This window comes from Varroa destructor, unplaced genomic scaffold (genome assembly GCF_002443255.2).
Source record: "Varroa destructor unplaced genomic scaffold, Vdes_3.0 BEIS01000005.1, whole genome shotgun sequence".
NCBI lineage: Eukaryota > Metazoa > Arthropoda > Arachnida > Mesostigmata > Varroidae > Varroa > Varroa destructor.
In genome coordinates this window covers 29,458,162-29,687,328 of record NW_019211458.1, presented here as the reverse complement: position 1 = coordinate 29,687,328, position 229,167 = coordinate 29,458,162, and the positions used below count along the sequence as shown (strand labels likewise).

General features: G+C 42.8%; 5 protein-coding genes and 4 long non-coding RNA genes across 28 annotated transcripts; 4 read left to right on the top strand and 5 right to left on the bottom strand.

The window, feature by feature from the left end:
* Positions 1-33,109: 33,109 nt before the first annotated feature.
* On the bottom strand, positions 33,110-65,095 carry LOC147755520 (uncharacterized). 2 transcript variants are annotated; one of them, XR_015329066.1, is made up of 7 exons: positions 65,001-65,095; positions 45,725-45,959; positions 45,020-45,214; positions 34,956-35,025; positions 34,181-34,378; positions 33,755-33,836; positions 33,110-33,283 (listed from the first exon to the last, which is right to left on the bottom strand). It is a non-coding gene; the product is annotated as an uncharacterized LOC147755520 (long non-coding RNA). The 2 variants fall into 2 exon arrangements; XR_015329067.1 differs by lacking the exons at positions 34,181-34,378; positions 34,956-35,025; positions 45,020-45,214; positions 45,725-45,959; positions 65,001-65,095 and adding an exon at positions 58,548-59,885.
* Positions 64,064-65,348, bottom strand: LOC147755519 (uncharacterized). The gene is made up of 3 exons (XM_086990916.1): positions 65,242-65,348; positions 64,971-65,169; positions 64,064-64,513 (listed from the first exon to the last, which is right to left on the bottom strand). The coding sequence occupies exons 1-3, from the start codon at positions 65,328-65,330 to the stop codon at positions 64,259-64,261; spliced, it is 543 nt and encodes a 180-aa protein (XP_086847042.1). The 5' UTR covers positions 65,331-65,348; the 3' UTR covers positions 64,064-64,258.
* Positions 64,394-175,484, top strand: Mef2 (myocyte enhancer factor 2). Of its 4 annotated transcripts, none has more exons than XM_022806732.2 (9): positions 64,394-64,535; positions 157,442-158,337; positions 159,502-159,705; positions 162,558-162,812; positions 163,113-163,257; positions 163,824-164,222; positions 165,277-165,478; positions 165,831-174,016; positions 174,342-175,484. In XM_022806732.2, the coding sequence occupies exons 1-8, from the start codon at positions 64,469-64,471 to the stop codon at positions 165,943-165,945; spliced, it is 2,283 nt and encodes a 760-aa protein (XP_022662467.1). In that variant the 5' UTR covers positions 64,394-64,468; the 3' UTR covers positions 165,946-174,016; positions 174,342-175,484. The 4 variants fall into 4 exon arrangements, with proteins under 4 accessions (XP_022662467.1, XP_022662468.1, XP_086847039.1 ...); XM_022806733.2 differs by lacking the exon at positions 64,394-64,535 and adding an exon at positions 112,081-112,704; XM_086990913.1 differs by lacking the exon at positions 64,394-64,535 and having other exon boundaries at positions 165,831-173,293; positions 173,744-174,016.
* On the bottom strand, positions 91,391-112,242 carry LOC111250879 (uncharacterized). Of its 7 annotated transcripts, none has more exons than XR_002673545.2 (4): positions 112,114-112,242; positions 111,111-111,545; positions 106,735-110,615; positions 91,391-93,298 (listed from the first exon to the last, which is right to left on the bottom strand). It is a non-coding gene; the product is annotated as an uncharacterized LOC111250879 (long non-coding RNA). The 7 variants fall into 7 exon arrangements; XR_015329069.1 differs by having other exon boundaries at positions 111,111-111,595; positions 112,114-112,236; XR_015329070.1 differs by having other exon boundaries at positions 111,111-111,584; positions 112,114-112,230.
* LOC147755518 (uncharacterized) lies at positions 109,410-111,625 on the top strand. Its single transcript, XM_086990917.1, has 4 exons — positions 109,410-109,531; positions 110,800-110,938; positions 111,122-111,242; positions 111,514-111,625. Exons 1-4 carry the CDS (start codon positions 109,491-109,493, stop codon positions 111,579-111,581), a joined length of 369 nt encoding a protein of 122 aa, XP_086847043.1. The 5' UTR covers positions 109,410-109,490; the 3' UTR covers positions 111,582-111,625.
* LOC147755517 (uncharacterized) lies at positions 129,009-130,444 on the bottom strand. The gene is made up of 2 exons (XR_015329074.1): positions 129,856-130,444; positions 129,009-129,727 (listed from the first exon to the last, which is right to left on the bottom strand). It is a non-coding gene; the product is annotated as an uncharacterized LOC147755517 (long non-coding RNA).
* Positions 175,485-177,313: 1,829 nt separating the features above from the next.
* On the top strand, positions 177,314-183,177 carry LOC111250859 (uncharacterized). 2 transcript variants are annotated; one of them, XM_086990915.1, is made up of 10 exons: positions 177,314-177,573; positions 177,683-177,734; positions 177,934-178,070; positions 178,405-178,845; positions 178,970-179,101; positions 179,255-179,632; positions 179,855-180,019; positions 180,681-180,854; positions 181,133-181,473; positions 182,703-183,177. In XM_086990915.1, the coding sequence occupies exons 2-10, from the start codon at positions 177,689-177,691 to the stop codon at positions 182,821-182,823; spliced, it is 1,935 nt and encodes a 644-aa protein (XP_086847041.1). In that variant the 5' UTR covers positions 177,314-177,573; positions 177,683-177,688; the 3' UTR covers positions 182,824-183,177. The 2 variants fall into 2 exon arrangements, with proteins under 2 accessions (XP_086847041.1, XP_022662477.1); XM_022806742.2 differs by having other exon boundaries at positions 177,314-177,577.
* Positions 183,178-187,465: 4,288 nt separating this feature from the next.
* On the top strand, positions 187,466-228,970 carry LOC111250852 (uncharacterized). 9 transcript variants are annotated; one of them, XR_015329065.1, is made up of 14 exons: positions 199,822-200,136; positions 213,724-213,838; positions 218,206-218,303; positions 218,768-219,458; positions 220,508-220,631; positions 222,774-222,916; positions 223,082-223,321; positions 223,819-223,905; positions 224,784-224,849; positions 224,974-225,360; positions 225,639-225,875; positions 227,652-227,873; positions 228,212-228,338; positions 228,635-228,775. XR_015329065.1 is itself a non-coding variant. In XM_086990909.1 (14 exons), exons 1-14 carry the CDS (start codon positions 199,993-199,995, stop codon positions 228,880-228,882), a joined length of 2,634 nt encoding a protein of 877 aa, XP_086847035.1. In that variant the 5' UTR covers positions 199,950-199,992; the 3' UTR covers positions 228,883-228,970. The 9 variants fall into 9 exon arrangements, 8 of the variants coding, with proteins under 8 accessions (XP_022662448.1, XP_022662447.1, XP_086847033.1 ...); XM_086990909.1 differs by lacking the exon at positions 228,212-228,338 and having other exon boundaries at positions 199,950-200,136; positions 218,768-218,951; positions 219,120-219,458; positions 228,635-228,970; XM_022806713.2 differs by lacking the exons at positions 199,822-200,136; positions 228,212-228,338 and adding an exon at positions 187,466-189,244 and having other exon boundaries at positions 218,209-218,303; positions 228,635-228,970.
* Positions 204,277-206,408, bottom strand: LOC147755516 (uncharacterized). The gene is made up of 3 exons (XR_015329114.1): positions 205,965-206,408; positions 205,241-205,588; positions 204,277-204,934 (listed from the first exon to the last, which is right to left on the bottom strand). It is a non-coding gene; the product is annotated as an uncharacterized LOC147755516 (long non-coding RNA).
* Positions 228,971-229,167: the final 197 nt, after the last annotated feature.

Below are 229,167 nucleotides of genomic sequence, written 5' to 3'. Positions count from 1 at the left end.
GATATATATATATATATAGATACATACATACACATCTTCGTATATAAATATACATCATATGAAAACAATTGTTATCTTTCGCTTTTTTACTAATATAACCATTTTAATATAACTGTAATCGTGGTGGTGGTGGAAGGAAACATGGTTTCGCTAATTGTTAGCCATAATCCGTCAAGAACGATAGATGCGGTGGTAGATGTTTTTGTAATAGCGGAACTTCGAAAGGATTCTACAGAACCGTGAAGACCTGGGTGCTTGATGGAGGTTGCACGTGCAACGGCAATTGGCAGAGGGATGGCGCTATAAAAGCAGCTTTGTTTCTATAAGAATTGGCGAGTGGCAATTAAGTTACTAAATTAAATGGCAAGTTTTTTTTTGTTTATTACATAATGAGTGCCCAACGATATTATGATGTGGCTGTTTGTGCGTGTGTGTGTCGAGTGGGTGGGTGTATATAACTGAATATTTGCATAAGTCGGTCCTTCTAACGGCGGGAAAATTTGCATGCTTGTCAGTTTCTATCCTTTGATTATACATTACGAAGTGTATATAGATTTATGGTTAGTTAAAGTTGGTGACTGCTAAATGCGCGGTGTCTACCAATAACGTGAACACGACTTCTATATATTAGAAAGTAGTGGAGTTACATAAAAAAGAAAACGAGAAAAGTCACATTTTGGAACAGATTTTTCAGAAGTCCAACGTGCCAATTGTCAAATAAACTGACATTTCTGACGTGGCTGACTAATGTTTTGTTTTTACTATCGTAAATTCGTCAGATTTTACATGATTATTAACAAATACACTTCTCGAGACGTCAAACTGGATTATTAACAAGAGAGTTCAAAAGTCACTTCCTGAGACGTCAAACTGGGTATGTCTCTTACCTTGAGACGTCAAACTGGGCATGTCTCTTACCTTGAGACGTCAAACTGGGCATGTCTCTTACAGGGAAGTTGGGTAGTTGAAAAAACTCGCTTCGTGAAAGTAACATTTGATGCAGGAAATCGATATGTTGGGCTTGAAGCAGCTGTACTATACAACGCTGTACTATACAACGTACCCTTGAACGCATGAATTTAATATTTTATAGTATATTTATAACTACAGTGAAACATTTAAGTGGTTTGTATTTAAGTTGTCAGTTGCCGTGTGTTTTTTTTTAATAGTTTACGAGACGCAACTACTACCTACAGTTTAATCTTCGCACATACTGTCAGCGGTGATTAGAAGACAAGCCAGGCCTTTCCGAATAGCCTAATAGTATCTAACGAAACGTCTATTGAGTAAGTATTTTTTTTACTATTATTGCTGCGCCTAGTTTTCTCAGTGAACTCATTGGAATGTACAAACCTCAGCGAAGTACTATTTATCTTTTCCTGTTTTCTATCATACAGATATGTAGCGCAGTAATATTTTGGATTTAGAAAAATTACGATGCGGATACTAACGTAACCGAAGGCTTGCGACAGAAATTTAATCGTTTCGAGTCGAATTTGTGGGATACGATCTGAGAAAAATACATATATTCATTCGAGCATAGACTTGGCCGGATTCATTTTGATCCATATTTACTAACTTCAGCCCAATATTCACTCGAAGAGTAAAAAATACCGAATTTCTAATGTTAATAAGGCGAACTGGCTGAATTCGATCGTAGATGCCTTGAAATTTTTAGCGAAGGATCGTCTTGAAAGAGAACGCATTTATGGAAACTAAACTTTCCTCAGTCCCATTTCTTCAACCTCAAAGTCTCCACTGTGGTGACTGTCTACAGGATGGAGATCATATTTTTCGCTGCAACGAACTCATTCTGAACTAGTTAAATATAATTAAAGTTGCTCTGTCAAAGCGCGCATAGCGTAGTCTACAGCACCTTTCCGCTGATGTCCCTTTGCTCACTAAGAAATTGAAACGATGCTATGATTTGACGTCGGAGAGCTGAGATTCATTGAAATCAACGTAGAAATTGTTGATACCAGAGCAGGGTAGAACTGCACATGGAAAGGATAGCAGTAGTCGCTACATGGCGGTAAGTCACAAAGCACACGGCAGTTCTATAAACTGGGAAGATAAACGCATGATGCAAGTGTGCGGTATACACAGATGCGGGTAACGTTTCTGTCTTGTAATGTTCAAATGATGCCTATCTCGTCTACTCTTCACTACCCCTGTGAAATCTCGATGTTAAAATCAGGTAAATGAGAATGCCATTGGGTCGGACGAGGAAGATAGTACCGGAATCGAGCCGATTGATAGTATATATTAGATTACTTGGAAGTTTCTCCCTCGACAATCCTCTGTCTGGACTTCCTCAAAGCTTTCTGGCTCTGAATTATTTTACGAGTTCACTATTTTGGGAAACCATGAAATTCGCGCGTTTGTTCGAAAAGCAGTGGCAGTTTTTTCATTGGCTCCCTTTTCTAATTTTTCGCTTACTTGTAGTCAAATGCTATGGAGCGTTGGAAAGCTTTTCTGTTGCTGTTATCATGATTTTTTTAGAACTGAGTTTGGACTTACACAATCGGTTTGTCCGGTGGCAAAAAACATTTTCGACTATCATTATTCATCGTCCAATGAGGCTGAAAAAGTAGCCGAAACGATCCTAGATAAGGGTGACGTATACGACGAAGAACCTATAACTGAAACTGCTACTCAAACGTGGCTTTCTTGCTGCGCTCAAGCACGGCATTATTGACCAAATAACGCACTTCACCGGCCTTTTCGAGCTGCCAAGGTCATGCTTAGACGAATCCAGATTGTTTAGCTATAAAGTCTCTACATTACGCAGAGCAAATGTTTTGAACCGCTCCCGAAACGATTGGGCACTACTAAAACATCGGTACCCAAAATTCACTTCTTTACGTTCGTCTTTTCAATTTCCACTTATTTTTTAGATGTCAATCTTTGCAGTCCAAACTCAAGATCGAAAATTTCGATGAACCAAGCACAGCATTGTAAAGCAAAGAAAATGTGCAACGATATATGTACAGCCAAAAACTAGAAAACAGTAGACAGGAGCAGGAGACGTGTCGAACATCGATAACAGTAATAGCTCTCAGCCAATAATAACAGTGATAGTAAAGGTATAAATATACTAAATTACTATGTGGCTTAACTTAGATCTTAATGACTCGTAATAAAATAGAATTTATTAACCAGCAGCGTTATATAACAAATATGCTCACTAGGAAAACTTGTACCCTCGAATCATGTGATGTAAGCACCGGTCTTCAAGTTTCAAGTTGAAAGTATACCATCATACACCTTATATGGCTGTTTCCCTTCCTCATTATTAAAATGAGTCGAACTTGCACGTTGCAGAGCATAGGACAGTTGAATATAGGCTAACATAACTCTAGCTAGCATAACTCAAGCTATTGAAAGATCATTATTTTAGCATACTGATATATGCTGGAAAATCTCCGACTGTTACTCGCACCCACACTCGAACTTAGCTACATACTGACGGAGATAAAGTTGTAGCTCTTCAGCTGCATATTGGTATACTGGCCCATCTTCAACAATAAATTAAAAGTTTACTTGCACAAAACTAATGTTTTCTTAGGACCCAAAGCAAATGCCGTCTTTCGGATCCGCCGTAGCCGCGAGCTTTCGATGGCTTACTCCGCATACTGTTTCAAAACGTAATCGGAGCAACGTCCTGGCCCCATTGCGCACTTCGACGAAAAACAAGCAGCTAATGTTAGCTCTAGGGGGTAATCACGAGACGATGCTGGTCTTTTTTCCGTAAACAAACGTAGGAAAAACCATTATTTATCATGTTTATTATTTAATGGGGTTCATAAATTGGACAAATTCAACATTTACGACATGCAGTAAGGCGTAATGGCCACAACTGTTATATTAGAAGTGAGAGGGGTAAGAGTTGCTATCTGAATGAGCACGAGGTGTACGAAACAGCCACATGAACATCTTGCATACGATTCAGGGTCTCGATTAAAATCATTCTAACGCCATTAGGAGTTCGAGCGCTTTATGCATTTATACATAGGTTGCATTGATGAAGAACGATTAAACGGATAATACTAGATATGAAACAATACGAGGCAAAACGTATGATTATAGGTATTACATATAAGCGGAATAAATGTTTCGTTTATTCGATAGTAAAAAGACCTGGGACACAAAGGGGTGTTCTAGAGGTATTAGTGATTCCAGTTGAGTCAGGAATTACTTCCAAATAGCTGTGCAAAAATAACATTACCTCTGTTTAACGAGTTCCGAAAATTTAGGAATCGTCGCTAGAATTGACCTTTAGCCAACAAAGCGCTGGACGATTTCTGATGGGCCAGGCGCAAATTTAACTAGAAAAAGGACCAAGTCGGGGTAGAGCAGAGTGGCCTGACTGAGTCGAATGAGGTTAGCCAAATTCGACGTCTTCGTATGCAGAGGCCATTCAAGATGAATTATGGACTAGCAGCTGTATTATTCTAACTTAACTGTTCGATGAATTATGTTTTTCACCGTGTCAACTAACCTAACCTTCCTTGTCATTTACAAATATCTAAAAATAAAATACACTTGCACATTAATGACAACGTCCATATACAATGTATTTTCTATGCGGATGTGGCATATAGTATATAGAAAGTATAGACCAACAATAGGGGTTCCGTAGTTAAACGATTATGTAATACGCCGTGATCCTTTAATGTAATTCATCATTATGAATATTTATATATGTAGTGAGTGAGGCGGCGCAAACGTCAAGTGAGACTAAATTTTTCAAAAGGAGCGTTCTTTGAGGGCGCTTTAGGACCATTTGAGTATGAGGTTAACGCAAAGGTAGGCAGCCATTCCTTCTAGCTATAGGCTTATATCTTCGAGGGTTATCAATTTCATGCACCGTAATGTGAAATAATGAATACAGTCTGTGAACAGTCTGTGTTGTCATCCATCGCACTCTCGACCAAAACTATAGTCTCCTTCTTAGATCAGTTCGCTGGTGGCAAAATAGAAGTGGCCCGGTCGTAAAGAAACATGTTTTGTGTGATTGACCCGATAGCTCTCGTATATATTCTTCATCGAAGTTTTTTTGAACGCATCCTACTATAGCTGGTTAAATCAATGCTTCGAGTTCATACGCCCGATACTGTCTTACTCAAGCATTGCCTCGGACAATTGGTGGTTCCTTCCAGCATGAAATAAACCACGTTGCTACGCACGGACAGATACAAACAAATGCAATAGCGCTCATTCCTATTGCATTGTCTAACAAGCGATTATCAAATGTAACGTGTATTATTTATTGAATTTGCATTGATCATCGCCGTCATCATCATCATCATCATCATCATCATAAGCATCACCATAAACACAATCATCAACAGCATTTCAAACCGAAAAAAACAAAGGTTTAGGAATCTAATTTCGCCTGCAGACACGTCACGTTAGAAGGTACATCTATTGTAGACGGGCCATTACCGTGAAACGTTCAGAAGGGCCGGTAGGCCGCTATTTCAGCACGTGTACGTCCTTCTTGTTTTCATTCACTCCTCGCACTGATAACGATGTGAAGACAATCACCAGTGCGCAATAATAGCGAAATTCATACGCATCGACAACAGCCTATCTACATAATGCCAAGTAAACACGCAACTGCCCAGCTATTTATTATTTTTTTTTCCTATTTGATTGTCAGGTTTTCCGACTCGCTCATCTCCTGCCGTACCCCAGCCAACTTTGCTTTCTATGTTACCTCACAGCACAACGGCCATGACATCATTTTGCATGATGTTTATTTTGCTGCGGTTGACTTTGTTTTTTCTAGGTGTTTTTGCCAATCTTTGCCGATCCGTTTCTGACCGGAGTAGCCGCCAACTCCCGTCACAGATAACAACTATGCGCGCATCGCTAGCAGCTGCAGCAATAGCTGGTTAAACCGTTGTTATTGTCGACGCTGCGGTTGCCCCATTTCTTCCAAACCTGTTCGTATCGCATGCGAGAAATCACAAAACGTTGTCGCTGTCGCGGCTTTCCAGCGCCATCTCTTTAGTTCAGCCCAGCTGGCCTAATAACGTTATGTAGTCGTTACCCAAAGCTTTCCATTTGGTTTCTTTGTGCTTGCTAGCTGCTACCTTCTGGAAAAGCAGTAAAAGAAGGAACGCCATCATCGGCGTCGTTGCTTTCCTTATTGTATGTATATCAGTTTGTACACCTATAATTTTGTGACTAGAACACACGCGCCTCTAGCTTCTACTGTTGATGTTGATACCCCCTGCCGTCGCCGTGACGGCTGCCAAAGGCGAAGGGGATGTGTAGGCAAAGCGACGGGGTTGAAAATAGGGTTAAAGCTGGGGGTGTCGCGAAGGCCGATCGAGTTCGCCATACTAGATTGGACTCTAGGCCGGCTGAGCAACCTATGAGTGAGAAGTGAACAAGAGAATACGAGTGAGGCAAGATAAAGAAGGCTCAAGCCGCCGAGATTACATTGGCGGCTGGCTGGTTGATTGGCTAGTTGAGACACCGGCGCCTTCATTTCGCTGGGTGTACTTGCAGCGACCTCGCTAGACGGCGCCACGGGTCGAAGCCGCAATTGATTCGCTTGGTTAGGCCACATAGGCCCCCGTGGCCGCGCGCGCTCAAGGGGCCTTTGTAATGGCCTTCAGAAAGGCGCATGCGCGTGATAGGGAGGGTGCGTTAAGGGGCCGTAAAGTGTGGCCCGGTGTGCTGATCTCACCGTGTGCGTTGATAGTGCTTGCTGGCTGCCTGACTGGCCCCATTGTTCTTGAAGTGAGGCTAGCTTCTGGCTTGGGTCCTACATCACCTAGATACCTACGTATAGACCCACAGCTGCCTTAGAACCCAGTTGCGTGAAAGTATCATCTAGTATAGCTGTAGGTAAGGCTGGTGGCACCTCTGTGGTCGTGTCAATACCGTAGTCTCTTTCATAGGCAGCATTTTGCTCTGCCAGCACGGCGCCCTTATGCCGCGCCACTAGTGTCAGTATCCTCTCTTCTTTGCGTATCGTGCCGTATTGTAGTGTATTATATGAATAGCAATCTATATTCAAACCCCGTATCTCTGTATGTACGGCTAGTCGAAGTATTGCGCGGTGCCTGTCGGAGCGTCAGTCAGTGAGTTAGTGAGTCACTCAGTTACCTGTCGTGGATCATTGTGACCCAGGACTATTATTACAACTGCTGAATGAAAGCAGCAGGTGACAGTGCCCTTGCAAAGGAAATACATTCATGGTTGGTTCAATAATGTCAACTACTGTCAACTCCCGTAAGTTGACAACAATCTACAGAGAAAACAATTACGGCAACAAGACGAAACTCTCACATCATAGTACGACGACGATAACAATGATGACAGCGCCGAGAACAGGCGACCCAGTTACCGTAGCCCCAACCGAATGAGTATCACGAAAAAGCCAACACCATAAAGTGAATATCGTAAAGAACTAAATTCACGTCTCGTCTATCAGTGCTGTACCCCGTGATTTTACATCTTCCCTTGGTTCAAACAGGAACAACAACGGTTGGCAAGCGTGTCGAAAACATCTTGTCGACCAATCTCATTAAGGTGCCGAGGCGATTCCACAAATGTCATCATCAAGGTTCAGACATTCTCTTGGCAACCTGCCAAGCTCTGACAAGTTTTAGGCTGGAAATCTGAGCTTTTTCACTTTTTTCTTGTCGCCTGTCAGCCTGTTTCTAACAAAAAAGAACCATGCCATTAGCAGGTTAACATTGCACGAAATCGTTTATAAGGGGATTCAATGCGGTTGTTATTGCTGTCGTCATTGCCGTCGACGTCGAGCATCGACTGCAACTTAAAACGTACGCCAACATAACCCCTCCAGGTATGCTCTAACAAGCTTGCTTTGTTAGATCGGCCGCGATATCCGATCTGACATCACATCCAAGACAAGTCTCAATCAAGCAAGAACGCCAGGCCCCGTACTGATGCTGGGGTTTGTTGTTTTATCTGTGGCATCGTTGCGCTTCGCTATTGTGTTCGTGTCATTCGCCAAATATTATAGCCAATACCAAGTCGACTTGAATCGTTGTTGACGCAACCAGGTTCATTTCTCCTTAATAGACGCTTGTTACATAGCATTGTTCTCTTTTGCAGTGTTGTGTCTCTTGTGAATTCCCTATGAAGTGGTCGTAGGGAGTGAAATCGTACATTGTCGAAAGATCAGTCACGAGCTTCGGCGGCTGAAGTTCAGCACGGTTCATCTGTTTTGGTTGTTGTATAACGTCTATCCCGTACATGTTGTTCGTCGCCAATGCCGACAAATATTGTAGCTTTTCATTGTATAGCCCGTGAGATACGCGTAAAGAAAGCCGTACACGGACAAACTGAAGGCGGTTATAGGTTGCAGGCTACTCACTACCCTGTGCAAGCCAGCTAAAGAGTTTATCTTGCGAGAAGACGAAGTACATACGTTTGATAGGCGCTAGGTCCTGACGTCACACGTAGAACTCAGCTGCGGGCCAACAGCAGCGAGGGAACGGAACAAAGGAAAAGGCAGGACTAGATCAGGCTCGTTCGTTAATGTTGTTAACCGCAAGAGGCGCCTGAGCTAGAAGTGGTAGCCAGAAAAACGCATAGTTAAAAACACTGTTACTCATATACAAGGTATATATATCTATGAATATACATCGTTATTGTTGGCAGGTTGTTGTCGTTGTTCCCCTACATTGTCGATGTTGACGCTGGTAGATCATTACTAATGGCCATACCACAATTCACGTTGTTTCACGTTCAAGGCGGGTTGCTATGCTATGGCACTGATGTTCTGTGACGGTGCTGACGAAAAGTTTCAGGTGGAAACGCTGTGTTATTCCTACATCACAAGTACGGTCTGTTTCTAACAAGACAGCGAATCGGCAGATGTGGGAAACGCACTTCGCCGCAAAAAATTCACGTCGATTCGCGATTAATTGATGGTCTTCTTTCTATCCCCTTCACCAGCCACTAACTGTTGTAACACCTACTTCGTTACCTTTTCGTTGCCGCTACGCACTCCTATCCCCAGTCACAGCTACTTGTGTGAATGTCTAAAAAGCTGATCATTGTCAAATACCCATCAAACGGTATTAATAATCGATGTTGCTTAAAAAAAGCTGACGAGCAAAACAAAACGTCGAGCAATCATTCTATCCAATTTTTTCGCAGCTCTGAGGCATCGTTAAAATACCAATCGTCGTCAAACGAAATTGATGTTATTTGCGAACACGTGATACTCCTGTTTTCTCTGTGGAAAAGCAAAGAAAAATTGTTTGAAATAAAAAATTGAAAAAGAAAAGTCAATTATTCAAGATGAAAGTCTTCGCGGCTATCGTTTATGATGTCGTTGATCTATTCGTTCGTTCGTAGCAGTACCAGCGTATCTTTGTGAATACACCCCATGGAATAGCCAAACGGAGATTAAACTGGAAGAGTCGAGTAGAAATCCAGAGGTAACTCAGTCAGCGTAATTATTTGCGCGGTAGCAACCACAGAGATAAGAATTACAATAGTAATAACAACAGAAGCCCAAAAATAGACCTATTGTGTTTCTATGTGCGTGACAGTGGATGCGTGTCGACGTCTTGTGCCGTGTTCGTCGAAACTTAAAAAGGCCATTGGAGGCAGGTTAGCGACTCGCCGAATTAATTCCTTTACCGTAACAACCGCTACTTTTTTTATGTATAAAAAGGGAGAGAGAGAGAGAGAGAGAGAAAGATCGAAGAAGATAGAAACACTGACGATTATCCTAAAAAACCACAGCGGAAGGAGAGACAGCCGCGGGAGTGACAACAATAACGAAAGGCAGAATCAGTTGTAGTAAGTCGTACACCCACTCAAGCGTTTTACTCTCTCCTTTAAACGCCAGCTAGATATCAACGATTGCTGCATAAAAGGTAAGCTTGTAGAAAATCGATACCGAGAAGCACCTGTTACGTACTAAGTCTGAATTCACGGGTTAATCAAGTTAAATTTGAGGAAATAAAATCTTGCTAACTGGTCCTGAGGAATTCATGGTCGAGCTTAGCGGATAGGCCTAGATGATAGCGAGGGTATTAGGCGAAAATAATTAATGGTTCGTTTCTGTTGTTGTGGCCGTAGTTGTTAGTGCGGCCATGTTGTTATGAGAAACTTTGCGACGGTCACATGTGTGCATATCTCATTGGTAATCGTAATAAGATGTGAAGCTGCAAGTTTTCTGCAAAGCAAACGGGCGTCTCTACAAATTGTTGTAAACGGCCTTACTTTTATTTCTTGACTTTGTGCTTCGTGTCTGCTCTGCTCTGCTCTATGGATGTATCTAAGGATCATCAAAATCTCTTGGAACTACCTTTCGCCGCAATGATAAAAACTGAGTAATTTGCCTGCCAACTTATGTCGTTGCCTTCACAAGAAATGAGATTACGATTGCTAAGCTGAACGCATTGAATTACCATTTCGTTTGGTGTTCATTCATAAGAAAAGAAGCCGTTGCTTAGCCTTCAAGGGCAAAGTTGCCATACAACTCGCTGATGCATTATGTCGGTTTCCGCCAAAAGAGTCCATGACGCCATTAATTTTTCAAATTGCGCGTTCAGCGGCGTCAAGTAGGATCGAGTCGAACCGATCAAAAAGCAAGTGAGCAAATGAACGATGGTGTACACTAAGAGTAAAAGGACTCCGTTTAGAGGGGACATGGAAGCACTGGGACGAGAGCTGGGACTACGATTGACTTTTGCCTGTCGCTTGTTTATAGTTAGGCCAATGGCTCCAGGCACCTCGTACACGAGGCTTGGAAGCCTAAAGAAGCTTGCGTAGGCTCGTTACCATAAGCGTTCGAAGCAATGCTAACAAGCTACGTCGCAGCGGTATTACCCCCATCGTCGTTATGCGGTACTTTTCTGGCAAGTGGGTGGCCTTCGGCTGACAGCAACAACGAAGTATGAGCAAAACGGATTGCCAGATCAAACGGATCTTGACCAGCATAGGCAGTATGCAGGAAAGCCAGTTTGAGCAATGGAATTGAAGTGGGATAAGCAGTTGTTTTGGTTCTAGAAGAGGAGTCGGGATTACAGTGTGTAGCCAGGGTATAGATCTACTACGTAAGAGCAATATGGGTAGAATTCGACGGGCAGTTGACGTACGGTCGATAAACGAACGTCCTATCATATGGCTATCTATCAGAAAAAACGCATGCGCTACAGAGCTTTAGAAACAGAGTCGCAATGCTACGTCCCTGTTGAGGTCAGGCTAATAATCCCTAACCCACTCAGGATCCGATAGAGCGATGGCAGAACTATCCAAGTATAGTGGCGACAACAAGAGTCCTATTTTGTTTTTCGCTAACCTTTTGCATTGTCAACGTTTGCTCGAGTTTGCTGCCAAATTTTTTTTGCGGCGTTTGCTACCTTTCTAACGGCTAGAGGACTCAAATCATTGTAGCATCTAATATAACACAGCACAATATAAGGCAAGATGCAACAGGACATGAATTAGGTTGAGTGAGGTGAATTACGGACCATACTCATCGATACGGTGGATTGAAGCATGTTTCACAAAAGTGATACAACTGAGCTACACGTCGAAAGCGAGACAAAAGATAAGAATTAGCGTTTCACACTTGTTCTCAGGTCTTTTCCAGCATACAAGTCTGACTTATCAGATTAGATCTTAGGCCTATCACGGCTTATGCCAACAACACCGAAACCAGCGGTTATAACTAAATCCGCGTAACTATGGACGCAGTATTTCCCCTTTAAATTTCCAACCGTTGCGATATCTTACTATAGTTACCGACAATGTCCTTGCACCGGAATGGCCACCATTCGACGGAACGATTACTACGATGAAGGCAAGACGAGTCGAGGATCCTGGTTGAGGGAGCGATTAAATGGGAAAAAGTGTTATGGCTGTTAACAGTTCTCTATACAAATAGACTGCAGCTGTTTGAAGAGCTGGCTGGCTAGGATGTTTGACACCGCAGCTGAACCGAGAACCAAAAAGACGCGGTACACTAAAACGATGGTGGATTGTGGGAAGAAAAAGGGAAAAGGAGCTATAGGTTATAGTTCTTCGCTCTTTTCGAGGTAGTTCAATAACGGACCATGTGTTTTGCTTCGGACCATTCTCTCCTTTCAGGCTAGAAAATAGAGACTTGCGTAAAGGGACACCAACGTCGATGCTGAATCTCACACACGAATAGCTCCGCCTCTAACATAGCCCAATGTGCCCTTGGTAGTCCTATTGTTTTTACTTTTAAGCCCGCTGCGTTAGAAGGTCCTCTTGTAGTTCTCCCGCGCACACGACGCAGAAAGCCATATAGGAAACGACGGGAAGACATTTTGGACGGCTTCCAAGTCTGAGCAAAATAGCATCTGCAGGCTGCTACGACTGATGTAAGTCATTGACTCGATGAGTTTACAAGAAAAAGTTGGCTAAGTTAAGGTAAATTTTTAAATTGGCCTCTCTTCTAAATAGCTAGCAGGAGCGGATCAATGGCGGTACAATGTTAAGACGTCGCCTTTTTTCGATTGCCGTTATTCAGTTGCGTGGGGAGGGTTTGCATGGGGCTTTTCATTTTTCGACCTTAACAGGGACCTTAGGAGTTGACCATATAAGGGACCATAATTAATTTTGGCACATTTTTATGCATGTCGTCGTTAGAAGTTCAGTCGTTCCGGATATCATGATGCCTAAGCGTAACGGATATACGCTAACGGCTGAAGCCTGGTCGATAGGTGCAAAGAACTGAAAAACTAAAACAGACGATTTATTTGTGCCTCTACAGAAATTAGACTCGCCTTACATTCGCGCCCGACTGCACTAATTCATAGGTAATTGCGTTCACATTTGAGATGCATAAGGTTCGCCAATAAGGATGCAACGGATCCTAAATTTGGCATACTTGCTTTGCAAGTATTCAAGGTCAGTTGCATCGTTTACACGAAGCTTACCCGTTATCGAGGTTACTTTTTACGGGTTTGAAGAACGAAGATCAAATAAGCGCATAAACGAGACTGTCTTTTCCAAGATTTCTGAGCTAAGAATTGCAATCACATCACGAGGGTCGTATACGAAGTGGATAAGGAGCCCAGTAGTATCAGAACGAGTATACGTAAAAACAGTTTCGAGCAGTTAAGATAAAAAACAGTGGATAATTGTTTATATCTGAATGATCAGAAACACTAATGGCGTTAAGAGGCGACGACGAAATTCTGGATCTCTTAAGTGAAAATGGATTCCGGTCAACGCTGCAAGCTTGCATTAGTGAAAACTAACTTGCCGAGTGTTTAGCGTCGCATTCAGGCATTGAAGGAAGAAAAAAAAATCAGCTTCCACATTATCTTGGGAAAGATGCCATTGGCAGCTGTCTTGTTATTCGTTAACTGTAGCTTGGTCTGCAGGAAAAGGGGCATCTCTGCTCACTATCATCATTTGTGGTGAAAAGTCGAGACTTTACGATAATCCCAAACGGTTCATGGTCGAAGAGTAATGTTATGTACTTGATGAATTCTGATTGGAGTACTCCACTATGAAAATGTCAACTAAAAGACCACTACTCGTCTCAACACAGCAGTCAAAGTAAAAAAATTAATAGAAACAAATAATATCGCGAAAAAAGTGAAGGACAGTTGAAAGTTGTATTGCGACATTGACGACGCCAAATAATATGTGATAAAAATAAGCCGGAGCCCGCCATTTTATTTGGATCTCCTTTCGTCCAGCTTATTGTACCTTCCGGTTACCGCCTTCTCAAATCAGCAGCATAACCTGGCAAATAACCGATTCGAAATAAAAAGGAAAGTCTATTATTGCATCTCTTCCAAAAACAAGATCCTTTTTCATGTCACTTGAATGATGAACGTCGTTTGTAGAGATAGAAGTCTATTAATTGCTTAAATATACATTTGTTTATTTGAAATTGCAACATGTTAAAAAGTGGTAGCCATCTGATGTGGAATTATTTTAATTAACTCATCAACGATTTGGAAGCAAATATGGCGATTACGAAATTTTCGCACGACATACCTGTTTACAGATATCAGTGAGTTGAACTAGGTTGCTAGTGCATATATATATATATATATATATTCGTTTACGAGAATACGTTCCCAAATGTATTATTTCTAGATGTCAACATTGTTCTAGGCCAAGCTGGTCCAATTGGACTTTATTTAATTGTTATTTCGGAAGGGGTAACTAGGCTAATTGGTCAATGATGATTGGAAAAAGCAGTTATTAGAATTACTTTACAACATGATCATTGTTTGAAAACATATTTTTTTCACTCCTATATAAAAGTATTTACATACTGTACTTGACAGCCTCAAAGAAGGCCCTTGTGTATGGTGAGTCGCAGCTCTATATGTAAATACTCATTTCTGGCAATCAAGTGCAGATGTATAAACTGCTGCAGGCTTAGTGTTCATATTGGATACGGTTAGCAAGCTTTTGTTTCAGAATTTCACTCGTTGTCTTTGTAGTGTTATTTTCTGTAGACAAGCGGTGGTCTCATCTTGTAACGTCCTGCCAAAGACGATCTTCCAGTGCTCGCAAATCCACCTTAAGCCAGTAAACAGGCTATTATTCCGTTACCTATTAATTCTATTCTGGTGTGTATTGTTTTTTTGCCAAAGGCGACTTGACAAGATATCGAAAGGGTAGTACGAAACGAATGCAGTCACCTTTTAATTATACATTTGAAACAATAAGCCGCAAAGATAGCCAAATTATATTTCGATAATTGATACAGCAGTAAGTTTTATACCCGCGCCATAGCCGCGACCCACTTCACTGTCTGGACTCTCACTCTGTTTCTTAATACGTGTGCGCAAGTTTTTGTCTGTAGCGTCCGAGAACAGACGCTTTGCTTGAGAACTCCGCGCACCTGCGTCCGGACTGTTTCACCTCTAGGGTAGCCGATAGTTTTCCCGGGTTCGCAGACGCCTCACTTCGTCTTCGGTACGAAAGAGATTGCGAACGCCGTCTGAACCTCAGATTATCGACAAGTTCCGTCAGTGGAAGAACAGCGCGTAGATGTCCAGCACTATGATATTTAATTGGTACGCTAATAGGTTCCAATTCTGTCGGCGCTTGCGTAAGGTTTCCTATGCCATCATCCGGTGCTTCCTTCGCCCAGTAAAAATAAGATGGGCGTTTGTAGCAGGCCAACCTTCGCAGCCTATGCTGTGTGTCCCATTTGGCCTGTGTGACCTACACTACGTGTTTGCTCGCCGACGAGACTAGACAAGGCTAGGTCAATCTACTTTACTACTCTGTTATTCAGTGCAATGAATGTAAATATATCCGCCGCATTGGCGGACTATTCATGGCAGCTAAATATAAACCAAATTCACTGTAACGGCGCAGCGACTTAGCGGCAGCAGCGACGCCGTCACTTAAGCAGCGCCCATTGTTATAGCCAATGGCAAATTTAGCTTTATACTCTATATACAGCAACGGATGTTAGGTAACGGTGATGACCGTTAAAAGTACTTTTGAACCACGCAAATGTTTAGACTGGTTTACATCAAACGATGACACTAGGGCAAACAAGTACGCTGCTCCCCTCCCCTCCACCCCAGTAATAGGACGGTATGATCGTGAACGTGGGCAGCGGATACTTCGATAGCGGTAGCGGGAGCGACAGATCTGTTTCCTTCGTGAGAAGGCCCTATGTCTGAAACTGAAAGGCCAAATGAAATACGTTGAGCCGAGGTGGTATATATATATGGTAAACTATATTGTTTTGTAGAGTGTCTATATACTACGACATTTGTCGTTGATGCTGTCATTGCTGTTGTAGCTTCAAACGCGCCATGTTCAATCCACGTATCCACAAGAGCACACACCGATGCTAGTTTAACGCGAACGATGACAATGGCAATAGAGAAAAAAGCAGTGCGAGATCCGCTTTAGTGTTCCATTACGTTCGATGATACTTGAATAGCTGATAATTTACTTTAGCTTGGTATAACGTATTTGAAAATCTGTAGGTCCCTATCGAAGTCCCTGTGTGTTTCTGCATTTGACATTTGAGGCAAGCTTATATGTTATACTGGCTAAGTCGAGTATGGTTACTCGTTAGAAAAATAGTTGAACGTGGATATTTTTCGTGCTCTGAGATATCGCTGAGAAAATTGAACACCGATATCACACAATGATGAGATATTTCACACAACAATGTGTTGAACTGTTACCGTTAAGTTGTACAAACGGCGTAGACGCATTGTTACTTGGTACTTGCTTATTGTTTTAGAAAGATTGATTGTGTTAATAGTATATAAATAATGAAAAAACCCGTATGTAAATCACATATACATAATAAGTATATCAATGTATCTATAAATGATAGACCTTTCACTTTTATTATCACTTATTTACCCGCAGCAGCAGAAGCGTTGGCAACGGGTGCCTGGGTTCTCTGACTGACAGAATAAGCCTGCTTAACAACCGCTCAGGTATAAACGACCAACACGGTACAAAGCTCGCTTGAGCAAGAAGACAGTTTTTCCCACGTACGCTCATATTGTCAACCGATATTCATGTACGGTCTAGGTATGGCGGCACGTCAGACGTTCATCCTCGCTACGGTAGCGCCTATCGGTTGTACGTAATAGCTGAATTAGAACACTATTACTTAATAAGCTATTCCTGATTAGAGTTTATTTTTAGCCATTAAGAGTCCTGGTTGCTGTCTGGTAGACCATTGTCTCGCACGACGTCGACGGCATCGTGCAGCCAGCGCCGCTCGTTAAAGAGCGAGTAAACACACATGAATGAATTGGAAATATATAACAAGTGACGAAACCGCCATTTAGATAGTGGGTCAACGCATATTCTCGTACTATCGTAAGTATAACCTGTCGACTTCACACGAGTGGTTCGGTGTCGACTGTGCAGCTCGAAGGTCCCGATCTTCGCGCTGCCATAGGCATTGGGACGAGTTAAGTTTTCCGACGACCCACAAGATCTCGTCGCGGTTGGAACCTTCAAGGATGCCACCACGCAACAAGGTTGCAATCTAAGAAAACTGGAGTTGCCTAGGAAACTAATCACAGACCGAACCAAAGACCAGTGACAAATTTAAACGCATCTCATCCATGCATCAAACGACAGTTTAACGCATCGATCGTGGCTAATGACATCACTGTCTCTGTGGAACGTGCACGCTAATAAATTCATCGTATGACTTCTCTGTCGATTTGTTTGTTGATAATCATGCTGATTCCTCTTTATTAGAGCGCACTCTAGCTGGGTTGGTTTGTTGCAGCCCCGGGTCGCAACGTGGAGTCTCTAACACGGCGGCATTACGAGTTTCATCGGACGAGCGTAGCGCATTTACGTTTAAAAGCTTGCCATTGTTAACGACGGACTAACCCATGGCCGAAATATTTAGATTGGGGCAAAGGGCTAATTTATTTTCAACTGCACTATTACGAATTTCGTTTACCAGTGATAGGAAAAAATCGTAGTTCGTCGGTACGAAATTTGGAGAATATCATGGGTGCAAAAGAACTTTTTATTTCAGGGGCCTTTGTAGAGGACCTTTCCACTACTTTAGACATGCGTGGTCTAGCATTGTCGTGGAAATCGATGGTTTTGCTTTGTCTGTCCTATAGACTCGTTTACTTGTCGTGAATGAGCCATACGTAAATCTTTACTGATCGTCTGATTTTTTCAAGTATTTTTTTTTAGTATAAGAAAGCCTTCTGGTCCCCCCAAAAACAGCCATACTTTGTCTCGATGAGGATCCGGATCCATGTTGGGCCTACGTGCGTTTGCCCAAGTCATCTATTTCTTTCCCTGTTTCATAACGACGAAGGAATATTGCATTCGAGCATCTATTATATTTTTTGCACCGCGTCTCTTTTTGTTCTTCATTCAGTCAGTTTATAGTACAGCCAGCTTGATAAAATCCCATAGAAGACCGTGTTCAATGTATCTGGCGATAATCGAATGGTCGTTGCGCTTCGTCTCAACCGACGAACGAATTGTTTGCCATCGTTAATAATGTCCATCTTCGAGGTCTAAAATGCCATCGTTCTATTCAGCAAAGCGCCTTTATCTAGTCCTTGTAAACCTAGACCTGACACCTTACAGAGTAGAACTACTTCAGCTTTTCAACGGCGAGTAAAAGATAAAACGACGAAAATGCGCTTTCAGAGCTCCGATGCGAGATGAGATTCCGCTTAACATGAAATAAAATTACCATAGACACAGAACGTACTATAGAAAAACGTTTTCGTTAATGCCAGAGATCGTGACTGCGAGGTCGCAGTTATTTCTACACATTGTCCGAGATTTTTTGTTATGATATTAGTTGAATCTCATTAGTATTGAGACGTCTAATATGCTTAGTAGCAGCTTATGTATTATACACGCTGAGGGCTAGTAAAGGGCTCAAGCGGATCAGGAAGACGACGAAGAGTAGAAAAAGGCATATTTTTTATATATAGTATCTTGGCTTGTGCAGATTGTATACTGTTTCCTGTTCACGATGTAACGAAAAAACGACAATAATAATAGACAAACATTAATAATGCACGTGTTTTGCTTATATATTGCTTGACCGCTGGCGACTGGCGATCTCGAATCGGATGATGGTGTGAATCTTACAAATACGGTGAGATTCTAAAAATTGCGATTTGTATAGCCTAATCTTTGAACATAGTCTTCGATACCTGTTTTTGATATACGTATTTTCAACTGTTGAGATGCATGTTTGCACTTGGGTTAAGCTTTTTCGAACAGGAGACAGATAATCTTACAGCAATCTTCAGCATACAGTGCACGGGGGCATCGGATGAACAATCGTCGTACACCTTCCGAAACCTTCATCCAGCTCAACAAAGCAGTTTTTCGTTTACATGCTGCACAAACAATACGTACGTTAGCATATATTTGCATCGGCACTTCGTGCGCGGTCTTTGGAAAACGTCCTTTATAGGACGATTATAGGGGCTGAAACGGTTACATGTCTGGATTGGTTGTAGATAAATCTCTGTAAAAAGCATCGAGGCTGGTCAACTTATTGGATCGTTATTACAGTTACCAGATACATTAGATAGTACGAGAGAATATTGGGGTACAAATAATCAGTAGAGAATTAAAAATCAATATCATAAGGAAAGAAATTGCTTTGTAATCGTCGGCCGGACCAGTGATAAGCCTTAGCTTGGTCTAAAACCTTTGAATTTTAACAAAGTGCGTTCTCCTACATATTGTCGTACTATACAACGTGCTGGTACGCAGGCTTAACGACTTCATAGGGGGCAATAAATTAACGAAATTCAACTTAACTGGATGACTTGGAGTTCACCAACAGTTAAGAGACTAGCAACTACCATTTCTTTGTAAGATACATGATACACCCAAGCGGAATGTCATCTAGAGAACGCAATTGGTACCAAAGATCCAAGTAGGTCTATGCACTACAGAACCATCAGTCATTCATTTGCCAACGGCCCAATTTGCAACTCTGGGTCAACTTCACTATCCAGTTCCGTCTAAGCTTGTTTTCCTTTTCCATTAGAAGAAAAAAACTGAGAACCGCCTTCGGGAACTGAAAGGATGTTCCAGGTGAACCTTGAGTCACACCTTCGTAGAGATAAAAGGTTTGGTCCTTCTCAAAGTTCCCACCTGACTAAGAGCATAGTACTACTTGGAAAATCTTCTACCAAAAGAAACCCAGAATGTTCGTCTTTACATAAGTTTTTGCAGATATTCCTACTGCTTCTACTGTTGTTGATGCTGGCAGCATCGATGCAGCGATGCTGAAATTGGTGTTTTATTTATTCGCTTACTTAGGAATAATTTAGAGCGCATTGTCTTGCTATCGAGATGGGAAATAGGAAACGAGAGCTGCAAGCGGTGCCCGGCAAAACCTGCAAACGGAGAAGAACAGCTAACAACGACGTAGTTCTGTTGCTGGAAGGACGGAAGCGTCTCGGTTGATTTCGGTACTGGCTTCGTGCGAGGTTGGAGCCATGAAGCAGGCCCAAGCCCCGACCTAAATCAAGGCCGGCTAGTACGAAAGGAAAGCAACGAAGTGGAGTAGGTTTGGACTGCGTTAACGGAGAGGGAGTAAAAGAATGAGGTAGTGGCTGGAGTCCTCAACGTGACTTCAGGGCTCTTTCGTCACTGGTGGCGTTTCCGTTCTATTCGTGCTTTGTATAGGATGGTCGATCAAGGGCCGACAAACTGGGTAGGGGCTTTTACAGGAATTCCCCTTTGGATTAAGTCACAGTGCGTGGGATGGCTCAACACCCAACAAAGCTTAGAGCAGCTTGTGTAATGAGAGGAGCTTGGGACGAAAATCTTTTATGTGGGAAGCAAAGGCGAAAAACAGCATTGCTTTGTAGGAGTACATATTAAACGGTTGTACATATGGAACGCATATACAGAAAAACGTATATTTACACAGAAAAACTAAAACAGACTTAGTAACCGCGTATGACTACGTTGCTATCAAAACAAAAAAACAGACGAGGCCAGACGCGATCAGGGAGTGTATGATAATAGATTCGTCTGCCGTAACTCAGCCCCTGCTGTTGCTAAATGTTTCGGATTGGCCGGCGCTTCTCTGTGATAAGCGGCTAATCGTAAGTGCGAATAATGGTTGAGTAATACTATGTTTTTCTCTAGAGACCCAAGTGAAGGACAGAAGGTATTGTCAGTATGACCGGGAGACGGCGATGTGTCTAGGAAGAAGAGCGAGTAAAAGCGGACTACCTGAAGTGGCCGGAAAACAAATCTAAAACAGTGGGGAGATGGAGACGGGACTTACGACCGCAGCAAGAACAGCAGCAATGACGTTACTATTATTTTTATTCCCACAATGATATTAAATCTTAAGGTATGAGCATGGCTGGAACGCTAGAGAACCGGACCGAGCGTTTAAACCACCGCGCGCATTCCGATTGAACGCATTTTCTCTTCATCTGAGATTTATGTCAGATCCATAAGATTGCGTATGTCTGTGGCCAGCGGCACTGTTTATTATCGCACATGCAAGTTATGGTGAATGTAGTAAGGAAAAGTGTATGTAAGTATATAAAGTAAGGAAAAGAAAATGTCGAATGGACATTTGTAAGTTGCATTTGCGGAGAGTGAGATCAGGAAGCGCAATGAAAGTTTAAACCGAGTTCGAATTAATTGAAGTGCTGTGGAGGAAGTTTGCAAAATTATCCAATAACGTGTTCTATCGTCGTCCAAATATAAAACCAAGCTTCAAACGTCGAGCATTGCGTTTAGCTTAAAAAATAAATATAATCTAATTTAGATTGAGTTGATGTCGTTGTTAAACTATTGAGCATATCATTAGTATTATTATTACTGTTACAAATATTGTCTATTTATTTACTATTTATTATCTAATTATTTACTCAATTATGTGAATGTAACTTTTTTTCTGTGAATTTTTATCCGCAAATGTATATGGTGAATTTTAATGAGTGAAGAATGCTATCAAGAAGGGACTTTTTATATAACCATTTATCTATTTATTTTTTGGAATAAAGAACTTCTAAAACAAGAACTTTTACAGTTCCCCAGTGAAAATATGGAAGTATTCTCCTTTAGATACATACGCATAGCACTAAAGTTAGTTTCGCCAAGCAGACTTACGGTATAGATAAAAATCGATCTTTCTAGATATGGCAAGATTCTAAATAATTATTGAACGAACGACCCCACAAGTTACGTGAAATGTAATGGAGAAAAACACGTTTGTACTAACGCGGTCTCTTGGGCGCTAGCGTTGTTTACTGAATAACTTTCAATGACGGTAGGGATCGGAGGCTGTGCAGCCTCATTTTCAAGGACAACTTGGAAGGCCCGTATTTAAAATGCATAGTATATTGGTAAACCCAGATATATAGCTCAATAGCGAACATCTGCAACAAACGAATTTCGCTAACCAGAGCAATGCGTTTGTATTAGATAGAACTAACTGTGCCCACCAATGATTAACAGATAAGGACACTGACATATAATGAAATGTTTATATGGTCTGCAAAACTATTTATATTTTTATAATTATTATTAGTATTACTATTTTATATTAGTGGCAAGTTTTTAGCTAAGTTAACTAACAATTTTACCAAAAACAAGTATCTACTATGCCGTTAAAATATTTACGATGAAATTTATGAGCTAGAGACACGCTAGTAGCGTCTGTATGCCGTAGAATCGTACTGAAGAGAGCGTAGAATTTGTATCTTCAGACAGCAGATAAAGAGTGCCGACCGACTTAATTTAATATGAAGCGTGACTAATGCCTGATAAAACGAGAATAACCAGCAAGTGGTAGTGCTTCTCCCCGAAAGGGGGTAACCAATCTCCTAGCACTTAATGCTTTGCTGATGCAGGCTTAAAATGATAAAAATAATGTAATAACATGGCGTCAGTTGCCATGGCAACCGTGGAAGGTAGCAGCGTTATGTATACATATATATATGTGCCGATCGTAAAGTTGCCGTCGAGACCCTAAATCGAAACAGGAACCCCTATCGGAACAGGCACCTGTCAATCGTTTGGAAATCTGCAATGACAGGTTTACATTCTAGAGATGAGAACAAGCTTGCAATTATGCGGGAAGTAATGTTTTCTTTGTTGACCTGCTATAAACTGCGCTAACTTTAACTCTTCAAGTTGTAACGCTTAGATTGTTGCTCGAGAAGGCTGTCAGCATCACCTTACTGTATCAGTATCTGCCACTACCGGGTCGAATTATGTGTGCACCGATTTAAGTCACTGCTGTACATTTCGTGACATCTATACGAAAGTACGTAGCTGGCTTTGTCAACTGGCAGGATAATTACAGGCTAGTGAGTCGTATCCCATTTGAGCTAGAACGATGCTGGAGGATGGCATGACAACTTCACGAAGTAGCGACAACGGTGCGCAATACGATACAACCAATAGAATTCGACGACCTAGACCATCTTTGTGATTTATACGCGGATGGCAATAATCAAGTTTTGCTTACTACAAACAAATCTGCTATATACCAGAGCTAGGGATGGCTTTTCTAATAATCGTGGATCTTTGTTTTGAGCAAATCTAATCGGATAGATGCGGTTTTAATATAGACGTTGTATCCTATATACGCTAGTAGAAATACTGCAGGAACATAACTGGAACGTTACTTTGTTCTGTGTTTGTCATTACATAATACAGCTGTCGCTGATTCTCTGCTTTACGTCTGTGCAAGTAACTGCAGTGCTTTCCAACAACAAGCTTACCACTCTTTTAAATGGCATAGCTCGTTCGTTCGAATCATTATAAGAACATGCTTGTAACATTATTCCACATTCACAAAGCAATCAACATCCTTGTGTGATACATAAAATGGATAACTCGTTTTTGCTTGACAATTTGGTACACTATGCGCAAATGCTAGAAGCCGAGCGCTAGCCGCAAGCATGACCAAAGTTTTACTTCGAATGAACTGTTCCTTCTCATTCGAATAACCTTCCTCGCTTCGTGACTGAGCGTTTTGTGCCCTAACATTTGAAGTCAATTGTTAGAATAACTGGTGTTGTAGGACACGTTCATGATATTATAGTCCTGTGGGGCGACCCTCCTGTGTGACCTTAACTTCTCTTTATTTTTCCCCATCATTCGCTTTCACTCTCGCTCTAACGTTGTAACTGACCCTCGCCATGGCATAGGTTTGGGAGACTTTGGGTTTTGGCACTTCTATGTCCTGTGACCGTACATCGAATGGCATCGGCATCACCGCATGCAGCCGTGGATTTACGTTGTTTCATTGGGTATACAAGGCTATTTGGCACAACTTAAGAGAGAGTGCTCGTCTGACCATAGGCTACTTGAGGGGCTACGTATTGCGGAAGAAAAACGGAGTAACTGGTGAAGGCGCCGACTAGGCCAAATGAGAAAGTATGTTGGAACACAGAATGAGGAGGCAAAAATGAGTAAAATTAAAAATGATGGGGAAGGTAGAACAAGGGAATCGAAAACGTAGACAAATTGAAGTACGCTCGAGGGAAGTCTATATGGAAGGAGCGTTTGGTACGCAGGGCACGTCACCAGCGGTGTCTTCCATTATTAATAGCGGCTCCAGCAATGGATAGAATAACACTGCTGACGTCTATAGGCCAGTAGGTCAAACCAAGGCAACGGGTCTACGAATGGTTCTTTTCATCTCGCGTGCAACAGAATGCGGGTCAATACCGGTTTCTCCAACTTTTCTGTCGATGTCGTTATTCGCTGAACGGGGTCGTGTGTACGTGTATCTAAACGATGCTGGCAGTGTGCGACGTCAATATAAGGTCGTCGCACACGAGAGATTGGTAACTAAAAAGTGACAGAATGTGACAACAAAGGAAGTGTTAGGACAACATCCTACGAAAAGGTCAAACGAAGTATCGGATAAAAACAGCCTGGAGCGTACCGCTGAGAACCGTAAGTACTTGATGGATGGGTAAACAGAACACGGAGGAACACTGCACAAATAATCGGGCTATTAGCCCATTATCCTAAACGTATGGGCCGAAACTAAAATATCTATTGAGGTCTTTTATTGGCGTCTGCCTCCGCATTATTTTTGTTATAGAGCTCAAGGAGGGTTGTAGTTAGTTGGAGGTTACGTATAGGCTGAAAACCATATTTAGGCTGATTTGGGATTTCGATTGATATCACCTTCTTGAACCGAGAAAGATCTGACAAAAACGAATTGAGGCCTAATCTACAAACTTTGCTTACTTGAAGGGCTTTTACGCGAAGCCATTTGAGTTCAAAAGTACGCTTATTAATAGTTTTGTAACAACTAGTAATAGTATAGGAATTTAGCCAAAAGGAGCGGGGGTTGGAATGGGTACAATTAGCGGCACTTATGTTTAGAAGAGAAAAAGGGAAGCCGAAGGTCAAAAATGAGTCGGAGATGTTATGAAAAACGTATTTGCGAAGTAAGATATTGAAAATGTGGAATCATGAGATTATTTTGAAGTAAACAGAGAGAAAGGGAGAGAGAACTCATGCGAATTTGATAATCCAGGCCTTGATCTAGCAATTGGTAACGGAAATCGAGGGATGGACAGAGTGAGTGACGTCCGAGGACGCAAAAGGTACGAGACACCAGCAAAATACGCCGCGGGGACTGAAACAAAAACTGAAAAAGCTTTTGAGAGGCTAATTGGTCAGCACGGACTATACGAAACTAGAAGGTAGTGGAAGACCTGGGTACGAGGTAGACGGCGGTGAATTACAGAAGAAGTGAGAAGAATTTAGAAGGTGGCATGCAAGACATTATATTTTAAAGCTAGAAATAACTTTAATTTTTTGAAATGAAGTAATTTTACAGAAGTACAACCGATGAGAAAATGTATATAAAGAAATATTAAAAGCGTGCACTCCGGACGGAAGATGATGACTGACTGTCAAAAAGAACAAAATTATGAAATATAGCAAGTAGTTGTTTTTTTCTTTTGCAAATTTTCTGGATCCACATATTGCCCCGACAACCTCACAAAATATTTTAAGTAAATCTGCAACATCAACTTTGCAAACTTTGGCTAAGAAACAAGCAAACACGGAACGATTTCCAATTTACATGGGTTCATGGTTCTTTTTAAACGATATCTGAATATGCGCAAAACATCGAAGACATGAAAGACGCATCTCATACATGAAGAGCTGTCCTTTAATGAAAGTGTTAAAATATATAGATACGATTAAGTTAAACTATTAAATCCAATCACATTCAATAAAAAGGTTTTGTTACAAAACGCAAACGCCACTAAATGAATAATATACATCACACCGCTGGGGTATCGCTAGCTACCCTCGTTTTGTGCTTTCATGCTGTCTCGTGCTTGTTTTTGCCTGTTAATAGGACTCTATGTCATCACCACGCTTATTTTAACGTCGACAGTGAGTTAGCTATACTACGAGATACTTTCGAGATAGATACAAGGGTGATGATTCCAACAAGAGATATCCCTATACGAAGTTATTCATCATGCTTTGCAAGTCAAATAGATGTGCATCGACCCGCTGTTATCTTTCTGTAGGAGGAAATGGGAGCCCGTGGACTCATTATGGATGCCCAGAAATCTCGTAGTATTCAGTACACATGCATTTCCTATAGGCTTTCACGGTAATGCTGTAACATCGAACCGCAACCACGTTTACATAGTACAGATAGATCGGTACAATAGACAACCGAACAAAACAAAGTTACCTACCCCCTGTACTCGAAAACAGGAGCATCAGCAAACTGCATGTGACACAAGGTCAATTCCAACTGGACGCCATGTGTGGACAACCAGCATCAAATGATGGCACGTAACCCCAGACATGAATCCTTATTCAGCTAGACGCCCCACGAGAAACGAATGCCCAGGTCGAACGATGTTACCCGATGATAATGTCACTTTTGCAGCATACATGAACAGTGTAATGTTTGAAAAAATGTGATGCAAATTTGTGGCGCTTAAAAGGTGAAAATAGCCTTGCGTTGTTTGCACGAGCAGACGGCGATTTGAAGCCAGTGAGTCAGCATCTTTGAATAATTCGTACGCCTTGGAAAATCTGCTTGTTTTAATCGCATCATTTGAATAGATATTTCGGTATATGTTGGCTATGCTTCAACTTGAATGAACGAGAAACGATGATCCTTGTTCATAAACTTAAACATAAAATAGACTTTCCCTATTTGTGATTGCCTGCTCTTGCCACTGAAAAACGCCTAAAGTGTCCGGAAAACCGCTAACATTACCGAAGAACATTCTTGCGTCGCTTATCAATTTGCTCTTGTTAGTATGTGCTATGGATAAGGGCGCATATATGGTGCTATATGGTTATATATTGACGACTGAGGCACTTGTGCACAATTTCGTTGCTCAGGGAGGCTTATAAGTTATCTAGACGCCCGGATATGCATCTCGTAGCGCAAATGTTTTTGTCGATATTTATGGCACCGTTCAGAGTATAATTAATATTATTTATTTCCAGATCATAGTAATCCTGACTTACTGCCACTATTAAGTAATTACAGACACTGCAATATATTGCTGTATGTAATCATTAGGTTCCGTTACTGTCAATATCGCTACTTTCGCCGTACCTTAAATTGTACGAATTTTAGGGGATCCTTGTAGTGTGGAGATTTAGATATATCTAAAGGCGATGGGCGGCATGCAGCTCTTCGCTTGCGTATATACCCCTGTCATAGACTCGTTTTAATATACAAAACGACGATTCTCAAAGTGTGTAACGTAGTAGTAGAAGTTAAGAATTAGGGAAAAAAACCGCTTACGTGCCACAGGGAGGCATCGCCTCCCGCTTCGGTGGAGGAGGTATTGTCCATACACTGATGTGTTCGTTGTTTTGTTTGTTTGTAAACGCGCTGAAGCTATTGTCTGCATCTTCCAACAGCGCAGGGGGTTTGCAACCATTTGGTGGATGGGTATTTATAAACGATGAGGGCCATGGCTGCTGTCTAAGTCAGTGTATTTTGTCCGAATCTGTGCCGTACAGCTGGTTCATTATACAAACGCAGCTTATCGTCTTCTTCTACTTTGTGTCACGCATTTACTCTTCACCCCGTTACTGTGTTCGTCTTGAAAGCTGCTGTTAGTGGTAGCGACCGCCGCTGCCAAACAGAATAGCCATGCTAAACGAAAAATTCGAGCGGACGAAATCCATACCGTTGCGTTGCTCTCATATCAAATTATTAGAAAATCTGGTCCAACACAAGATATGTAAAAGTCGTAAAAGTTACCATGACGCATGCCCAGCCTTATCCTAAATAGCTGTCCTCACTAGATGCATGTACAAAGACAATTCATTTTGCTTATTTCTATTTTTTCATAGGCCGATGCTTTTAGTTAACTATAATTGATGCAAATGGTTTAGTCGCTGACTTACTACCAAAAACTGGCAACCTCTCCCATGTGCATTTGGCTCCATGTACACCGCAAGCTTACTCTTATGTAGGTACTCGAGTAGATTACCCTATACAAGGTACAGGAAAATAATTAGGTTTACACAGCTGGCGTGAATTCTGCTTGGTGTGTTTGATGTCGTACTGCAGTGATTGTCGAGGCGATCCTCACTTATTTCGTTGTCCTCCAGCAGCTTAAACTAGAGAATCTGCCCCATTTTTTTTAAGTAACTGTCCACTGTGGGTCTCCGGGACGACACGTACTCGTAGGGTACTCGTAAATTCTGTGCCCCAAATTTAGTCCTAAGCGGATCCTTGTGGTCTGATTACAGCGTGCTGTCCATCCCTTAGCGCGAAGCTTCGTGCAGCCACGCTATACTCGCAGCGGTTCTTTGCCAAGAAGATACGGCGGACAAATATGCAACAGGCATCCAGTCTGTGTACTGCAATAATCAACTTTCACATAGCCATGTGCTAGCTGGTTTAGCAACGTGGCCGTTCGGCCGAAGCATGACTGCTACATCTTCTAAAAACAGTCAGCGCCATTGTGGAAAACTTAAGAAACACCTGTTTAGTCTCCTAATTGTCGACGCTTGGAGGTGGCAACCTTCTGTTCGTAGCACCCATTTCTGGGAAAAAGTCGATGAGGCTGGCGGTGGCGACGATCGCGATGGTAACAGCAACCGCAGCGCCATGTCTACTAGGTTTACTACAGACCAGTCGATGCTACCGGCTACTCTCGATTGCTAGGTGACTTCAGGTGGCCATTCGGTTTCCAGAGCAAGACCTACCCATCCTGCCAGTTTCTGATCAGTGTCTTCAACTCGTGTAAACGATGTCCGTGTGGTGACGCGTTATCGTTACCTGCCCCCTAGGGCTAGGCACAGCTGCCCCGGCACTCACAGGTAACACGGTTTAGTCGGCCACCCGGGCTGCACGGACAATTAGGCGGGTGTTGCAGGAGCAGCCGCAGCCTCCTCGTCCGATTTATGCTGTTCTCCAATCGGCGGTCTTAGCTACGTACTACTGTTTCTTGGCCATCGAGGACGACGAATCTTTTGTGCTGCACTCATTTTATCTCTTTATTCGCTCTCTTTACATGGCGCGGCCGTTCAATCGCTTGCGCGAGCGGTGCCGGCGCTACCACGACCGCATCGACAAGAACGTGCACCCAATACCTGCCGATAGCTTAGGGAGAGAGTGTCACTGGCAGAGAACTAGAGTTATGGCACTTTTTGTAAAAGCCTCCCATTTTCGAGGCCGGCAATAGTGGTGCTAGTGATAGTCTTACTACTTAATGCGAGCGACCCAACGAACAACCACATCTGCTCGTTCTTTGCCCCAGTATCTGTTCATCGTAGTGGATGAACATCGCACCCCAAGGGGGCCTGGGATAACGCTCTGTTTTGCCCCAGGACGAGCTGCAGAAGAACGGGAGTCGAGTTTGAACAATGATACTACGTCAATGCGTAGCAGCTTACATGGGTATTGTCGCCTCTTCGCTAAATGGGTCCATATCGCCAGTGCTAGTCAACGTATCCGTGGTGGTAACGGAGTGGTCCAGAGTAGCAGAACACGGGCGTATGGGGTAACGGAAAACGGCCATGTTTCTATTAACCAGACAACATAGATCGCAATTTTCGTTCAATGCGAAGTGTATCACATGAATGGCGAAACAGTGCAGCGGCCCGACCGGCCCAGGCCCAGCTGTAGTATTTAGCAAAGAACAAGCTATTCGGCCTAGTGTCAGACTGTGTGACTTTTACTGCACGAAATCTGCCGGATATCGCTTGTCTCCTTAGTTTCATGGCGGGGCCAGGCTGGACAGTGTTGGAGACAGTTAGGTATGAATTGGGGTGACTAATACGTGAATTTGCCAAGTGCAATGGGCTACATGAGGGCGATGAACGAGCGTGCGAAGTTGACGCGCAAATGCCAGGACAGGTATGCAATCGAAACGTCTGATGATAGTAGGCTTGATTTTTTTTTTTCGTTTTCGATGTTTTTTGTATGTTGTAAATGATAACGATCTGTTAGAAATTTTGTAATCTGCACTACTTTTTTGTTGTCCAAATATCAATATACTTATAACTGATTAGAGCCATTAGTCTACTGGAAAATTGTTCTACGTGGCTGCTTTATAAGCGGTTCTATATATTTTGGCTAAACGCAATTCTTCAATAACTCTACTTGTAAAATTCTACATCTGCAAAAAGGCCAGTTGGCAAATGCAAAAAAAAAACTTATCTGTCTATCCATTGCTCTAACAGAGTGATTGTTACATACATTTTTATTTATTTATCCTATTATTATTATTGGTATTTCGTTTGTTCGATTCACAACTGTGACACTAACAGAATCGTTTTTGTTTTCAGGTGAGTTCAAATAGCGGAAATTCATCGGGCAAAAGTTGCAGCGTTTGTATATTTCATCTGCCAGCAAATGGTGGAATAAAGAAGTTGAGAGCATATGCGATCATTGAAACTTCCACTTATTAACTGTAAGCTTACAGTCAAAAAAATATGAATAAAATATACATATGAATCTAGTAAGTTATGATGGTATTTCAATAGAAACAATCATATAGCCTCTAACCGTTTCTGAGAGTTACTTATGTTTGTACATCAATTTACGCGACCTCGACGCTCAATGATTCGATAAAATTGTGCGCTTTGTAGGATTATAGTATGCAGTAGCTTAGATAGCCTTACTTTCGTTGGTCAGTGATGTAGGTCCGACTTGAAAGGTCAAATATCATTGTAAAAGGAAAATCAAATAGGAAACGGCATATCTTTGCTTGCCAGAACAAGCCGGTCGTTCTTTCCCATCTCTTCCTTTTCTCAGCTACGGGATTACGTAGACCGATGTCTTCTCGGCGTCTACACCATTAACTAACAGCGCTTATCTCTCTTACGTATAAACGATCCTAAACGAACAACTTATTTCTGTTACTTTGAAAAATCTATTTAGTTCTAGTTGGTCATTCGTATATGGCGAGATGAGGGTGAATTTCACGCCTCCAACATGCCACAGGGCACCGTAGTCTTACCTCGCTCTTCAGAACAATTGCTTCGTCGTCGGGGTTGCGAAATTGCCGCCGGCCATCCATAAAATGAGCGGCTGCTGAACGAACGAACCAATAAATGCATTGTGTTTACTCAGTTACGAGCAGAAAACGTAGTAATTTTTAACGCTTTATCGCGGCCCATACACGCTATTCTTTCCTTATGTATTCGGCCTTATTCTGTGTGGCAGGATAGGCGGATACTATACTCTTACAGATATCCCGTTAATTTTTTTGTCCAAAAAAATGCTCGCTAACGAACCGAGGAAGTAGTTGCTCGCACGAGAACATGTCTATTATATTGTGGTTCAATGCAATTTTGTTTTATCTGAACTGGTTATAGCTGACATTGAAAAAAAAAACAACAGTTATGTCCCTCGTATTCAAATGTCTCATCGTTACGTATAATCTAACGTCCGCATATTACTACTTACGAAAAAACGTCTAGTGTAAAAGTACAAACATAAAAGTAGAAGCAAAGCGTCGGCAATGTATTATCTTTCCGCTCGAATCTCCTTTTGCATAAACAACCGGGCTTTGCTGGAGAGCACCCGCACATTCGTAACGATTGCCGCCGACATGTTTATCTAACCGCAGACAGCGCTATGGGTAACCAAAATGCCAACTATTTTGTAACTTCTGCCAGCAGCACGACTGTGTTTTAAGCGACTTCTGCTCTTATCGAGTGATTCTTAAGCGAAGCGCATACGTCGAGCCCTGAGCAAAACGAGTTGTTTCAAAAATGAAATCCCGCTAACCTTTCTCATTAGCACTCTAAGCTTTTGTGTTCTTTTAATTCCCGGCGCTGGGTTCTCTTCAGCGCCGGGAATGGGTTCTCTTCAGCCCATAAACGTGATGCATATATCTCGAGCTACAACTAACGGAGCTTCGTTTTTGATTTCTGTTAAAGGCAAGTTATGGGCTTTGTCCGGAAAAGCAATTTCAGTTCCTCTGTATTCCTACAAAAAGCGATACAAAAATTCTATACTTTGGCACCACTGGTGTTTTTGGTTCAGTAAGCTGCAGTAATAATAGGATTTATTGATTACTGCGGACCTAAACATTCGACTGAATCACTGCATTTCTAATGCACCTTTACGCACATACAACACTCTGCGTCTATACAGGCGTAGCTGTTTCTATCGCAGCCACAAAAACCGTTAGTACAACGATACGCTTCTTGAAGCCGTATCTTTCGTAACAATTCTGTAAAAGCCGTTGTCAACGCTACGTATTCCTGGCGCCAGGTAACGATAATTTAGCTTCTATTATGGGCCATTTATGTGCTTCACATTGAAACCACCCAATCTCCTAATGATCCGCATCCGGTTCCTACGTTTAAGCGAAGCTAGTTAGCTCGTTCTGTTGAGCTGTTGACGATAATATATAAACCTCTTTATGTTAGTCTTGGTCGTGTCAGCATGGTTAAAGAATACACTCAACTCATACGCTGTACCTAATTGTCTATCAGTTGTCAGTCTGGCTAGCCCTTTATTGTGGTGTATGGATTAACCTAGGCCACCATTACTTGTGTAATTCTATTTACTTCCGTGCGTTGCTCGAGTACTTGTCTCTGAGGCCGGTAACGAGAGGCAAGGGTAAGACCTATAGAGTCAAACCTGCGAAGACGCTCAATCCTACAGGTGGTATAGCAGCTCTAAGAAACCTGAGCCTTCCTAACGTAAAACAAACAACTCCCGGCTAGAGAGGGAAACGGGTCGCAGAGAGGGAACAAGAATAGATAACAGGACGTTAAGGGTATTCCAGCGCTTTCGGGAAAGAGCACTCCCAGTTTTTCGCCCCAGGCGCCCTTCATCTTCCGGGAAGGGTCGCGCATCGTGCCATATTGGTAGTGTACGAGCAACTTGACTTGTCGTTTAGTTCGTTGCTACTAGCAGGGGAGTATTGCGTAGCAGAGTACTCTTGGGGTCTGTTAGCAGCAGCAGAACGGAAGGCGATTGACCTGTCATGGGAATCAGGGAAACGAGTGTCGTATTAGAGAAATGCCCCGTGTTAAAGAGAATGTGGTGCTGGAGCCTTGAGACACCTCCCCTCTGCTTTTTACTCCAAAGTCCACTTCATTACTTATCGTATGAGAGCGTTCAGGTGATAAAATAAAAAAAACATCAGAAGCAGAATCATCAGGAGCAGCTAGATCAAAAGGACAAGGGTGAAAAGAAGAATACCACTTTATTTTCATCCTATCCAGTAGTGGAGCAGGCGGAGTATCGCAGCGGGGAAAAGCATCTGGCGCTTCGGCGATGGAGTTAGTAACGGCTTATTCTCTGCTAACAATGCCAGTTCCTTCGAATGAATGAGTATCTTTTCGAATAAACCCCTGAAACCTGTTCAAAAACGTTTTTCCCTTCGAAAGAAATACACTATTCGAGCGAAAAGGGGTTGTTGCAAAAAGATATCTACGAGATTCATTGCTGCTAGAACAAATCCGTTAGAATGACACGTTAACGTTATGTCCGTTAGTACTTGACAAACTGTAGTGTTCCATGTTACAGAGTAGATTAAATGTCACAAGCGTCATAATCGAGTTGGAGCGAGTACAATTCAACACGTTTATGTTGAACGTAACAACAAGTAATGAGAGATGATTTGGAGTATTTCTTTTGTTTGTTGCGGCACAGGAAAGCCGTCGACAACAATTACGAAACAGACACGAAACAAGTGTGAGTGCAGAAACGTCATTTGCAAACAGCTATAGTTCGATCTCCATAAGACCAATTTCACAGTCGCATCCTATTTAGATAGATTGCTGCATTCTATGTATCCGTGGTGATACGGTAGCGTAGTTGACAACTTACCTGGTCGGGATTCGAAGTTATGCGTAGGCTCATGGTTCGTTTCGTGCTGAAGCGAGCCGGTCATATGAAGCAACGTGTTTAACTAAAAAAATAATTTAAAAACGCGTCTGAATCACAGAAATAATTGAAATAATGCGATTTAGCGCGACCAAACAATGCAAATCGCTTGATAACATCGGTAGAGAAAAAGTATAGGTACAGCCAGGACGGAAACTGTATACCTTATACAATATGTCTATAGATTCCGTTTGCTTTCCACTTGGCTGCTTTTTTTTTAACAAAACGACAATAACAATGAAACCCTTTTCAGCGTAGAAAACGACTCTTTATATAATTTTATATACTATACAAGGTCCTAACCGAATTAAAACTTTATGGCATCTACAATCGAATAGTGTTGCGTAAAATACCGAATCAGAGTCAAACCTAAATTCAAGCAATTATGCGTATCACAGCAAAGGTGTGTCATCACTTTCTCCTTCAGTTTTGCTGAAGTCGTCTTCTTCGCGGGTGGCTTTGTTGCATGATAGGAACGTTCCTGTATTCCACATATTTTTCTGGCAACGGGCATTTTGTTCCTTCTAATATTACCTCGACTATACACTGCTAATCGCGTTGATATATCTGCAAGGTTCATGAATAATGAACTATATGAAGGAGGACCTATATTATTGTACGGAAGAATTTGTAAACCGTCTTCTCAGATCACACTCTTTTTGCCTTTATGAACGCTGTGTCTTCTCAACAGGTGATGGTTCTATCAGAAAAACTATTGATAGTGATCGTTTTTGATTGATGGCTCAGGACTGATGTAATAATTCATGCCGAGGCCGTCCTTGCGGCGTCCACCCATTCTCATATTGGCCTACGTATTTCTTATGCTAATCTATGCTGACAAAGTTCATGCGAATACGATTATTTTTATAATCTGTCTCATGATTAAAAAACAAATTGTTAAGCCGTGTTTTTTTTTTCACGAGTTGCGGTGAACACTTGCCCGTATATCAATGTTAAGACAAAACCACTATACAAGTATATAATGTAAAAAGCTTAAAGGTCACACGCTACTGAATGTGTAAATTAAATACCTAAAATAAGTGGCAAGCACCAACGGCCGTATAGCACTCAACCTGGTTTTACCGAACTAACCTTGTGCAACAGGATAATTTACATTGTCTCAGTGGTTCATAATGTGCCATACCTGTGAATTCAGTTACAGCAACAACGATACGTCAGATGTGCTACTCGTAAGCGAACCGGAGCAGTCTTGACTGTTTGCAAATTAGAAAATAAAATTTATTATTACTATTGTTATTGAGTATCACGATCAAGCCTGAAGCCTTCGTGGCATACATCAGGGTGCTGAGAAAAGAACCCAATGTGCTACAGAGCGTTCTACTCATAGATCAAGTCGCCTTTTATAAACTCCATTCATACAATACAGAATGCTTACACAGTTGTTATTTTGTTGTTTAATCGTGAGCGCCCGAATAAGACGCCGCTGCCTCCGGCCTTGAAAGCCATTATCTCAACGTGCTTCTTCAAATCCTTTTCATCTATTTGCTATTTCCGGATTGTAGTCACAACTATATGTAAACGGAAAATTCTATCGACTCCTGTTATCCACTACTGGACGGATCCCACACCGCTAATTTAGGTATTAAAACACGAAGGAGCTAGACGTGGACACCTGGCTCATTCGGTGATGAACATTAGTTTACATAACTCCATTATACTTGTCCTGCCATATTCTGCCGTCTACGGTTCCACTTCGCATGTGGGCTTAAAGTGCAAGGCAACGACACAATGCCGTGTACGTTCCGCGATAAGAACGAGGAAATATTGAAGGCGGCGTAAAGAATACCAAGGCCAAGCCGTTGGGTCTTGGATCTCTTTAGTCGATGGAACGCGACGCGACCCAAAGGAATTCCACTAGTGGGGGCAAAACCTTTTACCGTAGTGGGAAGTGGGGCCGTTCCTGCTGCTGCACATGGAACAAAAGACGGATTATGTGCAACGTACAACAAAACCTTAATTATCATGTTGTGGGCGAAGACGGCGGCGAAGTGCTGCTTACAGCCCAAGGGCAGCTGATACGCAGCTGAAACGGGAATAAGTCAGGCAATGCCAATCGAAAGCTTAACAATGGGTCAAGCGCTTTACTCCTATCTTAGTGTCCTAATAATAGCTATCATTAACAGGCTAAGGTTTGATGTATGCATAACCTGTTGATATTTAATGTACTAATTAGAGAATCCGCAGCTGTAGATTTTCGGGCAAGACATCTTGCGGTGCGATTCGCACCTTGTAACGAATAAGTATATAGTACAACGTTCAAAGGTTTTTAAGTGAATCTTGCGAAGCAAACAAGGCCAGTTCGGCAAGTAAGCCATACATATTTCTGCAGTTTGCGGGACGGGAGCGTATATATTAACTGGTTATACTAACGTTTGGGCTAATGTAAGGGAAACCAGCCTTAGACATTAAACAAACAACATCTACGTTCCGTTCAGCTATTTCAAGCTCGTTTTTTCATCGCAGGATCCGTTTTTTGCCGCTGACTCGTTAAGCTTGTCTTGCCTTGTTGCGCTCCGTCGTTGATTTTGTAAGTACTGCCTACACCGTTTAGCAAATCATATTATAATTAATGTTTATATTCATGCTATTTAGTTGTTACAAGCGTCGTGTCTGATAACGAATAGTTTTACGTAACCTTGTAATTATATTATGCCTGACGGTTCTATTGAAGACTATTATTATACCAAGCTGTGCAAACGAAGACATTTAGATAGCGCAAAAATATGTTAGTTGCTATTTACGAGCTTCTTTCAGATAGAGTTTTCTTTCTATTAAATTTAATCCGCCATCATTCACCCTCGGGCATATATATAAATCAAAACATCATCTAATTTAGCTGGATGGAGGGGAGGCCTCACGTTAGGTCAATCCAAGCTGCAACGGCATCGACTTCGGCCTAGTTCCGCGCTTTAGCTACCCCTTTCAATGGAGAATGCCCTTAATGCTGCACCGAAGATCTCGATGCAGGCTATGTTGACATCATTCACATTTCTCTTATGCGTGGCCACTGCCGAAGAGAATTCACCATCTATATTTTCTGTAGAATACCGAAGACGATTAGTCAAATAGATGTTGCCGAAGGGATAGCAAGAAATAATTCTGCCCGGACTGTTTATCGCTACAACAAAGACTCCATGCATCCAGGTCCGCGTGTTAGGTCTTGGCTTGTGGCTAAAATGGTAAACCCCTTAGCTGAATATATGCATTTATCTACGAACTTAATAGATCGTCCATGCCATATCTTAAAATGACGATGATTTTAAAACGGTTTGCTGATACTTAAGCTCAAACCGATCGAAAAGATCACAGAAATGATTTTTTTTACGGGAAAGCTTTCCATCTAAAAATACATATATACGCAGCTATTACTGCACCTATAGTTAGAAGCGATTCCGTTAGTGCCACGTTGGTTTGTATTGTACATAGCAGACTGCTCGAAAAATAAATATGCCAGTGTGTTCGAACAAACTCAAACGGAAAAATCGACGATTGTTCACACAGATGCGTTCAAGCTTCTATGAAATTTTTAAAGCATATTCTAGCCTTTGGACAAATGGCCCTAGATTACAAAATCCTGACTATCAAACCACGCCATACGCGCGGAAAGACATGTCCTTTTCCTTGAGGTTGTCGTCAATTACATCCACCAGAACATAGCATTACACAGATGCGTTTCTAACTGAACTTAATCTGAAACAGCTTGAAGATCGTTGTTACTACTGAGGATTTGCCCTCTACTAATTCCGGCTCACTTTCTTTAACCCTTGCAGCTATTGTTTGATTCTACCATGTCTTCATTTGCAAACAGCTCATACTCTTGCTCTTTAGCGAGTCTAACGGCTTTTCACGACCTCGACATGTGTCGCTTCTGCGCTTTGAGCATTTCACCATTGTGACATCCTGAGCATGCCCACTACGGTCTTCCCTGCTCTCTGGCTCAGGTTGTTCTCCGTTAGATATCGCAAAATGAGTTGCCCTCGATGGCAGTGACCATTACTCAAATCTGAAGTTTTCATGCTACTTGGATGCCGACAGGACCCCGTGGTGACAGCAGCGCACAGGTGGAGTGTTTTCCCTAGTATGACTCTATAGATCATGAAAAAGAAAAATATCTGAGGTCTCTTACTGCAGCGGTTTGCTGGTAGACTTCATGGTTGTTCACTTTGAACTCCTCCAGTACTCTCGGCCAGTCACCTAATTCGAGCTAGGGCGCGACAACCCGACAACACCCGACCTAGCTATACTTTTCTGTTACCGAATGCATCTTTTACTCCCTCCACAATATCGTATTTGGGTCTTCACATGAGCCTTGTGCTCTACGTGTCCTTTATCCAAAAGTGACGTCTTCCATCTAAGTTAGTATTTTTCGTAGCAGCCTCATTATTGGGTGAACTTACCCCCGGGGGAAGGCGCACCACAGTGACATGTGTAAGCCGCACTGCTCTGGTTAGGTTTAGCGACATGTCAAACCAATTTGAGTCGGACAAACGAAGGAACGATCGGACTTCCCTTCCTTGCTGCCTAACCCTCGATAACTATGAAGGGTCTCCGGACCATGGGCCACCATTTCTGCACCACGGGGGCGACGATTGGCGAATTACAACTTCCACTACTACTAGAGCTGTCTCTCGTAGTAACCGTATTTGCTATCGAAGCGGGCTAGAAGTGGACTAGCTCGCTGTCGAGAAGCTTAAGAATACAAGTTGCAACTCTGACGTCGCTCTGATGAATGGAACTAACTTGATCGTTCACTTTAGTGTTTCGATGCGGAAGTTATGAACTAGGAAGTAAACCGGGAACAAATAAACAAAAAAAGATATCAATGAAAGGTGCGCTTTGTCGAACGACATCAGAAGCCTTGCGAAGCTCGAACCGCGCATGTTCCTTCGTGTCTGCATTAGTAGGACAGGTCTGTTTAGTGATTCGACGGTCGCGTTGGTGTATTTAGAAGAAAGTTGACTCGAGTTGGTGCTGAGTTGACTAAAGCGCTAGCGTTAGTAAGTGGACGATGTAGGGTAGAGCGTTCGTTTGACGGCGTTCTGTGGTTGTACTAGCAGTCGTTCTGAGCGTCTGAAGATCGCTCTACTGCAAAGGATAAACGAGCAGACATGGTAAAGCGGATGGACAACTTTCAAAACGAAGCACCGCGCATTTTGAAAATTGTGAGTGTCAGTATGTCAGTACATTGATGAATCTATTTTTAGATACTAGAAAAGTTAGCATACAAAATATATTTAAAAAGAAAATATAACAATAATAGAATATTATACGTACATTGTAGTTCGAACTTCGGATCATGTATGAACTGGTGTAGCAGATCTATTTCGTATGAACGTACTAGTTTGCTCATTTTCGATACGCTCGACTTGGGGCGTGGCATGCATTTATAAACACGGGAAGGAAAACATACGCATTAACACAGTACGTTGCATTGTTCGGATCCCAAGAAATCTTAAGATCCATTGCGTATATTAAAACCTATGAATAAGTGGTTAACGAACCGGTTAGACGCCAGGCACCATAGGCAACAACTATCGCACAAGAAGGAATAGCGTAGCCAATCAATATTAGAAAATATTTCATAAAAATCTATGGCTTACAAAACATTCGTTTGCGTAGCGTAAGCGTAACTCTTGTGACCGGCTTCAACAACTTCAATTGTACAAGTGAGCAGTGTGACATCGAGCCGAATGTTCTAAAAAGATTTAAGACACACAGTTTTATTTTCGTTCCTCATGTCGCCGCCGTATGGTTATCTCGTATCGGTTATCCTGCTCCTTTATTTCTTCTCAACGAAACTTCAAGCCAGTGAACAGCTGTTCTGCACGCCGCACAATCGATATCTACATATCTACTTCGCTCTAGCCTAAATGCAAGATCTAATCGAGGTAGAAGATTGAGCATCGACCAACAGCGTGCATATAAGAGACCCATTGCAGTGGCAGTACTAGTTATTGTAGCGGTGAAGCCCACATACCGGTGCACTCGCAAACTTAATTCTTGGCATCCTGGCTACTTCTGCTACTGGGGGGGGCCTTTTTCGCCTGGCTAGACGCGACGCTCGGAATCCTCCAACAACTCCCTGGCGTTGTGACATGGCGCCCACCATCGCAGCTGCAGGTCTCCGACCTCGAAACTGCGCTCGTGAGCTCTACCCGTCTATAGGCGCTTGCTGGGGTTCTGCTTAGGTAGCACATTTAGTGAGAAGAAGGACCCGGTTATAGGTTCAGATAGCCAGTGGGCCGTAGGCTTTCGCCGGTGGGTCTGACCCATTTGGTCATTTCGCAGGGATACAGCGGCACGTTCACTTAGTGCTTGCACAACTTCTGCCGCTTTTACCATTTCTACTCGTTTCTGGACTAGCTGCTACCGCGAGCACTTGGTCAAAGTATTTGCCTCTGTTAGAAGAGACGAGAGGTGCCCGTCCGCAGTCGAACTCGCTTGAGGCGAATATGCCTTCCTCTCCATGTGGTTATGTATGTTCGTATGTTCTCATACGTACAGCTCTATGATTCGTATGCGTGTGTATACCCACTGTCGTTGACTAATTATTGATATTAACCTCGAAGGCTTCGGTCGGTTAGTTCTTGGCTGCCGTCCCTTTCGTTATATACATACTACTGGTCGGCGACTACAACGATGATGATAACGACGACAACTAGGAGCAGAAGGAGCAGTGCCTGAGTCCGTCCTGTTTCTGGCTGGCTTCCCGCCACCGCTATTCGATGTGTTCTTTTCGAATGGGTGTCGCTGTCGGCGTGCGCGGATTCCCTATCGCCCTACAGCTGGAGTAGTGAACACTGCGGGAAGTTAGCGGACCCCAACGGACGCTCCCCGCTCAACACAAACATACTGGCGAGGAACAGGCACCCAGCACTTCTCCGCACCACGGCTGTGACTGTACTGTTACAGGCACTGCTCGGGAGCCTCTTAACGTGACAGGTCGAATGACGGAGCACTTTGGCCAAGTGGTTTGGTGCGGGCGGCTGGACGGGCGCGATGTGTAGCCAACGGAAACGAAGGCCTGTTGGCCTTGCAAACGGCCACGATTAAGCGGACAGGGAACGAGTTCTCTTCAAAGGTGTTCCACGAAGACAAGATATCCCTACAAAGGCGTCGTTCACTAGTAACTCTAAATGTTTCCTAGCAGGGCTTAACGGAAAAAAATTTGACACCGGCGGATTGGATGCGTGTCGGTTAACGTTTGAACGTTGGCTAGACGGAACAATATCGAGATCAGACGACGGTTACTGGGAATCGCACCTGGAAAATCAGTTCATTTGTCTGGAATTTGATTTTCTCATTGTAGACAGGTTGGTTTAACTTCCTGCGAAAAAAATTCCGTGATCGTCTTTTCACTCAGCCATGCTGGTTATATCAGTGAGCATGTAATTATGTAATTTGTTTTACGTGTGTACCTAATCAATCAGACATACACACACATATATATATATATATATATATATCCTTTCGACAGCGAGATTGCAGCCGTCTCCAATCAATAGATAACCGTTAAGATGCTTCTTTTGCCTTGTTTACCAACCATAAAGGTAAAAAACAACAAATATTCACAAACACAATATGGAAGAACTGCAGTGAACTCAACTAACAGAGGATAAAAGCTATACATTATATTTAGTGCCAAAAACATTTCATTTAATTTCTCTGTAAAGTTCTTCGAAAACAGAGAATGCGTATATATACTTCTGTTAGATTTATAAGGTTCGCAATTTGGCGTCAATGACGTTGCGGCTAGCCTGAACGTTAAGAGCAGATATTGAACGGGCTATAGCAGACGTGATTATCCGCAACAAACGATAATGTTCAACGTACAATAGACCCACATCGTGGCCTGACTCTGTCTCCTCCAGTAGCACTTACTCAGTGATTGGGCGGTATTTGGCCGGCTTGAGTGGTTTGTCCGATCGCACCCTCTGAACGAGACTGCCTACACTATGCATTCAGCTACAGACTACCCTAATGCAATGATCACTAGCTGCCCGATCTATGGCTCGCTCGCAGACGACCTACTGGCTATAGACTACTGATTACGGACAAGCGTCTACTTAACAAAAGTGCGTGCACGCGTGTATATGACTCGCGAGATAGAACGATTTCTGATTGCCTGTCCCGAGCCACTACTGTTTATTCGAAGAACTGCGTTTGGCTTTTCGGTGCATCTTTCGCCACCAGTACCGCCGCGTCAGAAGCAGTGAGTTGTTCGGAAGGAGCCAGTTCTCAGCGCTTCAGGTAAAGAGGCGTTAGTCGCCTGCTTCGAGGAGGTTGCTCCATACCACTGCCCCACTCGTTACGATGCAGGCGTTACTAGCGGGCGGCCGATGCATCAAAAAGGCTTCATGGACGACGCGGTAGTAGCGGAGGAGCATAGAACGAAGAGGTTCGCGTAGAAGCAATTGAGGCGACTTCCACCGGAGGGGTGGCCAGACGACAAATGGCTTGATAATTATCTTTGAGGAAATTCGCGGTATCGTAGAAAGCGGATTTTATATTTATATCGATCATTCATCATCGAATGACATTGTGGCATCGGTTAGTCTAAGGTCTGAGGATGATAATGCCTCTTTTATTTGTTCGGTTTCAGAAAGGCTAAACGTTAGTTGCTTCTTTGTTTTGCGTAAAGCACGTGTAAAGATGTATGTTCTATATCATCGTAGTGCCAGGTATCCCCGTAACACTTCCAGCTAGAGAGAATCAATTTAGACTACCACAACGACATTATTTATTAGTATACTGTTATGTAGCCAGTACTGATCGAATAGGTGAAGCTTAACATTTAGGAAGGATAACGTACAACTGTTCCATAACAAACTATATTTTCTTTAGTTCTTCAGAAATCGATATTAAATTCTAACTCATACAGACCCTTAGATATCTGTCCATAGGATAGTTCAATAACTTGCAAGTCTTATTGTTTTCATATCAAAATGACCACCAAGTTCCTTCTCAAAGGCAGATGATTTTGTTCAGTTCAGCTTAAATTACTTGAAAGACCTTCCAGCTCCCTCTTCTCCATGCAGAGAATATGTCACTGACGTCTGTTTTGCCTTGTCCTCGGAGTCCTTACATATTCCGCATGCTATAGAACGTATTCAATCCTTCTTATCTTCTCATCCCTTCCACCACCTCCAGTTATTGTAGTGCAGATTTTGAAAGGTTTGATTTCACCGTCCTGCGAAAAAAACGCACCTACCTCTATTATCTACCTACCCGTTATAACTAAAGCAGTCATATCCTCAAGCGAATTACTCGATCGCCTCTGCAATTGCAGCTTGCCACGGTCGTGCTGGTGACCGTTGTTCATTTGGCCGCGACAAGGCAAGACAGGTTTCGACAGAGAGGACAATATTACTGACGAAGACAAAACCACCCTCGTATAAGCAGTCAGCGCCTTCAGGCATCGAACCCCTCTCAGTGGGGAAGGTGGCATGACAGTATGTTTTATGTAGTAATGCAGTTATCATTATCAATGTTTTCCTTCGTACACCAATGTTATACCCCAGGCCACTTTTTCACCATAGGACCGCAGCTGCACTGTACTGAATGCGAAAGCGGATTAAAACAGCCGGTTATGGTCCAGGCTAAACGTTTTGTTGTAACTGGTTTTATATGCCTGTCTTCATTCGACTGTACGGGCCGACTACTTTTTTCCATTGGAGTTTGCGACCGCCCGGAAGAGGCAAAACAGAAGTTACGAAAGGGGGCCGCCGTCAATGCCACCCGTACGTAGAGGAAGCTTTAATGGGGTTTTACCCCAGCGGCGTCATTTTCCACTCTAGTCGCGCCCATGAGAAGTCCGTGAAAGAGACCGAGGTAGGGTGCGGTATCGAGCAGAGAAAGATGTAGTGACTGTTGAAAGGGCTGTCTGTGCTCGTGCGCTCCTCTTCGTGTGACCTCTCTATCGATAACCAAGTGGTGAGGTGCAATGTGCTGGCGAATGCAATTTCAAGCCCCTAGTTTACCGCCTTCCTCCCGTCGGTGCGATGTCTCACCTTAGACCAAAGCGGACCGCTGCCCCCAGTTAGGTCTCGATGGGACAGAGGGCCCACAGGACCACTATGACTGTTCGAATCTTTCCGTCTCTCGCCATCCAGTGTTTTATGTGCTATGTAATCAGCAGTCAGCCCAGCGCAGCCGACTGCAGACAACCCCTTCGAGGAAGGCTTTCAGGTATGCGGAGTTCTACAACCTGCGACTTACACCGATTGCAGACGAGCTGGCGAGGCCGCAGTGTGGTAGGAACGAGCCACAGCAATGTGTAAATGCATGACTGAAGAGAGATAGCATATGTATTCTTCTTGGGGGTCTTCGGGGATGGCAATGTGACAGTGTGGGAAGGGGTGACAACTGCGTGACTGGGGCTTAACGGGGCTGGGAAAGGGATTTTTAGATGGTGTGTTTAGGGAAATGCGCGACAGACCGTAGAAACTTAGCAAGTCAAGCATTCATTTGATATAGTGTACGCTCTCGTCTTGCCGTCGGTTGTTTTATCGATATTCTTAGTCGCCCGAAGCACCACGCGCAGAAGGGACTTTTGATAAGTTGGGAAGGGAGAGCCGTGTAGGTTGTCTGATTTGTTCGATGTTCACTCCGCAAGACTTCGACTCTACGGAGTGTGAGTGACAAAGGCGGACCCGATTAGAATGTTATAGGCTTATATGCTGCCGTTTGTAAATCATTTGAGAACAGCGAAAGATAGACTATTTTCCATTTTGCTAAGAACAATTAAAATTAAATACAGCATCTAAAACGTTATCTCTCCAGCATTATCAGTTTGACTCATCGGGTTTTTTGAATGGGGCAAAAAACATAAAAGAGTCCGATAAGCTTTGCTCGTAAGGTGCCTAACAAACCTTGAGGTTGCTTTGCTAGCTGGCCGTTTGAATCTAGTCGGCCGCTTGAAGCTAGGCGTAAGCAGCCGTTGTTACATTGTAAATAGTCTTTTTGCTGTGCAAGTATACAGCTATGCCTTTCCGTATGCGCATCATGTACAGTTGCTCAATTCACACAGGTATCCCTGTCCATAACGCACAAGTTCATCGAGCTTAAAGATCTTTGATGAAACTTGCTGACACCGAAAGATCGGCAATGACAAGACGAGATCTGATGAATAGTGAGCTACTATGCGGACATCGATGACGATACAGGTAGACTAGTACTTCCACTTACGTAACGGAGCTTTAAGAAGCTCCGGTTGAGCGAAACGAAATAAGACTAGAGGCCGATGTTAGTAAAGGCAGGGGGGATTAGTTCGCACTCTGTTTCAACAGCACCCTCGGTGCATGCCACGGACCGATGGAGGCCGCCTTTGTTGTCCACCTCCCAGAACATGGAGGTGCCGATAATTACAGGTTGAGTCGCCACCTGCAAATCAGGTGAACGCTTAGACGGATCACACAGTGATGTCAAGGCGCTATGTTCGGGAATAACAGGTAAGAGGATGGAACAGGTTCGCATTTGCTGAAAAGCCCGTTTCAAGTCATTAGCTTGAATACACGCTACCAAGACGACATACACATGTTTCGTAGCCCCGCCCATCGATACCTTAAATTTACTAGTACATAAACGACCACCGATAACGTGACTCGATAAAACACATGTCGTTATCGTTTTCTTTCCTTTGTCTTTAATTAATTTCATCAGACGAATTAACAGATCTGTCTTAGTGTCGTTTCTACTAATATAATTGTTAGGTTCTGAGCGTAGCAATACATTATGGCATAGAACTGATACTCGTCAAATGTTCAACTTTTATTTGATTTCTCAGTAACGAAGGTTTGCCCAATATGTTGTCAACAAGAATATGTTCAATGTCCGTATACTGCGTTATTGAACAGGTAATACGTTTCCTCAAAGAATCTGATCTGTGCCTACCTCTCATTGGCGTTTCCTAGAAACTCTTGTTTTCATGATAAGGCCGAGAATCGTCCAAGGCCATTTGCTTCAAAATCTATCCAAACCCCCTCCTTAACGTTTTGAAAGTCCAACTCTTCGTAACGACACAGCAGCCAGCAACCAAAGTGTGACCCTGGACAAAGTAGCATCTTCGCAACACCATCACTTTCTCATTCGCTGCCTAGCGAGACGTTGTGGTCTACCCTGTCATTACCTGGAAATGCCAAGGCCAGTCAGTAGGACACCCTAAATGTGTCATCTGTCCTGATTTGAGGTAGAAGACTGCACGTTACTGCTGGTAGGCAGAAACTTCAATCGTTAGGTGACAAGCTTTTGACGAACTAGTCGAACTTTTCAGCAGGCTGCAGCAGAGGGTATCCGCTAAAAGGAAACGAAGAGGCAAGATGCTCTACAGCGTTTGGCACCACAGGTTAGTACCACAACGCTGCACAGTAGCGGGGTATCAAAGTGAAGTTGTTATGAATAAGCTACATAAAAAACCAATCAGCAATTTCTACCAGGCGCATGTTTGGCTATTGCTGCTGCCATCTTTCTATTAACTTTCGCCGACAATCTACCGGATTCTCGGCCACCGTAGCTGGCACCGTAGCGGATACAGGTGCTATTGTTGCTGCGTTCAAATGGTAAAATGGGAACGCTAAGAGGTAATCAACTACTTATTTTCAACCAATCTGTCTGTCTCTATTTTTGTAGGAACATAGCTCAAATACATATTCTAGATCAGTGACAGAAACAAGCGATAACAGAAATGACGATGATAACCATTCAAAGAGCAGCCGCCGGCACAAGGTGACGTAACGAGCGAATTTACCAGGTTAGTATCAAGGCCAGGCGAAATGAATAAGTAACACTACATATAATAAGATAGAAAGCGGTAGATGGTCGGGTGGAACGCGTGAGGGCTACGCCATAGCCCGGTTAAGAACATAATGGACATTCGCCTTCAAATAACGAACAGGCGTGGGCTGACATAAAGAATGAGCCGCTGGAATGGTATATCTGTGTCGTGGAAATGCGGACGAGGTTCAACTAATTGGTAGATCTTTTGGGATGAGTATGTGTAGGTGTTAAGGAGAAGGATGTATTAAAGAACTAGCCCATATGCTGGACGCACTCGATGTGCCGTTATGTCTTGTTTATGGTCAGCGCGAGCAGTCGGTAGCGGATGAGCCACAGTTTCAACATAGGCGTCGGTGGAGTGGTGGTTTCAGTCAAATGACTGCGGATATTCCGCGTACATTATTATAATGTCCATGGGAGCCTGCTGCTTCGAACATGACAATGAAATTACACTCCTATTATATATATTTATTGTAAATTCGTTAGTATACCGTTGTTTTCAAATCTGTCAGATTGGATTGAGCCTAGTCAATATATGGTATTCAATGAAGAACTTGCATAATTCCTACCGCTACGCCTTCACATAAATCCGATTTCGTGCATTTTTCTCTTGTTTATTGTTTTCACATTCTGATCAAATCGACATTAAGTAACGTACAAGCAACCAGGTTACCTTTAATAAGCCAGCCTGCCTTCCTTCTGAGAATGCCTCTACCTCGAACAAAAAAATTCTTCCCATAGGTACGCATATGTCATCGGTCTATGAATGTTCCCAATACTTGCGTCCTTTTCGAGCCCATTGAGTGACTGTTTTTTTCATAAAAGTCTTGAGAAATGCATGAACAAACGACAGAACACAACACCTTGAACACTGGCCCTTGTTCTTAAGGTCTTGTCGGGCCTATGAATATATTCAACAGTTGTCAGGATTCGATATGGTTAAAGCTGTGCGATGCCAGTTTCACTAGGAAAACAACAACTTCGTCCGGAATGCCCGTGGCAGAGGCAAAGTGTGTGGGCGGCTCCACAGCCGCGATTGCGACGTTTGTAAAAATCACAAGCAAGACGCTGTGGAGCCGCCATCCTGCTGCCAGGAAAGGATTTTCTTTTTAGCTTTGTTTGCTGCGTCGCCAGACGTCCGGCTCCGGCTCACAAACAAATGAACTTTGACTAGGAACAGCGTACACAAGACGAAAGTCAAAGGGAGCAGGCCAGATACATCTAGCAATAGCAGAAGAAACGCAAAAGTATACTGATTTTCAGCGAATAAATTCAATAACGGTAACAACCTTCATCACCCTTATGCACTGCACGGGGAACGAACAGTTCAAAGGGCGCTAAACAGCCGAGTATGAGCGAGCTCAAACAAATAAATGAGGTGGTAGTGGACGTGTCCTATTGAATACACAGCCCTCAATGTACAAAGCAAGAAATATCTGTCTTTACTGCGACTTTAGTTGTTTCGGGTATTGCTGATGTTGGAGAAATTGTGACCATCGATGGTCGAAAAGCAATCGTCGTGGCAATACTGTACAATACAGTGATTTGTGACTGGTAACTTGAGTTTATCTATCATCAACTCATTTATATGGCTCGAAGAGTCGCTAATAATTTGAGAGAAGCGTGGCAATGCTGGCAGCGCCAATATACCGCTTACGTACCTTGTGGTACTTTTTGTGTCTCGTTGAGCCACAAACATATGATGATGACAGCGATGATGAGGTCGGTTCGTCTAGATAAAAGTGGACACCGATTCGCGGCAAGGACGTCTTGACAAACTTTTGTTTGTCTTAACACCGGAGCGAATTAGCGTTGGCTCTAAACTGATTTATCCGAAGAAGCTCGCGATGGTTGACTGTTTGTACCGCTTCCCAATTAACATTTGTGTGCCGCTGTCGCTTCGCGTGTCGAAGCAAACACCCATTTTATTTAGATCCGTCACGTAAACGTACGATTCCTGTTGTTGAATACGTATGACAAAAAATTTATCTCGGATCGATTCCCGGACCATTCTTGGCGAAGACAGTCAATAAAATTCGGCGCATTGTCTGATCTCTATAGCCCGGTCGTACAAATCTCGCAGGAGAGCTGCAAGGTTAGCGCCTTCCCCTGGGCAGAGTAAGACCCAACAAAGCAACGGCATACCTCTTCTTGAGACACCCGACACAGTCAACAGCCAAGTTTCAAAACTTGTAAGCGTGTACGGCTATGTTTCGAGACTTATAATAATGTAATCGAGACTATAGAAAACCATCTTAAACATGTCTATTCAATATGTGCACGTATATGTCGGGATGGAAGGTGTCAAGATGAACATAAACACTCTTCATGCCTGAAGAGCTAAATATAGTTTCTACATATGGTATTCATATGGCGTTCAGTCACTTCTCATGTAGTAAACAATTATCGATTATCGCAGCGATTATGACATTGAAGTTAAGACTCTGACAAGAAGTAAGTGAATTACCTCGTCAACAGCGGCCGCACCGCTGATTCTTGACATAGTACGTAATGCAACATACTTTGCGGGAAGACTTCTACTAGCGAGCTTATTTCCAAACGGCTTTCTTTTGTTTGTGATCATTTGTTTTCTTATGGTTCTATTACACCTAAGAAATGAAAAAAAAAACTGGGAAGTAGTCGAATAGCAGAGTACTCAGTCGAGATTTTACCTTTAGTTGAAGGATAAGCGTCTCAATCGATTCTCCTCCGCTTGGTGGTAACGACCGCATGCTACGTTAAGGACTGAGTAGGGCTAACGGCCAACTAAGCAAAACTTTAGATATACCTTAGCGAGTTCACTCTTCTTAATTATCTTCCTCCTTCATCCTACTGGCCTGTTAGACACAGTAAGACTGTGCATTTCCATTTACTGTCTCGTTAATGACCCTAGTTGCATTTCAAACCTGGAACCCGGATAGACGTACGTTCTAGCTATGTTGGATCATTGTAAAAGTTCCCAGCTAAATAATCAAGACAATCAAGATGCTGTTTTGATCCAGTCACGCGGTGACGACGATCGTGATGACTGTTCAGAGATGATTAAGACGCTCGACGATCCATATACAGGCAATTACTTTCATTGTGAAGTTTACCTAGAGTCAAACCTGTTGCCACCCTTAGCCTTAATAAATAATGATGAGATTGATGTCAAATCGTCGAACTATGACTGCTTGGGTTCAAAACAACTCTATTTTCTAAGCAATGTGTCTCGTTCTTTGGGCTGTTGATGGGCCTCGTTGTCAAAGCAAAACCGATCAGTGGTTCCGCTACTTTTCCAATTTCGAGTGACATTTTCCTACCACGAAGGCAGTGGACGCATTCTACCATACCATGGTAAAACCATGAGATTTCGTAGTTCATCGATAAACTTTCCAACCCGTTACTAATAGTAACGACTATGTTGAAAAATCTCACCCCGGCTCTATTCGATGTCCTCCTTTTCGTAAGGGCTTTCTTGGAACCCAGTTGAACGGAATACGCCCGTCTCATTCTGTACAGCGAATTAATATGCCTCTTACGAGTGCATGCTAGCTCACTGTATGAGGGTCATTGAAAGTACGTTGTCTATGTTTTTTATACGCGACTGCTCGTAGAAAACGACTGCATACACTGTCCAGGCAGGCAGACCGAATTGCCACTAACTATAAATAAATCAAATAAAAAGAAAACTATATATATATATATAACTCAAATAAGAAAATTTCCGTTCGAAATATGGGTACGTTTAGAGTTACCGATGAAAGGTAACCGACCGTTTTATGATAAGAAAATGAGTAAAAGCTAAGTACTAAGGCGGGTAATCTAGAAATATGGGTTTAGAAATCTAGAAAAAAAGACGGTATTAATGATTAGATGATAGAACCATAGCGTATCCCGTTTTAACTGAGTGAGACATCTGCCGGTCTAAACCTGCAAACTCGTCCACCGAATTAGCGCTAGCCATATCAAACTGTCAGAGGCAGATCTCGTTTGCGAGCATGACAATGTAACTCATGTCTATTTTTCATGTTGTAGCCGTCTGGCATCAAAATTAAGTCGATTTGTATAGCACAACACTGAGAAAACAATTTGGAGCTGCGCTATCTCATACAGCTGCATACAAAATTTACGATAATCTTTAACTACGAAGTCTATGACCGTCAACTTTGCGCATGTTGAACGGGGCCATGTTCTTGCAGACAGATTGACAGGTATATTAACACAGCTCAAGTTATTATGGACTTTCAGTATCGAATGCTTAGCGAAATTGCCGGGTAAGTTATCTGTAGAGTGGTGAAAATGCCGACGTTGATTCGATATAAGGCCATCCCCTGTTCCTATAGCTATCTCTTCAATTGCTCTTCACCCAAATTAATGTATAACTAATAATTAAATAATAAAATAAATAAATGAAAAATATGTAATTTGGAATAGTTCAGAAGCGGCGAACAGGAGCGCAACATTGCCAATTATAAAGCTTATCACTTTTTTTTTTTTACAAGCGTGAAGGTATCCTTGTAAGGATAACTGAATTTTTCTAGTAGGAAGCAAAGGAACTTATGTCGATATTAACTGAGTTTTTCGTTTAATGCTACGGCAACTACGATCACTCACCCGGGAACAGCTTGCGGCGGTGCCAAAGGCTTTTATCCTATACTTTCACTGAGTACTGACATGCATTAAGCGCGAACTGTCAATGGGGAATTAAAACAAAATAGACGGTGTTTCATGTCTGCGTACAATGTAGACAGCTAAGTTGATCGATTTGAGCTGCCATACACCCTATATGGTGCCTTTATTGTGTTCATCGTTTCGTCTGATCCTTGCGCCTCGACTCGCAGTAAACCATGACTTCATTTTCAATCGTTACGGCTCGTCACGGTAAGAATTGCTCGCAGCGATGACAAAAGTTCGTATGCTCTCTATTTCGCAGAGTTTCACCGTGACGCTGGCTAAAGCGTCACGTCGGTAGCTCAAATTGGGAGTTTTCTTTAGTGCTTCGGAAGAAGTGGCCACTGTTCAGTAACACGCTGCACTCGGAGGCAAAGAGAAAGAGTCGCTGTGGCAGCGAGAACCAAGCGATAAACAGAAATCCATTAAAAAGCGAGCCGGTCTTACCTACGTACGCAGCTTGGCCGGGGTGCCAATGCTGCCGCTGCGCGTTTCTGTTCTCTGCTTCAAAGGATAATTAGATTTGAATGAAAGCGTCGCCGAACCTGGTTTTCGAGAGGAGCTTCTTTGTAAACTAGCTGACGGGACGGCAAGAGTGCGAAGACAACACAGAAGATAAAAGGGAACAGGAGAGCCTGTAACAGTCAAGAAGGGGACTTTATCAAGGTGAGGTGAACTGGCTTGACTTCAGCCGAAGTTGCTCCTCTCCCACTTAGTCGTCGTTGCGTCGAGCAGGGCGGCAGCTGCAAGTGAGCTGAGCTCGAAACGTAGTGCAGATAGCAAAGATAGATTCTACAGTCCCAGATAACCCCTGTGTGGCTCGGGTGCTCGTCAAATGCTAGTTCTTTCTTAAGGTTAGCGCGCTCGGGAAAAACACATGGCTCTAAACTCTACATCTGTAATAGGCATATTGACCTGTTGATTAAATAGAAGATATATTAAAATTTAAGAAAATTAGATAGATTCAAGAATAGCGTTTTGCTAAGCCCAGCCGATGCAATTGTCGACGCCACTCCATTTGACGGCCACATGTTGTTTAGACATAGTTGTCGCCCTAGCATGCGGTAACTTTACTGATAGTTTCCGCTAGCCCGAGTGTAGTTTTGGCGTCCGATTGTCTATGACAAGCGCAAATACATATCGTTCTAATTACTTCGACACTGGAACTATCTTTTATTATGTCCCCATTAAGTTGATGGGGGTACGATGTATATCGCGTAGATGATCAGTCCGTTACGTGCCCGTATAATATCATACGCTGAGTCTGCTGTTTACTTAAATGCCATACACCAATAAAAATATCTTCTGCACATTTGCGCCCGTCTGCAATGTGTAAGCGTAAATATAACACAAAATTATTGACGATCTGAAGAGTATGAACGGATGTACATAGATATTGCGTTCTAATTGTCTCTAAAGACTTCAATTTCCTTTATTAATAACCTGTCTCCGTCAACTCTATCGGCCATTATCATTCATTTTTATTCCGAAATACTAACTCATCAGTAATGGGTATATGTTTATCGATATACATTATTTTTCTCGAAATATTCTTTCCTTTGGTTTGCTGTCCGTAATGAATAGCGACTCGTTGTCAATATGGCGGCAACGGTCTTTCTCATTTTGTGCACTGAGCGAATGCAACGCATAGGTATATGGATAAGGATAGATGCTCTCTGTCATTCCTTCCTATATGTGCATTTCCCCTTCTATCTTTCCGATACGTCATCTTTTGGAGCGTTGGACGGTCAGATGCATCTGTCATACTTGTGATACGCTATAGTTGATCAAATCGACCGTCGAGCAGACGATCCCAGGGTGTCGCTCGCCCTTTTCGGAGCGGATTCGGTGTAAACTGCCCTTTTTCGCCCCCTGGACGATGGGGTTCTCTTTCTATCGTGTTCTTATTCCTGCAGCTTGGCCGACCGGTCACTACCATAGAACGAAGCGGCAGCTCGCCGCCGATGGTATTCTCTAAACGCCACAGTGCCTCATTTCTCCACACTATACCTGTAGGATGGAACGTCTGAAGGACACTGGAGACATCAATGCCCGTGCCCTCTCTTTGCCAAGCCTACAAAGAAGCAAATGGCAGTTTTTCGCTAATGCTATACACAGGGAGAAGGCAAAAAAGAGAGAGAAATAGGACAACAAGGACAGATATTTCAATAGGTCGGTAGTACAACTAGAGCATCGCAAACAATTGACTTTGCATTGTTGCCCACACTGGCGATGGCTATGCACTAGCCAACGCAGTGCCTCTCGCCCTTTTCCGCAGCAAATCCAACACTCGCGGGTGATTCGCGCTACACACTCATTGCACAGGATCGGCGGCAGTTAGTACATCGGTCCCCCTTTGTCCTTTACTACCTAACACACGATTGTATGCTCTCTATTTGAGCGCGAGCAGTCGTGCTTCGTTCTTGGTTATGCGCAGTCCAGAGGCTAAGCGTCTGGAGTTCGATGTCCGATAATCCAGCATTGATATACGGTCGGATAATTACAACTGACGACGATCAGCCCGAACGACGAGAGACCGACACAGAGGAATAGCGAGAGGGGGAAATCGAGAGTGAGGGTGCAAGAGAAAGATTGAAGGCAGAATTAATGTACGACAGTTGAGAAATACAGTCCCTCTGACCGGACCCCGGGTAGAGAAGATACCCGCCAGTGGCTGTAAGGATTACTCTGTGGTAAGTGTGCGCTTTCTGCAGGGTCCCCATGCGTGCCTATATCTAGTGGCGGCGGTAATAGGAGGACACGCAGAGCAGATACACATGCGCACACAGACATTTCGGAGGCGTCAATGTCTTGTACCGGCTTCGAATGGCTGGCGCCAGTTTCGTATGTTAGAAGAGGAATTGCGGCCCGGGGGCTAGAAGGAGGCGGTATAAGGCTGGCTAACGGGTAGAACGGAGGGCTGTCAAAGCGAAGCTAACCAAACCGAGAGGGCGAAGCAGCAAGAGGAGTGGGGAAGCAGGCACCCTCCACCTAGACACCGGGGAATAGTCCGGACACCAACATCGTACAGTAGGTTGACTTCTCCAGCGCCCCCCGCGTCTACGTTAGCTGGGAGCAGGATTGGATGAAGCGGTTCATAGGTAGAGGATTTTGTCATCGGACAAGGGTCGGGGGAACGATATCATTAAAATGTAATTAACCTGTTGTCGTGCCTGTACAGGCACGACACCTTCGGCGGGTGAGTGTCTCCGTACGTTACCTACGCTGCTGCTTCTCTGATGCAGCGGTACAAGGCGCAAGTAAACTCTCTTCGGTGTTAACGCTATCCCCACAGAGGCTGACTGGGGCTATTAAAAAAGCTGCTAGCGATTGCTAGACTTGTGACTGCACCTAGTGGCGCTGAAGTGAGAGGATCCTGCGGCGAAAACGTGGTTTGAAAAGGGCCGGTTGAACTAGGCAAAGCCAAAGCACCTTGTCATAGGTGCGATGCTCTAATGACAGTAGGGGGTTGAAAGATTGCCATTTGTGGAGTGTATAGGCCGCGGCGAAGCTTGAGTGGTGTCCCCGGTTCCTCGGATGGCCGGTGCGCCGCTTCAAGCTGCACTTTAAACAGCAGCAACATCCGCAGCAGGAACAGTAGAAGCCAGTAAGCCTGATAATGTGGCTGCTTGGGATTGTACTGCTTCATATGCCATCGTAATCCCTGTTGATGCTGCCCTATCTGCATCGATTTCAGTTTCAACAATGTTCTTCTGGTTTCTATCCTCTATAGAATAACAGACTTTTACATCAGCGGTCGAGCACGCGGTTTAGTGATGTTGTACGAGTGGCGGCACCTGTTCTACCTCCGTAAGCTCCGGCTAAGAGAAAAATGTTGCGGGAACTGCAGCAGAGCTGTTTCTGCTTGTTGCCATGAGTCATACGTTCTACCCAACGTTGCACTTCCTTCTCGTATTATTATATATATATATAGACAGAATAGTGACAACCTCTTGGTCACCATCTTACAATCCTGTAGTACACCTCCACACCTCCGGTACAGCGATGCACTGTCTTTTATTGTATGTAGTAACAAACAGCAGCTAGGTCGTCGTTGTTGTTGTTGTTGCTGCTGCTGCTGCTGCTGACGATGATGATGACGATGATGACGACGACGACGACGATGATGATGTTTATTATTACCACTATGGTAATGGTTATGATGACGATGATGATGATGATGTCGTGATCGTGGTCGTGGTCGTGGTCGTGGTCGTGATGAGGCTTCGTCTCCTTTCGGCAATCGCTTTCCGCAGCCGAAAGCCGACGTCGTTACTGACTGCCATCGTCGTGCAGGGTACTAGAGCCGAATACGACGAGGGCGTTTGTTCCCTTGCTTGCCAGGTGACGGCGACAACAAACGCACAACGCAGCGCCCATTCAACCACTTGCCCTTCCTTGCATGTCCTCGTCAGAGACAGCCCCTTATTTTGCTGTTGCTAAAGCTACTTTTACTACTACAACTCCAACTGCTGCAACTACGTCCTAATGGTGTATATTATAGCTTTGCCCAGGACAGCCACCAGTCGGGAACCAGTTACAAGCAGACCCAGCTCTTTCCTTCGGATTCCTAATCTCCCCTCGTTTGCCCCATCGTGTGGTAAATGGTGGATGTTGGCTGGCACATCCACACAACCACGCACCTCCTTCATAAGTATCTTAGTCAGTCTTGAGGCCTGCAGACACCGCAGATATTCACATTGCCGTTGAGACTCGCCGGTGCAAGTTTCCATCTGGCAGGCAACAGGTAAACAGCGAACATGTGCTTACGTGCTGCTGAAGATGTGTTGCTAGGTAGGCCTGCTCACGCATGATATGCACATGAGCCTGCAAGTGCTCGCACATGCTGAGACACCGTCTCCCTATGTAGCGTTTGTCATACGGATATTGTCTCTTTGCCGCAGTGTTTGCGGTCCTTTCCGACACCCATTATGAAGCACCGCACCATCGAACGACAGCGGCTAGGGTCTGAGGCAATCCTAAAGGTGGAGGTATTTTTACCGAAGATGAACAACCCAGCTGCGTGTGGGTCTGAAGTGCCACTGCTAGTTCTTGCCTGAAGCTCCCAACTAACGCAGCTGATGAAGCGAGATTGAAAGAGGCGAAGGGGTTAGATAGAACAGCCATATAGGCCTGCAGGAAACAAGGCGGGGAAAGTGAGAAGAGGGTCTATTAAGGACGCAGACCATAACAGATAATGTTCGCTGGTATAACCATTGAAAGAGGATGTTGCAGCCAAATACTAGTTGATTCTAACCGATCTGCCAAAGAAGACAACACTAGTAATTTGTTGTTGTAGTAGTTGTTGTCGTTATTATTATTATTATTGTTGTTGTGTGGGAAATGTAAGAAGCACTTCAACAACCACAGGAACGTATGAAACATATAGCAAATCTTAGAATTTCGTGTAGTTATAAATTACTCCTTGGCAGGAGTTGAAAGAAACTGGGTTTGGTAAAGAATCTAGACAACTTTTCTTACTTGTAGTAATAAATAGATTTCCCGCGGTGTCAGACGCTAGCGGCACGTATAGGCTTAAAAGTGTCGAAATCAATCTAGTGTAAAAGAAAGAAGTAGACTTTGACCTTTTTATTAGAATTTGGAAATTGGGTTTAGCTAAAACATTACCCTTTAAACCTGTGAAACATGAAAAATTATAAAATTACTATGTATCTCTCAGCACTTTGATGATCCTAAAAATTTTCACGCCAACCTCTACGGCGTCATCTCTACGGTGCTACGGTGCCAATCTCTGCTCACGCTGCTTTTTCGGTCCATATATATGTCACAGACGTATCTTCCCGCTACTTCGTTACTCAACTCAGTCGATCACATTGTATAGCTGCATAGGCTTTGACAAACCAATTTATCGCGTTCTATCATATGTAGGATTGCACAGAACTGCAAATAAAGAAGGGACATGATCCTGACGCTTGACGAACAGTAATCCCAAACCAGGATTTAGAACTATTTTCAAACACATTAATCTAATTTGTGCCCGCCTATGTATAAGTTATATGAGATAGAGCCTAACATCAAGAAAGTTAAGATATATACGCTACTAGATCGTATCATTTAATTAATTTAAGCCTGGGATTAGCGCTCCGATATAGATGTACGATAGGTTCTTTATCAATCGTGAGTCAGGAGTTGAACGTGACTGACACAGACGCCACAGGTCATGTATCGCCCTATCTATAGAACGTCCGCTATCACCAAACTGCGGCCAAGACGCCACGCAGTTGCTGACGCGGCATTCCACTTAGATCTACTACTTTTACTGGAACTCAGGCAACACGATCGATTGTAAAATGTCCTTAACTTCGTCCGCTGGCGGACCTCTGCGACTCTGGTCCATCCAGTCATGCGTCCGATGGACCAAGGCACGGAAAGCTCTCTGACTGTAGGTCGTTTGATCTTTTGTCAAAACTCCTACCCATTCGGCTACTACCGAGTAATCCTTAGTTAAGTTAGTCGCAATATTTGCAAACCTCACGCGTATACGGAAGACAACGTCATGTGTACGGCGACGACGCTATCATATGCAATTGTTGCCGGGTAACTTCGCCGGGCGTGATGAGATCGTCGTTGTTGAATACTGTTTCACCTCGTAAGGTTCAATTTGACAAAGATTAACGATTTACTTTTGAGAAACGAGGACTAAGTGCATCTAAAGTGCTTCCGTGCTTAAAGGGTTTGAGTATATTGCTTCGGTTTTGAATTAGGCACTTTTTAATGGCCTTGTCAAAAGCCGGCCAAATTCGTAATACAGATCCGCAACGTAAACACGCTAGATATCGCCAAGAAGATATAGGCAAGGGTAAGTTTTTCCGGGCGAAAAGGACACAGACAGAAATTATAATAGATGAAATTTAGCATAATTGATCTAAACATCCTCCAGTCATCTCGCCATTTTGGAATTATATGGAATTAGATTATGCCCTACTATTGTTTAGAAACCACGACTAAACCATTAACATAGCGATTATCGAGAATTTATGTTAGTTAGTACATTCTTTTGTTGTTTCCTTGCAAACGACGCGTAGAGTTAGCCATTCTTGTAAGTAAACCTCTGACAGCGGTATACTTATGCCCTAGCAATGCAATGTCTCGTAGTAAGTAGATGACAAATCCTCGTATGATACCAATCAATGACCCTTCATTGCTCCAACTGAATAATATTGTGTATCAGATATACACATTTAAAAAAACAAAGTTTCACCGCATCGAACGTATCTATCAGATTAATATTGTATTTGTTAAATCACAAACAGAAGTTTATACGTACGCATTCAGTAAAGCTGAACACTATCCGGTTGCTGTACAATATTATCCAGACACGTGGTAACGATTAAGTCTTCCTGAAACTCGGCGCCAGTTACCGTTCACTATTGAAACTAAAAATTTGTGGCATTTCACTCCAAGCAAAAAATCGGTAAAACTAGGCACCTTGCAGGACCTTTCTACGCCAAACGTATTCGTTCCATAGCACTAAGGAGATGTCCGAAACAATGGCCAACGGCAGTAACGCACAAAGGCTCATTTCTAAAACAAAGGACTATACAAAGCCAAGCCATGGCCTGTAGCGTTGGGGATGGAAGCTTCGAACACTCTTAGACAAAGATTAGAGATAATTAGTTGTTTGCATTTAATCACATTTGTTGTGCAATAAATGTCCTTGGCGGGGCTTTAACCAGCTACCAGCGGCTAATTTAAAGCCCGTGCTTGAACCGTCTAAGCCATTAGATATTGCATGTGCGACCCATACGCCTACGCGAAACAGTCTCATTTCAGTGGAAAAAAAGACGAGCTCCTTCTTACTACCGTCACTATTACTACACTTACATTTGGAGGACACGTTAAAGATGTCTGACTTCATTCGACATCTACGCTACATATCGGCACCGGGGGGGGCTGTTCTAGAAAAAAAATAACGGAAAGTCAAAGCGCTCAAAGCGGATTTCAAGTTTATTCCTTCATTTCTCTATCGGTGCGCACCTTTCCTACTGGAAATCATATAGCGGTGCATTGATCCCCTGGCCGAAATCTCTGAGTAATCTCCAAAAATCGTTCACGTCACACGTTCTATTCGCTGATTACTTGAATTCACCTTCTTTGTTTTTTTTTCCCGTCTAAAAGACCCAAAATTGCCGGTCAGATCTCACCAGAATGGCAAAGATTGGTGTTGATAAGCGTACCAGGGAGAACAGTCGGTGTCAAGGCAGTAGCGATATTTGGTCAACAGACTCCGAAGGTCCGTCGTCGATCCTAACACAGTGAATAGCAATAGACGCACTGTTGTGGCGGATCGAGCAAGGAAACGTGTCTGATAAAAGCACAGATTCATGGAATTCCTTCCTTTACCGGAATCTCTTTTTCGTTCTTTCGCTTTCTGGCTGTTTTGAACGCCGCACGGTAACGTGACGGGACACGCAATGACTAGTACGTACTCAGGACGTACGGGGCTGAGGAAAACATGTCTGGCCCATCTGAACCTTCCCTTGTGACCACTGAGGTTCTAGACGCTGAAACGCATGACTCAGAAGAATGTCAGGCAGACCGATCCTACGAAGCAAATCAGAGTAGAGGCAACTGGGTGAGTGAGCGAAATCCAACGAATCCTCCACCTTTTACTACCTCTACGACTACTTGTGCAACGACTACCACATTTAGATGGAATGGCCGATTTGAAGGTATATGGATCATAGGTCACCGAAGAAGAGTCGTTGAACCGCTCAGCTATTATAATTTTTTTCGTTCAAATTTAAAAAAAAACCGAAGGGATGCCACAGCAGCAGGGAAACTCAATTGGGGATCTCAAAGATTACCTGGCCTTTGGCAAAGAGTTGTGACTTATCTTGACTAAAATACGAGAGAGGAAGTGGCAGGACGCGAATACAGAAGGAGAGCAAATGCTGTAGATAAGACCCGAGTAGAAGACAGGCGTTTCCTTAAATTCTACACTTTCCCGAAGACGTTCCAAACACATCAAAAGCAAGCATTGCCCTATATATGACGAACATGATAGGAGCTTTTTACGATGATATCGTTTATAGTTTTATCTCGAAGTAAAGATAAAAGCTATCCATGCATTGATAAAAATGAAGCATAGGTTTGCTTACTAGTGAGCTATCGGTAGAGAATATTGTGTGACACCGTCGCCATTATGACTGCCGTTCCATTCAGCAGAGGGGCATTCGGGGCTGATATTATGTTAGGACTGTGGATTAATCTTAGGGTTAATATCAATGAAAAGGCAATTTTACTGAAGCATGTCGTTGGGCGCGTTTTGGCGTTAAGAAGGACTCATTTATGATTACTTATAGGATTATAGATGACATAATCCAATTATTATCGCTTTTGTATCTTCCTGCAATATATTTTTATTGTATGTTATAAACTTCTGTATTCGCTAGTCAGCTAATCGAGGTAAGTGCATGTAGCTACGCTATAAAATGTATTAAAAACGATTTCGCTTTTTTTTTCGCGAAAAAAGGATCAGCTTATATTCTAGAACTCGTGAGCAGAATTCAAAGCTTTCGAATTATCGTCGACTCACTTGGCTCTCTGTTGGCGTCAAGTATACCCAATGAGTTTTCCTTTAACCACACGAGCAGCTCGGCTAAACGTAATTGTTAGCTACCGTAGCATTTACATTTACAATTTAGCCTTCAACAAAAATATATAATACAGTGAATAACGAGCATAGTCCAACCCCTTCATCTGCTGTTCCAAATTGGAGGACTCTTGGGGGATGCGTTGTGCATAAGTCGACAGCTTCGTTGCCGTACATTTATCCAGTGTTGCAATCACCATCCAATGTCCTCTGTTGTCGTTTGTCGTTGCCGCGGTCCTCTGTTGCGCAGTCCATTCGTACGTAAACGTCCCCTCAAAGGTTAACTTGAGGTTAGGATACGTCTCAAGCGGTTAGACAGACCGCGAGCTCGGTCGCAGTTTGCTTGACGGCCCTTTACCTTTTACTCTACACAGAGAGACGGTGTATCGATCACCTGGCAGAAGAGTGCAACCGGGCTTAGTAAAAGCTACGATCTTTGACGGACATCGACCCGATAGTTGAAGAGGTTAGGGCTGGACAGATGCAGAACGATCGTTCGCTACTATTATCAATGCAAGGTTTTAATAAATACACGTACCCGTACGCTTTGCGGTCCTTCTGAAGTTCGAGATCGCATTTGTTGGTTCTTCAATGGTAGCTTTCGAAACATTTCGAAACCCAATTTCGTGAAAAACGCTATTTGTGCTATCTAGCGGTAGTTCCGCAATTACCAATAATAGAGCAGCGGCCGTTGAGCCTTCACAACCCCGACGCAATACCGACGCCGCTGGCGCAATGTTCCGCAGGATCCTTGCCGCCCTTAACGAATATTGAAGGGGAGCGAATATTGGATGCTTTTGTTGCCAGTAACATGCAGCCAGCATCCAGACGAGAGGATGTTTCACTATCGTTATACTTCTACACTATTGGGAAGCGAAAAAAGGATAGCTCTAAGACGTTTCTGCGTTTGTAGTTGTAACGCCGTAATCGATAACTACGCCATGAGCTGCATAGACTAGCTAGCAAGTGACCAAAGATTTACAGGCAAGTACTTAGTTATCTCTTACCTCGCTTGAATGACACACATGTTTGTAGGCAAATTTATGTGCGTTGGCGGGCTCAAACCGGCAGCGCCCGCCTTTATCGTCGTTGTACAATCGAAATTACAATAACAATGATAATAATCTAAACCAGATATAGTAATACACGGCAAAAATTTCCACAGCAGCAGCAGCGCCATTACATACATCATTCCCATCGCCACTTACTGCAAGTCCCAACACCGGTGGGACCAAAACAGATAGTGGTGATGATGGTGGCGTGCATGCTGCTGATGGCATCGGTGTCGCTTGTTACATTAGAGGAAAGAACGGAGAAGAACATCGAAAATATGCATTGACCCCCAAGCTGCTCGTACAGTCCGGCTTTGGCGACGGCCACAGCAGTGAGTGCCTAGCGGATTTCTTCTCAACCGGAGAGCGAACAACAACAATCTGCGCTGCTATCGCCATAGCACCACCGCAGACGCTCCTAATTTCGCTGCCGCCGCCGCCGCCGACGCTGGTCTCGCGGCGCCTACGACGAGCGCGTGCGTCAACCAGTGTCTCAGCTTTCCCCGCCGCCGCTGCCGCAGACTCGACCAAACGCAAACAGACGTCCGCCACAGCCGCGATGGCGCAGTCGTTCCGGCGGTTGCAGGCTGCTGTCTCGGTGAAACCGCGCGCAGACGTTTTCACGGCCGAGCCGCTGTCGTCAGTCTCTCTACCGTTTCCCCCTACAACATAGACTCACTAATATCCCGCTGCTGCTGTATTCGCTAATGTTAGCGACGTTCAACGGCCACTGGAATGATCGGTGTCCGTTAGCCCTCACTGCTGCTGGCGTTGCTATTCCACAATCGCCTGTGGGACGGGCGTCGCAGGGAAACATATGACTCGAGTAGCTTTGCTAATGGAGACGGCTTTCGTGGTATCGGCACTGCCGCTGCCACCGTTCGCCCCCTCTTTCTGCCTCTCGGCCTGTGCAACTGTTCGCTAGACGAGGGCCTGTGCGAGGGTTCACCGCTGCTGACAGCAGCGTTGTTGCAACAATAAGGAGTCGTCTGGCGTTGTTGAAACAACGTTGAATGTAGTAAAAAGCAAGAGAAAGACAAAAAAGAGATATCTGACGGGCAATGGACGAAAAGACAGATAGATTATGGTCGAGTTGAGGGACAGGGCCAGTTGTGTTTAGACGGATTGAATAGACCGAGGTGACGGTCGCTGGCTCTAGCTCGTCCTGCGCTTTGTGTACATTCCCGGCCACATACTTGAGAACGACAGCGACTCAGGGAATCAGGAAGAGAGAGAGAGAGAGAGAGAGAGAGAGAGAGAGAGACGGAGAGAAAGCGAGAGACAGAACAGGGGTTAGGTAAAAACAGAAACAAAGTAAGTACGGACGAGCCAAAATCCACCCATAGAGATCACTCGAAAGAAACGTGCTGGCTTGCCCCGAGCCTACGAGGTCTTTCCGCCCGAGTCTACTACGTTAAATCAGTGTCTTTGTGAAGGTGTCCGTGGCGTTGTCGTACGGTCGAGTGTTGAGCACTCCACAGCCGCATAATTGGCCATCGTTATGTGATAGTAGGAGTGAGTGCGATACGTTTGAAAGTCGAGCTCGTTTACGGAGATGGTGCTGATACTATTGGACTACTGCCGCTGCGGATGGTGGTCGCTGTCGTCGTCATAACGGCGATGGCGGCTATAGTGCTAATAGCGGGTAAGCAAGAGTCTTTCGCGTGAACGATTTAGCGTATAAATTACGGTGTACATTTTTGCTTGAGCTAGCTAGCTAGCAGGCCGGCCAGTCAACGACGAGCTGATCATAATAATAGCACAGTACACACAAGAAACGGTGAGCCGACGAACGCACTGGATAGCGCACGAAAAATCGGAAAACACAAAAAGGCTAGGTCACGGGCAACCCAACGGGAAAAAACCGATGATATCGTAGCTAATGTCTAGGGCAGTATAAAGGGATTGTTTTATCGAAATCTACCTGCTAACGTCGAATAGTATGTATGTATGTATGTGTGTGTCTTAGCGTTTTTACGTAAGCGTTTGCATGGGGGCATGAAAAAGCTAAGCAAACAGATTTTGTCCCTCTTTTTCGTTGAGTTGGTGCATAAGAAAGGCAACATCAGAAACTAGCCGCAGTGCGCGAGAATCGAACGAAGCGTTATTGTCGCTAGTATTTACGAAGTGCAAAAGTTACGTCTTCGGTAAGCTTTATTCACAGCAGTGTTTATCAACATTGTGGTAACGGTGAGGTCGAAGTTCAGCAGAGAAACCTGCGACTTTGACTGAGCTTCAGCTCGTTAATTCAACCCAGGAGTACTATTTTGCTGTTCTGGTTATTTTTTACACGTGTTTGTGCTCTTTTTAAGCAGAGGTGCTTCTAAATCGTTAACGGGGTCGTCGAGGCTGCCGAGTGTACGTTCCGTTGTAGACTGGATAGAGAAATTGTGCTCGACTGTGGCCTGTGCGATCGAAGGCTGTGATTCCGTTCGGTGATTTTAGCGTTGAATCTCGGATGCGTGCTGTGCATTCGGCTGCATTTCGATTTTTATTAGTTTCGTTCTGTGCTGAGTGGGTGTACGCTTTTGGTCCGCGTAGATGCACGACTGGAGTGCCCTCGCGAAGGTGACCCGGATTCAGGACCTTCTGGTGCGAAGGACCAACGGTAAGATAAACAATTACAATCATAATGGGGAGAAAGCTAAGGTCAATTAATCGACAGCCTTTCTTTTGCTGATAACGGTGCTGTGTACCGATGTGGACGAAATGATAGCGGTGCTGATCCAAGCGATAACAGCCATGCCAATCAACGAAAACACAGACAAAACTCCGATCATGCAATAATGAACGAACAAAAACCAGTCAGCGGCAATGTCATGTTAGTAAGTATAACCCAAGGGAGCATAAGCACTGGTAAACACAACGCCATAGGCTACCGTTAACGTCAATCTCTTGCCAAGACCAGCCCTGCTTTAAGAAAACTATCATAACTACAATTGTATGGAAAATGATAAAAGCTGGCTTCTGTGTAGCCGACGAGAAGATAGACCTCAAAATGAAAAACAATCCACAGACGGAATACACTAGTAAAGCGACAGACCTGTAAGCGCTGCTGCTCTGAAGTATTTACCGGATTGTATTGTGCGGAACAATATATAGGTAACAGGACAAATGCTACGACTTCTCCGCCGTTGATGGCAGGCAGTTGATTCCGGTTGGGTGTCCGTCCTTCCATCTCTGCGTCCAGCCGCCGCCCTATTTGTTCTAGTGTGCAGCCTGTTTGGCAGCTGCAGTCGCCCCTGCAAGTGAACTAGCTATTAAACGAACGACATAGTTATGTCGCTCGTTCAGTTGAGTGCAGTGATACTGACCGGAGATGGACGAAAAAACTCTCTTGTCTGTATCGCAACGGCAGCCGCGAGGAATACGAGGGACGAGAGTTGACAGCATGGCCACCCATGGGGGAATGGTGTAGACATCATTCAGCCAGTCCATTGCTAGTGCAGAAGGCTAGCGGTCCCTCGCTTTCGACTGTCAGGATGGGCAATGTTTGTTGCTTGGGGGCGGTGGTGCCGTCTACCGGGCAGAATCACTCACTCCGGCTGGGCTGCCCCGTAGGGCTCGGCTCGCCAGTCGTCGCTGCGCCGACCTAAGCGTTGTTGATGTTACAAAGACCGCTTTTACTCATTCTATTCGCTGCTACGGTGGAGTCTCTCTCGGCTAGCCTGGTCCACAGTAGCGCAGCGTCACAGGGACGAGCAACAAATAACGGCAACCAAGGTCGCAGTACCGTTTGTCACCCTCAAAAGAGATCACAGTATCTCCATCGGCTCGTCCGCCCGTTACTGGTCGACGCTGTTACAGTTTTAGGCGCTTTCGGTTGACGATCGGTGGCATTGGCGGCTGACGCAGGCTGCTGGCAGAACGGTCGATAACGGTCAAATAGCATCATGTTGTTTTCACTGTTGATATTGTTATTGACGATGGTGGCGTCGATGTATAGGATGATACTGCCTATTGTGCGGCCGGAACAATGGGGCTGCATCAATACATTCTATGGACTGATTCGGTGTTCTGACTTGGTTTAAGAGAAGTACAACTGCTTGGTTCCGTTGCGGTTCTGTACCACAGATCGATACAGGAAACACGAAGGTTCCGTGAAAGAGACTGTGGCGAAGATAAGAAGATTATTAAATCTCAATACGAAAACTGTGATCTAGTGATGTATTGGTTCAATCTGGTAGCAGTATGCATAAAGACCTGCAGCGAACAGGAGAAACAAATATAATTCACACGCTCACAGACAATTAAAATCATATAGGTGGCATTCGGCTATGTAAACGATAATGTCAACAGCTTTCAAAGGATGTGAACGTGATTTGCAGTGAAGAGCATGCTCCCATGCAGCCTTGATTTTCGTTTTATTACAAAGATGCCTGATGTTCTACGTAAACACTATTCCTATAATAGTATTGCTAGTTAGACGTCGCAAGCGCGTAATGCTCACCAAGCGAACGAGCAAAAGAACATCTATCAGTTAATCAACAACAATTGATAATATCTACTTGCGCCAAAGGGGGACAAGATTCAATATTGTCCTATGAAATTACCTGGCTGAACGCTCGGGAGTTTGTTATGTTCGAATTGTTCCACATCAGAGGTTAAAACTCTGTTGATTGGAGTGACAGTTAAATAAGAATTGTCCTATGAGAATGATAGGGGTAAACTATAGTTGTCCGAGGATCCGTACAAAACGACGCGAGTGTGACCGTCTTCGTTGTGGACACTGAACATCTAAAGGAAACCGCCCCTACTCCGAGCTCGAGGCGTCGTCAAATACATTATAACAGGAAAACAAATATGGACGTTAATTGTTGTTGCCGTTAGCATAATGCACTGTGTTTCTTATCACTCTTTTGGTCGCGCTTCAAGTGGCTAGAACCATCAATGGTTTCTCGGTTAGGCCTGCTGGCAGCCGTTGATGGCAGGCGACGGCAAGCGTTGCAGCATCGTTTTTATTTTTTTGTTTATTTATTTTAGATATTACTACTGTGTGGACAGATTCTTAGAACCATCTCGTCAGCATAACATGAGGGATCTGCTTTTACTAGGTTGGATAACCATGAATTATCTGGAGTTCCTTCAACAGACCTATGAAGCGACAAAGGAACTATGTGCCACAATCAATAGGGTAAAGTTTTAAACCATCGATGGCCACATTCTGATGGTCACCACAACAACGCACTCAACGCAGCCACCCAGACTATCCGTCGCATTCTACATATATTTACCGTATCCAAAATGGCATAAACCGATACAATCTGTACGTTTGTCCTCGATCGTTTTCATCAGTTTTTTCCTTAACAGAAGTTCCCTTTCGAGCCGAACAAAGAAACTTCACTCTACATTGTCTACATACACCCCGACAAACTGAGTAGCTTCACCTGACATTTTTATCATTCATTAGCATACTTATATAATAATAATTATTCCATTGCCTACCTGTAACCCGATAGCTGCCTATACTTTACTCCACGAGGTCGAACGGGCTACCGACATTGTTTTCGCCAACCATTGCTAAGCAGTCTCAACGGCAACGACTTATCTTGATCGCGTATCGTAGATGGAGAGTTGGTTCTACTTGCTCGTCAGCTTAGAGGTCAGCCAAAAGATGGACGACGTCGCCAGTAACCGTAATACAAACCGATGAAAAAGCAAACGGGCAGAGTCGAGCAAACACCAACGTTATTCATCCAACGCAAGAGCCGCTTCGTGCAGTCCGCAACATGCAGACTCGCCATTGACGGCTCTGCGCTCTCACACTTCTACGGAGCTCTATGCCACCCAACGCGCTGGCTCCGTCCGCGTCACAGCTAACAAAAACCAATCAGTCGCCTGATAACAGGCCACCGATACCAACAAAATGGAAACATGCCTTGTTTTTAATTCATCTCCTTTGTGCGATGTTGTCTTTACACGTTGGCAATCGTTGCGTGATTTTGCAGCGGCCCACCAGAGCGAGCGGCTCGGTAATGGCTGGTTACAATGTCAGCGTGCAGTGAAGCAATGGGAGGTAGGTAGGTAGGGATCGAGTCATGTCGCTGGTGCCACTAGTAAATAGCTAATGCTATCAGCCGACTGCTGTTATAACTGCCCCGTTCGTTATGTCGCTACTGCTGCTGCTGCTGCTTCTTCTATTGTTGGTTAGGCAGAGAGAGGCTTTCGACAAGCCAGCTCATTGAAGCAAAGCTGATTTGACGTCTTCCTTTCAAATTAGGCCACTCGTATCAGACTTATTCGGTATCAGTTGACAGCTCGTCAGTCGCCCTTCCGAGATCGTCATATTGTTACCACTAGGCATCTACGGGTAGGTATATAATGGCAAAGAAACAGTATATGATACTGTGTTTCTGCCAGACGAAAACGGCGTTACTTTACCGCTTTCTGCTGCCGAATGGACTGTTCAGCACGCAGCCGTACGATTTGCGCAATCGAAAAGTTAAAAAACGTCACTGTCTCTTAATTTGAAAAGATGATTTTGAGAAAAATATGATCATGGCTTATTAGTGATCTATTTTAGCCAAAGTAAGTTTACATTCTGTTAATAATCATCCCGTACATAGGAAGCGTTTGGCGAAGTGTGTCACGCTATTACCGCGACGGATAAACTTGCTTCGTCATCATTCACTGTACTAGAACGCGGGTTTGTTGGGCTCTAACAGCCTCCTGGGCATGTACACAACCTTTTTATGGCTTTCTGACGCTTGTGGAGGTATCTTGGCTCAGCGAATGATACGCGGAACAGAATTTTGTTTCGATAATCGGCGGAAGTGAAATGACATAACTTAGCCGCGTAGTACCAACCATGTTTGAACGATTTTTGTTGATCGCTTGGATCAGTGCTGCGTAAGTGCTAGAATGTACACTTCCACGGTGTAATTTTAGTGGTTTTAGCCCAAAAAAGAGATCTTCCTACCAAAAATGTATAAACTCTATTGCTATTAAGAAATGCGTTGCTGATTCTTCGAAACGTCGCAGCCAGCCTGGACGGACGCACATAGAATGCAGAAAATCATCCCTGCCTTGTTTGGGGCTATAATTATCAAATTTGAAGAATAACTGTAATATCGTGCAGCTTATAGAATCGGCTTCGAACGTCATGATTTGTATTGTACTGTTACACAATAGTTTACTCCGTAGGCCACAAGCTGGGATCGGAGACCCATATGGTCTGCTCTTTTAGATAATAATGATATTGTCAAAGGGTAATCGGCAACAAAGCGAAGTATTCAAAAGATACTCGAGCTTTCGACAATCCTTAGTGTTAATAAAAAAGTAAAACAAATTCAATAAATTACAGTATTTGTCAAGGTTTAATAAATATTCCATGTAGGTATTGCTACATTTCATGTATGCCGACATAACATTATAGACAGACAAAAGAAGCCTAAAGAAGAGTTTTGAAAAACTACGTCCATATATGTTTTCCACCGTTTGTACTCAATGTGTCCAGCGGCGTTCGCGAATGAAACCCATTAAGTTTGCATGTAAAGGGCAGGTTAAGAATGCCTTCTGGAACTATGCCGTCCTTGAGCATTTCACAGTGAGTAAACACAATGTGGAAACTTTTTTTTAATAAAGTTGAACGAATGCCAAATGATAATTATCTAATTTTGTTTGAGACGAACACGTTCCCAGTGATCCCCTAATCGCTATTACGTTCCTGTCTGCTGCGTAAGTTGATTTAAGGTAATAGAAGTATCACTTTCCTAATATGTAAAATAACCTTCCCTGGCGATGTAGAATACGCATACTCCTTTCAAGCATGGCCACGTAGACGTTCGTATCTTTCGAAGCCACAGACGAGATTTTTAAGCTTGTTTTTTTCTTTCCTAAAATGCCTTTTTCTGCGTGTGTGAAACAACAATTCGATTGTGCGATTGCCCGCGTTGGGCAAAAAGTTGTCCACATTATTAGGTTACTGCTGGTAATGACAGATGCGGACATATATATATATATATGACACATTTGAATCAGGTTAGCCTAAACTGACATTAGCCCGAACTACTGTGTCGTCGCAGTTTACGATTATAATCCAATCAGGGCACAATAATATAAATGAAGCAAGAGAGGTTTAAACTTCTTTACTTTTAATAGCTACCTGTTTGTCCTTTTAAGTTTTCCCTGTGATTACGCTGTCGGCATTCCGCTACAATTTACATGAACACTTATTTATTTATATTTGTTACTATGTGCCAAATATGTTGGGCTCGACCTTTGACAAGCCAACCCGGAACACGACCCCTCACATTATTCGTTTGTTATCGTTCACCGTATCTCCCCTACGTTACGCGATAAAGCGATAAACAGCCAGTTATACTGCAAACGTCGGCAGAGCGGAAGATTCGTCGCAAGGCAGTACGAAATAATGGGAGACTGGTTCGAAGGGGTCTGAAGCCGATTCGAAGGAATCACCTCACCATCGCTGTCATTGTGTGCGCAATGCCAGAATTCTCCAACCTTTTAGGTGTGATCACAGCCGCTGTTCCTGCTATTCCTGTTGTCGTCAGCGATCGCCAAAATGACACTTGACTACAAATTTGTCCAGTGTTAAGAAACTGTATCAACGACTGATAAAATGGCCAAGACATCGTGCAACACGTCAAGACAGGGACGATACTGGCAGTGATATGGCGTGACGTTGCTGGTTGGTCAGCAGCATCTGTTCGGATAGTAGATGACCGCCGGTAAAAAAGGATTAACTGGCCTCGAGGAAAGAGGCAAGAACCCTGGCTGATATTCAGCTATTCACATAAACGCACGGACGCCATGCACATGAAGATAAACAATATGTACATACAGTGCATCCGTTGAAGGTAGCGGCCGTAATGTTATAATGCGCATAGCGTAAACTATGATTGAGAAATGAACGAGCGGAGGAGCGGTTGCGCGAGAAATCTTCGGCGATGCTCACGAGACTGCTGACGAGTATCGTTTGCTAGTACACTAAGCGGGACCAAAATAGCGCAGAAAGCTGTGATGTGGCACATTATAGTAAATATATATATATATATTTATATATATATATGCGCATGCGTAGTGCGTTCAAATTAGACGAAATGTTGTTTGTCGTAGTAGATGACACACGTTTAGCCGCTACTCCTGGTCTCGAGTTTTACGTTTGGTACCTCCGTTACGTACGTCATCAGATGGCTGGTTCACGACACGACACGAAAAGTGTCTATGCCCAGGTTGGAACCTAGATTACAGCGAGCCCGCAAGCTTATACGTCGCTCACTAAGCTTTCACAGAGACAGCCCATGTCTATCTAGAACAACACTACAAACTCGTCATGGCAAATTTGGGCGAAAAACAGCCCATATAGAATCTTTCCACGCTGAAGAAACATCACCGTCAGTTTTTATCCGGCCCCTAAAAAAACTGAAGAAGGCCTTCATAAGAGAACCGGCAAATCCTCAATAAGGTTTAAGTTTAAAAGGCTCGAAAATTTATCGAGAAAAAAATATTTTTGATATAGTACTTGGATTTTGGTACGAAAATTAACAACTGTTTTGTAGAGCAGAATATCAATTGTCAATTGGTTCCTTTAAGTAAGTTCAACAGTTAATATTTTTGAGACCTTTTGCGCCCTTTTTCAGCCGTTTAAAATAGGAACAGTTCAAAATGCCCAGTTCGTAGCCTGGTAACAAACATGACTGTTCGGGAGGACACTTCTGTTATTTACATATAGCCTTAGATACGCTAAGGAAAAACACAAACCAAAAATAAATAAGAATGCTGGTGCACAAGAAGTTCAGGGAAACGTTTATGATCGAAAGCTGAAATATGTCAATATTTTATAATATAATTAGTACGAAAAGCTTTAATAGAGACTAGGTGTGCAAGTTACAATGGGTTCGAGTTGAGTTAATTCATCTACAGATAAGTTAAGCGGTGTTATGAATTGTTGGGCCTTCTGATTATTGTTAATATATAGAGAGATATTGTAGATAACATATATCAAAAAGGGGGCATTCTAGTTAAAGGTAGAACTGCGCTAGTAAATATACTATTGAAGAAATTATTCGTACCATAGAAATACATCAAACGTTTCTCGAACGGTATATCGTAATCACCTTTTAATATTATTAAGTTGAGGAATGATATGCTATAAAGCCCATTGAAAGGCGACCTTAATTGACTTTTATCCATTTCACGCCCTTCCATCAAAGGTTAATTGTACTAATAAAATAATTAATTCCTTAACTACGACACTCAGGTACGTGACGCCTGTAGATGTTTAAACAGGTTATTGTTCTTATGTTGGGAACGTCCTCTTATTAAGTTTATAGCCTGTCAGGCTAGGTTCAGGCCAACTATCACAACAAGCTGTAATGATATGTATAAGAAGAATACGTTAGGAATAGGATTTTTTGCTGAGTGAATGGGGCAGGATCCAGCATTCTCTTGGCGAACAAATTAAACAATGATGTAAGATAAAAATGACAAATGCAATACCAAAAGCACTAATGGAACAGATCACGAGAACTGGTCCTTTATGCGTATAGTTCAGGATAGGACGACCATTGTTATTGAAACTAACTTAATTGAGAGATTAGATTGAATAAGTGTCTCACTTCTAATAAAACATCAAGTTTGTATACCGAGTTTTTGAAATAGTTTCAAGTATAATTATTGAGGACCTTTTAGTGGATTTTGTACAGTCTCCGTCCGTTTTGCCGTTTAACGACCACGATAATCCAATAGGCACCGATGCGGGCGCTCCAACGACGCCCATAACCACGAACCACTTAAAAAGATTTAGCTTCGTTCTGGTATACATCTATCGCCAACTGAATGTCAAAATTATCTTATCTACACAAATCTCGTGCCGATATTTGAAGCGGTCTACATTCAAGCAGCGCACGATATTATCAGCTATGGTAGCAGATAGACCTTTGGAAGGCAGTTATTTTAATAACTAAATCCATTCAATCGGTATTTATTTCATCGGTCTTTGGTCCACGCACGTCGCTAGTGTTCCAGCCAAGGGCCGACTTGAACCCACACGCTACAGCTTAAGCTATGTCGAGTATATGTCTGCGTGTGAGAACGATGATTTCATAGGTTGTGTCAGCTCAGAGTTCGGAGCTCAGAGGATTCGTCTGAGAACGAAGTATTCTAAAACACGTTTTTGTTCCCTGAATTTGCCAAGATCAGCGGTTTTACATGACAAGCAAAAGAGACTAACCAATTACTCAGCCAATTTGCTAGAACGTGAGTGTGCCTAGAGTGCCACAAGCGCCTACGAGCGCCAATAAGAAATGCCGACAGCATTTTCTGTTTATGCCGATTTCTGAAACTAGAAATATCCAGGACACTTTCAGTTAGGTAAACAGAAGTAAAGCGTTTGCCCGGAGCAGAAAATTCTCTTCACAAACGTTCATTAATAGTAAAGCGGTTGCTTGACTTTGTACAATGATTCGTGTTGTGCTGCTCGCATGGTATTTTCGTCAATGTGCGAGCTCAAAGCGCAAGCCAGTCACCGAACCCCACACATTTCCGTTCTGAGTAACATGGACGCCGGCGGCGAGCCAGTATCATCGATAGCATGTACCCCGGGTATAAATACAGCTCTGCATACAAATCGATAAGTTAATCAAATAACTTGCTCCCCAATCGCGTTATGCGTCGTCAAGGATAACTTCTCTCGATAATGTCAAAGCACTCATTAATGAATTACAATATTAAGTTTAATGACTAAAGAGAGCCTCTTGGTCTGGACTCGACCAACTCTACCTGCCTGATATATTTTATCTAGGTATTCTTTCAAATTATATATATATATATATATATATATATATATATATATACATATACATATAACCCAGAATAAATCTTCAAACTCTAGTGCAGTTCGACGTTTGTGGAACATCTAAGCGTAAGCGTTGCTTTAACTTATTTTTCACGATGGACTGTATTTTCTATAAGGTCAAAAATTTTCATTCTCCAACCCTTCGCCATGAGCTCGAACAGGGCCGACTGCACGCGGCCGATTTCAGGTAAGGGCTGAGAATTTCCGAAAAATATTGGTGTTTTCATAGATTACATACTTAATTAATTGACTTGCTGGTTGGTCAAATATATCGCTCGTATGGTAAAATCATCTCGAGGAGAGAATGAGTAATTGTCACAGTGACAATCCAATTATAATATTTGAAAACAAAAGAGACATTGACACGAGGGTGTCTGCAAAGCTGGATATATTACCTCGCGCGTGTCACCTCGCTTGAATCACGAGGTGTGAACTGCTGAAACGACATTATGGCGTAAGACTGTAAAGTAACGGAATGACTTGGACCATCTAGCAGAACGACTGAAGTAAGGTTCCAAGAAATCGCCAACGATAAGACTTCAACGAAAAAAAATTGCAATCAAGGAACAACAGCTATAGAGCATTGCAAAGCTTGAGATCGAGCAAGTTTGTACTTTTCTCCCCGTCAGATTATATATATATATATATATACAATAAAATAATATTGAATATTATGACATACAACGGCATTAGATACTGCAGATAAGAAAGGCAAAGTAATTGATTTATTCCGATTATAAGTATAACCAAACACCCGCACGAGCAAATGCATCTCTGCGTTAGCTAAATACTGACGTACAGCTATGCTACTGAAGTATCTCGAGTTTACCATTACTCTTACTTAAGACCCAGTAAAAAAAGTACGAATTGTCAAATTCAGCCCTGCACTCCCTGTCGTCCATCCTCCTGTCAGCTGCTTCTCGAAGAAGCGCGTGTCACAAGTTTCTATTTAGATGGTATATTGTTCTAATACATAAACATCAACAACGGCACTAGCAGCGCCACTTCGACGTATCGTACAAATCTCTTTTGCCTCTACCTCCCGATCTGACAACGCTTCATGTAGTCCGTATAATGTTATACATGTGGAGGCCAATGCAGTTCGCTGTTTGTTTGTTGCTTTTTGCACTTCTGTTTTTTATGTCTTAATCTGCCGCTTTCTAAATTTAGCTTCTAATCATCCAGCGATGCCGATTATAGCTCGACCTGTCGGCCATTCATTTGCTCTCTTTGCCTTGGCAAAGACCCCTTTATTCGCCACAGCCCCGCGCTATAGAGGGCTTGCCGAGAGGCGCGGGCGACATAGGGCAGACACCACAGACGAGTTTGCCGTCTTTTCAATTGTCTCGTTGCCTGGCAAGACCTTTTCTACGACAGCTTCAACCATCGCTGGCTACACCCGTCGCCCGCTCACGGCCAGCTCTTCCGTTTCACCTGTTTGACGACTTCTTTGACAGGCTTACTGGATCCAACCAAATAGGTGTCACTATTATGCTATCGCTTACACAGAGAGATCCACAGTCGATGCCGCTTTTTTCCGCTTTTAACGGCTTGGCTACTGCTCCCTGTTTCATTGGCTCCCTGTTATAGTCGATTGATCGACGACAGTTCATCTGTCTGTTACAGTTTTCCCTGTGGCCACTTTTGGCCGCTGAATGGCTGGCTATCCGTGTTGTATTATTTGACCTTGACTTCTATGTAGTTACTGCAACGACATTTGAACTGATAGTCTGTCGGCGGTACTCTGGTCTTCTAGAATCAAACCCACTACGGCTCTCTTATACGTATGTATATATAATCTTTAGATAAAAACACACGATGGCACCAGACACGCGAAGATTCTTATGAGAAAGTGTAGCATCTGTCACATCTAAAATAGATTGTTTGGGCACCTACCCTGGAAAAGGAAACGATATACAAACGATGATCGGTTAATGCGTATAGAAATGTAAGCTAGAAGCTCGCTATGCGACAACACTGATATATACATATATATATATATATATTGGCATTGTGTATTAGCTGCAAATGGAAAAAGATCGGATTTTGCCTTAATGCGTGAATCCGTTCGATCACTTAGCTTTACCAGAGTATTTAGTTAAAAATATGTGCTGACGAAATTGCATTGAAAAATCCGGTAATAAGCTTAACGAGATATCAGCAAACTTACCGTTAATTTGTATGAAGTACTGGGCATTTGTGGGTTACCTTTTGCAGCTAGCACGAACAAAATGGGCTTCCTTCATCGCCTAAGGACTTTTAACCAATTTCATTTTTTTACAGGAATTATTTTGTCTATTTGGATTGATAAATCATTTTTCTCTCTCTCTCCTCTTAATAAAAAAAAACTAACCATGCTATTGAACATAGCAAATACATATAATATGTATCTATAATATTACAGAAGTATCTGTTCGCTTGCATTTTCAACTGCGTCCTACGCGAACAGTCACTCGCTCCGAACATACCTTTTACTTTTTATCTTCCCTGTACAAGGCGCGACGACCTCGTTGTCGCTGACGCAAGCACCGCCATGTTTGGTACCCTAGTGATTAAGAGCGAAGCTGTTGTCTAGAATTTGCCAACGAATAGGCGGCATTACAACTATATAGATGTACCTTCAGGCTGTGCCGTCGCGCGTATATATGACTGCGGATTTGCTGGACGAATAGCGATTGGGAAAAATTCAAGAGCGAAATCGGATCGACTTTGCCGTTGAGTCTGAGCAGGGCGCGCACCGAAGCGATGTACTTGAATTGTTGCTGTGATCTCTGACGCAGGTTTGTCTTAGGGGAAGCCAAAAATCCAAATGCGCAATAGCGGTGGCAGCAGCCGCAAGATCTACGCATGTGTCCCCTGCGACTGCGCGGATTGGTCTCCAAGGTCTTCCTCATTTCGGTCAGAGATTTGGCTTTACTCCAAACTTTGAGAAACGTTGCCGTCGGCATCGGTAGCAATAACAAGAGCAACGGCGGGTATCTTCACAGAAATGTTTCGAGTGAGCCTACAGGCGACTTGGCCTATCATGCGCGCCTCTTGTCGTCCGCCTGCCACTAAACAGTTTCACCGTCGAAAATTGGTACGTGCTAACGCTGCGGCACCCCGTTTCATCCATGAATCAACCGCTCTCCATAGGTATCTGCTTATTAACAGTGAATGAATAGGAGACGAATACGTTTCCCATTGCAGTCATAGAATCGCTCTAACGTTATAGCGTTCAGCGTCATTGACAACGCTTGCTTCTCTGCGTGACTGCCTACCCATGAGTAACAAAGATCGTTTAGCTTTGTTAGGCAAGCAAGACATAGCGAGCAGGCACGTCGTGCTGATGTGCGATCGTGCGATTCGCGATCAGATCTCTTCTCTCGATACGATGGACGCTACGCTATTCCAGTTCTTTAGTGGTCATCGTACAACCATACGACTAGTGGCGGTATTAGGTGGAAAAACTTCCGTTCAACGCCATAGGTATCATGCCATGAGAAGCAAGACCAGAGATTTCACGGTTGCCAGTTTCATATCTCGCATCGATGGCGGCAGCAGCTCAACGCTCGACGCGACTCTAGGCTTACATGACGAAATCGTCTCGGACACGACAATTATTTGCTATGATGTTTTCTACTATTTAGTTAGTTACAACAGTTATTGGTAACAATAATACATGGTAAAATAATGATAGCTACCGTACTGTTCCGCATGAGACATTCTCTAGATATTGTAATCGACATTTGTACATGACTCACCTGGAGGACGAACCAGATGAACGATAGTCAAACCAAAGATGCATAGATCTTTTCGAATTTTCAAAAGCCGCATGTATTACTCAAGCCGTGACCCTTTGTTACGTGTCACGCATCGGTGTACTTTCGACTTGATTCTGAACACTCTCTGTTGAGTTATACGATCAGAGACTAGGTTAAAGGGGGTCGGAAAAATCACGTCGTTAGTACGATTGCCTGTTGCAGCGATTGTTGTTGTAGTAGTAGTAGTAGTACCAGTATTAGTAGTAGTAGTAGTAGTAGTAGTAGTAGTAGTAGTATAGTAGTAGTAGTAGTAGTAGTAGTAGTAGTAGTAGTAGTAGTAGTAGTAGTAGTAGTAGTAGTAGTAGTAGTAGTAGTAGTAGTAGTAGTAGTAGTAGTAGTAGTAGTAGTAGTAGTAGTAGTAGTAGTAGTAGTAGTAGTAGTAGTAGTAGTAGTAGTAGTAGTAGTAGTAGTAGTAGTAGTAGTAGTAGTAGTAGTAGTAGTAGTAGTAGTAGTAGTAGTAGTAGTAGTAGTAGTAGTAGTAGTAGTAGTAGTAGTAGTAGTAGTAGTAGTAGTAGTAGTAGTAGTAGTAGTAGTAGTAGTAGTAGTAGTAGTAGTAGTAGTAGTAGTAGTAGTAGTAGTAGTAGTAGTAGTAGTAGTAGTAGTAGTAGTAGTAGTAGTAGTAGTAGTAGTAGTAGTAGTAGTAGTAGTAGTAGTAGTAGTAGTAGTAGTAGTATAGTAGTAGTAGTAGTATAGTAGTAGTAGTAGTAGTATAGTAGTAGTAGTATAGTAGTAGTAGTAGTAGTAGTAGTAGTAGTAGTAGTATAGTAGTAGTAGTAGTACTAGTAGTAGTATAGTAGTAGTAGTAGTAGTAGTAGTAGTAGTAGTAGTAGTAGTAGTAGTAGTAGTAGTAGTAGTAGTAGTAGTAGTAGTAGTAGTAGTAGTAGTAGTAGTAGTAGTAGTAGTAGTAGTAGTAGTAGTAGTAGTAGTAGTAGTAGTAGTAGTAGTAGTAGTAGTAGTAGTAGTAGTAGTAGTAGTAGTAGTAGTAGTAGTAGTAGTAGTAGTAGTAGTAGTAGTAGTAGTAGTAGTAGTAGTAGTAGTAGTAGTAGTAGTAGTAGTAGTAGTAGTAGTAGTAGTAGTAGTAGTAGTAGTAGTAGTAGTAGTAGTAGTAGTAGTAGTAGTATTAGTACTAGTAGTAGTAGTAGTAGTAGTACTAGTAGTAGTAGTAGTAGTAGTAGTAGTAGTAGTAGTAGTAGTAGTAGTAGTAGTAGTAGTATAGTAGTAGTAGTAGTAGTAGTAGTAGTAGTAGTAGTAGTAGTAGTAGTAGTAGTAGTAGTAGTAGTAGTAGTAGTACTAGTATAGTAGTAGTAGTACTAGTAGTAGTAGTAGTAGTAGTACTAGTAGTACTAGTAGTAGTACTACTAGTAGTACTAGTAGTAGTAGTACTACTAGTAGTACTAGTAGTAATCTCAGTAGACAATGCCCGCCATACTATAATTTCGCTATAAAACGTACATTTTTATTAACAAAAAAAAAAAGAGAAAAAAAAGAGAATTTCTTAAAACATTTCCTGCAGCACATTGATGTTGGCGGCGACCTTTGAGACTCTCATTCATGTTTCTGTCAAATTAAATAATTTGCTTCAAAACATGTCATTTGGATCGGTGTTACGATAATTATGTGTGTTTTTCACTATTTGTTCCGTATTATCATCTTAGGAGCCATCTAAAGGTAAGATATAGTTAATGTTGGCTACATAAATTGCGGCCATAGAATTAAACGGAATTAATACCCGTATACGCAGCTGTTAGCCAGCATCACGCAATCTACATACTATACCCTAGAAAATCAATGCCTCTCATACATTTACTATAGCGCAGGTGCCGCTTCAGAAAATCGAACCCGATATCAAATTCAAAAAGATCACGAATTACATTGTGGCTATTATCACCTACATAGTTGAAATGATATCGAATAGACTTCATAATTTTCCTGTCGCCGTGCCCACTCTAATTTTACCGCGTCGTTCACCAAGCAACTGCCTATTCTATCACAGCCCAAAATCTCGTCTCTTCACAGGAAGGACAGAGCATCGAGTCATCGACACCACAGTCAATGCTGACGCTATCTGTGTGTCGTCCTAGCCACTGTTGTTGCCACCACTGCCGCCGTGAAAATTGCGCGTTTGTTTGCCGGCGATCTCGTTTATCAGCGCCGTTGTCGGGACATGGAACGACGACAGTTCAGCGAAGCAGCGATATGATACCTTTATATGTTTCTCCTGCGTTCTGTTGACGACTCCATCGGCGAACTCGCAATGCCGTCGCTGGCACCACAGCGCTGAGAGCAGCAACCATTGTGGATTGCTCCAGACGATCTCGGTTGTAAAAGAGTCTGCTCCTGGAGGCTGGAGAGGCATTGTATTGTGCGATGGTTTCTCTAGCCGTCAAACAACAGATAGAACCTCGTTGCGTTTAATCGACTGGGTTCCGTTAACGGTGGATGTCACCAATGACACCTTGACTAGCAATGTGGCCGTCTAATATAAATTAAAATTATATGGTTTTCTATATATTTATTTGATAAAGAAAAAAAAAGTACATTTAGAGTATGGAAGAGCGTCTCGAACTTATATGCCTAATAATGGTAGTAATTGATGCCGTGCTTGAATCGAACAAAGCTTTTAGAAGAATGGGCTTCACAACTTTTGACATGTGTTGTCTGGGTTCATGTACTTAATCTTCTTAAACTTGCAAACTAGAATCTTGAGAACTTGAGGAAAACAACCGCAGTTTTAGGAAGTCGCGACATGACCAGTGGACTAGCTTGATCATTGGACCAGAGATCTTCATCACTGTGTGATCAAAAAAGGGGACAATGGATTATAGAGATCATTAAGTTAGATTACAATATGGGCCATCGCTGTCTCTGATAGACGCGTTCCCGGAGTGTAACATCAGAGAAACATTTAGCAAATGTATCTTGACGCTGTGATGGTTATCTCTGTGACGACGTATCTGCCGTCTTCTCAAGACACTCACTTTCTACGAGCTGGTACGACAATGAATGACCTGTGTACGATAAGTTTTGTCTTTTGCAAAATTAATTAAATTAACAAAGAGATCAATTATGTGGTCATAATAACAATGCTCAAGTAAATAGAAGAAGGGACAGATCTGTTCACTTGCGTTTACTATAAGTGCGTACTTATAGGCACGCAAAGGTCACTGTAAAAATCAATCGTGCTTTTTTCATCAGCAGCTGCATGTTATATTTCTTATTTACCTATTTCTAACACTGTCAGGATAATAGGCCCAAATGAGCTAGCAATTTTAGTTTATAGACATTTTGATCACTACTTACCATTCTCTTAGATACCTCATAACTTTTTCCATAACGGCCTGATAGCCTCATAACGGCACAAACATTTGCGAGTATAAGACCGCATCAATTCTCATGCGGCGAATCGAGTTAAAACCTGGGTCTGGTTGCAGACGCTACCGCCGATTCCGCCCATTAGATAAGATGGATTTTCACTCAGGTTCACTCAAATCAGCATTAACCGCTGCAGCTCGTCGATGCGATGCTTCTCCTAGACCGTCGCATATATTTGTTACCATTCCTACGATTTGAATTCTGTCCATGGCCTGTATCTGGCACATGATTCCATTGGAAGTACTCCGATTACAATGGCCTTTGGCGCTATTGTCGCATCGTTCGTTTACGGCTACAGCCAACTTCTTTCAGACCCGGTTACTATCAGCGTTCGTCGATGCAGTGGCACGTTTTTACGCATCGTCCGTGTCAACGCTTTAGCTGGTATGGCAGAGCTACTGCTGGTTCCGGAGCCATGGTAAATTCAGCTTAAATCGTAACGTCATTATCGCTCTCTCGCATTGTCTTAAACGAATCTCGATTTGTCTGGCTGACAAGCTAGATCTTTATGCGAGCATAGAGTGACGGCAAACACACGCTAGCAAGCTGCTCGTGCGTTGCCGTATAACATAATTTTTGTTCTTTGTCACAACCTTCTGATGATGATGTCAATTTAATTGACCGGCGTAAGGGGGTTTAGGATGAATTTCCTCGATTCCACGTGCACCTCACCCGTCATCTATACTCAGAAGCTGGACCCGGTGTTCGGTGAGGTTCGACGTTAAAAAGGTCGTTACTCTGACAAAGGATATGATACAAAAATATCTGAAATACGCGTACGCAGACGCAATAAATGCCTCTAGTAATAAACGACTATAAGGAAAGTCGCGTCGGATTTAAAAAGTGCATGGGACCAGTCGGGATTAGATCTATCGCAATTTCTTTTTACGGACCTGGGCTATCGGTAAAAGTTTGCGAGAATTTTTCTAGCAGTAGCAATTCTCGGAAGGTCCACTGAACGCTGCAAATGACTGAAGTTGATGTAAGCATTTCGAGCTAACTTCGTCAAGAAGCTTATCCATTTCAAAAATTATAGAACTAGGTTTACAATTTGTTAACGTATTGTTGTTTGATGCAGCTGTGCTAGATAAGTCAAATTAAAGATCATTCTAATTCTCCGACTGCGCGTAGGCATGTATAGGTATTGTGAACAACGTTGAGAGACCTGTGGACGGATATTATTGAAAGAGCTCTACTGGAATGTATGGCGGTTTTAGACGATATAGTCGGTATGAGCGACGCCGACATTGTGTTCTTCAATTTGATGTACGACATAAATCGTGCATACCTGTATGTGTAAGGATACAGCCCGAATTTATATCAGGTTATTCTACTGGTATCGTGTCGTAAACTTGCCCCTATTATAAGCACCTGAATTGTGCGTTAGGCCTATCCTTCCATTTCGGTTGTAACAACGGAGACTGTGACCGATCTGATGAGTTACCTTCCTACTGCAAAGGTTGTTGGCCAAAGCCGTATCAGGCATGTAGTTGTCGTAACATCCATTATTCTTGTTATTTAGAAGAATGAAATGAAGATCCCGAATCGTAAATAGAAGAAAATGGCTTACATTTAGATATGCCCTTATTTAATCTACAGTGGAAGTGAGTCGTAGATATATTACATACGGTTGATTGAATGACTGTTACATTATGTCACATAGATTTTACCAGCGAGTGCCGAAAATATTTCACCTCTCTCCAAATATTTTGTGAATATTTTGTGTAACCACTTCAAGAATATTATCGCTAAACAAGCTCTAACAGTTTTACATCGAGACTATGTATTTCGTAGTCCTAGCAAGTACAAGAAGAATTAATTTCGAGGATCAATCTTCTGCATCCTCGTAACACTAAATAAATCAGCATCAGTTGCTTTTCGAGCTGTGTGACGTCGTGTGATCTAGTTATGCTGATCAGGACTGGTAACTAGCACTTAGCCGCGTCAGAGATCGTTGGAGCGGGTCCTACGCATCCGAGGTTGTGCGGTTGACCACACTGGACTAGTTAACTCGATACAGACACCGGATCCGCCGGAGAGACTTGGGAAAAGGGGGAAAAAACAGTTTGCTTATGTATAACTGCTGTTTCGCCCAAAATCAGATGTCACTGCCCCCAGATCTGTTCAAAATGGTTTTTATAGAGGTTTAATATGAGTGGCCCACTTCATTCGAATAGTAGTTGATCGATGCAGGCAAGCGGTCGAAAGAAGGTGGTAGCTTGGCATGGAAGTATTGTGTTGTTCAGCTATTCTGCGGGAGTTTTAACTGATCTCGCAGTGATTGATCGGGTGGGCACTAGTAGATGGCTCGTTGACCAGTGCACCAATGGCTGGTAGGTTGACGATTTCCATGTGCTCCGTCTGTCCCAGAACAAGTATTAACTTTTGAATGCGGTCACGCTCCCTCAGAGAGCTCTCAGTCGCTTGCTGTCTGTCAATTTCTTAGCCACTACACATCCAGTCGCTTTGATTTCGAATACAGCTCGAAGGATGTGCCAAGTTACCCTTTTCTATGGGACGCTAAGCCTGACTGGCTAGGGCTTTTGAGACCTGAAACAGATTTTGCCCACGGCGGCGGCAGTTACGGGTGCTCGGCATAATGCTCTCATTTGGCGCACCGCGCATGCATATAAGACAGACAGGCCAGTTGCTACTACCGTTTGCGTTAAGCACAGGTAGCGTTCCACGTCTCTTTGTCACCCTTTCACTGGTAGCCAAGCATGTAACTATTAACCACAGAAACACATACTTGCAAGCATCTATTCCCTTTTTTCTTTTACGATTAGACACAGAGTGCTAACAACGAGTTAAGATTGACTTTAATAACAGACATATACACAGGCGTGTTGTAGACAGCCTGAGAAGTACTACATTGCAATCAGAATGAACTCCCCACCGAATACCTCGTTCGAGTAACCGTCGGCATTGGCTATATCGGGTCGACCGCAGATGGAATCTTGCATATCTTGCTTACAACCTTGTTTGCATCTATACGCTTACGACTCACACACTTAGAAAAATAAAGGTAACAATAATGAATTAATCTTTATGAACGAATAACTACTTTCCAGATAATTGCAACGCAACCGGTAGACACGACTTCGTTTGCTACCATGAGCTATGAGGTTGCTAGGCAACTCTATACAATCCACTCTTCACCATCATCAATGTGGTATGGCTGTTTGAGCCGTCTGGCGCAATAGAGTTTGCTCTGGTTGACGGTGTAATTCCAAAGACGGTCCAGTGAATCCGTTATATAATGGAGCTGCTAGTGGGATGTGGGTTGCTGTACGAGCGAATGAAGTATCCAAGCCTTCTTGTTTCTGCTACGGCTATTACTAGACATGTACGGCCTGTATAGACAGTAGCAGTATCATGAAGAGGCGAAGAGCAAGATCTGCAACACCAAAGGACTTCGAAGCACAGACTCGACCGAGATCGGAATCGGAAAGCGCTGTTCAGCCCATGTTTACCTTGTTCCATGCAGGCTTGCTCCTCCCGGCTGATCAACCCCGAAAGATCATGGTAGTTCCTCGGTCTTTTCAGGTAGCTCCGCTAGCCTCTTGTGAGGAGCGTGAGCAGCTATATGATATGAGATAGGCGTCGGTAGAAAAAGGCGGGGCCGGTTCAGGGGGGTAGTTGTTGGTGTCGATGGCGGCCTGTTGCCGGCGAATCGGGGTGGATGCCCTTTCTCATTAGGTACCAGACAAAGCAGTGCACCTCACTAGAAACCAACCCACCTCAACCTAGGCGAGCTCAACGGAGCCAAACCTGGACATTTGCTCCCTTTCCACTCCCGGAGCGCCCAAGCATCGATCTAAAGCCACACCCCTTCGCAGATTAAGCCCCGCCTTTCTCAATGAGCCGGGTCTTCCGAACTGTCTTGATTGCTGAGGTTGTCGGCTCGTTGGGAAGATAGAACTGACTGAGTATCTGAGACTTCTGCTGAGAGCGCTAACACCTCGTAGTCGCCGTAGAAGCTTAGCGCTTAACCATTCTCCAAGTGACGTTGAAACGAGTTGAGGATCTGAGCTACAGAGAACAACTTCGTATGCTCCTGCTGCTGTTCACACCCATGACAGAAAATATAGCTATTGCACTCGCTACTTTAGTACAAGGGAGAAATTGCTGTTCCTGTACCTAAAAGAAACAACTGTTACAACAGAAAGGCAAACATGCTGAGGATTCAAGTTGAGCGTTACTAAGTTGAAGATAACCAAGAGGTAAAAAGAAGCACCACCTCAAAGGAACTAACAGTGCCGTTAAAAGCTAGAACTAGCGTCGTTGGACTGCGTATGCGATTCTATTGATTCACCGTAACTTCTACAGGGAGTTCATGAAAGAGTCCTTCAACTGCGGCATTCATCACGTATCATTATTTTCTTGTATTAGGTATCTTCTTCGTCATTTGTGATCTCATCTGTATTTAGGCTGCTGTGACTTCGACTTATTGGACTTCGTTGATCGTTAATACATCGTACTCCCCTTTCGTGTAGCTTCATCAATTACTATCTGGGTTGAACTTGAGCGTCCAAATTTCACGCGTCAGACGTATCTCTATTTATCGCACGCGTAAGTGAGCGAAATTTTTAGCCACGAAGGTTGGCTTTTTTGCATTCACTTCAGGTGTGGCTTTTCCCGCAACAAAAGCAATAACAATACGCGCAGCGGTCTCCACGACGTCAAGGATCACGACTCATTCTTTGGTTGGTCTCCTACCGGCATCCTTAATTCGGAAACACCCCGGGCCACCGCCCCCAACTTATTAAGCATTTGTCACTACAGATGCCCATTGCCCCCTACAATACTGAAGCGATGTTTGCGGTCGCACTGGACTCGTTGGTGGTATTACTCGACGGTTCACGTTTCGCACTGCTCGATTGTACATTTGCAACTGCCGTCACCACGTCCGACGCCGCTTGCTAGGGCTCAACGTTACTTTTGAACGACTTTTACCTGCTACTCCCGTGGCTGCTACGTTTCCGTCATCAGCGTCCGCGATCGCCGCTACCACTGACACATTGTTGTAATCAGTCCAACGGCATTGCCGCGCAGGGAAGGCATCTGGAAGCCCCTTGTCTGTACCGTGGCAGTGTCTAGCCACGACGTCGTGGGTCGCCATCCAGTTGTCAGCACCGTTTTCGCCACCACCGTTGCCTCCATCGTGATAGGGGAGACATCAGAGGCTTTGGCCCTTTCTCTTCCGACGCGAGGCGCCGGGGAACGAACGCGTGCTTGCGAACTGGTCGCTTCGCGAGCTGCTGACGCAGCTGCCACCGCAGCAACACAGCGATTCCCGATTGCACTGAAATATTGCCGGCGGTCTTAGCGACGTCAGTCTCTGTTCGCCCGTGAATGATGCTCGTGCACTGGTCGAATACTAGTTGTAGTACTAGTAGCGGTAGCATCTGTGATGTGACGCGTGCCGTGTGCAACGTGATTGTGTCAGCGTGATTTTCGACGTGGTATGAGTGGCGTCAACTTGTTCTGCGTCGATATCCAGGTCGGCGTGAGTTCATAGCGTAGTTGCGTGCAATCTTCGTCGTAACTTGTCTGTCCTCTAGTGATACTTCGTATGCGAAGTTTCGATCCAATCGTTTGATAAATCACTTATTACCGTTTTATTAGCGTTACCTTTCTGCCACACCTATCTGACTATAGTCGTGTACAAATATTTCGCCTTTCGTGCTGAAATTCACTGCTGAACTGAAGTGCTCGCCTCTTCGTTTGAAATGTGCGTCGGAAAATCAAGCCATGTTGTAAACATACCGTGTACAAAACCGCGTCTGTTACCAGAACGTCCTCTGTGTGATGCCTCTAACTCAACCTTCATAGTCGCATTATACCTTACGTGTATTCGTGTGATGGGGTGGCCTCGCAACAGCTAGAGGAGGTCCTATGAAAAAAATCGACATTTTCGTACACAACAACATACCCGTATATGCGTGACTAGGCGTGATCGGGATGCAAAACACGTGAACCGGCAAAGCTGTGTACGATCTGCGCGCTTGTTCCTTTAGTTACCGGCAGTTTTGAAATTTCCGTGCTGCTTTGCCTGGCTAATTAACCGTCTGTGAGACCTTCGTTTCAACAACAGCATTCACATACAGCGATCTAGCAGCGAAACCATTAGGAAATATAGAGGTACGGCCGCTGGGGCTAAAAAGTCCTTTAAGAACATCTGGAGGATAGGACCAAATTACAAACGTCCACAAACAGGATCTTGAAGACATCAAGACGAGATGACTTTTGGTGTTATGACGGCAGCAGCAGCAGCCTTATGAGCGCCTTGCAAGATATCCAGTCTCGCGCGTAGCCATCCCTGCCTCAGAAGCAAACCTAACTATAGTTGTGCAACGATTGCTTCGAATCCTGTGGCTTCTATCCTCATGCCTCTATGCTGACGTTGTCTGTGCTTCTGCCGAACTCAACAGAAAGACACTATTGAGAGGAGGTACACAGAACTGCAGCAGTAGCAGCCGCCACGGCCCTGTTAGGCACCGAACCGCTGCCTCCCGTATCCTTCTCGCCCATCGTCGTCTCTCAGGGCTCAAGTCGTGCGCGGACTTGACCATGCCTAAAGGCCCAGTTCTACTGTGGTACCTACTCTAAGAAAGAGAGAAAGGGGGAGACTCTAGCGAAAGCAACTCTGAGATCTGCCTATTGCCGTCAAAGCCGGGGAGTCGGAGAGTCAGACGGGTCGAAGGCAGCGGCTAAAACACTTCCCAGTCTACAAACAAACAGCGTCATCTCGATCTGTGAGTAAAGTGTTTATTGAATCATTGGTGTAATGCGTGGCCAATCTGTCTTGAAAAAGCGCAGTGCGAGATAACGGTCCAAGGTATTGACGAGTGGCGTGCGCTCGCCGTTAAGATCGCGCAGCCGTTAGACACTTGGGTCGTCAGATACCGTCAGAACGAGATAAACTGTGCCGCATACGTTGGCCAGCTTGCGCAATACAACAGCACCTTAATAGTAGCATTCTTCTGAGAGAACCGTCATCGATCGCTCATGGTACCTGTGCAGTATACGTCTTACAACAACGGTGTGAAATGAAAATAATGGTGCCGTGAAGCTGCAAGGGAAAGCTGTTGCGCGTGTTCAGAGTGTCCACAGGAGTTTGTTAGTGTGCGACAATGCTCGCTTAAAGGTCTACCTTAATTTCGTGCCTCCGTTCGCTTAGGTTTAGATCCTGCTGCTGCTGCTGCTGCTGCTGAACCTTTGGTTTGTGACGGCCTTCACCTGTTGTATCGGCTGGCTCCGGTCGCTTTTCAGTTTAGCAAAAGACTTTTACGCCGCTAACGCATCGTTGTCAATGACGGCAACAGTCACTCGCCGTGTTCGGCCGTCTATTTCCTATCGTTAATCCCGCCTCCGTCTCTATGTATTCTAGCTTCGCCGGTAACCTAACAATGTGTCCCCACCGGTCGTTTGACTTTAAAGCGTACATCATATCTGAGGATACTTTACGTCAAGTATAAGCTTGCCAGCCGCTTTCACTACTGTCGACAACTTTACAGGAACAGCAACCTGTGCGGTAGAATTGAGCTTGAATCTATCCATTCAGCAATAGCCGGGATTCAATACTACTTGCACTAGAAAGAAGGCGATCAATAATCGAGTCAATCCGGATAGATCAGAACGCTTGTGTGTGATGTTTGACGAGTGCTGGTGCATTCGTGCCTTGTCAAATCGTATCAGAAATCATGATCTGTGCTGCTGGTGTATGTTCTAGTGATCGGTTATAATTGTAGGGCTACCTAATTCACAGACGACGGCACGCAAAGCAAAGTAGAGAACCGGAACCCTTAATCAGGACAGTGCAACAACTTCGTAGTGGTGCTAACCACGGCAGGAAGTCCTGCAATAAGAAAAACGGCACCTGTTGCCAGTAACCGCTGCAAGTCATCCTGCTACGTACGGGAAAGCACCACCCTTATAGAACTCACGCAAACAACACAGTGGATTCGTCCTTATACAGCAAGCCTTTATCGTTCTGATCCTCATCACCTCCTGTAAGTTTATTTTTTTGTTATAGTTATTTTTCTTTTTTCTGTCTGCTATTGTTGGCGCCGTCCTTGCCGTTTGCCATTGCGGCTGAGGCTGTTACTGCTCTTTGTAGTTTGATGCTGTCATGGTTTTTTGGCCAGAAACGCTGTAAAATTCACCCCTATCAACACGGATCTGTATGTACGACTATCTTCACAGCAACGGCGAGCAATTCGCCCCGCACGGCCCCAGCAGCGATGTAGGTTCGCTTGTCCGTTCATTTATCGACCTGTTGACGAACGTCCTCTTCAATCTGTACGTCCTGTATCTGCGCGTCAATAGCATTTGTATGCAAAATGTGTCGGCGCCAGTCATGCTGATAAAGGCAGTGGAACTGCCGACACCAGCGCGACCCGTGTGTTATGGAAGTATCGTTAGTTCGGACCGGAGTACGAAAATACATTTTGAGAGCTTTTTATGTCAATCGTTTGGCGAACTCGTGACACGCCGTGAACCGGCCTCGGACCCGATGGTTTGCCTACCAGGACCTGCAGAGTTATGGTTCGAGGTCGTTTTTGTTTGGGTCTCTACCGTATCGAGATCATGTACACTTTTGCTGTTACTCTTGTTGTTGTTATTGACGCACCGATAATAGCAGTATTGTTATTTTTAGTTCAATTGATGGGAAGAAGGAGTGGGTTAACAGGGCGAATAATTTTATGTCACGAAAAATGACGATGCGTCTATTTTCTAGATGAAAGAGATAACTAAAGTGGGTCTCTTTGTTGTCTTAGGATCAAACCGTTTGTATTAAGGCGCTTGGTATTTTTCAATGAAAAGACTTGTACACAGATATGTACATTCATATACATATATATATATATATTGCTATGTATATACTGGTGATAGACAACTAACAGACGTCGATGTTGATACGCGTACATCCGTATCAGTGAGGAGCTCCTAATTGAGCTGCATATGAATGTGGTATTTCTGCCATGTGAACTTCTACGCGACTTGTTCAATTGCTGAAATCAGGTTAAGTTCATAAGCGGCGACTTACTGCCTGGCCTACCGATGCTTGACGTTTTACCCCCATCCCGTTGCTGGCGTGCAGCAAATACCATGGGTCCTGCATTCGTATGTATCATATAGGCTGAACGCCCGTGGATGTGCGTCAACTAGCAGAGGTTGTGCCGCTCACGGAACGGCGCCGCAGATCTTTTGTAGCTTCGCCTGCTTACATTCAACCGCCGGCAACAGGCGGTAATCGCCCGCTTCTGCAACGAAAGTAGCCCCGACCACCCATTGTATATGGGCTAAGCTACACATACTCTGTCTAGGCAGGGTGTGCCCTGGTTTGTGGAGTCTGGCTCCAGCGGCAAGTCCATCCAGGCAAGTAATAGCAGCTGTCCAGATCGTCAGCATCTCCTCTATTGAGCTGGGTGAACAGCAACTTAAAAACGGGGGCTATAGGGTACCATACGGGTTCGTGGGGCGTCGGTTAGGTGGTGGGATGAGGGCGAGATGGGACGAAGAAGCTAAATTTAGTTGAAGTGCATTCCCACCATGTGGTGTGCAAATGCAGACCTGACGACGAAAATATCCTTGATTGGTCGAAGCTCTTTTATGAAGCGAGTTTACTCGCTTGCCACTTTTCTCAGGATGATCCACTATAAACGTATGCACACCAACTCATTGGTTACCGGCTTAAACTTCGGCTGTCGTTGACTAAGGGCTACAGGCAAAAGCATGACAGAGGTAATCCGGCTAGGATGGGAAGCCTTTAGCGGAGCCAGGTCTAGCCGCTCTAGGGGGTGCTCACGAAGATGCTACGCGTTACCTCACTCATGGTAATGCTGAACCTTACCACGCCTACCGCCCGATCCATTCTACGAGAGCTGAACGGAAAGACACAAGTCCAGCCAGCTTCATGCCAAGAGTCAAAGAATCACCAGACCCACATGGCAAAGACTGCATATCACTTTATTATGAATAAGCCACAATAAAATATATGGATGACAGAGCTGGTGCAAGTTGATCCCAAAACTACGCGAACGAAAGGCTAACTGTTGTACTTCTGAACATATGTACACTCCCTTAGAATCCCGTACAAATAGGCACATGAGTTCCTATACACTGAAGAAAACAATCACTGTAGAGTGTGATCGGTATAAGATTGCAATAACTAGCAAATTACAGATATTGTTTTTTTTCGCCTAAAAAAGAAACCTGCTTACCAAATCTGTATATAAGCCATTGTTTTAAGCAATGAGTGGATTAGTAGCATGTGGTCACTACAAATATAATATTAACTCAACAGCTACACGCGCATGAACCTTGTAAGCTAGTCATATTTGAAAAGCAAAAGCGCCTATGTCCAACCAGTGGCAGCTCAGGTTTAGGCAAAGTCCGAACGTTCGAAAGGAGCCAAATTCAAATAGAAATTTTCAAATCGAACATAATTACGATTATAATGTGTATGATTATTCAATATTATACTTTATTGGCGCTGTGCTTCTCGTTGAAACAACATTATATAGGGATATAGAGGGTCAAAGGCTTGCCACGTTGCCTACAGGCCCCTTTCCCATTGCTGCGATGTTTCTGCTTTCCACAGTGGTCTGTCCCTCTCCTCTGACTCAATAAGCGTCTCATGTGGAATGGTTTCTCTATTCTGTGCGAGACCTTTACCAGCTAACTAACCTATCTATGCTCCTTACGCGGCTGTGCGTAACGCAGTGTGCATTCGCTGTACACGCTTGGCTTTTCTACCCACACATCTACACATATCTATATCTAGTTCGAAAAGAAAAACTACAACAACTACTCTAGCTACTTCATTCCATAGCGATTACTCTAGTACCCCTCCACTATGCGACCTAGCCTATGGTGGAAGTGGTACAGAGCGGTACGAGAAGGCTAGATTGGACAGCTAGTACCTAAGTATCCGCCATTACGGTATCTTACAGAGAAAACTGTAGTCGCTGCACCCTCAAGTCCGACGTCGTGTCGTTGCTCTTTCCGTAAGTCTATGCATCCGCCCAGGCCTACCGGTAAGATCATCCGGCCATCTTACCATCCATTCATCGTGTCTTCTTTACGCACCTTTTTCCTTTCAAAGTTTCAAGCAATCCCGTTCAATCGTTCACCCCTCCCTGCCGGCCAACTGAATCAACCAACCAGTAATTTTGCCGCTGCTGTAGTCGTCATACCGTCCCTGTCACTACAGCGATCTTCCTTTACCTCTACTGCTTTGCTTCTTTCCAAACAGACTTTCTGCGGCGAGCAATCTCGTCTCGCATGGCTCTCCTACCACTTCCAGGAGTAGCTCGATAGTAGACAATGCTACTACAACTTCTACTACAGCCGTTAAGCGCTCATTCACGGGTCGCTTTGGCGGCCGGAGGCCCCAAGGTACGCTGTTGCCAATGGCGAGTTTTAGTCGCGGAGTTACAGGCGGCGAAGGGCTGGAATCGTAGTCCCGGTCATGCGTCGCCTGTGCTAACTGCTGTGTCGGTACTTCCTAAACTCAACTACTGTCTCTTCTGCTCTTGGTCGGAACAAACGCATAGGACTTCTCTGAGCCGCGCGCGGGCAGTAGCGATCCCATACAGACTGCACCTTCTTTACTCCGTCGTCCTACCTTTCGTTTTTCCAAAGAAAGATATGAAGCAAGCGAAAAAAGAGAGAAGAGCGTCGCAGATAGAAGTTGTCATCTTCTAACCCGTCTTCCTCTTCGACGGCTCTTTCAGCTAATGCGCTCTTCATCACGCGGCTTGTCGTGGCTGCTGGTCACGCTGTAGGAATAAGAGGTTTTGGTTGTGGACGCTTAGACGGTGTCTAAAGTCAGGCTCTAGCCCAGCTATCGATGACTCTTGCGACACTGAAAACAGAACAACACGTTGGGAGGCTTGCTCTGCTGAGCGACAAGCAGACTTTTCGTTGCTGCATTACTTGATTATAATGGTGATCGTGATGATGATGATGACGACGATGACGCTGCTGATGATTATTGTGTTGTTGACGCGGCGGACCCGAAGCTGGTCTTTTCTCTCGTCCTGCGTTTGCCTGCTTAATCTTGTCTACGTCGGCCGGCAAGTTTTGAACGGTAGGATATATTGATAGGCAGAAATAGTAATTGATCCCGCCGGCCTGAAGGGTTTGTCCATCTCCAAGCTTATTGTGTTGTCCGTAGGCATTGCACTGATTTCATGGCTCTTTCGTTGAGTTATTCCCTGAAGCCTGTCTGCACTACTCCAAAGGAAAATCTCTGTCGTCATTCTGAGATGGCCAGTAGGCATAGTCTAGGCCCAAAAGCGAATGTTGTATGCAGTTCCGTTAGGATCCAAACTTTCGTGGTAACGGTGGCGCACGATGGATACGATGCTAAATCGCCGATACGACAAACAAACAAACAGGAGAATTCGCATTAAGGGCATAGGAAATCATTTGAGTTCTATGAAAAATGCTATAGAAAAACTGGAAAGGCTTAGAGCCCTTTGTGGCAGAAAAATGTTCATCGAAGCAATACCGGAATCACACAAATGTTTTTCAATGTAGGCCTTTATTTACACGTGTCCTTAGCTTTCATCGTATTGGTAACTGAATTGCCAGATTTCGGATCGTATCTCTGAAAATACACTCCAGCAGACGAAATTCGAGCGAAGTCAGAGTCTACGCAAGTGTTATGTGTTTTGTCGATCTTCCTTTCCCCATTTGTAGTTAGCTTTTTAAAACATTATCCAGGCACTTGGCATTCGCAGCGTTCATTATAAATAATTATTGTCCGACAAGGAAAATAGTTTCACATACGAATCTAATTACATTAGTGTCTTACCAAAAAAATGCCTGCCTCAACGGGACTTCTTTGTCTTTATTACGGATACGTAAAGTGGCTCCTTTGGAAATTCGGTTTTGGGCTTAGCAGAGCTTGAACGAACTGACGAGTCCGGTTTGTTCAGAAAATGTCTAAGCTACTTTTTCCTATAACGAGCTTGCATATATATATATATATATATATATATATATATGCAAGCCATGTTGGCGTTCATCTGCAATGTAAAGTACCAATTAAAAGAAGGCAGGTAAAATAATTTCGAATAAAAATAATTAATCGAAATATAAATATCTAGTATGACAAATGAGTACCTGAAAATGGGTATCTGCTTTTACTGACAGTAACCTTCACGCGCTTAGACAATAGTTACGCTATAGGTGGCAGCTGGCATATGCCGATTTATACGTACGTATACAAATCTTATATACTATAAGGATTGGTTAACTAGCCAGCCATAGCCAGCTCTCCGTGATACTCAGTAACTTGTGGCGTAAATGAAGACACGATTACAGCCGTTTAACGTCCCGTTCTAATATTACGTACGTATAATAGCATTGCCAGTTTATAACGAACATACAGTGGTTCGACTTGGTTTTTTTTCCGCCCCCTCCACCCTGGCCAAATATCTGATCCATGCAGGTATTGCCCTCGTTATGCCAGTCGGCTGCTGGTAACTATTAAGGAGCTCATCACAGCTTCGCCATCTGTTTGTTAATGAAAGCAATGTACGCTGCCTTTCCACACATTTCGTACGAGGTTGCTTGTGCAAATCATGTTGCAACTTGTGACAATGGTCCCGAGTCAATGCGTGACAGCTATGAGAGATAACGAGTACGCACGTGTGCAATAAATTTCGTATTCTATGCCGAACGGCTAGAATCACAGAGTAACGATGCAATGTATTTAACTACTACTTCTATTCGTTTGAGATGGAGGCAAAAACCGAAGCCGGGAGGAAGCCCAACTTCGACTCATGCGAAAACAGTCTGTTGTACTCGAACAGGTATCAAGCATAGTACATGATAACGTTAAGGACGTACATGCGTCACGAACTACGTCTCAATCGTACTTGCCATTGCTACTTTCCATTATCCAACGTATTTTGTGAAAAGGTCGTCACCTCGGTATTTTCCTGCACCCCTTTTCCACAATATAAGCAATAATCCTATCCTGTTACTTTCACACACGCAGCTCACTGCTAATGCTGTTCCTGTTAGTGAAGACGACGGAACGCGATGATGTGGACTTGGAAGCTATTGCTGCTGCTGCTGCGTCATTCTTATTATCACAGTAGCGAGTCCTAAGGTCACCTTCGTGTGATGCTGATGCCACCAATGTTGTTGCTTTTTACTAAGTTGACGACAACGACGCTGTGTCCAGCAGCGATCAGCGCGCTTTTATGCGCGCGTGCATCCCGGCAGGTTTCAAAGTGAAGACTGGGACTATTACAACAACAATATCTTCGAACACTAACATAACAGCGAAGATATCGATGCGATAACAGCAGCCGCAATAGCGGTCATTCGTCAGCGGTCGACTAGCAGATGGGCGCACGACGCCAAAATAACAGCTGAGCGGTTCCCGTCTCGGCCGAAGGCCGGCAGACGCGGTGGCGGCGGCGGCGGCGGTAGCTCAAACGTGCCTATCGTCAGCGTGGCTACGATGAACGAGCGACCGCCAGCGAATGAACGGCTCGGCGTCCCCATCGAAAAGTCACCGTTGTCAGCCGTTGGCCGGGCAAGGTATTATCTAACGGTGATATAACGGCTCCTGCTGCTGTCGCTGGCGTTGTTGGAGCCTTTACTCGTCAGCAGGCATTGCGTTAACGTCAGCTTCAGCTACCGTGCGCCAGCCGCGTGACGGATGCGATGTCACCGGAAGGAAAGAAGGGTACTTGGTTGCCATCGGCTTTGCTAGCATGTAATGTTGTTGCTGCTGCTGCTGCTGCTGCTGCTGCTGCTGGGTGCGCTGTTGTTTTGAAGTTTTCCTTTAGCAGCGCCGGTTTCGGTATCAGTTCATAGCTTCGCTGGTCGACATGAGCATTCGCGAGTGCTATCAGCAGCTGGCGTTCGATCGGAGAAGTCTATGCGGCCTGAAATATTCGCTGTTGGTTAAGGTGCAACGGGGATGAGATGAGATGGGAACATTCACTATCACTGCTACTCCCCGCCGCTACTGCAACTTTTATAACCGCCTTATATGCGACGATGGCAACGAAGCCGTCATTTCAGCGGAATTTTTTGTTGACGAATCTAAGCACCAGCATCACCAGTACCAGCAGCAGCAAAGAGGACAGACTAAGACCATCACCCAAGCAGAATATACCAATGCGAACCGTTGTAGCACAGATTATTCATGCAGGACATGGTGGGGGGTCGTGTCTATACAAGAGAACACTTACTTAAGATCACTGTTGCTACGGCAGAAGAAGAATTATGCCAGTAAGTTCGCCACCCACTAGACCATTTCGTAGGCCTACAGTAGCATACTGGTTTTGAGGAAAGCAGTAGCTAAGGCCACCGATGAATGCCGTTAGCTTATATGATCCCACAAAGTTAAAGCATATGGCCTACCTAACACACGAAAGTAATCAGTTACTCGTCAAAGCGGAGAGAGGACGTTTAGCTTGTGAGAAAAGGCTTTAATGATGGCTGAAAAAGAAGAATTTACAATCATTGATAGCTTGTTTGAAGATCTAGTATTGATCCTCGTGAAGTTTCGCTGCCCTGTGTTGAAGCCACTTTTAAAACACTGGCACATCCAGACACTAGTTTGTTCAAGGAATGATGTAAAACTCCATTAATCTGCGGGCAGTTCTTCCAAGCCAACTTGATCACATTGAAACCTATATAGCTGTTGTGCTTGTTTATTGCTGTGCTATAAACAAATCTCCATGTTCAATAAGTACCTATGCTCGTCATTGGCCAGAATGTCATTCTATTCTAAAACGTATTCTTTCAAAACAATCCCATCTAGAATATTATTGACAGTATAATACTAGCGCGTGGCACCGTGCGTACAAAGTATGCCGCCTTAATTTAACCTGATATATATATATATATAAATACAATAGGCTGAGTCGTATTTTACAACAGCTCAGTTTTTTTAAATTTCTTTGTCAAATCAGGGATCAATGGTATTTTATTTCATGTACAGTGTCCCGCCTTGGCCTGATCCCTAGGGCCAGTTAGTGTAATGTAACTCTATGCGGTAACTTTTATAAAACGCATTCTGTTTCATATACCGTAGCTCTGTAAGCTCTGGAAGCTGGTACAAAAATGTGAGCTAGTGGTGATCGATTAGGAGGACCGACACACATCTTAACTCTAACGCTAGCACATCATATACAAGTGCGGTTATATGTGCGTGCAATAGGCAACGTAAGGCTGCTGTGACAACCGTCACAAGAAAAAAATGGCGATAACCTCAGCTTCTTCCATGTTAGCGTTCGTTTATGCAACGAATGATCACGTTGATGTCTGCATTTTCTCTACGTCTCTCCCGCACGTGGTCATTCTATTATAATCGACTAATTCGGAGGAAATGATCTGCTGCTGCTGCAGGCTGCTGCCTTTCGAAAATCTACCGCGTCACCTAGGCGCTCTAGGTCCTGCTTCTTTCTGTAGGCCTTTCCCGTTGTTAGCACACTGCTGACAGCTAACTGCCGTTCCGATTCTTGTGCTTGGGCCTTGTCATGTTCCAAGCTCAGGTTGGTCCAAAGCTTACGGATGTGATATCCAGTCTTACTGTTGTCGTAGCCGGAAATAGATATCACACAGCTTTCGCAGCAGAGCTTTGCTCGCTTGGCGCGCGAGCCCTAAACAATTTGCTCAAAAGGTGCTTGCCACTTGTTGCCATCACCCTACGGCAACCGTTAGCTATTAGCAAGCTATAGCGGCAAAGGCAGCCAATGGCAAGTCACGACGTTGAAGGCTACACCGTACGTTGGTGCATGGACAACAGCAACTAACCGTTGAAGTTGGGTGGACCATCAGATAGATACACATTGACATGTTGTTGATACAGGGAGTAACATCATTTCACACATGTAGATAGATGTCGATTTGCGGTGGCCCATCATCTAGTGGGCGTTCACTCCTTCCCCGAAAAGCTGGACATCGTGGCTATCACCGTTGCATCGAGTCTTCCAGGGCCCCGGCATAGCACGACGTGCGAAACAAGTGACGGCGCTGCTTTCTCGACTTCACTGGACACCCGCACTTACCGTCTATATGAGGCAGCTGCCACTATCGGCTATAAGGCACCACCATCACTACTACTAAGACAGTGAGAAAGTAAAAGTGTTTGTAATACGAGCCGGTTATTACAGTTTTTATATATAATAACGGCGAACGATTGTCGGTGATCGCGGTGGACATGCTGGCAATCAGAGACGTGTCGGCGCTTGTGTGTGGTTACGTGTGTTTAATGTTAATTCAATACTCCGTTAAGAACTTGCAAGTTACTAAAGCCTGACATAACCCTATCGGAGAGGATGGAAGCTTGGGGGAAAATAACATCACCTTGTTTTATAACCAAATATAATATTATTAAATTATAATTTCACCATATGTTATGTCTGCTGAGTATGATTCGGTAGAAAACCTTTCTCACGTAACTAGTCACGTATGACGTAGATTACATATTGAACACGCAATTCTACGCATTCGATGGGATGGCTTGGATGGCCAAGTCTGTGCTTGAAAAAGCGCAGAGCTTGGTGCTTCAATTCCCACCAAAAACACATATTATATATAGGTTGAGTAAATAAAGAAAGTTATTTAACCCAATCAAGTGTGGATAGATATTCTTTAGAGACATATTAGCCATCCTAATTTTTCTGGAACCAGGACCCAGTCCTAATCGCTTCTGAATGAAGTGTTTGTAGATGACTTCGCAATGACACCTACTTAGAAAAGAACGCAGTAAGCAGTCGCTAGAAAAATTTGATCCCTTGACAATTCATTCTAAATGAGGTATGACGGACGAGTAATTATTGATTTTTTACCCGAGTACCGAATATAAAAGAAGAGCTTCGATCATCAACACTTAGCCCTCAGCCAATAGTCTTCAGTAGTTGCCGTGACAGGAGAAACTGAGTTGTTGACGCAAACGTGTCTTGCTGGCAGTGGCCTCTGTTCAGCTGTGAATTTTGGCAGTTACTTCTAGAAATATAATTTGGTGGTACTACGGAGGAGGATAATCATTGCGGCGTAGTAACCATGGCGCTTCACTGTAACACCACTCGGCTTAAAACGAACCATACGACCGAACGAAATCGTACGAACGACATTCGATCAGCGCCTCCTGTCCTTTAAAATAAACTTAATATTTTCTGCTTATCGAGTAAAAGATCACCTTCTAGACGCCCACATGCTTTTAGTGTCTGAGGTATTTAAAGTCTTATATTGAACAGGCTACGAAGCTGGCTTCGATTCTGGGCTGGAAGGCGCTTCTTGGGCACCGTCATCTTAATCCTTCAGGAACTCCACCCATAATCGTGGCATCTCACCGGATACCTGCATTGTGGCTGCAAAGGCGTTCGTGCTTCTGGCGCGACGTTTTAAACCATATGTGTCACAAGCGCTAGCGAACGATACACTCAAGAATGAAGGGCCAAGAATTACGGACATGTACCTTTCAAGGAGAAGATTGTCACTCTAAACAGCGTTGATTTCTACGAGCGAGCACACTTATATAGAACAACCCGTACGTTGAGGAAAGGTTGTAGTCGCTTTGAGGTGGCTAAGTGATTTGCAATTTTGCCCGTCCACCTTACAAACAAAAATAGCAATTCTTACTAGCGACTATTAGCTAACAAAAGTATCGCAAGTCGATCGCATATCTGTATCGTAAGTGCTAGAATAGATTACATATGCATTGAGTTCGACATACAATTACATCCTGTGGATTATATAAGAGTGTATCTACATATATTTCTGTGTCGCACAAAGGTGCGAAGTCGACTTCCAAGTGTGCAGCAAGACAGGTGTGGGCCATTTTGCCCCCGAGCTTTCTCTTAAGAAGTAAGCTGTTTAACGTCCGCATGAAACACCGTTAGTGTCCAACTTGGTCACGATCACAACCAAGTCTCGCCTAGCTGTCGCCAATTCCTTTAGCTGTGAAGTGCAGGTCTACTTATCGGCCGGTCGAGAACGGACACCTTAAACCCCAATTTCTCTTTATTGTCTGTGGAGCGCTTTGAAACTCTGGCAGTTTCGACGTGCCCCCCACATCGATTCAGCCTGGGGTAAAGTAGCTGTCCACTGGCCCTCTCGCCTCGTGTCAGTTGGTCGAACTCACCCGCATTAATGAGCCGCTTGCCCGTTCAGGTGCAGCGGAGAGGTCTTTGGCTAGCAGGCGAGGTGTGGCCTTTTCGCTCTGCAGTACAAACAGCGTGGAGTGTTCAACTGGATGACATTTGTTTAGGCTCTTTGGGCCTCTTGCCTTTTCCAATTCGCCGTTAAAGCCTGCCCTGCTATGTAAGTATACGATACGATACGTGTCGTAAGAATACGAAGAGTTAGAAAGGACTGTGGCAGCGTATGTGGGCGGTGAACCCGTTTAACATGAATACGACCTTGGCAACATTTTAACACCTGGCTTAGCGAAATCACTGGGTCCGACCAGTCGCCTGCGTAACGTGCGGACCTTGCCTGCCTACCATACCTAAAAGTCGATTCAGAACTACTAGCCGCGAAAGTTTACCGAAATATGGGAAGAAAATGCCTGGTCACGGAGTTACAATGTGGTTAGGTAATGCTGAGCGCTACGATAACACCCATCAATTATCCACCCGTTACATTGATTAACAACTGTTAATACGGTGTCAAAGAAACGCTTGAACGGTTAAATGTATCTTCCTATCTCTAAACAAGTAAGTTAATTTCGCTTTGACCTGGCCGATTGCTGCTTGTCGTTGGAACAGATACTCGTCTATTGTGACGCTTGCCCCCAAAAGAGTCACACAAAAGTAAAGCATCTAACCAATGCCATCGCCACAACCTTGTAATACTCAAGCAAAGTGTAGACACAAGCACCTGAGCTGACCGACTTGACCGATACGCTTGTTCCTTGCCTTTGTCTTGACCAGGCCCGACCAGCTCGCTCAAGGTCGTAACAAAAAAGCTCCTACCATGCCAAAAGGTTCACATTACTGGAACCGTTAAGGTTTTGCCCGCCAAGCTACATTTCTCAGCGAATCGAGGTATCCTTGCGTTTCGCGACAGGTTTTGCGTTCTCAGCATTTACATCAGCACGTTATAGCACTTAACTATTTCTATCCAGTAAACGGGGCTTATAACGGCATTCAGCATGAAGTCCTCAATAAACACTGCCGTAAAAGTTAGGATAATGTTAAAAGCTCACAATCAATTTTGTTTGAAACTTAATTCTCCGATTAGATATCTGCGCGCAAGACTTCCACAGCGTGGCCTTCGTATTGAAAGCGTATTAATTATTAGAAGCTTTTGGGCTACTGATTTCTGTCTTCTTCTGGCTTCTGTTTTTTATTTGGAGTGCAAAAATGGCGACGCTAGGTGCACAATTTAGATTTATAGGACAAGAACCAGCTGCACCCACAATTACTTAATTAACTTTCAAATACCTATCCACTTGTTGTTGTTATTCGCTGCCTATTGCTAATACAATAGAGAAACACAACAAGATAATATTACAAATAGTACCTCCGGGCTCCGTTGCCCCCCTCGTCCTCGGTTAAGTGCTCCTTTCGTTCTGGAATTTCTGACTCTGAAGCCAGTAGCAATACAGCAACAACTGCAGTCCGAGTTACCAGCTACCGTAGCTTCTATCGCGTATGATGACGCTGGTAACCTTGAAAATTTCTATGGGGGTCACGCACGTACTGCGGTGAAATTGGTCGACGGCAGCGGAGTGAAGTTCTCAGCACAGGGCCACTCCCGGTAGAGAGCTTGGGGAAAACCCCCTACGAATGAGTGAAGTGCTATCGAAGTAGAATATTGAATGACAGGCACACAGAGACAATATGACGGACCGAATCGACGAGTGGAACGTGGAGGTGGAGAGATACAATGTACTTGACGAGCACGAGCGAACGGAAAGGGACTCAGTAACATGTTTGGGCCCACTGGCTTTGCTGACACTAGACAGCTCTTCACCCGAAAGTTTGTTATTAGAGGAGGTAGCAAACGCTTTTTGTCGGCTGGCAGTGTTAGTTCGCTCGTGAAGAGCGAACGATGGGATGAAGGCTGAAGGCCGACGGGCGACGATGTTTCTGAATCAAGCAACGCCAGTAGACGCGGGATAAAGCTTCTGTACCTTCGTGCACATTTCACTATGTCTGTTAAATAACGGCCTATAATACGCCGATATTATTCATTTTAATAGGAAACCCATATGTTCGTGTGACCATTAAGCTAATTACTGTGTGCGATGATTGAGTGTGAGTTTGATCGATCAATTAAATCATGGTTGACTAATGGCGAAGACAAGTGCCTGCACGATGCATAGCATGAGCGTTTCCAGTGTCTCAAAGGTCACGCATCTGTTTTTTATTCAGTTCCCATCCACTATGAGGATAACGCGTTTCGTCCCACCGTGCACAAAAAGACGTACGGTAGTTAACTCTATTTAAATAAGAGACAAAATACTATCCATTACTGCTACATCATAGCGTCATTTCTTTGATAACCAACAAAGTAAATATTTTCACCTTTAGAGTGATGTTCGATAATCCATGCTAAGCCATGTTGTCCAACCTCCGGAGACGACGGTGATCGCCTGCCGCTGGCTTCGATTCTTCCAACGATTCGCCTGTTTTGGGACCCGCGAGAAGTTCCCGGCACTTTGCCGAGCTGTTTGACCCACTCTGATACCTTATTCCGGTGCCCGATTTTCCTGTTGTTGCCGCTGCCGCTATTGGTGCTGACCCTGCTTGGCATCGTTGATTATTATTACTTGTCCGTCATGCAGCCGTTTGCCGAACGAGCCGCAATTGCACAGTCTGAGCAGACTCTGTTTACTCCATTCGCGGCATCGTGACGCCGGGCTGTTCAGCGTCACAGTAATGCAATAGGGGATGGAAGATCTGATGCAGTGTTCGAACGTTTGCAAGATCACTACAGTTACTTCACTGAAATAACTGCAGTACGAAGCAGTGACCGCTCGCTTGTTACAATGGAACCGTCGACTGTGGTGCTGTGCCACCAGCTACGTGCCTCCGCCTGTGAAAATGATGGAAGAAACTGGAGTGGATGCGCATCAGCGACGCTCCTGGGCCCCACATCGAGTTTACGACCGGGCCAACACTATGGCCACTGTCAATGCGTTACTACGGCGAATGCCTTAAACAGCATAACCAGCTGGTGTCGCCGTTAACGCTAGCCAGAACTATTGCGTAACCGAATGAGACGTCGCGGCCCACGTCTTGCCGCATCCGCTTCAACTACCCGTAGAGGCGGTTTTCGTGCAGTGATCCAGCGTTAAAAGGCAGAGTCAGGAGTATAGTGTTTGGCATCTGGCAGCCAGCGACCCAGGGGAGCAGCGGGTTGCAGTAGAACAAATAGATCTTTGCTGGCTAACCGGCTAGATATTAGCTATCTAGAGCGGTAACTATACTCCATATAGTCGTGTTCTAGGTGCTGCTACATAAACAAATTCTAACATCGTTGCGGCAATTAGTTCGTTGTTAATTAGAATGGCTGCTGCTGCTGTTGTTAGAGCTGCTTTTTGGTCACAAATGAATATCCGACGAACCGGAATATTTGCCTAATAGTTCGTTTGCATTGAAACGTTATGCAATGCTAATAGATACAGGATAACCCTGTTCCTATCAATTGTTTAGAAACACATAGTACTTGCGTACTCGTCACGCCAAATCGTGAAGGTGCAAAAGTTCAATGCTTCCCCATTTTACCTCGCACAGCCTGCTGCCTGCTGTCTGTTTTTTTATTGACTCTGTGAACATAAACAGCCAGTAGGGGTTGCTGATGCCTCTAACCCCCCGCCAGTTGTTACAATGTTCCAATGTGTAATATGATGATTTTCCCCTTTTTTCTCAGACATCTTTAGTAGAAATAGTTCACCGCTGAAGGTCCGTTCGCACTCTCTGTCTTGATTGTCAACGAACCAGCACGACTACTTAGGGCCCAATTGTTCGGTTCAGAACAGCTGGCAAATGGATAGGCCTGTCTCGTATTTAACGCAACGATAATGGCTGATTCAGTGACGCCAAGCCACACCAAGCATATCGAAGATGACGATGCGGAAATGGCGGGATCGTCACTGCCGACATTGTGCGGTGATGATAATAATGATGACGATGTCGTGTGTTGACGGAACCGCTATTCATAACCGTGACAGGGTAAGACAACGGAGTCAGCAAGAATCCTGGTGCTGGTCAGTAATGAAGCACAGCCAAAAAGCCTAAGTAGAGCTTTCTTCTTTCCCTAATATTCTGCTCTGCATCTTCATCCTTTTCTTCTTGGCGGTTTAGTCTTCGGTGTCGAACCTTCCGGTCTAGGATCGCTTTACCGTTTCTCGGATTCGTTAAGGTTTGCTTCAAAGTTGGCGTCCCTATAGGCTGGCCATGTTTAACCTATTCTCAGCGATTGGTACTGCCCTACTCCTGCTATCGATATTATTGGCGTTTCTACCGTCGCTCGTGGGCTTCTTCATTTCTACATTTTCGAACCGCCCACCACTTTTCAAAGCAGTAGCAATGACAGGGTGTCACCATGATAGACGAAGTAACGAAGTCCGAACTTTTTGCGAGACGCTGCTTGCACAACCTACTTCCAGAATATTGCCAATGTTGATTGGGCAGTAAGTTTATAATCTCGGTAAGAGTCGTTGTTGTTTATCCTGCCCATATTTTTCCTATTACATGCTCGTTCTCATTCTGGAACTGTTTCATCCGTTGGCGACATTGCTATCGTTGGCGCTGGCGACGCTTTCCGATGATACGATTTTCTACGATAAGTTAGGTAGTGTTACGGGGGAAAAAGATGAAAACGAAGACGAAGAAAAAATGCCTTCCTCAACAGTAGGGCCGTGAGACGCCGCCAGTCATAATAGCGTTGATAGCACTGATGCTTTCCTATTATAAGTTAATATATATAATAATTATATATAAGTTAATAGCTTTCCTATATCATACTACAACAATAAAATTTAGATATAGTACCACTCATGGTAAGGTGCAATGCGGCCAGGTGGATATATCATGAATACGCTGTTGAATCTGCCGGTATAAAGATACAGAAAAGGACGAGTTTGGGAGGAGTCCAGGGACGCGGACGAATCGAAAAGGACAAATGATATCAACGAACGACAAGTCATCCGCCTGAGTAATTACAGCGGAGACAATAATCAAAGTCCACCTGGTTGTTTTTCTTAAGTGTGGGGGCTACTGCATAACAATAATCCGTTGTTGATCGTAGTTGACAACGATTTTACTAAGCACGATAGCCATAGCAAAACTCAATGGCTACAATAAGAGCAATGTACACACAAAAAACTTCTGAATGAATGCAAAAAGAACATCATTTTGCGAGGGTGCAATTCTTAGCCGGTTACAACTTTCATCAAACTGTGGCTGTGCCTAACCCCTTCTCTCAATACGATTTCGTGATAGTCCATTCCGTAACCATTCGTAGTAAGAGGGGTAATTATTAATCATTTGGCAATGGGTGGAAAAGAATCGATATAAAAACAAAAAAAAGAAGGTGTGTTTATCTTCATTGAACTCTAGGGGGTGATCGATCTAGCAAGCTTTAGCAGCATGTTGAAGTCATGAAATTAGAAGATGTTTACTATCTGGAAAAGAACGAACGCATTGATACGAAACGCATCATATGAGTGCATCGGCTAAGGATACGCCGGTCAGTGCAACAGCGACTTGAGCGAGTGGGGTTTAAGATGCGATACTGTTTAAAACAGGACACTTTTTGTTAAGGCTGTTGAAAGTATCTGTTGAGATTGTGAACGCACACAAGGTAGCGCATCATATCTCTACTATACTTATTATTTACGTACTTTTTTTGTATTTGAATGTTGAGAATAAAAATCCAGCGGAAACCGTGTACAGGATAGTATTTTCAATAATTTCCTTGCGCTGCTCGGTTCAATAGAACATACGTATTCAGCACAGAAGGCTAGATTCAGTAGTATATGTACTATAAACCCTCCATCTAACCTTCTTAACTTTGCTTGCAGGTAAGTACCCGATGCCGCCTCGATGTTTATTTGGATTGCAATACAATTGGACATTGGCCACTCAACGCAGTGTTCATGCTTAAAGTATAATCAAGATTCCTATGCAGAAAGGATTTAGTGGCTGTAAACGATAACCTTTGAAATCGTATCTCACGGCTGGTATGCTCCTAATAATAATAATAGGACCAATTCAATTTTCCAGCTTTCACATTGACCTTTTGGTGAGTTCTTTGAGCTTACTCTAATGTTGTTAGCTAAAAGTTGATACCAAGTCCGTTTTCCCAGGTTCGAATACTTCTATCACCTAGAAGCATCGAATCCTGGCAGCGGCTTAGAGGGCAGAATTCCAAGATTAGCCTTTTCATCTACAGTGACTTACACGTAGCTATGTCCTACTGGTACAGTTGTAACGAGCCTGCATCAGATCACTGTTTGTTCATGTACACGTTCAATTCCTTTAAAAACAACAGTATAATGGATTCAACCTTCTTTGCAGAAAAAAAAAAAGCTTTCTCAAATTTCGAACGTTTCCACGCGAACCCTTTATCAATATTAATAATGAAAGAAAAAAAGATAAGATAACGTTGACAAAAGCTGGCGCTCTAATTATAATCGCCATTACCATTGCGATGAAAGACCACTATCGTTACGATGATTCCGCTTGGCCTTTCTGTCCTTCTTGTTGCCGGCAGTGCTAATCTGACAATGTTACATTGGGTTGTTAGTCTTATCCTAAAAAAGATACTATATATATATATATATCCAGCATCATATATTAAAATTGCCTTACTTGTTATTATCGTTTAGCCGTTAAACCCTATCTGCTGCCGTAGCCGCTATAGCGCGCGAAGTTTTGCCTGACTTTCGCGCATCGTCTTCTCTTCGGCAAATTGTGAGTTGTGGGCTGGAATGGTGTACGGCTGCCGCCGCCGCTTCCTCTGAAGGTTCCCCTACTAGAGCTGATGACGTTACGCGACGGACTTCGGCAATGGGCAGGAAACCAAGACGTTTGCTGACCGTTTCTTTGCTACGAGTGGCACTGTTATTGTTGTTGTTGTTGTTGACGTTGTTATTTCCGGCGTTTGCGAACACCAGACACAGCCATTAACACCGGGTTCAATTAACCCTTCTACTTTACTAGTCGGTACTGTTGCTGTGACAACCGTCGCCGGTTATAATTATTATATCATATCACATAGCAAAAGGCGACCGGGCACTAAGCGTTTTCTCGGTCCGCCGCTAACGGCAGGAGTAATATTTGTCTATGGTCAATTTTTATTTGCGTTGTTATTAATGAACTAGCTTAATTAAACAGCTAGCAAGAACGCTCGTTGAGTGCTAGTCGAACAATGGAATACTAACAATATTAATAGAAGCAAATGGAAATATTGTAACCCAGTAACGAAGTAATGGTAAGTAGAGTTTACTTGAAACGCAGTTGTTCTGGACGCATCTAGTGAGGCTAGCTACCAACGTGTTACCCAATAGTTAGAAACAACGGTTCTCATACGGTTACTGTTTGCGTTTATGGTTTAGCGGCTGAAGATGACTTAACTATAGTGTAAATCTAGCCTTTCGTCACTTCGGGCTCCCGCAGCCCTATGAGAAAGTTACACGCGTCACTCACTCCCCTCTTCTAACTAAGAACGGACAACTTCGTCTGTCGGCCTGGGAGAGAGGGAGAGAGAGAGAGAGAGAGAGAGAAAACGAAATTTCGAGAGAGGTCGTCGTATAAAAGTTGTCTGGGTGCGGCTCAATCTGTTCTTCTTGAATTGCCAAAGCATCTGTCAAAGCAAGCTTAGCCAAGCAACAGCTGTTTGCTCGTTTTTGTCTTCAATTGTCTCCCATGCCGCCAGCGGAAATAATAGACGGTCGATAACGACATCAACTCCAATAAGCTGGTTCTCGTCCGATTCTTTGAATGTCTGTTTGTCTCTCACCAGGCCATTGCCCCCACCAGCGTTAGTTAGGCCTCACCTCAACAAAGATAGCGGAGCGTAAGTCGTAGTTGTTTTAACGTATTGGCTGAAAAAAGTCAACGATCTGTACCTGTGTGCGTATATTTGTCTGTCCTTGTGTGTGTGTGTGTTTAACTGTTGGCCTGCCACTGTGTGTGCCAGTACAATGGACGCGGTCCATCATCAGGGACATGGGAACAGTCCCCAAGCAAGCGCCCGACAATTCAGCGCGCCAGCAAGACGTAAAGACCAACGTGAAGATAGAAGCTAAAAAGCCGTAGTTTTGCTGGTGGTAGCAGTGGAAGCCGAAAAACGGCAACGAAGAAAAAAGAGGGGCGAAGCAAGACGAGATGGATCTACCAAAATCCGTGCTCGAGGGTGACGAGGCAGTTCGCAAGTATAGTTTCGCTGCCAACCAGCAGCAATACGGAGCTGTGGTCGTCGTGGTCACCACCCTTCCCTCCGATATTGCCCCTGTTTTGCCTCCATCACCAAAACCGTTACTACTGTGCGAGGAGGAGGAGGACCTACCACCGAAGTGACCGTTCTCTGCCGCGCCGACTGACGCTGATCCATCGGGACGATTGAGCAATCGTGGCAGATAGTGAAAGTGCTTACTCATCCAACAACCACAGCATCAGTAAGAGCAATGGCCCGAACAACGGTCATCGACCGTTAATTTTTTCGCTACCACTAACCACCACCCCAATGGCAGCCGCGCTCTTAGGGTTACCGACTACTGGCAGCTAGCGCAAAAGGACGCTACATCCACGGTTCCATCTCGCGCTGTTACAGCTGCTGCTGCTGCTGCCGCCGCCGCCGCCGCCGCCATTGCTGTGGTCAGGTAGTGTAATGATTTACACGTTGCCCGCTCTGTATACACGCGACATCAGTAGCAGCGCCACTGTGGATATGTCGAGTCCTGTTAAAAAGTTAACGAAAAACCCCTTACGATACAGTATTACGTTGTACAGCTAGCTGGTAAAATAATGCCTTGATAAGATGGGCTGGTGCCTGCTAGCAACAGTAGGTAATGAGCTGCTATTCTATCATAGTGTATAGTGTAGGGTATATAAAACCTTCACTAGTACAAGCTGGAGGGCTCTGCAGGCGAAGACGTTTACGTTTGGATGCCGCCGACATCGTCTCATTGCTGCGCCGGCGATGGCACAGCGTATACCTGTTGACTTTTGGTTAACGTTGGATGCTTGTTGCTGCTGTTGTTGTCGCGGCAGCGCTGGTGACGTTTTCGGCCAGATGTTCAACAGGTGTTCTGTTGATAGTGTTGGTGCCGACATACGGGAACAACTGGCAGAGAAACAAAGTCAACGACCTGGCCAAAAAGACAGTGACACAGGGAGCTGCGTTGACGGAACGGAGAAAATGGAAAAAAAGCAAAAGTTTTGTGTACAGTTATAGCAATAGGCTTGAACGTAGCAAACGTCCTGTCGTTATGTCGCAGGTGTGTGTATAGACCAATCAAAAAGTAAAAAGGAGACAAACGCTGTGTCGCAGTGCCATTAGATTGTCAACTTTGTGCAAAGAGCGCGCACACAAACACGAAACAAGAACAGAACCGACATCTATAATGGTCAGAACAATGGCAGGGATGGTGTTGGCATTAAGAAGGTAATGATAAACGAAACGCGCTTTCTATCTCCCAACTTTTTTGTAACGTTTCCTAGTTACTGTTGTCCCATCAACGAAAACGTTGCTTTTTGCCAAACTGTGGCACTATGCACAGCAGTGGCCAGCGTCGAACACCGAAACAGACAATTTCATAGACAGGCTGTGGAGGCTAGGATGTCAACGAAGGCGTCATATTGTCATGGGGCTCCTGATGAGTAGAACGTCGAAGAAATCGACGACTCAAAGCGTATACACGGCTGATAAAACGGGAAGACACACAGAGCTATAACTAGGTAGGAAGGGTCAACGAGTTCCAGCCTGAACGAAAAGGTATGCTGGGGTACCTGTTGATTTTGCAGAGTGCTCTTACAAGTGAAAGTACGGGGGGCAAGAGGGATTCTCATTGAGAGAGAATGCAAATTTGTCAATGACATGGGGTTTCCTTAGTTTAGTCAAGATTTTGGGCTTGCACTTACATATACGACATATTCACTGAAAGGTCAAGATGAAGTCGGATGTGGCACCAAACTTTCTTCCCACCTTCCGTCGTTATCTATCGCTAGCAAACAAAGTAAGTTTAACTAGCTAATGAAGGCAGGATAAAGTCTTGAATGAATTGTCAGCGACTAAAGCGCTCATCAATTTTTGGCCTACACAGCAAATTAGACAAAAAGAAGAGCAAACGCTCGAACTTTCAGCTCTAAAGGTCGCTGCTCTGTTCCATGAAAGGTTTGTTGTTAACACACTGTTTGCTTCTCTAAGACACTTCAGAAACATTTAATGTTCGTCAATGGCAGTGACATAAAAACAGTGACGAAGTTAGAAATATAAATCCCAAGCATAGCCTGGGGGCTTGCTTCGTATCCGTTGTCCAAATGAAGATGCCACAGGAGGAGGAGATCATCCAGGCGAATCGTCCTACGTCTTGTTTTTATCTATCGTTGTTGTTTTTCGAAGGTGATACGAATTTGGGTTAGGGGAGCACCCCGGCTAGTAACAAGACGCTGCTGACGTTGAGTCTGGTCATGGCGATATCGATGGCAGGATATTAGATCGGCCCACAAGGCTCGCTTTCCCTTCACAGCTGAAAAACGTCAAAGTCGTTGTCTTGATAATTATGTGTAGTTGCTAATGCTGTTTGTTGTTTGTGTTGCCATTCGTGGTACTGGTGCAAAATGTATGAAACACAAGTGAGGTCTGCTCGATTTATTTTATCTACCGGGTATGCGTGCGTAAAGTAACGCTGACGATGGCAACATCTCCCACAGGCCGAGTGCTGTGAATGAACAACAACATAACGATAGCGTCACAACAACCCCGTTGTCAACAACTCGAACGTCGGTCAATGCTGTTACTTTTGCTGCTGTCAACGTGTTAGATTATGCTGATGGTCATGGTGATGATGAGGTATAGTTTATCTCGCGAAAATAAACTAGTTAGATATATAATTTCCAATATCAGTCGGCCCCGACATCCGCTATGCAGTGGCACAAAATACCACTATTAATAATACTAATAATCATATTCTACTTTATGATGCTAGAGGGCTGAGAGTCGATTTTTTCTTGCCTATTATTACCGTTCGTTCAGACGGCAGCTGTCGGCAACGGCTTTCGCTTGAAGGCAGACCGCCACAATTGCACCAGCTTCAGCATCAACAACGACGACGGCAGTTTCGCCCACGATGAAATATGCGCACATAACCGCAGAGGTAAACAAGTCTATTAGGGGCAATAGCGTGGTAAGCTAAGTGTTATATGTCACCGGTGAATACAAGACCTCTCTTACCTGCCTAATACATACAAAGCCCCGTACCTGCTGTCACTACCTGAAGTCGTAATCGTAACCATAAACGTAATTGTGATTAGCTGATTCTGAAAGAGACTCATCTATGACGACGGTAGCAACAAACCCGCGGGTGACAATGACTCGGCGTAACTTTCACGCAACAAATAAACTATTTCGAGGGTCTTTTTTTGCAGGCACGTTGAGAACGAAGCGGCATCTGTCCGACCTGGAACAACCGACAAAGTGTCGACTATCTTCGTAGTACCTGAAATGTTACTTAGGACGGCGCAGTCAATGGAGTTCTTCGGTCAAGATTGTTGATTTGTGGCCGTTAACTTATCTGACATTTCGATTACCTTGACTATTTTAACTTTCTCTTGTCACATGTACTTTTCTATGTCAAACTAAAAATCAAACTTTATCTATACCCAATATATATCGCATAAGATTTGGGAATCTAGCAAGCAATATGCCTTTTTGTATAGACTATTTAAATAAATGTTTCGAGTTTTACGTTCGATTCTACCGTCGACAGGTGATGCCCCCTCCCCAGCACAAAAAAGAATCGTATGCTTCAAATGTACACCACTTCACGTGTCTGTTAGCTCAGTAGACAAGCAATGCACCGGCCGAAAAGCAACTAGAAACACTCGTAGTCATGTAATGGAACCTTGTAGCTTATTTGTTACCGGACCATTGCTTTTTTAAACCACTTCATATGTTATCGAAACTGAGGAATAAAAGAAAAACTCCATAAGTAAGTAGGCAGCAAAACAACGTGGAGCGGTACCTACTTTGTACGTCTGCATCATCTACATACGCATCTTACGTGAGATGCCAAGTTATCAAACGTCATGGTTCCACTGCGGCCACCGCTATATTTCCTTTACTGCATAGCGCTTTCACTATATGTTAGCCCCGCTATTGCCGTCTTTGTTGACTGATGCTGATGTCTGCGGTGATGATTTTGCTGGATCGTTGTTTACCTTGTGTACCTTTTTGCGGAATGCTTCATCGTAGAGAGAGAGAAAAAAAAAAAAATAAAAAAACTTTGTCGCCTATGACTCTGATATGATACTGTCGGCATCATTGTTGCCACGCTGTGCTTGCGGTAGTATTGAATGGAACTGCTGTACGGGTTACGCAGAAGTTTATGTGTTGGTGTGTTTTTCTAAGCTAGTGATGTTTACTGGTGAAAAAAAGTAAAAAAAAAAAACAGGAAAAAACATAACAGCATCTAAGATAAAAAAAAGCAAGCAGCAGAAGACAATGAACGAAATAGAAATCGTGATATGACTGTAATAGTACAACGACCAAAACAACGGTAGACCTACGGTTTCTGCTGGGTTTCTGCTACGCTCGTTTAATGATATCTACTCCTCCAGGTTGGCTTTTTTCCGTTGCTGTATCTACAGTTTTTTTTTTTTCCTAATTTTCCTTGGCCGTTCGCTTTCTTACATTTATTCAGTTTGTTTTTTTTCATTTTATTAGTGTCCGAACGATCAGAGCGACTAGCCAGCGCGATGTCACCGGCACTCCGCTGTCGCTCTTGGTGTTTCTCTGCGCCATATTGTTACCACTGATACAAGTATCTTGTCGAGGCGGCTTTGACTGGCTAAGGGTCGATGGGTAATATTCGCAGGCACCTTTACCTTTTCAACCGGTTTAGTCGGTAGTAGTCGTGACGATCTTGTTGTGTGCTAGTGCCTATGATATCATCCTGCTACACTATTCAATGCTGCCGGGGAGGTAGCTATCTCTATCGCTGTCGTTTTGCGTTTCGTTGTTGTTATTCGGTTTTTGTTGTTAACGGTATTGTTTTTGCTGTCGTTGTAGTGACAGTGGCGGCTGCAACTCTGTAAGGGTTGCCCTGATCCCCTGTCTTGAACCCCCCTCTCAGCTTCCAGCGGCCAACAACGACCGGTCGCCCCACTAGTGTGGATGAACAGAGCCAAGGTGGCGCGCGCCGCCATGCAATGGCCGCCCTTGTGATTCAGCCCCGCAACGGTTGCGGTAGCAGCGACGCTAGGAAACTACGACAGCAGCAACAGATCAGCAGCGGTAGTAGCAAATTACGCGCCGATGCCGTTAACTTACAATGGTGATACGACTGTGTTGACTACGGCGACGATGCTGTTATTATGTTGTTGTTTTTTGTCGTCATACCCCCTCGCGCCGCTTCCCTGTGGAGCTGCGCTTGATCAGACCAGTACGCTGATTTGGCAGGACTGGATCTCTGGCTGGACAGGATCCTGTGTATGTTAACCTGTCGTGTTGCAAGAAACATGGAAAAACTTGAAAACGCTATTTTGTAATTGTCCCGCCATTTTGATCAGCTGGCATCTCTTGCCCCAATATCGATATATATACATAGCGAATAGAGTGTACCCCATTCCGATATCGAGGGCAAGTGCACCTGCAACAGTTGTGCTAGTTGCTTGCGTTATTATGCCACCATCTACATTCTCTGATTTGCTGGAGTCGTACTGTAGGAATAAGTTGGCCTTCTTCTAAATATTCACAGACCTTTAGGCGACGTGGTCTGGGTAGCTGCTACGTAATCGCTTTAGCACATTGCCATGATAACATGCGGCCATTGCTGGCTCATATTTCAGCATTCGCAATTGGATACTATGGAATATAATTACCGTATCGTTTCTTAGTCCTGTTGAAGAAACCACGCAAGACCCTCTCTGGCTACATTTCTTGATGGGGGCAGGTCTTCGATGCCATATTGAAGAGGTGATTGCGGGTACCCGCTCACACATTAATAATAATAGGCAAAAACGTTACAGATAGATGCATTTAAAAAATACTCTATACTCGTTTTCCCTTAAGTACAATATAATCTCGTAGTGTTTGAATGAACACAATGCCCTCTAAGAACCGCTGGAGGGCAAGTCAGCCCCGAGCATGTTTGCTCCTTTACTCTGCCCACTAAATATTTAGGAAACGGGGTAGGAGAGGGTTCGCTCGCTCGTGATGAGGCGATGGCGTATTTGGATACATTAATTAATGAGATAAAAATGAATTAATGAAATTGACCGTTCGCAAGTGAGCCATCGGACTAATTCTAGTCAGTTGCAATGCTTCGCGATTTCTACTAGTGGTTCCTTTGATATGGCTGGAGTTACCGCGGGGGGGAGACCGCAGCACCGAAGGGAGGTATTACGACGAGAGGCAATATACCGGCGGCATTTACTATACGAGACGAATATTGTTTGTACATTCACATCTACCTGTTAGCGTCCGTCTGGCTAAACGATGCTCAAATAAACCCCGAAGAGTAAGACCATACTTTCATCGTATACAGTCGACTACTACTTAGCTGTTGTCATAGGTGTGCTAGGTGGCGAGGCGTTCACGAAATGAACGAGGGTAGGTAGAGTCTCATATGGAAAAACTGGCCAAATCCGCACGCAAGTGAATATGATTGAGAAAGACTTGACATCGATACGTTCTAAATAGTCTTCATTCTTAAGCGGGCACAAGAACGAGTGTTACGTAACGTTTTTTTGTCCTGCCACTTATCACTACTTGACATTGAAAGCATGCAAGCACGTAAGAACTTCCAGACGATCAGAAATAACTTCATCAAGCATAATATCAGTAAAGAGTTACAAACATATGTGAGCCCTCTTTGAATGAACTTAACATCTAATTAGCTGAACCTCAGTAAAATGAAATCCATTTGTTTTGTGACCTCCTGTAGAAGCTTTAACTTGAAATTGAATTACTACTTCGAATGATACAGATCAAAGCTTTGGCTCCTGCAACATTTCATTATTTGTTACTATCATCCGATGAGTATGTTGCGCCTTCGTGTTATCGCTCTGATATCCGTATTGTTACCGCTTATCTATACAGCTGTAATTATTACTATCATTCGCTGTCAGCCTTTTAGCCTACATGTACAATAATCTATCTCAAAGTTCGACTGCCATCCAGTTGCCCGCATGTGATGTTACTAACAGCGATCTTGCCTCCTTTTGCGACGACTTCGATACAAGTAAAGATAATAGTTGATAATGACGCTGATGTTGATTATACTGGCGATTCGGTTAATTTCGAACACCATGGCGCGAGGCATCCCGCCGAGCTGCGACGTTCCGGCCTTTCCGGTCCTGCAGCGTCAGTAGTACTAGTGACGTCGGCTGCCGACAACAACAGCGGCAGAGGGCCGTGGCCAAAACCATCGGTCCCGTCGGTTCAACGCGGGGGCAAATCTGAAAACATTGCACCTCGTTCATTCTTCTTCAGCAGGGCCGCTAACGTTACCAACGGCAACAACACGGCATGGCAAAAGCAGAACCATCAGCGGGTGCACTGGCCGCAACGTCGCTCAGCATCGTGGCAACAGTCGTAGTCTGGAACAAGACTTCACGAAGCTGGAATTGCTGACGGCCTGCGTCGTTCACTGGCTGAACCCCCGGTTTAGCCCCATATAACGGTGAACGCGTTAGCGCTCATACACAGACACAGTATATGGTTTTAATAGTCGTTACGTTAATAGTAGTCGTTGTTCGTAGCGGTAAGTAACTCTCATGGATATATAAGAACGGCGATTTGGTGGTTCTTCTATCTGAAAAATGCCGTTACCTGGTAGGTGCTTGTTCCCTAAAAGGCTGTCGCATTGCTTAAGAGACGCGGGAGATGACACTCGATGAGATTGTATGTCGGCATGTATGTGTTTAAGAAGATGGCGTTGAAGAGCGTTAATCTAAAAGCAAGGCCGGAAACTGTAAACGAACTGGGGAAAGCTGATTAACCCTAAGTTGACGCTAGCGTCTAGCGTAGTCACCTCTCGATGTGTACGGTAAATGTCACATAACATATGAATGCGAATTAAACCGTATGATAATATAACTTTGTGAGGCTCATTATCGTTGCTGCAGGTCAAATGCGGTTGATAAGCAGGAGATATAGTTAACAAACCACGTCTTTCGTTTTTGTTTGCTGTAAAAGAATTCAAACTTTTACTGCTAAACGTATCTGGTAATAAAATACACATAATAGTGGCGGCTATGCTCAAAAACAAAAAAAAAATTGTAATTTATGTTAAAAACTCGTGTCGGCTGGAGACAAACATTGTTTGAGATTTGGCGTCAACGTTTAGATTCATCTATTTAACCTACTTATTCGTTTAAGGCAAGGCGAGGCAAACAAAATAGTGGCCGACTCTTTTTTATTGATGACTACATCTCTTTTAGATTAATTTGTCATAGAATGAAACGAAAAAAAAGCATGGCACGGACGATAACGACAATTCCGATGCTGTTATTGGCTCTCACTCTAAAAATTTTTTTTACGCCTAACGCCACACGATCCAAGCGTCCTCTACAACGGGTACCGGTTTTTAGCAAACTAGAACCACCCCGCCCACCGCAACAGAGTGACACTCACCACATCCTGAGCAGATACAGAGTGCAATCCTTACAAACATTTGAAGCCGAAGTTTGAGAGCGTCTGTCTCATACAATGGGTCCTCGATAGAAGTATATCTTCGACTTTCTTTGAATTGCAACGGAAGCTGCAAACCTTCCGCTGTGGTAATACGACAGCACTTCAGCTACTAGAAGCCACGAGACCCGTGCGCTCAGTTTGCCCTTCTATTTTCTCTTCATCTCTCTCCCTTTTTTCTTTCGCGACCGATCCGTCGTTCTTTGCGGTGAAATCGTGTTTACCCAGCAAACTTCCTACGTCCCTTCATGGCTCGTCCTTAGACCTGCCTTTACATAGACGATATTACGGAGCGGCGGGGCATTGGCTCTGTAGAACAGGAAAACGGGATAATTAGAAGGCAGCAGGAAAGGACGTCTGGAGCGGAATGAGCTGGGCAGAAAGCCGAGGAATGAATAAAGAAGCTGCTTGATGTCGTCGTTACCTTCTTCAAGCGAAGGCGTCCGAGAGCTCCTCCCGTTGCATTAGTGGCAGATTGCTTGCCGCTACCGCTATTCAGCAAGCTCGTTCGAAAGGGGAATCGGAGGAGGATCAATACAAGAGCCGAGTCGAACTCCCAGCCCGCGTAGATGAGTAACTTACCCGACGGGAGAAAAGGAAAAAAATCGGGCAAAATCTCAAGCGAGGTAGGGCAGAAGGTGTGATACCTTGGTCTAGCGAAATCCCATCGGAAGAGTTCGAGCGTATGTTCAAGCGAGATGTGTTGGGAAAAGGTCTGAAAAGGACGTGGACCAACCCGGTTGATGATCAGGTTTAGAACGAGGAATGGACGGGCCTGTTTGGTTAGGAAAGGAGAGTGAATGTATGTATAGGTGACCGCGGAAAGCTTCGGTAGCGCAATACTGCCTTACTATTATCACTTATTGACAAAGAAAAGAACACTAAAAAGAAGATTAAGATGAAGTTGAAAGGATGGAGAAACGGAAGACTTAAATGGTTATAGCAAACTAAAGCATGCTAACGATGAAGCTCGCTCACTCCATGAAGCTGTCAGGATTTAACGGACTATTCTAGCCGGAAGTATATAACAGAGCAGTTAGCCCAAATCAGTACCACAGGAACCTATATAATAGTAGATTGCTGGACAAGGCGTGCTGAAGGTAGCAGTGCACGAAAAATTCAGACTTTGGAACTTTAACTGTGATATTAACATGATACAGCACTAGTGTTTATTATCCGTAGCATATTCCAATAAAATACGATTGTAGTAACGCAGACGATGGCACGTTCAATGGGGTCTTGTCGTTTGGGGTTTTAGTTGCTGGGCCACTGACAGCCATTAGTTCTTCGACTGTTTGTGAGCCATGACGTATTATGCACATGCTTCAGAAACACGCTAACGTAATGCATGATGTGGTAGGAGGAAGAAACATAGAGCAGACTGAGGAAATGTCTGCGCAGCTCAAACGTACATTGTAAAAGTAATCTGCAGCAGTCGAAGTGATTTATATCATTAGCCGCTCTCAAAGGTTTTAAGGCGATACTGTCTCTCAGCGCCCACAGACTATCGAAAACATGAAGCACTGCGCGACGTGGTGTGATAAAAAGAAACATCATACGCTATACGACATGTCTTCATCGGCTTGACTCTATCACTCCATTAAATTTTTCATCATTTCTCGTGTCGTTCGAATTTTCCGGGCTCTGTGTTTTCCGGCGGGGTAGTGAATTGTTTTACCCCTTCTATTTACTAGGCCCGATATCTCACTCACACAGCTCAAAATTTCCCAACTCGCCGAAGCGGTACGAGTGCCGCGCGTGCATTAAAAATGAATCGAGAGAGAGAGAGAGAGAGAGAGAGAGAGAGAGAGAGAGAGACATCAGAAAATTGACCCGTTCCGCGAACAGAAAAGCTGCGAGAAGCTGTACAGAGAGAGGTGCAAGCGAGAACGGCAGACCTCTAAAAGGCGGAATTATGAAGAATGAAGGACGCCGGCGTTAGGACAAAAATGATAATGCCATGGAGTCGTAATCGTACAATAGTTCTACTTCATCGAGCAAATAAAGCAGTGGTGAAGAGCGGCAAATAGCATAAGGCCATAAGGAAAATTGGCTTTCCTTCTGTCAACTTCGATTTCACGCTGAGTGAACTACCGCCAACAAAATATCGAAAAATTACACTAATGCTTTATAGACCTTACATGCATATAGCAAGTTAGCCTTTCCTCAGCCTGTCATATACCGCTGATGATTCGATCTCATTAACTTGCAGGTTTTTCTATGATAATCCACGATCCGTCTTGAGGGTTAGGTGCCCGCATAGATGTTGTTGCAAGCTGTAACGACTGGCACCCTTCGGTAAATTTAAGCACAGCCAGACCCGCTGTTTTTGTCAGCTTTATTTTCAAGAGAGAATTGTACTCACAAATTCAAACGTAAATGACATTTTGCCATTGTAATAATAGCAAGCACTCTGTTATTTGGTGAGTGTCTCGGCTGCGTGATTCTATCGTTAGACGACCTTACCCCTGATTTTAGCTGAAAAACTTCATATCAGTGCCGCTTTTTGATTGGCAGCGTCCACGTAAATCGTTTGTTGGTGAAGTTCCGAAGGTCGATAAAGCATGCTAGCGACAGGTGCGTCTGCGCCTCAAAAGGCATTGGAAGACACATTAAAAAGAGAATCGAAAGCACACAAATGCTTCTACAAATATAAAATAAATATTCTGTTTTATTCTGTGCGTCAGAAAAACGAGGGATAGTGATCACTTAGCGCGTATTTGGGTAACATACAAAGATGAAGGGAAACGTGAAGGCAAGCGTGCCAACCCACCCCCGCTTGCGTTGATCTATAAAGTGTGGCAAACAGTACGGCGCGAAAGAGACGTGATCCCCAAATGTCACGCGGCTTTTCAGCGGGTGACAAGGAAACGAAAAAAAACATTGCGAATTCTAGGAACAGAAAGCGGGATAGCAGAAGTTCATTGCTGAAATGAGAATGAAAATGCACCCGGCGTTATTTTGGAGTGACTGGATCTCTAATAACTGGCAACGGCGAATACTGATAACGGAACTGAAGATTAAGCAATTCTTCTACGATCGAAACCCAATCGATATATGGTCATACCATGAACCACGAGAGAATCCAATCCATTTGTGGGAAGTTTTAACCAAGATTAAAACGTCTTCACTTAGCTGCAATAACACTTTTCAGAGATATTGCGCTGTTAGTATGCCACCCCGCAAAAAGATACCGTAAGTTCGTACTACGTATGGATCAAACTGGCGTTTCTCTTACCAAGTAGTATACTTTAGGACATACCTATTTTGTTTCGTTTTTTTTTTTGCTAGCAGTTATTAGCTAGGCAGTTGTTAGCAAAGAAAAGCACCTATCCATTCTATACGACGGCTATACTTGGCCAAGGGGGAGCACTTTGTCAAAATAGGCATTTCAGCTCGGGTCTGAATCGTTAATATCAGTGGGTACGCACCGCTTTGAAACACCTTCACTGACCGAAGTCTGTCTCGCTGACTAAATGTTGACCGAACGAGACCCGCTGTATACATCGTCTCTAAAAGTCCTTTACTATCAATTTCAGCGTGGGAAACGCCTCTTGTTGTCCGTAGAGTTTGAGAGCACCATTATAACTAGCACCGCTGACGATTGCTGCTCAAATAAAATAACCGTAACCAGCAATTATCACAGTCGACACCATTGACTAGTTCCTTTCGTAGTCGGGTCTTCCCTTCTGCCTCCAGAAAAGGGGTGATATCGACACACTTAGAATTCGCCCGAGCTCCGTCATTGTTCTAACTTCAGTCAACACGAGGTACCACTCGAGCTGGATAGGCCTGAAGGCCACAAATAGAAGTAAACTATTCAGATTGAAGTGATCCGATCTATTATATTTGCCCGCCCCTGTTCTTATTGTGCCCCATGAATTATTTCGGGTAGAAAAATGCTTGCCCGTTCATAAATTGCCGTTATCAGGTCCAAGTGTACATCATTCGTTGATATTCCATGTAACGAACAATAAAGCGTATGAGTCACCACTGCTTCTTTGCAAATCCCACAGCATGAGCAGAGCAGTAGTCACTGCCACAACAGCAAGTGCTAGAAGAATACTTCCATTCCGAGCTCTTTCATATCCAGAGTGCGGAAGATCAGGGAAGAAATGTATAGTGAGGAGCCACTCATTAACCTTTTCGACTTCTCCACTAGGGTGCGGCCGCAGACTCTCGGCGGGTTTCGCGCAATAGATGTACGACGAGATCTTCATTCCATTGCCAGTCTTTCCCTGCTATTATTATGCATTCTCATAAAGCCCATTTTTGGCAACCAGAGTTATAGCTTTGAGTCGTTCAACTGTACATTCGACAGCCGTCATCGACTGGGCATCGACCAGAAGGAATTTACGGAGCGCGGCCACGGTCCTTTATCTACTAATACATAATGACAAGCGTTACCCGGCGGGAGCTACATGTTGCAACCTTTTTGTTACAGTATTTCATACGGCCTGTTCGATACATGGAAGGATGAGCGGTTTCTGTTGATCCGGTGCGTGGCAGCTATTGTTATCCGGTTGACGATAGCTGTTAAGCGAAATCAAAAGGTGCTCTAAATATGCAGCTATTGTGACAAGAAGGCCATTGTGGCAAAACTAACTGTTACGCCCTTAACGGTAAATGTGTTCATTCTCCCAATATGTACGATTATGAAATAGGTGTTTAGCGTTTGTGTTCCTGTTTGGGAATACTAAGGGCAAACCAAGTAGATATGTTTCCGCTCTCATGCAGAAAATCTTCGATAAATAAGCAGGAACGGTCGAAGAACAGTCAGGCTCTCTCCACTAGGGCACCGTTATTGGCATATAACACAATAAGCCTAATTGTAGGTTAACACGCTTTTTTATAATGTTCATTATTGGCATGAAACGAGCTTTTTAGGGTCAATTTTTCTGCCGAGTATAACTACGCCGGCGACACCTAATCTGATCTATTCAATATTTACATCTCTATTAGGAAAATGTGCAAATATCACTGATAAAACTTAAAGAGACAGTTTATATTTGTTCTGACAGCTGCTTCGTATCGATATCGCCACAGCGAACACCGCGGAGTGGATCTTTCTGTTGCTCGACTTGGCTGATCATAAGCCGCCGCCGCCGCTGTATTTTTGCCCCCAAGGATAGATCCTAGGGCCACATCAGCGCTCGACTGCGTGGTCTAACAGAATTGAGGCGAGTCATCTTCGAGTTCATCTGGGGGCAACAAGTGGATCATCGGGAACCGGTTCGCCCTGCGCGATGCGAGTGCTTTGTCCTCTACGTAGCTCGGGGCCTGTTGGTTTAGATAAGGCAGAACAGAGCTGATCATTTAAGGTAGGACGACAGTTGAATAGTACAACATCAAGGGGAAAGACCCAATGTTTTTGCTGCCATCGCTTCTTTTGCTATCTTCAGTTGCCGTTGTTCCTCCCTTTACCGGGATAATGTGCTCGACATAGATAATAACCTGTGATGCCATCGAGTAAGCTCCTGCTGCCACCCCCGCCACCGTTGTTAAAATTTCATTGAAGTACTGTGCAGCGTGCAGGAGCCAATGAGTCCAACGGAACGAACGAAAAAGGTCGCTTGAAAAAAGACCTACGAGAAACGAAGCGCGATTTTCCGTAAGAACGAGGACAATACCTTTATGTCGGCCTTGCGGAGCATTTTAAAGCTGCGCTCAGGTTAGGGACGAGGCTGACTATCAAAGGTTATTGGGTTCATGATACTCACAACTAGAGAGCATCATACTAGCTGCCGATGATGACCCGGCCGCCGCAGATGGTTGGTCCTTAGGAACGCTGAAATTCTAGGCACGTCCACAGAGAGAAAAAAGACGCGAAAACTAGGCAAATGTCCGAGTTCTTCCGCTGTCTGTTTTTCCAAGTCTCTAGTTTTTCGGGTCTTACGTGCAGTACCAATGTCAAGCACTACTTCAGACCCCGGTCCAGACTCCAGTTGGCACTACCCGAAATCTCAGCACATGTAATTACGCAGGCGGCAATAATTTTTTGCGACTCTTTGAAAAAAAAATGTAAACAAATCGCAGAACCTCCGAAATGTCTAAGTAAATTGTAAGAGTAGAAGTCTTACTTTTCGGTTAATACGTTAATATCCGTTTATATCACTAGCAAATTTGATTAATAAAATAAATGTTCTATTTGCTGCAAATTTTACACCGGCAAGTGTTACAGCTCAGCATCTTCACACGTACATATGTATTGAATATAGAAGCATAATCTTAATCTGTCCGTGTAAGCGTATCGACAGGATCGGATCTGGGTTCCAACCGTTTCTGTGTCCTTTTATTACAGGGTCTCTGTGTATGCATGTGAATGAATGTATTGTTCAAGCGCATATACAGTGTAAAATGCCGGTGTCAGGATAATGTCAGGAGCGCGCATGCGTTTGCCTGGAAATCTAACAGTTTTTTATTTCTACAGCGCGTTCCTATTTGCTCCGTGCATTGCATAGGGCTGTTCACAAACTGTTACATAAATACACCTGTTTATCCACATATATATATATATATATATATATATATATATATATAGGATGAATATTTCAGCCTTGGTGGTTACCGAAAAGTTAGGAATCAACAATCCGCTTGTGGGGGCCGGTCGACTTCCCCCTGAATTTCAATTCTGTTGACCCGTGGACCGACCGGAATTCAGGCGAAGTAGATTGGACTGAAATACTGATAAGAACCGCGAAAAAATCTTGTCTGTATCTGTGTGCGTGTCTGGCCGTGCAAGAAGGCGCTAGTACGTAACAATCATATATGCGATAGCAACATTCAAATCGTTATTGCCTTCGCTCGCATCGTATAAATCAGTCGGCCAGACAAGCGTATTAGGTTAGACAAGGCTAACGCTAAAAAAAAAATAATATTCCAAAAGAAGGTTGCCGAAAAGCCATTGCTATACAGTAAAGAAACGGCAGCTGTCTAAAAGGACCACGACGTGATCTGAAATGCCGAGTTAATTGGCTAGACCAAGTAGCGAAAGTGTGTTATGTAAATATCTTAAAAAAGGATTATAGGCGAGTGCTTTTGTCAACTCCTACTTAAACGCCTAGGAGAAGCAAAGGATCCGTATGTGACCGGCGTTACATTAGCGCCTATACTCCCCTCTAAGCGAATCAGCGTGCTTACTGTAGGAGAATTGTCCTTTGATGCAGCATTGTACATTCAAAAACTACAAGGGCAATGTACTTGTTTTACTCGTTCATTGCATGAACCCAGGTAGAAACTATGCAAAACACAGCAACACACGTTTCCAGCGGCTTCGATTTCGTTCTGACGGCTCTCTGAATACGGAGTACTTACACAAAGAGAGATAATCGACGCCTATTATGTGCTCTGGGGCTAGTCACCATACAAACGGACGCAGCGTCGTATCGTACCCTTTCCGTCATTACTCCGCAAGCAAAACGACTCAGCTACGACACGAGTCGCATCCGATGGAGGCTGACCTCCCCCCGCGACTCTTCCGACACAGACGCAACCGTTAAACAGTTACAACAGCGACTTATTTGCTTCATTGGTTCTGATGATGGCAGCAACAGCAGTAAGAGCGCAAGTATTACTCGTTAATTCTCATGGTCTAACAGTCTATCATCTCTGACAGCGCTCGATCCAACTGTGCTGGCTGGCCTATCTGCCGAACTAAGCAAAGGTAACTCGTGCCACCGCCGCGGAAAGCCTATTCAATGCTACCGCACCGGCTCAGTGCTATTACTTAGCTCTGTCACGATTGGAACTAGTCAGCTGATTGGCCGAGACATCTAGCTTAGAATCCGGCGAAGCCAGCAACTGCAGTAGCATATAGGATACGTTTCCCCGGCTCAATCACACTACTATTGCCTCCTAATGGGAACTCCGGTATCGCCGACTTTACAAACATCAAGTTTAAGCCAGGTCTCGTTGACCCCCCCCCCCCATCACCTTTTAGATTCCTTGTGAGACGCCCACGCGATCCCCCGCGTCAAACCTTTAAGTCGTAACCCGTTAATCGTTGTTCGTTCGTGTGGTGTCACCCGCCGTCTGTGAGATAACCGCAATCTCTACAAGATAATAGCACTGCAATAGACAGTGCTATACTAATGTATCGCCAGCAGCGACCACAGCAGTGTAACGGCATCGACGTGACCGTTAAGAGAAGGCGCCGTTGAACCCCCGAAGCCGGTAAACGGTAATCCTTGAGAGTTGAACCCTACCGACTTTTGCTAGTGAGCAGAATTGCCTTACAAGATGGTTGAATATTTAGCAACGGCGACCGCGTCGCCTCTTATCAGCTTTGAGGCTATCATTTGTGGCATCGTGCCAGCAGCAGAAACAACAACGGCAGCAGCCCCCTAGCATTCAAATGGCGGCGAAACAGCGTGGGGCATCGCTGATATGTTGGTATTTTCCGGCCCTGTGCAAGCAGCTCCTCTGTCCGCACTTGTGTTCAAGGCGCCAATTTACGGGTTACTACGCACTATGTGCAGGCTTAATCGCAGACCGCTCGGCGTCCGTGACAACGTTTCACTTGACGCGGCGCTGGCGGCGGTGGAAGGAGAACATGGCGGAAGAGAAGAGTCGGCCGCGTCCGTTAACAAAGCCGTGCGATCGTCGGAGAAAAGGAAAAAAACGAAAACAAAGAACAAAAAAACCGGCTGTAACCGGGGATTTAATGGTGAATAAATAACATTTATTTACAGCTGGTTTGTCATAAGTTAGTGTCGTTTGTCAGACACAGTGCGATATAAAAATAGAGGGGCAGCAGTGGCAAAATAAGAGGGCATCGAACATTCCTCTGTCTGCTTATGTATTCGTACATAGGAGATATCTCATAGTCAGCGTTATTAACGGCAGGTTAGTGAACAAATGACAAGTTTAACGAGGAATATCTACTGTCGTTAACCTACCGAACTAACATATTAATTAGTTAATTATTATTTATGGCACTCTGACACTTCAACTCTCAACCGATGTCAAGATTTTTTTCAAAACATAATGTTACGCAGTACAATAGTGGCATTATAGTTTTGTTAGCAAATTTTCAGCCAGTAGAAGGGGCTTGATCCTCTACCTTGTAACTTTATACAATAGCAAATTTTGCCCATAAGCTGCAAAGACTATTGCCGTAACGACCTATTTGTGTCTTCATATATTAATATAGTACAAAATATGTAGTGACTATGCGCCAGTTCGTTGTTTAGAGCTTCCCCCGCTTTCAGTCCCTTTACAAGCAGCTTCTGTCCAGCTTTCTCTGACGATCCCCCACATGGGTGACGTATTTATTTGCTGATCTTAGAGACACGTTTTGGTTTGAATCCAGGCATAGGGACACTTCATTTCGGGCTGGGAGCCATCAGTCTGACGGAATGCCTAACGGTGACGCCGACTGCAAAGCTCGAAACATAGAGTTTCCTCTGATTACAAGCACCCGAGAGTACGTCCTAAGTTCGGCAGCACATAGATCAACGAATATGCAGTCCTGTAATGGCAAAAACCTCAAATATAAAATTGCCCCAATCCGTGCACCTCAGTAATCCTCAGGATGAATTTTTTTTACCAGCATCAGCAAACTGACATGCTTCATCTGACGTCTGATCTTTCGCTCACTGAATAATGTCGTAAATACATCCTTTACCTTCCAGCCAATGTACATCTCAATTATACGGCACGAAAATACAATTTCTAACCCAATGATGACATTGATCATAAAAATCGTCTGCTTTTCCAAAGAAATTTACACCGCCACTGTTCCAGGGCCCGTATGGGGCAAGCAACACCTTGAGTGCTGGTTTCCAGCCTTTATCAACTTGAACGCATTTGTTTGCGCGAGTGGCTCGTCGTTTCAACGTGTCCTTGCTTTGTAGTCGTCGCCGTCGCCACGGATGACTGCGGTACCCGCCTGCGTCAGACTCTTTGACAATATGTAAGATAGTAGCACAGAGTGGTGACCTGTCTCCGGACCGCTAGAACGATCTCAGCTTGGTTGGTTGGTTAAGTAAGTGCACGGACAATCGACGTTGCCCGTTGGCCCTTGGATATTAGTTAGTTAGAAGGCAAACAAGTTTTATCCGTTTATCTTGTGGCTGTCGTAATAGTATTTGTCACCGCTGCAGTAATCACACTCTTCTATGACTGCTGCTGTTACACTGCTGGCTATTGGCCATTGTAACCGTTATTGAAGCTAAAGACAACTGTTTAGGAATACTCTGAGACGGGATCTGTTTCGAAACTGTGTGTATGTGTTTGTACAGGCCTGCGAGCTATTACCAGGACGCGCTTCGTCCGGTGCGTGATATTGCTGCCGTAAAAGTGCAGCAGTTCACTTGGTTTTATTTAGATAGTGCGGCATAAACCTTCTCTGCGTTCTACATAGGTGCGTTACTTATGGCGATTACCTAAATTTTTTCCCTTTCCTAACCTGCATCTTGCGATACCTCACATAGGATAACCTGCGTGGAGGTGACCAATGACGCAGGCTAGAAGGCAAACAGGCGCTCAACCATCTATCGTCGCCGCCGAACTAACTGCCCTCTCGCATGGCAGCGTCTTATCGTGAAGTTTCATCGCGTTGTGCAAGCCAATCATTTTTCATTGTTGCGCGCACTGTAGCAGTAATCTGTGCCGGCCGACTTTCGAAGTGTCGATACATGCATTTGTGCGGTCTGCTATAGTATTCGAACAAAGCAGCAATAAAAATACGTGAAGGAATAAAGAAAAATGTACAATTCGGAGTTAGGTGCGCAGGCACAACGCGCCTGAAAGGCGCTGACTGATCCAGTTGAATGACTGATGACAATCCTGGACGTAAAACTCGAAACGTTTAGGTTAACCGAGCAAAGACAATATCAATCTCTTGTTTACTAATAAGGCAAGCCTGTGACGGTCTCAGACTGTAATCAGTTTCTTTCAGCCCTATTCAGTTGTAGTGTAACACAATCTTGCTGGGCCCGATGAGCTTAAAAACATCTCTATGTGGTACGGCATAGTCTGCAACTCTTTACAGTCTTATTCTTTTCTTCCGCATCGCCCGACAGACACCACGTTCAATCATATTTACCTCAATGCTAACAATGTTGCATTGTTACATCGCCATTTATAGCCTCACGATCGTCTGTATCCTCTTCGTAGTAGTCTACTCCACCAGGGCAGCCTGTGTTCCTGCCTACCTATCGGTATCACCGCATCAACAGCAGCATCAACGGCGGTATATATACGGTATAGCGTAAACAATGGACCACGAACGTGGCACAGTGAAATGTCTACCTGTCTGAGTACACCGTTTCCGGTGGCGTGTTTTAGCTGCAGTGCATAAAAAAAGACTATATATCATCTGTGCTTTCGTCTATGTACGGCCGAACAGTAAACAAATGATCCGCCTCTATTAGATTCAGGGTATATAGTTCAGTAAGTCAAAGATTAAGGTTTCGGTGAGAGGATTACAACAGCTCTTTCTCGGCACGGCCTGTGGTCCCTTGATAAGCGACTGGATATGGCCTTAAGATGCGACGCTCAGATTCGCATTTGCAATTAGTAGTGTGAGTTTTAAGGTGGGCGAGCTGCCGGACGCAATGACGTGTTCGTGCAACGCACTCGTACGAAGGTACCCGAGAACACGTACAAGAACTATATATACGGAAATCGGCAGGGCCATTATAGAATGTAGTTGGCTAGGTTAAACCAGATATCCAGACATCTTTAGGGCAGGGAAAATCAAGTTAGAGAATCAAGTCATAGAAATAATAGACCGTTAAATAGCCTCAATGTCCATGGTTATAAACGTCATCAAGCCCCAGTAATAAAAACGTGATTGTGGGTTATCGGTATCGCCGGCGTATCCACCAAAGCACGAAAGTCGCCGCCTGAATCTTCTGTGTCTTCAATTCTTCGCCAAGTATTGGACCGCAGTGAATAAAGATCGTTGGCTGGCTTTGACCACCGGCTTGGCGGCATACGGTGTAAAGTGGTTGGCGGATAAAGTACCTCTCACCAGCTACAAGACGGATGTCTGATGATCTTCGCTAAGCGGTTTGAAAGTAAGGAGACATCTAACCATGCCGAATGCCCGCTTCGAAGATATAAGAGCATTCTAAGGTGGACGTGGTTATTGAAGGTGCTGAGCTGCGTCGCGTGCAAACTTTGCCTTGTAGTACTACAATTTAATTCCTATTGTATGACAGTACTTCCAAAACAACTGCAATTTTCATCTTCTCCTTATAGATATCGAGGACAAAAAGCGCAATCAAATTCACGAAGTTTGTTATATTACTAAAAGAGAAAGAAACATTTAATAATTTAACAATCTACTATTACTTATTATCTGTTGCCGATGGTAATATTAACACTAGCCCTGAAGTGAAACGCACTTTAGCAGTCTTTTCTTCAAACGTCCTTCCTTAACGAAGTTTTAGTTTTGCCCCAAAACACAATACGGCCATGAAAATATTTAAAAAAAAATCCTTTACCTAGACTCCATAGTGAAACCCAGAGTCTATTCGATTTTTCTCTAAGTTCTAAAATTTCTTTGCGAAACAGTTTCATCAAGACAGAAAACACTTCGGTAGGACCCGGCAGGCGCTAATGCTTTGGCCCGATTTGTCCATATCAACAATCCGCACGCGCTGCCGTCCCCAACGATTATGATTATACGCCTAACACAAGCAGCCTATATCTATAAATGTATAGAAACGCAGATATTTTCGAAAGCTCACTACATTTCAATACAGCTTTAGTATTGTCGATCGCACTAGTAGCGGCCTGTCGCGGTTTCGCCCTTTCGTTGTAGTGCCGCGCCTTGTAGGTCTTACTAGTTGTCTGTACACTTCTTGAACACCGCCGCTGTTGCTAAAAGCGCATAAACGCGGACGCGATCACCACCAGCATACCCTCATACCAACGCCGGCGGCTTGCCTAACCCGTCGTCTTGGTGTCCCAGCACGTCTCAACGAACATCAACCCAAACTGCAACAGCAAAGAGAGATAGCGAAGTAGTTAACTGAGGAACATAGCGAGGTTCTCTTTCAGAGTCTGACTATTACCTTCCCATTGTAACGGGTACTCGACGAAGCTACAACAATTTTTGTACTCACCTGTCTTTGTAATGGTTGCTGAGTGTCGAGCGTTGCCAGGGCGAGTTGAATCGAAAAATTATCTAGTTGACTGCTGCTGTCGTCTGCTGCTACCGACGGCGATGAGGGTGACGAATGATGATGATGATGATTGTTGTTGATGACGATGATTCTGTTCTAACTGACCACAATCTCGGTTTCACTGTCGTTGTGAGTGCCATCGACATGGCTGTTGGCTACGGTACAACCAGTACTGAACTATAGTCGGTATGTAGCACCTTGGGTAATAAGCCAGCAAGAGGCGAGCTACAGGCACTGGTGCGTGGAACATTCTCTGGCGCTGCGATGCCCAACCTAGTGACTGAGTACGAACTGAGGGTTGAGTGCGGTTCGACCGCTCTATTTAACCCACGGCTGTACCTTTGCCATTACTTTATAGTGTTCCTACCTTCACCGCTGCGCTCGCTTGGCTTATGGGCCAGCGAAGGTTGGCCTTTACTGGCTGTCTTTTTCGGTTTTCTTCAGCCGGTGTCCGAGCATCGGGAGCACGACGACATCCCAGCACTAGCGATGATGATCATGATGTCATCGTCTCGTTCGTCTGCTGCGATGATGGTGTTCGCATAGGGGGTGGGCTAAGATAGGCGATAGACAGTGGAAGACTCTTTTACAGAAGGGCACCGGTACGAGTATCAGAACAAATGGCGATTGAAACCAGGGCCGCGGTCCCACGAATGATCAGCGAAGAGAGAAAACAACCACGGGCATAGCAGAATTGACTGCTAGGAAATGTTGACTATACGATAAAGAATGAAAGAATTCGAGAGAGAAAAAAAAGGAGGTGAAAGAGAGGCTTCGCTACCACAGCCAATGATGATGCGGAGTAACCATTACTCAACGTCATCTCGAGCTGCTACTGAGACAGGGGTGGCACCATTGCTAACGGCAAAAACTACAGCAGTTCACAACCATTCTGACTGCATAAATGAAAATTACAGTGGTGCGAGTCTCCTCATCGGCCGATATGTTCCCGAGCGCGTCAGGTCCAGGTCTAGGCCACATCAGAGGGAGGGGGCGATCGAATATGACTTAAAGCGACAGAGAACTTCGAAGGGCAAAGAGAACTGCAGTCCCCAGGAATCGTCTGTATCGATGGATATAGACAATGCTCAACTGCGCACGTCTGAATCGGGGGTTGGGGGGCAAGGTGAAAGTGGCGCCTGTCAGCCTGGGAACAGATCAGAAAAACTTGGCTTGCGTATAGGTTGGCTATCATCAACGTTGTGGCTATCTGTATTCGAAGCAAAAAGTCGAGAGGGGTAATCGGTAAAAGCCCGTTCTGTGGATATATAGCATTAGTGGGGGGAAACTAGCTGCGGAAACTTTTTTTTTTAGCGTTTATAGATTTGACACGTCATGGCGATAGATAGGTAGATAGATGAGCGTTAGTGAACAACAATGTCTCGTCACAAAGCTAAGGGGCAAAGGAGACTAAAATAGCAACTTGAAAGGGGGTAGGCACGACGAAACGCAGTCCGAAGTGTCTCATCACTTTACTACTGTGATATGTTCATTATGACGATTTGTCGTTATTCTATGGTCATCGTTCGCTATATAGTTATAAATGTGCATTTATAATAATATTTTGCTTCGTGGCGTGTATGTAGAGCGTGATGCTGATAAGATCAATACAATGAAGTGAACTTGCGCATCGCGATAAGTCATCAGGCCTACAGTTGTTTACGAAGACTTGATGTTCGTCTACTAAACAAAAGCAATGAGATGTATTCGATGATACCATTCGAAAACTCTGCTAGCTCTCTTGTGTAGCTGGAGACATACTCAAGCATTACGTGGGGTTCGGTACGAAGCGTGCGCTCTAAAGCCAGCCTTGCATCTTTAGCTCTTATCTGGCAAGCCCTGTTCGCTAAGGTGAATCAAGAGTCATACGGCTAATGTTCTCGCAGGCCCTCTCAAAGGCTATAGCGTAAGTGTGATATTTTAAAGAAAGTGCATCAAAATCCGGCCCTCCGTACAAACGCAGTGCCAATAAAAGACGCTAGCGTGAAATATATTTTACTGCTATCGCTATCGGCGTGTGTCTTCGCTTGAATTCTACGATTGACCTATTATACTTTCGCTATTACTATCACCATTAAGCTTGCGAGACCCAACTCGATTCGTATAAGTTCATTTTAACTTCGATCCTGCGTAGGGAGGGTGGAAAGTTGTACAGTAAAGTATAATAGATTGATTTACTCAGAAGAATTTTGCGTTCGCTCTATGGCATTTCAGAGAACAACTTCACGGCGCTATTAATCTTTATTGGGGCCTTCACCGACACATCTTAGAGAACGGCCCCGCTCGGCTGGTTTTGCATCACTCCTATTTCACTTTAGCCCGCACATCGAAATAGGCTTATAGGCATAATTAACTCTATTTTCTCCCGCGACATTATTATTAAGTTTAAATATCTATACCTCTTTTATTCACCCAACATGCACGAGATAAATTAAGTAAGAGGAAACTGCGCTAGAGATCAGCGTCTTACCTAAATGATGAATTCAGTTCGATTGTCTGAAACGCAACACTGGCGTTTTTGTGTTGCAATAGCAGCATTAACATCAGCAGCTACTGCTTTCTGAAGCCGTATCAATGTCGATGAAGATGACTTGCTAGGTTCTTCATCTGTGTAATAAGTAGTGAACTATCTCTGCCGCTGCCGCTACTCCCCCTCCCGAAGCGAACACGTCCGTACTCGTCCGCTGACCCAAAATGTCAACTCGACATAGCTTCATAAGGCATGCCGGGTTCAACAATGATGGGTCGCCTGTCGTAAGTATCGCCGTAACGTCGAGGGAGCAGGAACATCAAGTCCTATTATTACCATCGTCAAAAACTATCTTGAGAAGCATCTCAATGTGGGATCTACGGGACATCGGTGCTTAATAAGCAAATGCAAGCAAGTGCAGTGAACACGTATACTGTGTATAGTATTTAGTAGAGTTTCTTATCCCTTGGTTTAGGCTAGCCTAGGAATCAAGCAGCCTTTACTTGGTTAGCTAAAGGGAAACCTACTTACTTAGCTCCGTTTTCAGCTTGCCATCTAGAGAATTACCGTGGACAAGTCCCGCACTGGAGACTAGTACGATTTTGCTTTGTATTCCATTTGAACAGAACACGCTTAGTCATTTACCTATAGGACCTGTGTCTCAACGTATGGCCGTTTCTTCCTTCGACGTTCGAGGTTCGGCCCCATCCGGCTTCAGGTGTTCTCTAGGTAAACCTCGCAGTATAACCGCAACCTCGGTGACTTTTACGATTCATTGGTGTGCTTGATAATTATAGCCACTACTCATTTCGCCGCTGCTGCCGCCTATGACAATCCCAATGACGGGAATAAAAACAGTTGCGGCAAAGTTTATACAACAACGGTCATAGTAGATATAAAGCGAAAGCCGTAACGCGTAAGATATTGTTTTCAACGTTGTTTTTAGCATTGGCGTTGGCTACTAGCCGTGCCGGGGTAATCGCCAGAGGCGATAGGTGTATTCGTGAAATCATATGAATACCTACATATGCCTATTACCTCTATAACAATGAGTCAATTCAAGGCGAGGTTTTGGTGCGTCATAACTGGAGAGCCACTGAGACAAAGCAGACGAGGCAGTAACAGAAAATACAACTTCGTGAGCCGAAATGGTCACAGTGACAAGGAAACAGAGTGATGAAGTAAAAAAAACCTGATTCAACAATTGATATAGCCACATGCAATGTTTAGCTGACCGGTGTTAATGAGAATACCGCTATCTTCTGCAGTGAATGAAATTGTACAAAGGTTCCTCGTGTCATCCTCTTATTTGCTAATTTGAAAGCAACTACAGAGACGTGCACCCAATGAATCTTGTCTGATTATGATCCAATGCACGCTTACGGATTGATGGATAACGGATTTGAAAGAAAGCGGAGTCAGCTGCTTTTTTGCAGGTGCTTTTCCCCTAAAACAACAAATTGTCTGTACTATTGTAACAGAATGGCCGCTTTGTTCTCATTAAGATCAACTGTGGAAGTGCTGTTAAAGCTACGAATTGCTGGATAGAAGTGCGAACCAAACATATACAGTCATGGAGATATGGATAGACCGTACACTTATATGGTGACCGTAAGAGTCTATTTATAGGGTTGCGGTGTTAATGACCGTCGTGAGGTAGTCTGTACGCAACTCTATACATGAAAAACCTTTTGCGAACAGATTAATAGGCTTCCGTTGGATAGCCGAAAGAATGATCAATTTCCTATTTTGAAAACTTTCCGCACAGGTCCATGTACCACATAAAATAAGCACCACATGTCGCCCAAATACCCAAAATGTCGTACAATATATATGTATATATAGCACGTCGGTAAGAAGTACAGACCAAAAACAAACAAATAGCATTCGATGTGTTCGATTTGTGTTATATTTATCGAGTGTTATATTTAATTTACTATAAAAAGTTCCATCATTCTGGGCCTTTTGTATATATACGCATCTACAGTAGTCCCGCAGCTTGATCCGCGTAATTATTCGAGTCTGTATTCTGTGGAAACGAACAAGTAGACTCTGTTTCCGAAGACCTAAATTAGATAGGAAAGGATAACAACTTTGATGAGAAGTAGTCACCGACTTAGTGATGGATACCCCAGAAGCATCAACAGCAACCGCACTACCTGGTATTACGTAAAAATCACTGTTGTTATATAGGCCACCTGCTTCATCTGCCAACGACTCCGTTTGATTCATTGTCCCTCTCCGTAGACCGTTGTGGGTATATAAACTCACCATAACACAGCCAACTTTGCGGTTTTTGTCAATTTGATCAGTAAATGTCCCTATCTCATATCGGAGTGAATGTCATGATGATTGTTGCTCGTTTTGTGTTTCTATTCGTGATGGGTTACGCGACTATGCTTGTGAATCATTTACAATATAAATGCGGGATCCTAAAACAGTACGCATCGACCGAAACGCTCATATACTAAACGCGATTGCGTGACCAGGCAGACAATGATCAGTTCAAACTTTAAAAAGTGTCTATTATTGTCAGCTACATGACGAAATGCTTGTTTTACGTACCAAACCTAATAATAATAATAATAATTAGTTGGGTAGTCCTTCCACAGTTACGATGGTGTTATGTGGTGGAGAGGAAGATGAAGACCTTCTATTAAATCTAGGCTCATGTAGGGTTTGTTTCGTGTCGGAAGTCGCCATCAGTCAACGGTGCTTAACAACAGCAGAAGTATCGGACGTTAAACTTGAAATTTTTATTAGCTCTTACTCCCTCCCAGCGTACTCCATTTGGCCAGCAACTGCTAGCTGCATGTCACCTAGCGGCCTTCTTGTTAGCTTTTTTGTTGTTGCTGTCGTTGTTGTTTTTACTCTGCGCGGACTCTGCCGATCTAGCAAAAACTGGTGAAGCTAATTTTTTTCTATTTTCGGCGATTTTTTTCCTTAGTTTCTAGTTCTCTCCGCGTACATATCATCGTCTTCTGTCAATGCTCGTAGTGGCTTGCCAGTTTGTCTGCTCGATTCTACTTTCCGTGCTATGTAGATCACCCATGCTTCTCCGTTCCCCAGTTCTCTTAGCACTGCAGCTTACCACAATTTGCCGGCGGCGTCCGCTCGACGATCACTCCGACTACTCGGTCTGTCTCCTATTGAAAGCTCAATTCTTTCATTGAGAGTTTGAAGCGCTCATGCTTAGCAGTTGCCGAACAGACTAAGCTCCAGCCCTACACACCTGGCGTCATCAACCCGCTGCATGGACTCTTGCTCCTATCGAGCTTTCAGAGCTAGTACAATACATAGGAACCCCTTGAACATGTCGGGTTGACGTTAGAACGGAATCATCCGTATCCCTCTTGCTGCAGCTTTCCAGGTGCTTTGTCTAGGCATGCCTACCTCGCGTATCTAGGTTGCTGACTGTTCTGCGCTCCAACCTCGGTGTGCACGTATCATCATTGCCTGCGACTACTTCTTCTACTGTTGCTGCTTCCAGATGAGCTTTCAGACATCGAACGATTCGGTAGTAGAAGTTACCGGATTGTCAACCGGCGAAACCGGCTATCACAGAAGGTACGCGGCTCGTCTTTCACTCACCTGGTGCTCACCGGATCTAGCGATTGTTCTCCGAGTGATTTTGAGACGCACTCAAACATCAAAGCGTATCGGAAGACGGGGGTAGATCCCTTCCCATACGCCCACGAGAAGCGTAAAGAGATTAGCACACAGACGGTGATCAGGGTGATCCATTGAAACTCGCTGCATTTGCTTCGTTGTCGAGTGAATGGTACGACGATGCCAGCAATCCATGTGGCCATGCAGGTCGTGGCGACAGCCATGGTACTATCTTCACTTTCCATCATCCAAGAATCCGACTTCGTGTCAACCTATTGCCGCCGCAATCATGGAGCAGTCTGCGGTCGGATGTTGTCGGCCTGCGCCGTGGCCTGCCTCGCTTACTGAATCGCCGTCTATGTGAACATGAATTAATCCCTCTTACTTTGTTTTGTCCTTGTAGGTCTACATTATCGTAGAGCTACCGGCCTCGTAATAACGTGGCGCGTGATTTGCAGCTAACGAGAATTCGTAGCCGTTGGGCGTTTGGCTTTGTCTGCGCGCTCGTTTCATCCGCCCCGTGCGCCGACTCAATGCGCAAATCGACAGTAGTTTCGATCTGATGGGCGAAGCGGCGACTTTTTTTTTCTGAGACACTGCAACTAGTGCTGTTAGTATTACTACCAATACTGGACGGGCGGGCGACCACAGACGATCGTCTAGTCGTATAACTGCTTTAGTTGGCTAGCTTGGCACGTCACACTCTGCGAGAGTTTACCGACCTGCAAGCTGATCCAGTTTGGCTGAGCTTAGCTGGTAGAAGACTGTGGCCTGACCCAGCCCGGGTGACTAGCGATCCATAGGAGAAGACATGGGAGTTTCTATGTATTTAGATTCCGCTAGAGTGCATGATAGAACTGAGTTTTTATGGTTGTTTCACATCTGGAAGCCTTCCGGACCAGCATCAGAAGCAACCGCAGAATCATCAGCGAAAGCAACGGGAATACACCAAACAAGTGACAGGAATGCCGAGTTTCTACCGTAGCATCGTGTATGGTACCACCTTCAACAGCAGCGTGCCGACACGGCCGTTACCGATTACGACGCACTGAAAAGCATCGCGCTACTCGGGTTCCCAAATTTCGTCGCCATTTGAAAAATGCGCGGTTCTTTTTCTCGCGGTTCTTCCTTTCCCCCTCCCCATCTTCCTTCCCCTTCTCGCAGTCAGTAGTTGCCATTGTCGTCTGCTGCGTTTAAGCTAAATGAGATAACAAAACACAGATTTTCAACTCGATGCGCGCAACCTGCGACGGCATTGCCTTGTGACAGGAATATGCAAGACTATTATCTACGTATATTTGCTTCTGCTACCCTACCAAAGATTCCCATTGCTGTAGTATATCCCGTTGCAGAATATTTGCTGTTGTAGTTTTGCAATTTATATTGGTCCTTTCTTTTTCTATCAGTGGCTTGAAAGCTAGTTACGCCCACATGTGCAATTTCAGGCTATGTATGATATTACGCTGTAGCAAGAATTGAAAAGCGCGCTTGCTAAAATAGCACTCACAATTTTAATTATTTTCTTTCAATCATGGGCGACCAAGTATGGTCTGTGTCGAGTTTACCATGAGCAACGTTCCATTAGAAAGACTCAGGATGAATGTTGCCTATCAGCGGTTCCGCCTATTATATTATTAACAGGATTGTCGTTGGCGGGACGGAACTTACCTATTGGACATAAAGCACTAAAAAAGACCTAGTATAGCCGTAACTGCCTATGCTTTCATATATCTATACGATAATATTTGGTCTATCACGATTTGGTCACGTTTAGCCGGCAAAATGTTCTCATTGCACTGCCACTATTTTCGAATGTTTAACAGGATATCCTCAGACGTCGTCGCTATCTTTTCGCGTCAATTGGGACTCCGTTGCTTCCACGAGCAACAATCTTCGGCTTCTCATGCCGTATAGAATACCCTGTAGGACGAGTCAAACAACAAGCCCACACAAGCAGAACTCCCGCAGTTCCGAGGAGCCGCATGTTATCATGGCAGTACTCGCTGTAGCCGCCGCTCTGCCCAATAAGGACTATTTGCAGCCCCGTTATCGATGAAATCGAAAGGGACATACTGTACTGGCCTTCACCCGCAGGTCGCGTACGTATTTGCGTGCTCTGGTCCGGGTACCCCCTGTATACACCATCAGTCGGCATACGATTTTATTTACATCTGGGGCAGTCTGGGGATGATAAGGCCTCCGCTGATTTTGGTAAGATTGGTCGCGATCTTAATTCTATATAGTGTGTCCTCGTTGAGAATAAATTCGCTGTACCGTTAATCCTCAGTACTTATTACACTGCCCACCAAGGTGTAACCAGTTGATGAGTCCTGATTGAGTACGTTTAGTGGCGTACCTAAGGGGGCCTTCCAGTTCTATAATGTTAACACACTTAAGGCATTCTACGCCTTGCCTTAACAATTGCAGTCTACAGAGACTGTGCATTAATACGTCCACTCAGAATAGCGACAACTGTATTGCTTTTACTGAGTGCGCTGCCTGGAATAAAGGTCAGGTTTCTCTGACGTAGAGTTTCGAACTAACTCGGTGTCAAAATTGACTTTAGCCACTAAGGTGAGAAAATAGCCGATTTCATGACTCTACGGTAGTCCAGAACACACCAAATTCGAGCTTGACCTCCAGCCCATCCAAGAGTACCCGTTTGGCACACACAGGTCGTTCGAGCGTCTTCTCGGTTCTCCTGTAGCGGCAAAAAGCAACCACTCGAGCGGGCTTCCTTTGTGGATCCCTTTATTCCTTTGTAGTCCTGCTTCGTACAAGTGAATCGATCCACACTCGGGGGTTCTTCGTAGGTAGCGTTGCGCTTTCGGAATCATCTGGTCAACCACCCGCGATCTTCATTTAGACGCTTGTATCATTCGATCCAATTATTGGGCTGGGCAGTGCTGAACACCGATTCCGGCCACGCCGTTCAATCACCCAGATATTTGACGAGTCAACTTACTAACACGCCATATTTCCAGCCGTCCTATCGCTGCCACCAAATTGGCGCAGACTGGTATAGCTGCGTCGTTCGCTAGCACAAACGAACACTTCTCAGCCACCCGTTCTGTGCTTATATAACTTCATATCTTAATACCATAATATCATATATATATATATAATCGCCATACCTCAACAAGATCAAAATATTCAATAATTCATTGTTAAGCAAATTGCTGCGGTATGCAACCTTATACGTTTGGCTAATATAGATATTTCATTCTAAGCGATAGCTTGGTATTCCTTGTATTTCGCTCTACGACGGCCACCGTTAGCTCGCGTGACCCAGATAACAAATTTGCGGCCAAAAATTGATATTTTAGAAGATTTCGTAAAGGAAAAGACGTATTTAAATGTCTGGAAAAATCAGCTCCAAAGCCCGCCCCTATCGTTTAACGCTTAAAACTCTTAGTTAGCTCGCGAACTCTTGAATTTTTTTTCAATTGCAATTCAACTTAAACTTCATTTTGCCTTCAGATCCGTTTCTATTTTGCCAACGGCGAATTCTAAGCTAAAATAGAAAAAAAAAAAAAAAAAAACATATTTTGTCAGCCAGCAGTGTTTTCCAGTGCGAGATTTGTCCATCCACTAGGTCATCAGCTTTGTTCCGCAGCGTATGCATTAATGCGTCTGATACGGGCGAGCTCACTCGCTACGACAAACTACTCTGTGAACGATTATTATATCCACATAGATATACTGTACAGGCTGTATTTAGCGCCAGCAACATTGGCCTGATGCGTCAAAATCGGATCGCTAGCAGAATTGTGAATGGTTGGCTGAGAGCTCGGGCCATCTCACTGTTTCTGCCGCTCATGTTGTTGCCGCTACTGCTATAAATCTGATGAGGATGAACGTGTCCTGGTCTGCGTGCATGTACAAATGTGTTGTTAGCGTTTGCATCTGTGTGTGTCTGTTGGTAACACCCGGGCGACGGGCTGTGGCCGCCTTCACACACACTGAATTCTCGAGTGTTCATATAGTGTACCTATGATTATTTGCTAATATGTCGCTCTATAGAGAGATAATCTCAAACGTTGTCAGCTAGTACAACAGCCAATGGTTCTGCTACCGTTGCGGTTTTTCCGCTATTCGTTTCGTCCAGGCAGCGAAACATCAAATCAGCTAAACAGGTAGTCAGCAGGAATCAAGCCAGGGAGCCGGGCAAGATCACTGTACCGTCATCATGATCGTTTTTCCACGAATCATCCGCGCAAATCACACGCACACAGACCGTACGGGTAAAGCGCGGTACTCGTGCACACATAAATGACATTGATGAAGATCTGGTCGACCTAAGCAACCTGGGTAGGCGTTCTTTCTTTTAATCGTGATAGCTTTGTTGTTGATGCTGTCGTTGTCGGGGCGATAGTCTATCGAATAGCAACGAAGAGGTCCCCAAGCAACAGGCTTGGATCAGTGATAATCAGGCCCATACGATGGTGCCACTTTGTGCCCAGTCAGTTGTTCGTGCCATAGGCGTAAGGCTGAGAGGTAGCTAAGCGATACAATATATCAGCCATTTCCAAAGATCGTTGGCTGTAATAGCAGACGGCTGGTATCGCATGTTTCGATAACAACCCAAGTCATAAGCTGTCGGACGTCAAGTTTTTCTAATTATTCTACCAGATGTCAGTCTCCCTATTTCGCTCTTGCTTTTGACCGTTGATAGCCCTACACATTTGCGTATATATATACGCAATGCGCCATCCCAGCCGCCAATAGCTGAAGTACAATGGACAAAATACTTCGAAATAGTAGTGCGAGTCATCTCTCTCTCTCGGGTCGACTTCTCCGAAGTTTACCTATAGGCCAGCATGGCGCAACACGCTCTGTTGCTCAGCACATATGTGCAATGTGTAAATCCTGAAAAGAGTTACATTCACACAGACCATGAGGCTAACAACAACTTCATATATGATTCATATTATATATACATATATTAACTTCTCTGCAGTCTGTGTTACTGTTTTGTATAACGTATAAGGCCATTGATATTTTCTTCGCGGATTATTTTTACCTGACTATTTTTCGTTCAACAACCGCTGACTGACCATTCGCTATGGTATTTACAATACAGTTCGCTTACACAACAGCGACGTCGAACTCTATTTGCCGCCTGACAACGGCTTTATTCGAGATTGTGGAGAATCAGTTTCGGCAGAACCGTGTGTTTTGTCTCTTTTTCGTCTTTGACTATCCATTACCCTCAGTTATCTATCACTACCCCGCCTCTTCGTCCTGTCATGGACCGAATATCAGACGGTTTTGTGGTGGCCACGACCGCTGTCGGAGTTACATGTTCCAGCTTCCTATCTGCGTAGTACAATGAAACGAAGTGAGTAAACCTGCTAGTCCTCTGTCCTGATTCACTCGTTCGACCAGGCGGATCCCTTACCTGGCGATTCCCCGTATCGCTGTGTCGACTGCTGCAATCCAATAGTGTCATAATATCACTGATGTCGTTTGTTATAGTCAGCGCCTGAATGACATCGTGACTGCGTTCCCACGTACCGTCGTAACTTCGTGACTTCGTCCTGTTGTCTTGCCGCAGTCTGATCGTAGCGTATTATTTTACTCGCTCATCTGCCGGCCTCATCAACCGGCCTCGATCCGTCCCTGCCCACACCCCCCGTCCCCCCGTCCAATTCACCTTTGTCTTGCCCACGCCAAAGGATGTACACGAACGCACTTTCGCGCGCAGGCGACGGCGTAGTTGTAAACGCCAGTAGGATGGTAGAAGTACGGTAGCAGTATCTGTACTTTCCGAATATGGGCCATGGTAACTGCCGCTCTAGGCTAAATTCTATAGGCGGAACTACATTTATTTGTGATAAATACACGTTGTAGATTAAAACCAACTAATAGTAGAAGGCAGGTTTATGCATGAAAAAACGATAAGGCTTCGTCTCAATCGTTTAGCGCTCTTCATTCTTTCTCGGGGCGATGGAATCCATTTTCCTTTTTCGATATGGTCGCCGCATCGGTAGGCCTATCAGGCCGCAATTCTACAATGCAAATGTGTCGTCAGCCTTCTCTCGTTCATATCACTCATTCGACTTCTCCGGAGTCGCGAAGTCTTGCTTCGCGTAGAACCTATGTAGAATCTCCGTCTGGTCCCCAGACGGACGCACCGTTTACGTTATACGTGTGGCGAGAGCATTCCAGCTACGTTGCATATGTCCTTTTTTTTTCCTATTCCTCAACCCCTCGCTCGCAATAACAAGCAAGTAGAATCGGTGGCCAGACGAAAAACTGCGTACTCCACCTGCCAAACGTTTCGTGTCTTACCGCCTTGCCGTGCTTTCGCTTACCAGATGCGTCCCGGCTACGTCTTTCGGTATACCCTTGGGAAGCCTTTGTATGAACATATAAGATTATATGCAATTGAACAGAGGCGCGCGGAGGCGGAAGCGAATTGATGCCTCGCCCGGGTGATTCTGTGACCGTGCGTAATATCTATCTTGGTACTGGCACGTAATTCTGTATGAGCGGTGAACGCCGTTCGCTTTCCGGAATAGTCGACCACTTCAGTTTATGAATACGTTCCTGTCGTAACGGGTATTACTGCCTCAACGGGTCGCATTTGGGACGGGGGAGGGAGCCGGCTTGGCTGATATGTTCGAAGAAAACTAGTCAAAGTCAGCGAGACACGGCGACTCGGCTAACTCAAACCGTACAAACTGGAAGTTAAATTCTTCTAGCAAACGTACAATAGCAATTGTAGACGGAGTTGAAGAGGAAGTGACATGCCATCGGCAGGGGAATTTACCCCTATGCAGTTGCACGAACAACGAAAATAACGGCGAACTTCATAGCTAAAACAGCCGTGGTGCACTGAAGACAAAGCGCATGTCCCTTTACCTGCCAATCGTCTGGGACACCCGCGTTCGAGAAATGTACGGATTGAAATATCGAAAAAAAAAAAAGCAGACTCGTCTTCCTTCGCACATCTGGCTATATTATCTTGCTTGTGCGGCCGAATTCACCTCAAACCCCTTACCCGACACCGTTCATCGCACTGTGGTCTCTCAAAAATTGGCACTATTCGCGGACCCTAAACAGTCCTCATAAGTATGGACTTGACGCAAGTCTACATAAAGATATGATATGCATGTACTAGTTCCCGTGTGATTGTTTCACTAGAGCAATACTTGTAGCCACAATTTATGGAGTCAACGAGTAACGAACAAAGCGATGTTGACGGAGTGGAGTTACTCGTAGTTGACTTTCTTCTTCTCAGTTTGTCACGTTTGGTCTACTTCTTTGCGTCGTCATTCTTTTGGGTCGTCACTGTCGATTTTCCTGATGGATGACACCTTAGTCAGACCACAAATAGGCCCCTGGCAATTTTTGCGCACGAGAAGGCGGCGGTGCACGACGATGGGAGCTGATACTCACATACACACGATGGTTGCAGCGGCGCAGTGTGGAGCGACGCCGTTGCGTCACGACGCTACGCTGGTGCACGCCGCCCCGTACGCCTAAGAACGTACATCGAAGCTTCTCAATTTATTCTAATTGAAATGTCTAAAGTACACTTTAGATCGTCGTAGCAGAGGACAAAGACAAGTTAGAAATCGGAAAGGGAACGAAACGCTGAATATAAAACAGGAAGAAAAATTTTTCTTGGTTGCGAAAAACGGGTGCTAAAGTGTATAGAGATTTCCGTATTACCAAGATACGCAGTGCGTGGCAAGTGAGCTCTTGTTATAATACACATAAGGTGCACGTCATAGAGGCCTTTGTCATGGTGCATCGCTATAGATGCGCGGATAGGAATTATCCGTTTCGGCATCTTGGCTACAACAGCAGTAATTATAGTAATTAGATCAATTGAAATATGAAAAAATACTTACGGCTGATAAACAGACAAGATATCCATTCGATAGGACGCATAAGACGTAAGTAGTCGCAAGCTACTGTCCGAACGCCTCTATGGTCATACCGCGTAAACCTGTGTATCGTAATATACCTTGAAACAATGTAAGATGCGTTTTAACACAACTAAGGAAACAAAGTAATTATCTAGCAATTCTAAACACGATGATGGTAATCGAACGACGAATGACGCGTAAGCGCGTTGCAACTTAGCTATTTTGACCAATCATAGATATATACTCCATGAAACCGTCCATGTTTTAACATAATAAAATAGTTAAGGCTGATATCCTACCAGCAATGTTTTCCATTGACGGTGAATCCTATTATAAATAAAGAGTACGACTGAGTTGAAATATACCGCATCAACCGTCGACACACTGGTAAACCTGCAACAGCAGCACCCGCAGACCTACTAAGAGCTGTACTGTTTCCATGTTATTCTCATAATGTTAATGGTGCTGCTTTTTTTTGCGACTACGCCAGACCATGGCGTCTACCCCCATCCACATTTGCCGGCTCAGCTTCTAAGCAAGGTCACTCTTTCCTATATCCTCACCACCAGGCATTGTCATCTTTTTAATACGTTAAGTGTTGTCTGTCCCTGGCTGTTGTGTTGTTCTTACGCAGCAGTTAGTCACGAAACCCCCAAACCGATCGCCTCACCCAGTTTAATAGTAGACATTGTGTTATCAATATGGAGATATGTTTCCGTTTTGTTAGATCATAATAATAGTTAATTGGATGCGTAGTTGCTACTTCACCATCTCGGCCTCCCCCATCTTCTCTGTATGAAGAAAGAATTCCGCGATGTGAGCGAACCACTAGAGGAAATAAGTTGGACGACAACCTGTGTATTCTGCCCGAACCGGCGACACTCTCGCCGGCTCGCGTCGTCGCTACATGGCAAGAGCTAAAGTCGATAGCTTTCCACCGTTCCTGCTTTTTCTTGGTAGTGATCGTAGTTCTGTAACGGGAAAGGAGCCTATTTTTCGTCGCTGATAGCCTTGGCGTTTCCGTTTCTCTTCCTTCCCCTCCAGGCCTCGTCTGCGTTCGTAATTCATCGAGTGTTTTTTTCACCAGCGCGGCTCGGCGCTGATAAAAATGAGTTAGCGCCGGGATACTAGCTGATTTTCGGTACCGGCTGTCTTCTACGGACGACCGTAGCGGATTGGGTGTGCCTTCGTCGTGTCGTCTGGTCATGGCAGCGGCTAACTCTCTCTCTCTCGCTTTTGCAGCATTTGCCTTTTCCCCACGGAAAGCAGAGGTCTCTTTGTCTGCCTACGCTAAGCTGAATTCGTCCCGTCGCTAGGACAGCAGGCTAAGTTCCGTGCCGCTTTGGTTTATACATGTGACTTTTGTGCTCGATGCGACAACGCGCACCAAGAAGCTCGTACTAGTAGCAAATAAGGGTAGGAAGGCCAGAAAGGGTGCAATGGCACTCGCGATGCTGTAAGTCTCTGCGACCGATACTGCCAAAGTAGAATAAGTTTTCGCAGCTTAAGTGGTGTCTACATTCGATCTCCCTGTACCATTCACTATGGCATTCCCCACCTTCCCACTATAAGCCTTACCCCGAGCCCCCTACCACTTGAACGACGAGGCTTGCGGCTTCGCTACCGTCTTCGAACCGCATTACAATACCCGCGGGGGAATAATGCACTACCTGGTGAAAACTTCTTTCATCCTAATGGAATAGTCACTCCAACTACTACAAATCAGGCCACGACTAAACTAGCGCAATGCCCAGCGAGCATCTCCCACACATCATTGAGGTAAAAGGAGGCACTGGGGAAGAAAGGCGAATGCGGAGCGACACTTATTATCCTTAGCACACAGCTACTTCCTTTGCGGGTTGGAGCGAGTGTAGCTTGGTAGCGAAAGTGTAGTGACTCCAACAAAACCCTTAAAGATTTAGTAGTGTAGTTTGAGAAGTCGAACCTAGATCGGTGTCGGGTACCCGGGACTGGGCGCTGGCAGCGACGACGTCTCCAAGACGCAGGAGCTTTCGCCCGTGTTCGCCACACTGATAAAGCGATTCTACAAAGCGATCAGAGGGTCGCGAGCTAAATTGCTTCTCCTTCTAACGATCTCTGTTTTTCACCCCGGGCTTCCACTTTCGGCACCCACCAGCATTTTCTCTTTAGCGGAGGAGCCCCCTGAACGCCACGGCATGGGATCTGCCCCACGCCCCATATTTCTTTTTCTTCGCTCGGATGCCCCTCGGATCAATAAGAGGAATGTTTTACGGTGGAAGGCGGAATAAAAATGAATTAGCAGGTAGCAAAAATCCTTGTGCCCAAAGCCCGAATCACCCAGCGCTCCGTACCGTCTAGGACTTCTGTTTAGAGCCTGTACTTGACTGAGATGCATGGATCAGTGTGGACTTTCGCATAGACATATGCATACGACAAAGGAAAGATCAGCTTATTACGCTCGGTGAGCCACAAGGCGAAGGAACACACGTCATTAGTGGCAAATTATGGACATCTTTTCAGTTTCGGCAAATATACCATGCAAGTTCTTTGAAAGATATCGATTCGTCCTAAAAGTACGGGTTCTATGTCTCTCTATACCATGAATATATACACAGTCGAATACCGTACGTGACTACGTCCTAGGATACCTAGATGCCAAGGTGTAACTACGTGTCTTTGTCGATGGTAGCAGACCTAATTGCTGCACTTTGCTACAAGTTGTACTATCCAGACATTGCCTAGGAAAGCGGCAAGCGGAACAGAAACAGAAAATTGATCGACGTCCTGCCTGCAACGTTACTATAATAATTAATCTTATGGAAACAAGAGAGGAAAAGCAATGGTGACATGCAGGATGGTGAATAAACCCAACCCTGTCAGTGACTAGCGTCAGCCAAGTGGGTTTTTCGGCACCATGAGCTAATGCATCTAGAACTGTACCATAGAATTTTGTATGATTTTTGCTGTAGGAAGATACTGAAAACGCGAGATATTTAAAAAGGACTTCGAACTCTATCAACAGATTTCGGTGTATTGGATAATCGAGTGAAAATGACATCGGGGTTTGTATGAGAAGTACGAAAATTTAGCTAATGTCCTGTTGATCCTTTCGTTGCAGTAAAGAGAGGCGACCGAAACAAATATTTTGAAATTGGCGCCTTGGACTTTCCAGCACGAGACGAGGCACGTATATTTAGACTTGATTTTGAACCTGGGCCACTTTAGATGTCCTTAGTTTAGTATGTAATATTAAAGCTTCACAGACACAGACAAAGAAAAACCGTTTGCATTCCAGTGATGTTTGTCATAGTGGACAAGTTTTCGCTATAAAAAAGGTCTTAAACAAAAGTATTAATTAAGTTAGTAGGTACACTATACACCCTGTTTTTTTTATGGGAGAAATAAGTAGCCAACAAACTCTGTGCGCTTTGAAAAACTTATGTGACCAACCGTACTTTAAGACACTTAGCTCGATTCGGATGATCACTAGAACACGTTTTAAGCGATACAATATCCTAAAAACGTTAAACTTCAACATCGGACAAACTAAGGCTGGCGTATAGTAAGCCTGTCTTTCCTGTTGCACTGCAGGTGAGTAAGAAAAAGGTGGTCCTGAAAACGTAACAAAGGCTGGGCAGGTCATTAGATCCCTGCAAGCGGCCTGTTCACATAAAGTATTTCATCTTTTTAGCCGTTTTTTGTTATTATGATTATTTCGGTTGCTGCGATAAGGGCGTTAATCATATCTTATTCGTAGGCGATCAAGCGACTGATTGGCCATTGCATGATATCTTTATTATCGCGATTATGTTGCTTTAAACATGTATAACTATGTTTTACGAACTACGCTTCTTATTTTATATGAACGCCACGTCCATTTTATAATAGGTGGCAATCTATTAGTTCCAGCTCCCGGAAGATCGAAAAGCACGTTAGCTTTTTTCTTTGCTATAAACGGCCAACACGGGCCAACTATGTATGGCTGCTTTGTGCTTTATCGTTGTTGTGGTGCCGCCGTTATTGTTGTCTGTCTAGAATACATCAACGGCAGGTGCTATTATAGTATAGTCTATCGGTAATTTCACCCGTAGCTTCAGCCGATACCGCGAACTAGGCTATCGCATGAAGATGGTTGGCACCCGACCTCACTAAACCATCATATATGCTGCCGGTAATGCTACCCATAACGCTGCTACCGTTGATATTGACGCTAGTACGAATGTTTCAAATGGCATGACGCACTTCATTGTCAACCATTATCATTTTGGAGGGATTTCGACAGCTTTCGTTTCCCTCCTCACCTATATTCTAGTGGTACGGCCGCTTGACAATAATTCAGCGGGAGCTAACCAGCGAAAGGTGATGACTTTCAAAGATATTGCTTTAAAGTGGAGCTGTGCTAGCCCACCACTGGGATCTTTCTTTTGGATTTTTTTTTCTATTGCCCTTTGGCGAAGTGTGATAATGCCTCACTGTTGGGTGTCAGCGGTAGTGATGGCTGGGGCAACTTCAAAATACTAGTGCCTCCTCAGCCAATCTGCGGGGGCAATCTGCTGGAAGGAGTTCGCCTAAACCCAAGTACGGAATATCACAGCTGAGAAAAGCGAGTTTGCGGCGGCTGAATCTCGATGGCCCATCATTTGCGCCTGACGTTAATGCTGGCCAGCAGATTTAGTACATTTAGTCTCCGTGCAATAGCAAGTACCTGAAGGCTATTTTCGCTTGGCCTGACGGTTCACACCTCCCGGACTAGATCAGCAGTTAGCGAGCTAATTAATCGAGAATATCTAGCTAACCGGTCTCGTACATATGTTGTTGGTTACTATTATCGTCGTTCGGAGATCGATCTCTAATAGTCAGTTAAATCTTGTTCGTTTGCGATTTACAGGTTAGATTATCAATTATGGACATTGGCAGTACCGCAAATTCAACTTTCCAGCATATAACAACCTTTAATAATTGCAAATGGCTAGTAGATGTAAAGGCTCATTGTAAAAGCACCCACGTCGTTTGTGTTGGGTCGCTAATTCGGGAGTGATACCTAAAAACCCGTTTAATCCATATCGCTTTTGTCTCTCGCGAATTTTTAGGATTTTGCTTCTCATTGATCATATACAAAAATTCAGTAGCACACAACTATGCTTAAGGTGGCCGTGCGCATAGGCCGTGCAACCCATCATGTCTGAATGGCCGACCGCTGTTGTTTAGCTCTGTCTAAATAGGGACCCATAGTATCCAGCAGCAGCACTGATGACTGAGAAGATAAAGGCCTCAAAGACAAGGAGATCGTGCGCTGCAGTTAATATTGTTATTATACATTGACACCAGCTGACCTGTCAGACAGTTGTAACGATTCTAGCAGCAGAGGTTGACGAAAGCCGCACCGGTAACGCAAGCCCTAGGCAAAGTTTCCACTTGAGCACTTAACAGTGGAACATTGTCGTCGCCGTCAACACTTTTGGCCCCAACGAAGAATAGAGAAACGCTAAGCAGCCCGAATAATTTGCCCCCTACCTCTTTTGATGAACTGTTTAGTAGTAGGCAACGCAACCATTACCATTATCAAGGCGCTCAACGAGAGTGCGCGAGTGTATGGGAAGCTAGTAGCATCAACCAACTGGAATCGATTCTACATGAAAAGCTGCTTAAAAAGTAATAGGTTGATCAGCCGACGTGGCAGTTTTCGTACCCTCCACCTACAACCTATACAGCAATAGCTGGCAAGAAAACAAAAGTGACAACCTTCTGCAGCTCTATAATCAATTCCGTGCAGGCGGACAGGATTACACAGTAGGAGAAGTATTGACATCGTGCGGGCAATAGACGTTATATCGTAAAGAGAGGCCGACGAGATAATTGGCCTTCTTGCACTACATCTGCTAACTGTCTACACAGAAATGTCAGCCGCGACATATCAGCTTAAAAGACGGGGAAAGCGAAAACGAAGACGTAACTAGCGCTTAGAGTTATCCCCCATCCCGCTCCCTCCCCCCTCTCTCTCTCTCTCTTCTTCTTCTTCTTCTTCTTCTTCTTCTTGTTCTTCTTCTTCTTCTTCTTCTTCTTCTTCTTCTTACTATCTGTTGGACTTACTGTTTTCGATTACTCCTCATACAGATAAATAAACAAACTCGAACGGCTTTGCAGACTTCTCAGAAAAGTTGTACGAGCAAGAAATGTTCAATGCGTAGCAGCAGCATGGAGGCGGGCCTTGCATTTTGGTAAGGGACGCTTGTCCGACCGAAACAAGGCACCATGTAGAGAAAGGGTTTGTGTTACAAAGCAAATAGACCGATGATAGCCACTTCGGACGGATACGCCGCTTGAAAATCATATCTAAAGGAAGGTCTATGCAGAATAGAACGCGTTGAGAAGTATAGGGGGGCTTAGTTCTACCTGACCGATCGTGCGCTACCGCCACCCAATTGACAATGTGGCTTTCAAAAAATAAATAGCATCACACTAGTAACTTCTTTCCCAGCTACATTATTAACTGTCGATCTACCTTCTATATGCGTAACTTTAGGAGCCAGTTGAACAGAAGCATTTTGACGCTAGTCTAACTTCACTATCACTATCCCCCTCTGACGGGAGCAGTTATCACTACTTAAGCGGAATTGGAATCAGCTTGTCCTTGAGGCCAAGGCTTTCACGCGTGCGTTGTTACCTATTGTAGTCATTATTGCGAAAAAGGCTTTGGTGTCGCATTAATATTTCTGCCGTAACCGCCGCAGCGATCTGATGTTAATGCGGCTGCTGACGTTGGCTTAATCCGCTAAATGAACAGGACGGGCAGGCCAACCGGTAAAATTCTTGTTATTCAATCAAAATTCGAAATACACTTACAAAGCGTTCATTTCAGTGCGTGTGAACTGAGGTGCTGGCATCGTTCTAAGTAACCTTTATATATATATATAATAAGCATAATTATACGTATGAGAATATATAATACGGGTATTATTGCAAGTTTAATTGTAACGTCGAACGCAGTTGCGGTGTAGTTCTTTGACTTCTTCGAATTTGAGGTGATCTGATAATAATAGATCGACGTAATGAGAAATCAATATGCGTGCATTGGCAAGATCGTCTTCTTAAGGCTTATTATAGGGTCTTATTAATTTATTACGTCTAAATGCCCCTTCTTTTTATATATAAGTTTTTTTTGAGATATAATTAGTGTTTTAGAATCAAAATGTTTGCTATTGATTCGATTGACCGGCGGCACGGTGATTTTGCAGCTGCTACGGACACGACTCGCCCAGCGTCCAATGGGCACAATGAGTGATCATAGTTACGACAACTGTTTACTATAGAAGTTGCATTCTTGGTGCCAGTTGGTAGGTCTGACTGTATATTGCGTCTTCAAGTTACTATCTTGTATAATGTTTCCTTTTTTAGAATGTATCTTCTATAATGTTTCCTTTTTTTAGATTAACTTGAATTTTTACAAATTAGTAGGCTATTTTTTTGCCAAAAATTTTAACACTTTGTGTGGCGCACCTAAAGTGAGAATGATATTGAACCTAGTAACAATTGTTTGAGGATGAACTCGCTGATCTAGGACTTCACCCGACTTCCATGAAGTGGCCGAAGGGCTAATGATGCATGATGTACCGTCGGATCTAACGGCAGCGGTCAAACAGTGAGAAATTGTTTTCACAGCAAATTTTCCTCCGATATTTTATCTCATATTCCCTTCCATTCTGCATCCATATTCACACCTTTTTTTTTTTTTTTTCGTTTCCTGTACCAATTCGATTCATTATCACACGTCTAACAACTACCGAATGTTGTTGCAGATTAAAATCATTAGCTATAACGTGTGCGAGAGGGCCTGCAAGCTGACCAACAAATAAACTGTGTCTCAGCCTTAAACAGCACTTACGATCATTTAGTGGACATGAAACAGCGAAGGCGGCAGTGTCTGCTGTATGTTGGTTACGATAGACGATCGCGGGATTCGAGATGAGAATCTTAACATTCAGGACGCCCGTTGATGTGCGCTCCCTTTCTACGGCCATTACACTTTGCATCAAAGGCTGGCGAGTCTTTTTTGAGCTTATGTGCCCCCATTGCTTTTCCCGTTCAATTGATGATGCTGATTTTCTAAGCTTCGCTTTAGATCGGATCCATTCGTAAAATCTAACCTAAAGAAAGATCTAGAGAGTGTGCGTGCACGAACACGATGAAAGAAAGAGCATGTGAAGATCGTGGCGCCAATGAAGGGTTGTGCCCGAAACAACCGCCATCCTCAGAGGACTTCACAAGGCATCTGCGCATCCAGGGATGGACGTCTGCTCATTGCGAGATAGCGGAATTTCGTGCGCGGGTACCGGCTGCGAGCATACCTGAGGTCAGCCCTGGGTTCGGTAGCTGGCCGTCTAGATGGAGGATTTGAGTGAGCCGACCGTTTGTGCGTTAGTGATGGACAAATAAGCCTGTTGTCGGTTGCCTGCCGGCCGGCCGGCCGGCCGGCCATCATGCCTGATCGCTACCGGCCGAGTTGCCCAGTTGCTTGCGCTCCAGTTCATCTGATGAATCAGTGCACGAACGAACCGTTTGGAAAAGTTGGCCTGTACTGTGCGTTAGGTCCACTGCAGCTTTATATCGGCAAGCACCCAGATATACATTTTGCTAGGCATATCCTCTATCTGGTCGCTAGCGGGTCCCAGTTCCAATTAGCGGGCAGAGGTTCTACAGTCTCTAAACAAACCGTTCCTCGTCGCTTCATAGCGGACAGCTTCGAATCATTCGAAGATACGAGAGCTGCATAAGAAGTTGAGGAAGCACTCTGATCTAGGCGCGTTTTGAGTCCGCCGGATCAACCTTCCTTTTAGGTGGCAGCAGTACCATTACTAACTTAGAAAACCGCACATGTCTAAGTCTCCGCTACAGGTTGGTCGGTCAGCGGGTTCCCGATTCGCCCTTTGAACGCGGTTGTCTTTGAGCTGTTGGATAGAATCGATTTGGGCAGTCGGTGTTTGACGAAATGGATGTTTTTCAACGTGATGATGGCGGCTCAACGGTCAGCGGCGGGGTGGGTACAGAAACGAAAAGCGGGCGACTAGTTGAGGAATGAGGAAAGACGAGCCATGTTAATTAAAAATGGCCTCTTCGTTGTGATAATGACCGATGATAAGGGAGACATTTTTGTTGTTGATTGAGTCCAAACAGGACCATGACGAACGGACGCCGTAGGTGAAAATTCGTAAAAATCAAATAAGGTCGAATAGTAGAATGTATACATATTTGCAGACAATGCGAAAAAGTTTATATCAATAACGGCCATAAATATGTCAAGATACCGTAACGTTTTTGCAGAAATCAAGAGGTGCTTTTATTTCATTGCCTTGCCGTACATCTCACTATGTATTGATTTTATCACATGCATTTTAGCAATTCTGACATAATATTTTGTACTCCGTTGAGATCCACGCGCTCACTATCAGGGGAACACGCATACGGAACAAATTTTAGCTTTTTTCTTTCATCGACGATTTTTTTCTGCCTACCATTTGCCGGTGCACGATCGTAATCGATAAGCTTATATGAAGTACGCCTGAAGGACGCCCGAGGTAGCTTGAACGTGTGCAGCTTAAAGCCACGTCGGGCGCTGCTGTCAAAAGGGTAAAAGTTTGTTCCGGATCATGCGTAGCCCCACGCAAGACAGGGTCCATCAGGGCGAGCCTGACTGGAAACGAGCGAACGCTGTGGCACGGTACCGGAGCGAACACAGAAAAGAGATGTAGAGTACGAAAGACTACTGCGAGTGCGTAATTGTTTTGCGTATTTCAAACTGTCAAACTTCCAAAATTAAGCTAATTCAGCTACGAAGACTTGTTCGATTTGCTACTGGTAGCAGCAACTGTCCGCCGAAGATGTGGCTGTTTCATCTTCTGTTCCTTTCGAATGAGCACGGCATAATTGTGTCAATTCGCCAATTGTTTATCTACATTTTTCTGTAGAAGGAAGCTACACAGATCTGCCGCTTTCGGAAAATCAGAACGAAGTTAAAAAGCACGCTTAACCATCGACGGGCACCTGTGCGTAGAACGAGAAATACTTATCGTGCTTAATATGCAGAAACATGAATGGGAAACGAGATCGAAAACTGCAGTAATAATAATTAACTGGATCATTAAAAATCCACCAGTGAACCTAGCTTTTTATTGCACAGAGCTCATATGGCACCATCGTGCGTGACCGTCACAGTCTATCAATAATTAACTCAATAATCAATAATTAGAGTTCTATTAGAAAAATGTCTTTATTAAATGCATATATGTTGTTGCTCACAAATTCACCGTTGTAAGTTTTTTTTTCTCAATACTAATTAATTTTTTCGTGATGTTAGTCTGCAATTTTTTGGCACATTAATGAAAACGATCGCATCCGATGAAAACCTCAGAGCAAATTATCATTGTCTGAAATATGTCAACTTTCCTCAGTGTAACGTTGCCTCTCCAATTCTACTTAGCAGGTTTTCTGTATCGGTGATGCAACGACACCAGCAGACATTGAGTATGGCTCTCCTCCCCTGAGGTTGCGTAGGTATCATTACGACTTGCTTGATTTCCACCGTTCTCTTGATGCCTAGGTTTGTATTGCATAAGACTATTTGTGCTGACCGAAGCTGATCGTCGTGTCGTTTCCCGAGTCCTCTTAAGATGACATGGATTGTCGAGGCGTTCCATGCGTCTCTTCAATGACACGATCAAAGCGAAATCACACGACGCACGAGATGTCGTCGAACTCAATGCGGCTTCAGATAGAGAGAAGGGGTCAACCGTTCGTACGAAGAAAATCTTCTCTACGATCTCTGGTGTTGATCTGAATGGTGCAAAGTATCTGTTCAACAGTATGAACTAAGTAACTCTGGCGGCGAATAGATTCCGGGTCAGCGCCAATTTTAGACGAAAGAAGGAGTCTAATCGATTAAGGAAGATGCTGAGATCGAATAGGTAGCAGCGCATGCAGTGCTCTAAATAAGGACCCCCTGCAGAAGAAATGCTACGAACTCGAAAGTATAAGCAACAATAACATCATAATGCATTAGTTCCTATTATATAGTTCTATACACCATACGATCCAGAAGGGTCGGGTTGATTTCTAACTGAGTGAGCAATTAATTTACACTCTCTCCCTCTCCCTCTCTCTCTCTCTCTCTCTCTCTCTCTCTCTCTCTCTCTATATATATATATATATATATATATCACTCCAAAGAGGGGTTCGATCCAGAAACAAACAACAGACAAGTAAGCACAGCAGCGATGTGCACAAGGACCGGATCCTGTTCTGCGAGAACACCCGGCTTATCCGGGAGAATGAGGACCATACTTGTAGTTTTAAGATTTCTTACTGATACTTTTGCCTCTCAATAAATATGTATTTTTTTGTATTTAGTTACACCTATATATATATAGCAGTACAGCTCAACTGGGCAACCGTATATAAAAATGTAAGGCTTAGGTCCAATTTGTAAACACACATCAGGGTCGCTGTTACCCGACAAAAATTGCTATAATAGGAATAATTTGTTGAAAACGTCACTGGTTGATTAGTCCAGACGAGCGGTAACATAAAGAGATAATGATTTCTCATAGTTGCAATTCCAACTTTAGCCATTTTGCTGTAGATATTTAAATCTAAATTTACTTAGATAACAGCTTGAGCAGTCAACTTGCGAAAATAATGCACAAAGATTTTTTGTTTTCTATCTGTAAATTTCTTCTTTGTGGGTCTTCCTATTTGTATGGAGCTACGATACGTTAAATGTGCAGCACTATATTGGCTAATACAGACATCGAAAAATCTCATGGCTCAGTTATCTACAGGACTGGCGAATTGCCAGTTATCGTCGTAGTAGAACAAAATGGGCAGATTCTTGAATGAGTTTTGTGGAAATCTGTTTCAAAGTGGGGCGGGAAAAACTCCGAACCCAGCTAGACTAGTAGAAGGACTAATTGAGTCTACAATGGATGATGTAGCTTCGTTCGAGCCCAACACGAAACCCGCTATTTGTTTCTTTGCTTCGCCAAATAGTATCATCATCATTGGCAATGCCATGTTGAGTTGCTATGATTGGAGACAACCACATAAGCGAATAGATGGAAGAGACAACAGGGTAAACTCAAACGGAGAAATCTCCCACGCGCTCGATTCAATCGACGTAATCAGGGCCAATTTTTCATCGACTTCAGCAGAAGTCCATCCTCGCACGGACCGTTAGTACATACTGTTCTGAACTGCCCCGCGCTCGTTTCGGAATTAAAGCTGTAATTTATTTTCGTTGTTTTCCGCTTTTCGTGGTTATCGCATATCCGACTCCTTTATTTCATCCACCTGTCGGCAACACCGCAAATTTAATATTTGATCATCTTGACCGTACGCCACGGGATGGCTACGAACATTCACTTGTTGTCATTATTGTTGTTGTTGTTGTTGTTGTTGTTGATGGTGTTGATGTTGTTGTTGTTAAGAATAACGACAACACACGGTTATTAGCAAAAACCGAGTTCGCCTCATTTTTGGGGCTAGATACTTGCGCGAATAGAACCAGCAAAGGTCGGAACATTCGCATACAAACGGAAATATCTTCTCTTGTCCTATGGCCTACTACCCCCTACAGAATACATTAAAAAGAATTAAGCATGCTGAAAAAAGGTCCTTAGGCAAAAGAACTTAAGAATAGATTTTAGGAAACGTTGGCTTGTATAATTGACCATTGTTTCGTAAGAACTCCATAACGCCTTTTTTTCTAGCCAAACTTTTTGTTACCGTTGGCTGTATAAAATGATGCAAAAATATGCAAATACCTTTTGAAATCATGAAGCGTCTGCTTTGCTTCGTGTTTATTTCATATCAAAAGCAACGCTGAAAGGATACAGTCAGTCGCTGAATAGCCCTAAATGTCCCAATCAAGTAGGAGATGACGTGTGATCTTGATTCGTCGTGGCTTCTATGGTCTCTCAGTAAATCAAAGTTTCGCTCGAAATATATCGTGAGCCTTCGTAACACAGTATTCCACCTCCGACGGATCTGGTTCCGTTGAACAGCGTGCGCGTTCTTCCTACTAACTCGGAGTCGGATCTAACCTGATGCAAGAAAAGCCAGCGGCGGGCCCTTTCCATCAGATAACAAATCCTGCTAGGGTTATTTATCACCGATTTTATTGCCTTAATGATGAACGGTGACGAGGCAATCCTTATTGGGCGAACCCTATTGCGACATCGCAAGCTATATATAATCCGCGCACAGACACAAATATGCACGTACACAGAGTTAGTCTCTCTTTTGGCTATTATCTCACGTAAAGGAGGCACATATCGGCCAAGATTTCGTATACGTATAACGTATAGTAGAGATGCTATTGACCATGATCATTTAAGGATAGGCCATCGCCAAGCGTCAACTTTCATTCGATAATGATAAGCAGATGCCTTGTTTATCTGGGTGCAAATTTGTAATACTGTACCAACAATCGATAAAGTAGAACTGGATAATTACAAACGTATGTAATTTCGTAACTTCTTTTTGCTAATTACCTACATGTTTTTCTTCTTTCGTTTTGCCTCGATTTTCGTTGCAGAATGCGGAACAGCCGGAAGCAGCACCAGCAATTTCTTAACCCGCAGCGTCGCCGCCACGACTCGAAACCTAAACAACAGCTGCGAGAATTCTGCCGTCCGCAGCATCAACAGCAGCAGCAGCAGCAGAGATATCAACCCCAGTATCAGTCACAACCCTAACGATTCGGCCGATCCCGGGAACAACGACAACAACAGCTCCAACTCGACCAGTTCATCCAGCGGCAATTTTTTCGTCGCGGCCGTCGCAGCTGTCAACAATTCTGGCAACAGTACCTCCTCTTTGTCGTCAAACATCTACTGCAGCAGTGGGCCGAACTGCAGGGCAAGTAACAGAAGCCCGCTGAGTCTGGCCCCCCCGGGCATTGGTATCGCTGCAGCTGGCTTATCAGACGTGCTCACCTCGGCCCACCAGCTGTCAGGCCCTGCACCTTTGTTGCAACTGTCAGACGGATCTGACGGAATAGGAGGCGGTCACCGACAACGACTTCAGCTGCAACAGCAGCAGATTACGCCGGGCAGTTCATCTTTGTCAGGGTCAGCGTCAACGCCAGTCTATTTATCGCCTTCGCTCGACCAGTTTCAGCAACGGAGGCCGTTTGCCACCGGTTCTACTGACGGCGAACGGCAGGGCATCCCACTCACGAACAACAGTAATAGTAACAATTTAAGGGTAACGGAACACAAGTTTTCCTCCCAGCAAGGTGCAACGGTCCTCCATCTTACAAGCAGTTCGCAGCAGCAAGGGCAGCAGCAAACTCATCTACCCCAACAACAACAATTTCAGTTTGTAGGAGCGACAGTCGTTAATAACAGCAACAATAGTAGTAACCCGAGCAGGAAAATGGGTCGTAAGAAAATTCAGATATCGCGCATCTCGGATGAACGAAACCGGCAGGTAAGAGAAAAAATTTGTTCGAGCTTAATTGAAGTTGTGAAAACGAGCTCGATCATAAATAGAGTTTGCCGTATACGAAAAGTTAACTTGCCCCTTATTTAATGGACGTAGTCGTAGGTGGCGATATGTTGTGCATCTCGATGACAATTCTACGAAAATTCTGCTAGACCATCTACACGTTCACTGTTAGAAATGTACATTGTGAAACCTTAGCCTAGCCTCTTACCGTGCCAAATGCTAAGTGCATGTTTAAACGACCAAAAGCTTTAAATGAAATGAACATACATTTTTGATCATCGTCAGACAAGCAGCAATCTTCAGGAAGATACGTCCCACGACTATCGAGTCGGATCGATGAACCCTAAAAAACATTTCGATTAAAGGACATGTTTCGGAGCCCTGAAACGCACGATGCGCGATCATCTCACGGCGCCATTCTGGCAGCAACATAACAGTGAATATACCAATACATAGTTTATTTTAATTGGTAACGCAGCGTTTGTTTGTGGCCTCGTAATAGTTTACATTTGACCATTACGTTAATGGAAATTGTCAAATTCTATTGGTCACAGTTATACCAAGGCTTTGGTATTGCGCGAGACATGGTCGCCCATAAAATCTTATGACTAGGACCTTGAAGTGCGATGATATATCTATATATTAATCGCTCAAATTAACCTTATACGCAAATTGCACAAGAGCAGGGATCAGAAACAAATCAGAATCAGGGACTCGGATCATATCTTTTTGGCATGACTTGAATATTTGACAGGATAGAGAATATTCTCCCCAGCACGCCCATAAGGCTTAAAATATATTCGGACCGAAAAAAAAGAAGCGAGTTTAACCGAGCATCAAGCTGTTACGGTGATAGGCACCGTTTGCGTTGAAGAAGCTCTAATGCAACGTCTCCAATATGTTTAGCCTCGACGAAAGGCGTATTGAGCTTATTTTAACTCACCGGATAGAGAAATCTCATGATTATCAGTCAGAGCGACCGTTGTTAATTGTGTCTAATAAACTATAATATAGACTTAGCCTTACAATGTGCTAATTTCTTCAGCACAACTTCATGCACACTTTGCGAACCGCATGGACCTTTCGTTATTCGTTTATTTTACCAGGATTTCCCCCCTCTCCCCCCTCTTGCTATTCCATGCGCAGGTGACGTTCACGAAGCGCAAGTTTGGCCTGATGAAGAAAGCCTACGAACTGAGCGTCCTCTGCGACTGCGAGATTGCGCTCATCATATTCAACTCGACGAACAAGCTCTTCCAATATGCGTCTACGGATATGGACAAAGTTCTACTCAAATACACCGAGTACAATGAACCTCACGAGAGCCGCACAAACAACGACATCGTCGAGGTCTGTTGAAGTCTCAATCTTCTCTTAATATATAATAATTTCATATCTATATATATTATATGCTATGATCGTTTCTGATACGACCCCAAGTAAGTCGACGGCAATGATTATTATTATTTGCAATAGCAAAATGTACCTCGTAAACGCTTTATCTAATTCATCACTATTCGCACAATATTCGTTAATTCACTGGACATGCCCTTCTAATTCACTCAAGTCGTTGTTTAGCCATAGCCCTCATCAACGAATATCTGGAAAAGTTTCCCTAACCCATTTAATCTGTCCATTATCTAATAGCTAGAACAGATGATGATGATTGCAATTCGATTTCTACAGCAAAATCGCGACCTCATTTTACAGTCAACCTTCGCGACTACGAAGTCGCACTCAGAACAATTCGTGAAGTAAACAAAAATCTGTTGTTGAATCAAAAATTACAGCGTCGACCATCATTCAGGCAGCTATCTACCATCACTTCGTTGCTTTCGCTGGTTGTCGCACTGATGTGGCTTTTGACCATTAGGATTTCTTGATCTAAATCCCCCCAATGAGGGCTTGACGTCGGCTCCCTCGCAAGCAGCGCCCTAGTCGAATTAGGTCCCACGTGGCGTTTCGCCACATCCTGATTTAGCTACACGATTCCAAGGTGAGAACACCCAGCTGTTTTCGTGCCCCCGTTGCCAGCAGCCCTTTCGTCGTTCCACGCGATTCACCCGTCCCACTCGATCGCTAGTATTATATACACTGCCAGCCGTGCAGATTTTCTCCATGGCGCCTTCGTTGCCTATCGCTTGAGGTGTTGTAAACTTCTCCAGGAGTTTTCCGACTCCCGACTCCTCCTAAACTCTGTCTCCTTCTCTTCTCTCGCGTGAGCAGACATCACCGGTTGCGTCCCCAAAGCAGAGCCGACAACCTCTGATCCCAGCCGGCCAATGCTTACTTCTATAGCAGAGTTGGTAACTTGCCCCAGAACTGCGGAACTCCAAAATGCCATCATCTGTTGTGCCCATAAATTGATTCCTGCTGCTTCAACCGACCCACGATAGCGATCCATGTCATAGTCTAAACTGGGAACTATTGCTGACGAGGGCAATGGCCAACGGCGGCGCTGAATGCGTGGCCACTTTCGACTTTTGGCTCTTGTCTGCTAGCCGCTGCTGCTAGAGCACAATTCTCCTTTCGTGCGTGGCATCCCAGCGACTTTTTCATACTATTTATGTTGAGAGTTGAGCAGCGTTCTGTAGACGTACCTCAGGTTAGGGTATAGACATAGAGCTGAGGGGAAAGGTCGGACACGAGACGTAGTACGCAACAAGCAGCAGTCAGGGCTGAGTTTGAATCGTCTCTGGGTCTGCCGGATGCATACCCGGGCGAATCTCAGCTGGCGAGAGAAGTCCTTGAGAGTAAGCTGGCCAATTTTGGCATCGTTATTGAGTTTAAACTCATTTGCCCCATTAGATTTGAGCTATGATCTTGGTTAACGGCCAGCCGCATCATGCAATGAATGGCTTGGCTGCCATTTCGGGCAGCTGGGTGAGCAACCTGCCATAGTTACTATAACAACGTGGAGAGTAGTCAACGTTTGGCTCAATCAATGGTCAAAAAAATCGACCGTTACGCACACTTAAAGGTTGCCGCCAACCGGCTCGTCGTCGATGTCGGTTTCACCGTCATCTTTCATGCTGACGGCTGGAGGGGGCATCCCAAAAGGACGAGGGGACCACGAAGCAGTAGACAACACCAGTGGTTATCGAAGAGTTCTTCAAAGAATTACGAATTCATTGAAGGCAGCAGAGACAGATGCGGTAACGACAACGCCGGCCGCGAAATCCTATGGCCAATAGGACGATAAGCTGAAACTTTCAGGCCGGTGGATGGTTTACGATACAAAGTTGACAGAGAACATTTCGGCACATCGATCCCGTCAATAATTAACCCCTTGGCCCCCGTTTGCTATATGACAATGATTTAAGGCAAGAACACCAGCGGCACTAACTTGACATAGCAATAGCTGCATAATAGGCAATATATCAACGGGGGAGAAACGGAAATGAAGCGAAATCATAATGATACCATTATAAATCGTATCGCTGCTGTTGTAGGAACAATATTCGAATTTTGACTTGATGTTTATCCCGGTGGGCCAATAGATAATCTCCCTTTTAGAAGTCCCGTGTTTACGTTTGCGTGGACTCTGTTGATGATGACATATATATTTTAAAAGGAATGCTTAAATACGCTAATGATTGATGAACTGTCGTTTTCAATTAGCGTCGGCCGACGGAGCCGTCTGGCATCGGTCCTCTCAAAGCTTAAAGAGGTCAGCTACGCTACCAGATATCAGTGAAGGACTCTGAAAAGGTGATCCTTAGCAAAGGATCAACAAAACTGGCGACTGTACGACCATGCAGCTTTAGCATCTTCTACTAACTTGTTATTACTAATATTTCTGTGTTAGGTTCAAAACGGGAAAACTTTTTCATTGAGAAGATGCGCCAATGTACGGTAATCATACCCTATACTTTTTTTATTGTCGGAAAAACGTTTGTGCTTCTGTCCGGTTCCGGAAGGGTTTTTCTTACTCTACCTTAGAAAACATCTGACGTGTTAAATTCGCAGTGTTAGATTATGTATCGTAGTCAATTAAAGTAGATCACATAATATATTTGTGTTATAATTGATTGTTCCTGATACCTATTTACAGAAGCATGTTTACTTTATAACGATGTACTCTTGGCCTCAAGTGTTTTGTGCCTCACCATTCCATATAACAAAACGACCCATAGTTAACTCGATTTCTCTGCATTGATTTGTCGCGTACTTTTTTTTTTCGTTCATATGATTTATTTTAGGCTCTAAATAAGAAAGATCATAAAGGCAACCCGGGCTGCTGTGATAGTCCCGACCCGAACGATGATGATGGAAACGTCGGAGCGTACACGATACCGGCACGCCCTCTGGAGACGAGTAACGCCAACAAGCTCGGCCCTGCAAATTACCCCAAACTCAACGAAGATTTCGAGATTATGATGCAGAGAAGCACTTCCGCCACAGCGACGGCGGTCACTTCAGCACAACAAGCACAGTCGCAGCACAACGGAGTCCGGGTGAGTTAGTCGCTACAAAGGTAAGACCTAGCCCAACCGGCCTATTTAAGCAGATAGGCGGTGGTGATGCCAATTTTCCAAAGACCTTATATTGATAGATTACCCACAGCATGTCGGAAGGTCCATTAAAATATTGTTCATTTTTGGAAACATTTTTAAGCTGTTCCCCCATTTCACTCTCCGAGATTACGGAATACTTCTCAAGAGAAGTATCTTCAATTCTCATCCGACACACACATACAATATATATATATATATATATATATATATATATATATTGTAATCGTTCTCCTACTGCAGGATTCAACGTCTCCATTTCACGGACAATCGTTAAGTGTGAGCAACGGACCGTTGAACGGGATGTACTCACAGGACTCGCTAATGCAGCCCTCGCCGACACAAATGTCGCAGAGCAGCATCAGCCCGAGACCAAGCTCAACTGGAGGTATGTCCAGCTGGAATAATATCTTCCTACTACATGTTCATTTACCTATAAATTTGTAATGCATAATAAAAAGTGCAGTCATGATAAGACTCATCTGACCTTCAAATGATGAGAGCTTTGAAGTCGGTGAGCTGTGACATCAGCTAGGATCATACCTTGTTTTATAGATGTAAGGCGTTGTCATGTTCCACCTTACATCGTGTACGTCTGTGCGTTTCCTGTGATCGTGCTAAATACAAAAAAAAAAAAAAATCTATTGAAATTTTCTTTGACAGCACTCATTAATCTATACAAAGAACTGAGATGACAACAAATGCTTATTGGTTATATATATCATATGTATATGATATCAATCTCCGACTTTTTCTGGGTTAGAGCTATAGGATTGCCTTTCTTTTTGAATATGACACAATCGAGTAGGTCCTTCTAACGTTGTTGGCCCCTTTTCGTTCATCTTCTCGACTATTCATCTGCCCAAAACGACGGTTCACACCACAATAATACTCATTATCAACAATATCGCTATCGTCGGCTATCATCCGGGTTATCATTGTCCACCACTTCAGCGGGCGGTGAAAATGGCTTGAGTGCGTACCAGCGCGCGGCATCCCCTGGCAATAGCGGGAGCAGCAGTCTGGCAGGCCCGCCGGTAGTGCAACCGGCCGCCGTACAGGGTGTCGGTAGCAGCCAGCAAGCGGTGTCACCCAAACCGAGGTCCCCGCAATGCAAGAACCTGCGCGTCATGGTACCGCTGCACCAGACGAATTGTAACTCACCCTCGCCCAACCCTAGTCAACCGATGGAACCAGGCGTCGTGGGAGGCGTCGGCGGTCAGCTCTATCTTTCATCGCAAGGCACAGGCATGGTGCGAGGCGGGGCAATAGCCACACCCGTCGTATCGGTAACGGGCCCGAATGGCCTGGCGCTTTCGGGATATCCACCCGCCTTCCAGGGCTTATCTCCCAGTACGTATTTTTCTAGCATGGACCGATTCTCCGCTTGCTTTGCTGCTTCGCCACAACGTCTGATTATTTTGTTCAACGACGGTACTGCGATAACAGCACATTTATATGCAATATCTATTTTTAATCATTTTAGATATAAGTATAGACAAGCAGAAATGTCAGAAACGAACGGCTCATCAATGTCCTATCTCATTATGCTGGTCGTTACCTGATCATGTCCGAACATACTGGACACGTAACAAAAATCCACGGACGTGTTAGCTGATCATCCATGCTACGTACCTATTTCTCCTGAGGTTGAGATGGAATGAATTCGACCTATAACTGTCATTAATTTACTTCGCTTAACTTTCAAGATGTTTCATGTGCGATCAATAAGTGCTGAATACCCTATTCTGCAGGCAAACATCTCATTAGATTTTCGCCAAGTCAGATTGTTTCTACTGTATTGATCTGAGCTGTTTCTATAGGGTGTTTCATTGTGCCGTCACTGGGCCATGTTGAACTAAATCCAACACTTGCCCTCGATGGGCGTTAGCAGTACCAAGACACAGTAACGATATAGCAATCATTTCCACCATGAAAATTCGTGCTATAAATGTAGGATAAAATCAAAAATTCTGCATGCTGTACGTAGCGTGATCAACATTGGGCAGTAAGTAAGCGCAGCTAAGTACTTGAGTACGAACTTTAGCTAACTTCCAAAGGGCAAACTGTCGCAGCGAAATGCAAGAAGGATATAGCGTTAACTTTTGTTACGAGGGTGCAGCTTGACCTGCTTCTATCTAGCGCCCTGGGACGGTCGAGAGCTTCTTCAGGGTCAGTTGCCCTTTGACAGTTTGTCCATTCAAATTTGAGCAGCAACATTAAATAGAGTCCTATTTACCACAAACGACTCAGATTTGGAGCCCATAGAACACCCTGTAAAAACACATACGATAATTCGGAGATTGTACCTTGCACGAACTTCGGCTTACGCTCGGCTTCGGTTGGCCTTATAGAACCTGATATAGTACGTCGAAAACTTAACGTTTTCGGCATAACCGACCCACAGGTGAGTTTCCTATCAGTTCGGACATATCAGCGTTATCAGCGTCGGGCTTTAACGGCAGCCTCCTGCACGGCTGGTCCGGTCAGGGAAGCCATCTCGAAGCGAGTCCGATACAAGGACACCATTTGAACAGTGCCTCCGGATCCCCAGAACCGCCACTCTCACCCAATATGCGGATAAAATCTGAACCCATATCACCGCCCAGGTATGTAACAAAGATATGCGAATATAATTTATGTGCGCAGGGTCAATTATGGCTAGCAGACACGATGAACGATGACAATAATGGAATACTTTAAAACTTTTCCAGCGATTAGCGACTTTGTTATATGCAAATTTACTGTCGAAAAGTAAATGCGGACCATTTTTTACCCGTTATCGGCTTAGACCTCGATAGATGACCAGCAGGCCAAGTATCGTTGATTGTTTTACTTCCGCGTCCAATAGACCTACACATTCTTTACCCTTCTCCATGTTGTGCTATGCCACAGCATTTATTGATTTCAATTGATCGATTAACACAATATATCTATGTCCATCTCCGCTTATTATTCTAGATCAGTTCATCAAGGCGGTGCAACGGATTACTCTGGCGGACACGTCGATTCATCCGTGCCCCCGCTCAAGAGAACGCGCCTTACTGCCGACAACTGGCCCGCGGCTGCTACCTAATCAGTCACTGTTCACCAGAGGACCAATAACGTACTATTATCTATGTCTCGTTCTATATTCGCAAATCGTTGTACACAGAGAATGAATTGAGGAAACAATATTGAAATGTTAAAAACATACGCCACGTTTCGAGGAAAACTAACAAGACGACGATGACCACAGAAGGCATCAACCAAGTCTATTTAGCTCAAATCTATTGCTGATGATTCAGATATGACGGGGGTTCGCTAGAAGCAGGAAGAACGTCACATGGAACTCGAGCGGGGCGGTTACCAGCAGCCATATGCGGGGTCCGAAGCCAAAGACTCACCGATAGGCCTTCATCTTCATGTCGCGATTGTTCGATTACTAGAAGATGAAACATTTGTTTGCAACTTCACGACGCCACGACTGCAGCCGCCTGATGACAGTTTAAGATGGAAGCTCGTACGTCTGAGCCTCATTCCTGTCGACATGAATAATATAAACTAAACTGACCCGCATTGGTTGCTAGTCTTGCCCCGGTTTATGGTTTGATCTCGGTCTAGCGAACGTCGAATGCAGCGCTGCTACAACTCGCAATTGAGTCCGGTAGCAGCAGCAGCAGTAGCAGCGGCATTGAAGAAGCAACGTGCGACCCACTGTGCGTCCCAGAGTAACGGGTGATGACGACCCATCGTACAGCGTCAGGTGCACAGTGAAGGCACGCCAAAAGGAAACCACATTGTATAGTGCACTGTGTCGACACGTATATATATATATATATAGAGAGAGAGAGCGAGAGAGAAGACAACGGAGAGAGAGAGAGAGAGAGAGAGAGAGAGAGAGAGAGAGAGAGAGAGAGCAAGGAAGCATGGTGACGAAACACATAGAGTGTGGCGGAAATTGAACACGAAAGAAGACAAGACGAGTTGAGAAATCGATCGTACGCAAAAATCAACTATCGTTCATATACGAATATACCCACGCATGAATACACGTGAGCACACATACGCATCTTGTACAATAGTTGACTGATGACTTGTGGTTGCGCTGGAATAGTAAACGTGCTAGAGCGACGCGAGAGAAAATTGCAGTAGTGGCTAAGAATTGAGGATGAAACCCTGATAGAAAAATCGAACTTCAAAGACAGAACGACAGCACACGACTTCGTACGCTGAATTTGCAACACGTATAATATCGACCCAGACGATTGAATAGTAGGGAAGAAAAATTTCGAGGAAAGTGATCAATATGGTAAGATCAGAAGCAGCCCAACGCGGCGTGAAACTTGTACGCGATTTGCACTTGTGGAAAAAAGGATGATCAGGACTGAAAGGCGGAAGCAACTCAAGTACCCGAAACAAACCAGAAGCGAGAGCAGAATGAACCGGAAGAAGTCGCAAGCCAAGTTGAATATGTTTAAATATAATTATAAATAAATATATACATAATAGTTGAGGTGTGAGGTGGGCAGGGGTCGAGTCTCCTGGTAGTTGAAAGCTGCTGCGTAAGACATAGCGTACATGCTTATGTTTAGCATAGAGAAAACAAGCAGGCTGGGCGGACGATGTCTCACGAAAATACTTAATCGGACTAACGGCAATGATAGCAGGGTTGATTTACAACCCAAACAACAGAATGTAGCATATATAAGAACAAAGCTGTGAATGCCACTATTCCATATCAGATAACAGTGGCCCACGCCAAAATCAAGGACCAAGCCACAGCGGAGGACACCGCTCTATACCTAGCTAAGGAAAACTCCGACGGTCCGCAGTCAGCGTTGCTTTCTGTCAAAAAAAAGGGCACGGACCGTCCGTAGCAAGGAGCGTTAAGTAAAAAAAAGAAAAAGGTAGCCAAAAAGGAGGATCTGATCGCATCAGTGGATAGAAAGCCGAGGTATTCAGAATTCATCATGGATCAGATTATACCGGCGACATCTCAATATTCGATAGTAGTTTTAGTGCGTTTGTCGACGATGATTTGTATCGCTCGTCGAGCTTTCCCCTCGATTAATAGACGAAGCTGCCCAAGAGACAGCGAACGGGAAAAGAGCAATGCAAAATGCTGGAAGGAAAAAACATTTCAATAGAGAAGTATAGTGTGACACTGTTGAATTACGCATCTCCGCGTCCATGTACAAGTCAAACCAATTAACCAAACCCTATAAGAACGTAACCACATAAGCGAACATATATTTTCATGAGTGTTTCATACACCTGTGTACCTGTACTTTAATATATTATTACTATGTATTTGTTGTTTACTTAGTCCTAATAATAATATATATATATAATAAATGATAACGACAATGGTAATGGCATGATCATGAAAAGGAGAAACCTCTAATAAGAGGAATCGCATATATATATATATACAAAGCGACCGATCGTGTAACACTGACAGTATGAGAATTGAACATGGAAACAACAATATCAGAGAAATAATGATAATATATGGTTTGCCGATAATACTTACAGATGAGATGTTATATATATAACATATATACATATGTGTGTGTATGGCGTATCTTGACAATACCGAAAAGACTATGATGATCGACAGTATCCTACAAAAAGCGTATTTGGCCAAAAATTTCTCGAGTAACTTAGGCGACGATCAATCGCGTTTCGAGCAAACTTTCCATAATATCTGCCGACTGCGATTGCCGATTGTAACTTCCTCTGGACAGTAACGGTAATAAGAAGCAAGCCTTGCGGTCGACAGAAAAATGTTTGTGGAAGAAAGAACAGCTTTAGTGAGGTCAATAGCCAAGTAATAAAAAACAAGCGTGCAAAGCTGAGTGGCCAAAACGAAGCTTACTACCCTTTATTGGATTAGCCGGGTTGCGTGAGGACTCATATGCCTACTCGATTTTTGAGAGAAACAATTGGGTTAGCAACATTGCAGAGCCTTACGAAGAACTTAGAAGTGAGGTGTCAAGCTCCGTTCGATATGTCATCGTTCAATAAGATATCGAGGGTGACGCTGGCCTACAGTGGGCCAAGATAGTGAGACAAGGATACAAAGCAAGAAATGTCGGCGGGTCAAGGAAATATTGAAATAGCGGATGCAGAAGTAGAATGTTTAAGTCGTTCTCCGACAAAATTATTTGTAGATGAAAAAAATCGATGGATTTATTGATAAATAAATAGTGGTTAGCTAGTCGCGACGCATCCAAATATAGCGCCGAACTGAGATACGCAATTATTGCCGGGTACAACATGGGTACAGAAATACGTTGAAGGTAAGTGCTACTCGTAAAAAAAACAGCATTGGACAGCACCATGGGGAAGGCTGGCGAACACCAAAAACCGAGTGCTGAACAGATGCGCTAGCCGTGACGCATGACAGCGGTACTAACAATGGCAAATGATAAACAATCCGGAAACAAGCTATAGTTCAGGAAGACCTATATATTAGCAAACAAAAAATAACACTAGCACTTGTGTCCAATGGTAGGCGGCCCGTTTCGCGCAGTGTTTTCCACAGATAATGCACCGTCTTTCCTGAGGTAGTCTCCATCGAAAGGCAGGCGGCACACCTATTCACAGCCTGGAAAGAGTTCGCGCAGGTGGAGGCAAATGATTCGGTACCACTTTCACTGTCTATTTATTCTCTCGGTCCGGTAAGCCACCTGTAACCTGCACGCTTAGCACGCCATTAGTTGACGTTCAAGCTGGTCTATCCAGTCGACCCATTTGGGTCATCCCAGGGAGAATATTGTTTCGTCTTTCGGATCTTGAAAGCCCTGAACTTGGTACATTTGTTGTCCACCATCCATCCGACCACACGATTGTTTTGCGTGGAACTTGTGTACGAAAATATCTTAGACAGTAACTGCTATCCGGGAAATTAGCCCAATTGGTGATCTCCATTCGGCCAACTTGAAACATGAAATTTTTAAGCACATGCGCACCTTAGCATATCGCTGTGTTATGTTAACTGAGCGCTCAAAAACGTAGAATCTATATATATATATATTATATATATATATAATAGTACAATTGATAAATTGAAGCAACTTCTCGAGCGACGCGTACCTACGAACTGTTTATTAAGAGAATATTAGGTCGATGCTAAGCACGTTAGTATAATCATACGAATGTATTTGTGATCGTGAAGGTGATACCCTCGTACTGAAAAAATACTTGTAAGACAGCCAAGGTCAATATTAAGCATTATTACCACATTACTATTAGTATCACTGTTATTCAAAACGTGAGCGCGTAGAGCTCTGCAGCTTTGCGGCCAGCCTAAGAGCCATCTTAGCAGGGGTCAGGTAGGACGTATTACTGGGGGGCGACTGGCCAAGACGAATACAAATATAAAATCGAATCGTAGATAAGCATCAAGAGATTTTATATGCATGTAGTGATCGAGGTTTTCCAAATGGGAACAGACGATCCAAAATATCGAGGTGGGGATGAGAAAGCAAGCAGATCTGGCCGGACCAACGGACTATGTGCTTTGACGTCTCAGTAAGCCGAACTCAGCAGCATGTTGAATGAATTGTTTCTACATAAGGACAAAGATAGAAATTGACTTGTTGGAGACATTTTTAGCGTTATCAATCGATGGCATGGAACTCACGCCATTTCTTCACCGAGCACTTAACATACCTCAAGTGATCACACGCATTTTGTCAGCGAGACAAGTGCTGAATAAATCCGTGACTGGAACGAGCCGATTTGGAAAAATTGTAGTAAAAAATTGCCAGGCGCGTTTAGAGAGACACGTCAAATAGTAATCACGGGCAGCAAATTGGCGTAGACAGTGTTGATGATAATGAAAATAATCAGTAGCACTTAGGTGGCGTACGGATTAGTATTTTCCTAGCTGTTCTCTCTTAAAGAAGCGCTTGCTTTTTTTTTTAGCAATGGTATTGGTGTCAATGCACGTACGTCGTCTTTTCGTACGAACAAACAGGCACGATTTTTCAAGTACGGATGACTAGACTAGTCAACATTAGTCCGAATCAAAGTCAGCTATAGACACAGATTTACACAGAATTCATATATATATATATATATATATATATACAAAGACAAACACAAAACACACAGAAGCACCTGGATGCAAATGTTCACTTGCAGTCTCGTACGCTTGCATGGCGACGTCACTATACAGCTTTATCCTCTATTTTACGGCACAAAACGTAACAAGTTCACATTACACACGTAGAGTATTTTTCGACACGTTATAGAAGAACAGAGGCAGGGGAACAAAGTGAACGAAAGAAAGAGTTTTTGCACTTTTCCCTTTCTGTCCCTCTGTTCTGTGAAGGTACGACGGTACAAGTAGAATTCGAAGACGTAGACGTAGACAATTCACACATTCATTGTCTGATACGCCGACTAACGGAGAAAATACCACCTCCTTTTCGTGACACGCAGCTTTACTATATTTATAAACATTATACCGAACCACCGCAACTCAATTACTATGACCACACTAGTACAAAGCATGAAAGCAAAGGGCTCGAAACTTTCTGATAAAAGTCTTATTGCTTCCCCACACTTGCTATGACCTATCGACCCGAACTGCTCGACGCGTCCGAACGTTCACTCGTACACGATTCCATATTCTATGGCTAGTATACCTACTTGCTACTGACTAATACGACAGGTCGCGTTACAGACAAAACGCTCTATCCATCAGATGAATTTCTATAAAAGTGGTAGTTATGACGCGGCCGGCCATTCAATCAGCTGGATGTCCTATGTGTCATTTAACACTGCCGGTCGACAGAAAACCTATAAAAAATGTTCGATAGTTTTCCACGAAAATTTTTGCAAGATAGATATTATATACATATGTAATAGAGATGACAACAACTGCAGAAGACTAGGCCGATAGGACTTTAAACAAACGAAAACGCAAAAAGGAAAACGACAACAAACAAGCATAGCCCAATAAGATTCCTATAAAACACATGGAGCAGAAACGAGGCCCAGTGCGGAAATGTAACACAAATGTAAATCAAACACTCTCTCAAATCGATCTTGAATGATTTATTCCCGCAGGAAAAATAAATGCACACATGAAAGTCCATCCCGGCCCAGGCTTTTTTGACGGATTCCAACGGTTCAACCGAAAGACCCTATAACGTTCTCTATAACGGCCGCTTCAACTCCTATGACAAGCGCTATACAATTATATAGCGCTATATAGAAAATAATAGCTCTGCGAGGAAAATCAGCCTGCAGATTAAGTGAAATAATAAAAAAATGGATGAATATATCCACTATATTATCTATAATTACGACGATAATAGTAGTAGTAATAATGAGGTAACAAGTGGTAATTGAGTGTCAGAGCCAGCAGGAATGAAAAACACAATATATATGGTAAATATAGATAACTGTAGCACTACACAAAATACGTATTGCCACTTAACAGGCGACGATGAAGAACTAAAATATAAAAATATTACTAACTATAATAATTACAGTGGTAAAATAACATGAGCTATGGTTGATATATTTTGCAAACAAACGAACGACCGGGACGACAAAATTGTGGACAAACAATGCTCACAAGCTAATCAAACCCGCCTAGAGAAATAGTCAAAATCGCATAGAAAATGTGTGTATATGATATGGAAGCTAGCAATAACGGCAGAATTTTCCAATTAGGCAAATGCTCGATAAGGAGTGAAAATTGTTGCGACAATTAGAGAGCTTACGAAAATACGACATTGCGAGTAATGTTATTTTTCGATTAAAAACACAAAAAAATTCGCAAACATTTCCTAAAGACAAATTAATATTTAACAAAAAAAGCAATAGCACTCCATATAGACAAACGCAAGCAGAACTATTTCTATATATAGAAACATCATATACATTAACATAAGTGTACAAACTGACATCTGATTAGATAACGACTTCATATAGGACGAATATCAAAGAACGCGACAGAATTCTAGAAAGACCAACCGATAACAACAATGAGGAAGGGTGTAACTAAGTCTGCTAGCAAACTGACTCTCTCGGACGTAACTTTCAACTTAAAAGTTCCCTTCGCTCACAGTGCCTGACAATGCGCGAATAATTTCCAGCTGACCTTATAAATGAAATGACGATGATCATGTTGATATTGGTGGCGATGAATAGAAGCAATGGTGCGAGAGAGATAGCAGGAAACGTCGTTATTATCAGATTATAATAGCGACAGTATATAATTAGTAGGCGTAGTTAAAGACTATTATAATGGTGACAATAACGTTCTTGACTTATTTAGACAGTCTCTTCCTTGAAGGGGAAGGTGTTTTGTAAGGCAAATCAATTAGCGGCTAAAGATATTGACAGCCGCCCACGAGATCTCTCCGACATGGACGAAACGGCACCATTACTTGCACTAGACGTTTGGGAAACACATATCTGTGAGTGATTTTCGCTTTGGTCGTGATCGTTTGTTGGGATTTTACGAGCCTCGTTTGATTAATTACTGACTGTTACTCTATTGGTACTATAATTGAAGACGTTGATATCTTTTCCAGTTCACCGCTCCGCCATACATATATATATATATATATATATATATATATATATATATGTACGGTTAAATTTTAACTCACCTTTTCATGTCTGTTGGTTTAGGTTTTAACAAAACAGATTATTTCATTTCTTCGTCATAAACTGGCGGCTCGAAAGCAAGCGACACAGAAGAAGAACCATTAGGCAAAACGCTTGAAGAAAAAACGGCGACATGCTAGCTTATATTAACTCTAAAACTTTGAAGAGCGCCCCCTGTTCAATTTCGAATGACCTTATTCATTTTTTTTTTATGTCTTCTTATGTACATTTTTCGCTATGTTGGGTCGAAAAAAAAGTTGTCTCCACCAGAAGCGATCCCCTCCATCGACTCAAACACGGTTCATAAGCAAAGGCGTAGAGCTGTGAAAGAAGTTGCTTATGACCACTGAAGGAAATGGGTGGCACCCGTTGTGAATCTTGTCCGCAACAGTTCACCGGATGCGGTGTCATTTTGTTGACACTCTTGTATTGCTCTTTGCGACATCAGTGAAAGCACTAAACACAGCGGATTAATACCAATAGCTCCACGCTGAATGGCAGAGCATAGGAAAGGACGTGTGGCTATAACTGTAAGTGTAATTGTATTTATATTAATATGTGTTACTATGATTGTATCTCTATAATGGCTATGGCGATGACAAGACTAAACATGGGTACCCAATGTGGAGTTATGTAAAGACTGATAGATATGACACAGACAAAACAATGATACTGATTATATGAACATACATGAACATAACAATACATGAGTGAAGGAAGGAAACTAGAGTCAGATACTATGTTGTGATGACGCTGATTATATATATATATATATATATATATATATATATATATATATATATTCTGATAATAATGTAATAATTGTACTTATTATTTTGTTTGGCCGCGTCCCAGAGACGCTCCACCATCCGACGACGCTAATTCATGCCGCGCCCCATCGACCTCCAACCGAATGCAGAGAAACGAATCTATGATGCTGGCTGCAGAGGGGCGACAGACTAGAAAAGCATAAATGGTAGGAAGATTTATGAAAAATGATAATAGTAACGACTCGAATCGTTCACGCGCATAAACAGTACACATGAATGATGGTGATAATGGTAAACATGACGGCATAACATGGATCATGAAGGGTTCATAACGGAAACAGTGATGCTATACCTTGGGAGGTATTGTGATCGACAGCTGAACATGTGAAGTTACGAAATACAAGGGACGGTGACGGCGGAACAGGACCGTGTCGATAATGATGTTAAAACAGGCATACACACATACATTAGGCAGAAAGTGGGAAAGGGTTTACGAAGTGATATTAAGCACATCACGCAGAACAAGGGCGAAACAAAGAATTGATGATAAAAGATACGCCGGTAATGGAGGAGCATGATGGTATGTAATATCGGGGACATTGATTGGTAAAAGGGATAAAATGAATCGGTTCGGTAATCTGAAATTTTCTTGAATTGGTGGAGGACAGGTCGGAAGTAGCGTGTGTCGTCTTCCGCGTCTCGTTTTTTTCCAATGACAAAGCGGTTCTGTTCCCGTTCTCAACATCGGGACAGCATTGATCGTAGCAAAAAAGGACAACCGAACAGAAATGTGATTAAAAAATCGCTGGACAGTGTAAAGAGCAAAAGTAAGGCCCGCCTAATTGCCGTCGTCTAATACGAACGAGAGAGGAATCGGCGTTGAATCGAACACCTTGCTTGTCCCGCCGATCGACGCGCCCCCCCAGTGTGGCTCGTGAGCGTCCTTCGTCTGTGTCCGTCTACGCCGTAGATGCGAATGCCGCCGCTGGCTCCGTTCACTCGTGTCCCTGACCAGTATGCGACGACCAAAACGTGGTCGGAAAGCATTGGCAAGAAAGTGTTCATTCGCACGACGGCGCAGGCTTCATCTGTACAAAGAAAGCACCGCCTTGAACTGAACAAGGCAGCCTAGTTTCTCTATTCTACAAGTCACATATTCAATATAACCAATCCTCTTTGTCTCAACAACAACAACAATAAATCGATTTCAGTTGTCATTAATGTAGGACTATACGTGTTTTTATTCTTATAGCGAAGAGAAGTTTGCTTCGGCGATCATTTTTCATTGCACGAGTCACTATGCTTTTTCTACGGGTAGAGAATGTAAAAAGAGGTTTGAGCAGCTCGACACGAAAAGCAAGAGGAGCAGAGTTTAAAAGTGGAATTGGGAGTTTCTCTAGCGGGTCCCATTATCTTGGCAAGAGCGATTCCTTACGCTAGACGTACTTATGGCCCAAAGCATTCGGCGATGCTTTCAATAATCATGCCCGGCCAAGACCTAAGATCTGATATTCGGTTTCTTTAGGCAAAATTCAAACGTGTGCTTTCTTCCAACGTTGGCACCGTCTAGGTACAAAACGAAGGTAGACATTAATCTTAACGACACGAACTTGCTATGTAATGCTTTATTTTAGCGGTGGTAATTACATATCAATCGGTTTTCAGAGCTCCTCTTGACTTGGCATTCGCGCCACAAACGATGAGAAGAGGGTTGGACAACTTCAAACGCAAGTGGGCACACTAATCAAATCCGTCGACAGAGCGAGAACCAATAAAATGGGAGCAAACCGCTCAACGCAAGACATTTTCGACCGCAACGGAGGGTTTAGACAAATGTTGTTGTCTATATATAGTGAAAAACTGTAATGCAGGTAAGCCCAAGAAAAAATCGATCATCTTAAACTCTAAACACAGGCCGGCCTAGTTCTGTCTATAGGATGCCAGAAGATACAGGCTGTAGACTGGAGGCATTCCATCGGATAGCTTAGTCCAAATAATAGCAAATAAAGCGTTACGAGACGAATCTTCACAGAAGACTAGTCGAAGGTTCAGGCGACAAATAACAGCGCACTATTCTGCTGTATCCAAAAGAGAAAAAGGAAATTGCCACTTGGCCAGTTTTCTCGGTAGCTGTTTAAGATTCGTGAAACGTTTTTAATTTTTCAAGTTCTGTACAAAAATGAGCAAAATTGGATTTTGGAAATAAAAGTAATTTCTTCATTCTATGCTGTGTATCCGAATATCGACTTCTCTGTATTGATCTCTTAACCTTAGCAAAAATTAAGGAAGAATTGACTTCAGTTTCATCTTGGGAGAATAGATCAGCAATGATAACCCATTGTGAAATGATTGCCACAGGAGCACGGGACACCTGTTAGAGCGTCGAAGGGTGACGTCGAAATCACAAAAGAGAATTATTCGAATCAGAGTAGAAAGACTACTAAAGCAATGTGATCAATTTCTTAGAATAGCTAAGGAACGAATTCATTAACGTAACTCGATAATCGCAATGGGTTTTGAAATACATAGATGTTTCGGGGTTTACGTTTTGCAGTGCCGCTGAACATTAGTTCAGGTGGTTGGCACTCGGTATGAGACGAAAGGTGTTTTCCTCTAGTTTACAACATAGACCATTCGTTATTATGTATATAACTAGTTCGATTTCAGAATTAACATTCAAGCAAGCAAAATTAAAGTACCGCTAGGTTGGACTAGGAAAATAACAGATCGTGTTGGACACTATCTGGTACGTATCAGTCCTATTCAGGTTTTTAGTCACACCCGAATCAAATCGAATGCGCATGAGTTCCACGGAAGAAAAATGAAATTAACACATGCTCATATCTGACACACAATGGAATCTTCAATTAGAAAGCAAAATAAGAAAAAACAAATCATTCGATAAATCGTTTGCTAGTTATTATTTTGCTTATTTGTTAGAATGGAAAAATCCACGGAGTCCAATCGCCCTCAGCGGTTCAAACAAAAAAGTTCGTCAATAGATCATCATTTCATTCTACTCATTAACCGATGTGTTTTGATCTGCATGAAAATGCATTCATACAGCTCAATTCGAAATGGACCAAAACCCGCTTAAGTGAACTTTCTAAAAACAAGTTCGCGTTCGATGCTTCGTGTTGCACGAAACTTAAATAAAAATAGTGAATATTTCTGAGTTATTGTCGATTACTAAGTGAAAGAAAAATTCTTCAAGAAAAAGTGTTTAGCTTTTTTTCTTTCTAACGACGAAATACTGGCCAAGATACTTTTAAATAATTTCGCGAAGTGTTTTTGTGAGCCGCATATACATTTTAAAGGGAGGTAATTAACGTGATTACAGCAAATCCAATATCCAAAGCAAATAATTGAATCTTTTGTTGTGTTTCTATAGAATTTAAGTTGAATATATGTGCATTTTTTTTCCAGATAACAATGGGTAATGAGACACCTGCCATAAGATGCCCGCGCTCCGGCCGACGTAAGCGAACTCCGTTTGTACAACCAATCATGCTTGAAAAATGACACTAAACTTAGTTCCTTCTTGCTGCAATCAATATGTAGATATAAAATGTTTAATTACAAAAGCTGTTATTACATAAGTTGCTGCATTTAAATGCAGTCGCTATGTATAATACAAACTAACACTACTACGTTCAACTGTTTTTATCGCTTTATAGTCTTGACGCCTGAATCGTTGTACTACTGGAAACTGAAGAAAACACTGACAACCCTCTTGTCATCTGACGATGATGATCCTGTTACGGAGACACCAATTAGAGAAAGACAAACAAAAATAGAAATGAAGCTAGAAATGGTGGGTTATAAGCTTTTCCGTTATTTTAGAATCATATGACGATGATTCAATAATCGTGAACTGGTTTTTCTTAGTCACGTGTCCAAACACATCTACTTATCCAGCTCTGGATGTATATAGGCGACATAGGCATAGGTAAAAATCATTAGGCTTTTAAATCCTAACGGAGTCTTTAAGATGTACCTTCCAAAAACCGAATTGCTTACATAGCTAATTTTGGGTATAGCCAATGAGGCACCGAGGAAAATTTCTCATATCTTTGTAATTGAATGACAAAATTTATAGGTTAATTGTTTTAAATTTTATCCGTGTGATAAAATCTATCGGCTCTCAGGTAACTACTGCATCCAAGGATTATCCAAATGACAAAAATGGGCGTGCGCAATCACGAAGTCACATCAGTAGAACTGAAAACGCCAAAAGGAATCCACACGAAAATGATAAAAAAAATCGAAAAATGCCAATATCAACCGAAAAGACAAGGATAGATGGTACTAATCGCGGGTTAAAGCCACGAGATACATCCACCGGGCTCATAGGTAACCGCCATAACAATATCAGCAGTGCGAAGGATAACCCTGAAGCAACTCCCTCTTCCTCAAAAAACAACGCCAATCAGAAGATCGAGGGCGCTTTGGCATATGCTAATGGCCATTTATCATGGAATTCGAAATGCAATGAGCACACAATGGCTAAGGAAGTGGAGCCTTCGCTAAATGTCGATTGTACCCGTGTCGAACCTATTCTTGGAGGCAAGAAACCGAGACTTAGAAGGGTATATATGCTATAAATAGGAAAAGTTATGTACCGATTCGATCCTGTGTGTGGATCTTCGAGGTGATATAGCTGAAGCGCTATGTAGGTCCGGTTCGTTAATGATTTGGTCCGGTACGTTTCAGATTCAATTTACAGATGTCTATGAGGATTCGAATGATTCAATAGGTAAGCATGGAAAGAGTTCAGAGAAACCTACGTCTGCCTCAGACTTGTCAACTTCTATTATTCACACTCCACGAAGCCGAGCTATCCAGGTAATGTGTGACAAGTCGAGTTTAATCTGCCATATCATTATGATTATTATTCAGTATTAAGAAAAACATGTTTATGCGACGTAGATGAAGTCACAAAGATTATAATGTGACCTTTGATAAAATGTCAATTAATGACGTTAGGTTTCTTCTTAGATGCGCATTGAAACATCTTCCGAAGACGAACAGTATGCCACATCATCATATAATACGGACGAAGCGGAAGTGCTTTCGCCTGTATTAGCTAAAGCCACACACGCAAGTGCATCTGCAGGTTCGTCTAAGTCATCCTCATCTATACAATTTGGTCAAGAAAACACCGTTAACAAAAAAGATTATTGCTGCAGTGTGATTGAAATTAGTTCAGATGATGACAGTTTCCAGTTACCTGCCAATCGGTTCAAAAGCCCAGAATTTAGCCAAAAACGAACGAAGACTTCAACCGAGTCTCAGATTTTCTCTGCACCACCTGTCACTCCTGCCACTTTGAAAGGTCCTAGAATGGGAAAGCGACTTGCCGTCACAGAACCTCAGGTATACTTATATCTTTTCCTTAAGTGTTTTCTTTATGATTTTGTGTTGCAGTTAGCGTTTTAGCTAACCAAATATCAGCAAGAAATACTGTGCAAAAGAAAGCACGCATAGACAAACATATCCAGGTCATTTATGATCACTTTATGTATTCAATGGCAAATCTGCATATGCGATCAAATATGGTAGATTAGGCCGAATTTGTTTTATCGGTGTTTATTACAGAAACGTCAGAAAAAGACGTCGACTCAAAAAGAGGAACCGGTTACAGAACGGAAAAGATCTGTGAAAATCAACAGACAGTCAGAATCTGATAATGAAAGCTTTGATGCGCTGCTTAGTGAACTGAGAAATTGTAAACTTCGCGACGACAAGTGTAACAAAACTCAAGTATGCTTTGGCTAATTGAACATAAGTATTTTTTTGAAGTCTAAAACTGGAACGATACGCTTCTTATTTAGCATATAACTTGAGAAAAGCTTGCATGAAAATAAACCTTTCTAAGCAACTAGAATTCATAAAGATATTGATTTTACCCACATGCATGAGAAAAAATCTATTAATGAAAACCTTCAGAATAAAAAGAACGAATACAAGCAGATTGAACCACTTTTGAGTCAAGAAGGGAGGAATCACATTCTAATTGAATGTATTGCATCCCAGCGAAATACTTTAGTAATAATATACTTGTAACAACACATATTAAAAAATTGAAGGGCATGGTTACATAAGTTGCTACACTAATACCTCATTGTTGGCATGTCCAAGGTATCCTGACACGCGAAAAAAATAACCAAACGATTTAATCAAATCTTGCTGTTTTCAGTAATGTTTATTATTTTCTTCTAGCAGCCAAGTTCAATCCATTTTGGTAGTTAAATGTAAACAGTTGATAACGTGAAACATTGAGAAATGTAATACCTAATAAACATTGGTTATTCAACCATGTGCCTACGTTCTTTATCTCTTGGGCAATTGGCAGAATATAATCTGAGTATTATACTTGATTAAAAATGTTACTTTTTTTATATTCTTCATATTAATCGTTTAGGCGGACCCCAATGACACTTTAGCCCGATGGGAAAGTTCGAATAAGGATGACCGTCATTTTCTAGCGTCGTTGTCAGAAGAAATCCCTCTAGAAGGCTGTCACCCTAACGCGGCTTATTATCGTCGGCAGAGTTTTAACACAATTCGACACGAACTCACAGAGAAACTGTATGAGGTATTATATTAAAAGCCGCCTGAACTCAACGGTCTATCTGTTCACGTGAACCAAGTATAGTACTATAATGGCATACAAACTGATTGAACCCGTAGGTGCTATATAAATAAGGTAATGTACGTTGTCACATCTTATTTGGATTTGAAATTTTCGTGTTTACTCAAATTATGTCAGTGTGTTTTCGAGTGAGATAATATCCTAATACATTTTGTGTCTCGGGACTTAAATCGTAAATTTACCAGTGTCTTTCTGTTTGTATAATGTATGTAACACTTCAGTTGTTTCATCGAATCATATTCCAAAATCGCTTCGTAGAGCGGTTGCCGGTATCTTGGAATAATCGCCTGTTGACGACTGCCGGATGGTGCATCTGTAAAAAGCATTTAGATGGCACAAAGTACTCAGAAATAGAGCTGAGTACGAAAGTTCTGGATCGTCCAGATCGTTTACGAGACACATTAGTGCATGAGATGTGTCATGCAGGTGCGTGGATCATCCACGGTTATAAAGGAGACCATGGACCACTTTTTAACTTTTGGGGTCAACGCGCAGGAGAACTCCTTGGGTTGAAAGTGACCACGTGCCATTCGTACGCCGTCGAGAAGAGATATGTATATAAGTAGGTATTAATTATTTTAACACCCAAATATTAATCTGTGTCGCTAGCGAAGAACAATCAAATCGTACAGTATAACATTCTCTGTTTTGCACCTTTTTTTTTAAACTTAGTTATGAATACTACCACTACAGCTTGTAAAACAATGTGGTTAAAGTGAGTTCAACAGGGCAATCTACTAAAAACTTATGGAATTAAAATGATTTCATATTTTTCAATGCAGTGATCAATACATTGTCGGCGATCTGAAGGATGAATGTAGAAACTGTTAGTGTCGAACTCTAGTTCCGGCTAACATAAGTCATTTATTTATTAACTTTGAGAAACCTAAAAGGCAATATTTAAACCGCGGTTTCTGTTCATTGCTTCTATTTCAAATCTCTCATTTGCTAATCATCAGGTGCTGCCTGTCATGTTGAAAAGCCTTTCCTTGCTTCAGAGTGGTGTTGGTGCAGCATTGCCCCTATATGGTCTACAAATAGTTTTTCTGGAATTTCGATTCCAAATCTGCACGTATCTGACGAAAGATGAGTGAATTTACGCAACTAGTTCCTAGGTATCGAAAGGCTGCAAAACAATCTAGAAATTTGTGACTTGTGTAGTGAAAGTCCGTTGCTTAAAGATGCAAGGTCATCTGGCAATCAGCTTCGTTTAAAAAAGGCTCCGGGCGGTCTTAATCAAATTAGAAAAACTCAGCGAAATGTGATCTTTAGGTAAAAAGAGTAGCACTATGAAGTGTAAAGCTTTCGTCGTATACGCTTTACCTCCAGAACGGTTTCATAATTTTTTGATCTCGGTGAAGACGAATAGTACGTCTCGAAATTGGTATTCCTTGTCACCGGACGCATGCACCTTCGGAACCTGAACCCAAAATGAAATCTTGTGGCCCAACGACAAGCTTTATAAGGCAAGAAAAAGCTCCCTTGGGTTTTTTAACACCGTAGGAAGTTCGACCGTCAGCAAGTAAAAAAAACTGGAAAAGCAAAGCAATAAACAAGAAATCAATTTTTTCGAATAGCCTAATAAAAATGTAAATGGATTACAATTATTTTAATAAAAGTAATATGAATACTGCCAACGCATAAATATAAGAGTAGCTTTCAACACCGCTCATACTGTTGCCATTTGTTTGTTTCTATAGTAGTACTGCTGCCATCTGTTTGTTTCTATAGTAGTATATGTTTCAATATTCTATTTTGTTTTTTTTATCGATTGCATTACCTTTTTTTCAGGTGCGAAAAATGTGAAAACGAAATAGGACGCCACTCAAAATCGCTAGATACCAACAAATTAGTTTGCGCCCGCTGCAAGGGACGATTCTACCTGAGAATCAACAGTGGTCAACGCTGGTAACAGACAAACAGGAAGACTCTCAATGTGAAGTAGAATTCTTTAACTGAATGCTGAAATTGACCGAAAATTCTCGGAAAGCGAGACTTCTCCCAAATATTCTTTGAAAATTGTTTTTGATAACTCGTATAGTTTCCATCGAATCTGATGAACTCATATTTTTAGCTAGTTGAAGTACGTTAGTGACAATATGACAAAAAGTATCTCAAATATCTGACCTCGCGTTGTGCAAGGTGTTTTTCCCCCGACTAGAATGTCATGACATCGCGTGATATTGTCAGTAAATCGAATTGTGTTTTCATGTATAATTGTATTGAATGTAAATATTATAGAGAAAAAAAGTGCTTATTTGAGAAAGGTGCTTTTTTTTTCATAGGCCTACTTTATCAGGGGATTGGTATGGCCGTTTACTTCGGCCGTTTACTTGTGGAAACGTTATTGCACTAGCTAATAAGGTATGTCGTGTGTAGTTTTTCTTAGTTATGGAATAGAGACCAGGAAATCAATAGCGGTGATAAGTTTATTTCTGTGAAGCAGTATTTTGTTGAATTTTCTATATTGTAGAGTTTAATTATCTGATTCGTCTACTTCAAGCTTGTGTTAAATGAGGTTGGTCTCAACAGCAACGTACATTTCGGAAGTGCAAAATTAATATTTTTACTTCTATATTATCATCTGTGTTGCTAAAAGTCGAATGAGCATCTATGAGTTTATTGAACAAGTTGGATATCAACTAGATTATATCAAACTAAAAACAATTTCAGCAGCATTCGACACAGTTTGCACGATCAAATTCTCGGGATGTTAGTAAATTTCAGAATGCTTTTCCGCATTTTATCTTAGCTGCTAAAAAGACTGACAGCAAGTCTGGTCATATTCTTTCATGGTACAATCTTAACCTCTTATAGTTTTTTTTTTGTCTTCGTCTGTGAAATTTGTGCAGTGATTTAATGAATACACCGTGGGGGTTTTAATTCGATGTGTCGCAGAAATATAGGGATGACGTCGAACCAACCTCAGACTACCTCTCCGATAAACCCTCGAGAAACTGGGTAGGCTCAACACATCGTTCCTAAAGCGGGTCATGAGTTGCAACAGACTTAGTTTCCCAGGTGCTTGTATACTCCTTTCCACAAAAGAGCTCAAGCATGTATTTATCCTGACGGTGTCGAGGATTATCTATTGGCATAGGAAACCAAGGATGTGTTATATTGATTCTAATTGCAATAAAACGACCATTCCTACTAAACTGGATTGAAACAGGGCTTGTGTTGCCAAATCGTGTTGATGACATTTACCTGCATGTACAATGCATTAGTCCCTCTCACAACGCGCAAGGGCTGACCTCTAGTCTGCCAATAAAGACTGGAATCCTTAGCTTTGCGCTAGCAGTATGTGTTCTGCTAATCGATCATCTTAAGAACTCTCAACACCGGCGTCCTCTTCGTTGTTTCGATACTCACTGCGACTACGCACGCGACAGAATATTTTTCCCTCTATACCGTCATGTCTACGTATACCTTCTACTACGTATCCTGTGTGGATAAATAAATACTCTTTTAATATTTTATTTCATATATATAAAATAAACAGTTAGCTTGGGTAATGTGTTTCGGCTTGTACCAGTAATCTATTGCTGGCCGGGCTATTATAAGAAGTATACAAGAATGTCATTTGGGTAAATGAGTGGTCATCAATAATGGTTAGCTTGGTAACACTAAACTCATCATTATCGGTCAATTTGACCATTTGCAAATATTTTTTTTGCAATGATAACAATTTTTTACGTGGATTGATATTATATAAAAAATCGTTTATAGAAGTCATTCATTTACTAACTACTTTTTCAATTGAGTTATCATCTAAATATTATTCAATTTTTTTTTGAGTATTACTCATTTTGATTCGGTATGGTAGTAATTGGTATATAATAATTGTCAGTAAGATTTGATTCTAAAAAAAAAAACGTACGCCTTCTAAGGGCACAATATACAATACTAAATTTGATCTCCTAGAGTCGTAAGCGGATAGAAAGAAGTCAGGCATTTACAACAAAATTTTGTATACAACAATACAATGGTGCAAGTTCGTGCTCGTTATGTTAATATGATATATATATATATATATATATATATATATATATATATGTAATATGCTATATATTATGTTAGCAATAATAAGGAACGAAAAAGCTGTAAGTTTGAATTGCTGAACAAATTTGGCTTATTCTGTCTAGCTTAAGTTGATGGTGGTAATATGATCACAAACACAGGAAATACTCGATCTCAACTATTGTTTGTAAATGTATTCTATTCCCCTTGTAGCATTGTAAAATCGAAAACGCTTTCAGTATTAACATCTAATGAGAATAGGTTACTATGATAACTCGGTAGTGAAACGTTCTTCTGGTAATAGTATTTCTTATCTTGTTTGCAAGGGAACCAGATCGGGTCTTATATTATAGCCGACGCCAATTTTTGTTTGTCGTATTTCTGCTGCCATGTCGGCGAGAAATGTAGTAAACATTCGTTAGCTAGTAATTACAGCACAATACCCTAGTGTTACTTCTGAAAGCCTCTTAATATTCTTGGATGGTAAGATTTTGAGTTCCTCGAAATCCTAGAACAAAGATTAATGAAACCTTTGTTTATCCATTAGCAATCTTCCTTCTAGCAAGTTCCGCCAATGATACATAAATACTTTGTAAGAATAAAGAAATGTGATTTTTACCATTATGCTATGGATGTCTACGGCTCAAGATATAAACATATCGCATTTGCCAAATCTAAACTAGATTTTCCAATCCTTTCACTTATTCATATAGAAAACTTACAATTGTCTGGTTTTAATGTTTTTTCTTCAATAGAGTCAACATTCATTCTAAGTCGGTAATTATATTTGAAAGATATATTGTAGAACAAGTGCGAAACTTAATTTAATAATCACAAAATAGAGCTGGAGTTGCTTGAAAATCGCATAGTACATTTTAGATTCGCTAAAGACATGATTCGAAGTTCAATGAATGCAAATGCTAATTATACTACTAAATGATAAGTTGTTTTGTATAGCAGTCTGGCGTAACCCGTCCCCAGAAATCGATTTCTAACTTTACAGCAATGTAGTCTACAGACGGCATCTAAAAAAACCGGTTACCAGTTTAGGCTAAGCCTCGCTTATGCAGGCCGCAGGGGCGAGTTTGGTGATTTATAAAAATTTATTGGAACCGTTTCAACTTAATAATACAAGAAATTTGGGTTTCTCTAGGCCCTAGGGGCTATAAAAAAATCTCACAGTTATAGCTTCATATTTATAGTACATCAAAACATCTTGCTCTCAGGTTGTTGTATTATGCATGGCAACAATTCAGCGCTAGGATAAACCTTGTGAGTTAGCATCGTAATCGCTCGAAGAACTTCCGTTAAACGTATGTCCTCCATAACACACTAGTGTATCTATGCGATATTCTATATGATGAAAATCGCTTCGTATGATATTATATCAGTACCTGATGAGTCCGTAAACACTGGACGTCTCCATATGGCTTAGAGAAAAAACGAAAAGCATCTCATGGTAGACACCGATAACGATTGCATTAAATTTCAAATTTTTGAGTAAATCTTATCGATCAAACACGACTTACTATTGACACATAGCTACAGCATCTCTTTTCGCCATCTCGCAGGTTGTTAGTCGGGGAAAAATGCCTTCAAGTGGTCTTTATCCACTTCGGGGAGCTGACCGGGTCGTGGTACACATTGCACGTCCGAGACAGTAAGTTTGAGCTTAGCAAAACAACTTCGAGCGATCCATTCCAGTGTAAAATCCAAACCGTATACAGCGCAAAGATTCCGCATTGCTTCGGTAGCTTTTAGGCTTCGGTAAAATGCGAAATAGACTAGGTATCAAAAACGCAAAACATCTTATTCCTCGTTGTAACTTGAATTGAAGATAATATTTAATCTATCACATCATGGAACTATAACGAAATTATAGGGAAAAGAAGAGAAGGCAGGCGGAAGGGGATAATTTCATGGAAAATATGCATACAATGGAAAATGAAGACAAACATTTTTGAAGGATAATCATTTATTAATTACGAAATATAACATGCAAGCTTTAGAGCTATTATTAGAATAATGATAGAATTACTTACCGCTGCCGATATATCAACCCATCTTTCACTTTGATCAAACTTATAAAATATATTACTGTCTGCGCTATTATCGAGATAATCACAGTAAAGTCTACTGCTTATGCGTTCTACCGTGGCTCCTTCAAATCTTAGAAAATCTGCTAAGTAATAAAAACCATACATGTTCTACAAAACAAGTGGTTTACTGCAACATTATCATAGGGCTATACAATCCGTGTTCAGGAAGCACAATCATTTTCTCTCTCATGTAGACTACGTGGAATCGTCCTGCATATGGATCTGTTTTTGGGTTTTCCATTACTTACGATTAGAGTCCCGTACCATTCTTTAAGCTGACTCTGCTGCCGCGCTTTTTCCTAATCTCCTAGTCTGAGTACATACACCAGTAAGGGTAGCATCGGGCAAGATCAACGCCTGTTCACCGCGCTAATTTCCCTTTCAGGCGAGCGGCACAAGCAAGCCCATCACAGCGAAGACGGCGGAAGAGCCGTTGTGATTGGCGGTGCTGTCGGTTATAAGAAAAGACACACAATTTGTGTCTAATGCTGTGGCCGCTTATAGATATGAAGTTCGCTCCTCTCCCACTGACGAACATCTCTCTGGCCATTGGCAGTACCAGCAGCGGCGACGGCCATTACTGGCGGGAAGGCGCCGTAAAGCGATTCGCGCAGGATCCGCACGCTTCTGGCCGTCCCGGAACAGGCCTCTTGCCGTCTGTCACTGATCGCGCGGACATCTCGTGCTGCATAGCGCTGTGCAAGTAGAGGACCTGCTGCTACGACTAGCTGTATACTCGTTCAGTCACACTCTATCAAAGAACAGGAATGGTCACAAGCAGTGGAATTACTTCCTTTTTTAGGACTTTAATTATTATTAATCTTATAATAGTAACCTTTTCTTTTACGGTGCGTCGACAAAGAGCACAGTAATGATTATTATCGTAGTTGTCGCGGGTGTGGCAGCCTGGTGCCACGAGATAGTGTAGTGTCGACCTAGTGGCCCTAGCGCGCACGCGGAGTGAACCCATGTTCAAATCAGTTGGAAAAGCCGGAGAAAGTAAACATTGCGTATTATTATTATTATTATTATGATTATACTGAAAGTCCACCGCTAGAATGTCAGAGAGTCACGCCGAGCTGGACTAAGTCGCTCATCGGTTGGTGCCGCGCAGATAGAACACGTCGGTAAAGCTGAACCTGGTAATGCCATGAACGCCACTACCTTGCCGGCGCCTAAATGCTTGTCGTGAAGACATCGGTCGCGAAGACGAGAATGAGACACTGAAGGATATACAGACCTAGGAAAAATTTGGTCATCAGGCAGCAGAACCAAAGCAGACGATTACTTCACCCGTAGCGGAATAGACGGTCACGAAGATAAAAAAGATCAAAGAATCAACCGGCACAGTCAGTAGTGAGACCCTGGGGTAGAAATGCAGCACGTAGTGTACATCGCGTGACATCGCGCCAGCGACGAGTACGAAGGCTGCTTACGACAGCAACTTGTGGACCTACTGATTGGATCAAGGTTGTAATGGCAGAAGAGCATCAGGGAGGTTTGCTAGCAAAAGCCTAATGGTGTTAGCGCAACTAATGGCGCTATGGCACTGTCCAACATAGTTCCAAGCAGTATACTACAGCACAGTCTGACATAGCCGTAAACGACAATCGATTGACATTGGATCATGGTCGTAAAAGGCGTAATCTATAAAAACTTCGTATACAGTGAGCGGGGGTAAATGAAGTGGCTAACGAACTTGAATTGACGGGAGTGTAGATGTGTCTGTGGATGCATAATTTTGTGGGGAGCGGGGGCAATCCATTTCATGCTGTTCCTCGATGATAAACATCGTTTTTGCTACGTTGATAAAGAACCCAGTTGTAAGCCGCGATAAGACACAAATATTTAGAAACAGAAGAATCCTTGCCTATCTGTGTTTGTTTTGAGGTTGATTGCCATAACTCGAACATCAAATCATAATAGGAACCGAATAGACGTAACGGGAAGGTTGAACGACCTGTTTAATCCAAGTGTAGCAAGTGTAGTTGTTGAATAGCACTTGCGGAGTGGCCTGCTGTAAAAGAATCGCTGGTTTTGGGAAATAAAATCAACTCGGAAAGGTTCTAGTTAAAGTCAGTTGACGGTAGTGAGCGCTGACTGACAAGTGAAAGAAATAACCACCATTTTCTTATTGATATCATTATTCAAAAAAATTGCATCAATATGCGGCTAAATATTCTGGACATTTGAAAGGCTACACCCTGAAAAAAGGTAAGGCACTTTTCGTTTAAGAAATTTCACCGGAATTTCAACGCTCGTAAAGCTGAGCCGGAAGTTCATGGTGTCAAGAAACCTTATGATGTGCATTTCAGTCGTTCAGATCTTCTAACGCGAGGAGGTATGCCCATCCTCATCTCTTGCCAAACTACAGCTTTAGTCAGTATTTTACTTATTTTAATTCGATCAAGTTCTGGTTTAACTAAGCAGTTTAGAGATTTTCCAGGGGACTATTGTGTTTAATTAGTCTTTATGATCAATTTCTCATTATGATGATAATGCACATTATAAAACGACCACGGTCGCACTGATATTCGGGAATAACTCCTAAGAATAATTTCGAAAATTTCAACTTTTTCTCTCTTTTTGTGTCAGTCCTTGGTGGTTTTCGTTTATTTTAATTTACTATGGAATCCAATTAGTTCTGTACTCGTCGAATTTTTAGTAAAGGATTACGTAAAGGAATGATAAAATAATTCGATTATGTGTAAATTACATTGCAAACATGCCAGTGTTTTGTGCCGAAAAATCGAAAAAAGACAACGAAGTATAAAGAATCTAATTTTCATGTTCACATAGAAGCACATTGCTTTTGCAATTGTCTTTTAATATAAACTAACGCTTTTTGGCAATTAGAAGACCGTAGACTTACATAAAAGATATACACGGGCCTACGGATCAGTTATAAGGCTGCACCCGTGTGCATTGAGTGGCAAACATACTTACAATGCATTGAGCAATTGTCTTGCCATCTTGCTGTTCTAAAAAACCCACGACCACGTATACAGTTCTTTTTATTATTAACATAATTCATGGGTTCATTTTCCATTTGCGTATTGACCAAAACGGTTAGAGATTCTAGATACAGTAACTTCGCAGATGTAAAGCTTGTCCTTTGCTGTTGATGACCATATAGTAATGATAGCAGGGACCTAATATTCGGAACGTCCATTGCAGGTAGCTTTTAAGCTATCACTTAAAACGTCTTTTTTTTTTTTATAAAACCTTATAATGACCAGTGTAAGTTAGTCGTATTACGAAATGCCTAATTGCCAATGGCTCTAACTTGACTTTTCAACTTGGAACTCATTCATTGTCAGGTTATATTTAGCAATATTCTTAAATTTGGTGAGATAATGAAACGGTAAAGTCGATTGGTGAAGAAAATTGGGGTTGACAAGAAACATGGTTCAATGACGGGTGTGCATGGGGAGTGATAGGCAAACCCACATTTTATCGAGGAGCTCCAAACATCAGAGGAAATCAAGTTATGCATTGTATTTTTACAACGAAATGCGTATCTAATTTTATACATAATAAATGTCAGCAAGCAGCATGTTGGCCATGATTTGATCAAAACCTTGAATTCTTAGCTAAATGAAGGGACGAACGAGCTGATTGAGAAATGGACTAGCAATATTTGATTTTGGTGAAAAAGAAATTTGGCGGCAGTGACACTGAAACGGTTGACGGGATTTTTTTCAAGAAGATTTGAGTAGTACAATTTACTGACCATCAAGCACATCAAAGCACTGTCTATCCAATGCGGGTCGGTAAGTGTGAGACTCGACCCAGGCGAGTGGATTCAGATCCGCCGTGACCATTACCCACTAATCGACAATTTCGCTCTCCTGCGTCACTCCTACAATCCGGTTCTTTAGTTAATAGTCCTAAAAAATCGATAAGACTCATCGTTTAAAATGACGGGCTCCAAATGACCGTAAATTTCCAATAAAAAAAACCGACATTTTTGGAAGCTTCTCTTTTGACAGTTTCGGTATATGAATTTCTAAACAGAAATCCGATTCCTCGTGAAAGTGTTATATTATATCTTGCATATTATCTATATTCTTGTAGTCTACTTCTCAGTAACATAATTCTTGTTTATGCGGTGTCCTTTTTGAAGTTCTATTGAATAACCCGAAGCAAGGAATCTATGCAAGAGCCAGATTATTATTTCTTACTAATTAAGATTAATTAATTTATACGCATAAGGTATCTAAATAAGTAACTTGCAATTTATGGGCCGTAAAGCCAACAACTCTGGTCTGAACGTTATATGCCCATCTACGTTTCAAACGAGCTTCATCAATAAACCTAATGTATACACACATGTATGTACGGAATGCTCATGGAAGATGCTACTTCAGTATAATTCTTGTGCTGGCCTGGGCTAGCCAAACCCAACAACTCATATAAAAAAGCTGCCATTGTTATGACACACTTGTCAGTTTTTGTTAAGAAACTGTTGTTTTTCTAAAAAGCGCCGGTATTCTTATTTTTTTTTAATCTTAATCTTGATATTCTTTTAGAACAATCTATCAAGGAACTTCATTACGCTATGTGGATAACCCATAAAAGTATTATCTACATAGTACCATGGCAGTAAAACTAATACGGACGCATTTATGAATGCAGAAGAAGACTTGATGAGGAACACACCTCGAATGTATCTGCGGACGCTGGATGTCGGTTCGAACTGGCCCAAACGGGTCTAAGTTTAGGTTTTTATATATTATATACATCACAGTACTTCTTTATTTCAATTTATATTTGGGTGCCGTGAGCCGCCACTTGAATTAATAGACGATTAGCTGGTTGGCTAATTGACATACAGCTGAGCTCCTTTACCGATTTATATCGCGACAACGGTTTTATAACAGTGAGCCTTACATAGTCTTCGGTTAAGCAGACTCAGCGCGTTTATCTCGTTACTGAGCAGCGACTGGCATCGTCGCCGACGATGTCATTATGAGTTTGTTTCTTGTGGCGCCTGTCTGTGCAGAAAGCGGCGACATATTGCGAAATTCTAGCAGAGCGCGGGCTGCGCAGCGAACGATTCAATTACACGCTTTTCATGTCTTGAAAAGTTCGATTTTTCAAATCACTACCACTTTTGTGTATATTTTACCAGTGAAGGCCTCCCGCGTAAAAACTCTTAAATGAATGATTCATGGTCGAATTAGAATTAGCCGACCAACTAATAACACATGAAAGCACCTTTTCAAATTTAAGAAATAAAACATTTATGACAAATCTTCGGAGAAGACGACAACTGGAAATCAATATTCGAGATGTATATGTATCCATTGACCCCGCGGCCGTTTTACAATAAATTGCGATAACAATAGTAATAGTCTAGGTCGCGGCCACATAGTCTAATGAATGTCCTCGTTTCTCTCTTCCGTTGTGCCGTACGATCAAAGCCATTCGGTGTTTGGATAAAATAAACGCCATCTGTACGTCGAGTGAAATACCTTGTTTTTCTGGGCTTCTGTGTTTAAAAGCCAAGACCACTTGGCTACGTACGCCGGTCGGGATATAAGACGAAAGATCTCATTGATTGTTTTGGATATCGGCGGTCGTAGCCGTCCATAGATTCGGTATCAACGCTCCCCGTGGCACACGGCAGCTTCTTGGGATAAAGAAATGAGGTCCGTCCGTATACAGCGAGCTAGTAGGGAGCCGAAATAGACAGAGACTTTTCTACTTCGCAAAACGTGCGACGTTTGTTCTACCTAGATATGTCCATGCGATGAATGCCATATAGGCAGGAAGGGTATTATGATTAGTAAATACTGTTCACTATTCGTTTGTAGGGTTGTCCTGCGCTGGAGTATGAAAAAAAACTCCATGTTTGGCTTTTCTTTTCAGCTGTTTTCTTCGGCCAAATATTTAGACGTATACGTGATTGCCTTCGGCAATTCAACCCGTATACGATGATTTAGATCGCGTATCGAAGTTTTCGAAAATGACGGCACTATTTATGTCTATTAGCGGCATAGGAACAGTTCAGGCTCATTTGTCTTCGCTTAGTCGACCACAAGAGATACAAATAAGTGGTATAGCAGTATTTGCCAGTTGGCCGCGTATACATAGGAATAAACAAATTAATCAGCTTTCAGATTTCAGTAATTACTAGAACGATGAAAAAGGGCAAAGAAGTAAATACACTATAGAACAACATAATATAATAGAGCGACAATTGGTGCAGAAAAACTACTGTCCTCGTCAAAGTGTGTCGATTATGTTATAAGGCATAAACCATTTTTGCCCCGGTGCCCAAAATGGGCACAGGGCTGTATACAGTAAAAGGATATTTGTTTGCCGAAACGAACTTCTTGTATCGACAAGGTAGAGTCGCTCATAGGTGCCACAATTAATTATTGTTCGATATGCGATTGTAACAATGACGAAATTGTATGCCCGCCAACAGAAATTCTAATACCTGCACATCAGGACCAAAAAAGTCTCATTAATTTCCATATCAGAATATGCGCAAAATTATCTGACAGTTGAGATTATTGGAGTCTATACGAGATTGTTGCCTCATTATCAGATAAGGGGGCTGTGTGTAAGACATTTTCACAAAAAAAAGTGCCAGCATTTCTGCAATACGCTACTGCCCTGCTGATCCTCTCTCAACGAACAGATGGTTGTTGTTGGCATACAACAAGCGACGATTTGTAATCATGTCGATAGAGGACTGACTTTGTCGTTGTGTTTACAACCTGCAGCGAAAGCGGCGTTAGTTTTGTGGCTTGGCTGGCGAAGCTGATTTGCTAATATCGTAAATCGTATACTCTACTTAATGCGTTCATCCGCCTACTGCCGCCAAATCCTAAACAGGGAGATACCCTTGTCGGGTGCAGAGCTTCAGTTGATTAATATCCCACTCAGCAGAATCAACAATATTATTTTTTTTCATAAGTATTTTCACCTATTATAATTAATAGTCTATAAAGATGCCGTCTATCGCTCAACCTGAAAGACGACAGAACCCTTAGTTGTTTGAAAGCGGTTTGTCCACAGTCATTTCGAGACTACCACAACGCCAAAGAGAACTAAGCACGCAAACATGGAAATATTCCTGATATATTAATTCATCATGGCTCTAACCGATTCGTTTTATCGTAATATTTGTCGCCATTGTCTTTATAATGCTTTCCTAATCTTGTGACGATTCAGCCGGATCTGAAACCGTAACTGCCCACATGACACAGCCCAGTCATAATAATTTAATTAAGTAGATCTAGGTAGAGCGTTCGAAATTGGAAGAATCTTACGAACGTATTAAAAATCATACTGCTCGTTTTTTAATAAACTTCATTACCCGACGTTGTATTGTTGGGTTTAATACCACCGCTCGTTACATGTAGCTGTGGTAATAACAAATATATTTCAATGGTTTCAGAACCCACCTCGTTATTTAGTAAGATAAAATAGTTTAATCAGGGAAACTATTCTATGCACTCGAGCATTTCAGTTTCATGAAGTGTGGCAAAGCTATAAACTACAATAAAGCTTTTTCCACATCGACTCTATTGTTCCCATATATATATATATATATATATATATAAAGTTCCCTCATTTTTTAAAAAATCAATCTTCTTCCCTTCACTTCTTATTTACATTCGATGTATTGTTTTACAACTCAAAAAAACTTGGAAAATATGGATTTTTTAGATGAAAGAGTGCATTTTGACACCCTTTTTACCGTGCAGTTTGTCGAATCCAACGCGCTACTGAAACGGCCTGAGGCATGTGCCCTGTGTATGGTAACGGTGTTATCACTAAAAGAACTGTTCAAGAGCGTTTTGCCAAGTTTGAAAACGGGATCCAGGATTTAGAGAATGCTCTGCTCGCTTGAGTTTGATGATGATAATCTAAATCCACTTGGGAGATCAGCCAAAAAGGAACTCCATCGTCAGCCAACGTTGGTCATTTGGGTTTAGACAGAAAACTGGCACACCTCACGAACTTTCTGGATCCAACGAAGAATTACGATTTAGTGCTGTATCTTAATATCTCGCCCGTTATCGAGCGTTACGCAGGTATAATGACAGTTTTTTGTAAATTGTCATCAGTGGTGAGGGGCAATGTCCGTACATCAACATAAAAAAGAGATCGGAGTGAGTGGTTCCAGGACAGAATTCAGGCCCTAGGTTTAATCAGATTTCCATTCAGAAAAAAGTTTTCAATATCTTACTGATTTTGCGCCGACGGGGTTGTACCCTTTCCGCTTACTGGGCAACCGCCTTCGTGGCCTTACCTTCAAAACGGATCAAGAACTCAAAACATCGTTAAAAAAAACTTCTTCAAGACAAAACCCGCAAGATCTTCGAGATCAAGAGGAATCAAGAGGAAAAAGTCGTGAATAATGATGGAAGATATGATAACACGAATAAAAATACAACGAGTTCTATTCAGTAAAAAAAAAGTGTGAAGATTCTCTTTCCAACCTAATATTTATACTTATTATACACTTGTAATCTAAAGGTATAATTACGAGTTAAATATCTATTGATAATAAATTTGCCGGCCCAGATCGGTCCTAAAAATATAAATACTACTTGGTTGTTTAACCTCTCAACAAATTTGTTCCCCTTAGTTAGGTGTACCTAATAGGCCAATGATAGTCTTTACAGTTTTCGCTAATTTTACATATTCCAGATCAATGCACCAAATCTACTATCCAATCGCCCCTTCCCCGGTACGGGATTACGTCAAGGCTATTTTGAATTGTAGAAAGAAGACTCAGGCCTTTGACGGGCAATTTTATTCATCTTGTTTTTCCTCAATTTAACCTCAGGTGTTTTGGTGGCATTTAGAAAAATGTCAAAGATTTCGTAACAACATACAATGATCAATACTCTCTGCTTATGATAAACAGTTGAAAATGAGTGTAGAACCGCTTGGTACTCGATTTATTGCAGAAATCTGTGAGTCGTGAATACGTAAACTGATGTTGCGCAAACGTAGTTTTTACGCGTCTGGATCTTTCATTTACCGATTGAAGCTGAGTTTTCAGTTCTTGCTGAGGGCAAATCTTCTCGATACAAGTTGTACCAAAGTATGCATACATCCTTCTTGATTAATACCTGTGATCCTACCATTTGATCGTAAATTGGTTGATTAAAAATGAATCTTTTATAAAACCAAAGCCTAAACTTTGTGCCATTCCTTTCATTAGAAACTTTATATTTTAAGTGTAATATTGCTGAAGACGCTAGTTGATAGATAAATAAGGCCGGAAATTCTTATCTGTCATTAGAACGAAACAAAGATGATTTAGGGAAGTTGGCCAGAATCATCTTGTTAGGTTTAATTGATATTTGTTTGTATATCTGAAAATATGACCCTGAGAATTTTTGGCCCGAAGTGCCCGAAACTGAAAAAGAGAAAGTTCAACTTCCGGTGTGCATCGAACAATCGTGCTATGTCGACGGTTGAGAATGCTGCTTATTTTTTAAACGTGCTAGGAGCTTACTCGGAAGCTAATCTGCTGGTACAATATTAGCTGATATCACATACGTTCTCTTAAGGACGTATTTGAGCATCCTGCCTTGGGAGCTACTATGTTGGGTTATAACGGACTGTTAGCCTTATCAGCGTGAGTATTTCAAATACACGCAGTAAGAAGCATGGATTGCACACTTTGTAATTTTTGGTTTTGGGAATATATGTTTTTGTAAGGTCATGAGTTAAACATCTTGGTTTTGGGGTATTTCTATTGGCAATCAAGAATCGCAGAGGGGACGAACTACCGTGGCAGATTTCTGACGATAGTTTAATACTAGCATTGTACTCATAAAGATTAGAAACAACTTACGTCCTTGCACAAGTTCGATGTCAAAAATTGCAAGCGCCACATTTGAGTGAATGGTTTTTTTTTTTTACTTATTCGGTAAGTTTGTCAAATCAGACCCTAATAAATCATTGTAACTCTGATTTAAACAAATGTATTATAGACATAACAGCAAACTGATCTTTCTTCTCATTCATATATTTTTCTCGCCGTCAAAGCTTACACAATAGGTGTTGCCCTACTTCTTATCGGATCGATTATTCAAGACTTCGTCATATCAATGTCCACAATATTGGGCCTTGATTATGTCTATTACTCATTCATACGCAGCACCTGCTTTTGTGATAAGCGACACTGACGCATATAGTCGTTCGTATACTGTTATAGCTTTCTGAAGTTCGAAAATGTATGCTGGTTCTAGGTGCTCAATGCTTGAAGCTGTGCAGATACAATGGTCATAACGATTCCGTAGATACTCCACCAAATTGATTTTGCTTTCTATAAAGTCGTTGAGAAGTAAATGTCCGCATCTTCACTTAACTGAAAAAAGTAGCTATTTAATGTGCTATTTATCTTTGTAGGAAATGTGTCATCCTTTTTTTCCAGGTGAAATTATTAACAATAGTTATGCTTAGGAAATGTAAGGCTCCCTTCATCGGCAAAGCGTTCTTGCAGTTATTGTAAGACACATACGCTACGCAATATTATTTTTCCGTGACGCACATCTCTATGGCATTGCTCAGTAACGAGCGTTGCTATGAAAAGGTCATCTCGTAAATCAACCAAGAAAGAATCTGTTCGCAGGCGTCCTGCTATTGAGAAGTCCTCTAAACCTGCTGATGACCAGTAACACTAAAATCTGTCGGATGCATTTTACCAACAAAAATTAACCCTTCGCCCGTTTTTTATGGTCTAGGTTTGTCCCCGCGCTAACCATAACTCTCCGATATCATCTTTTTGAAGTCTGGCCGAAGTCAGAACAAGACTCACAAGTATTCAGGGTCATTCGGATCGAAAAGTAACAACTCTGTAGAACTGTCCTAACAGGTTCATCGCGAGCCTTTGGTCTGCCTCGGCCAACACGTTTTTCAAAGAAGCAAAGGTGCAACGGCCAAAGATGAGTTCATAGTGCAAGTCTGACAGAGCCTACATTGAATAGGGAGATATAATAGAAACGGGGACCATGGAAAAAGGGTAGATTAGGGTCATTGTATATTTATCGCGTATAATCGTTCTTTTCCGTCAATTTATGTAAAGCGACGCTATGTCGTATATCGTCGGTGAGTTCCTAATGCTGTTCGTTGTTGAGAGGGCTTAGCTTTTCAATTTTGCCGCGTTTCTCGTTCAAGTTTCTAGCTTTCCGAGGTAGCGATATTTTGCCTAGCAGAACTGTTAGGTCTATCGCTACGATCACCATTTCGTTGTTTCTGCCACCTAAAAATAACTTAGCCCAGGCAGAATTGCGATGAGGCAAGGCCACGCCTGCGCTACCGTCGAATTGCTAGACAGTTTGAACTGCTTAATGACGCGTCACTTTATCTGCGCGTGCACAAACGCCGCGTCGTTTTTTGTGCCGTGTGTCGACAGGCTTTCTTTCTAAACGTCATTGTGTTGGCTGTTTGCAGCTCGTGCGCAGGCGGCAGGTCACATTTGAACTGCTGTTGCCCACTGCCTACGTCAAGGGGAACCGATCGCAGGACCATGAGGTTTGAATTGCTAAGAGATGATCGCTCTCATTGACGGCACGGTTTTTTGCACGCATAACTATCGTCGCCGATCCGTGGCTTCCTTGATTGACGAGCAAGTGAAACTTGGCCATATGGTGACATTTCCTGTGCCGGATGCTGCTCGACGTGCACCAGAGGTTGCTAAAAACAGCTAAAGCACAACTACCGTGCTGGTTTGAATAGCCGCGGCATTATTCAAAATGACTTGAAGATCTTCTACTGCGTCATAAAACGCAGTGTTGATCGTGTTAACGAAGACCACCAGAGAAACGGGGTATAGCTGGTTAGCGATGAGGCATGAGAACATAGAGAAGATATGTTGTAACTAACAACGCCGGCTACATTCTAGCCCACTTCCTCTGAAAGAATCATAGTAAGCTGTCAGAGTTTGCGCCAGAAGAATAACTGTAGAAGAGTGGCTTTGTTCTTTTTTTTTTTTAATATCTTGCGATTATAATAAGGTTAATAATAATGAACAAAAGCATTCGGAAGAGTCGTTTAACATAGCGGATTATCATTTCTATCATGTCCTGTCAACAAGAGGGTCCCTGTCGTATCACTCGATTGTAGAAGACAACGAGGACTGCGTGCTTTTTTTAAAGATGCACTTATAGGGAAACGCTGAGTTTAACAGAAATATAGACGGAGTTAGGACTGAGCCGCCGTAATGCCCCAAGCGGGCCAAGTCAGTCTGTCGAATAGCGCTATTCGTCGAATGCTTGCGCCTTCCGCAGACGCTTGACGCTCAAGCGTTCTAGAATACTTGTACATATAGACGGCCAAAAAGGAAGAAACTGTTTACCGGGCCATAAGCGACGGCCTCGTGACAACCTGTTTAGCGGCGCAAGGGTTTAGGTGTCTCATATACACCATTACGCAAAGCAAACAGTTAACACGAACGCGAAACGTCCAGGCATCCATCATAACAACAGAAAGCGCGAACGTATGAGAGTCGCTATCGGTCAAATGTCCTTAACATAAACAACCATCACAGTTCGTCACTGATGTGTTTTTCCGCGAATAAAATAACGGGAGGCAGACTGAGTCGAATGTCGCTGGCCGCTTCTGCTTGTCGCGTCTGTTGCACTCTAATAGAATAATTTTCGTGTATTGAATTCTATATCCCATCCTACGCAAGGGTACATACATTTTTTTCCGTTTATATTTAACATTGATGCTTTAAGTGGAGCACACGAGATGTACGAATACAGTAGAAAAATAACAGAAATATAGAGTTGGAGTGCTACGTCAGAGATTACAAACTGAGAAACCGTTCATGCCGGTGCTTATGCAGATGACGTCCGTTCTTCCGTGCTTTTATTGCAATTGTGCCGAAAAAGAAAACTGGAAATATTTGAACTTTTCTGTCGAGACTCGTAGACACCTCGAGTAAATCTGAAGCAGTGAAATTATTCCGATCATCGAATATGAGGTCATCCATGATGTTTACGCGCGTTCAAAAAACAGAGGCAAAATTTAATTTTTCTTACGCATTTGTACGTATATTCCTCGTAATTTTTCCAGACAGCTTTAAACATGCAAGTTCTCTCGCTTGTTTTAGTGGAGATGTGGTAAGTAGTAAACCTGTAAATAGAAAACTTTTATGGGTCCTAATTTCATTATATTTAAATGATATTTAGCTTTTTATCAACCCTGCAATTTTCTTCGATGTTTGTGAATTTTGCTTCTAAAATACGATTGTATAGGAGAGCTATTAAATTGGGCTGGCGAGGCGACCGTTAGGCACGAGAAAATTTTTCTTTTTTTCACGGTTTTTGATCTACGTTGAGGACGTAACTATAGCAAATGACAAAGCTAGAAAAAAAAAAGCCGAAAAAATTTGAGTAATCAAACAGTAAGTCTCATTTAGGTGCGATAAAGTTTTTTCCAAAAACCATTTATTACCCCATTGTGAGCAATGGACTTTTTATAAACGTAATAATTTCAACAAAAATAATCAAAGCTACTGAGAAATAAATAATTAACGTTAATATAATAACCAAAAAAATCTAAATATTCTATTATTAAATAGAATACTCGTACCGAATAAATTGTATACACTTTAACTAAGAAGAAAATAAAATTACTAGTAATAGTAATAATAATAATTAACTTCTTGAATTTGTTTGCTTCATTCGTGAACCCTCGTCTCAGATTAACATAACCAAAGAGTATAACTCGTAACTTTATTCTTTAGACCTTATCTGCGTATTTCTTATAAGATTTTCAGAGCAGTTTGACTCTTATTACCCTCTATAATTCGTAGGAGTCTGTCCAAGCGGCTTTCATTCTAACGATCTGTTTTTTGGGTCTTCGGCCCTCTTCGACCGTGATGATATTTTTGTCGTCACTCGAAATCACAGATGAGTTCCGCACGATTTCCACCCATAACCCGGCTAATCAGTATTCAGGACCCAAGAGGGTGACGCTACTTCCATGACATGTTCTCAAAGTCTTAGCTGTTCGAAAATCTCCGCGTCGTCTTCATTTACCTGTATCCACCCATTCGCGTGCCATGCCAGCAATCAGAGACTGTTTGTGATTGCAGATATTTGGTTAAAGTAAAAACGGATGCAGCCCAGTATCTATTGGGGTCGAGTATCAAACATGATAGAAAATATTAGCCTATAAACTAGCCGTTTTGAGTGAATATGCACATTTTTAGGACAGTGGAAACATTTGGCATTGAAAACATCTTAATCACTTAATGCTACCTCGTTTCGTGCAGCGTTCTAATGAGAGACGCTTGCGTTCACACTACTGACAGCTCATGCATCCATGATATTCGGAACATGTTTTTGTTTTATTTTGGTCGGTTCGTGTACACCTTGAAACTCAATTTAGCTCGGTCTCTGCTACAGGGATGCCCCTAGAACGTGATAGTAAATTCACAGGCCTGGTGTACGACGTTACGTTTTTTTTTACCTTAGAATTTTGGATATGAATGTGGAATAAAGCGTACGGGATCGGAAGCGGCTGACCTTTTCAGTACACGACTACTGGTATATTTGATATAATCATGGTGTGAATTCAGCGTCACACACCTATACTGTAACGTGCTGATATATTAATGCAATAGTGGAAATACTTTTAGATAATAAGTTACTTTGAAATTTAACCAAAACGATGATGCAAGCTGCTCGTTGAACTACAATTTCACCACATCATATATACGACATTCTAGGATAATAAAAAACTGCGTGATTTTTTCTTTAAATAGATATGTTGAACGTAAAAGTCCTGCTGTCGGCTCAAGCTATCCACCCCCCGCCCTCGGCAACATCCAGTAGTAGTTAGCCAGTCTATGTTCGTATATTGACCAAGTATTAGTTTATTTCGAACGTGGATTGACAATGATGGCATTAGCGTAATGGTCCAGTCTAATGAACCATGATTGTGCGTCTTCCTTCGAGACTCGTTAAATATTACAGAGTGCAGATAGTAACTATACGAAGATCAATCTTTTTTTTTCTCTATCTAGGGATTATTAAATGCGCGTAAGTGCGCGCTAGTAACATCGCAGCGTTCCGGCCACAACCATTTTGAGTAGACTTACCGACAGCTTGCCTCAGAAGAAGCTTCCAGTATAAAGCGTCTCATATAAATCGATTATATCGTATCTATAATTTATCTCTATGCGTACTCAAGGTCGATGGTTTCAGTCAGCCCGAGTATTTAACTTGTCTTCCAATAGCTGAAGTCAAGAGAGCGACATAGAGGTCGCTACCGGCGTAGCTGGCGTGAATAAATCTATCTTTCGATGGCTTTAATGAGCCGTATCGTTAATCGGCGCCTATGGTATATATATCGTATATATGTTTCGAATGGCTATGCTTTTATTACGAAAACGAGTATACGAAAGTTCGGGATGTTGCAGAAGAAAAATGCACAAATATACAAAAGGAAATAAGCCGTAGTTTGAAGATCTAGTCAAGAAATATCTACTGGATCTAGAGTAAACGACAGTATTTAGCGCAGGTGAAATTGAAATGCAATTAGCGAGGGTAATTGCGATAAAATCATTTCATAGTTCGTATACCATCACACATAAGATCAAGAACTAATTTTTCCTCAGACAGATGCCTTATTAATAAATCGTGCTTTGTTTCGTTTGATGCACTGTGGTGTGATGGTCTATCGAATGCAGCGTTGTCTTCAAAATGTGTACATACACCTAGACTATAAAAATAATTTCGGCGATCTATTATTACAGGAACCGCTACACGGATGTAAAATCTACTAATACTACCGGCGTTACTTTATCGTAACAAACTTATGTATGATAAAAACAACTAACTTTCGGATATCTATTTCATTTGAGCTTACCTGTAAGCTGGCTGATAAAAAACATCTGATGCGACTATTCAGACTCATCCTGAGGTTCGTAAGCAAGGAAAGGAGATGCGAAAATAACCTTGTACGGGGCTACTTCCCAATCCTTTTCATTGTAACACAGTTGTCGGCCTGCGACGCTTCTCAAGCAGTATCCTAATTATACTACAACAGTAAACTCTAACTAACAAGGTTCGCTTATATTCGACACGGATAACGATGGGCCGTACGTGGTCAACGACCATCGATGCAAACCCACGGAACAGGGCCTAACCTGAACGAAGAAGGCCGGCGAATTTCCGCCAGCCAATTTAGCCTTTTCAGTCTTGAAAGTCCTTAAGAAACTTACCATAGCGAATCACAGAACTTTTGAGTTAATATAGCTGGGTTAATAGTGTACTGATGTGTGTTTGGTTCGTCGAGTACAACTGCCACATTCTCGAAGCGAATATGATGTTTTCAAAAGCTCAAGACGTCGCACGTGGTAAAGGATTACTCGAAAAGAGGGTTTTATTCGATGGTAAGCTCGTATAAGTTCTGTACACGTGAAACTTATGATATGATTTGGTATGAAATAGGCTAGATTTTGATAGCAAAAGCTTGCTGGCGTAATTTGTGGTGACAAAAAAAACGATGCTCAATGATGTGGACGATTTTTTTCTCTATTTAGCCTCTATATATATATGTATTTTTTTTCTCTATAAGCCTTACGCTTTTGTTTACCCGCCATTGAAAACTGCTTAACCATCAGATGGTAAGTGTGCGGTACATAATGAGGCAATGACCTATCTGATCATCGTCCGACTCCCGAATTGAGTCTCATTGAATCTCATTAGGACTATGATGAAAAAGATCAAGCTGCTGTGGCCACCTATACTTACCAAGCCTCTATCCTATTGGATGAACCATAAAGAAACGTCCGATATATGCTACGTTGGCAATAAAACAACCCAAAAGTTTCCTAATTCGTTTCAAAGTTAGGTAAAGAGGTTCGCACCTTTCAGCGTCGTTGTATCCTCGGTTGCCAATGTATACTATACGATGAAATGGATATTTGGAGGTTGGAATCGACTGGCTTAGATAAATGGCAAATTGCCCTCTGCATCAAGTTCATCCGCGTTACAACTTTTAGCTATTCATCTCACGTCAGATATTGACTCCGCGGAACGACCTATTGAGACCCTACTTATCCTATATTACAGCGAAGATTTGAATCTGTCCGAAGAATATCATTGCGAACTTGATCATGCATTAAAATGACACGAAAGCTTCTTCAGGTTCTATCTAGAAACATTCTTCAGTATCCTTTTTCCAATATACAAGATACAAAATAACTCAGTGAAATGTACGAAAGAAAAACAGCGATCCCATACTGTAATTGCATCTAGTTGATCTTTTCTAACTTTATATGCCGAATCTGGCTAGGTACTACATTATATATATTATTATAATAGATAATTATTGTTTAAGACAATGACGTAACATAAAAGAGTCTACGTATGTACATAATATAGATTTTAGAGGTTCTAGATTATTCCATTAGATAGAAAGATTTGTTTAAAAATTCGTTATAACAAAATGGGCAGATATTTAATAAATGTGCTATTTATAATAAAATCCTTCTATACCATTCCGATACTAATAGCACCTACTAGTTGCTATTAGTATCGGGATCAGGACAAACATATATAAATGACTCCTCCAACACTGGTACTATAACTGCGTGACATTAAGCGTATATTTACAAGTCATAAACTTGATTTGTTATTTTCCATCCAGCCATAGTCCTAATTCTCCGTTTCGACATTCGCCTTATCTAGACTGGAACCATGTTAAACAGTTGAAGAGCCGCACCTTTCTCGTTAGACGATAAGCTATAATTAATAGCGCAATACCCAGTGTTGCGGTCCCTCGAAGAGGGCTGACCATCTCAGCGCTGACCCCGGCTAAGTAGTACCACGCAGCCAGACAACTTCCTGCTACGCCTGCGGTACCAAACCCTGTCATAGGCAAACTTCCAGAAACGGCAACGACTACCTTGAGTAGACCAAAAGGATAGACCCATTATTATATTTGCGTGTATCTAGTTTATCGCCTTTAAAGCTACCTAACCTAATTTCCTCTGAAAAAATATACGTAAATATATATATATATATATATAAAACAACGTTTAGCAATGTTTAGATAGAAGCCGATTCTTTAATTTTCCACGCTGCTTCGTATTTTAGGAAATATACGAGAAACACAGGAAATAATTTTACGTTTTTCTATTCCGAGCTCGAAAGTCGCGCATGGCTTTTCTAAAGGAACTCGATCTTTTTTGGGAAAAACACCATAGAATACCTTGTAATTTTGACTCTGATCTTTTTTTGCTAAAAGACCGTTGAGCCTAGTAGCCTCTTCATAATACAGAAACGTTTTCGATGCATATTTTAACAGTATTCTTTTTTGCTAGGAAGTGTAGCAATATTTTAGTTCTGTCAGCGATGAGGAGAACGTGATGGACAGAACAATTATTTGACTATATTGGCCGGTACAGGTTCGAGTTCCGTTGAATGCAAGACGTACGCACAAGCGGCCTTTTATTCCTTTGAGAAGAACAGTTTGGCTGCACAAACACTACCTTTGCTATTTGTTCAAATAACAAAAGTAATCCCTTGTCGTTTCTCTCTTGTAATACGTTCTTTAGTCCTGTAATATGTATACGAAAACTCACGCAGATGAAAACAGTCCTCTTTATAGTTTATGCAGGGCAAGGAAATCTTAACAAATACAGACTGTTCTAAAACGGAACACTGATACACAATAACGAAACGTGATAAACCCAGTTATCGTTCGAAGTGAGAATGGATCGAATGTAATCCCTGTATTGTAAACACGTTTAGAAAATTAAAAGTTATAGCACCAGGTTTACGATCGAGAGAGGCAAAACCTTTCGTTTCCTTTCAAGGAAGTATTGATATACGGAAGACAGAGATCACACCCGTAGCGACATACGTAATTACTTCGGTCATATTTTATATCAGGTAATGCTTATGATTTATACGGGTGCAAAAAAAACACTTACAGATCTCCTTAAAAGGCAATGCTCGCGCACACTGAGCGAGCCGTTTAATCTCAAAAATATTCCATGGCCCTATATAAGTAGCTGGTATCGGAGAAGCGCCAAGCGATTTCGATGAAATGTAACGTTTTGATGCCTACCGTCGATGACTGAAATTGACTGTCGGAAAGTCGGTCAGCAGTGCTTGCTCACGTAAGCTCTACGGGTAGCTAGATGAACCTATCGTTTTATAACATAATACAGGTGATTCACAGATCCTTTTCGTCATTTGAACTGCTTTTTGTTATTATAAAAGAGTAGTGAAAATGCTACCACAAGCGTATGAGTCAACGTAAGGGTATCACGATGGAAGAAGCTTTTACGAGCACTGAATGTTTTTATGCATCCTTTACGTTGGGACGAATCAGTCAGCAATTAGATTTCTAATTGCTGACGCTTTCTGTGCTTTTATCATGTGCTTAACTGCCTCAATAGCTATTATCGAATTTACATCAGTCAACCCTAATTGAAAAGCAGGATTCCACTAAGCCTTTGCAAGAGATTCTAAATCTGTGGTCTTTAACACTGACTAGAATAATGATACAGTTTTTGATATAGACTGTAACATCCAGGACACAAAATAGGCTTCATTGACATTTTGGAGCCCTTCAAGGCAAACTTCACTGCCGCATTTTTCGTCTTGCAGCACTTAGATAGTAAACATTATCGTTGTACCCAGTGATGACCCACGCTTGCTACATCTCACTAATTTTTCGGTCAATTTACAGGAGCATTGCTGTCGCGTACCTGCAAAAACCCAAGAACTAATGTTTTTATATATTTTCTCCAAACGATTACTTCCAATGGGAGAAGTGCCAGACTCGTCTCTCTCCTTCTCTCCTTCTTGTTTTTCTAATTTGTTTGTAGCAGATGGTTTGCCACAGCGGTTTTGGTCGAGAGAAGGAACTTCGGATTAGCTGGAATCTATATATATATATATATATATATATATATATATATATATATATAAGACACACAAAGTTCTGATAAAATGAACTTTTGTAAAGGTTGTCAATGAACATTTTTGGAATTCGTATACTTGATACTACCAAAAATAGTTTCTATTAAACAGCGTGGCTGAAAGTAGACGTAGTGTCAAAAGAATGCTGATGGGATATGCAAGAAGACGATTTAGGATGTTTAGAGAGACTCTCTCAGAAATTCGACAAGCAACGAAAATTCGACGATGTCGAAGGCTACCTTCCGTGTCACTTATGTTCATTTTTTTCTTCAATAAACGCATAAGCAGACAGATACATTTTAAAATAGAAAAAAACAAAATAATGTGGAAAAATCGTTCAGGACAGATGTAAGCTACCTATGAACTTTAAATTCAAAGCGTATATGTTGCTTAACCGATTGATACAATGCCAACGCTGTCCCGTATGGGATCTTGAAATATTGAACTTGAGATACCCGGAAAAGTTAGTTCTGCTGTACGTGCTACGAATGTGAGTATCAGAACCGCGAGAATCGGCGTGGTAATCAGCCAAATCTTTCTCTTAAGATCGACGACTATCTAGCACATTCATCCTATTATAGGGAAATCCTCAACTTAAGTCGACTTACTTACCATTGACGATGTGCCGTAGGAATTCAACTTAGTTGTGTTGCATTAAATTGCTTCTTAACCTATTAACTAGAAGTAAAGGAAAAAAAAAGAAGAAAAAAAAACCCGCTAGTAAATGCAATTCTGTAGACAGACTTTCGTCACCACGTTTTACGTAAGAAAGACGTTCGAACGAATCGTCTATTTGAACTGTAGGCAGGAGATTTGTTGGACGGCCTTAAGAAAAGCCTAAACTGACCATTAGACGCACACTTCATAGGATTGATAATATTGAAAACGCACGTCTCTTACGCTAAGAACGATACTGTTTAGAAAAATATCTCTTTATAGCTATTTAAAGCTTTACGAAGCTCTCGGCTGGCTATTAGACGGTTAAGTATATGGGATAAAACCGAAGCCATGGTGGACCAGTTGGAAACAGAAATCTGGCCTACAATTTTTACGAGCAGCAATCGTTGTCGGTCATTTATAGGTGGAAAACGGTTTCGAACGGAACGGGTTTAAGTAACGGGTAAACCGCCCGGGAAGTACCAAATCAGAGTGTACACAAACTTCCAATTCTCAAAAAAAGCAACCCTCAGTCAAAAAACTCTCGTTGCTGATCAAATAATTTACAGCTAATACTTTACGTATATCCAATGTGAGTGGTCCACTTTTGTTCGTTGTGTTTTCAGTGCTCTTGAACCAGTTGCAGAGAAAGGCGATAACAAGAAAGGATATATAAGTTTAGGTTCATAAGTTTCAGCTGTGTTGGTATCTTATCAATCGCTAATGTATTATAGCGCTAGGTGTACGCAATCCCTCGAACCTAGATCATGAACGAAATTGCCAGCCTATCTACTGCGTTGAATATCGAATTATACTGTATATACCCAGGTTTTGCTACGATTTCCCTATGAGCGACCTAGGGACAATGAAGCCTAACAGCTAAGAAAAACATCCTGAGATGCCGAAATCTTATCTCTGGCATTGACAGCATATTAGAATGTTCACATTTCATTGATGAAATGTAAAGAAAAGAAGCCTTTCCAAATGGTCGGTCACCTATGTCACCCTGCGATAGAATGGTCTCTAATACAATTCACGACCGAATGGGTGTGATTTCCTTCCAGATACCTTTTCGTGGGGAATGGGTCATTTTTGCGGGCTAATTACCATACTTTTGGACGACTTGTCATTCAGGCAGGCCTCAAACATCGAATCGTCATATATAAACTATTCAGCTTTACCGATACAAAGGATAGATTTCTGTAATGTAGCTTAATTCGTTCCCGCTATACGCGTCTGTATAATGGGCATAAGAGCTCTAACCCGTTGATTATTATTCCTTGTTTGGTTATCCAGCTACGTGGTAGGTTGCGCACTACGGTTCACAGACACACTTCAGACTGATTGTATAGCGAAAACATTATGTAGTATTATAGAAAAATGTAAAAAATATAATTTTTATTCAGTTAGTTATTTTTTCGCCAGAAACAGGAGAATAGTTCCCGGTTTTACATATCGTACCGATGATTCCAGATTTCGTCTCGAGACAATAGTTAGTTAAGGTAATAACAACTAGCCTACCGAAGCTCATTTTCAATGGGGGTGCTGCATGCGGATAGCATTGTTCCGTATATACTACAGCCTTGCGTATTGCCCTCAGGCGCTGATTGCGTGTCGCCAATAGATAGACATATCAGGTGATCGCAGATTGCCCGCGTCGCGATGATTCGAAAACTAGCCGCGACCTGTTTGGGGTTCTGTGTAGTGACCTGTGCCTGATTTCGATTAGTATGTAGAAAGCCACCTGCTAATACATTATTACATAGGGTTTCAGCTGAAGAAAAATCGTCGTAACAGGCTGGTGAACTCTGGGTCCCAGCTTAAATAGCCTGAAATCAATATTATGGCGTAGATGACATACAAAGCTCAACGATCTCACACCGGCTAAGCTTTTGGTTGGCTCACCTTATAAGTACAAAGTAAACTGAAAAACTGTTCTATTTCAATGTCAACTGGGCCGTTCATAGCTGTAGCAATAATCTTGCTTAAAGCTTCAAAAAAAACGTACTAAGAAATTGGCGGAACTTTTGGAGAACAGTAACTGGCATCACAGATTGTCGGACACCGCTCGGATCGTTGGAAGCGAATTAATTCGATTGATGATTTGTACTTTGGATGTTTTGTACGGATTCACTCGACGTGGCCTTGGAGAAGATTTCTTGGCCATGCTAACGCTAATAACAGTAATAACAAAAACCATAGTAATTATCTCCGGAAATACGATATTTTAATTATAATCCTTGTAAATGGTTACAATAATAACGAAATATCTTCTACTGTCAGACCGTATTCAAAATTCAACCAGTGTTTCTTTCTGATCGGCCTGATTAGACCTTTACGAAGGCAGTCTTCGAAAAATGACCTACCGCTGTTCGTTCCATTGGATTCATGATTCTTATACTCCGTATTCCGCCTATGGACTTGTTGCGAACTGATAGCTGAAATTGCGTTTCCTAAAGGGACACTCGTTTCAATCTCATGCGCTCTCGGTCGAGTGTTGGCACCGTTTTTGCACAATATGTCATCGTAAAGGTTCTGTTGCACGTGCTTGATTGACTATGTCTACGTATTTATGACATTAAGTAAAAGCATCCAACTTGATATGACTCAATGTAAGTTGTTGAATGTTCAAACTTTCGTGTTTCGGTGTCGATTTTTTGTTATTTAGATAGCTTTCCGGTGAACTAATTGCTGTATATATTGACCTTGTATTTCCGGACGAGTTTTCAACATGTCAACTAGTATTTATCGTATTTACAAGATTATGAATATAGCCATCTTGACCCACTCGGTATGAATGCGCTTTTCCAAAGGTGGTACATTTTTTAAAGAGGTCAGAATTGACCTTTTTTAACGTTACGTTGTTAATGCATTAGACCCTACTACCAAGCCATTTGTCTGGTAATGTGGGCTTTTCAGCGACAAAAACTTAAGTTTCTGTACATGAGCGAAGCATATAGCAAATGTGGTATCGCTATCGTCTACTAGATCACTAAAAAAGTTCCCAGATCTGATTCTTTAAATCTGTGAATGAACGTACATTCTTTGACAGGAACACAAAAGCCGGCTTCATTCAGTGCGTAACATGTAGGCGAGTTTACCGGTCTTTGCTTGGCTATGGGGTATTTTTGCTGACTAACAATTGGGACTACCTCGTAAAAATCGTTTATTAGGAACCCTGTGGGAACTGCGAAGGACGAGTGAAAATTTCTGGGGTTTGGGCGAGACAGAACTGAACCAAAATTCACATATAAACCATAGGCAGAAGCTGCATATTTTGTAGCCTCTGACTACAGACATCGCATCGATACCTGCACACTATTAAAGCTCAATGAGAACACTTGCGGGCATCATCTACTAAATAATAGAAATTTGCTGCTGTTGCTAAGGCAGAAAACAGTCGTTGGTACTTTGTTTCCCTCTTTTTTTTTGGGCTGTGTGATAGAATGATCTAGGCTGTCCTTCTATATATATTAATTACATAGCGCCTATACATCCTTAATTACATGTTTTCTGGAAAAAATTCGTGAGGACAGTTTGATGGGTGGAAAAATTTGTCTACTCTTCTAAAAATATTTTTTTGGTTATTCGTTTGGTCTAATAGTACGCGATCGGTCGCAATAAAATTTCAGGGGCTTTCTTGATCGCTGCTCCGGTTTTCAGACTCTGGCTGAAATGATCGCATTACTGCTAATTTTGATCAACTAACACCATTTACTTAAGTCAAAAGGGTAAAGAAAATTTTGATTTTGCTTTCTAACTAACCATTTTGGGATTTTTAATTCTCAGCAAAAAAATGGTAAGTGAATAAGAAGATTTCGATTCGAAAATCGATTGAATAACCAAGGCTGTGTTTTCCTACGGTATATATAATTAAAAACCACAATTTTACCTTTTCATATATTCTTGAAGCGCGCCCAAGCAATTTTTTCATTAGGATCAGATTATCACGTCAAAGTCTCTTTTGGCCTATATTAGTAGGCATATTATGCCAACGCCTATAGAGGTAAGCGACAATATATGGGTGTGTTTCATTGAAAACTAACAGCCGTAGCAGCAATTTAAGAAAATATTTCCTTCGAATTTATCGTGACCGTGACATAACTGATAGTTTTACGTGACATAAGCTTCGCACCGTCATTACCCGGGCATCCCAAATTTTTTCCAGAAATCCCCGTACACAGATAAATGTGGATGAGTTTAATCCTATACAAACGCAGGACACGGCACTACAAGCAGTGAATAGTGGCCGGCCGATTAGCGCCTCTGTCTGAACGGCGAAGTCACCAGTATAACGACACTGACGCATCATTACTACCCGAGGGGAAATTCACAAACAGCGACAGATTTATACCCTAAACTGCACCGCACCGAAGATTCAGCCGGAGAATATTGGCGGCGACTGTCATTATACTTCATCTGCTCTATGCTGAAGTAGTGTAGTGGGCCGCATTTGCATCGGGCTAGGCAACAAGTAGAATATCAGAGAAGTACATGGGGCAAAAGACTAGCTGCTGGATGCGCAGCTGATCACGGTATGAAGGCGCCAATCCATATCTGCGTATATACATAATATTTTCCGCGGTCTGTTGCAATATATAGTGACGCCATTAGCCAAAAACTGAGCCGTATGAAAAGGAACAATGATTGTCACAACAATTCCAGCCTTTTTGCGCCTTCGGAAGAGCTTTCCCGGTAGTTCATACATTTCGATGTAGAGATGCTATAGGAAAGGCGGATGCAACGAAAGAACAGTAACAATAACAAAACTATTACAAACTATAGATACTTGAATAGCCTTGCTTTTGTCATGGCAATTGCAGGCCAACTCCACATTGCTATGCCGGTCATAATAGGCAGCAAATACAAGTTACCGAACCTGTTGTGAATTCTCATTGTATCCGTGATAATAATTTGTGAGGCACAAAAATACGTACCCGTAGACCTTTCTTATAGCTGCTAGTATTAAGTAAGGCTCTGACCTAGGTGTGCGCATGTGCGGGTACACTAGGATCTAGATATAAAAGTATTTATATGCAAACAATACTGCGCCAAGGCCGAAGTCACCGAAACGAATAAAAAAAAAAAAGAGGTGATTCTCCTGTCTCCTGTGATTCTCTCTCCTGATTGTTGTGTTCGTACCGCTTACCGAACCAAAGCTGAACTTCAGAGCCAATCAACCCGAGATCTTTTTGTTTATATTTTCACTAAGGGCCTGACAGAGGTTGGTGTTTTTGATGCATATAGTACGTTAATCAGATTAATATTAATCTGTGCAATTTAATCTTTATAGTTTGGGTCTTGTTTGCAAGGAAACTTGAGTATTATAGTGCGGATCAAGGATCTTTTGTATTACTGGCTGCGATACGCGATGTATATGGTGGCGAAATAGGTGAAGACGAAGCGAAGATAGAACAGCTGTTCATATATATATATATCCAACTCATCATAACCATACGTATTTTCGGTTTTATATATATATATATATATATATATATATATATATATATATATATATATATAAACTATTAAAAAATGGCTATCTAGCCTTTTTGGTGGTGGTGATAATGGTAGCAAACGTGGTGATGACGGCAATGTGGCTGTATAAACAGACTCACTTGACTCTTTAAAATCAACGTGGCTATTTAGCAAGAGAAACCCATCGATCCGCAATACTGACGGGTTTCGCTTGATCCGTTTAAGCACGTTAATACTACCGAGCTATGAGCGCCCCAGAACAACTGTGGAAAATCGAAGTGCGCCAAACGAAGGATAATAGTTATGTAAATAAGCTTTGTTAGCCGTTATTTATCTAGGGCCAATTGGTGACATCTGCTGTACATATACTGGAAATTGGAAAAAAAATAAACATTTTTATCAAAGCTGGTACGATGATTAGCGATAACTGGAAACAGGTTTGCACTAAGAGATGTCTTCGTGGAATCTGTCTTCCGGGAGTCTCACGTTGCTGTACAACAGTTAAAAATAGAACTCCTTAAAAGCGTATGGCCAAAGTTACTCAAATAGAACTCTAAAATATCCGATGCACAAGATGGAGCGTGAAAAAAACTTACTCAAAATCTGCTGTATGGAAATTTGTTGCAGGATCTGTTTTCCGTACAAGTCCGTGATGAAGCAATAAAATCAAGAATGGTCGCTTCGGTAGTTCTCTTCGTGACGTTGTTTGCGGCTTTGGGAACAACTTTAGCACATGAGTCGGGTAAGTAATCGTCCTCGCCAGCTTGGCATAATCCTGTAGAACTGATCTGAATGTTAGCTCCTAGCGTAAGAGCATAGACCTGTCAGCCATGTTTGAATTATGCATTTGCGTGCGCGGATAGGCCCACAGATTTCAACCCACATTTTGATATAAAATTAAATGACCTATTTTTTTAACGAAAAATTGAATGTGGGTGAATTTTTGCTACCTAACTGACTAAAATACTTGCAATTAGTTCGAAGGATGTCAAAATATACGGCTGTCAGGTAGCCTGGCATATCATAATTAGATGCCTCATTAGTATATGTTACGCTAGCCTTTGAGCCGTTACATATACTCGTGCACTTCGTTGCCGTTATTTTGGTATATTTATATACTACAACTGTGTTGTTCAATTATTAATATAACTATATCAAAAATACACAGTATTCTTGTATGTGAGCCATTTCTTTTGTCGACAGTATCATTGTTAATCGTCGCTCTTATATTATAAAGTGTTAGTCAACAAACTTATCTTCTTCTCAAATCTGCGGCTCGAAAAACACACGAGAAACGTATAAACGTTATTTGTTACAAATAAACACTCACAAAACATAAATACACATAAAATGGTCGTACGCTCTGCTAAGCGAAAATCGTAATGTGATGCTAGAAGAGGATACTGGCTTCGCGTTTCATGTTTTCATCCTAACTCTTATTAGCAGGATTGTTCCGCGGGAGACAGGGACTCACATTGAGCCACGAAAGGAGCGCATCGACGAAGATGCTTTCAAGGCTCCATCCGTAATCCTGGGGCACTGATCACATGGCCTGTTCACAGAATATTCAGATGTGTTATTAGCAATTCGAATCACCCAAAGCTGCACCTTTTCGGTGCGACATTGCCCCTTCACTACTTGTATTGGTATATCCTAGTTTCAGATGCAATTCATATGTTAGAGTGTGCCGGAAATATTAGCGTTATGGCTCTATGTTGGATTTTTTTCGAAACCATAATTGCCTGCAAGTATCTACTAATAACAGAGAAATAGGGACGTTATACTACTGCAGCTGGTGCAGACATACAGCTTGAATAAAAGCCGTGTAATTTTTTTTTGTAACCCACGACAATTTACGTTTCACAAATGCCCAGATAAATCTGGGTTTTTTGTCAGGTTCTACACATTTTCACCTGTACTGGCGTAGTGCCCGCCTCCGCTAATCCATTTGTCAGCATCGTTCATTGCTCCCAACAACTTCTTCAAAATTCATTCGCCGTTGCTTTTGAAGGCGTCCTTTTTTGAACTTATCTCAAGAGTTTTGCAAGAGCTGACACTTCAACGGATTAACAAAGGAGTATACAACTAACCATCGTGATTTACGATGTTCAGCCGTTTGGAAGTTCGAGACCATTTGCTACTCCGCAACACGAACCCTTCGAATAGGTGTGGCACCTAAATTAGGACAAATTTTGACGGACCATTTATCGCAACAAGCAAGTGTTAATCCGTTATTCTTGATAGTAGACGAAAATCAGTTCTCTCTACTACAAACTCGCGATGGCGAAGAAAAGCGAGTGAAGATGGGCTGTTATCGACTCCATTCATGCTGCACAAACCTTCACCAAAATTGGAGACACGTTTTTCGGCCCCAAGTCTACGGGCTATGTTGTCGCCGAATTCCATGCGGCTTTTGGGAAAGCTTAGAAAGACCTTTATGAGGCAAGCCGAAATATCCTTGATGGTGTTTAAACTTTCGGTTCGAAAATCCGTCAAAACAGCTCAAAACGCCATTTTTGGCGGTCATTTTTCCAAAACGGTTTTGGAAATTAAGAGCTGACAGGAGAATATCAGTTGACAATCGGGTCGTCCAAATTAAGTTCTACTGGTTAGATTTTTTTGCACCTTTTTGCGCATTTTTACTGTTTTTAGCCCTTGCATTTAGCCTACGACTAGTACACAATTGTAAAATTTTCTCTAGGTAGCCGTCTTTAACGACGAATCGTTCGATGCACAGTTACTATGGGAAGGTTGTTTGCCTTTAATAGAAAGAGTGACCTAGAAATTACTAGTCAGGCGGAGAATGGTGGTTATATTAAATACGTGAAAAAAGAAAAATCGTTAACGTAGTTGTTTTTACTATATGAGCGGTTACCCACATCGCTTCCGTTTTCATTTAATTTGCCGCCGCCTTGTTTCGGTTATAGTTACCCAGTCGATTTAGGTCCACACTATAGATAGTATCCACACTGATAAAGTAATAATCACTTTAACATTAGAAAGCGTATCTGCGCTTTATTTATTTAGTTAGTTGTAACCATTGGAATATAAATTAACAATCAATCGATTATGTAACTGATTGATTGTTAGGACTGATCGCTTAAGATCGCTTCTTATGTATCGTTTGCTACCAGAGGATTGTACCAGAGTTCCGTTAAACTAACTAACTTGAGTTCTTTATCGAACTTACGACAACGCGAACTTCGTCCTGCTAACTGGAATCAAACAGATCGATCAACAATAATTTTGCAGTTACAAGAGATGACTAACTAGCATTATTATAGGTATATTATTATCAACAATACCTCTAAAGGTCGAAAAATAAAGAACAGACCATTGCATCTATAGATGTGCTAGCTGATGGCAGCAATCGGGGATTAGAAAAGTGTTAACTTCATTTGCATGTCTGTCCCTATTCAGGGGATTATCATCACCAGAATTTTGAACTCACCTTCTTGTCAGAGGCATCGCATATTGAAGTGGCGGTAAAATTGGCTAGCTTCGTTTTTTGCGTATTTCTTCATCATCTTCGCAGAATCTTCGCAGTTGTACATATAGCCACGTGTTCTGGATCAGTCTAAAATTCTGTACCGAACTAGCGGGCCTTGCATCTTAGTACTTTTGTTACTACCTTTTGATTGATTGCGATTCCTATAAAGTTTGCGTTTATATTTAGATACATTATATAGTTAAGAGTCTTTAAACCTTCAAATGATTTTCCTCCTCATTTCCGAATGGGAAGGTTCCCGCAAGGACTTGCTCTGATATGTACCTCAAGGCGTTAGTGTCGCAGACATTTTAGTTGATTATCTATTGCAATAGTTCATTGTGGGATTCGCCCAAACAAACATAAGCGTTTAGTGAAATAGAACTACCGTTCCAATAGTATAAAGGAAGTAAAAGAACCCTTAATAGAGACTTCGTTATACCACTATGAATACTTATGAAATTTCAAATTAGAATACAAAATGGGGAAATTGCATTACCTTAAAAGTAATTTCCGCACCGTAATTTTTTTTGCAATAAGGAAAAATCGATATTTTAAAGAGCGATACGTGTGTCGGCAAAACGGAAGTCGAAGGTGGTGAGGATTGTGTGCAATTGGCTGACCACTCTAAGTCGTTGTGTCATCGGCAAAAGGGGATCATTTGCCCATTCCGAGCTGCGGGACGTCTTCTCCATTTTTTTTTCGGCGGGCGTATTTGACCGGAAATCGACATAGAGGTATCCGGTCGCTCAGACGACTGGATTTCGACTGATTGAGTCTATGATGAGAATGGGTAGCTACGTTCGAAACAAACTGAACGTAGCTGGCTAAATGAACGATGCAACAACTCCACCTGAGAAAAAGGCCGCAGGCTAGTAATTCAATCTCGACCTTCGTCGGAAACCCGATCAGGTTTATGTATTTTTTTTTTGTATTTATCCTCTAATTTATGTTAAATTTAGCACTTTTACTTATTCGTTTTATGTGGACATGCCATCAGAAGCGTTGTTCTGGTAGTTGACAATTATTGAAACTGGGAGTTGAAATTTGTTAAGGTCGTTCTATTGATGACACTATTCCTGCTGTCAGTTACATGGACGATTCTTGTCCCATATTGATTATATGCTCATAGGCGTGCCATCATTCTGTTTCATTTCAGTTCAGTGATTCCATAGATAGTAGATCGATGAAGTTCATGGTACGATGGTCGGATTGTTTAGTTACGTTGCTTTACTTGTTCCATTATTGTGTTTCAGCAACCTTACTTCGGCTATTCAATTGCTCTAGAGGGGGACCCGCAGGAACAATCTGGGCAAAGAATTCGAATAACGTTTCCCTTACGGAACATATAAGCGCTAAGACTTATTGATGTAAACTGCTAATTTCATAAGAAGTCCTCTGAGCCTGAGCCTGAGCTTAGATGTTACCGGCGCCTAAGGCCAGCGACGAGTCATTGAGCGCCTCTTACTGACTGTTTTCCCTAAAAAAAATGCTGAATAATAATTATATTTTACTTTACAATACGACTTTTTTTCCAATTTACTTTCAATAGCCCGGAGTAGAGATTATTGCTAACGCATACTATTCTATTCGGTCTTTATTACTGATGCATATGCTCGTAGCAGGCGGAGTATTACGATATCATACGGAGGGTCTCAATCCAAACTACGGCCCGAGTTACGGGCATATCTGCAACAATACACAATGCATGCGGGACAAGGTAGTATCAGCTTAATTACTTACAACTTGAACTTTGTGCTTCATAACATAGTTCACGATGATGTCAACAAGTGTTTAATTTGTCCTTCAACCTTTTCGTTGTTAAACTTAAGATGTTAGGCTTTTCTATGATTGCTATTTGTAGCCAATCCTGTTACCTGTTTTAGCCACAACGGATTACAAAGTAGCCCATATAGAGGGGACAAATAGATACTTGCCAGAATGCCCGTTAGTTACCTAGTCGAACGCGATGTCCGTGAGGACCTACGTGATTTTATATGTAATAAACAAGCGCAGCATTAGGTTCCCGCTTCGAAACAACGAACATGTGGCATTACGCCTAGCATATGCACCTGACTTTCAGGACTTCCGCAAAAAATGAATATACCACGTGTCCTGTGTATATTCTATACGGCAACAAAAACATAATGCTTTCGTGTTGTTTTGTCGACAATTCATCCGTAGCGTCATCTAATGGTCCAGTCACCGGTGTTGCCACTCGACGACTATGAAAGGCGACAAAGGGTGACCGTACTGCACCAGCAATACATCTCGGGTCAGCAGTACCGTCCACATCTGCAGTCGTTCGCTGTGCGTCCGCCCAGGCCGATACACTATCCCCAGCACGTTCTTTACACAGCGCAAAATGGTATAGAAAAGCAAAACATACTGCTACCAGCATCGGTTCCATCCCACTCACAGGCCCTACCTGTACAGTCTAATCACCGTAAACGTAACATGCGCCGAAGCAGGAAGTATCATTTTGGTGACACGAACGGTTACAGCAATAACAGACTCAATGAAAATCACATTTCAGACGTTGACGCTGATTGCTGCACTGCTGTTTTTAATGCCCCTTCCAAGCATGACCACCCGCGCAACCGTCACGAATCCCCTGCCCCTGTGTACGATATGAGCCACTCGCATGTCAACTACGAGTATGGCGTGCCGGGTCTCAGCGCGAGCCTCAGCTACCGTGTGAGTCCCACTTCGCCCCCATATTCTTCTCGTCATGCCTATGCATACGCGCATCATCCCACCCACCAAAGGCCACCAGGAAAACCCGTCGGTAGCAGGGTCCCTCTCTCTGGCCCATCTTTATCTCGAGGAAGGCCCGTTGCATCGTCCTTGCAATATCAGAACCCTATAAAGTCAGGTAGTAACAGATCCTAACATGACAAAAGGGAGAGGATCACCATGACACTTTGATTAAACATCGACAGCATGAAGAAAGGGGAAAGATGCCGACAAAAATCTTCTTCTTAATCGATAAAAAAAACATAGTAAAAAGTAAATAACTAAGTGCCTCGCTGAATTAGTATTCAAGCATGTTGCATCGAGAAAAACTGGCTTCGAAAAGCTGCCACGTTCCTCGCCACCTAGACAAACTGTATGGAATACATATTTTGATGGGTTTTTTTTCAAAGGATGCTCAGTGTTTGGATCCTAACATTAATCTATAAAAGCGAGCGTTTAACGTTTAATTCTTGAAAGCTGACAGGATAGGTTTACAAATGAATAATGCAGCTCTTGTAAATGTGAACGTTTCTCTTATAGCCTGGAATTGCGCTATAAAGTGTCATTTTGACGAAAATGTTTTAAAGTAGACTTTTCTAGTACGCAAAACGTAACGATTATCTGTAGCACGTGGCGTCATGGTTTGGCTCAAGTTTTGTTTGCATTTCAAAAGATGACATGACCGCGAGCATAAGCCTGTCGGAGTTCCGCTTCTTAGAGCTTCGTACTGCCGTTGACGTACACATTGGGTACAAATGTACATCCATTGTAATAAGCATAATAACAATATACAAACCCTGCATGCCGGGCCCGGTAGATTCTCTTAAAATCTATTCTTTGATTGCTTCAGTAACTAAACGTTACAGAAATAGTAATAGTTACGAGAAACTTATTTTAGACTAATTGCACGTACACAGGAATCAACTTCCACACACAACAAAAAATCTCAGAGACAGAAGAGACTATTTTCTACGAATTGATCATCGTTGTGGCTACTGGCCTTTAGTTCTCAGAAGACGAGCACGAAAGGCCGTTACGATACAACCCATTATCCTTTTCCCATAAGGTCCTCATCGTTGGCAGTTGCAAACGTCTCTTGGAATCGATGCCGTCCTATAGCCTACAAAGCATATCCTCGCGTATCTCACTGATTATTATTGTTTTCTTTTTTTTTTTTGCCAATCATAGACACTGTACGCGTAATCCGCGTGAATGATACGTGTATACGATGCCCACGACGACAACTTGCTCGAGCGCCCAGAAACCAGTCATTAGCCAGAGTACCCCGGCCTAAACTGCGCTTCTGCTCCAGGTAAATAGGATTGAGGGGATACGCTGTCTTACTTTTACCGCCGTGCAAAGGATTTCTGTAAAAGCTTTGGCTACAGACACTTACCACGACCACATTATATAGGGATTAAGGAAGACTTTTTTCGCTAACAAATTTCGTCTTTGTCTTCATTCTGGACAGTGCAAAGACGCTTGCCCTTAAACGACAATTTCTGTACACTATAGGCCAATATTTTTAAACAGTTTGAGGATATTAAGTATATGCTTGTATATCATAACGCCTTTAGGGTCTTCATGGTAACTTCTATGTGGCAGATGTCCCACGACTCGGAAACCTAAAAGGCTCAACATAAGTAATTTTTTCTCAGGGTGGACGGTTGTATCATCCAGAACCGAACCCCGTTTGTTAAATTAGAAAATTGGTTGACTGAAGGTCACAGTTTTTCTTTGCTCAGTCCTAATAGGATATTTTTTCAAGCTGACAAAGTCCTAGACGAAGTAAGTGACGTTAGCTTACCTATCGGAAACGCAAAGATGTCTTTGCTTTTGTAAACAATTGTCTCTATCCAAGCACGTGGCGACGAACCCTCCCATTGATATAAAACAGCATTCCAACAGCTTAATTTATACCAAATCGATGACCGAAAAAAAAACCTTATAATCTTAGGTTTAATTTAATATTTTTCATAGAACTAGCCCTTTAATCATACATTTGGTGTTATTTTAGTTTTGACGCGGCTGTATAAAAGCCTAACTGCTGGGTGCTCAGATCTGTGCTATTTCGGAATATAGAAGTATGTTTTTTATCGTCACTTCGGACCAATTTGGGTTTCTACGGTGTCGAGGTGATACGAAATAAACAAACTTGTTTCAAAGAGTTTCAAGCACTTGAGATCGAATAGGGAACCGAAAAATCGAAGAAAGCATAACATATGATAGTCTAGCACGTCGATTCCTAAACAGAGCTCGAACCCTTAATATATTGAGAATCATATCTATGTGGTTGAGACTGACTTTTGGTCGAAACAGTCATTTGTCTTTTTGCAGATATTTTTACTGAAACCCAGCGTAAAACATTATGTTATATTATGGCCGTGATAATATCAATATATCCTTTACTTGCTATAGAACTATGTATAATCATCGGGAGAAGAGCTTTGCTACGATGTTAGAGGTAACTTCGCATACATTGGGGACATTGCTTATCGTAACGTTCACATATCGTTAACAAACGATGCTGGTCCATATCTGTTCGCATATTTTTCTATCATAAAATCTCATTCACTGTGGATGCAATCTGCTAGCTCTGAGCTGCGCCCACCGGAATTCAAACCTTATTATAAATTAAATTTAAAAAAGTACAGCATGATGGTTGTATAGGAAAGCTGGAAATTAAGACGAGCTTCCTGCACCACTGTTTCTGGTGTTGTGTTCTTTTAAATTAGCCATATATAGCAGACTCTCCAAAGTACATAAATCCAATTGGCGTGTTGTTTTAGAAGAGCAATCTGGGGTCTTTCGTTCTAGATGCCCCCCGTCCTCTTCCTCCTTGTCCTATATTGTACCACAGCATAAACGATGAAAAATAGACAGCATATATGCCTTATCATAACCTTATGTCTTCTTACGTCGTCATAGTCAAGTGATCTTACGTCTTCTGCGAACCCAGTGGCCGACTATAATAATACCCCCAGGTATTGAGTTTTATAGTCGAAATTTGAATGATAATTATTGTAGTATAAATGAACGTTTCAAGTTTTCTACGTCTGGTGTGATTGCCGATAAATATTGCTCCAGAACACTCATAACCCCTTTTAGAAAAAAGCGAAATTACAATATGGGTTTTTGGTTTTCTGTCCAACCTAACGTTTTTAGAGATATCAGATAAGGCTTTATGCACGTGGCTTTTTTACCATCTACGGCTAATGGGTTAGTTCATCAACTACTCGTCAACAATTTCCGTTTACGCTTCCAAAATCCAGTGTCCTATATATATATATATATATATATATATATATATTGTAGATGTGATTGTATATTTCTAAATCTTCATTCATCGCCTCTACTCTTACTGTCTATTTTAGCTTTAATATTGCAATGACAGTTAATAATGAGGACTAACTCGTATATAATTCCTTAATAGATGAACGAATTATTTTTCCAGACCTGACGATTCCGTGACGAACTTCCCCTTAATGGTGCTTCGAGGCCCTCGAATGGGTAGTTTCGTTAAGGAAGGTGACTACACGATTGTCTTCAAAACCCTTGTCCCGCTGCCTGCCAAAACTTGTAAATATACACTTCAAGGTAGGACACCCAACTCCACTCCGTTACTCAAATATAGGTTCCCACTGCGTTTCAAGTTCTACTTGTGGATTAAGATAGACTTGTTGTTTAAAGACTCGCAGCCGATATTTTGTGGGTGGTAAATGGTCTCTGAACTCCCCTCGTGTTTTTTGTTGACTGTAACAGTGTACTCGCTCCGGTGTCCACCTTTGCCGCCAACGCAGAATGGGTCTTTCGAGTGCACTAATGGACATTTGTGGGGCAGTCGGTGTTACCTTCGTTGTGAGCCGGGTTTCCTTCTGAAAGGTCTGACTACTGGGTACAAGTACCTCCTGAATCAACCCAATGTCACGGCGGCATTCAAGTGCGTCAAGCGGAAGCGCCAAGCGGTCTGGAAAATGCCCAAGTTTCAACCGATATGTACAGGTTAGGTCTATATAGATATATTTATGTATATATTTATATATATATATATATATATTCGGATAAGCTTTGGCTAGATGTATGCGCTCATCCGTGGCTCGTAGTGGTTAAAGGGAGGCAGTTCTCTCCAGAACAAAATAATAAACTTGACATGGCAAAAAACAATACGTCATTTTCGAAGTTCGAGAAAAAACCATTGGAGATTTTTTGTATATAACATATTTGATATATCGTATATATATCGCTTAATGTACGATTACTGACAAAAGGTCATTTGGAGGTTAAAAAATAAATTGGCAGCTTAGATTATAAACTAAAGCTGCTAAATAGACAGGGCCTTCAAGAGTGACATCTTTACGCAAAAATTTCGTCCAGAGTCTGCATACTTTGTCCACCTTATTGATAAAGTTGCTTTATTAGTGTGATTCATCGAATGAAGGCATTAATATTGCTTCTGGTTTTGTTGTATTGTTGTTGTATGTGCTATTTGACAAATAAAGCGTTCTTTGCTGAAGCGACGACGCAGTCTCCTGTGATAATAAGCGCCCCGCCAAAGAAACCACCAGCCGTTTTCCCTTCTGCATCAGGTAAAATGCTATGAAAGATAAACAATTGAAAATATATAGAAATAAAAGCTGTTATCATATTTATAGGCGCCAATGGTACATCAATTTTACAAACGTAACGTTTAAAACATACATTTCATTACGGTTGAACATGTTACCGTATACGGCGTACCGGGCATTGTGGTCGCTATTGATTGCGCAAACCCGTGGAAGTGCCATATCATATGACATATGATAAGATTCATACATAGTAAAAGCAGTGCATCCACCCATCCTATTTGGACGCGCGCGAGGATACTTTATCGTTATATGGTCACTACAAATTACTAGGAGTTTTTTTGGCTCCCCGTATGAACTATATCGCTTTAAGTTTGGCGAGGTCTTTCGTCGGATCGACTTCAGCAGCAGTTAACCTGTTTACTACTCCGGTAAACTAGAAGGCCATATGCATACTGTATACAGGAACCGTAACAGAATCTTAGACCTGCTAATGTTAACGGGCAGACCCTTTGGCAGCATAAAGCAGAAAGGCGGCCTCAGATAGTACTTCTGTATCACTCTAGTTGCTTGAAAGGACTGAACGCTGATGTCAGAATTTAAGACTTTACATCGCAAGAAGTGTTTGATTATCTTTCGTCAGGCAGAAAGATTCAAAACATTGTTTCCGAAACAAAAATGCGTACGTTACGTAGACCAGGCCGGTCGCCCAAACTATCGCATTGTTATACTCCAACACCCAAACTCCCGTAAAACGAAAAATAAATAGTTTCTAGAATATCACGAATCAAGAACACAATGATACTTTCACTAGTGGTACGTATCTAGATTGTTAGCCGATAGTAACAGCATTAATCCGGAAAAAAAGTCAGAATCTGAGCATAAAGACAGTCTTTTTTCAGCTGTGGTCGGTTTGCCTCATTCTAAACGCAAAGTATCTTGCCGCTGGCCTAAGGAACCGTTGAACGGTGAGTGCCCAATCTTCAAGTAATCAGCAAAAATTAGTTAATTTCCAAACAATTATATGTTATATATAGGCTTCTTTTTTATTGTTATATGTCCGTACGTTGTGTTATGTGCATGTATAATCAGGTTGGGCAAGCTGTGGACAGCGTGGTCGCTGGAAGAAGCGCCTGTTCGTTCGTGAGCACCTACCTTGTTTCCGAGGTTGTAACGCAGGATTCGAGCCTTCAATACCTTTAAATACAAATAGGAAAAAAAATCGAATTTCGTGCGTGGCTGGGTCTTGGGTTGGTTTCCAAGTGTTCGAGTGCGAGAACCGGCAAGAAAGCATCTTGAGAAAATGTCGTGAAGCTGCTGAAGGCCATCAGCACGTTATCTGTAAAAAAGTCGATAATGGGATACGATGTAAGGTCGAGTGCCCATCGGGTTTCGTTGTGCCGAAGCGTCACCGGGCGGAAGCTGAGCTTGATTGCGCAGCTGGCGACGTCACTACTCATACGTGGCCTACTTGCCAAAGTAAGGAATAATTTAGGGCAACATTGAAGTATGTTGGAAAACTGATTGATAGACGCAACTAGCAAGAGATTCTCTTGTTTGACCTAGACAAAGGAAGCTATAAAAACCCCGTGCAGTAATGATTATGCCTATTATATACCGTATTTCGAGGTATTTAGATGGCCAGCTCACTCGGTAGATATTATTATTATCTATGCACTTTCTGTTACTGTATTTCTAAAGACAAGAGATGCGTCAAATAACGTGTTACATGTAATTTATTGCTTAAATTTGCCCAGGTGCTGTTGCCCCATTGTTGGTCAATGGCTGCCAGAATCAGATAGTGGAAAACGCCACGCTCCCCTTAGCGGTCGAGATGCCCCAATACCGTCCGGGAAGAGCTGAAGGTGGACCTGTCGAAATTAAATGTAATCTAACGACAATTCAACGCTACGGCGAGTTTAGTATTTTTTGTACTGCCACTGATCTCCAGTTGGATTCGGAATCGAAATGCACCTTCACTGTTCTCAGTACGGGTAAGAATTTATATTACCTTAAAATAGTAGTCGTCATTAACGCGAAATTATAACGTTAAAGTAAAGGTAAATTACCTTGGGTTACCTAACAGCAACACAGGAATGAATTCCATATCCACTCAGGAATTGTTAGGACCTAAGAACGCATCTAGAAGCTACCCATGTTAGCCAACGTAGGCCGTATTTCGATGAGCGCTATCTAAGAGAGTCGTATGTCAGCTTATTTATATAAACGCTAAACGTTCTTGATGTCATAGTCATACGTATGGAAAAAAAAACACTGTATTCCTTTACAAGTCGTGTGGATAGCTGTTTCCTCGCATACGTACTTGACCCAGTTCCTCTTTATATGGTAGAATGGCTCATCTGCCGAGTGGTCAAAACGTTGTAGTTCAGATTATCTGCTTTGACAGAGACACTTGAAGCTAGCGAAAAAAAGCTAAATTTTTTTCAGCGACACAAACCTGTATTTTAGCTGCTGTTACAATGTAAACTCACTCTGCTTTGAAGAAGTCTGCCAAGCATTCGACGACGAGAGAAAGCTTTTTTTGTACTTGTTTACACAGAACCTCTTCTGCGGTGGGAACTCGTTCTTCACTTTAAAAACCAAACACATCGTACAGCCATACAAGGGGATGGCATTGGTAGTTGCATCGGAGCCTTGAAACCATACGGCTCCGGATACTAGTCTTACTGGCCTGCACAAGTCAAGTATTATTGCCTTTAGTTTTAAATCAAGGTCGCATGTTATGTAGACTAAATAAGTGTTGTTTTTCATTTTAATTTATACATTGAAATATTTTTTCAGGAAACCGGATCCGCATTAAGATTACTCTAATTCGGGAACCTATTCCACAGATAACAAAGCGACCCTCTAGCCTCAACGGGGCGGTTCATTTATAGGCTCGAAATTCTCAGATATTTTTCTTCTGCTTCATATAAGAGTTTTTTGAATCTTCGTTTTTGCCTTACGGAAGAACGATCGAACAAAATTTGAGCACTAATCCGAGTTAAAAAAATCTGTTCAAGATTCGCATTTTCCATCTACCAAAGGCAAGACGAAGTTAGATGTTGCCTTGTCACTAAAAAACGCTGCGGTGCCCGTTTTCTCTTCGCAATATACATACACGATATATCCTCGGCCTGTTCAATAGGGTCGTAATCTGCGTTCATCGTTTTGGTAGGTGTCAAGAGGTTACAGTTGAGCACCCCATTCAGATTTCATCGAACCCTCTAAGATATGGAGTTTTGCTTAGAATCGATTCATTGTTTGTTTCGTGCTGAACATAATGATAAAAGATTCTATGCTTATTCCCAATACCGACTCTGGGCTATTTTTTGAGGCATAAGTTCAAACCATTGGCCTCTAATAAAAGCGAAGAGTTCATGCGGTATCTTCGTTTTTGCCTCTAAAATCTCGTTGAAGAAATGCAGCCAGTTTAGGAAGGGGAAACCAAAACTGATCGGAATACTGTTTATGATCTGAGAAAAAATTTAAGTATAAAACGGTGGGGAATACGTCGATTTGCAAACCAAACGGCCACATCAAATATGGAGATAATGAGGTAGTAAAAATGGCCGAGATTATCTTCTGAATGATCTAACATGATATAAACATTCTCAAAAGCCAAGAGTAGGGTAAATTATAGCCACAATCAGTTTCAAGCTATACATGATACAGCAAGCTTGACTTATGACGATGCGTCCCAATTTACGGCGATGTTCTATTAGGACTTAACGTTTCTACTCTATTTATAGAACTTAAATATATTACAGCATCTTCGTGCCGACCGTTCAAACCAGGCCCTCACGTAGTGGCGAGATGTGGTATGCCTTCAGGCCTATTAGCTATATCGCTCGAAAGCTTTCCTGTGGGTGCGAATTGCGAGTTTACGTGCGATACGGGCTACACGTTACCGACATCGCGACTCGCAGAGACTTATACGACCTGCCAGATGGACGGCGCCTGGACTGTCACTGACTTCGATCTTTGTAAACGTAAGAATCTTCTTTTACGGCTTAAATAGCTTATCTTGACCAGGAATAATGGATACTGTAGGTCCTTACACCTACCAAAACCATTTCTTCTCTTAAATCTCGCACTGGATCTTCGGTTAACAGTACGACGTTTTCGCGCAGTGAATAATGTTTTTATTTTTTAAACTCAAGGACACGTGGTGGCCTTCGAATCCGCGTAGGCAAATTCTGTTTCGTGTCGTCTGAAGTAACGCCTAGCGATTCAAGTAGCGGATGTAAAACATGAACAATATTATTATTTCTGGTAAATGCAAGTCTGCTCAACTAAGTTTCAATTCTTACTCTTTTCCTGCTGTAAGCGCTGGGAACGCCTCAATCTTTTGCCTACCTCGTGTAACAGATATACAGCATATCCCCCAATGCTTGAAGTATTATCTGTAGTCATAAACAGTACCCGCATCAGATCAACGTTGAACTGCTGTAAATGTAAGAAATACATGTGCTTATATTTTTAAAACGAAAGGTCTATTTGCATGCAATATTCAGTTTTAATTCGTAATGTGTCACAGGTACCTATGCGTGACGCTGACAACGTATAGCCTGATCTATCCCAATGACGAAATGTCTTTATTTTATCAATTCCAACAGCGGTCTTTCTCTAAATTTTAAACTCAAATTAAGATCAATACATACAACTGCGTGCAGTATGAAACACTATTCTATACGTAGATCTGATTGAGCTTACAATTTGTCACTTTGTCCGTGTTTATTTCATAATGCAGCTTTGGCGAATCCCGTTACAAAACGCAAATGCGAGAATCAGACCTTCGTAGTGGAACGGATTCCGACAGGGGGTATTCCTCTGGAGCTTCCAGCATACGCCGATTCGATGGGCGAAGAGCTCGAACCTATGTGTACCCATACTTACGCCCTCGACTACGGAGAGACAATTGTTTCATGTGACTTTGACGACTACGAAATTCGAACACGGTCGAGTTGTATTTTCTACGTTACAGTACGAAAACCCTAATAGAAACGCGTGAGCTTATGTAAAATCCATCAGTTCTAACCTGAGCCTCTGAAGGTTGACGGACTTCATGCACGCTCGATAGCTTTCGTAAGTAACTTTTAATGTGTATTCCGTATGTATGATGGCAGTGAGGATGTGAACTGAGGTACTAATCATATAGCGCAGATGGTAGGCAACAGTTTTTTTTTCTACGTGAAAGTTGTTCTAACGAATGAACTTTTCAACTTAACTAGCGTGTTTGTTGTTTTATTTATTTATTATATTATCTACCAAACTGTATATATA

Excerpts from the sequence above, each read along its gene's own strand:
- LOC111250859 (XM_086990915.1), top strand. The coding sequence starts at position 177,689 with ATGGGTAATGAGACACCTGCCATAAGATGCCCGCGCTCCGGCCGAC. Across the intron at positions 178,846-178,969 it reads AGAAACCGAGACTTAGAAGG|ATTCAATTTACAGATGTCTA; the intron begins GTATATATGCTA and ends GGTACGTTTCAG. Across the intron at positions 180,020-180,680 it reads ACAAGTGTAACAAAACTCAA|GCGGACCCCAATGACACTTT; the intron begins GTATGCTTTGGC and ends TTAATCGTTTAG.
- LOC111250852 (XM_086990905.1), top strand. The coding sequence starts at position 199,993 with ATGAGGTCATCCATGATGTTTACGCGCGTTCAAAAAACAGAGGCAAAA. Across the intron at positions 223,322-223,818 it reads GTTTCAACCGATATGTACAG|CGTTCTTTGCTGAAGCGACG; the intron begins GTTAGGTCTATA and ends TGACAAATAAAG. Across the intron at positions 225,876-227,651 it reads CTTCACTGTTCTCAGTACGG|CATCTTCGTGCCGACCGTTC; the intron begins GTAAGAATTTAT and ends AATATATTACAG.
- Mef2 (XM_022806732.2), top strand. The coding sequence starts at position 64,469 with ATGCACGACTGGAGTGCCCTCGCGAAGGTGACCCGGATTCAGGACCTT. Across the intron at positions 164,223-165,276 it reads CTTCCAGGGCTTATCTCCCA|GTGAGTTTCCTATCAGTTCG; the intron begins GTACGTATTTTT and ends ACCGACCCACAG. Across the intron at positions 165,479-165,830 it reads GAACCCATATCACCGCCCAG|ATCAGTTCATCAAGGCGGTG; the intron begins GTATGTAACAAA and ends TTATTATTCTAG.
- LOC147755519 (XM_086990916.1), bottom strand. The coding sequence starts at position 65,330 with ATGGGTGGCCATGCTGTCAACTCTCGTCCCTCGTATTCCTCGCGGCTG. Across the intron at positions 65,170-65,241 it reads AGTTTTTTCGTCCATCTCCG|GGGCGACTGCAGCTGCCAAA; the intron begins GTCAGTATCACT and ends GTTCACTTGCAG. Across the intron at positions 64,514-64,970 it reads CAGAGCAGCAGCGCTTACAG|GTCCTGAATCCGGGTCACCT; the intron begins GTCTGTCGCTTT and ends TCGCACCAGAAG.
- LOC147755518 (XM_086990917.1), top strand. The coding sequence starts at position 109,491 with ATGGTCAGAACAATGGCAGGGATGGTGTTGGCATTAAGAAG. Across the intron at positions 109,532-110,799 it reads ATGGTGTTGGCATTAAGAAG|GCCGAGTGCTGTGAATGAAC; the intron begins GTAATGATAAAC and ends CATCTCCCACAG. Across the intron at positions 110,939-111,121 it reads ATGGTCATGGTGATGATGAG|ACGGCAGCTGTCGGCAACGG; the intron begins GTATAGTTTATC and ends CCGTTCGTTCAG.